At 42.3% G+C, this 285,797-nt stretch overlaps 11 protein-coding genes, 1 long non-coding RNA gene and 2 other non-coding genes across 47 annotated transcripts in view; 9 read left to right on the top strand and 5 right to left on the bottom strand.

Moving 5' to 3' along the window:
- The first annotated feature begins 6,953 nt into the window (after positions 1-6,953).
- On the top strand, positions 6,954-75,950 carry TMC5 (transmembrane channel like 5). 11 transcript variants are annotated; one of them, XM_059693309.1, is made up of 23 exons: positions 12,291-12,655; positions 12,806-12,914; positions 24,750-24,924; positions 32,566-33,519; positions 35,751-35,896; positions 38,212-38,298; positions 44,735-44,834; positions 46,565-46,652; positions 47,068-47,316; positions 49,280-49,431; positions 51,518-51,662; positions 52,531-52,686; positions 54,396-54,547; positions 59,069-59,147; positions 59,919-60,016; positions 61,548-61,643; positions 66,292-66,367; positions 66,548-66,681; positions 68,726-68,899; positions 70,916-70,994; positions 73,539-73,643; positions 74,803-74,845; positions 75,486-75,950. In XM_059693309.1, exons 4-23 carry the CDS (start codon positions 32,639-32,641, stop codon positions 75,530-75,532), a joined length of 3,087 nt encoding a protein of 1,028 aa, XP_059549292.1. In that variant the 5' UTR covers positions 12,291-12,655; positions 12,806-12,914; positions 24,750-24,924; positions 32,566-32,638; the 3' UTR covers positions 75,533-75,950. The 11 variants fall into 11 exon arrangements, with proteins under 11 accessions (XP_059549296.1, XP_059549293.1, XP_059549301.1 ...); XM_059693313.1 differs by lacking the exons at positions 12,291-12,655; positions 12,806-12,914 and adding an exon at positions 6,954-7,185; XM_059693318.1 differs by lacking the exons at positions 12,291-12,655; positions 12,806-12,914 and adding an exon at positions 10,372-10,489.
- Positions 48,854-75,491, bottom strand: LOC132233135 (uncharacterized). The gene is made up of 3 exons (XR_009452565.1): positions 74,734-75,491; positions 73,789-74,358; positions 48,854-49,195 (listed from the first exon to the last, which is right to left on the bottom strand). It is a non-coding gene; the product is annotated as an uncharacterized LOC132233135 (long non-coding RNA).
- A 4,931-nt stretch (positions 75,951-80,881) lies between the features above and the next one.
- On the bottom strand, positions 80,882-93,549 carry GDE1 (glycerophosphodiester phosphodiesterase 1). 5 transcript variants are annotated; one of them, XM_059693323.1, is made up of 7 exons: positions 93,137-93,272; positions 92,824-93,010; positions 92,073-92,248; positions 89,094-89,199; positions 85,934-86,026; positions 83,674-83,885; positions 81,168-82,476 (listed from the first exon to the last, which is right to left on the bottom strand). In XM_059693323.1, the coding sequence occupies exons 3-7, from the start codon at positions 92,177-92,179 to the stop codon at positions 82,329-82,331; spliced, it is 666 nt and encodes a 221-aa protein (XP_059549306.1). In that variant the 5' UTR covers positions 92,180-92,248; positions 92,824-93,010; positions 93,137-93,272; the 3' UTR covers positions 81,168-82,328. The 5 variants fall into 5 exon arrangements, with proteins under 5 accessions (XP_059549303.1, XP_059549306.1, XP_059549307.1 ...); XM_059693320.1 differs by lacking the exon at positions 92,824-93,010 and having other exon boundaries at positions 80,882-82,476; positions 93,137-93,549; XM_059693324.1 differs by lacking the exon at positions 92,824-93,010 and having other exon boundaries at positions 92,073-92,244; positions 93,137-93,270.
- Positions 93,550-95,530: 1,981 nt separating this feature from the next.
- On the top strand, positions 95,531-120,871 carry CCP110 (centriolar coiled-coil protein 110). 6 transcript variants are annotated; one of them, XM_059693327.1, is made up of 16 exons: positions 95,531-95,747; positions 97,700-97,845; positions 99,794-99,949; positions 103,241-103,369; positions 105,689-107,324; positions 109,570-109,700; positions 110,433-110,610; positions 111,178-111,317; positions 111,813-111,929; positions 112,294-112,395; positions 112,582-112,698; positions 114,248-114,321; positions 114,912-114,974; positions 115,880-115,939; positions 116,422-116,507; positions 118,955-120,871. In XM_059693327.1, exons 3-16 carry the CDS (start codon positions 99,809-99,811, stop codon positions 119,005-119,007), a joined length of 3,027 nt encoding a protein of 1,008 aa, XP_059549310.1. In that variant the 5' UTR covers positions 95,531-95,747; positions 97,700-97,845; positions 99,794-99,808; the 3' UTR covers positions 119,008-120,871. The 6 variants fall into 6 exon arrangements, with proteins under 6 accessions (XP_059549310.1, XP_059549313.1, XP_059549312.1 ...); XM_059693330.1 differs by having other exon boundaries at positions 95,531-95,732; positions 109,573-109,700; XM_059693325.1 differs by having other exon boundaries at positions 95,532-95,732.
- Positions 120,872-128,055: 7,184 nt separating this feature from the next.
- On the bottom strand, positions 128,056-153,276 carry SEPTIN14 (septin 14). The gene is made up of 9 exons (XM_059691833.1): positions 153,223-153,276; positions 149,391-149,511; positions 148,841-149,036; positions 146,201-146,387; positions 143,910-144,071; positions 140,704-140,800; positions 138,636-138,804; positions 137,201-137,333; positions 128,056-128,235 (listed from the first exon to the last, which is right to left on the bottom strand). The coding sequence occupies exons 1-9, from the start codon at positions 153,274-153,276 to the stop codon at positions 128,056-128,058; spliced, it is 1,299 nt and encodes a 432-aa protein (XP_059547816.1).
- A 7,097-nt stretch (positions 153,277-160,373) lies between these two features.
- ZNF713 (zinc finger protein 713) lies at positions 160,374-184,198 on the top strand. The gene is made up of 5 exons (XM_059693332.1): positions 160,374-160,791; positions 171,054-171,128; positions 173,933-174,059; positions 175,825-175,917; positions 182,628-184,198. Exons 2-5 carry the CDS (start codon positions 171,081-171,083, stop codon positions 183,677-183,679), a joined length of 1,320 nt encoding a protein of 439 aa, XP_059549315.1. The 5' UTR covers positions 160,374-160,791; positions 171,054-171,080; the 3' UTR covers positions 183,680-184,198.
- An 8,270-nt stretch (positions 184,199-192,468) lies between these two features.
- On the top strand, positions 192,469-195,509 carry MRPS17 (mitochondrial ribosomal protein S17). 3 transcript variants are annotated; one of them, XM_059693333.1, is made up of 3 exons: positions 192,469-192,607; positions 193,209-193,350; positions 195,080-195,509. In XM_059693333.1, exons 2-3 carry the CDS (start codon positions 193,228-193,230, stop codon positions 195,347-195,349), a joined length of 393 nt encoding a protein of 130 aa, XP_059549316.1. In that variant the 5' UTR covers positions 192,469-192,607; positions 193,209-193,227; the 3' UTR covers positions 195,350-195,509. The 3 variants fall into 3 exon arrangements, with proteins under 3 accessions (XP_059549316.1, XP_059549318.1, XP_059549317.1); XM_059693335.1 differs by lacking the exon at positions 192,469-192,607 and adding an exon at positions 192,633-192,809; XM_059693334.1 differs by lacking the exon at positions 192,469-192,607 and adding an exon at positions 192,843-192,981.
- A 3,865-nt stretch (positions 195,510-199,374) lies between these two features.
- NIPSNAP2 (nipsnap homolog 2) lies at positions 199,375-226,098 on the top strand. Of its 3 annotated transcripts, none has more exons than XM_059693338.1 (10): positions 199,378-199,562; positions 208,447-208,586; positions 208,669-208,714; positions 211,793-211,887; positions 212,212-212,282; positions 214,127-214,267; positions 215,491-215,522; positions 221,431-221,525; positions 223,854-223,937; positions 224,850-224,875. In XM_059693338.1, the coding sequence occupies exons 1-10, from the start codon at positions 199,471-199,473 to the stop codon at positions 224,858-224,860; spliced, it is 807 nt and encodes a 268-aa protein (XP_059549321.1). In that variant the 5' UTR covers positions 199,378-199,470; the 3' UTR covers positions 224,861-224,875. The 3 variants fall into 3 exon arrangements, with proteins under 3 accessions (XP_059549322.1, XP_059549321.1, XP_059549320.1); XM_059693337.1 differs by lacking the exon at positions 224,850-224,875 and adding an exon at positions 224,948-226,098 and having other exon boundaries at positions 199,380-199,562; XM_059693339.1 differs by lacking the exons at positions 208,669-208,714; positions 212,212-212,282; positions 224,850-224,875 and adding an exon at positions 224,948-226,098 and having other exon boundaries at positions 199,375-199,562.
- A 4,782-nt stretch (positions 226,099-230,880) lies between these two features.
- PSPH (phosphoserine phosphatase) lies at positions 230,881-245,437 on the bottom strand. 3 transcript variants are annotated; one of them, XM_059693340.1, is made up of 7 exons: positions 245,180-245,435; positions 240,144-240,272; positions 236,953-237,111; positions 236,121-236,255; positions 235,294-235,439; positions 233,771-233,919; positions 230,881-231,367 (listed from the first exon to the last, which is right to left on the bottom strand). In XM_059693340.1, exons 3-7 carry the CDS (start codon positions 237,090-237,092, stop codon positions 231,260-231,262), a joined length of 678 nt encoding a protein of 225 aa, XP_059549323.1. In that variant the 5' UTR covers positions 237,093-237,111; positions 240,144-240,272; positions 245,180-245,435; the 3' UTR covers positions 230,881-231,259. The 3 variants fall into 3 exon arrangements, with proteins under 3 accessions (XP_059549323.1, XP_059549325.1, XP_059549324.1); XM_059693342.1 differs by lacking the exon at positions 236,121-236,255 and having other exon boundaries at positions 245,180-245,437; XM_059693341.1 differs by lacking the exon at positions 240,144-240,272 and having other exon boundaries at positions 245,180-245,436.
- A 12,292-nt stretch (positions 245,438-257,729) lies between these two features.
- Positions 257,730-268,346, top strand: CCT6A (chaperonin containing TCP1 subunit 6A). The gene is made up of 14 exons (XM_059693346.1): positions 257,730-257,954; positions 258,404-258,467; positions 259,122-259,256; positions 260,096-260,269; positions 261,010-261,113; positions 261,842-261,952; positions 262,194-262,353; positions 262,450-262,532; positions 263,882-263,978; positions 264,307-264,454; positions 265,120-265,253; positions 265,867-265,969; positions 266,752-266,824; positions 267,330-268,346. Exons 1-14 carry the CDS (start codon positions 257,818-257,820, stop codon positions 267,400-267,402), a joined length of 1,596 nt encoding a protein of 531 aa, XP_059549329.1. The 5' UTR covers positions 257,730-257,817; the 3' UTR covers positions 267,403-268,346.
- Positions 259,837-259,970, top strand: LOC132233970 (small nucleolar RNA SNORA22). Its single transcript, XR_009452809.1, has one exon. It is a non-coding gene; the product is annotated as a small nucleolar RNA SNORA22 (small nucleolar RNA).
- Positions 264,504-264,641, top strand: LOC132233966 (small nucleolar RNA SNORA15). Its single transcript, XR_009452806.1, has one exon. It is a non-coding gene; the product is annotated as a small nucleolar RNA SNORA15 (small nucleolar RNA).
- Positions 268,347-268,486: 140 nt separating the features above from the next.
- On the top strand, positions 268,487-282,056 carry SUMF2 (sulfatase modifying factor 2). Of its 7 annotated transcripts, none has more exons than XM_059693350.1 (9): positions 268,530-268,724; positions 270,768-270,933; positions 275,500-275,614; positions 276,061-276,105; positions 276,438-276,588; positions 277,387-277,442; positions 279,295-279,379; positions 279,554-279,698; positions 280,895-282,056. In XM_059693350.1, the coding sequence occupies exons 1-9, from the start codon at positions 268,664-268,666 to the stop codon at positions 280,977-280,979; spliced, it is 909 nt and encodes a 302-aa protein (XP_059549333.1). In that variant the 5' UTR covers positions 268,530-268,663; the 3' UTR covers positions 280,980-282,056. The 7 variants fall into 7 exon arrangements, with proteins under 7 accessions (XP_059549338.1, XP_059549335.1, XP_059549333.1 ...); XM_059693351.1 differs by having other exon boundaries at positions 268,569-268,724; positions 270,768-270,924; XM_059693357.1 differs by lacking the exon at positions 268,530-268,724 and adding an exon at positions 274,649-274,692 and having other exon boundaries at positions 270,786-270,924.
- PHKG1 (phosphorylase kinase catalytic subunit gamma 1) overlaps positions 278,766-285,797 on the bottom strand; it is an 11,398-nt gene continuing 4,366 nt past the window's right edge. The window contains exons 5-11 of one of the 3 annotated variants that reach the window (XM_059693348.1): positions 284,355-284,420; positions 283,962-284,125; positions 283,489-283,579; positions 283,212-283,365; positions 282,894-283,019; positions 282,380-282,626; positions 278,766-279,817 (exon numbers count right to left, since the gene is read on the bottom strand). In XM_059693348.1, the coding sequence (XP_059549331.1) occupies positions 282,381-282,626; positions 282,894-283,019; positions 283,212-283,365; positions 283,489-283,579; positions 283,962-284,125; positions 284,355-284,420 (847 nt within the window). In that variant the 3' untranslated portion in view covers positions 278,766-279,817; position 282,380. Of the gene's footprint in view, positions 280,813-281,921; positions 282,627-282,893; positions 283,020-283,211; positions 283,366-283,488; positions 283,580-283,961; positions 284,126-284,354; positions 284,421-285,797 lie in introns of those variants that run through there. The other 2 variants (XM_059693347.1, XM_059693349.1) reach the window with 2 other exon arrangements.

Raw genomic sequence — 285,797 nt, forward strand, 5'->3', positions numbered from 1 at the left:
ACAATGCGTAGGGGCTGGAACACCACGGGGCGAAAATAGTTGACGACCACCTTGGAGGCTGGCTACCACAATACCTACCTCACAGGGATGTTGCAAGGACTAAATGCGTTTACAGGAAGTGCTCACAACTGTTAGCTTTGGTTATTATTGGCCCACAGGGCAACATGTTCACTTTCTTCAGCTACCTATCACTGTCACAATTTAGAAGATAAGAATATTTCTATCTTTAACCTAGGATGCCCCTTGGAATCACCTGTAGAGTCTTCAGTTTAATATTACCTTTTAAAAATATGTTTCCTTATTTAATTTTTTTTTTAAGAGAGAGACAGGAAGGGAGAAACATCCATCAACTGCTTCCTGCACACCCTCTACTGGGGATCGAGCCCCACAGCAGGCATGTGCCCCAACCAGGAATCAAACCTGCAATTTTTTGGTGCATGGGATGATGCTCAACCAACTGAGCCACACTGACAGGAGCTTAAAAATGGCTTTTGAATTTATGAAAATAACAATGCTTGTTCAACTTTACAGGAATATGTGTAACATATGCTTGTTTCCAATAACACAGAAATAAGAATAAAAGGTAACATCCTTTCCATGGCCCATTTGGTTCAGTGGATTGAACGTCGGCTGCAGACTGAAGGGTCCTGGGTTCGAGCACCTGCCCAGGTTGTGGGCTCCATCCCTAGTAGGGGACGTGCCAGGGCTCAAGGGTCACCAGCATTCTGGGTTCCTTGTCCACCCCTCTTTGCTAGTGAAGACAATAGGCGCCTTCCCACAGCCTCAGGTACTTAGCCTGGTCAGCAAACTGGGGCTTGCAAGGCACATGCGGCTCTTTGGCCCCTTGAGTGTGGCTCTTCCTAAGCCTTAGGAGTACCCTAATTAAGTTAATAACAATGTACCTACCTATATAGTTTAAGTTTAAAATATTTGGCTCTCAAAAGAAATTTCAATCGTTGTGCTGTTGATATTTGGCTCTGTTGACTAATGAGTTTGCTGACCACTGGGAACTTCCTTTCCTGCAACCTCACCTTCTGAACAGACTTCCCTCAAGGGGGCGCAGGGTGAGCGTGTGAGTATATTGCAGTCTTTGGACTGAGCACAGACCCAACCAGCAGAGAGTGAGAGGCTATATCCCAGCATGTAAACACCATCCTCTCAAGGGATGCCGGGGTAAGATTGTGTCTTGGACATAATGAGTGCTCTAGGGGGTGACAACCGCTCCCGCTCTGCCTCTGGGGAGCCTGCCTTCTGGTTGCTATGGATGTTTCCCAGCCACTTTCTTCCCAAAAGCGCTGATTAAAAACCCTTTTGTGACCAAAGCCTTCGTTTTAAAGTAGATGTCTTCCTACTTTCCAGTCCCTCCCCATCAGGTTAGCTGAAGAAATTTTGGCAGAGTTAGGAGTCCACTCAAAAAAGTGATTGAATAAACAGACACATGATTGCATTAAAAAATTTAAACCAGCTAATTGTGATATCCAAGATCTCATCTCATTCACTCTATGAGGTATTATTATTTTCCCTATTTGATGATTGAGAAAATGGAGACACAGAGAGGGTTAGCAACTTCCCCAATGTCACACACACAGCTAGGGAGTGATAGAGGCAAGTTTCAAAGTCTTACCTGTCCAATATTTCACCTGCCTAACCACTGCACACATAGGCTATCTGCTTGCGATAAAGACTCCTGGGCTGGAGCCAGAAGACATGGTTGAATCACAGCTCTTTTACGCTGAATAAATTGGTCCTGCATTGCGGTAGCGGATAGTGTGACTCTTGACTCCACTAAATCCCTCTCACGGGGTTGTGTAGGTGTCACATGTGACAACAGGCGTGAAAGTGCTTTGTAAACTGTAAAGAGAAGTGCACAGCTGGGGGCAAGATGCAGCTATAACTAGAGTGATGAGGATGATGGCTATGGCTATATGAGTCTGACAACGAAAGAAATGAGGGGTCGTGTAGATTTCTGAGGGAACATTGCTCCAAGCAGAGGGAATAGCAAGTGGAACAGCCCCGAGGCCAGTGTGGTGGAGCTGAATGGGCAAGGTGGGGAATTGTGGAGGATAAAGTCAGAAGGGTGATGGGGAAGAGCCCCAGACTTCACAAGCATTGTAGGGACTTTGGCTTTTACTCTGGGTCAGGTGGGAACCACTGAATGGACTGGAACAGAAGAGGGACAGGATCTGATTGTGCCTTAGCAGGATCAATCTGACTGCTGGCTTAAGAATAGTGCCCTAACCGGTTTGGCTCAGTGGATAGAGCGTCGGCCTGCGGACTGAAAGGTCCCGGGTTCGATTCCAGTCAAGGGCATGTGCCTTGGTTGCAGGCACATCCTCAGTGGGGAGTGTGCAGGAGGCAGCTGGTCGATGTTTCTCTCTCATCGATGCTTCTAGCTCTCTATCCCTCTCTCTTCCTCTCTCTAAAAAATCAATAAAATATATTTTTTTAAAAATAAAAAGAATAAACTGTGGAGGGACAAGGATGGATGAAGGCAAACAATGCAGAAATCAAGAGATGATGGTGGCCTGGACCAGGGAGGTAGCCGTGGATACAGTGAGAAGTGGTCAGATTCTGGACATAACTTAAAGGTTGGACCAACACAGGATTTGCTGACAGAGCAGATGGGAGGAGTAATAGCAGAAGAGACATTGATAGTTTCTTCAAGGTTTCTGAGCTGAGAGGCCATCTGGGAGGATGGAGCTGTGATTTCCTGAGAGGGGAGATTGTGGGAGGAATAGGGTAGAGGGGGGACCCTCAGAGGTCAATATTAGCCTTGCTGGGTTGGGATGCACCCTACTTTTACATGAGAAGATAGATTCTGATTCTGCAAGGTTATATTTGCAAAAGGTATGCTTCCAGGGAAGGGAAGAATGTGTGACTGCAATATATCATAGCACGTAAAGTTGGTAGCACAGTTGGTGGCACACAATTACATTTTCTTTTATTTAACAAGCACTGACAGTGGGGCAGTGTAGCATAACTCATGGTATATGCTACCCCATTAGATCCTTGAAACAGCCCTACGTGGTAGGTCTTGTTATTGTCCCCATTTTATAGATGAGGAAACTAAGGCACAGAGATTAAGTAATTTGCCCAAGATTATGAAGTTAGTAAGGAATATAGCAGAGTTAGAATTTGAACTCGAGTAGTCTGGTGCAGAATTTCTGCACTTACCATTGATGTTAATTAAGTAATTGACTGTGGATTAATTTTTGGCTGTTGTCATTATCAGCATTGATTTGATTTATGAAACAGGAAAGTTCTCTGCACTATATAAAATGAATTCTTTTTCATAGCTGCATAGTATTCCATTGTGTAAATGTACCGCAGGTTTTTAATCCATTCATCTACTGCTGGGCTTTTGGGCTATTTCCAGATCTTAGCTATTGTAAATAATGCTGCTATGAACACAGGGGTGCACATATTCTTTTTGATTGGTGTTTCAGGCTTCTTAAGATATATTTCTAGCAGTGGGATCACTGGGTAAAATGGCAGTTCTGTTTTTTAATGTTTTTTTAAATTGATTTTTTGAGATAGAAGAAAGGCGAAGAATAGAGAGATAGAAACATCAATGGGAGAGAAACATCATCCATTGGCTGCCTCCTGAAAGCCCCCCACCCGGGGATCGAGCCCACAACCAGGGCATGTGCCCTGACCCGGAATCAAATTGGCAATCTCTCTCACTTTTTTTTTTTTAATTTCAGAGAGGAAAGGAGAGGGAGAGAGAGATAGAAACATCAATGAGAGAGAATCATTGATCGGCTGTCTCCTGCATGCTCCACACTAGGGACCAAGCTCATACCCTGGCATGTGCCCTTGACCAGAATCAAACCTGGGACCCTTCAATCTGCAGGCTGGCGCTCTATCCACTGAGCCAAACCAGCCAGGACTTGGTGATCTCTTGGTTCCTGGGTCAATGCTCAAACACTGAGCTACACCAGCTGGGCCCATTTTTAATTTTTTGAGGAAAGTCCACAGTTTTCTCTATCGTGGTTGTATTAGCTGACATATGCACCAGCAGCATGCTATGCAGCTGTAAAAAAGAAGGAACTCACCCAGCCACCATGGCTCAGTGACTGAGCGTCAACCTATGAACTAGAGGTCACAGTTCGATTCCCAATCAGGACACATGCCCAGCTGCAAACTCGATCCCCAGTGTGGGGCATGCAGGAAGCAGCCAGTCAATAATTCTCTCTCACCATTGATGTTTCTATCTCTCTCTCCCTCTCCCTTCCTCTCTGAAATCAATAAAAAAATATTTTTTTAAAAAAGAAAGAAAACGTGGCATATAGATATAATGAAATATTATGCAACTTTTTAAAAGAAGGAAATTCTGATATATGCTACAACATGGATGAGCCTCATGGACATCATGCTGAGCAAAACAAGCCAATCACGAAAAGGCAAAGAGTGTATCATACCACTCATATGAAGTATCAAAAGCAGTCCACATCACAGAGACAGAAAATAGGAAGGGCAATACTGGTTCATAGGGCAATGCTCAACCTCTGGGCCATGCCAGCTGGGCTAGACCACATGTTCTTATCCATTCACCTAATGATGGGCATTTAGGGTCACTTCTACCTCTTGGCTCTTGTGAATAAAACTGTAATAAAGCTGGGTGTGCAAACATCTCTTTGAGATCCTGCTTTGAATTCTTTGGGATGTATACTTAGAAGTGAGATTGCTATTTTTAATTTTTTTAAGGAACTTCCATACTCTTTCCCACAATGACTGCACCACTTTACATTCTCAGCAATAGTGCACAAGAGTTTCAACTTCTCCACATCCTCACTAACCCTGTTTGTTTGTTTGTTTGCTTATAGTGGCCAGCCTAATGGATATGAGGTGATATTTCATTGTGGTTTTGCTTTGCATTTCTCTTCTGGTTAGTAATGTTGAGCATCTTTTTATATGTGTGTGTTTTTTTTCCACTTGTATATCTTCTTTGGAGAAATGTCTATTCAAGTCCTTTGACCATTTTAAAATCTGGTTATTTGTTTGTTGTTGTTGAGTTGTAGAAGTTTTAAAAAATACATTCTGGATATTAATGGTTTATCAGATCATTTGCATATATCTTCCCCCATTCCTTAGGTTGCCCTTTCTAGTATGGACCTCGAAAAGAAATATATCTGCCAAGAAGGACTCCTTTTAACTGGGCATAAATTTATAACTAGAGTCTAGCAGTCATTGCTGACAGAGGGCTCTCATACACACTGCACTCCAGGGAGAAGCCACAGACTGAGCTGCAGTCCTGTGGGCTGAATCAATCAATCCTTATAAGAATGTTCCCCACCCCTCAACTCTGATTGGTTCATCTTCATGCAAATGAAGACTCCAAATCCTTGCAGTTTGATTGTTCCAAAAGGCACTGTCCTGATTGGTTAGAATAAAGCTGTTCTGATTGACCAGTGACGAAGCTGATGAGATACACCTGTGCAGTTCCCATTGGGTGATGAAAGCTTCTGTTCTATTGATTGAAATAGGATTCCAGGAACTCCTCTATAAGGGCTGGCTCAGGTGGCAGGAACACAGTGTGCAGGCAGGCAGGTCAGTGCAGAGGCAGGTAGCTCAGTGCAGGCTTCGCCCTGAAGTGTAGTTTGCATGAGAGACCCAAGTATAGAAATCGCTGCTAGGCCCTGGTTTCTAAATTGGAGGCCAGTTACCCACCAGGAGCCTTCTTAGTATTTTCTTTCTCCGGGCCCACACCTGTCAGCAATATAAGGCCATGGACAGGATCTGTTTTGCTCCTCATTCTATTCCCCCAGTGTCTGGCTGTTGGGGGAAGAATAGAAAGGAGGTGGCTGCCCGTTGACCAGAGAGCTGGGACCCGGGCAATTGGAGGATCCTCACCCCCAACCATCCTTGGAATGTAAGTTCTGCTCACTCTTCGCACACCAGGAGCCTTTCAGCAATGCAGCCTTGAGAAAGTAAGATGTTGTTGAGAGCATACACGTGACTGAACCCTGTTAAGGCCTCTGTAGAAACTTCAAGATTCTGGCCCTTGGGTTTTGAGATCGACTCCTCTAATGGCACCCAAAACAAGCCTCTAGGTAACTTCCCTTGATTGTTAACACTGCCACCTACCCATCTGGAGCAATGTGCCTCTTTCTTCTCTCTTCCTGCCCTCCATGGCTGCGTGGGGGTGGGGGGGGGGGTGTTAAGATGTAACCTGAGAGGCTCCCAAGTTTGTGAACCAACACTAGCGTCCAGACTGGTGCATACCAGGTCTTCCTCAAATATTTTCCGAAGGAAGAGCTGAATAAATTCTAGAACAAAGAACTGGGAGTGGTGTTTGGGAACACCATAGGTGTTCCTGCCCAAGACCATAGATGTCATTTTAAATTGTCTAGAAAAGGAGAAACAGGTGAAATTTATTTTCATAGTATATTTTCTTTAACAAATGATATGCAAAATATTATCATTTTAACATGTAACTCATTTTAGAACTTGTAAATGTGTTTTAAAAGATTTTCTTATGGCCCAGCCAGCGTGGCTGAGTGGTTGAGCATGGACCTGTGAACCAGGAGGTCACATTTCAATTCCCAGTCAGGGCACATGCCCAGGGTGCAGGCTCGATCCCCAGTGTGTGGCGAGTAGGAGGCAGCCAATCAATGATTCTCTCTTATCACTGATGTTTCTATCTCTCCCTCTTCCTTCCTCTCTGAAATCAATAAAAAAAAATTTTATATATATATATATATATATATATATATATATATATATATATATATATATATATATATTTAAGATTCTCTTATGGTCCTACCTCTTAAAAAATATTTTAGCTCACTAGAGCCACAGTTTGAAGTGCTTCATAACTACTTGAAAAGTTTTGGAGAGCACATCGCTAGCCCCTGCACCCTCTGAGTCCTCTGGGAGCCTGCAGCAGGTTTGCTGGGTGGGAGGAAAGAGCAAAGGCAGACCCCGGGGCGGTGAATATGCCAGCAGGTGTACACGCCCAGCACTCGCAGGAACTGGGCTCGATTCCAAGAAGAAAGCGATCAGCCCTCCAGGCAGGAAGTTTGGCTGCGGGGCCAGGACGCGCAGCCCACTGGCTGCCCCAGGCGGGGGTCACCATCGTGCTCTGCGGGCGAGCAGACGGGCGCCAGGGACGCGACAGCCGGCGTGGGGAGCGAGGCAGCTCGCCAGGGCCCGGGGTCTGCGCTGGGACAGTCTTCCCAGGTATCTGCCGAGACCGTGGGCTCCGAGAGAGGATGGAAGGGAAGAGGGGGCGCCTCCGTGCAGGATGGCCAGGGGGCAAGGGGGGTGGGGTAAGAGAAATAGAGGGAGAACCACCTGGGAGCGGGAATCCCGGAGTAGGGATGGATCGGCTCCGCCCGCCGCGCGTCGACCTTCTGCATTAGCCAGGTTTCAGAGGAGGGCAAGCTATCGGTCGCCCCATTCAGTTTCCCCCCCCCCCCCCCGCAGCTTCAGGAAGGAAAGAATAATCGCACCGGACCGGACCAGGTGGGCTTTTCTCTGCGCGGCTGTGGAATCGCACTGTGTGCTGTGCGCCTCTGGGCAAATTACTTGCCCGCTCTGGGCTCCAGTTTCCATCTTTGTGGTTTCTCGTGTGCGGGTGTTTTAAGGCTAAAAATAGGACGTTCCCTCCTAGGATTTCTGTGAGTCTCTGTGTGGTGGGAACCCAGGAAGCACTCCCTAAATGTTAGATGTTATTTCCCATTTTACCCATGAGGAGATTCAGGCTCAGACAGGTTCAGTAACTTGTCCACCACAATTAGATGGAAACAATAGGATTTGAACCCAGGAAGTCGAACTCCAGAGCCAACATTAAGGTCTAGTCCAAGTCCTACTACTTCCAAGAAGGACTGGGGGAAGGGACAGTAAACTGACTCTGAGTCTCCTTCTATCTGTGAAATGGGTACAAAAACATTGCCTAACCTCTGGCTTACTGTAAGGAATAACAGAGCGAATACATACCGTAAATGCCTCCCTCCTAGAGTGTGCATGCCACAAGGGCAGGATTTTTTTTCCTTCTGTTTTGTTTGCAGTTACTTCCCCAGTGCCTGGCACATGGTAAATGCTCCATGAGTTCTTGCTGAATGACTAAGGAGCACATATAATTGCCATGCATCAATAATCCCTATTAGTTCCATGTGACTGATGAGGAGACTGAGGTTCAGAGAGGTTAGGTAACTTGCAGGATGTCACACAGGTGGTTGGTAGAGGAGTCAACATTTGAACCCAGGTCTGTTTGATCATAAAGTCTGTAGAGTCTTGATGTCCAACCCAGGTTCCATCACATCCGGGTAGGGTGAAATGTGGCAAGTTATTTAACTCTTCTGTGCCTCAGTTTCCTTATCTGTAAAATGGGGACAATCGTGTGTTTTTTTCCTGTATTAGCACTCAGCAGGCACTCAAAAAACACTGTCTACAGTGAATGCTGACCGCCCACTCCAAGAGTGGAGGGGCTGGCACAGCAGGCATGTCCATCTAGAGGAGGCAGGGAGGAGAGTGGAGGTCGGAGGGGGAAGAGATGACTAAAGAGATTTCTTGTGTTCTGTGTGATCCACAGAACCAGGCCCCGTTTGCTCTCTGGAACATTCCTGAGAAGTCTCCCCACCACCACCACCGCCACCCCCCAGTGCTCACTGCAAAAGGAGGGGTGTCACCTGGTGTCCTGCTCTCCATCCAGTGTAGAAGGGGGCTGTCATGAGAACCTGCTACCCTTTTGTTGTATAAACAGGGAACAAAGTCCTCTCCGCTTCAGTTGATTCTCTGCTAGCAGATGAGGCTTTTGGGAGGAGGATTCAGGTGGCAAGGGCAGTTATGCAGTGGTTATTCCAGCTGGATCTGGGTTCCAATATCATCTCTAAAAGTTCCAGCTCTGGGACTTTGGCAAGTTGCTTTCAGAGCCTCATCTGTTGAATGGACACAGGGTTATTGGAAGGCTCATCTGAACTCATGTCTAGACAGCATTTAGCACACTATCTGGACCATGATACATGGCAGCTACTGTTGCTCATGTTATTGGAAGCCTGATGTTTCTTTCTGTTCCAGGCCTTGGGACCTGCTGCTGTGCAGGTAACACGCTCCGAGGAGGGCTATATAAAGTGCCCTTTCCTGGAACTCCTTCTCATCTAGAGAGTCTCATTCCAGGGATTCCCCACCTGTCAAACCCTTGGAGTTTTGTGCAGCCCTAAAGTGTGCCAAGGCAGTTCCTGGGGACAGGAAAGCTGGCACGTGAAGGGAAGGGCACCTCGCTCTCTGCGTAGGAAACTCCGTCCTTTGATATGGGCACTTGGTGGGGGTAGCGAATCCTAGCTTTGTAATATTATTTGAGTCGTTAACATTGTCCTGTTTACTCTGTGCCAGGCATTGTGCTAAGCCCCAGCTCTAGTGATCTATGGAACGTGGGCTCCAGGGCCAGGCTGCCTGAGTTCTAATCCTGCTTCTGCCACTTTTTAGCTGTGTGACTAGGGGCCAAGTTACTTAACCTCTCTGTGTTTCAAATCTGTAAAATGGGATGATTGTGCTATACCCAATAATAGAGCTGCTGTGAGGATTAAGTATCAGCAACTTACATATGGTGACAAGAACAACGTAATGGTAAACGTTATCCATTTATATATGTTATGACTGTCTTCACTCTGCAGCTGAGGAAACTGAGCACAGCTCAGGGAAATTAAGACATTAAAAGCGCTATCCTGCCCTAGCTGGTTTGGCTCAGCGGATAGAGCGTCAGCCCTGGTCAGGGTGCATGTGGAAGGCAACCAATTGATGTGTCTCTCTGCCTTGAAATGTGGCTGGTTCCGCGCCTGTCCTTTTTCAATTTATTTTTTTGTTTATTTCTTTTTAATTTATTTTTATTGATTTCAGAGATGATTCTCTGTGTGTATGTCTCCCGCTCCGCTCCCTCTTACTCTCTCTAAAAATCAATGGGAAAAATATCCTCAGGTGAGGATTAACTAAAGTGCTACCCTTTCTTCTCTCCCATCGGCCCATTGTTTCCCATTCCATTGCCCGCATTTTAATTCATGCCTGTCCTCCCACGCCCAGGTTCCTTCGTCTGCCCCTGTCTAGGATCTCTGTTTCCCATGTCTGGGGCTCCCAGCATCTGCTGCCAGAAAGTTCTCTCTCTTCTTCTGTTTTTATAAATTGATTTTTTTTTGAAAGAGAGAGAGAAAGGGAGAGAGTGAGAGATTTGTTGTTCCATTTATTTATGCAATTTTTGCCTGATTCTTATATGTGCCCTGACCAGTAATTGAACCCACAACCTCCACGTATCCAGACTACGCTCTGACCACCTGAGATACTCGGCCAGGCTCTCTGCTTTACTTCCAAAACTTTAGTTCCCCAGTGACCTTGGAACTAGTTCTTTTTCTTTTTTTCTTTTCTCTTCACCTGAGACAGAAGAGATGATTTATTGTACACATTGCATTCAACCACAGCTGAGAACAGAACTAGTGCAGAATGTCACAGGTCCAGGGCAAGGGACCAAAAGGAACTGTTTTGTATGAGCGAGGTGGATGTCTCAAAAGGTGGTTGCCGAGATCAGATGGCGATGTATGTTGTAGATCCGCTGAAAGTTCTCGACACTAGGCATGCATTCCAACAATTTGTACCAGGGCCCCAGGCCTCTGGCTTCCCTCGTATCTGCTCCAGTGATTTCCATGGTGCACAAGCTAATGGTTGGACCTCGGCCTCGTCTTTCTCCTTCTGCGCTTCAGCCTGCCCATTCACTGCTTCCTCCACTTAGGTTTCTACGAACATGGTGCAAAGGTCAAGGAAGCCTAGTTCTTTTCTTTTATCTGATTAAAAATATTGTGCATGTACAAGTTACTTTAAAAGATTATGCCTAGCCCTAGCCGGCTTGGCTCAGTGGATAGAGCGTCAGCCTGGGGACCAATGGGTCCCAGGTTCGAGTCTGGCCAAGGGCACATGCCTGGGTTTCGGGCTCGATCCCCAGTAGGGGGTATGCAGGAGGCAGCCGATCAATGATTCTCTCTCACCATTGATGTTTCTATCTCTCTCTCCTTCCCCCTTCCTCTCTGAAATCAATAAAGAAATATATATATTTTTTAAAAGATTATGCCTATGCCTATAGCCCTGGCCAGGTAGCTCAGTTGGTTAGAGCATCATCTCCATACACCAAGGTTGTGGGTTCAATCCCTGGTCAGGTCATTTACAAGAATCAACCAATGAATGCATAAATAAGTGGAACAACAAATTGATCTCTCTCTCTTTCTACCTCTCTCTCTCCCTCTCTCTCAAATCAATAAATAAAAAGAAAAACAAATGTATGTCTTATAAGAATATTTGCAGAGGATGTGAGAAGCTCTGCAATTTCATCCTCTGGTGATAATCATTGTTTTGAGTTTCATGTATATTTTGAGTTCTCCCTCCAGACATACTAATAAAGATTTTTAAAATTTGTCTTAAAAAACGAGATCATGCTATCCAAACTGTGTGGGATTCACAGCAGTAAATTTTCCCAAAATTTAATTTATTTTTTGAATCTTACACCTCGGCACGGTATAAAATCCAAGAGATGGCTAGCAAATATTGAAAAAAAATCTCTCTCTTCGTTCTCACTCCAGAAGCTACCTCACTCACCAATTTCCACTCCACCTGCAGACAAAGAAAGAAACATGTAATTACAGTTTGTAGGGCAAATTTTGTGTCATAAGCCACAATACTTTACAGTCGTAAAGTGCTAGTCAGGATATGATTAAATCAGCCTGCCTTGACCTGTGACTGGTTCCATGCTGCCTGTCCTTTTTCCAATTTATTTGTTTGTTTATTTATTTTTAATATATTTTTTATTGATTTCAGAGAGGAAGGAAGAAGGAGAGAGAAATAGAAACATCAATGATGGGAGAGAATCATTGATCGGCTGCCTCCTGCACGCCCCCTTACTGGGGATCTAGCCCACAACCGGGGTACGTACCCTTGACCAGAACCAAACCTGGGACCCTTCAGTCTACAGGCCGATGCTCTATCCACTGAGCCAAACCGGCGAGGGCCGCTCCCTGTCCTTTTATTCCTGGAAAGGATGCCGTCATAATTGTGAAGTTAACCTGTAAGGTCTGACTGTTGCCCCCGGGGCTAAGTCTGCAGAACAAATTGGCCAGTGCCTGAGGGTGTCTTGTGGAGATCATGTTCTAGAAAAATGCTTTAGTGAATAAACGGAAGGATAGTCTCTTTCCACCCCACCTCCCTCCCTGTGGGGAAAAGAAAACACACACCCCACAATGTGACTGACTTCCTTATGGTATCCAAGAAATAAGATTGTTTTCTAGAAAGGACTTTGTTCTTTTACTGCAAGATGCCAAAGAATATTCCTGAGAAGTTCAGGGAGAAAGAAAAGCACAATTTGGCCCCTGAGTTAGGGCTTCTTCTCCTCTAACTCGAGACACAGAGGCCATGGAGCAGCCATGATGTTGGGGGTCGAGGACTGACCTGCGTTTAACGGGTGAGACCCAGTTATCCATTGGCCGGCAAAGGGAGACGTGATAACCAGGGTGGCATAGAATGGTCAGGAGCTCGTAAACGTCCCCTTCCTGGGAGCCCAGCCACGTGACTAAGATTAAACGGGGCTGTGTTTAAGGCAGAATAAGACTAACTCAGTAAGACAAGAGGACCCACTACCTCTGCAGAGTGGAGAGGACATGCCTGCGTGTTCCCACAGGTAAGAGAGGGTACTTGGCGGGGGGAGACACAGAAATGATGGGGAGCCCGTGCGGATGTGTCATGGGAGGAGAACAAGAATGGGGGCTGTCCTGTAGCTAACCACCAGATGCCAGGAACAGAAAAAATGCACGATAAATATTTGTTAGAGGAAAGAATGACTGTGGGGAATCGCAGGCAAGGGAACGTGTGTTGGCTTGAAGAGAAAGCTCTACAACTGTCTGCCTGAATCAGAATCTGGACTTCCCGGAGTCCTAACTGTGAGTTACTGTATTTTTCTGGCCTCAGTTTGCTTGTCTGCAGAATGGGTAGTATGCTCAGAGCACCCACTTGCACAGGTGGATAGTAGTGCTAATAAGAAAATATGGTGCGCTGTAAGCACTCGATAAATTTTCCCTTTAACTCCTCCTCTTCTCCTCATACTCCTTTTCTTCCTCTGATAACAAAGCTATTGATGATGAGGATCACCGTTCAGAGAGGCAGGGATTTGAATCCCATTCTGCCTCTGCTTAAGCCTTGGGACTTTGGACAAATGGCTTAACCTCTCTGGGCCTCATTGTAATCATTATAAAGTGGGGATAGTAAATCCTTTCCATACAGTTGCTTGAGGGTTCAATTGCTAATGCGTGGTGGGAAGGCATAGCACATGAGAGGGCATAGCACCGGCCTCGCGCTCGAGTAAGTTCTGGGTAAACGGTCCTGTCTTTATGCTTTATTACTCTGGGAGGACACAGAGTCATCAGGTTCAAGGTGTGAACATCTTTTTTAAAGCGCGGTGAGTCACTGCATGTTTGCCAGGAGTTCCTGGAATGGTGGTGGGAGATAGGGCTATTTTACAGCTCAGGTTGTTTCCTAGAGTGGCAATCCCAGCTGCGGGAATGCTAATCGTTAGGTAGGTCATTTCCAGAAAGGACACTCCTTAATCATCGGGGCAGAAATAAGGAGCGGGGTGAGATTTCTGTGTTTTTACCAGAACTAGCTAATTCTGTTTCCTATGGCATTTGAATCTGGGTGGGTATCACTTAAGAGAATTGTAGGCCCATGGTTACCGTTCCCAACCTGGCCTGGATCAGCGCCCCCAATAAACGCAAACTAGTGGCTTTCCAACGGAGACAGAGATATGCTTTATAAATCTTACAATCGCAGGAAAGGTCTCAAGGTGAGACGAGGTCGACGAAGGAAAATGGTTTTATTTGCCACAAGAATGTCATTCCCAAGGTGGGATGACAGTAACTGGCAGCATGAGACTCACAAACACCTGGATTTTGGGGTCCTGCCTGCCAGTCAGCAAGGAGCTAAGCCAAATTGGAGCAAAAGGACAAATCAGTCATCTTGATCTGGTCTTTATTGAAAATGTGGACATTTTGGTTCATCATGGATTTTTGTATTTTCTACTTTTAAAAATATTGCTTTAAACTAGTTATCTTGATTACTGGGGTTTTGGTATCCCTGCTGTTAGCCCTGATGCCAATGACACCGAATCTAGAAATTCCCAAGTTTAACATCATATTTACCTATCATGAGCAAAAAGATGACCAACATCAAGATGTGAATGTGGCCCTGGCCAGTGTTGTACAGTGGTCAGAGCATCAGCCCATGCACCAGAGGATTGTGGGTTTGATTCCTAGTCAAGGGCATGTACCTGGCTGGTGAGTTCACTCCCTACCCCCTGTCGGAGCATGTGGGGAAGGCAACCAGTTGGTCGATGTGTCTCTTTCACATCGATGTTTCTCTCTCTCTCTCTCTCTCTCTCTCTCTCTCTCTCTCTCTCTCTCTCTCCCCACCCCCACCCTCATCCCCTAACTCCCTTCCACTTTCTCTGAAAAGCAATAGAAAAACTATTCTCAGACTCTTGTCATCCTCTGTGAGATGGCATAACTTGCACCGACTGCTTTCTAGTGCTGTTGAGATTTCTTTCCAGTGTCTTTTTGTCTTGTTTCCGCTTAATCTCAAGCAATTTTTCAATGGAGTTTGGCTGAGCACAGGATCTTCAATTAGAGTCATTTTTCCTCAAAACTTTGTGGGCTTGGGGATGGCCTCCCCGAAGCTGAGGGCAAAGCCCAGACCTCTCTTTAGATAAGGTTGCATTCTTTACTACATAGTGTTCACCCTAAAATCAAAGGGCACCCTGTAGGTCCCAGAGTGGAAGCAGCCTGCTTGTTGAGGTTAAATATGCTCATTTTTTGCCGAAACCGGTTTGGCTTAGTGCATAGAGCGTCAGCCTGCGGACTGAAAGGTCCCAGGTTCGATTCCTGTCAAGGGCATGTACCTGGGTTGCGGGCACATCCCCAGTAGGAGATGTGCAGGAGGCAGCTGATCGATGTTTCTCTCTCATCGATGTTTCTAACTCTCTATCTCCCTTCCTCTCTGTAAAAAATCAATAAAATATATATTTAAAAAATGCTCATTTTTGCCGCTCAGCCTGTGCAGCCAGCCCTTACCCGCCTGCCTGCGCCTGGCACCTCCCTGGCACTGGGCCGGGTGGAATGTCCCACCTCTGCCTGTCTGCCCTGGTGCCCCTTCGGATCTGCAGTTTCCTCCACCCTGGCTTATCCATCCATGCATCCACTCACTTTCTGAATTTTGGAAAGTCATGGTCCTCTCTAGTCTTGTTCTTTACATTGTTAATGGATTTATTCCCGTTGTGTACCTTTTCTGTAACTTCACTGAGACTTTCGGAAGGTAGGCTGAGGCTACCACCTTGAAGCAGATTGTAGCTTCTTTGGTTACGTTCTGAATAGGATAGGATTTTTAGCATTTTGTGCCTTCCCCCTGAACCATTTCAAGAAATGTGTTTCGTGACCCATCAAGGACGAATCAAATTTGTCCTGTGGCTCAGTGAAGGCAGACGGGACTTGGAGTTCTGTGGACCTAGGTCAGTGATGGCGAACCTTTTGAGCGCGGCGTGTCAGCATTTTGAAAAACCCTAACTTAACTCTGGTGCCGTGTCACATATAGAAATTTTTTGATATTTGCAACCATAGTAAAACAAAGACTTATATTTTTGATATTTATTTTATACTGAAGGCCTGTTGCACAAAAAGATTTGTGCAATAGGCCTCCCCTTCCCCTGGCTGCCCGCACCGGTTTTCCTCCGGCACCAGGGACCCAGGCCTTCACTCTGACCAGAGCCGCCTTCAAGCCTTCGCTGCTCTGGCGGAGCCGCCTTCAGTCTTCACTCCGCCACTTCATGCCTACATATGCAAATTAACCATCCTATTTGTTGGTGGTTAATTTGCATATCTTGCTGATTAGCCAGTGGGAGGCATAGCAAAGGTACGGTCAATTACCATGTTTGTCTATTATTAGATAGGATGTTTAAACGCCATTTAACAAAGAAAAATCAACCAAAAAAATGAGTTCGTGTGTCACCTCTGACACGCGTGTCATAGGTTCACCATCACTGACCTACGTTCTAGCCCTGGATGTGGACAAGCCGTTTTAACTTCCAGTGAGTTACTTTATGTCCTTGAAAACGATAAAGCACAATGATGCCAATTTTGGAATCAGTTTACCTGATTTTATAACCAAGCTCCACTTCTTACTGGCTGTGTTTCCTGGCCAAGTTACTTAGCCTTTCTGTGCCTCAGTAGCCTTCTCAGTAAAACTAGGGTAATAATAGCACCTATGGTAAGGATTTAACGGGCCAACACCTGTCAGGTCCCCATAGCAGTGGCTGGCACGTACATATTCGTTGTTTTGTCATGCTTGGTTTGTGCATTTGTTTTTCTGTCTGCAAATCAAAACAAATAATACTTAGGTTGTGTTATATGTGTGTTTAAATAGGCAATATAAGGACTATTATATTATGGGGAATTGAATTAGTCTGATTAAGAATTAAGCTTCTAGCCTGGCTGGCATAGCTCAGTGGTTGAGGGTCGATCTATGAACCAGGAGGTCACAGTTCCATTCCCGGTCAGGGCACATGCTGGGCTGCGGGCTTGTTCCCCAGTGTGGGGTGAGCAGGAGGCAGCCAATCAATGATCCTCTCTCATCATTGATGTTTCAATCTCTCCCTTCCTCTCTCTGAAATCAATTAAAAAATATATATATATATATTTTAAAGGTGAGAATGCCTAGCCACAGAGGGCTTGAAGGTTTATCAGTTTTCACTGCTCCCGGCAGGATTCTGAGCACAGGGACTGTGGGAAGGGGCAGGAGGCTCCCGAGCACTTTAGACCATTCTCTGACTGTATCTTTGCCGTGCCTGGGCGGTGCCCTTCATGGCCTTAAAGCTCATGTTTCTTTTTCAGCCTCTGATACTCTCTCATGTGCTTAACAAGCTAAAATCTACATTCCTCTTGCATTCATAAAATACAACTCTCTTTCCTTGTGAATTAAGTAAATATCCTCAAAACTTAGTAAATTCCGTGGTGAAGGGAAAACACAGAGAGAGAACAAGAAGACATACCCATTTTATTTTATTTAGATTTTTCGGCTCCTATTCATAGCTTTGATATTGGTTCTTGCACACACAGACCTTAGTTTAGAAGGGTCCAAACCTATGTCGATGGATGTGCCTGGGTGTGAGGCGGAAGTATGCTCTGGAAAGCTCTGTGGGCCATGCATCGACAAGCGTGTCGTTATGGGAGGGTTTTGTTAAATGGGTGATTAGAGGTTATGCCCTCACATGCTTTTCAGAAACTGTTGCCTTTATAAACATTGCCTTTATTTCCTTGTTCTAAATATCATACATGGCAGGTAAAGGATTTAAGGCGTTTGTTTGTAGTGGCATGGATGATGAAAGCCCGACTAATCGTTAAGCTAACATGACAAATCCAGAAGGAACAACGAAGTCTTTGCAAACCAAACTGGGTCTCTGCTGAAATGTAGGTGTGTTTGTGTGGGATGGCCTGGTGCCTGGGCAACCTCTCGGGGACGTGTAGTAGCCTTTGTGTTGGAAATGACTTTCTGAGATCAGGGGAAGGAATCGAAGCTTCCAGAGCTGTGATGATGAAAGTTTCGTTGAAATGAGATGTCTGGGATGAGCCATTTCTTTTGGCTCAAAAGAAAAAAAAATATATTTTCCCTTCCTTTACAGGAATTCTTAGAAGCATAGACTGGTAGTGTGTGTGTGTGTGTGTGTGTGTGTGTGTGTGTGTGTGTGTGTGTTTGTGTGTTGGGGGAAGAGGGCAAGGATGCAATTATCTTATTGTATAATGTCCATTGTTTCCCCAAATTTAGTAATTTGCATTCCACTTTCATAATCTTTGCCCCTTTTCTTGCCATGCATAGTAATGTTTATCTATTCTTTTTTACCTAATAGATTTGTTTTAAAAGGAAACTGATGTCATTATTAAGTGGGAAACTTGTACCACTAGCTTATAAATATAGGTGACTATATATTTATATGCATACATACATATAGTTCAAACCAAACTGTGTTATTAAATTCCAGCTAAATTGTGCTGAGTGTGAGAAGCTACATTCTGTGCAATTCCATTTATGGGACATTTTGGAAAAGGCAAAGCTGTAGGATCGGTGACAGGCAAAGGGTGGGAGGAGGGGTTGATTTTAGAGGGGTGGCCCGAGGGAGCTTGGGGGATGAAACTGCTCTGTAACCTTATTGTAGGGGTCATTATGCATGTGTTCAAATTCATGCACCAAAAATATTTTACTGTATACTATCTTTAAAATGAAATAGTTAAGTTCTAGTCCTATGTTGTGGCCTGAGGAAGTTCTGAGCTTGGAGCCTTGCTCCATCTTTGTGGGTAAAGAGACTATGGCAAATTCAGAGAGGTGCTAAAAAGTTAGCACCAACGGAGTCTTTCCCTGGTTGTTCATTTGAAATAGTCAATGAAAATTTAAAAAGAAGGAACTATCCCTGGGAAATTCTTTGTTGTTTTCTACCAGGGAAATGATCCTTGCAAGAATCCCTGAATTTGTTTGGAACCCTCAGTTTATGGGCTGTATTTGTACCAAATATGGATCCAGGTATGCATGACCCTTCCCTTCCTTTTCCCCTCCCCCCAAGAGTAGTCCAGCTGATGCCCGTGTAGGTTTATTTCCCTTCCCGCTGCCTGAGGGTGGCTGCCACCAAGATGGACTCCAGGTGATGGATGAGATGAATGAGAACTTTGTGGGACACATTCATTCATTCATTCAACAATATTGAGTGCCTTCTACACGTCAGGCATGGTATTAGATGCTGGGGATAAAGTGAGCAACATAGAATAACCCCTGCCCTTACAGAGCTTTCAGTCTGGTGGAGGATAAATATTGAACAACATGTACACCAAGTTAGTATATAATTACAAGTTATCTATATATATACAAGCCTAAGTGACCATTTGACCTTTTAACCAGTAGCTATGACATGCACTGACCACCAGGGGGCAGACGCTTAACACACAGGCATGGAAACATGGAACAGACTGATGAATCTCAGAGGGAAGTGGGGGGAGGGTAGGAAGAGATTAACCAAATATCTTATATGCATACTAGAGGCCCAGTACACAGATTCCTGCACTGGTGGGGTCCCTTGGCCTGGCCTGTGGGGATCGGGCCAAAACCAGCAGTCCAACATCCCCTGAGGGGTCCCGGATTGCGAGAGGGTGCAGACCAGGCTGAGGGACCCCACTGGTGCATGAATCCATGCACTGGGCCTCAGGTTAGTACATAATTAAGTCCTATGGGAAAAGGGCAAGATGATACAAAGAGACCTTCAAGGGAACTATTTAGATGTGTGTGTGTGTGTGTGTGTGTGTGTGTGTGTGTGTGTGTGTGGCAGGGGGATGGGGTAAGATGCCCCTCTGTGAAAGAGGAGTTAGCCACACCAAGAATGGAGGGAAAAGCATTTTAGGCAGAGGGAACAACATGTGCAAAGGCCATCACTCAGGAATGCAGCCCAGTGTTTTAGTGCAGGGGTTGGCAAAGTATGCTATGAAGCTCAAATGTGGCATTTAACCTAAGAGTGTTTTTTAAAAAAATATTTTTAAATTATTGACAAAAGAATAATCATTAATGACACGTGAAAATTGTGACATTCAAGTTTTGGTGTCCATAAACTGGAACACAGACACACCCACTCAATTATGTCAGCTGTCTTTGTCAAGTGCAGGTGGGGCTGGAAAAGTGTTCAGGGCTGTTGGGTTTTTATTTTCCTTTTATTGCTGTGATGGATGTTATGTTAAACATTTCAGTGATGGCTTTATTGTGCTTGTTTTGAGGCTTTAAGTAGATGGGACAGTTCAAAAACTCAATATGTTTTGATTACAGCAAATTTTGACTTATTTTAAAGCCTGCATAACTTATTTGGGGATTGAGCAAAAAAGCATTCACATAGTCAGCTTATCTCAGCTTTTTCTCTTCCCTTTTCCCCCACAGTGCTTGTGTTTTACTCTTTTTAAAAACTGGGTTTCATGTTTAAATTACTGCGATTTGGAAAAATTCTTGTCTCCTTTTTTGTCTTCACTATTCTTTTTTAAATTGTAGTAAAATATACATAACATTATATTTATCATCTTAACCATTTTTAAGTGTGCAGTTCAGTAGGGTTAAGTACTTTCGCATCGTTATGCAACCAATCTCCAGACCTTTTTTATCTTGCAAAACTGAAACTCTATACCTATTAAACAACTCCCTGTTTTGTATTTCTGTGAGTCTAACTACTCTAGATAACTCACACAACTGGAGTCATACAGTTTCTGTCTTTATCTGACTAGCTTATTTCACTTAGCATAATGTCCCTAAGGTTTAACCATGTTGTATCCTGAGTCAGAATTTCATTCCTTTTTAAGAATGTAAAATTTTTATTTTATTTTTTCCATCACCATTTATCCCCTCTATATCCTTCTGCACCTCTACCCAATCCCCCCCATACACAATAATTTCATGCCTTTATAAGAATGAATAATATTCCATCGTGTGGCTACACCAATTTTGTTTATACATTCATTCATGGATGAACACTTGAGTTTCTTTCACTTTTTGTTTTTTTGTAAATCTCTTTGAAACCATGCTTTTGATACTTTGGGATATATACCCAGAAGTAGGAATGCTGAATCGTATAGCAATTCTATTTTTAATTATTTGAGGAACCACCATATTGTTTCCCATTGTGGCTGTACCATTTTACCTTCCACCAACAGTGCACAAAGGTTGCAAATTGTTCACATGTTTACTAACAGTTCTTATTTTCTGTGGGGGTTTTTCATATTGGCCATCCTAATGGATATGCAGTGATATCTCATTGTGGTTTAGATTTGAATGTCTTAATAATTAGTGATGTGAACACCATTTCATATACTTGTCGGCCATTTGATTATTTTCTTTGGGGAAATGTCTATTCAAGTCCTTTGCCCAGTTTCTCATCTCGTCACTTGTGGGGGTTTTTTTGTGGCTGCATCATAGGAGTTCTTTCTATCTTCTGGATACTAACCCGTGCTCAGATATGTGGTTTGGAATTATTTCCTCCCATTCCATGTGTTGCCTTTTCACTCTTTTGATTATGTCCTTTAATGCACAAATTTTGATATAGTCCAGTTTGTCTACTTTGACTTTTGCTGCCTGTGCTTTTTTTCACATCTAAGAAATCACTGCTAAATTCAATGTCATGAATCTTTTGCCCTGTTTTCTTTTAAGAGTTTTATAGTTTTAAGCCTTACTTTTTTAGGCTTTGGATCCATTTTCAGTTAAATCTTGTATACGGTGGAGGGTACGAGACCAACTCCAGTCTCCTGCGCGTAGATATGCAGTTTTCCCCACACCGTTTGTTGAAAAAGCTGTTCTTTCCCCATTGAGTGGTCTTGACAGCCTGTAGACAATCATTTGACCCTTTAGAAGAGGGTTTATTTCTGGATTCTCTGGTCTCTTCCACTGGTCTATGTGTCTGTCGTTATGCCAATTCTTGCCTCCTTTTACACCACTTTGCTCATTGTTTTTCTTTTTCTCTTTTTAACCCTCACCCGAGGATATTTTTCCATTGATTTTTAGAGAGAGCAGAAGAGAGAGGGAAAGATAGAGAGAAATATTGATGCGAGAGAAGCACATTGATTGTTGCCTCCTACACGAGCTCCGATCAGGGCCCGGAGCCTACAATCGAAGCACATGTCCTTGACCTGAATCAAACACGGGTTCCTTCGGTCCACAGTCAACGTTCTATCCACTGAGCCAAACCGACTAGGGCTCATTGTTTTCTTTTCTTTGTTTGTTTTGTTTTTTCATGCAAAAAAAAGCCTTTTTTTTTCTCTTGGATCAAAATTGTGATATTTCTGTTATCTATCTTTAATGGGGGAGAAAAACTCTGCCTCCATTTCCCCTTCTACTTGGGCAATCTTCATGGATTGTTTGAATGATGTAAGTAACTAAATAAGTAAATTAAAAAGTGAGGAAGTCAGTCTACTAGTATGTGGGAGATGGTCAAGTGTAGTTAAGAAAGTTATGTTAAAGTCCTTGCCCTGCCTACTACCTGTGAAATCTGGAGAAGTTACCAAGTCCTCTAAACCTCAATTTCCTCATCCATGTAATGGGAGCATGAAGAGTCCCTTGCGCTGAATCGAGTGCAGATTCTGGGCAAGTATGTGCATACATTGCTCCATACCTGGCTCAGAGTAAGCAGTAGAATTTATGCCTCAAAAGTACACATTTCCTTACTCTGTCCATTTCACTTCCTAGCTTAGATCTCACTTTCATCCAAAATGTCCACTTCTTTCTCTTTAATGAGAAAGTCTCCCATCTGATTCCCTTCCTTTTTTTTTTTTTCCTATAAATTTTCTTCACATCATTGACTTGGAGAGTTGGACAAGCCCTTCTAGACCTCTCCTGTTCATGTCAGTTTAACTGGTCATTGGCAAACACAGAATGGGTGGGAGAAGTGGTGATTTTGTCTCCTGAAGACATTTGGCAGTGCCTGGCCCCAGCTGGTTGTCACAACTTGAGGAGGGTGCTGCTGGCACCTGTAGGCAGAGACCAGCGCTGCTGCGAAACATATGAGGATGCACAGGACAGCCCCACAGCCGAGAATTATCTGGCCCCAAATGGCAGTACTGCTGAGAAGGAAACACCTAGTTTAACTGAGGCTAATCCTGCCGGCTTTGTTTTCCTATATTAGCGTCTTACACTTGCCTTTTTGCAAGCTGCATTTGATACTGACCGAGTGTAATCCAGAGAAAAGGAGAAAAGGTCAGTTTGGGGACTATTCCTGGTTACCCTTCTGAGGTGACAATGTGAAAATGAATACCCTACTTATCTGTAGCTGTTAGGAATTAGTACAACATCTTGGGGCCCATCGTCCTTAGGAACTGAAAACACGGAAACCAAACAACCTGGCAAAACCACTTCCAGGTCTCTTCCTTGGAGAAGTTTTTTTTTTTCATGAATGCGAAGAGATGGCGGCTGGGATGCACACTGATCATTTAATAGTGAAAAATGGGAAACGGCCTAAATGTCCATCAGTAGGAGAAGCACTAAATATGCTGGTCATAAAATGGAATAGTGCACAGCCATTACGATGAACAAACTTCTAGTAACTAGCTGTAGTTACTAGAACTACCAACATGGAGAGATCGCAAAGCCAATTTTATGTTTTAAAAAAAAAAGGCAAGTTGCAGAAAATATGTAGGATATAAAATAGCCATAGACACAGCCTTTATGCGTGAAGTGACAGTATTGTCACGTATTGACACACATATGTGCCTTCACTCGTTTCCTGGGGCTGCTGTAACAAGGTACCACCGCCTGGGTGGCTGACATAACCAAAACGTATTGTCTCACAGTTCTGGAGGCTGGAAGTCTGAACACAAGGTGTTGAGTGTGTAATGGTCCCTCTGACGCCTGTAGAGGAAGGATCCTTACTTGCCTCTTCCAATTTCTGGTAGCCCGGACTCGCCTTGTCTTGTGGCAGGATAACTCCTGTCTTCACACGGTGTCCTCCCAATGGCCGTTCACACATGCCTCCCTCGGTGCACGTCTGTGTCCACATTTCCCTTTTCCATAAGGACATCAGTCATATTGGATTAGGGCTCACCTTCATGACCTCATTTTTAACCAGTTAACTGCCTCGTGTCCAAAACAGAAACCATCCCCATTTCTTCCATTCGCGCCGGAATATTTACGAATTTAAGTTACCATAATTTTCTTTACAAACCCAGAGATGTCATTTAACAAGTCTGATTTTAAAATTGGGCGACCAGAGTTGATATGCGAGGTTTGCGGCTATAGACACGCGTGGCAGCTTGTGGGGGAGGTCTGCTGCTTGCGTCTATAGGCACTTATGGCATACAAAAATATATATATATTAGAGGCCTGATGCACAAAATTCGTGCACGAGTAGGCCCTCCTTCCCCTGGCTGCTGGCACCGGCTTCCCTCTGTCACCCGGGACCCAGGCTTCCCTCGCAGCCCCAGCTTCATCCAGAAGGTCATCCAGTCTAATTAGCATATTACACTTTTATTATTATAGATATATATATTTACTTATTTCAGAGAGGAAGGGAGAGGGAGAGAGAGAGAGAAACATCAATGGTGAGAGAGAATCATTGATTGGCTGCCTCCTGCATGCCCCACACTGGGGACAGAGCCCACAATCCAGGCTTGCGCCCCAACCTGGGATCGAACTGTGACCTCCTGGTTCATAGGTAATCGCTCAACCACTGAGCCACGCTGGCCAGGCCTTATGACCTCATTTTAACTTTATTACCTGTGTAAAGACTCTATTACCAAATAAGGTCACAGTCTAAGATTTCAAAAAGTCATATCTTTTTCCGGGGACACAATTCAACCCCTACCAGTGGTCAAAGTATAAACAGTATGACCTGAAAGTCCCACACCAAATTCATGGTAGTGGTGGTTTCCGGACAGAGAAGAAGGGGGACGACGGTGGGAAGGTGGATCGGGGAGGGGTGTAGAGAGCTCCAGTTTTACCGGGAACGTTTCATTTCCTGGGTAAAATAAACACAAATCTTGAATTAATATGAAAAGGATTAGTATTTGCTAATATTTGCTCTTTTATTCTTTAACTTGAGTTTAATTTTTTAAAAGTGATTAAGAGAAAACAAGAAGGCACATGAGCCAGCATTTCTCGCTTGCGTGTGCACCTGACCGAGCTGTACAGTATGAAATAGACTTTTATAGAAGTCAAAGTCCTCTGTTTTTCAGCATATGTGGCTCTGCCAGCATATGTGGCTCAGCAACTTGGAAAATTCAGACTTCAGACCAATATCGGCGATTCTAACCGTTTGTAAATCATCTGCCCTCCAGCTCCTATCGAAAGCTATCCAGAGAGCAGCCCCCAGCGTGGCTGACACAGGTTCCCACAGCATCTTCAGACCAGGTCGGTTTGTGCAGTTTGCATCCATTTGGAACAAAGTGAGGAAAATAAGGATAGAGGAGGAAGTTTTTATGAAGTTGAACCTATTCAATTAACTGGCCTCCCTTCCTTTTGAGATTGGAACCTTCTCCTTAAAAAAAAAAGTCCCTAAAATGTTTTATGAAATAATAGTGATAGTGAGCTGTAACTGTTATTGTTTTTAATGTTCTTATTTAGCAAAAATAAAATGTTTCTTACTCTCAAATTTTTTTTTAATTTGGTTGGTCTTCTAAATCAAACGGATGGTGGCTCATCGGAGCTAGTTAAGAATTTCTATAGAATCACTTTGATCATTTTGTCTCTGGGTCTTAAATATGTATGTATTTTGTATCATTTGTAGGAGTGTAGCTAGATAAGCAATGTTGATTTTAATTAGGTTTAGAGGTTTACCTTGCTATCTATTGGCCCAACAAAGTTCACCCTCTTAGAAAAATAAATAAAAGGTACACCTGATATGAGAATGTGTGGTTTGCTTTGCCTCTTAGAGGGTGTTATCTTGCATTTGGTGATCAAGTTTATTGTTTTATAAGCCCTGGTTTCTCTTTCCTTATCTTTCAGGTAATAAATGGCTTCAATTGGCCAAATTAACCTTTGCCCAGTTCACAGCTGCAGGGCCATGATATTCTGGCCTGGGCCTGGGCAGGAGATGAGATCAGAGAAGAACCATGACCAGCATCCTCTGCTGGTACACGCATTCTTTTTTTATAGCGACATGATATTCTATTGTGCAGAAGTGCTGAGAGATTTGATCCACCCCCTGTGGCTGGGCTTTTGGATTGGTTCCAGTTTTGTTATTATGCACAAAGCTTGGCCTGATAACCCTGAATGACTCCAAGTCCCTGAATTTTGGGAGGTCATTTCGGCAGCTGCAGAAAAGAGCTTGTGGGTGGCTTGCCTTGGCTTATGCTGGCATAAGATCGGCAAAGCTAAGAGGCAGCAGAGCGCTAGATAAGCAGCCTGAATGTGATCTCATCACGGTTTTAAAATGTACAGTAAGTCCTCACTTAATGTCATCCATAGGTTTTGGGAAATGAGGTGTAACACAACCAATTTTATTATCAGCTAATTGATATAAACAAGAGTTAAGTTCCTACAGCATCTCATTAACATTATAATGAAAGGACGTTGAACAAAACTGTGAAGATCTACTGTGATTTCATCTTGTATATTCCTGGACAAGCTGAATGACAAATGGGAGGTTATTGTGATCACCCATTCGAACCAGGAGCCTTGCAAGATCAAACAGGGAGTCCACAGCGAACAGACTTAGCAAACATTTTTTTTTTTTATTGCTTAAAGTATTACAAAGGGTATTACATATGTGTCCTTTTTTTTTTCCCCGCCCTTGACAGTCCGCTGGCCTCCCCTACTTAGCAAACATTTAAGTGCTTGAGAGTGTGACTGAAAGCCACAGAAGCAGGGAAATGGGGAGCCCTAAGTCCGCAGTTGGCAAGCTGCGGCTCGCAAGCCACTTGCGGCTCTTTGGCCCCTTGAGTGTGGCTCTTCCTAAGCCTTAGGAGTACCCTAATTAAGTTCATAACAATGTACCTACCTATATAGTTTAAGTTTAAATAATTTGGCTCGCAAAAGAAATTTCAATCATTGTACTGTTGACATTTGGCTCTGTTGACTAATGAGTTTGCTGACCTAGGTCCTAAGTGGAATGTCAAAGGAGGACTCAATAGCTGTTTCAGTGGCCCTAATTGGTACTAGAAGGTACTAGAGCAGTAAAATTTGGAGGGGGGAAAGTATAGTATCCTCTGTGCTTTATCCAGGGCACAAAGCAAAATTATTCCTTTGAAGGGCAGGATATTTGTTCTTTCAACAGTGAATAGGAAACTATAAGTAAGGTGCTTAGAAGACCACGCCCACTGTATTTGACCATTCATACATGACTATTTCCCTATAGTTATTTCCTCCTTCCTCTTCTTTCCCAATCCTTTTCTGTGGGCTTAGCTCTTTGTTTGTTTAGGAATTTGTCCCAGTGCAGGGGATAGTAGTTAGAGCACTATCTGTGCTTGGATTGTGAAAAAGACACAGTACACAAAGCTTCTGTCTAATGACATTAGTAGAACTGAGAACTGTATCAATAAATTTAAAACTAATTGTTGGCTGATCACATATGTCTATCTATCTATTTATCCATCCATCTACCTACTTTCTACTTATCTAGCACCTATCTTTGTATTTATGTGTGTGTGTATCTATGTGTGTGTGTGTGTACTATATGAATCTATATATATAAAAGTCTAAGCGACCATTCGACCATTCAACTGGTAGCTATGATGCACACTGACCACCAGGAGGCATACGCTCAACGCACAGGCATGGAAACATGGAACAGACTGATGAATCTCAGAGGGAAGGGGGGAGAGGAAAGAGTGGGAAGAGATTAACCAAAGATCTTATATGCATACTAGAGGCCTGGTGCACAGACTCATGCACTGGTGGGGTCCCTCAGCCTGGCCTGTGGGGATCAGGCTGAATCCGTGCACCAGGCCTCCAACATCCCCTGAGGGGTCCCGGATTGCAAGAAGGTGCAGGCCTCTAGTAAATATACATGAATCAATTTGTCAAAGTTTCTAATAAAAAGATTATCTTGTATCAGTCAGGCTAGGCTAAGCTCTGCCACATCAAGAAACGAGTTCAAAATCTCAATGACTTAACATATAAAAGTTTCTTTCTTGCTCAAAAAAAAGCTATTGTGGGGCCCTGGCTGGTGTGGCTCAGTTGGTTGAGTGTTGTGCCATGCACCAAAAGGTCACTGGTTGGATTCCTGGTCAGGGCACATGCCTGGTTTCAGGCTCAAACCCCAGTAGGGAGTGTGTAGGAGACAGCCAATAGATGTTTCTCCTTCACAGCAATGTTTCTCTCTCCCTAAAATCAATAAAAAAACATACATTTTTAAAAAGCTATTGTGGGTTCATGGAGGCGGAGCTGGCTGTGTTCCATTTAGTCATGCAGGACCCCAGGCTGATGAAGGAGACCCTATCGGAAGTGTCACTGGTTGTCTTGGCAGAGAAAAGGGGAGCCAGAGGGTTGTGTTTGGGCTCTTAAATCCTTTGGCTTGGAAGTATCACAGCCACTTATGCTCACAGCCCATTGGCTGGAAAGGCCGTATGCCACTGCCTTCCTGCAAGGTGGCTGTTCATCTCCTCGCAGTGACCTGGAGGGGACCCACAGCCTCCTCCCCACCCTCCTCCTGCTGCTCATCCGGGATTGCTAGAGCTCCTGAGCCCTGGTTTTATTATGTGGTTATCTGATCCCTTGGGAAGGGTTCTTATGATACATTATTTTCCAAAATGTATCCTGAGAATAGGTGTGGCCCTCTTGAAAAACTGGTATACTTCCTCTTCCACAAGCAGTGAGTATTAGATCACCTGTCTTGATCACCTTTCAGTCTGGGCTAATCAACTCACAGCAAATCTTGGAGTCCCTATGTCAACTCAGGAATTTTATAGCATTGCTCCTTCCTTTACCCGATTATAATGCATTTCCTATTTCTTTAACCATGACTTGGTTGAGTGCATGATTTTCATCGTCTACCAACCCCCATCTCTTTGGGAAGTTTCCAGGTTTACATTACACATAAATTAAAATAGAGGTTAAAGAAAAAGATCTTCCATCAGTGAATGCTTCCTTGGTGCCAGCTGCTTTATGTGCCTTTTCTCATTCATTCGTTAGGGCAACCCCATGAAGTGTAATTGTCCGCACTGGATGAGCAAGGAAACAAACTCAGAGGGGCTATGTGGCTTGCCGAGCCCACACAGCCAGCAGAGGGAAACTAAACCCACCCTACTTGATGCCAAAGGCTGGGTTCCTAACCACTTTTATTTTACATCACATAGACAGACGATTTCATTCAGGTAATGGGTCCTGTCCTCAACCAGCTTTTGCTTTCATTAATTCAGATGTTCTATGAAAATTGGAAATGTTTGTGAGCCAGAATCTTTCTTTTTTTTTTAAGCTGGTATGGTGACCTCTTGGGGAAATAGAAGGTTTTGTATTATAGCTTCTGATTTCAATCTTTTTCATTTTCTTTTTAAAATTAAGAAGTAATATATTTACAGAGTTGTGCTTAATGAATTTACACACATACACACACACACACACACACACACACACACAGGTAACCACCACCTAGATCAAGATCTAGAACATTCCCAGCACCCCAGAGTTCTCCTCACATCATTTTCCATCTCCTCCTTTCCCCAAGCTAATTGATATTTTGACTTGTCTCACCATTTACTAGCTTGCCTGTTCTTGAACTTTGTATAAATATTGCACTCCTTGGTATCTGTCTCTTTCTCTCATCATTACATCTGTGAGGTGCATTCACGTTGTTGAATGTAGCAGTTCAGTCTTGGTTCCTGCTGTGTGGTATTTCATCTTAGGACCATGCCACCATTTATTTACTCATTCTGCTGTTGAATGACATGGGTATTGTTTTCAACTTCTGGCACATAAGGGGGGCGGGGAAGCTGCTGTGAACATTTCATTGCCTTTTGGTGGATTTATTAATTTCTTTTTGGCTTGTATTGTTGTACCTGTTTTTATCTTCTTGAATTTCATGGGTATCATTTGGCTTGTTAGATTTAATAGCTCAGGTTTTTATAGGTCATGGAAGTCCTAGACCAGTGATCGGCAAACTGCGGCTCGCAAGCCATATGTGGCTTTTTGGCCCCTTGAGTGTGGCTCTTCCACAAAATACCGACTTCTGTGCATGGGCCACGAAGTTTCAATCACACTGTACGTGCGCACCCGCACATGGTATTTTGTGGAAGAGCCACACTCAAGGGGCCAAAGAGCCGCATGTGGCTCACGAGCCGCAGTTTGCCAACCACTGTCCTAGACCATAAGTATGTTAATATCTAGTCTTACAATATAATGAAATGAATGGGTTCAATTTCCATCTTATGAAAAATAATTAGTAACAAAGCATAGTATTTAGTCTTCAGAGTACTCACAGTTTGTGTAGATGTTTTTGTTTGCAAAACTTGGCATATTGGTCAGAATACTTCGCTTTCATTTGCAAATTACAGAAACCCAATTCAAAATAACTTAAGTCAAAAGGGAATGTAATGAACCAAGTATTCAGTGGTTGTCTGCCTTCAGGCATGGCTGAATCCAGGTGCTTCAAAAATGTCAATAGCGCCCTAGCCAGTTTGGCTGGTTTGGCTCAGTGGACAGAGCGACGGCCTGCGGACTAAAGGGTCCCAGGTTCAATTCCAGCCAAGAGCACATGCCCGTGTTGTGGCCTCAGTTCCCCCCCCCACCCCCCAATACTCCCTTCCCCATAGGGGACGTGCAGGAGGCAGTCAAACAATGATTCTCTCTCATCATTGATGTTTCTCTCTATCTCTCTCCCTTCCTCTCTGAAATAAATTTTAAAAAATTTTAAATGTCATCAGCATTTGATTTCTGTTTCTATTTATCTCTTGGCTCTGTTCTCTCCCCTGTTGACATGAGAGAGCTTCTCTCTTCCCAACATGTCTGACCAAAGTCCCAGAATTGAATCTTATTGGTTATGACCCTGACCCAATCCTGTGGCCAGAAAGAAAATAATTCTGATTGGTTCATATGTCCACACCTGGACTGAGAGTGGGACTGTTGCTCAAGGAAAACTGTTTCCATAAGAGAAAGAAGCAGATGCTGGCAGAAACAAAATAAAGAAAAATGGACTTACACTATGCTGAGAAATATGGGACTGGAAAATGAACATTCTAAGACAATAGGTCATGGAAGAAGGTTAATTGTTTCTAGCTCTGATTACTCACCCGAAAGTCTAACCACTTTTGTTTGCATAAAGATAAATTTGTAAACATTAGCTGAACTTTGAAAATTGTCTACTTCCATTTTTTGAAGGCCTCACCATTCATCTAATGCTTGTTTACCTGGAGATATTTTTGTCTTTTATTTTCTCTTCCCTCTCCCCTTTCCCATATCGATTTAGTCCACAAATCCTATTGATTATTCCTTTAAATTTTCTCCCCTACTTATTATTATTTTTACTGTTACTACTGATACTACATCAGCAGTTCCAGGCTTATAGTCTATCATTGGAGCAACTCTAGTGACATAAGGACACATCTTTCCCAGTAATTCTAGTCAAAGTCTTAGAAGACTGAATAGGGTTATGTACCCATTCCTGAACCAAACCCTGGGGCAGGGGCATGGTGGACAGTGATTGGCCAGGCCTGGGTCATGTGACCATCTTTGGTACCAGGAATGCCATCAGCAATTCCTGTATCACCTGGACCAGGCGTGGGAGAGGGGCAGATGTCCAGAGGAAAATAAAGGCATTGATGCAAAAAAAAGGGGAGATGGGTAATAAGCAAGTGAAAGCAACCGATATCTGTCAGGGCCAGCCTGACGGGTTGAGCCGGGCTGAGGCAGGGAGATGGGAAATGAGAAAAGAAAGAAAGACAGGAAAGCGGGATCAGGAGGACTCCAGTTCTTGAGGAACTGAAGCAACTTTATTAGCCACACAATCCTATTTATACACAACACACTGAATAGGAGGTCTGTCAAGAGGAATGTATTCTTTGTTCCTCTTAATCTCTAAGGGAGGGACAGAACAGAAGGACAAGTTCTCAGTACAGCATATCTCAGTAAATAGTTACAGACTTCTTGGTAAGCCATGAAAGGCTGTTCTCATTCTACAAAGGTTGCTCTTATTCTACCGATAACCGCCATCCAAACAAATCTGGGAAAACTGTGTGGGTAAGGGTTCCAGCCTTGCTAGCCCCTTTAGGTGCAAGGACCTTGCCAGCTTACATCTGGCCCCCAACAGATATCCAGCACAGTTATAAATCAGAAGTGTTGAAGTTTTGCTTTATAAATTTCAACATATGTCGCGTCTATAGATTAGAGTTCATGGAACTCATAAAATCATATTTTAAAACTGGAAGGGATGGTACCGATTGTCTCCTTACCCAAGTCCTCTAGTTACCATTAACCATCTTCCTTCAGGCATTCATACTAATTTATGCTTTGAACTCTAGAACCACTAGTGCAATCAAAGGACTCAAAAAGTCCTTGTTCCTTCCAAGCTTTTGGTTCATAGTACCCCTCCTTCCCAACCGAGGGATTATATTGGTCAGGATATAAGTTTGGCCACACATATCAGAGACCCAAAGAAACAGTGGTTTACGTATGATAAATGTTTCTTTTTTTCTTGATATAAAAGCCCAAGCTGATGTGTCAGCACTGACCTGTGACATCATCAGCAACCCAGGCTTCATCCCTCTGTTGAGCTGCTATGCCTGGGGTGGTAGGGTGGGTGCTGCTTTTGTGTGCATGCCCAAGATGGCACACCATCACTTCCGCATTCCAGCCACAAGAAGCAAGGCCTGAGAAGGGGACGCATACCCCTTCCTTTTAGCAGCAAACCTGAAAGTTGTACATATGGCTTTTGCTCACACCCCACTGACCACACTAATGGCCACAGCTGGGTGCACAGGGGGCTGGGAAATGTAGACTTTATTCTGGGCAGCTGTGTACCCAACTATGAAAGAAAGAAGGACAAATACTGGGAGTTAACCAGCAACCTCTGTAGGGAAGAAAGGAAAACATCTGACCTTTTCCTTCCTTTTTGTTTTTCAGATTTAAAAAAGATACCTCAGTCGAGCAAATGCAGGAAAACTTGAACATTCCACGGTAAAGGATCTGTCCCAGCATGTGTGCCTATTACAGGAATAATGGGTATGAGGAAGAGCCGGATTACCCTGGTTATTCAGGGCCTCGGAACCACATGCAGGGGTATCTGAACACCCAGGATTATCCAGGTTCTCTGAACAACTCCGCTTACTCCAAAACCAGGGAGAACCCATACTCTGGAGACTCCAGAACAAGTCTACACTATCCCCAGTCTCTAGCAGAACCAGATTACCCTGGATCTTTGAGTAATCCAGACTATTCTGCCATCAGAAACGATCCGTACTCTGCAAGCTCCGGAAGACAACCAGGCTATCCCCGGTCTCTAGCAGAACCAGATTATCCCGGGTCTCAGAATAATTCAGACTACCCTGGCACCAGGAGCAATCCATACTCCGCAGGCTCCAGAAGTTCAGACTATCCCACGTCTCTGGCAAAGCCAGATGCCTCTTGGAGCAATCCGTACCATCCATACTCATTCAAAGAGCCAGACTACTCTGAATCTCCACGAAATCCTGACTTCGCAGGTTCCAGAGGCAGTGGAAACTATGCGGGCTCCAGAACAAATCCTGATGATCTTGGCTTCTTGGGAGAACCAGACTATCCTGGAGCTCAGGGAAATGCTACCCATCCTGGCCCCAGAGCCAATTCCAACTATCCAGGCTTTAGAAGGAATCAAGGATATGCTGGTTCCAGGATCAAACCATCCATAGATACCCTGGGAGAGCCTGATTACCCAGGTGCTGAGAATCAATCTTACTCTCCAAACTTTTTAGAGAAACCAGACTATCCCGGTGCTGAGGACTATCAGAACTCTCTGCATTTTGGGGGGGAGCCTGATTACCCAAATGCTGAAGATGATCGTGATTATGGCTCTTCCAAGACTCCGGAAATGACCAGGGGGTAAGTGCAGGCATCTCCCTCCCCTGGGGGCGGGGGCTGAATCAATGAAACTCGGTTGGCATTGTTTGGGTTAGGGACACATATTGTGGTTTTCGTGACCTGAAACTTTCATACCTACCTGTAGACCCTACCTGGGCCATGGACTCTCAGCCTGAGGCTTCAAGCCTTTACCTGAACATAGTCTTTCCTCAGCTCTTGCTTGAATAACACCTTCCTCAGGCTCCACCTGGTATCTAATTCCTGTAAAACATTTAGATCCCCCTGTTTTGACCGGCTACTTTGCAGGCCAAAGACTTGATCGTTACGACCACAAACATTTTAACCAGAAGTGTATCAACAGGAATGCATTGCAATAAAGAAAATCTTTTGAAGGTCTAACTCCATGAATTCAATTTAATTCTTCAATTGGTTATCTTTATGGCTGAGCCATTAAAAAAAAAACTTGTAATCTTCCCTCAATTTTTGGTCATTGACCAATTTTACTAGCTGCAGTTCTAGTTTGAGTGACTTAGTTCTACCAAATCTAATTTCTTCCTGGGTTAAAATTTTCAATGTCCATGTTGCCAACAAGATGTAACTCTTTAGTAAGTGTGTGGCTCAGATGATTGGAGTGAGATCCTGTACACCAAAAGGTTGTGGTTCAATTCTGGTCGGGGCACATACCTAGGTTGCAGGTTGAATCCCCATATGGGGCAGGCAACTGATAGATCAATGCTTCTCTCTCATCTTTCTCTCTCTTCCTTTCTCTCTCTCTCTCTCTCTCTCCCTTCCTCCCTCTCTCTCACACACACACACAAAAATCAATAAAAACATGCCCTCGGGTGAGGTTTAAAAAAAATTGGTAACAAATTTTACCATGTGAAATTCTAATCAATATGAGTCTCATTTTGCATGTACTATTTCTACTAGTAATATTTATGAAATCAACAAAAACTAATGGCTTGTTTTATCTCAAGGAACAAGGATATGGGATTTGGGTATGTACCAGGGTCAAAATGTCTTTGTCCTAAATAGTAAGATTAACAAGACCAGGTCAAATTGTCCTCCTTGGTCTTGTCCTCCCTGCCGGATTCATCATTCCAAAATACACTTCTGACCCTGTCACTCCTTTGCTTCTCATCTTCCATGAGGCCCTATAGCCTTTGGGGGAAAGGCTGCACCTGTGAGGACATTTTAAAATGAGGATGCCCTGGGCTAATTGTAATATGCCAGCCAAAGACTTGACCTCCTTTCTCCACTCTTATCCCTTCTCTACCTCAACCTTATATCTAAGATCAATGTTCTTGATCTTGGCTGATTCTTAGAATTACCCGACCACCTGGGAAACTTTAAAAATAATACAGATGCCTGGGCCCAACTTTCAGAGCTTCTGATTTAATTGTCTGGGTGGGGTCTGGGAATTGGTATACACATAAAATTGAGAACCATTGTTAATTTATTTAAATGAGCCAGATTAATTTATTTTCATACCATTCCCTGTATATATTCAGCACTTTTTGGTCTCATATCTTTATTTATGCTGTTCTTCATCCTTGAAATGCCCTCCTCTTAACTCTTTATGTATGAATTTATCCTTCTAATCTCAGTTTGGATATAGATTCCTACCCCTTCCCCCAAAACTCCCAGCCAGAATTCTTCTCTCCTTCCTCCAAACTACTTGGGCCTATTTTCTGATCCTCAACAATTACTACAGTGGGACCTTGACTTACGAGTGTCCCAACTAACGAGTTTTTCGAGATATGAGCCGTCTTGACCGATTTTTTGCTTTGAGTTGTGAGCTAAAATTCGGGTTGCGAGCCAGCTTCAGATACCCCACCGCTAGTTGGCGCAGCGAACGTCACAGTGAACGCCACAACATCAGCCCAGCATCACGTGTCTCACTCGTTCACTTTTTGATTTGACATACGAGTAATTTGAGTTACGAGCTCCGTCACGGAACGAATTAAACTCGTACTTGTATTATTATTGTACAAGGCCCCACTGTACTTGTATTATTATTGCCTTTGGCTATTTCTAAGACGCTCGACCGGGTTTTATTGGGAGTTCCTTGAGGGTAGATACTCCAAGTCTTTATCTTTAAGTCCCCAGTTCCCAGCCCATGCCTAATACATGGTTGGTATTTATTTGGCAATTGTAACATGGATGGATGGATGAATGGATCAATGGATGAATGGGTGACTGTCCTTACCATGCTACTGGATGGATGTTGATCCATCATGTTGGGATTTCAGGGTGCTCAGCAGAACATCTTCAGTCCATCATGGGCGTGTCAGCCCCTTGGGCTTGCTTGCAAGGCAGCATGAAGAATATCCTGAAAACATTGAAATGGAATCCATGGAGATGGCAAATCCCTATGGCTACTCTGATAATGGCTATGGTAAGCATTTGTTAAAATGAGATCATATCCTGGGAAGAAAGTAAAATTCAGTGGACTTAGGGCAACAATCATTAAAGATTTACAGTAATAGAAGAATTGGTGTATCTCTCTTCACTCAAGCACCCACATTACAAGGAATGAGAACTCAGTGTCTAGAGAAGAAGAAGTATCATTAAGTATCAGAGCAGGCCAGGTAGGAGTTGTGCGTACGTGATGTAGCCAACGTCCAGGTTCCATGCCTTGCGGTTATGCGGGGAAATGTGGGTTCAGTGTGACCAGATCCTCAGATTTTTTCTAAAGAAGTGAGAAATCTTTGTTTTTATGTGAATGCCCCCCTCCCCCGATTTTTACATGCTCCAAAAAAATAATAAAAATGTAAAAAACTCTGAGCTGGGCAAACAAAATCACTGGTGAGCTAAATTCAGTTTGTGTGCTGCCCGTGGCCAGCTTTAGACAGTCAGCACCTGTGTATTCGAAACCTACTGTGAGGCACAGGGAGTAAGAGGCAGCTCTGCCCTCAAGTTACTTAAAGCCTGAGTGGGTAGGTGACACCGGCACATTAAGACTTAAGAAAAGGAGCACGCAGACTATTAATATGAGAAAAATCACATCATCTTCAGAACCTGCTGTGTAAAGGTTTGGCTCTGGGAGGCAAAGTAAATTCTACCAGTTCTTATCTTGTCAGAGGAAAAGGGGACTTGTTACGGGTAGAGGAAGCCAGTTTATTAAGTCAATGTTATAGGAATTTAGAGCCCACGGGGACAAGAAAAGGTAGGGGTGTTCAGCCAAGAACAGGATGAGGGGCCCAAGTGCTGGTTGGAGCAGATGGAGGGTTGATCAGCCCTGCAGAGGCAGGCGGGGAAGAGTTGGAAGCAGGCAGAGAGGAGGGGGTGGGGTGCATTGCTGTGCACTAATGAGAAACACCCACTGTTACACATTTGCATAGAAACACTCATTTAATCTATTCCAAACGTTATGCCACGCATGATCAATGGGGCAAAATCAATCCCAAGGGATGAAATTTTATTTTAAAAGGCCATAAAAAACCTTCCTCCTTTTTATATATAAAGCACAGATACACATACTGCACATGAATAGGTATACAGTCTAATGTATAGTCTATCTGTGGTATTAACTTTTCATGGGGAAGGGCAATGAGGAAGAAATGTCTAAAAAGACACCTATGGGCCAATAATGAATAAAAGATACTATGTCTGGTTTAGAGGCTAAGATACGGAAGCTCAGAGAGGTTAAGTAACATGCCCAAAGGCATGGCACACAGCGAATAAGTAGCGAACCTGGGAATTGATCTTTGGCGAGAAGTTCCGGAGCCTCCTGCAGTGCAATTTTGTGCATGTCACCATCAGAATGTGCTCCGTTTCCTCTTTGAGGTGTTGAGCCTTTAGTGTTTACCATGGGTTGAATCAAAATATGGTGAAATGGGACACTGTCATGAAGACGCTGAGACTGGACTCTGTCCCTAGGAAAATCGTGTCATATTTTCCATTCATTTATGCACCATCATAAAATGCTAGGAAGGAACCTCTAGAATCATCTAGATAAATTTTTTTTTGCTTAAATTTTTTTAAAAATTAAGACTATTTTTTAGGTTCACAGTAACATTGAGGGGAAGGTAACAGAAATTGCCCATGTATACCCCCAGCCCCCACATAAGTAGCTTCTGTTATGATCAAGATCCCCTCCAGCGTTGGTACATTTGTTACAATCAATGGACCTACGTGACACATCATTATCATCCAAAGCCCATAGTTTACATCAGTGCTCACCCTTGGTGTCATACATTCTATGGACTTGGATAAGGTATAATAAACATGTATCCATCACTATGGTATCATACAGAATAGTCTCGCTACCCTAAAGCCCCTTGGTCCTCCACCTAGCATCCCTCCCTCCTGGACAAGTATTTTTCAAACAATTAACTAGTTGTGAAATTAATTTTTTTAAATGAAATGGAAAAGAATCAGAATATATCAGAATGCTGTTTATGTAGTCAAGCAAAGTGTTGTTTTGGAAAACTTGTTTTTTAGTTTTTTTAGTTATTCATGTGAAGGTATGTCCTGGATTTCAGTGTAACAATTATTTTTAACTATACTTATAGTCAAATGAAAACCATCAATCAAGGCCGTTTGCATTGAATAGCATTGGTTTTGAATTTGTGTCCTATTTTTCACCCAAGTGCTAATCATTAGTCTGTTAGAACCTTGAGGTCAGGGTCTCAGTCTTACTGACCATTGTTTGCTCTGTAATATCTAGTGTGGTGGTTAATGGTGATGTCTCCTGCCTCTTCATTCCAGTGAACCCTGCTTATGTGGATGAAAGTAGCCCTGGCCCAACTTATGGAAATTCACCGCCTGGAGGTGATTGGTACAAGTCATCCCAAGGTAAGACAGTGACCAAAAATTCAACCCTAGAGACATTGCCATTCAAGCAATGCAGACATTGCCATTTCTTCTTAGCCTCCAGTGTGGTACTAAGCAGTACAGTACTTCCTAAATTTATCATAATGGGGGTTTCTTTTAGACATGAAGAATTTTTTCTCTTCTATATATCAAGGTGGCTTCATTAGGATTCTTCTGGTTGCAAGTGACAGAAACCCAAGTCACACTGGCCCAAAGTGAACTTATTGGCTTGTGCATGGGGAAGGATATGGGGGAAACAAAGAATTGAAGGTAGAATTACTTTCCGGCACCTGTACAGTGCCTGACACATTACTAGTGCTCAGAGATATTTGTTGAATGAGTTACAGCAACCAGGGTCTCTGCATGTGAAGCCAGGGGTTTATTGCCACCTGGACTCTCTTTTCCTCCATCGATTTCTCACCTGTGCTCGACTTCTCCACAGGCCAGGGGGCTTGACCAATAGCAGGACTAGATACACACCCTCAGCTCAACAACCTCATCAGAAAGTCTTTCTTTCTCCCTGGGTCTGTTAAGTCAGTGCTGAGAAATGACTCTGTCCAGCACTTTTTGGGGCCATATGCCCACTCGGGGACTAATCATTTTTACCATGGGGAGGAAGATTGGGTCACATGTTCATTCTGTGGCTAATAGATCTAATGGTGAGGTGGCAGCGCATTGATCAACTTTTTTCTGAATCGTCATATAAGTATTAATGATGGAGGAGTGTAGAAGCAGTTGGACTGGTGAAAGACAGAAGGCTTTGAAATCAGTCAGGAAGCTTTGTAATGACCACTGTGTGTCACAATAAAGGTCTGATCAGAGGCAGAGACTAAGAAAGAAAAAGGATACCCCATCAGTGTTGCTCAGAAGGTCATGTTTTGATTCATAGTCAGGGCACGTGCTCGGGTTACGGGGTCAATACCCAATTGGAGTATGTGCAGGAGGCAACCGGTCAGTGATTCTCTCTCATCATTAACGTTTCTATCTCTGAAATCAATAAAAAAGAATTTTTTTAAAAGAAATAAATAAAAATGAAGAAGCAGAGGAGAGAGGCCATGGAATGCTGGAACCTAGAGGCAAATCTGTGAACAATAAACAAACCCATGGCGTCCTCTATCTAACAACAAAAATTGAGGATTTCCATGACTTAACACTATAGTATTTCTCACCTTCAAGCCCCCCATCTCATATGATAACTAGAGGCCCGATGCATGAAATTCGTGCAAGGGGCTCAGCCCTAACAGCTGCCTCAGCCCTCGCAGCCCTGGCTTCCTCCAGAAGGTCGTCTGTAAGGTCATCCGGACAGTTGTTCCACTGTTCCGCCCTCTGGTCTAATTAGCATATTACGCTTTTTATTATTATAGAAATGTAGCCTCATTCTTAAGAGCCTTCTCAAGGGGGTGTGTATCTTCCACAAAGGCTAGCTATTGCTACTTGGGAGAGAAAACCATGGGGACATAAACAATCTCCGTTTGGTTCCCACTGGAGCAGAGAATGACTTTAACTTTGGGGAAAAGAAAAGTCTTTAAACTTCTTCAGACTGCTCTATCTAGCCAGCATGAGGTTTGGGGCTCTGGTAAAAGAGGAGCCCCCAGGAAGCAGAGAGAGGTAAAGAAATGAAGGACCCAAAAATGAACCTGGCTTTCTTCACTGTTTGCTTTGAGTTAGTTCTGATTCTCCAACCATGTACAGTTCATTGGAGGACAGCCTTCTGATCAAGGGCCACTTTGATGGATTATGCTGTGCACCTAAGGGAGCACCTGGCACAGGGTGGGTGCACATAAATATGCATTCTTTTATGAATGAAGGAGCAATACATCGACATCTTGTCCCATGAAGGGGCCAGATGTGAAGTGATTAAGAGGCCCTGCTTTGGGGCCAGACAGAGCTGGGTCTGCTCTGCTACTTTCTGCTTTAGTGACCCCAGTTTTCTTGCTATAAAATAGGAGTTATTAGGATACCTACTTCATAGGGTGATGATGAAAATTAAATAATATATTCTATTTAAGGTACTGGTCTTGCCATAATGGCAGATATTACTGTTCATTATCGTTGGTGGGGAGGAGAAGAGTTCTAGTCCAATCCTGCTGTTTAATGAGTGTGACGGGGAAGAGGGTCAGTTCATTTCTCTGTACCTCAATTTCTCCAATTATTAAATTGGCATCTGGGCTGAGGGGATTTCCAAATCGGGTCATTGGGATAGGAATTGTGTTCAGGTGCCTGGCACTGAAATTGGACGGTGGCTTAGCAACAAAGGGGTTTATTTTTCTCACGTAACAGGAAATGTGGAGGGAGGGAGTCAATGTTTGTACGGCAGCTCTGCCCATGTGTCCTCAAGGACTGAGGCGCCTTCCATAGCTTTTTCCTCCACCAACCTCAGCAGGTGAGTGTTTTCCCTCCTGTTTTCAAAATGGTGGCCTCTAGTCAGGAGGAAAACCAGGCCAACTGTCACCTTTTATTTTCTATTTATTTATTTTTTAAAATATATTTTATTGATTTTTTACAGAGAGGGAGAGAGACAGAGAGTTAGAAACATCGATGAGAGAGAAACATCGATCAGCTGCCTCCTGCACATCTCCTACTGGGGATGTGCCTGCAACCCAAGTACATGCCCTCAAGCGGAATCGAACCTGGGACCCTTCAGTCTGCAGGCCGACGCTCTATCCACTGAGCCAAACCGGTTTCGGCCAACTGTCAGCTTTTAAAGGGCATTCTGGCACAGAACGGAATTTGGAATCTCAGAAGGAAGGCAGGGAAGAGTGGGTGGGTGAGCAGTGATCAACCAAAGAACTTGCATGCATATATGAATAACCCATGGACACAGTCATAGGGTGGTGAAGGGCTGGGGGTTGGGAGCAGGCTAGAAGGGGTCCATGGGGAAAAAGGAGGACATATGTAATACTTTTAACAATAAAGATTTAATAATAAAAGATAAAGGACATGCTGCCCTAGCTGGTTTGGCTCAGTGGATAGAGTGTCGACCTGTGGACTGAAGGGTCCTGGGTTTGATTCCGGTCAAGGGCACATACCTCAGTTGCAGGTTTCCCGGGCCCTGGTCGGGGTTAGTGCAGGAGGCAACCAATTGATGGGTCTCTCTCACATCGATGTTTCTCTCTCTCTCTCCCTCTCCCTCCCACTTTCTCTAAAAACCAATAGAAAAATATCCTCAGGTGAGGATTAACAAACAAAATAAAAATAAAAGGCATTCTGGAAGGTACATATTTCATTGGCCAAAATGGGGTCTTGGGTCCACCCTTAGCCACAAAGGAAGCTGGGAGAATTTTAACTGGGCACAGTCCTTGCACAGGAAAGGAGGCTGCTGCTGGTAGGAGAAAAGTGGAGAACGGGTATTGGGAGGCAGACAAGTATCAGCGTTGGCCACGCAAGGTGATCAGGAGATAATAATTGTTTCACTATAAACCCACCTAGATTTATGTAGGCATATAAAATTATGATTATAAAATATGAGTTTTAGGCCAGAGGCACCAAACTGAAAAGAAAATCTGGCCCTTTGGTCATGAGGCCTTTAGAAGAACCTCTGACTTGTGGTTCTAGAGCCCCACTGTCTTTAATGAAGGGTTCTGTTTCCGGTTTCTTCCCTAGCTACGGAGACAGAACTCTTCAGGAAAACACACCTCCTCCCAGGAGACGCCTCCAGTGTAGATGTGGGGAGTTAGGCTGTGGTTTGTGTGAGGCTGACTTTGGCAGTGTCATCCTGGCATTTTTAAACGTGTGAATGGAGCCTCCCTCTGTGATGTTAGCCCGCTTTTTGGTGGTTCTCACCAACGCCGGGTGTGACCGCTGCGTGAGGTCTGGGGAGGCCACCCCTGTGCAGAACTAGGCTTGGAGGAGGCGAGAGATGCTGTCTGATGACCAAGTGAATGAAATCATCATTAATGTTGAGAATGTTCCACCTGGGGTCCAAAACCACCGATCCTCAAATCTGAGTGTTCCAGCGAAGTCGGGGGTGAACTCCAGCTTTGGCATGGTCTCGTCTGTATCTGACATCGATGTGAAAGACCCTCAGGTTTACAGCCGCCAGAATGACAGGAAGGCCAAGCAGTTGCTACGGTTTTCACCTTTGAATGAATCGTTTTCTCAGCCGCATCATAGCCCAGACCTTGTGGACATGGACACGCCTTGTACTTCCCATGAAAACATTCAAGGTAGTAAGTTGCTGGGGCAAATGAGCAAAGACAGCTTGCAAGTGACCCCCAGGGATTTTTAGTTTTAAGACATCAAGTAGGTTGAAGATTTGGTAGATGACCCAAGGATGCCAGGGACTGAGGAAGGGGGTCACTTTGAGAGCATCTAACACCTAAAAAGGAGTTGAGCTTGATCAAGCTGATTTCGTGGGCCTCGCTCTCTGCTGAGCACTTCCTTTCTGTTATCCATCGAATTTAGTTGTAGTTTCTCCCCATGCTCCACACCTCTAAGGCAGGCATGCTTGTCATTTCCATCTCCTTGATGAGGAAACTGAGGCTGAGGGAAGTTAAGTGATCTGGCAGATCTGGGACCCAAATGCAGGTCTGTCTGATTCCCAAGCCTGATACCTTAACCACCACCCTGTTCTGCTTTGGCCCAATTCCTTCCCACCCTGGATTCGGCAACATAGGATGCCTGTTATTGTCAAGTCCACCATGAAACCAGTTCTCAGCTGAGACCTCCCTGCCTCTCTGCTCTGGAGGTCAGCACTGTTTGGTCATTTAGATGCCGTTTCTGTTTCATTCCATAAAACTGGAGGCATACAGTCCAGCCTCTCTCAATGATTTCTAAGAGGGAAAAAAAAAAATCCACTTACACCAAAGCATTATGTGGGCTTACCCCCTTAAATGAAGACTGGGGCATCTTCTGTCAGGCTGCTGTCTCCTTGAATCTGTTTTTTTTCTCCCTCCTTCTCCTTTCTTTCTCTCTGAGAAAGAAACACAAATTCCTCGTCTTCGACCAAGTGATTTGGTGGCCCTCTCCTGGGGACTCTTGATTACAGAATCCTATATAATAAAAGTATAATATGCAAATTGTCCCCTCAACTGGGAGTTCGACCAGAGGGCGGGACGAGCTGGCCAACCTCCCAAATCCCCTTCCCCGGCTGGCCTGGCCTGATTGGCCCCGATCGGGGCTGGCCAGCTGGACCCCACTGTGCACAAATTCGTGGACTGGGCCTCTAGTGTCATTATAAAATGAGAGGTTCTGACCCAATAGCTTGACCAGGGAGCCATCCCACTCCCTCATTTGGTGCCCCAGCCGGCCCCCAGCTGGCTCCCTCTCCGTTCCGAGATGATGACAGCACTTCCAGGTGTCATATGTGGACACAACTTCCAGAAGCAGGATGTCTTTGCCTTGTGTTTTGAGCGTTGCCTTTTTGAGAAGGAAAAGCTTTGCCAAGAAGCTCCTCTGCAGACCACCCCTCACAGAACATTGGCCAACATCTTGTCACATGCCTGTGCCTAAATCGCTCACCTGCAAGGGGACAGGACCTTCAGGATGGGCTTGGACTCATCGGGACCCATCCCGGGTGCCTGGAGAGGGGTCCCACCCTGAAGAAGCTCGGGGCCATGTGAGGGAGAGGGTATATTTCTAAACAAAATTGGGATTCTATTAAAAAAGGAGAGATGACTCTGGGGAAGGCCGCCAACAGTATCTGCCACACTGACCCAAAATGTGATCACGAGTTATTGGGAGAAAAGGTGGGGAAGTCATTCCAGGTGGAAGAGCGTCTGACAACAAGCAGGCACTGCAAGAAGGTGGAGTCCAGGGGGCCTGGAGTCAGGGGGACAAGAGAAGTGATGTGGAATATTAAAGTGAGGGACATTAAGGTGCAAGATGTTATTGCCATGGAAAAGGAAAGCATTGAACTGGAATTGCGTGCACACTATCCTTTTCTTTGGCTTTGAGGTTCAACACAGATGCTTGCTGTCCACTTGTTTTTATCTGTGACGTTTGGGATCATTGAGTCCATACATTCTTCGTTCTGTGTGCTCTTATAAAAACACTAGAGGCCTGCTGCACGAAATTCACGCACAGGGGAGGGGGGTGTGTGGGGGGGAGTCCCTCAGCCCAGCCTGTACCCTCTGGCAGTCCATGAGCCCTCGGGGAATGTCCAACTGATGGCTTAGGCAGTCGGACATCCTTAACACTGCCACGGAGGCAGGAGAGGCTCCTGCCACCACTGCTGCCCAGCTTCTGGCTGGGCAGCGCTCCCCCTGTGGGAGTACACTGACCACCAGGGGCGGCTCCTGCATTGAGTGTCTGCCCCCTGGTGGTCAGTGCGCATCATAGCGATCAGTCATTCTGCAGTTTGGTCAATTTGCATATTAGCCTTTTACTATATAGGATGCTCTAACTTCAGCACCATATTTTAAAATGTCATTACTCTGTTAAAGGGAAAAAAATAAACTCCGTCTATTTTCTTCCACAGGACAAAAGTTAATCGCATCTCTGATACCCATGACATCTAGAGAGAGAATTAAAGCCATCCGGAATCAGCCAAGGACCATGGAAGAGAAAAGGAAGCTTCGGTATGGATCAAAAGCTTTTCTTCTTTCCCAGATTTTTATGCCAATCTCAAGCTTCTACTTTTGCCCCATCTCAGAAAGATAAGAAATAAACAAATGCAACAGAAGAGGCCATCTTCCTACAGAAAATTCCACATAATCTCTTGTTGCCCAGAGTGGAGGCTGTGTGTGCTAGTGGCCAGCATCCAAAGAGTAGTGTGTGGAAATAGGGAAAGTAACTTTCTAGAGATGACATCCATCTAACACTGCCTCGGCCAAGTGATCAAGGTTGACATCTTCAGAGATGAGTCATGTGATCAGAAGGACATATCCCTCTGTGGCACTCTCTCTTGAAACCGGGAACCCTAATCTAACCAGAGAAAAAAGTCAGGAAGACCACAATTTGGGAGGGAGGGAGTATATTTCTACAAAATACCCAACCAGTACTACTCAAAATTATAAAATCATCATAAATGAGGAAAGTCTGCGAAACTGTTATAGACTCGAGGATTCTAAAGAGACATGGCAACTAACTGCAATGTGGATGGGATCCTTGAATAGAAAAGTCCAGCCACCTCGGTCTCCTAGGGGTTTCGAGTGTCCCTATGCATGGGACAGTCCTTTATCCATACGATGAACCCCTTCCCTCTTACAAGACTTTATTCAAAAGTCCCGCTATTTCAAATTGTAACACAGTCCCCACCCTAGCATTACCCATCTCCTTACCCTGCTATTTTCCTTTTTCTTCCCCATAATACATATTACCTTGTAACATGCCATGCAGTTTACCCACTTTATTATTATACTAGAGGCCCGGTGCACGAAATTCATGCACAAGAGGGGGGGTCCCTCAGCCTGGCCTGCACCCTCTCCAATCCGGGACCCCTCAGGGGATGTCTGACTGCCTCTCACAATCCGGGACCACTGTCTCCTAACCGCTCGCCTGCCTGATCACCCCTAACGCCTCTGCCTGCCTGCCTGATTGCCCCTAACCCCTCTGCCTGCCTGCCTGATCATCCCTAACCCCTCTGCCTGCCTGCCTGATCAGCCCTAACTGCTCCCCTACTGGCCTAATCACCCCTAACTGCTCCCCTGCTGGCCTTATTGCCCCTGCCTCTGCCTCGCCCTGCACACGGGACCCAGGATTCCTCCCTCTGGCAGGCCGCAGGCACCCAGGACCCGGCCGGCTTCATCCAGGCCAGCCATAGCCGCAGGGGACCATGGGCGGGCGGTTTCACCTGGGCCGCAGCCGCAGGCGCTGGCGCCTGGGACTATGGGGCGGCAGCTTGTCCCTCTCCCGGGCCACAGGTGCAGGCACAGCCTCTGGCACCCAGGACCATGGAGCAGACGCCCTGTCCCTCTCCCGGGCCGCAGCCTGGCTGGCCCCCATTCCTGTCTCGCGAGCTCACTTGTGCCTGGCTGGTCCCCATTCCTCTCTCCCCAGTGTTGAGTGTCTGAACTGTTATGGTGTGAAGGCGTGAGGAGTGATGACCATTTGCATATTAGCTCTTTGTTATATAGGATTTATCACTTATTCTCTTTCTCTTCCAACTAGGATGTCAACCCCATGAGGCAAGAAAATCCCCCCCCCTCTCTCTACTTGTCTTGGGATTTAATGTCATAGTAATAGATTTTATTTTTTTTTAATTGGTCTCTTTATCTCCACCTGGGATGTAGTAGGTGCTCGATAAACATTTGGGGAATGAATGTATTACAGCGCTTGCATCTCTCACTTGCTTCTGCTGTTCCCCTAGGAGAATGGTTGACAAAGAGAAAAGTAAGCAGTCCCGACGTATCTTTGAGCTCAACTGCTGCACTCAGTGTTTGAATTCCATTTCCCTGGTAAGTCCGCCTGTACTGCAGTCAGAGAAATGAGCACGAGAGGGTGAAAACGGGGAGGTGGGAGAGTGGGGAAAACGGGGACTCACAGGGGAGAAGAACCAATTTCAGGGCTGTTTTACTGAGGCCATAAAAATGGGTCAGTGTAGGTGTGGGGAAACCAGGTGAGTGTGCAAAGGTCTGGGTTATTTGGGCAATGTAGCCACTGTGAGTGTCACCTTCAACAGCAAATCTGGGAAAATAATAATGCACTCCCTTTAGGGGATGGGTCTGCAGATTAAATGAGATGACATTTGCAAATGCCTAACGAGGTGCCTGGCACATTGTAACGCTCTAGAAACTGTGGCCGTTTTTGCTATTGTGGGACCTGCTCAATAGATACTTGTTGAGGGAATGTCAAGCCTCATCTTAACCCCAGGCATACCGGAGATGCAAGAACATCCTGTCGGAGCTGCTCAATTCCATCAGCCTATGGCAGAAGACGCTCAAGATCATCGGAGGCAAGTTTGGAACCAGCATCCTGTCCTACTTCAACTTTTTGAGGTGGCTTCTGAAGTTCAACATTTTCTCATTCATTGTGACCTTCAGCTTCATCACAATCCCTCAGTTTACCGTGGGCGGAAACAACGCTCTCCAATTCACAGGCCTGGAATTTTTCACGGGAGCGGTAAGTTCTCCGTTTCCCCCACTGAGAGTTCACCACCTTGGGAAACCCAGAGACACACCTTGCTGGTCACTGTGCCAGACCTCTCACTTTTTCCTGGGAGCCACTGAGGGGGAAAGTGGGTGTTTAAATAATGTTTTTCTTTTTCCCCCAAAAAGAAACATGCACAACATAGGAGACTTTCTGTCTCCAGAAGCAACAGCGTATGTTGTACATATGCCTCCTTTTCTCTTCTTTCACAAAAGATTAATTATTCATATGTACTGCCTATGATCTGCTTTCTGCACCTAATATGTGGGGGGTTTCTCGTGTCGGTGTTCATAGATTTTCTTTTTTCTCTTTCTTCCTATAAACTGTAATGCTCCTAAAATTCCTGCTACAGAGGAGAAAAAACCAAGAGAAGTCCATTTTACCCTTCTTCCCTTGTTTAACTCCCCACTTCAGAGGGTATCTTTGACCACTGTTTTTCTCACTATACCAACATAGAGATATACATGCATAGGTAGGTAGGTAGGTAGGTAGGTAGGTAGGTAGGTAGGTTGACAGATAGATATTCTTTTTAAAAATAAAAATAGGGTAGGATGCTACGAGTCTTATTTTGCAACATGTTTGGCTTTACTAGGTATCTTGGGTATGTATATAGGCCCATGTTCTTCTATGCAATAGCAACCACGATTCATTTACCCAGCGCTTTATCAAGGCACAGAGCCCCTCCCTTGTGAGCTCGCCTTCTAGGAGAGATTTCTGCCTTTGAGAGGCTATAGACCAGGGATGGACAAACTACAGCCCGAGAGCCAGATCTGGCCGCCATCTGTGTTTGAACAGCCTACAAACTAAGATTGGCTCCTCCTTTTTTTCAATGCTTGAACAAAAATCCAAAGAAGAATAGCAATTTTGAGAAGCATGAAAACTATATGAAATGCATATTTCTGTGTCCATAAACAAAGTTCTTTCGGAACATGGCCACACTCCTTTGTTTACACATCTGCACTGCTTTTCGGCTGTCGGCAGAGATATTGCCGTGCTGTCATAGTGGTCCGACATTTACTGTCTATCAGCTAGACTCTAGTCTAGACAGTAGAGAGCTAGACTCTAGCTCAGGGGTGGGCAAACGTTTTGACTCGAGGGCCACAATGGGTTCTTAAACTGGACCGGAGGGCCGGAACAAAAGCATGGATGGAGTGTTTGTGTGAACTAATATAAATTCAAAGTAAACATCATTACATAAAAGGGTACGGTCTTTTTTTTTTTTTTTTAATTTAATTCATTTCAAACAGGCCGGATCCGGCCCACGGGCCGTAGTTTGCCCACGGCTGCTCTAGCTCTTTACAGAAGACGTTTGCTGACTCTTGCCGTGGAATGTTCAAAATAAGGTCCTTCTATTTGTCTTTTTATTTTAAAGGCAAATTTGATTTAAAAATTTTTCTCAGGATAGATGCATTTAAATGGAATTATTGTGTACTTTTTTTCTCATTACTATGTGTATTTTGTGTTTTTGTATATATGAAACCTTTTATTATGAAAAATTTCAAACATACAAAAAACAAAGAGTAGAATAATAAACATCCACATACACACTATGTCAATTTAAATTTGTTAACATTTTGCCATATTTGTCTTACTATTTTAGGAGGCATTTCACAGTAGATTATAGACATCAGGACATTTCACTCTGAACTTCAAGGTGCAGCCTGCCTTTAGTCATGCTCTGCTTGCTCTCTGGGTCCTGGTGGGAACAGCTGGGTCCTTGTATTGTAAAGCTATGCGGGTCTGGGAGTCCTTTCCAACTAAAAGCTTAGTGATAAAATGTCTAGCTTCTCAGTGGCCTTGGAGGTTCCTTTTCCTTGCAAAAAAAAACATCGAAATGGACTGGTCCGTGCTTCTAGAAGACAAAAGAGGTCAATAGTCAGTCATTCATGGTTTTCTCAAGAGACCCACCTGACCTAGGGCTTATTGTCCCTCCCAGGGTTATTTTACTGACACAGTGATGTACTATGGCTTTTACACCAATTCTACGATCCGGCATCGGAGCGGTGGGGCATCTTACAACATGCAGCTGGCCTACATCTTCACAGTCGCAGCCTGTCTGATCATCTGCTTCTTCAGTTTGCTATTCAGGTATGAAGTATCTGCATTCCCTGATTCTAAGCTCTTTTTAGATTTGGGCAAAATTCAAGAGACTCAAAAGTTACCCAGGAAAAAGTTTCTCTGTAATCTGTCTGATCATTCCTTGTTCTGTAGCATAAAATATAAGTTCAGAGAGAAGGGAGAGGTTTAGAGGTTTCCGTGTGAAGCATCGATCAGACTGTCAAACCTCAGAGGGAAGGTAGGGGAGGGTGGAGGTAAGGGGAATAGATCAACCAAAGGACTTGTATGCATGCATAGACACAGACAACAGGGGGGTGAGGGCATGAGTCGGGGGGGGAGTGGTAGGGTAATGGGGTGATAAGGACACATATGTAATACCTTAATCAATAAAGAAATTAAAAAAAAAAGAAAAATAAATAAATAAAAGAAATTGGTCAGTCTGGACATAAGGATGCAATAGCTCAAGTAGTTACATGGACAGAAGGATATGGATGGACAGTTGTCAAATGGTAAGTATCAAAGAGGAAGTACACATGTTCAACCCCTGTATTGGTTTGCAGGTTTGGTGGCTTAAGCAACAGGAATCTATTTTCTCAAGTTCTGGAGGCTGGAAGGCCAGGATCTAGGTGTTGGCAGGGTTGGTATTTTCTGAGGCCTCGATCGTTGGCCTGTAGACTGTTTTCTCTCTCTGTCCTCACATGGTCTTCCCTCTGGCCATGTCTGAGCCCTAATTTTCTCTTCTTATAAGGATTCAGGCCCAGCCTTAATGACCTCATTTTAACATAATTACATCCGTAAAGGTCCCACCTCCAAATATCGTCCATATCTGAGGTACTGGGTGTTAGAACCCCAACATATGAAATTTGGGGGCATACAATTCAGCCCATAACAACCTCATTGCCAGCAAATTAATTCAAAATAAAATGAGATTTTTATTTATTTATTTATTTTTTTGTCCTATCAAACTACGAAAATACTCAGTGGTGGCACATTTTGGAAAGGGAGTGTCCACATCACTGAGCATTTATGTATCCTAAGCCTGATTTCACTGGATCCTTTCAACATCCCCACAATAATAAGAGCTGCCTTTATTGAGTGCTTATTGCTCTCAGCACTACATAGATTCTTGTGGTCGGCTGAACAGTGCCCCTCACGTCCCAAAGATGTCCACCTTCGAATCCCCAGAACCTGTGAGCATGTTACCTTACCTGACAAGAGGGACTTGGCAGATGTGATTAAGGATATTAAAATGGGAAGATCTCCCTGGATTATACATATGGGGACAGTGTAATCACAGGGTCCTTAGAAGGGGGTGGCAGGAGGGTCAAGGTTAGAGAGAGAGTGTCAGATGTTACTCTATAAGCCAAGGAATGCAGGCAGCCTCTAGGACAGCGGTTCTCAACCTATGGATCGTGACCCCTTTGGGGGTCAAACGACCCTTTCACAGGGGTCACCTAAGACCATCGGAAAACACATATATTTTATTACATATTGTTTTTGTGATTAATCACTATGCTTTAATTATGTTCAATTTGTAACAATGAAATTGGGGGTCACCACAACATGAGGAACTGTATTAAAGGGTCCCGGCATTAGAAAGGTTGAGAACCACTGCTCTAGAAGCTGGAAAAGGCACGGATACGGATTCTCCACTCGCACCTCCAAAGGGAATACAGCCCTGCTGACACCTGGATTTTAGATCCATTTTCTGATCTCCAATAAGAGCATAAATTTGTGTTGTTTGAAGCCACTAAGTTTGGGACAATTTGTTACAGCAACAATGGGAAACTAACACACTTCTCATAATAATTCTGTGAGGTGAGTACTATTATTATCCCCATTCTACAGATATGGAAACTGAGGCTTAGAGCAGTTAAAATGACTAAGATCCCCCAGCTGGCAGTGTAGGGTTGTAAGTCCGGCCTGTCAGATCCCAAAGCCAGAGCATCTAACCGTTGTTTGTGATCACGCTGTTCCAGAAGAACTTGGAACTAACTCTTCCATATTATTGTTCTCTGTTAAAGATAGGACTTTCTTTTGTTTTAATCCATGCAGTCCCCCTCCACCCAGTGCTTGTCCTAATAACCCTTGGTATGCTGGTTTCTGCTTTCCCTAGCATGGCCAGGTATTTCCGGAACAACTTCATTAACCCCCACATTTACTCCAGAGGGATCGCTAAACTTATTTTTTGCTGGGACTTCACCATCACCCACGAAAAAGCTGTGAAGCTGAAACAGAAGAATCTAAGCACTGAGATAAGGGTAAGGCAAGCTTGCTTCTGACACCTTCCCCGGCCAGTCTCCTCTCCTTCAGTATGTCTGTAACTTTTCTTAAAGTAATAAGGAATTATTTTTTTATTGCCAATGATATTAGCAAAAAAAGAAACACCCCCAAAAACCCAGAAAAAAAATATTCACAGTGCCCGGTGCTTTGTGATGGTGTAGGGAGCTGGACGTTTTCACAGGACACGGTGGCTTTGGAATTGGTACAAGCTTACTGGAGGGCAACTTACAAAATGTTAAGTGTAAATACTTCTTGACCTCATAGCGCCACGTTTCAAATGTTATCCAGCGGTTTTCAACCCAGGGAAGTTTTGCCCTTCAGGGAATAGATGGCAATGTCTGGACACTTTTCTGGTTGTTATGCAATTTGGGAGGGGTGGGGGCGCTATTGGCATCTAGTGTAGATGCAGGTAAACATCCTGATATGCACAGGACAGCTGCCACACACAGAACTACCTGGCCCCAAATGCTGGAAAAACCCTGGTCTATTAAAAAAAAAAAACTTATTAAAAAGATAGAGCAAGCAGAATGCATAAACAAAGGGGCTGTGTCAAGAGGATTGCAGATGTTAACTTGTTATTCTTCAAGGGTTTCATGACCTCAGTGTACTTTCCTAGGAGCACAGTCCCAATCTGCTGGTCCTATCTGTTCCTCTACGATTAAAAACGGCATTTGATGCAGTAATGGAAGTTCTTGCCCATTTGAGATTTTTCCCATGGGGTCTCCCATAATCCCTGTTCACCATGAACTTTCCCTGTCTCTCTCCTGTGGATCTGGGGGGAATTTGTGTCTCTGGGAGTGAAGAGTATTCACCCTGCAGGCCAATGTGACTTCCTTGTGTTTATAGGAGAACCTGTCAGAAATCCTTCAGGAGAACGTCAAATTAACGCTCAATCAGCAGCTGACCCGCTTGTCTGTCCACCTGGCGGCCTGGGTTGTCTCTACCGGAGTGGCCATTGCCTGCTGTGTAGCGGTTTACTACCTGGCTGAGAACAACTTAGAGGTAACCAGAGCGCCAGAAGCAGCAAGGTGCAGAGCACAGAGAACCAGGTGAAGGGTGGGATGCTGGAGGGGAGAGGGAAGTAGACCCTGCTACTCACACTGGGTCCATTGGCATCAGTTGGAAACCAGTGTAAAAATGCAGGATCTCAGGTCCCTCCTGTAGCCCATGGGCTCAGAATCACATCTTAGCAACGTCCCCAGGTGATGTGTGTGCATGACTTAGCGTGAGATGCTCTGGGCTAGTGGAGAGATGGGAACTTTGGCTGGTTTCTTCCTTTATTATTATATCCCTGCTGCTTCCCAAAACCCCTGGCACAGTGTAGACACTCACCAAGTATTGTGATCTGATGGACTCTGGCAAGTGACTTAATCCTTCTGAGCCCCAGACTCCTCACCTGTAAAGTAGGAATGGTCATACCTGGCTTTGTAGGTGTGTGGTCAGGACTAGAGAAAAGTTATGTGGAGAGTCTGCCCAGTGCCTGGTACTGCGGCTGATGAAGGAATGTAGGTTTGTTTTGTTTTGTTTTTAAATGATATGAACTCTGAGATCAATTAGCTCTGTGGCCTGGGTAAACTACTGTTTTTCTGTAGGTTTCAGCTTTTTCCTAGATGTAGCCAGTTTGCTGAGCTCTAGAACTGTGGTGCAAGTTGGTCACTTTTTTAAATGATTTCCCTTTACCCTCGATATAAAATCTATCCTCTGTAGCATGGTTGCTAGATCTTTTATGATCTGACCGCTGCCCATATCTCTAGCCTCAATACTCCATAACCACCCATATCCCACACCAGCAACACTAAATGGTGTGTCCATAGTTCCCTGAATACACCATGTTTTCCCTCATCTCTAGGTGAGAAACCTGCAGTCCTTTCTGCATGCCCCCTCACTTCTCTTCATCTTATAAACTCCTTTTCCTCCTCTGGACCTCAGCATAGGTGCCACTTCCTCTTCTCGCACCACCACCGCCCTCACTAGGCTGAGTTGGGTGCTTCATAATCTGCAGGCTTGCCCTGTACACTTGTCACACGCAGCATTAAAAACACCTGTTTATGCATCTGTTTCAAAAAAGACTGTAGCCAGAAACCTGGCCTAATACCTAGTACATAGTAGATGCTCCACAAATGGATGAATAACTGAAGGAGAGGCCAACAAGAACATGGATGTGGGATTACGCAACCCAGGTTTGCCACTCACTATATTAAGGTGTGCTCTGAAAGAGGGGAAGTTGAGTCACAGGGCCCAGGGGCCTGGTATTGCCTGGGGTGGAAGCTGTGACGGGGCAGCTGTAGGTATGAAGAAGACTTCTGAGCCCTGGCTGATGTTGCTAAGTGGTTAGAGGGTTGGCCCCAGCACTAAAGGGTCCCAGGTTCTATTCCTGGTCAAAGGCACATACCTGGCTTGCAGGATGACTTTTTGAGGTCAGGCTCCTGAGTCAGATAGACCCAGGTTCCAATCTGTCCCTTCCTAGCAGGGTGACACTGGGCAAGCATCTCCACTCCTCTGCGTCTCAGTTAAGTCAGACTTAACCGGCTGGGCTGCAATCATGGGGGTAGTGAATGCTTGCCACAGGGAAGTGCTCACTAACCAGTAACTTAATAGCTGACCCCAGAGGAACTACTGCCGGGGTTTTCCATGGTGAGGGATCTTCTGAGCGAGGCAGGGAGGGGTCCAGTGCACAGCTGGCATCTGATTCTCCCCCTCCACCCCCGCAGTTCCTGAAGAGCCACCAGAACCCCGGGGCAGTGCTGTTACTGCCTTTCGTGGTGTCCTGCATCAACCTGGCGGTGCCTCGCTTCTACTCCATGTTCGGGCTGGTGGAGCACTTTGAGGTTCCGCGGCAGGAAGTTTATGTCCTCCTGATCCGGTAGGTGTGTCTGTCACTCCCAACACCAGCCCCCGTTTTCACCGAGGGAAGTAGAGTGGCAGCTAGAAAGGGTGATGCTCGAGTTTTCCAGGAAAAAAATTCAAGAGTATAGTGTGTTTGTATGGTGTGGGTAAATAACCATAAAATCCAAAGAGCCCCGAGAAAATACAGGCTTTTAGTTACACCTGCCTTTTGCTCAAAATAATGACTTGTCTTTCCCAGTTGCTACCAGCCTAAGGGTTAACATCGGTCTCAGGTGTAGGATGGACAGACAGGCAGGCTGCACCCAGCACACAGGTTCCTGGCTAAGGCGTTGTCTGGGACTGAAATCATTCAGTGTGTCCACGAGCCAGACTGTGAGCCCTGGTACCCACTGTGTCAGCTGGGAGGGAGCGGCACATTCTGATAATTCAACCGCCCAAATGAAGGTGGAGGGAGGGCTTTTGGCAATTTATTGGCTGGGCATGGTGATGCCTTATTTTTATTCCCACAAAAGCACTGTATGTGCTAGAGTTGACCCCAGGGTTTTGGCAAATAAGGCATAAAACTACTCAAATTGTGTTCTTATTGCTACTTCTTAGCTAGGTCCCTGAACAGTTCTATGCTATGATGGTGTTTATGACGACAGGGCTGCACAGTGCAGATTGAGTTTCTTTACTGATCAATTCCAGAGCCCTTGTCTTATGGCCTCTGAGGTCAAGCTCCTGGCCAGCTCTCCAAGTCATTTACTACACTCCCCCCTTCCTCAGTGTGCCCCCATCCCCGTGGAAAACTAAGTATTTACAGTCATGCCAAACTATATACCCACATCTGGACCTTTGTCCCGGACATTACTTCTTCCTGGAATGCTCCTTCCGCAGATAGCAAATCTATACTTACATCCATGTGTAACTTCCTACAGAACTGACACATTTTTGTTACCCTCAATTTATAACAAGGATATTCACACACACACACACACACACACACACACACACACACACACACACGCGCGCGCGCGCGCGCTTTAGATCAGAAGTTGGCAAATACAGCCTGCAGGCCAGCCTCCTTTTTTATAAGTAAAGTTTTATTGGAACACAACCATGTCCACTTGTTGACATATTATCTTCCACTGCTTTCCTGCTACAATGGCAGAATTGAGTCGCTGCAACAGACTGCATGGCCATAAAGCCAAAAATATGTACCATCTGGGTCTTCTCAGAAAAACTTGTTGACACCTTTTTTAGGTCAGCATTTAGTGTTAATCTATATAAGTATTATTTTCCTGAAGAAAAATCTTAGCAAGCCCTCACTTCTATCCACCTCACCCCACTGGATGCCTCCTCTCCTGGGTTAGGAATATTTGGGACTTTTTATTGTTGTATATAGCATAAAATTTGCCATTTTAATAATTTTTAGGTGTACAATTCAGTGGCATTAAGTAATCTGTTTCTTTAGTGTATACGTTAATAATAAGTTTCACTGGCTTCTTTGCTCACTGGTATTTATTTAATGTTTTAGAAAGAGCAGCTGGGTGAGTATTTGACCACACTAGATATCAGAAAATCTCAGAGCAACACCTGTAGGATCCAGAAGAGGTTAGTTAGAATACAGAATCTTTGGCCCATTCAAACCCACATGTAAATAGCAAGGCAAAATAAAGATATGTTAGAACATGGAAGTACTTAGAGAGTTGACCATCCCAAGACTGACTCTAAAATAATTTCTCTTCTTACAATATAAAAAGAAGAGGTTGTAAGTAGACATATATACTCAGAATGCCACTTTGATCCAATGCCTTTGCTATTTTGTTGTGGACCAACATTCGCGAGAGTACGACAACCGACTCCAATTAAGTCTTAAGCAGCAAGCGAGGATTTCTTGAAACTGGCCAGTGACTGCCGTAGGCATTCTCTCCTACGACAGCGTCGAACCTGGTTCTAGGCCAGCCTTTTATACACAGAAACTACAAAATGGTTGGCTAAACACACACAAAGTTACCTGGGATACAGACACAAAGTTATCAGGGTTACATTAATCAATACTGCCCAATTACCAAGGTATTATTAATCAACTTTGCCCCGTTGCTCCAGCTACTAATATAAACTTGCCCCGTACCCTAGCTAATAATATCAACTTGCCCCGTTTCCCAGACTACCCTTAACCATAGTTGGTTCCATTTCCCCAGTACAAGAGGAGCTTAACTGTAACAATTTCATTTTCATTTTCTGATCACTAGAGAGGTGAATTGTCTCTTAATATACATTAGCCATTTGTATTGTTTCACAAAACATTGAACATCTCTTCTACATGAAGAGAAAATGGGAAAGCTCAGAAATACACAATCTTTCTATCTAAGATAAACTTTTCTTTGTTTAGAAGAGTGTGTTTTCATGTTTAATGTGGAGCTACACTGCAGTATTTATAAAGTTCCGACACCAATTCCAATATATGAAGGTTTTCCCCCACACCACCAAGCGGTTCTCTGACACCAGCTGGGTGTCCAACAATTCAACTCAATTCTGAACTATCTACCTGGATATTACACAGGCTAAGGACACAGTCTTACAAGATGCCAATTGCAAATCTAGGTTGTAACCTGTCGTTCTGATTTATCAGCTATGGATTGGAGGTTCCCACCCCACCCCCTGCATCAGATTAGATTACTCTGCTAGAGCAGCTCACAGAACTCAGAGAAACATTTACTTCCTAGATCACTGGTTTATTAACTCATGAACAGCCAAGTGGAAGAAATGCACAGGGCAAGGGATGGGGGAAGGTTGGGAACGTCCATGCCCGCCCCAGGCACATCATTCTCCCAGCAACTCCACATGTTCACCAATTCAGAAGCTCCCCAAACCCCGTCCTTTGGGTTTTATGGCGCTTCACTACATAGGCATAATTGATTAGTTCATTGGTCATTAGCCATTGATTCAACTTCTAGCCCCTCTTCCCTCCCCAGAGGTCAGGGAGGTGAGACTGAAAGTTCCAACCTTCTAGGCCAGTGATGGCGAACCTTTTGAGCGCGGCGTGCCAGCATTTTGAAAAACCCTAACTTAACTCTGGTGCCGTGTCACATATAGAAATTTTTTGATATTTGCAACCATAGTAAAATAAAGATTTATATTTTTGATATTTATTTTATATATTTAAATCCCATTTAACAAAGAAAAATCAACCCCAAAAATGAGTTCGCGTGTCACCTCTGACACGCGTGTCATAGGTTCGCCATCACTGTTCTAGGTATTACCAAAAGCCCCTCCTTACCAAACAAAAGACACTTTTTATCGCTCTTCTCGCTTAAAAAATTCCAAGGAAGGGTTTTTAGAAACTCTGTGCCAGAAACAGGGCCAAAGATCAAATAAGTATTTCTTATAACTCACAATATCACAGTATACTAAGGCATTAATCTAGAAGATATTGCAGGTCATAGTAGGGCTTGGCAATGGGCAAGAGGTTGGGGATCTGGCATTTAAAAAGACAGATCCAGTTCCCTTCCTTCACAATGGATCTAGCACAATGGTTCTCAACCTTCATTGTGCAGCAGAATTACCTGCAGGGAGTGCTAGGCCCCGCTCCCAGAGTTTCTGATTCCATACATCTGGGATAAACCCTAAACATTTGTCCTTCTAACAAGTTTACAGATGATGATGATGATGATGATGATGGTGGTGGTGGTGGTGGTGGTGATGGTCTGGGGCCCACACTTGGAGAACTACTGGTCTAGTGACACATGATTCCTAGCCCACCAATCTTAAAACCAGCAGTTGTTGACTTAAATACCTGGGTTTAAGAACTGAGGCTGTGAAATCAGATGGTCCTCAGGTTGAATCTTTTTCATGCCCCTAATAAGCTGTGTGACCTTGGGCAAGTTATTTTATCTCTCTGAGCTTCAGTTCCCTCATTGGTAAGATAGGCATAAAATACTATCTACTTGATGATAGAGTTGTACAGATTAAGAGGGATGCTTTAATAAAGTGCTTAACACAGTGTACTGTCTATGGTAGCACCCAATGAATAGATTACTATTATAATGAAAAGTGAAATCAGATTTTGAGATGCACCAAAAGAGGGTGTATCAATCAGAATAAATTAGGTTATGCCGTGATAACAAACATCTCCTGTGACCCAAATCTCAGTGGCTTAAAAAAAACAAAGGTTTATTTCTTGTTCATGCTACATACCCCTTGTGGATTGGCAGGGTTTTTCCGCTCATGTCAGTCATTCAGGGATCCAGGCTGAGAGAGCAACAATCATCTCAAATATTGCTAATGACCATTCCAGAGGGAAGACAGTAAGTTCCTGGGGTGGGTAGGGGGGAGGGTCTCCCTGGCTTTGAAATGCTCCAGCCTAGAAGTGACATAAAGTAACACATATCACCTTTGCTCACAACTCATTTGCCAGAACTAGCTATGTAGCCCCATTCAACCACAATGGGGCAAGAATTTCTATCCTACTTTGTGCCCAAAAGGAAATATTGGCGAACAGTACTAATGACGGTCATAGACAGTAATGAGAGTTGTTTTCTCTCCTGTTATTCAGAAACATCTTTTTGAAAATATCGATCATTGGAATTCTCTGTTACTATTGGCTCCACAATGTGGCCCTGGCTGGTGAAGAGGTGAGCTTTCCATGCTGTTCTGCCTTCACTTTGGTTTCTTAGTCTTTGACCACCAGAGAGGAAGTGAGTTCCTCAAATTCCTCAAGAGTTTCTGCTCATGATATTAGAGCAAAGAGCTTCTTCTGTCTGTCCATTCATTTATCCATTCATTCATCCATTCACCCACCCATCCAAAACTTCCCTCGCCTCATTCAGTCAAATCTAAAAACTCTTACTCCGTCCATCAGCTCATTGTACGAACTTCCTGCAGAGGTAACTGACTGCCAGTTTCATAAACTGACTAATTCAACCTTCCAGTTTGTGCTAGCTGGCTACCTACACCTCTAGGCTACTTTCTTAATCCAGCAGATGTTAAGTGATTTTTCATAAGGTTAATGAGCAAAAGGAGTGGAGGCATCAATAGCCATTGATCCCTCCTGCTCTCCTGAAGAAGCTGATTATCCCTGGCGGAGAAATGGGACCCAGAAGGCATAGGGGACAGGAATGACAAGTGTTTAAAGGAGAGACAGTAAGAAGGGAAAGTTTGGATGCATGTGGAAGGCAAGCCTTAATGAAGGAAGAAGCATCACAGACAAGGAATAAATACCCTGAAAACAAACTCAGTCTAATGATGCATTTCTACCAAGAGTGGGTCTGCTTTTCTGGGAACTCAGAACTCCATCAGACTGGGCCACCAGCCATGCCCTCATGAGTACAGGGTGCCAGGGACAGATAGAAACTGAGCGGAGGCAACAGCCCCTTCCCACAGCCTGACTCTTGTTTGCCTTCCAGTGTTGGGAAACGCTGATTGGCCAGGAAATCTACCGGCTCCTTCTGATGGATTTTGTGTTCTCTCTAGCTGATTCCTTCCTGGGGGAATTCCTGAGGAGGTAAGTATTTGTCTGCCTTGGGTGATTAGTACATAGGGTTGTAACTGGAGCCATTGCCTCGTCTGAGCAGGAAGTGTGGGCCCTTCACGTTCTCTAAGACTGCATTGTTCTAAATCTCCCTGTTGTCCTTTGGGATATTGTTTTCTTCTGAATTAACTGAACTTTCACCTTGGCCTGAGAGTCCTGTTGTCAAAGTCCTTTTGGTTCAGTTGGCCCTTTCCAACTTTCTCTTTAAAAAAAAAAAATGTTCTAGAATAAAACACAAAAACAGAGAGCCATTTGAGATCTTATTCCCCACAGATCATTTTAATATTCTAGTGTATATTCTTCCAGATTATTCTATGCATGTACTGCTTTATATGTGTATTAGAGGCCCAGTGCATGAAATTCGTGCACGGGTAGGGTCCCTAGCGGCTGCCGACTGCTAGCTGGGGCCTTCCTTCATTCCACGCCACCCCCTGATGGTAAGTGCACATCATAGCGAGTGATCAAACTCTCGGTTGGTCAAACTCCCAAGGGGACACTTTGCATATTAGGCTTTTATATAGAGAGATGTACAAAAATAGGGTCACACTGAAAAATCAGTGTGGAGGTTGCTTTTGTTAATCTGATCACAATGCTTTGGCACCTTTCCATGCCAGTACATATAGATTTATCTCATGATTCATTTAATTGGATTTAGTTAAGGTACTAATTTTTATTTTAGAACCAAGATGTACAGAATCAAGGCAGTGTCATCATTAGCCCACATGTAGTCCTTATTATTTATTTATGTATTTATTTATTTTTAAAGAATATCATGACTATCTCATTCCTTAGAGACATTTCCATATTTCTACAAGCTGCCGCAGTAATAAGGTGGCATGATATAATGCCAATTCTCTCCTCAGTGGGTAGGTTGAATAACAAAATTTCACACTCAGTCTTCCCAAACTAACTTTTATTACAGCCTCTGTCTGGGGTATGGACATAAAGGTGAGAAGTTTGGGGGGTTTATTTTGACAGCAATTCTTACTGGCAACTCTTCTATATGAAGAAATAAAAGTGGTCTCGAGTTTCCTAAGCATAAATGCAAACCTTAGTTCCTTCCTTATGGATTTGGGAGCAGGGAAAGACCATTAATTCGACAACATTAATCAAAAATGGAAAAATTTCAATTTATTTGGGTTGGGAGGGACTGAATTTATTTGGTCATAAAAAAAGGCTTAACAAGCAAACAGTTGTATAAACAAGATAATAGAGAGGATAATTTAAATAATAAGGTAACAAATGTTCTCTATAATTTTTTAAACTACATTAGCTATACCTCCCTCCCCCACACCCATTTGAATGTCTTGTGTCAATTCCATCTTCCCTCAGTTCCTTCCATTATTTCTTCAAAAACATGCTTGTACTTGGAACTTTTCAAAAATTTGTAAGGGGACTTAGGAATGTATTCCAAACTGGTGAGGGTCTCCTTTGTTGATTGTGGGGAATCTTTTGAAGGAGGGAGTTGATGGATTTGGGTGCTAAACTCGGTATGTTCTCGCAGAATCATTGGGATGCAGTTTATCACAAGCCTTGGCTTACAGGAGTTTGACATTGCCAGGAACGTCCTAGAACTGATCTACGCACAAACGCTGGTGTGGTGAGTTTTGAGAATCTTCCATGTGCCCAGTGGTTCGTGCCTGCTGTGGACTCAGAGCTTGGTGGCGAGTCACAGAATCTGTTGATTCTAAAGCTGCACGGGGATACCAAGTCTAGCCAGTGTGAGAACCATGAACATATATCCTTTTCCCTTTATGAAGACTTCAGGCAAGAATTAAAATAGAACGGGAATTCCGACCTGGAGGCCCCAGGCCGTATCTAGCCTATAGGTGTGTTTTGCTTATCTCACACTGTGCTTTTTCTAAAAATTGGAAATAGCCATCAATATTTAAAAATCAGGAGGTTTCATATAAAATTTAAAATTTTTGACTTCTTCCAAAAAAAGGAAAGATGTATCCGTCTCCCATTATGGCAGTGGTTTTCAACCTTCTGGCCCTTTAAATACAGTTCCTCATGTTGTGACCCAACCATAAAATTATTTTTGTTGCTACTTCATAACTGTAATATTGCTACTGTTATGAATCATAATGTAAATATCTGATATGCAGGATGGTCTTAGGCGACCCCTGTGAAAGGGTCGTTCGACCGCCAAAGTGGTCACGACCCACAATTGGTAACAATTGGCTGGGTCTTGGAGCTGGGCTGAGCCCCTCCAATTTGCCATAGTTCCCCCCTCGTTATTATCTTCCCAACATAGATTTGCCATTTCTTGTTGCCCTTCCGGTATTGGTTTTCTTATGGTAGAAAATTTTACTTTGCATTGATGGATGTTTCAATAGAAGTGGGAAAATGAAGGCAGGAGGGCTGTTTATTTCTTATACCTGGTCTGCTACACTCACTGATGTAGTAACACCGGATGGGGCCTCTGTAGCCTTGAGGGTTTGTGGCCTGTCTTAGCAGCTATGTATGTGCATGTGTGCCGGTGCTAGTCTTTTGAGACTAGCCAGCTAATTGCATCAAATATTTAACAAGCGCCCTAACCGGTTTGGCTCAGTGGATAGAGTGTTGGCCTGTGGACTGAAGGGTCCCAGGTTCGATTCCAGTCAGGGGCAAGTACCTTGGTTGCGGGCACATCCCCAATAGGGGGTGTGCAGGAGGCAGCTGATTGATGTTTCTGGCTCTCTATCCCTCTCCCTTCCTCTCTGTAAAAAATCAATAAAATATTTAAAAAATATATTTAACAAGCTCACCTAGAAACTCAAACCAATAGCCAGTGACTATTTTTATTTATCTTAACATGATGTTATTAAGGCCAGAATTCTGTATGGTGTATCCCAGATTCCATCCGTTGGGGCATTGCTAATTTGAAGGTAGGGGATTTGGAATTAGAAGCAGGTTCCCCCTGTATTAGTTTATTAGGCTGCCATAACAAAGAAACTTGGATTCTGGGCTGGCTCTGCTCCTCACTGAGGTCGCTGAGCTTCTCTGAGCCTGTCTCCTCATCTGTAAAATGCACGTAATAGCTCTAGCCAGTTTTGCCCAGTGGATAGAGCGTCAGCCCTATCTGAAGGGTCCCAGATTTGATTCTGGTCAAGGGCATGTACCTCAGTTACAGGCTCAATTCCCAGTCCTGGTCGGGGCACATGCAGAGGGCAACCAATCTATGTGTCTCCCTCACATCGATGTTTCTCTCTCCGTGTCTCGACCTCCCTTCCACTCTCTCTAAAAAAAAGTCAATGGAAAAATATTCTCGGGTCTGGGTTAACTAGAGTAAAAATAAAATTCACATAATCATAGCTGCCTTTGAATTGTGTTCAGGATTGAGTCAGATGATGTATGGAAACTACATTGCAATCTTCAATATGCCATCCAACTATAAAGTGATTTATTTTCCGACTCTTTAAAGTTGCCCTGGGTGATTTAGCCATCTTCAAATAACTCACTAATGTCAATGAATTTCTTTTTAGAGGTAGTGAGGACTTTTTCTTTATGTGGTTTAGGTGATGTATTTGCACATTGCAGGTTATGCCCTGACAACTGGGCAGCTTATGAAAGCCTTTCACCCACATTATATCAACCAACGGGATGTCTTTGGGCAAGTTAATTAAACGCTCTCTAAACAGCTTTCTAATCTGTCAATGGAAGTGATAACGTTCAGAATATTACCTGAGATTGGAGTTTGGTTCAGCAACCTTGGTACGGTATTTGAGTTCTGGATAAGAAGGAATTCAGAGCCAAGACTCACATAGTTCGTCACAGAGAGAGATGTGAGCTGTGGAAGGAGTGAGCCAACAGGCCCTCTGTGGGCTCAGGAAACAATTTACAGAGGCAAAAGAAGGGCTCTTGGAACTTAAAAGAAAGAAAGCAGGGATATAAATGTGGAAAGGCTCTCACGTGTTCCAGAGAGAGCCGTGTTCCAGAGAGAGCCTTGTTCCAGAGAGGGCTGGGCCCCCTGTCCTAGGGGCTTTTAAGGGAAGGTCCCAGGAGAGGATCTCAATAGAATATTCATCAGCTTTCCAGGGTTGTGGTCTCCACTGATTGGCCAGTGCCCGTGCAGGAAGTCATTATTCAATGCAGCTGGCCCTAGTGAGCAATGCCTGGCTTTGCTGCTTTTCTGGGCCTGGGGCTGAAACAACTGAGGCCTAGATGTTATCTCTAGGGCTTAATGCTTCAGGGATCGCGGGTGCAAGGGCTTGAATTCTCCAGCACCTAGTTCCTCCTCCAAGGGGTCTGCCACATGACCAGCAATATGAAAGGTCAGGGGATCTAACCCTCACGACTAGTAATATGAAAGGGGAGGAAAAGTCTCCCTGGAGGCAAGATTCCATCCTACAATTTCCGTTGCTAGGGACCCCAAGCTTTGCACCTGGTGACCTTCAGCACCCATCCTACTCTGCTCCTGTCTGTCTACCTATTTCACAGGTTTAGGTGGGGATTAAATGAGAAGCATAGTGAGTACCTGACTCAGAAATGTTTTATAAGTGGGAGAAAGTTACAATCAGAGATGGCCATTATTACTTCTAGGCCAGTGATGGCGAACCTATGACACGCGAACTCATTTTTTTGGTTGATTTTTCTTTGTTAAATGGCATTTAAATATATAAAATAAATATCAAAAATATAAGTCTTTGTTTTACTATGGTTGCAGATATCAAAAAATTTCTATATGTGACACAGCACCAGAGTTAAGTTAGGGTTTTTCAAAATGCTGACACGCCGAGCTCAAAAGGTTCGCCATCACTGTTGGGCCTTTAAGGTTTTTGCTAATAACTCATAAATAAGCACAATTGAAAATACACACATCTTTTCTTTTCTCAGTGGCAATTATAGATTTAGCCTCCGTGGGTTTTAGGAGACTATTGCCTTTGATGATGAGCTTTAAAAGAGGATAATATAATGACAGAAATTGAGTGATGTTAGGGTTGATGGTAGAGGTAAGGTGAGGAAAGTGTTTCCCAAACTTCAGTCTTTTGTACACCAGCCTGCCTATTATTGTTATCCACATATCACCTGCACTCTTTTTTACTTAATATTATTTTTAAAGCTTAAATACATTTTTAAAAAATATTTTTATTGATTTCAGAGAGGGAGGGAGAGGGAGAGAGAGCTTGAGACATCAATGATGAGAGAGAATCACTGATCGGCTGCTTCCTGCATGCCCTCTACTGGGGATTGAGACTGCAACCTAGACATGTGTCCAAACAGGGAATCATACCATGACCTCCAAGTTCATAGGTCGACCCTCAACCCCTGGCCGGGCAAGCTTAAATACATTTTTAAAGGAGTGTTCATTTTATAATTAGAAAATGAAAAACCAGTGTCATTTGACAGACATTGCGAGTAACTTGGAAAATAAAATTAATCTCATCACAAGCAGTCATGACATTCTAGCTAAATGCTGCTGTCTGCTAAGGGCCAGTCAGAAACCGCCTCCTTTTTTCAACAAAATGGGAGGTTGGCATATGTTGTGAGTTAAAGAGATTCTGGCACCAAACTGAGATCTTCTTTTGGACTCCGGAGCACGGAGGATTGTGGAAGAGGGAGTGCCTTCTCACTTGTAACTCGATGTAGTTTAATGTCAGTCCCTGCAGGCTCTCAGACCTTCTGGGTACCACGGAGGGAGGAGGGTGGCATGTTTCACATTTGGGGCGCCTCGGTTAGTGCTTGCTCAGGACATCTGGTAGTTTCGTGTCTGTGTGGGTGGGGTTCTCGGCAAAATCTCTTTTCCAGAGCTGGGAAGGGAGCAGCTGTGGATACTGGGTACGGTGGGAGGAACTTGCCAGGGGTGTAGGGATGGAAGCAGTCTCCCTCTGCATTAGTCTATTAGCCTGTCATAACAAAGAAACCCAGACCAGCGGGCTTAAACAACACACATTGATTTCCTCATAGTTCTGGAGGCTGGAAGTCCAAGATCACGGTGTCCGGTGTCCACGGGGTTGGTTTTTGCTGAGGCCTCTTTCCTTGGCTTGTAGAAGACCATCTTTTCCCTGTGTCTTCACATGGTCTTCCCTCTGTGTGTCTGTGTTCTAACCTCTTCTTTCAGAGGATTGGATTAGGGCCCACCCATTTTAAGGCCCTATCTCCAAATACAGTCACATTCTGAAATACTGGGGTTAGAACTTGAATATTTGAGTTTTTGAGGGACATGATACAGCCCATAACACCCCCTTTCCGTTCCCTCCACACCCCTCTGTGCCCCCACTGCATGTCTCCCCAGATCTCTGACACTCACCCTCTCTCCCTCACAGGATTGGAACCTTCTTCTGCCCTCTGCTGCCCTTTATCCAAATGATTACTCTTTTCATCATGTTTTACGTCAAAAATGTGAGTCAGTCTGAAGTCGGAACCAATCAGCGTGGCTCAGTCACATGTGACCCCGTGGTGGTTGGAATCAGGAGTGGGAGGGTGTGGAGGCGGGCTGAGAAGGTTATCGGGAAGCCAGTGGCTGGCTGGGGTCCCCCTGGCCTGCTCACAGATGGTAGGCGGCCACTCCTCTCTCTTCAGATCAGCCTGATGATGAATTTCCAGCCTCCGAGCAAAGCCTGGCGGGCCTCACAGATGATGACTTTCTTCATCTTCTTGCTCTTTTTCCCGTCCTTCACTGGGGTCCTGTGCACCCTCGCCATCACCATCTGGAGGTAGGAGATGGCGGCCTTTGGATGAGGTTTGAGAGCTGGGGTTGGGTGGGTGTTTTAAAATGTAGGTTTTATTATTATTCAGATTTGGTGAGGCCGACAGATCAGGAACTGACTGCCACTGAAAAGATAATTTGTTATACCCACAGATCCCCAAAAAGGGGGCACACCCCACCACAAAGGACGGAGGGGGCACATGGGCAGGCACCAGCGTAGCTCAGGAGGCAGAAGGAGCAATGGGGAAAGGTGGGCAAGAGCCTTTATTGTGGCTTCCATGGGAAGGAATGGTGAGGCAGGGTAAGGACTGGCTAGTTTGAATCATTTCAGCGGGCTCTGGGGTATTGGGGTTGTCTAGAGTTGCCAGATATCTGCCCCTGGGTTGATTGGGGCAGGAGAGAGAATAGTGACCCAAGGTGTGAGAGCTTGATAGAGGGTGGAATGCTGGCTCTGGATTGGTTGGTTTGCACATGAAAGACTGAGTCTGTAGGATAGCCCAGGGAATGGCAGTCTCTCCAGGATCAGTAGAGCCCCAGATGTCAAACCATCAGAGTAAAGAGACATGCTCAATGCAGAGTTCAACCCCAGGCTCCCTGGCTAACCAACAGACACTACATCCAAGGGAGGGAATAAGTCTGAGCTCGGGGCCCTTCCTCATGACTGGCTCAGCTTCCTCACTTACCACAAAATAGAGAAAGGCCAGTTCTTCCACCTGGACAACAGAACTGCATCTAAATAAACTGAAAGGCCACTGTCTGATCAGGCTGTCTCCTACTTCTCCAACCTCACCCCCATCGGCTCCTTCCTCCTTTGGCCCCACAGCTCTTGCTCCATTCCTGAGACTCTGAGAGCTCCTCCCCACGTGGAGTAGGGCTCTCTATTTGAAGAGCTCTCCCCACCCCCTTTGCTTAGAGACCTTCTTTCCATCCTCTGCTTCTTGGCTCCAAAGTCATCTCCAAACTCTGACCGTCAGGACCATCCTTGTCTATTGTCAGTTCCACCCCTGCTTTCTCCCAGGCCAATTTCTTTTCTTCATTCCATAGTTCACAGTCAGAAATGCGTTTGTTTGAATCTTTGTTAGTTGTTTGCTCATTGGTTGTCCATCTTTCCCACTAGAACAGACATCTGCGAGGGCAGGCACCATGTCTGTTTTGTTTACTATGGGTTCTCCAGGGCTAAGTATCTAGCACAGTGCCTGGTACAAGTGCAGTAAAACTAGAATGAATGAATGAATGAATGGAGGGAGGGAGGGAGGGAGGGAGGGAGGGAGGGAGGGAGGGAGGGAGGGAGGGAGGGTTGGTTTTTAGGATACATGTGGAACTGGAACCATTGGCAATTCAAGTGGCTTCAGAGCAGGCTACTCTGCTTCACAATGTCCTTGTTACTCTTTTTGGTGTTTCTTCCTAACCAGTCCCTTGTTGCCCTCTAGTTTCTGCTTGTTCATAACAACTGAGTGCCCGTGGCCATCATTGCCACACCTTCAGGTTCCATAGATTACAGGGTCCTCTCTTCATATTCCTGAGTTCAAGTCCCCAAGAAAGAGAATCTGGCTGCCCCAGTTCATTTCTTTGAGCCGGGGTACCACAGAGGCTGCCGTGAATTGACTACCGTTGGCTCAGATCCGTGGTCGCCAGACTGCGGCTCGCGAGCCACCTGCGGCTCTTTGGCCCCTTGAGTGTGGCTCTTCCTAAGCCTTAGGAGTACCCTAATTAAGTTAATAACAATGTACCTACCTATATAGTTTAAGTTTAAAAAATTTGGCTCTCAAAAGAAATTTCAGTCGTTGTCCTGTTGATATTTGGCTCTGTGGACTAAGGAGTTTGCCGACCACTGGAGATGATTCTCCTGTCTGAGCACTCGTCCTCAGGATGTGGGTCATGAGTATGAAATACACCAGCTGGGGCTGGGAGAAGGTTTCCTCTGGAAGGGAGGTGTGGGTGGAACCGGCAAGAACTGCTGATTCCAGAGCCTAGAAAGTGCAGCCTGCGTGTAGTGCAAACGAGACCAGAGTCTCGCACTAGAGGCGTTTTTCTGTCCCTTGTTTTACCAGATTGAAACCGTCCGCTGATTGTGGCCCGTTTAGAGGACTGCCCTTCTTCATTCACTCCATTTACAGCTGGATCGACACCCTGAGTAAAAGCCCCAGCTACCTGTGGGTGGTCTGGATCTACCAGAATCTCATCGGCAGCGTGCACTTCTTTTTCATCCTCACCCTTATCGTATTGTGAGTGGGGCACCTTGGCAAACACTTTACTGACACAGCATGCGGACAGCCACAGGGATGTCTGGTGGAAAAACAAAGGGCTACAGAATAGCTCAGTGTTCTGGATGATCCTGACTCGGCCCCTGAGTTTGTTAGTTTGTTTGTTGTTAATCCTCACCCAAGGATATTTTTTCCATTGATTTTTTTAGAGAGAGCAGAAGGGAAGAAGGGAGGGAGAGAGAAAAAGAGGGATCAATGTGAGGCAACATTGATTGGTTGCCTCCCACATGTTACTGGGACCAGGGATGGAACCTGCAATTTAAGTATATGCCCTTGACCAGAAATTGAACTCAAGACTACCCTTGAGTTTTGGGGGTTTTTTTAAATATGTTTTTATTTATTATAGAGAGAAGAAGGGAGAGAAAGAGAGAAATAGAAACTTCAATGATGAGAAGGAATCATTGGTTGGCTGCCTCCTGCATGCCCACTACTGGGGACCTGGCATGTGCCCTGACCAGGAATTGAACCTTGATCTCCTGGTTCAGGGTCAATGCTCAACCACTGAGCCACACCGGCCAAACCGGCAGGCGAGGTGATTTTTCTTTAATGTTTAATATTATCTTAGAGTGTGGTGAGGTGTTTTTTGCCTGTTTTATGAAGAAAGCAATACCTGCTTTGCCCCTCATAAGAGAAAACATGAAACTAAAATTTAAAAAAAAGGATATGAGAATGCTTAAGACTATTATATGTGTGATTCCTTCTGAGACTATAATGTATTAAAATGGGTTGGGCATTATTGATACATAGGATAGTGTATTTTCATTTTCAAATAGAAAAAGATCAACTTCTGACTTCTTGTAAAAAAAAAAAAAAAAAAAAAAAAAGAAGATCTGACAAGACTGGGCCCGTTTCCTGCATGAACACCTGGTTGGCTGAGTAATGACTGTCCCTCTTGGAAGCTCAGCCCTGATGGCATCTGAGATTGCAGGTCCTTGTGTGGAGACACACACACACACACACACACACACACACACACACACACACGGCTCTCTGTCAGGCCTTCCTCCCCAACACTAGGTTTCCATTGGCCTCTTTAAAATGGAAAGTTCTGCCCTAGCCGGCTTGGCTCAGTGGATAGAGTGTCGGCCTGTGGGCTCAAGGGTCCTGAATTTGATTCCAGTCAAGGGCACATGCCCGGGTTGCAGACTCGATCTCCAGTAGGGGGCATGCAAGAGGCAGCCAATCAGTGATTCTCTCTCATCATAGATGTTTCTCTCTCTCCCTCTCCCTTCCTGTCTGAAATCAATAAAAGTATATATTTTTTAAAAATGGCAAATTCTCTGAGTGTCTTGCTCCTTCAAACTCCTAATTCACTGGGGACCTTGTTAGAAATCTGGAATCTGCCCTAGCCAGTTTGGGTCGATGGATAGAGCACCGGCCTACGGACTGAAGGGTCCCAGGTTTGATTCCAGTCAAGGGCACATGCTTGGGTTGTGGGCTCGATCCTCAGTAGGGGGCGTGCAGGAGGCAGCCGATCAATGCTTCTCTCTCATCATTGATGTTTCTATCTCTTTCCCTCTCCCTTCCTCTCTGAAATCAATAAAACATATTTTAAAAAAATGAAATGTGGAATCTCAGGCCCTACCCTAGACCTGCAGAACCAGCACCTGCATTTTAACAAAGACCAGAAAATTTGTGTCACATTCAAGTCTGAATAACACCGTCCAGATTCATAAATGCTGGCTGCACATTAGAATCATGTACATCTTTAAAACAGTGATGTCTGGCCCCACAGTCAGAGAAGCTCAATGAATTGATCTGAGGATGGGCCATGGCGTGAGTCCTTTTACCACCTCTCAGGTGATTCCGTGTGCAGAATGGGGACAGCCATTGCTATAATGTACTCACCCTATTACTCAACCAGACACAACTTTTCAGGAACAAATCTATTTTCAAGTAAATGTTTTCATTCCTTTGCACCCAATTGTAATTCAGAGCCTGAAAATGCCTGCCATTCTTTCTTCTCGCCTCTTCCAGAATCATCACCTATCTTTACTGGCAGATCACAGAGGGAAGGAAGATTATGATCAGGCTGCTCCATGAACAGATCATTAATGTAAGTTCTGCTGGGCCCATCTGTTATCCTCTCCCCCTTTTTAACATTTTATAATGGAAATTTTCAAACATATTCCCAAACAGAATAGTAAAATGAGCCCCCACCTGCCCACAACCCACCCTGACAACCATCAGCAATTGTGTCTTCTTTTTTCTTGTTGTTGTTGGTAATCCTCACATGAGGATATTTTTTCCGTTGTTTTTTATAGAGCATGGAAGGGAGGAAAGGAGTGGGCGGGGGAGGGGGGAGAGAAACATCTATGTGAGAGAGGCACATCGACTGGCTGCCTCCCACACTCACCCTGACTGGGGCTGAGGAGAGAACCTGCAACACAGGTACATGCCCTTGACAGGAATTGAACCCGCGACCCTTCGGTGCACAAGCCGATGCTATAACCACTGGGAAACACCTGCCAGGGCAGCAATTGTATGTTCTTATTTCATTTAGCCACTATCCCTTCACTGCAAATCTCTGGGTTATTTTAAAGAAAATCCTAGACTTTATACCATTTTGTCTGTAAAAACTTCTATATGCCTAAGATATACAGACTTTTAAAGAAACAGAACCACAATACCAATCATCACACCTGAAAGAAAACGTAATAATTCCTTACTATCATCCAATATCCAGTCAATGGTCAGATTTCCCCAATTGTATCATTAAGTGTCTTTTTACATTAGGGTTGTTTAAATCTGGTTCTGAAAAAGTGCCATATGTTGCATTTGGTTGGTATGTCTTTAATGTGTCTTTCAATCTATAACTGTTCACTCGTCTCTTCTCCTGCCATATATTGTTGAAGAAAGCAGTTCACTGTGTTGTAATAATTCCCACATTCTGGATATATCATATTTTCAACCTGTGGTGTTTGGCATGTTTTGGGGTGGGTTTTTTTTTTTAATGTTTTTATTTATTTTTTAGAGAGAGGGAAAGGGAGAGGGATAGAGAGATAGAAACATCAATAAGAGAGAAGCATCATCGATTGGCTGTCTCCTGCACTCCCCCTACTGGGGATCAAGCCCACAACTTGGGCATGTGCTCTGACCAAGAATCAAACCAGTGACCTCTTGGTTCACGGGTCAATGCTCAACCACTGAGCCACACCAGCTGGGCTGGCATGTTTCTTTTTACTTTTTAAATATATTTTTTTATTGATTTCAGAGAGGAAGGGAGAGGGAGAGAGGAACATCAAAGATGAGAGATAATCATTGATTGGCTGTCTCCTGCACAGCCCCCACTGGGAATCGAGCCTGCAACCCAGGCATGTGCCCTGACCAGGAATCGAACCGTGACCTCCTGGCTCATAAGTTCATGCTCAACCACTGAGTCATGCCAGCCAGGCTCTTTTTACTTTTTATTTCCTGTAAACTAGTGGTGAGATATAGAGATCTGATTAGAGTCTAGCTCAACTTTTTAGCCAGAATACTTCATAGATGATGCTATGAGCATCTTATGGCATTTGAGGTATAAAATGTGATTGTCTTTTTTGTGTGTGATGTTAAGAGCGATCAGTGCTTTGTTAGCCTGACTCATCCATTGTAAAGCTCATCAGCCTTATCTCTAATGGCCTTGGCAGCCTTTGATGAGTATGGCCTAGAGAAGATCCATTTATTTCATTATGGATTACAAAATAGTGATACTCTGATTCTAGAAGTCTTCTGCATATATTAGCTGGAACTCTATAAAAGAAGACTTTTGCTCACCAATGACTTGATTACCTTGCATTCCCAAATTCAGTGCTTCCGTAGAGAAGATTTCCAATTAATAAATGTAGAAGGAATGAGTGGAACAGAAAATCATCATAAAACAAACAGCACAGTAATAATTGTTACAAGCGAGATCCACTAGTGGAAACTAAAATTAACGGGTGAAAATTGAAGGAAAAACGAGGGCATGGAACCTGGATTCACCTGGACTAGACAGACCATCAATGGTGCTTGCTAGCCCACCTCAGCTCAGGTGGAACATACCACTCTCTTATCTGCAACAGGTTCACAGGAAAGCAACTCACCCCCCTGGGGAAGGCATACCCTCTTCCTTCCTTCCCCTTCCCAACTAGGTGATTATTTAACCCGGTCTATTCCATTGACACAGATAACTTTGACAAATGAAATAGATTTGATGTCCTTAGATGCAGAGCTATAAGCTTTGACATTCTCAGTGGGAGGACAGGGCAGACCCAGGCAATGCTGGGTGCCCACGCAGGGTTCTGGGGCAGAGGGAATGCCAGGAAGGGAGAGAGAATAAACCATTTGTCCTGGGCCTTTGACAGTGGCATGTAAGCTGTTCTAGCATCCAGGCTGGAGAAGGCTGCTACTCAAGCCTGCTAGGGGAATTGCTTTAGAGGAGAATATCCTAATTCAGGAAGGCTTTGGGGGATCACTTGGCTTTACTATGACATGTTTTATTTCATCAAGAAAAAACATGGCGGCAATATCCATCCAATGGACCCTACCTGCCTTCAAAGAAGCCTTCCCTTCATTTGCTTCTCAACTCCACATCACCATTCATCCTCCATGTTTTCCTTTTCCTTTTTCTTCTTGGCAGGAGGGCAAAGATAAAATGTTCCTGATAGAAAAGTTGACTAAGCTGCAGGACACAGAGAGGAGAGCAAACCCCAGCTCGTTCACACTGGAAAGGACAGACGTGGAGGTGAGGCTGGAGGCCGCCTTGGGATCCCTGTGACCCCTACTTGCCTCCCTGTGCAAAGGACATCAGGGAACTAGAATCACATGAGGGCACTTCACTTTCTATGTTTACACATTTCTCTATTTTGTATTTAAAAAACCGTACTCACTCATTCAACACTTTCCAGGCCTGGCCTTGCTCTAGGTGCTGGGCTATTGTGGTGAACACAGCAAAGGTGTTGTCCTCATGCACTTTGCATCCATCTTTCCTATAAATTGAATCATAAGAAAGTATATCCCACCGAGATGAGAAGTGCCCTGAAATCTCACCCCTCTACATTAATGCTTCAGTGCATATTCTTCCTGATATTCCCCCTAGGCAGCTGCAAACATACTACATGCATCTCACATTTTTATTTATTTTTTTACAAAAGAGGGGTTATAGTATACACATGTATCATAACTCCCCCCCTTTAATATCTCAGACATTGTTTCAGTCTGTACATATTTGGACATTTGGATTGTTTTCATGGTCTTTAAGATCACAAACAGTACATAATGAAACATTTTTGTTATAATTATTTTAGGCAAGTATTTCAGCCAGAGGACGGCCACATAATAATGTTAATAGATGTTGCCATATCACTCTCTTAAGATTTTACTAATCTCACTCTTACCAGGAGGGTGTACGAGATGCCTGGCACCCTGATTCCAGAGCCCATGCTGGCTTCCCTGGTGTCCTGGAAGATACAGATAAACAGTACACCCATCTTATTCAGATGCCACTAGTTCTGGAAGTTATGACTTTGTCAGAAGGAACTGTTGTGTCAGTTACTATCTGTGCGATTAATACTATCAGCACCATTTAGCGTTCTAGAGGCTCAACTCTAAATCCTGTGGAGGCAGGGACCATGTCGATGGCCTTGCAGCCCCAGGTCCTAATCTGTTACCTGGCATAGTGTAACTGCTCTGTGACACGAATGGGGAAAAAAGAATGAATGGAATCACAGCCCCTAAAGAACACAACAAAACATGTTTGATGTTTCTATGGTTGAGCCTTGTCCTTAATCTGTCACCTCTCCGTTTTAAAATTGGGGGGAGGGGGGTGCACATACCTTCCCAACTATGCAACAGGACCTGGGCTCTCTTCCAGTGATAAGGCTGCCTCTTTTTTTCTCTTTCAGGAGCCGGGCCCTTTGCACAGCAGGGAACATGAAGCTGCTCGTGGTGAGTAACACAATTGGCGCCAAAGAAGACCTAATTTACCTAGAGGACAAACCCCAAGGTAGAGGGTCAGAGCTGCTCATGAATCAGTTACTCGTTCAATTGCAAGAACCTACCCAAAGTGGCTTTAGCAAAAACCCAAGAGTAATTCTTGCTTTAACAGCCAGGGCTCACAATATGTCACAAGAACCTGGTTTCTTTCTGTTCAGTTGTTTTCCATGTCAGCTCCTTTCTCAAGGAGGCGCTTCCTAATGATTGCAAGGCAGCTTTCTCAGTTTCTTCTGTCAATTGGCCAGATCTGAGTCACTGGCCTCATCTGTAGATACAGGTGGGACAACCGTACAGACCACAGGGGCTGAGACTGGGGGAGCGTGGCTTCCCGAAGAAAACCTGTGGCTGATGCCAGAGGGGAATGAATGCTGGGGAGGAAACAAACAAACCGATCAACTCATCTTTTGGGGGATAGCATTTACTGGGACTATCCAATGATGGGAGTTCAAGGGGCAGCACTGAAGAAACTTAAAAGGAGGAGGCAAGGAAGGCATGAGAAGCTGAGCTCTCTTGAAGGCCAATTTGGCCTTTCCCGTGGAGAGCTGGGGCAGGGTGTGTCTGTGCTAACTTCTCTTTCCTGTGTCAAACCCAGACCTGCGATTTAGGAGGTCAGTTCAAGAAAATATTCCAAAGGCCTGAGGATTATTGTGGTGGCCAGACACCAATCAGAAAGGACAGACGATAAAGATGGAACAACGTTTGGAGCTCCTCGGAAGAAAATTCAAGCCATCTGGTAGGAGTAGAATCTGACCACAGTGTAAATACTGAAGTAAAATTGGCCATTCCCTGCTGCTATTTAACACTTGAATTGCTGATTTTTTTAAGATAAAACATTTGGGATTTTCTAATAAAGACTGTCGTAATATTTTAACTAGTTCACAGAAACCTTGGAAAAGATAACCTGGGAATGATGTATTTTATCTTTAAGAGATGTGCATATGAGTTATTGGTCCTTAGAAATCTCCCCCCACCCCCAGACCTCCCAGACCTGGCAAAGGTTTGGAAAGTGGTGCTCAGACAAGTGGTACAGCCTGAATAAAAACGTGGTCCTCTGTCAGGGATGTGATGCCTCCTCAATTGTAGGACCTGCATTTGTTCATGACTTTGAACTAAAAATATTCCAAAAGTGAAATACAAACAGGGGTCTCATCTATGAACTCTGTTGCATATGAAGTACATGAGTCTTCGGGCTTGGGCGGGGGTGTGGGTGTGGACAGGACTCTGACCTATGAGGTTTTATATGTGACCATCAAAGTCTTATGTTGGACCAAACATGAGACCAGTGGTATGTGTGGAATATATATATGTATGTATATGTTTCTGTGGGGAATAAATATGTGTGTGTGTGTGTATGTACATATGCATACACACATAGATAGCATTCTTTTTGCAGATTTGCCAAATGATTCACAAGACCTGTGACTGTACTTAAAACTGAAGGGTCCAGCAGAAAGGTGCAATTACCAAATTACCTGAGGTGGGGAATTTCTTCTTGACTCATCACTGTCATGAAATCTAATTGGAACTGGATTTAAAAAACATTTCAGATACATTTGAAACACAAACATACAATCAGTGTTCAATCATGGATTCACTTTTTCATTCACTTAGTTATTCATTAATTCACTTTATCAACGGAGTTAATTTCTTGTGGTGGCTCGTAGTGTCTGTTCATTTCACAAATACGTGCCAAGTGGTGAACAAAATAGTGAACAAGACACAGTCTCTCCCCTCAGATGCCTGGCAAGTTAATTCAGATAGGAGCTTAATAATTAATATTATAATTGTATAGATGCTGTGCAGGAGAAACCCATGGGACAACTGGGATACAACTTGTCTCGGGTCAGTGGAATTGGTATTTGAAGTGATTTCCGCCCCCCCAGCTCCGTATCATCTTAATGTTGTTTGTGTTTCTCTGGCTTCTACATCAAAAGGTAAACTCCCTCCGGAAGCATTTTTGCTGACTCACTACATCCTAAAGGTTTCTATCTCCATTCACCTCCATCTCTTGTCCCCACTTGTGTAAAGCCTGCTTCCCTGGAGATGTAAACACAACAGAAAGATTGAGTCTGCAGGTCTCACACACACGTGGATGTGAGGATGCTTTTTACATTTAGTCTTGAGATGGGGGTGTATTAGTTTCCTGGGGCTGCCGTAACCAAATATCATGGGTTGGGTGGCTTAAACAACACAGATTTATTTTCTCACAGTTCTGGAGGCTAGACGTCCAAGATCAAAGTGTTGGTATCCACAGTTTTGGTTTCCTTCTGAGTCCTGTCTCCTTGGTTTGCGGACGGCCACATTCTTGCTGTGTCCTCACACGGTGTTTTTCCTCTGTGTGTGCAGGTTCCTGTGTACCTTTCAGTGTTCAGATTTTCTCTTCTTATAAGAACACCAGGCAATTGGAATAGGACTCACCTTTATAGCTTCCTTTTAATTTATTCACCTGTGTAAAGGCCAGATCTCCAAATATGGTTACATTCTGAGGCACTGGGTGTTCAGACTTCAGCATAGGAAATTTGGGTCGACAATAACAGTTCAGATCATAACAGAGGCCAGCTCTCCCCGTCCCATCACAGCCTCTCTTTAGGCATCAGGGTTCCCAGTGCTGGCTGCCCCCAGAATCACATAGGGAGCTGTCGGACAACAGCCAGGCCCAGGCCCCACTCTAGACCAACTAGAGCAGGCATCCATATTTTTTCTTTCAAGCTCCCCAAATGGTTTTAGTAGAAAGCCAGGACTGAGGACTACTGAGCTAGGATCTAGAGTAGTCCTTCCCAAACTTGCCTGACCATAAAAGCCACTGGAGGCACTTATTAAACATACAAAAGGTAAAAAAAAAAAAAAATAAACATACAAAAGGTGAGTTCATCATATCGCATCAAAATCTTCAGGAGACATTCCCCATTCTCCTCTTCCCACCCTTATTTTAATTAGTTCAACATGATAAAAGTAACATGCTTTCCAACCATCCCTTGAAAGCTGGTAGTTTTAAGCATATATATATATAAAGGGTAGCCTCTTCTGAATTTCTGCAGGATCTGGTCCTTCAAGCGGTCTCAGCGAATGGCCCAGTTCATTTCTTAGGAGGCTATGAGATGCTTTTGTGTAAAGTTCAATTATAAAAGGAGTGGCTGAAATAGCACAGACTAGCCCTAATCGGTTTTGCTCAGTGGATGGAGCATTGGCCTATGGACTGAAAGGTTCCCGGGTTCGATTCCAGTCAGGGGCATGTACTTTTGTTGCGGGCACATCCCCAGTAGGGGGTGTGCAGGAGGCAGCTGATGGATGTTTCTAACTCTCTATCCTCTCCCTTCGTCTCTGTAAAAATTCAATTAAAAAAATTATAAATATAAAAAAATAAAATAGCACAGACTGGCGTATTTTTTTTATAACCTTTGAATTGAGGACAGATGGTAAGAATTCAGCTCACTCATAGGAACTGTCTCTATATGGTAGCACCTCACAGAATCCCCCCTCACTTGTCCAAATCAAAACCTTTTCATAGCATTTCCATGTCTGATTAACCGCCAGACAGACCATTGAGAGGAGCTCAGTGTGGAGCAGAGGGCCCTCTGCTTTGCTCACGGCTGCAGCTGATACCAGTGCCTTACCCCAGTGTGCTGTTACTCTCCACTCCGTGCCTTTTCCACTTTAATCGCTAGGGCTCTTAGGGACATTTTTCAAAAACACTCCCACTTCTATCATTTGAACCTCATAACATTATGGCTGTAAGACAGTTAGTGCAAATATCATGACCTCCATTTGACAGATGATGAAAACTTGGGCATGCACAGGTAAGTGATTTGCCTAAGGCAGGGATGGGCAAATTTTTTGATTCGAGGGCCACAATGGGTTCTTAAACTGGACCGGAGGGCCGGAACAAAAGCATGGATGGAGTGTTTGTGTGAACTAATATAAATTTAAAGTAAACATTATTACATAAAAGGTCTTTTTTTTTAGTTTTATTCATTTCAAACGAGCAGGATCCGGCCCGTGGGATGTAGTTTGCCCACGGCTGGCCTAAGGCCTCCTAGCTAGCCAGTGGCAGAATCGAGGACTTCAGGTTTTCTCTAGCTCAGTGGTTCTCAGATTTGTGCATGTATCAGAACTGCCTGGAGGTTTAAAACGAATCCTGAGCCCCACCCAGAGTTTCAGTTCTGAGATGGGCTCTGAGAATTTGCGTTTTTAGCAAGTTCCCCCATAGCTGATGTTGAATAAATGTCTCAAAGGACAGCATCCACCGTGCCTAGCCTCTTAATACTTGGCGTTTGGCACACAGATTTTGAGCATAAAGTTTAATAATAGAGCACACAAAGTCATCGATCTTCAGCATTTTTTTTAATATATATTTTATTGATTTTTTTACAGAGAGGAAGGGAAAGGGATAGAGAGTTAGAAACATCGATGAGAGAGAAACATCGATCAGCTGCCTCTTGCACACCCCCCACTGGAGATGTGCCCGCAACCAAGGTACATGCCCTTGACCGGAATCGAACCTGGGACCTTTCAGTCCGCAGGCCAACGCTCTATTCACTGAGCTAAACCAGTCAGGGAAGCATTTTTGATAAATCAAATCACCTCACCAAACCGTAACTGTCACTCCATGCTAAAGGTTTCAGTGGATGTTTGAATGTTCATTAATCCACACCCTTCCTGTCCTCAAGGCTGTGGTTTACTGTTCTGTTCAAGCACTGTTTCCACTTTAGAGAGTGGTAGGTGTAATTTTATTTAGAAATTTGCATCTAATAAAAATAGAATATTTATGTCTTGGTAAAATTCTTGTCAAAACAGGATTGTAGACGCCAGTCTCCAAATAAGGAAATGAGTATTGCTTAATCAAGTAAGTAGTGGATTTTTTAAGCCTTTTGAGGTAGCCCTTCAATGTTATGTCTCCAGAATCCTGAGAGCAGAGGTGCAGTCCAATGAACAGATGTGATTTTTATCTGTATTGATGTTCTTAGAAAGAAAGCTATCGATTGGGATTTTGGATGGCCCCTTGATACTGCTGAATCTGGATCATTTATCTAAACTCCCAAATTTTCATCTTACTGTATGTTTATCTCTAGCTTCCTCAAGGAAGTTTCCACTGATATCCTCTAATTCGTTCCTTCAACATTTATTGAACATATACAGGCATTGCTACAGGTATGGACCAGCCATGATAAGCAGGGCTTTAGGATGTGGGCTCTGGAATTACATCACCTGTGCTTGAATCCTTATCCTATTACTGTTGTGTGACTGTAGACAAGCTACTTAATTTCCCTGTGCTTTGGTGTCCTTTAGCATATTATGGTAACTACCTCATGGTGTTGTTGCAAAGTAAATACATGGAAAACATTTGAAATAGTGTCTCGCACATGGTAGAGTCAGTAAATGTTATTAACAAGCCTTTTACATGCACTTTCGTTTAATCACAACCAGCCTCTGAGGTGGTATTACTACTGCCCTTATTTTACAGATGATTTAGTAACTAGTCCAAGGTCATACAGCTGGCAAGGTGCTGATCAGGAAATCAAGATTTACCTTTCTCTGATCCCAAATCCTGTTTTTAACCCAATACCAAGCCTTTCAAGTAAGTACTTAATAGTAGTAATATATATTTATGATTTCAGAGAGGCATGTGCTCCTGGTTCATAGGTCAACGCTCAACCAGAGCCACACTGGGCAGGCAACAGTAATACTTATTAACATCTTTCTTCATCCAAATTCTCCATTCTTCAAGGCCCAAGCCACTTTAGCACAGGCTCTAATCCTTCATTGGGTATGGCACAGTCAAGAGTAAAATGGATTTGGGACAAAAGTCAAGACAGTAAACTGGCTTTCAAAAGGTCTTCACACAAGAGGGATGTTAACTTTACTGCCCCTAAAGGCATTCCTTCCCTGTCGATGTGCATCTCTGAATATAAGTCACAGGAGGAATTCGGGCCACAGAAATTTTGGGTGGTTCTCATTATTTGTCATAATGTGACACAGAAATACATGCAGTTTAGGAATCTGCTCCATTTATTGAATAAATCTTTATCTTATAATCTTAAAATTCAAGGAAAATTTTATAAATGGAAAATTATCCCAAACCCCACCTACATGCTCCTGCCAACACCAACTATAGCAAAAATCCATTTGCTTCTCACTGCCACCTGGCTGCGTGGACCGGTGGCCCACTGGACTCAGGAGGGAAGTCATGACTAAGTTGTGAGGTCTGCGATCAAGGCTACAGATGGGGCTGTTAGGTAGGGGGAAGAGGGGCCTAGAGGAGAAAGAAAGCTTTGCAATCTTTTAAAGTCTCAACTTTATTTTAAATATTGCTATTTAAGTTCACAATAAGACCTTCCAGTAGCTCGTGTGGGAAGGAATTGGGAATCAAGAGCTGTATAAAGGCAGGCAGGGAGTTAAAAGCAAGAGCTCTGAGTCAGACCAACCTAGATTTGAATCCCAATTGCACCAAGGAATTTGAGACCTTAAGTAACTAATTTTGCAGTGCCTCAGTTTCCTCAAAAAGCCAATACCTCTAAGATTTTTGTGAGATTTAATTAAGATAATGTGTTAAAAACCACTAAAGTTCCTGGCAAATAGTAAAAAAAAAAATTTTTTAACTATCATAAGATCAGGCTCTACTACATCACCAGTGGTGTCATTTTTTGAATAAGACCCTTCCATTTCACAGGTTTTAGTTTTCTCACGTAAAATGAGGATAAGCCTAGATGTCCTTGATAGTCTCCCATCATCTGTTGTAGAGTAGCCTGAAAGGGTGACACTCTGCCCCCTAGTGGTCCATAGTTCTTATTTCAAGATACCACAAACAATCCCTCAGGCTGGTGTCAAGACTTCCCTGACATTTGTGTCTCACTGAAGCTGTTGCCCCCGTCACTGGATTGCTGATAGCAGCTTCCCTAAATTCCTTATGTCCTAGGATTTGATGCTTGATAAGCAGTTTTCCTTTCGTGCTCTTTTTAATGATTTTATTATCAGTATGGTCACAAGTTTGATGACTACAGTACATTGATAATGTAGCCAAATACAAATATTTTAAATAAATTACATGTGTGTCAAATTTTAAAATGTCAAGTTTGAGTGATCATGCGTATCCCATGCATTTGCATTTGTGCCCCCACACTGCACAGCTCAATCTGTGCCTATCCTCACTGGGTCTTGGTGTGTGCCTCAGCGAGGTCTGGGCAGGAGCTATTGTGCCTTTTTTTGCAGACCCAGATTTTCAAGAGCAATGGTGTTGAACTCAGGCATTCATTCCATGGAGCACAGTGGCAACACCAGGCTTTGCTTTGGTCCAAGGTTAAAATGCAATTACCGACTATTGCTTCTGCGGGCCACCCGATTCCCCATGGCTTGGGCTAGCACAAAGGGTTTTTCAGGATCCCTGCATGAGGCCAGCAGGCAATCTCTGTACCCATGGCTTCCTCCCTGGGGGAAAAGTCTAGTAGTGAGGTGGGCAGTCTTCCAACATGCTGTCAGTGATATAGCTGGAACCAAGATAGGATTCATAGTAACTTTTTTCATCAAAAGTATTAACAGTCCAACCAACCACCTGAATGCCTTTAGCGGACCACTTCTTTAGGTAGTTCCTGGAGAAAGAGGAAAAAACAAATCTGTTAGAACAATGACCAGTTGGCCTAGGCATCTATGCTGGTCACTAAGTCTGGTACTCAATGAGTACTCACAGTGCTCTTAACTGGCCGCTGCACTGAAATCAGAGAAAATGTTCCAAAAGCCAGCTGTCACACTGTCACAGCTTAAAACTTTTCAGGGGCTTACTAAAAATCCCACCCCTTCCCAATAAGTCATAACAGAGGCCGTTCCTAGCTTAGTCCCACCTGTCTCTTTGGCCTCATCTTAAACCATACTGCCCCTTTCTTTCCTGTGCTGCAGTACACTGACTTTCTTTTAGTTCCTTGAAACAACCAGATTCTTTGCTGCCACAACATTTTTGCATGTGTTTCTCCCTCTGACTTGATCTCCACACCATTCCCCTCAGTTCCTACTCACCCTTTAGCTGTTTTCCCCAACTCCCCTGACTAGGTAAAATTTTATATGCACACTGTTCTCACCTACAAAGCATTTATCTTAGCTGTAATTTGTTGAATTTTTATCTCCTTTTCCACTTAACTATAAACTCCATGAGGACAGAACATGGCTTTGTTTCTTTACCACAGTATCTTCAGATTCTTAATACCTTGCAATACTGTAGACCAAGCATGTCAAACTCGCGGCTGGCCACCAGAGTTTGACATGCTTGCTGTAGACATACACCAAATATTTATTGAATTAAATGCATACATTATAATCAGCTGAAATACACAGCTACAAAACTGCTAAAAAACAGATTGCCAGCACGTTAGGGAACAAGAAGTTTTGGAAACAGTGGAGCAGAGCCTGCGATGTAGCGGGGAGTGGGAGGAAAGACTGAAGAGATGAGTTAGGCACCCACAGGACATCTTTGCTGTGGCTCTGTCTGACCTGGATCCTACACTGGTTTTCAAAGGAGACGATCACAAGGAAATGTAATTTCTCTCTCATCAGTTTGACAAATTTATTTTTTCTATAAAATGCACTTAAAACCAAGAATATTTGACCAACTTGTTTTTGGAAATAATAAAGTATGCCTGAACTCTTCCCACCTAAGAAGCTAGTGGCATCCCAACTTAATAAAGGCACGTTGGGCTCTGTGGGTGGGAACTTATCCAGGCTGTCCACTGTTACTCTTCCTTTCCAAGAAGAGCATTCAAGAAATGTGTCAGAAGATAAAATACTGTTCAACTTACGGGGATATAGAATCCTTCTGTACGAGGAAAGCTGAAATCCCACACAGGTACCACAAGACATTATGCATGCTCCAGTCGAGTAAAATGTCTAAGACCACAAATGTGGACAGTTTCCACATGTTATCATAGCGTGGTTTCCCATCTCCCGTATGGCTAAGGCTCCAAGGTCTGTGAGTTAAAGCCGTTACTACATTCCGATCTGTTTGTCTCATCTGAAAAGGAATTTTGGAAAATATAATAATTATCATAAGTCCAATACCTCTCACTTCTTATTTAAATTTAGCCAATGTTCTCATTCTGAAAAGTGATTTAGTACCCTGTCCCCATGTCTACTAAATAAGTACTCTATCATAAACACTTTGAGAAAATAAGGTGACAGAGTAAAGCATCTATATACATAAAAGCCCAGAGGCCCTAATGGTGGAACAACCAGAACGACCGGAACAACTAGTCGCTATGAAGCGCACTGCAGCTGCCAACCGGCCTGATCCGGGCCCTGATAGGCCCCCAACCTCCTACAGCCCCTCCCCCCCAGCCAGCCCTGCCTCCAATAGGGCCCCCCAACACAACTGGGGGCGGGACCAGCCAGCCAACCACCCGCGGCCCCTCCCTGCAGCCGGCCGGCCCCCTGATAGGCCTCAATCGCCGGCCAGGCCAAGGGACCCCACCCATGCACGAATTCGTGCACTGGAACTCTAGTTTAATATAAGTATCAATAAGAACAATTCCTTTACAATCCTAAACAAACTGCAATCCTATCTTTAAAATGAGAAAATCATAATCTCAAAGAGAAATCATAATCTGGGGTCAAGTTTTAATAATGTCACAAGAAAATACTTTCAACAGGATATTAACTTAAATTTTGGGCAAAGATAATTAGAACTCAATGAGGATGGAACTACAATCATTTCAAGATAGGCTGGTTAGCTTTTGATCCTTTCTAGAGAAAATGGCTGAAAAGAGTGGTGGGGGTGGGGAAGCAGGATAAGTACGTGAGAAGAGAATAAAGAGGAAAAATGTGGGGTTGGGATAGGAAGAGGGCAAAAGAGAAATGGGGAGATATGGGTGGAATTATTTAAGTCTGTGTTCTATGCTCCTCTGGAAAATACAGCATACATTTTAATTTTTTTAATGTTTTTATTGATTTCAGAGAGGAAGAGCTAGATAGAAACATCAATGATAAAAGAGAATCATTGATCAGCTGCTTCCTGAGCACCCCCTATTGGGGATCAAGCCTGGAATCCGGGCATGTGCCCTGACCGGGAATCAAACCATGACCTCCTGGTTCATAGGTCCACTGAGCCACCAGGGCCGGCCTGCAGCATACATTGTAAAAGCCTCTGTGGCCAAGTAAGTTTGGAAACCACTGATCCAAATATTGGAAAGCCCTATGAGGCCTATTCATCTTATTGACAGTTTACATGTGGACTGGCTACACTCTTACTACAAAATTTTAAATGTATGTTCTGTTGGTCACTATTACAGAGTGCTACAGAACCAACTCATTATTTTGGAAACTGGCAAATTAAGGGAAAGATTAAGCATTTATTTGCCTATTGGGCAACTAAATAGTAGATTAGTTTCTTTTTATAGAAGTATTCCAGCTAATACATGAAGAAATTATAGAATTAAAATACTAACATTTTGCAACCCCTAATAAAGTGAGAGAGCTGACCATTGGCATCAGTAGCAGCTGCTAACAAGAGTCAGCCAACTATTTTTCAAAAGGTATATTTTGCTGTTACTCAGTGAGATGTAGAGCTACATAATTCTTTCTGTTCTGAGAATGTTTTCCAAAGTAATCTGAATGAACCTATAAACATTAAAAAAAAAAAAAGGAGCTAAAAAGGAATCACGGGATTTTTAATATATTTTTTATTGATTTCAGAGAGAAGAGGGATGAGAGAGAGAAACATCAGTGATGAAAGAGAATCATAGATCGGCTGCCTCCTGCATACCCCCTACTGGGGATCGAGCCCACAACCAGGGCATGTACCTGACTGAGAATTGAACCATGAACTCCTGGTTCATAGGCTGACACTCACCTACTGAGCCACACCAGCCAGACCGGAATCATGGTATTTTTAAATGGGATATGAGTACATTCCCCTTCCTGAATTTCTCTGGTTAACTTAAAAGAGGAGTTTCTTAACTGATTCAGTTCAATTTAATTGGCATCTGTCTTACAGTTATTTGGCCCATTGCTATTATCACCACCAACTAATATAATATTATTTACAACAAATATCCTAAATCTTACCTTATAGATAACTTCTGGCAAGAAAGAGCAGACCATACTAGTATTGTATAGTTGAGGAAACTCCATATATATTTTCTTTAGAGCATCAATAGCCTGTAAAACATAAGCAATTCATGTATTTAAAATCTATTAGGCAATAACTATTACATATTAAGTACAACCCTATCAAATAAATCAGAGGTTTACTAATATGTAGGGACATTGAAAGGAGTATTAGTAGATCCCACTATCTATTGGGATATATTTTAAACTCACATCTGCAGCATCTGAAGAAACTGGAATACAGCTACTTTATTGTCTTGCTAAAAGGCTCACCTCTTTTGTCATATTTTTGGAAAGTATGGCAAACTGTAGGCCAGTGGAGGCTAGAAACAAAATTTTAAAATATTTTCCCTATACCTTAGTTTAGCCACTAGGAAAAGTCCTTTTATACCCAAAACTCTATCACCCTGTGCTTTTCCAAGCTAAAGTATAAGCCACCAGCCTGGAAACTACAAAAGGGTAGGTTTTCTCAGTCCAGAGGACTGAGAGGAAACGGCATCCACCATGAACATGAAGGTAGGAACAAGGGAGGAATTTGGGAGAGCTGGAAATCTCCCAACTCTCCACAAGGTAAGCAAAAATTTCTTTTTGTAGCCCAACTAATAAATGAAGAAGGAATTATAGAATTAAAATATTGATATTTTGTAACCTCTAGTGAATTAATAATAGATTTGGCCATTGAATTTAATGCTACTACATCATAATTTTTGAAATACTGCTAATTTTTGGAAAGTCACACATACCTATAACGAAATAAAGGCAACCACATGGATTCCAAAAAAGAAAAAAAGAACATAGAAATTATTCATGTTATGCTTCCCCTTCACTAATGAAACAGAGTGTGAGCTACAGAGCCGAAGTTATTTTCCCGCTGTTTGAATTATCACATGCACTGCACTGTGTAACTCTTCATCTACATTATTTATTTAATTCTCACAACAACCCTATGTGGTAGTTTCTTTTATGATTCCCATTTTACCCATGAGGAAATTGAAACTTATCAAGGTTGAGGTTACACTGTACTAAGTCCATAATATTGGCTCCTGTGCTCGACTGCCACCAATTTGCCGCCAACATCTGTTCCTTTATATGACATCTTGGTAAACTGGATCACTATGTTCTACCCAGGTTTGCCCAAACCACCTTTTGAGCACCCAACCAGAAAGCTTAAATAGCTGGATTAACAAAAAAAAATTGTCTTCTCCCTCTGCCCACCTCCCTCTTATTCTAAAACAGTGGTTCTCAACCTTCCTAATGCCGCGACCCTTTAATACAGTTCCTCATGTTGTGGTGACCCCCAATTTCATTGTTACAAATTGAACATAATTAAAGCATACTGATTAATCACAAAAACAATATATAATTATATATGTGTTTTCCGATGGTCTTAGGCGACCCCTGTGAAAGGGTCGTTTGACCCCCAAAGGGGTCACGACCCACAGGTTGAGAACTGCTGCTCTAGAGACTAAGTATGAAGGTCAGTACACCATGGGTGAAATGTAGGACCTGTCAGGGTTCCCAAATATGGGCCTTATTATCAATAAAACCTGAAGTGCTCATTAAAAATACATGTTCCTTGATCCCTAGAAATTTTCAGAATTTCTTCTCTAGTTGGTATGGCCCAGAAATCCATAGTTTTTATAGGCATTCCTGGTAATTCTGATGCAGACCAACTGAAAAACCTAAAACTATCAATTTAGAAGAATAATAAATTAACCAGAGCACCATTCTCTTTTTTCTTCAAAAATAGTTTACTAGCCCTAGCTGGTTTGGCTCAGTGGAGAGCATCGGCATGCGGACTGCAGGGTCCCAGGTTCGGTTCCAGTCAAGGGCACATGCCCGGGCTCGATCCCCAGTAGGGGCATGCAGGAGGCAGCTGATCAATGATTCTCTCTCATCATTAATGTCTCTATCTCTTTCTCCCTCTCTGAAATCAATAAAAATATGTATGTTTAAAAAATACGAGTTTACTATACTAAAGTCAGAATATATACTGTGGCTTGTATTTCAGATTTTAACAACTGGTTTCAATTGTATCCTGGGATTAATTTTAAAACTTGGCATCATCAGAATTCTAAACCAGTAGACAGCCATTACTGATTCTAACTATTATAAGCTAGGGGTAAATACGCAAGTTACCCAAATGCGGAAAAAGTATTTGTACTTGAAAAGCTGATTACAAAAAAACAAATGTTATCTGAACTACATTTTCCCATTATTTTCCATTGCAATATGTTTTCATGAGTAAAAGTGTATGTTCTAAAATGTAAGCAAAATTTTACATAGGAATGTCATACATATTTGAAAGTATTATAGTAATTTTCTGACACAAGTATACCAGTAACTATTCAAATCATAGAATAACAAAACTATACATAAGAGATAGAAATCATACAGAAGGGCTAAAGGTGTGCAAAAAAATATCCTATTAGCTATCAGAAGCTTTAAATTTCATCCATAGTTGTCCACCTAAGACAGCGGTTCTCGACCTGTGGGTCGCAACCACTTGGGGGTTGAACGACCCTTTCACAGGGGTTGCCAAAGACCATTGGAAAACACATATAATAATTACATACTGTTTTTGTTCCATTTGTAACAATGAAAATACATCCTGCATATCAGATATTTACATTATGATTCATAACAGTAGCAAAATTACAGTTATGATGTAGCAACGAAAATAATTTTATGGTTGGGGGTCACCACAACATGAGGAACTGTATTAAAGAGTCGTGGCATTAGGAAGGTTGAGAACCACTGATCTAAGACCTTTAGTAGCCAGATGAAGCTGGTTGTGTCCAACTCCTGTTTAAAAAGTGCCTCCTTACTATTTATTTCATATCTCTGGCAAATGCTTTATGCAAACTGGAGATACCTCTTCTATGTTATGCTACTTGTAGAATTATCAGTTATTAAACGGTTCCATCAAAGGTTAAAAAAAGATTCTGTGATTTACAGTTTTCCTTACAGATGTGGATTTTTGCATTGTACACTTCCATTAAGCAAATATAATTTATAAAAATAATTTAAGAATAAATAACAAATTATGTAGTTTTGGAAATCACTAACAATTAAAGATGTCTTTTTTAACAAGTAAAGTCTATGGTATAAATTTTACCTTATTTGCATGGCCCTTGACATCAAAGAAGATTGTGAGGTTTTGGTTTAGGGACTCTACAACTCCTTCTCTCAGGGTAGGGATTTTTTCATTAGGGAAATCATTCCTGTCAGAGAGGGAAAAGGCATAGTACATTGCAGGAAAAACAAGAGGTACAAGTTTAGTGGAACAGACATTTAAACAATGTCTCCCAAACAAAAGGAAAGAATGTTTTCCCCAACTTCCTTTCTTAACTACACTAAAGTCCAAGGGTAATTTACTATATGGACTTGAACCAAAGTACTGATATTCCTGACCAAAGAACAGAAACAACAACAAAAATCATTTAATTTTTAGGAAGTCACTGGATTTCCACTGAATTAGCAATATAAGTAGAAATTCTACTCAACAAAGGGCAGAATATATGCCACCTTTGGAAACTCAGAGACTTAATTTTAAGATTGTAATTGCCCTTGCCCTAACCTGTTTGGCTCAGTGCATAAAGCGTTGGCCTGCGGACTGAAGGGTCCCAGGTTCGATTCCTGTCAAGGTCATGTACCTTGGTTGCGGGCACATCCCTAGTGGGGGGTGTGCGGGAGGCAGCTGATCGATGTTTCTCTCTCATTGATGTTTCTGGCTCTCTATCCCTCTCCCTTCTTCTCTGTAAAAACTCAATAAAATATATTAAAAAAAAAAAAAAAGATTGTAATTGCCCTAACAGAACCTTTACAGGAAAAATTCCTAGGATTACATAAATCTATGATTCTTTCTCATCATTGATGTTGTTCATTTAAGTACAACTGTTTAAAATAATGTTCTAATACATAATTTTCTGATTAAAAAAAGGGAAGTTAAGTGCAAGATATTAAGAAATTGGCTTTTCTCACATAATGAAGTTTCACAGCACATGATTTAACTTATGCTAATTCAACTATATTATTTCAATTGTAAGATCTTGAAATCAATCCTATATAATAAAAGGCTAATATGCAAATCGACGGAAAGGTGAAAAGAACGGTCACTATGACATGCACTGACTACCAGGGAGCAGATGCTCAATGAGGGAGCTGCCCCCTGGTGGTCAGTACACTCCCACAGGGGGAGCGCCACTCAGCCAGAAGTCAGGCTCATGGCTGGCAAGCACAGTGGCAGTGGTGGGAGCCTCTCCCACCTCCAAGGCAGCGCTAAGGATGTTCGAATGCCAGCAGTCAGACATCCCCTGAGGGCTCCTGGATTGTGAGAAGGTGCAGGCCGGGCTGAGGGACTCTTCCCCCTCCCACCCGAGTGCATGAAATTTGTGCACCGGGCCTCTAGTAAAAATATATATTTTTTAAAGTTAAATAAAATATATTAAAAAAAGAAAAAACAAAATGCAACCTATTCCAATTGTAGAATAAAAACTTGTTATTGCTAAAGATATAAAGATGGTATACTGACTCTGTTATCATGCTTCTCCCTCCCCTCCAAGATTTTTAAATTGATTTTTAGAGAGAGAGAAAGAGGGAGAGGGAAACATCAATATGAGAATGAAACATGGATTGATTGGCTGCCTCCAATACGCCCCCTACAGGGCATCAAGCCTATAATTCAGGCATTTGCCCTAACCAGGCATCGAACCGACAACCTTTTGGTGCATGGGACAACACCCAACCAACTGAGCCACACTGGCCAGGGTTGATATCATGCTTTCTTAAAGGATTTTAAGAGTGATGCTGACACTAAGCATTTTTTGCTTTTTAAGTGCTAACTTTGAACCTGACATCATATGTGCAATGTCACTGTCACATTAAAACCAGCCTTTTACCCTAGCTGGTTTGGCTCAGCGTCTGCCTGTGGACTGAAGGGTCCCGGGTTCCATTCCAGCCAAGGGCGCATGCCCAGGTTATGGGCTCAATCCCCAGTTGGGGGTGTGCAGGAGGCAGCCAATCCATGATTCTCTCTCATCATTGATGTTTCTATCTCTCTCTCCCTCTCCCTTCCTATCTAAAATCAATAAAAATACATATTTTTTTTAAAAAACAGCCTTTCCCTCGCATGCAGCAGAGCATGAAATATCTGATTACTACAGTAAAGGGTAATCTCAGCAGCCTGGATTTAGAACTTGCAAGTGTTATAATATTCTTTCTAGACTAAAACATGATTTCCTTTGGCTGACTTTTAATTTCTTTCCGACTCTAGGAAAATTAAGTCTAACTCATCTTTTCGGGAGGAATTTAACTTAACCATAGGGCGGAATACTCAGTACTCAAGTAGTACTCATCATTGTCCAGAGAACTGATACGATATAATAACAGTAAGCACAGTTTTCAGTATTACAAGAGGAGAAGGATTTAAATAACCACGTTCCAAAGTATATTATTTCCCAGTATACCAGTTTGTAGTTGTTAATGGTAGGAAGAGTGTGGGTTCTATGGTCATATACATTTGAGAAACACTAAATTAAAGGTAACAATTGACTGACATGGACTATTTTCCAGGAGGAACAACTAGAGTAGTGTTTGATTTTAGTTGATCATAGAGCCCTTTTCTTGGAGAACATCATATAGGACTAGTTTTGATATACATATATATAGGGCGTCCCCCCAAAATATATACACACAATTTGAATAATTACAAAGGCAGTGTTTATTAAATACATTTCATTTTTCAAAACTGAGCTATCAGCTGTTAAAGTGTATATGGTATACATTTTTGGGGGACACCCTGTGTATATATATATAATTTATATGACAGTACAACGTAATTGTCATGTTAGTGACTAAGACAGAGTATTGTCTTAAGAATAATTCCAAGGCCAAATTTGGCCTCAGTGGGAAAAGATTAAAAACATCCATTTCTGTTGTTCCTGGCAACTGCTTATTACTTAGGAAATTTGTAGACAGTTCAAAATAAAACACAACCAAACAACTCTCCTGGAGCAGAAAATGTGCTTGGAGATGCCAGTGTCTGTCATCTCCAACAAAAGCTGAAGATATGTTTAAGAGACAATCAACAACTTACCTTAATCTGTGATTTGCTGCAGGATTAAGCTTCCTAATTTGTTCAAATGTCAAATCACATATTCGACCAGTGCCATCTGTCGTCCTATCCACTGTGTTATCGTGCATTAAGACGGGAACCCCATCAGAGGTAAACTCAATGTCCAGCTCCACACCTGTGGCTCCATTCTTAGCTGCCTTAACAAAAACATCAACAATATTAATGTCAAGTGTCATTTTGCAATATAAACACTCAAGGCAACCAACAGCTACTCTTACGGATTCTTTTCATATTCAATTTATCCATTCCTCAACTGATAGACCACTTTTGTTGTTTCCACTTTTTGACTATTATGAATAACACTATGAACATTCGTATCCAAATTTTTCGTTTCAATTCTTTTGGGTATATACCTAGGAGTGGAATTGCTGGATCATATGGTAACTCTATGTTTCACCTTTTGAAGAACTGCCAGACTGTTTTCCCACTAGCTCTGAAATCAATGAAAAATATTTTTTAAAAAAAAGCAAATGACATTTGAGCTGAGACCATAATAGATAAAAGGAAGTCGACCATATGAAGATCCAGGGGAAGAATGTTCCAAGCAGAATAAATAGCAAGTATAATACAAAGGCCACAAAGTGACCTCATCTATTGATTCTTGACCTAAAGAGCAAACACCTGTGGACGTCTTAACAGTCATTCTTTATCCCATTACCCTTTTTCTCCATTGCATTTTCGCTCTCTTAAAGACTCTCATATATGTATTTACGTGTTTAAGGCCTGTCTCCTGGACTCCAATGCAAGTTCTGTAAAAGCCAGGTGCCTTTCTGTCTTGTCCATGACTGCATGCTCAGCGCCTGGCACCTGGCAAACATGAGCGTACTCGCTGGGTTCTATAAATACTTGCAGTCGGGAGGCTTGCCAGACGTCAAAGGGATGGAGGGCCACTTCAATGTCTTCCCGGCGGACGAATGGGGTTATGGGAAGGCAGGCAATCGTGAGAAGGCGGGGGAACCTTCGGAAAAGACACGCAGGAAGCAGTCCCAGCTCCCCGGAGGTGCGCGAGGCGGCCGGGGTCTCACCTGCCGAATGGCCGCCAGCGTGTTCTCGGGGGCGTCGTGGCAGCCGCCGCGGTGGGCGATGGCGGAGACGCGGTCGCGGGGCCGCAGCACCTGCAGGGCCCGGCGCGCGGGCAGAGGCTCGAAGCTGAAGAGGCGCAGCAGGAGGTAGAGGATGCCGGTGAAGAGGCAGGCATTGCAGGGGCTGCGCGTCAGCAGCAGGAACAGCAGCAGCAGGAAGGAGAAGGGGCCCAGGAGGCCCCCCTGTGTCTCCCAGAGCCACATGCCGGCGCCCGCACCGGCACGGACGGGAATCCCGGACCCGCCGGGCTCCCGGGACAGGAGAGCGAGAAGCAAGGGCAAGAATTCAAGGCACTCACCGCAGAAGCACCCTTCAAGGGTTACAGCGCCGCGCAATGGCGGCGGCGGCGGCGGTCACATCCGGAGAGGAGCCTGCAGCCCAGCCAATCAGGGCCGGGGACCTGCAGAGGTCGGGGGCGGAGCCTCTGGGTGCTTCGGAGGCGGGTCCGGTCCCGGCTCGCGTCCCAAAAGCGCTTTTGGGGTGATTCTGGGGTCTGGACATCAGTCCGGCTTTCAGACCCCAGAAGGAGAGGGCTGCAAGAGCCGTTGTACGTTGCACGACTGCACGGGTTCTTAATGACTCCTTCATTCTGCCCTCAAGGACACTGCCCTGGGAGCCTGGAAGGGGCAGGACGCTTTCGACTATTCAGTTCAATCCCCGGGTCAGGACATAGCCATGAACAGGACCCAAGGAGTCCCTGCTCTCCTGGGGCTTACATTCTCGTGGGTGTGAATAATAGTGTCGAGTACAGCTAACATGTGTAGAGCACCTAGCATGCTCCAGATTATGTGTGAGCAAATGCTTCATGCATTACAGCATATATTCCCACAACAGTGCCATTGGATAGGCATTATCTCAGGAAACTGAAACCACTCGACTTTAGAAGGATTTTTCAGCCTGGTCGGTGTGGGGCAGTGGCTGAATGTTGACCTATAAACCCGGAAGTCAAGGTTGGATTCCCAGTCAGGACATGTGCCCAGGTTGTGGGCCCAATTCCCAGTAAGGGGTGTGCAGGAGGCAGCCGATCAATGATTCTCTCTCATCATTGATGTTTCTCTCCCTCTCCCTTCCTCTCTATAATCAATAAAAATATTTTTAAAGAATTCTTCAGATTTGGAGGGAATGAAAGAGCATAGCAAAAGGAGGCATAATCCTATATAATAATCCTATATAATAAAAGGGTAATATGCAAATTGACCCTAACCACAAACGACAGGTCACTATGATGTGCACTGACCACCAGGGGGCAGACGCTCAACACAGGAGCTGCCCCCAGGTGGTCTGCGTGCTCCCACAAGGGGAGCTCCACTCAGCCACAAGCAGGGCTGATGGCTGCAAGTGGAGTGGTTCCAGCCTCTCCCGCCTCCACGGCAGCACTAAGTATGTCTGACAGTGGCTTAGGCCTACTCCCGGCAGCTGCCAGAGGGCTGTCTGACTGCCAGCTTAGGCCCAATCCCCCGGGGAACGGGCCTAAGCCTGCAGGTGGACATCCCCGAGGGGTCCCAGACTTCGAGAGGGCGCAGTTTGGGCTGAAGGACACCTCCCCGTACCCAAAAGTGCACGAATTTTCATGCACCGTGTCTCTAGTTGAATTATAAAGCTGAGAGGGATCTTAAGGATTCACTCAATTCATAGATGAGGAAACTGAGGCCAGGAGAAGTGAAGTGAATAGGGCAGTAAATTGCAGTCTGGACTGACTTGAAGCCACCCCAGTGTTAGGCCAGTGACTTTTCTACCATTACTCCTCCTCCTAACCTTGCTTCTCCACCTGCTAAGGGCCAATAGTGGAAGGAATTATGTTGTTCCTCATAACCACCCTTGTGACAGTCATTTTTAAAACTCTCATTTTACATATGTAAAACCATGCACAGGAAGGAGGCAGGAAGTAAAACCGAGTTCGGAAATGAAAGAGGCCACTACATCATATTTCGCAAAGCCGGTAACATGTTTAGATAGAGAACTTTGTTAAAACATTCGGGCTTTTCCTGTCATCTTGAACCTGTCACCTTTCTCAGACATTATTTTCCCACTGATTTGCAAAAGGGTAAAGGATGTCTTAAATTTGAGAGTTGGCATCTAGGATTCTGCAATATTATATTTACAGAAAAAAATTTCGATGAATGTCGTGTTTTCCAACGATCACACATTTAAAAAAAAAAAAAAGAAGAAGGAGGAGCGTTCCCATTCTAATAAATTATAGTAGCAGCGGCCTTAGCTTGCTGTGAAGACTACACTTCCCATCGTACATTGCGCTCTCATGAGTCCTACGCCCTCTATAACTGGGACAGAACGCAAGCGCGCAATGCACCTCAGGAATTGTAGTTTCCTGGTGGCCCAACCGTTTCAACGGCCCGGGAAGCAACTACCGGAAGTGCCGGCCCTGAGAGGTGGAGTCCGGGCGGCGGCGGCCGTTGCCTGGAGCCCGCGCTGCCGCCTGAGACCGATAATATGGCCGGGAGGAGGAGGAGAAGGCGGCGGTGGACCGAGCTGCTCTCTTTCAGTACCAGTTGAACCGTTTGCTTCCTGACAAGGCCCGTGGTGAGGGAACGAAAGGTGACCGGGCCGTGGGAGATCGGGTGTGCACGTGCTGAGGGGGCTTGACTCCGAGGATCCCTGCGGCGGGGCCACCGGCGAGGCGGCATTGGCGCCGCAGAAGCTGAGGGCGGGCTCTGTACGGAACCGAGCGCCAGCACCCGGCTCCCGGGCCTCGAGCCCCTGGAAAGGCGCGGGTGTGGGAAGGCGGAGCCCGGGCGCCGGCGGCATGGGGCGCGCAGTGATGCACGGATGCCGGCGCTGCCTCGCGGGCCCTCGGGATGGAGCCGCATCGCAGGGAGAAGGGCGTGGGGCGCTGGGGTGAGAGCAGAGGGTCCGGGTTCGTAAACTCCGGCTCGAGCCGGAGAACCACCTCCTAGGGACAAAAATCGGCCTTTTTTCTTCTCCCTGCGGTGCTGGCGAGGGAGGAGTCCCCGGGGTGTGCACTGGCCACGTCTGAACGCGGTTACCACGACCGGGCGCCCTAGGACCCTCTGGGGCAGGAGGATAATAAAGCAAAGTGTCTTGGTTGCCCCTGGTGCTGCCGCTCTTTGCTTCTATCTGGTTTTGATCCCAGCTCCCCATCCCGAATTGAGGCAAATGGCAGGTGCTAGAGATCGATTTAATGGGGGAAGGGTCTGGAAACAGCCAGAGGCGGAAGCCGTTGTCCCGCTCTCCACGTTTTTAAGTTAATCTGAGGCTTAGTAGGAGCCAGGCACTGTCACTGCCCTCCATCCAGTTCATAGCGCAGCGATAAACATCATCATCCTCAGATCGTCATCTGCATAATAAAAGCAGCCCCCACGTATTGATGCTTCCTGCACGTCCCGCGGGAGACTAGTACTACCAGTTACCCTCGCAGCATCCCTTGGAGTCCGATGGGGTTATCCCTGTTTCACAGATGATTCTGAGGCCTGGCGATGGTGAGTGAATTGCCAAGAGCTCACAGCTAGTATGAGCCTAAGAAACCTTCCCCGTCATTGCCGCCATAAGAAGTGTATGTCGCCCTAACCCAGTGGTTCTCAACCTTCCTCGTGCCGCGACCCTTCAATACAGTTCCTCATGTGGTGGTGACCCCCAACCATAAAATTATTTTCGTTGCTACTTCATAACTGTAATGTTGCTGCTGTTAAGAATCGTAATGTAAATACCTGATATGCAGGATGTATTTTCATTGGTGACCCACAGGTTGGGTCTAACCGGTTTGGCTCAGTGGATAGAGCCTCGGCCTGCGGACTGAAGGGTCCCAGGTTCGATTCCGGTCAAGGGCATGTGCCTTGGTTGCGGGACACATCCCCAGGACGGGGTGTGCAGGAGGCAGCTGATAATGCTTCTCTCTCCATGTTTCTAACTCTCTATCCCTCTCCCTTCCTCTCTGTAAAAAAATCAATAAAAATATATATTAAAAAAAAAAAGAAGAAGTGTATGTCTTGGGAGGGTTGGCGGGCAAACAACCAGCTAGAATCTGAAAGCAAAGCCAGATCTGACGTTTCTGGCAGAGCACTGCTGAGGAGCAGCTAGCCTGGCCATGGGTCTGCGGTTTGAAAAGAGGCTTATTTGGAGAAAGGTCCTGGTATAAATGCAGAAGACAGGCATGTCTGAACTTGAGGCAGCTGGCAGACCACTAGCTCCAGCGGGCCAGTAATGCCTGATGGCCAAGTGTGGGGCGGAAGATGTGTGGCTGGAGTGGCCAAGCTTGTAGTCAAGGCTCCCTTAAAGTAAAACCCCTCTGGCAGAGATAATTGTGTTGTGAGAGAGGAAGTGCCCTCTTGCTTAATCACGTAGGATACGGATGCTCACTTTTTGAATGGGTTGCCTTTGCAATTTAGAGGTTCCAGGTTCTTCGAAAATACGGTCATCCGTGAAACTACCGTTCTCCAAAGTCCATTCTGCCTTACTAGCTTTTTTCTGGTTTGCATTATTGTTTGAGCTTATTACCCTAATATTTATTTATTCAATACTTTTTTATCAAGTGCTACTGTGTTGCCTACACTGTTCTGTGTCATGGGGATTCAGCCGTGAGCAAGACTCGGAAAGCACCTGTGCTTATGGAGCTTACGATTTGGTGGAGGAAAACAGACAAAAGCCAAGGAAATAAACAAGATAATTTCAGATAGTGGTAAGTGCTATGAAAATTGGAAAGCAGCAGTGTAATGTGGCAGTGACGGACACAGGGCTAATTTAAAGGGACAGCCTTTCAAAGGTGGAGACCTACAAGCTGAGACTGAAGGATAAGAAGGATCCAGTCAGGCTCTTTTGGGATCATTTGGTGATTTCCATAATCGTATTAGCACTTGTATTGGGATATTTTATGCATTATCATATGCCATAAGTTACACTGTTATAATAATAAATTACTGTACATCTGCAATATGTATGACATGCATGTACTGTTTAAGGGATATGGATTTAATTTTCTGAAACAATGAGGCATATCTATATGACGTTGTTGAAAGAAAAATAAAACTATTGCCATAAAACCATTTTATTTCCTTAAATTTCCCAGACCTTTAAAATGGAATTTCATGCTTTGCGTGTGTATTCATAGGAAATATGTTACATTGATTATATTAGTAATCTATTTATGTTCCCTGTAATGCTGGATGCATTACATACTTTGAAGTATTTTAGTAGAAATGGGGTTATTTGAATTTCTCTTACATCTTAGCTTCTGCATATTTGGTTGTTAAGATATAATATGGGTTGAAATTTAGACTAAAAATTGAGGTATTATTATGGTTATCATGCAGTAAGGTGTTGGTTTTGTTTTTTACTTTTGCTTGTTTTATGAATATAAGTTTGAAAAATAACCTCATTCAACTCAAGACAACCATTTCTCTGAAATTAAACTCTCACTTTGCATAGGTTGAATATAGAAACAAGTAGAATTGATGGGATCGTAGGAAGAAGTTATTAAGACTACCAGTTGGTCAAAAGTAGCAACATATCTTATTTTTTATCATCTAATCCTAATTTTGAATATGCCTTTTCTTCATTTCTAATTGTGCTATATTTTGTCCCTGACACTTTAGTGTACTGAATTTTTAAGTACCTTGAGACTTAGGACAGTATCATATTTTATCTTATTTCATCTTTGTATATCCTACATCATGAATTGAATTTCCTTACCCTCTTTCTTTTTTTGTTAATTAATTAATTGCTTTAAAATGAACACCTAAAGGAACATTATTGTATTAGTTTTTCTATTTTCATAGTTCATTCCCTTGTTGGTTATGAGCCTCATGATGTCTCTTTTTTCATTTGTCCTTGTTTATTTAAAGTTATCAATGTTGGACATAATGCTATGGAAACAGGCAATCAAATATTTAACGCTTGCTTGATGAATGAATATGGTGGCTAATCCTTCCTGGTTACCTTGTATTTTCATGGCCACCATAACAATTTCCAGAAATTGTGAAGTTACTGGGCTGATTATTTTAAGTAGTTTGGCAATGGTTCCAATTTTCAATAATAAAATAGAATTATTACAAGAGTCAATAGGTTTTCTGTTTTCTACTGCTGACTGACTTGGCTAGTAATGATGGAGTCATAATATATTTTTAAAATATGCAAGTAATAGACTTTGAGCTCCATGATAGAAAAAGAATTTTTAAAAGAGGTAACTTTTTAAATTTAAATAGCCATTCTGTCTTTCAGGGTACCTTTGTATACTTTAGTTTTTCTTGTGCTGTGTAGCTAAGTCCTGCTAAAGAAAATATATTCTATTTTATAATCTAAAGTTAGTAAAGTGATAGAGAACTTTGTGTCCTTCAAGTAGGTTTCACTGCTAAGTTCTTAATACTTCTCTAAACTAATCACATTTAAAGATTGATTTGCATGCAAATGTTCAGAAATATTTACTACATAATGTAAGGCTTAACTGGGTAGGATCTTGAGCCACTTACCTATACTTAAGAATTCTCTCCTGATCAGTGAAAAATTTTTTGGGAAGGCCAGTTCTAGGAATTGTGAATTCTAGGAATATTTTAGTGCTCCAAAAAATTTGCCAAATAATTAAGATCTATTTTTCTCAGCACATTAAAAATGACATTTTTCTCTTTTTGCAGTGTGGTTGTGGGAAGATGGAGGAATATGAGAAGTTCTGTGAGAAAAGTCTTGCCAGAATCCAAAAGGCATCACTATCCACAGAGAGCTTTCTACCTGTTCAGTCTGAAAGCATTTCACTTATTCGCTTCCATGGAGTGGCTGTGCTTTCTCCACTGGTAAACATTCTTTGATTTTAAATAACCTTTTTTCTATAGTGAACCATTCAGGCACTTCACAGGTAAAATAAAAGAAAGGTTTATAAACACCAAAAAGATGCCTAATTTATTTATAACTAAAGAAATACAAATGAATTAGCTTTTTTTTGCCTATTAGATTGGCAAAGATCTGATTAGGACCTAATGTTCCTTAGGTTGTGGTGAAAGAGCACTTTTGCTGAGAGAATCAGTTGATTTTATTTTTTGGTGAGTGATTTGATAGTGTTTATCAGAATTTTAAAGTGTACATAACCCTTGACTCAGCAATTCCATTTTGGGAATATCTTACAATTATGTTCTCATCTAAGTGTCCAAAGAAATATTCATAAGGTTATGGTAGCATTCTTTATTTTTTAAATTTTTTAAAAATATGTTTTACTGAATTTTTACAAAGAGGAAGGGAGAGGGATAGAGAGTTAGACACATCGATGAGAGAGAAACATCGATCAGCCGCCTCCTGCACACCTCCCACTGGGGATGTGCCCACAACCAAGGTACATGCCCTTGACCGGAATCGAACCTGGGACCTTTCAGTCCACAGGCTGATGCTCTATCCACTGAGACAAACCAGTCAGGGCTATGGTAGCGTTCTTTAAAATAGCAAAAAACTGATGAACAACCTGTCCATCAGTAGTGGACTAGTTTAACTATGATTCATCTTATAGAATCTCATACATGCCATTAAAATGAGTACAGTAGACCTAAATGTGTGGACATGGAAGGATCTCCATGAGCTACTGTAAATCACTGCACACAGCCTGCTCTTGGAGACAGTGTGGAATAGTGGTTTAAAGTCCACCTGTGGTGCCTTCTGGCCTGGGTTCAAATCATTGCTCTACCACTTACCTGCTTTGTGAACTTGCAGGTCCATTTTCTTTACTTGTTAAATTAGGATAAAAATAATGCCTACCTCATAGGGCTGTTTTGAGGATTAAATGAACTAATACATTTAAAATGCTCAGAACAGTATTTAGATCATAGAAAGAACTTAATATATGTTAACTATTTGGATTTTTAAATAAGACTATTGTATTCTTTCTCTGGAGAGGGGTAAGGAAATATAAGATGAGAGGAAAGACACATTTTTCATCATAAACCCTTTAAATGTATGTGATTTTATGTCAAAATTAATATGATTGAAAGAGTTCAATTTTTTTGTGTGTATAACTAGTTAAAAGATCAGTATTTTCTGCCAACTTTTTGTAATGAAATTTTCAAACATACAAAAAAGTTGAAAGGGTAATACAACGACTACCCATATATCACTAGTTAGATTCAACAGTTTTTTTGCCATCTTTGCTTTATCGTGTGTGTGATCTTATATATGTATGTGTGTGTTTATATTTACCTACTCTTTTTGTCTTATTGCTGAACCATTTGAAAATTGCAGATATATAACACTTCTCCCTAAATACAGAGTGGGGCAAAAGTATGTTTACAGTTGTTTGTATGGAAAATAATATAATAATTAATAAATAACAAAAGGAATAAACTCTGTTTCACGTACTCATAATTGTAAACTTACTTTTGTCCCAACTGTTATTTTGGCATATATATTCTAAGAATAAGGATATTCTCGTATATAAAATCCCAATACCATTATCATACCTTAAGACAATAATAATTTTAAAAGCATCTAATATTCTTTTCGTATTCAGATTTCCCAATTTGTGCTCAAAATGTATTTTATAACTTTTTAAAATCTGAATCCAGTCAAAATTCACAAATAACATGTTTGTTACAATTTTTAATCTCTTTTGATCTGGAACAGTTCCCCTACCTCTTAAAAAAAAATTAATAGTGAATTTTTAAAGAGACCAGAGCAGTTATCTTGTAGAATACCTTACATTATGGATTTGTCTAGTTGTTTCCTTCATGGTGATGTTTAACTTGCCCTCTAGTCACTATAGTTCCTATAAACTGGAAATTAAGTCTAAAAGTTTGATTAGAGTAGGTTAACGTTTTGGGTAAGAATTGTTTGGAGATGATGCCATGTATTTCATAGTAAATTAAATCAGAAGTTACAAAATATCTAGTTCCTCTAGTTTGATGTTCAGTTTGAATACTTGTTTTTATAGTGGTGCCTATCAGATTATTCTTTAAAGGTATCTTCTTTCCCCTTTTTTATTAGCAAGTAAATGGAATGATTTTATTAGCAAGGGTGGAATGATTCTTTGATACCATGCAAATAGGAAAAATCTTATAACATTTTTATCAGCTACTTGATGACATATTGCTTGATCAGTTTAATATGGACCAAAATGTCTACACCTTAACAGCTTAGGATCTATGACTCCATCGGTTACTTATTTATAAGCAAAATCTGATATTTATGGACATTAATCCATGTTTTTGTTTTTAATCCATGTTTTTATGTTATACTAGAGGCCCTATGCACGATAATTCGTGCAAGAGTAGGCCTTCCTTTCCCCCACTGCTGGCACCAGCTTCCCTCCTTCGGCCTCCACTGGCAGGCACCTAGGACCCGAGCTGGCTTCCCTCCGGCCCCAGCTTCATCAGGAAGGACATCCAGAATGACACCGGGAAGACATCCGGTCTAATTAGCACATTTCCCTTTTGTTAATATAGGTTTGATGGATGAATATTGCAACTTAAGTCTTAACTCCTTAACACAGTGTCTAAATTTCCCAGAACTTAATAATTAAGATTTAAACCCACTGTAAAAAGATATAATGCATAGAAGCCTTCAGTTTTTTAGGTACATTATATTTTTAGTGGAGGTTACAATGAAGTAGAACCAAATCTGTGTACTGATTTTGTAGGCAAATAAAGTATCTATTTCTTTATCATTAACCCTTTGGATATTTTCTTGAGTTAGAAAAGAGTTAAAATGTACTTTTTTTAGAATATTAGAATCTAACTGACCCATTGAAGTAAGGTATTGCCAAGTGAAAAGATCAGCAGTGGCCAAAAGGGCTGATTTTATAACTCATTTTAGAGTATTTGAGAAGGTGTGTTTTTTCCTTTTAACTTTTTTTTTTAGTTGAGAATAATTTACATACGGTAAAATGCACAAATCTTAGGTATTAAAGTTCCATGGATTTTAATATATGTTGTACACTTGTATAACTCACACCCACAAAGAACATTTTCATCACCACTGATCCCTGTCAATTACCCTGAACCATTTCAGATTTCTTTCTCTATAGTTTTAATCACTCTGATTCAAAACTTACTGGTTTTATGCTATTTGTATATTTATGAGAAATCCTTATTTATTATGTTTTGTAGCTTAATATTGAGAAAAGAAAGGAAATGCAACAAGAAAAGCAAAAAGCACTTGATGTAGAAGCAAGAAAGCAGGTTAATAGGAAGAAAGCTTTACTGACTCGTGTCCAGGAGATTCTTGAAAATGTTCAGGTGTGTAATTTAAACTCTATTCAGTTATAATTAAGAAATCATGAGCTAAGAATTGAAGATAATTTTTCATATATATGCTTGTATTTAATAGTTAATTACCAATATACTTTACTGTTCTGTTTGAGAAGTTTCATAATTTGTGATATTCCATTTCAATTATTCCAAAGAAAATTCACTTGCTTGTTAGTGATGACCAGTACTTGAGTCAGAGGGTACAAATACAATGGAGTCATACATTGGATATAATTGCTTCTTGTATGTGTCCTATGACTCTAAAAACATGGAATTCTCAGTGACAAAATGATAGAATTGTCCATTGTACTTTACCTCTGAATTAATCAAACTATTGACTCAATTATCTTATTCTCATTCTTCATTAAAATAAATAACTGCCCCCAATTTTGGGGGTAAAAATTCTGCTCTTAGATACACAAATGCAATTTAGATTAGATAAATAGAATTAATTGCCTAGATGCATCTTAGGTCCATATTAAAACCATTCAAACAACTGATCCATACTTTTTGTAATTATTTTTATTTAGTTTAATATAAATTTGTTTAAACAATTTGTTTTAAGGTCTGGATCGTTTTATACTAAAAGAAAATAAATGAATTTGATTAAACAAATAATTTCTGCCATATATAGCACTGTTTTCCTGGTTACATTTTTTCCCCCCCATATTCTTAAGGATTTGTGGTTTGTGTAATTTATATTAGATGAATGTACAATGAATTTTAGAATATTTCCCATTAACAGCTATCTACTTTCATTTCTCTGTGGTTAGTAGATTTTAATTTGCAGATTATAATTACTTCATATATTAAGTTTAAAATATATAATGTGTAGCACAATAAGGTTGGGTTTTTGAATTTGATATTTTTTATTATTGAAATAAAAATGGTCTATCATTCTTGGTCCATTGAGGGAATATATCATATATATTACTAAAGAGATTATTGTTGAGTCTGAAAACTTTCTATGTTTAATAGAGCATGTACAATGTTGAACTGTAATGAATTATTCAGGTAGAGACATTTTATATATTAAAAATAGATTTCTACGATCTGTCTCATCTTTAAAACTTATGATTCTATCATAAAGTTTTTGTTATTTAAATCATGTAAACAAAGTCTCATGTTAGGTGTATACGAAAACATTAAACCTATGAATATGTCCATAGACTTCATGAATATGTAGTTCTTTTGTTTTATTTTGGTCCTGGGTACACCTTGTTGTACTGTTTATTGCATAGTACGTACCTGGAAACCATTATACTAGTATGTCTTGGGATTTGTACAGTCAAACAGGAGTGCCATATGGCCTAGGGAACAACACATGCAAAACAACCTGAAAATCCTTCAGTAATCATGATTCTGGAGTCTATATTCACATAGTATGATAATGATTTCTGCCAGTTTAATATATGCTTGTATAATCTTTAGAAACCATCCTAGTTCACTTTTAATTTTTTTGCAAAGTTGAATTATTTAAATACAAAATGGAATTTTATTTTTTTCTGTTGGATCTCTTGTGTACATAATTGCTCTCATCTTAATTTATCAATTTTTTTTACTTATTTTGTTTCTTCTAAAACTCAATAACAAGTTTCTGTTTTAAATGATCATCAGTTAATCAAATTGAAATTTTCTTTAATAAATTGGGTTTGAAGTTGAATTTTTTCTTATTTTTAAGTAATTTAAGCTACATGGCTGAGCTATCACTTACTACAAATTTATCTCATTACATAGATGGATTTTAGTTAAAATTTGGAGTAAGTATGTGGGAGACAGGTGTCTTATTACTGAATTGTTTTTTCTTAGTCACTATCCAGGGTAAGTTAGTCTTTGTTAAGGAGGGAATCATTTGTGTAATAAATTTAACGACTTGCTACTTGTCTTATATATTGCTATCCTTAAATGATAGCTCTTATAGGTGGAATAGTTGGTAACATTAATAACATATAACCAGAAGAAAGTTAAGGAAAATGCTTCTATTCCAAGATTAAATTGCACATGGATATATGAATATCTGTGTGTGTGTGTGTGTGTTTATACATGCACATATGTTCATAAATTTACCAGAATATATAATTTTTTAAAAATCTTAATAAATAGGCAGGAATGACCACTAGATGTTATTTATAGTAATTTGAGCTCCATGTGGTATAGGATACCATAGAAAAAGGTAATCTTAGTCTTTATTTGTGTTTTCAAATATTAGAACTCTGAATTTTAAATTTTAGTTTTATTTAGAAAACAATAAAATCGAAGGTGTTGTTTGCAATGAGGAATTATTACTTTTTAAATTTCATTTTTCAGGTTAGAAAAGCACCTAATGCCAGTGATTTTGATCAGTGGGAGGATGAAACAGTTTACTCTAATTCAGAAGTCAGAAACTTGAATGTTCCTGCTACCTTTCCAAATACCTTGCCAAGCTCTACTGAACACTCTACTTTAGCAAAGTTTGAAAAGATAACTGGAATTTTGCCATTGAATAATGAGGACCAATTTAAATCTAATGGAATAGACTTAGCTAGGGATTCCGAAAAAATTAATTTTCTGAAGCAAGGTGGTAGTTCAAATATTGGTCGTACAGAAAATGAAGCTTCTCTGAAGACCTCAGCAACCCCACAAGAGACTCTTATTTCTGGTGGTGTCCTCCCAAAAAATGAAGAACAGGATCCATCACTTTTGGAAGAAGTTACTCCAGATCCCTACTTGATGAGTCTCCAGAACCTGATGAAAAAGTCAAAGGAATATATAGAGAGAGAACAATCTAGACGCAGTCTGAGAAATAGTGCAAAGGGAAGTGTTAATGAGAGTCATTCAGACAAAGAAAATGATGCCGTTAAAGTGACTGACTGTGTAAAGGATAAGACCCAGTTTATGGGCAAACACTGTAGTTCAGTGATTCCTGATAAACCAAGCCTTAACAAATCAAATGTTCTTCTCCAAGGTGCTTCCACTCAAGCAAGCAGCATGAACACAGCAGTTTCGGGTAATTTTTCTAAAGCAGACATAGCTGTGGGAACTGGCCACCCCACTGTTTCAGATCCTGATTCTGATTTTAAAGTCATTCCCACTTTTGTTACTGAAAATAATGTTATCAAAAGTCTTACTAGTTCATATGCCAAATTACCTAGCCCAGAGCCAAGCCTGAGTCCTAAAATGCATCGAAGGCGTTCTAGGCCATCATCAGCATATAATATACTTATAAATAATCCAGTAAATGCCTGTGAATTAAGTCCTAAAGGAAAAGAACAGACAGTAGACTTAGTTGTTCAAGATACTGATGAAAACACAAGCGTACCTGAAACGGTGCCAAAGTTACCAACTGATTTAACAGGAGTTTGTTCAAGCAAGGTTTATGTCAGCAAAAATACATCTGAAGCTATACAAGAAATGGTTCTAAGTAATTCAAATCAGGTATGTCAGTCTTCAGGAAATCAATTAGAAAATAAAGTTATTCATGGACTTGCTATTGTTGAAGGTCAATTACCATCTGATGGAAGAGTTCCACACAAAATGGACAGTACAAGTACTGCAATGCCAAGTTTGCACGAACCATATACCACTGGTCCATGTATAGCAAGTCAGAACTTTGGAACCATGAGTGGACTCAAGTCAGCCAGTGTGTTAGAGAAAAGCTGCAGTTTACAAATGGAACTGAATAAGTCTTATGATGTAAAAAACCCATCTCCTTTACTGATGCAAAACCAGAATGCCAGACAGCAGATGGACACCCCTACAGTGTCCTGTGGAAATGGACAATTTTTGGATAACAGTTTTGAGAAAGTTAAACGGAGACTTGATTTAGATATGGATAGTTTGCAAAAAGAAAACTACCCATATGTCATAACAGCTGAACAGGAAAGGCAACATTTGCCAGAAAAAATATGCCCTACAGGATCTGTCTACATCCACAAGAATAAAATATTAGAAAATATTTCTAGAGGTAAGAAACTTAGAAATATTTGATACCTGCCAAGCAGATGACACCTTTATTGAATACTTTTAATTGACATTTTGCAAAATAATCATCTTAATCTGTTCATTAGGGTACTTGATTTCATTTATCTTACCAGAGTGCATATTAGCTACAGTTATTGCCATTTGGCTTTTCTTACAGAATTTTAAATTTTAATTTATGAATCTTTCACAATCCACTTGGTATTATAGAGAATATTGTTAATGACTGGAGGAAAAAGTTCTTGTATGAAATCAGTTTTAATCCAGTGTATTGTTGTGATGTCTTCCTTTTGGGCTGTGGTTTCTAATATTTTCACCTGTTTGTCCTTTCATTTGTGATGAGATCTCCTGTAGTTGGCCCTTTAGTAAATACTTTAACATCAAATTATTAGAGAAAAATATCACAAATAAGGCTCTGTGAGTAGTATTTCAAGAATAGTATCTTGTTTGGCTCAGTGGATAGAGCGTTGCCTGTGGACTGAAGGGTTCAATTCCAGTCAAGGGCATATGCCAGGGTTGCGGGCTTGATCCCCAGCAGGGGGCGTGCAGGAGGCAGTCGATCAATGATTCTCATCATTAATGTTTCTATCTCTCTCCCTCTCCTTTCCTCTCTGAAATCAGTAAAAATACTTGAGCCCTAGCCAGTTTGGCTCAGTGGATAGGGTGTTGGCCCTAGGACAGAAGCATACCGAGTTCGAATTCCAGTAAAGGATTGTACCTCAGTTGCAGGCTCAGTCCCGGGCCCTGGTCACACATGTGTGGAGGCAACCAATCAATGTGTCTCTCCCACACTGATGTTTCTCTCTCTCTGTCTCTCGCCCTCCCTTCCACTTTCTAAAAAAAAAAAAACAATGGAAAAATATCCTCAAGTGAGGATTAACCCACACACACACAAAAAAAGAATAGTATCTTTATTGATAGAAATTATTTCAAATTTCTGTTGCATCTGATGTTATATTAACAATTTACTAAAATATGTCTTCTCCATTACTTCTTACTTTGTTGTCATGGTTCATAATTTTTCATTGCTGAGAATGGGATACATAAGTGAAGTAAATTAAGTTCTTAGACATAAACATTTCAGCTTTAATGTGATATATGTCTTCCTGAAAAAAAAACCTCACATTCTGTAAAATAGTATGCTAAAAATAATAGGGTTTTTAGGAAAAATGAGGTTAGGGCTGACCATTTAAAACCTGTGCAACTTTATAAGAATGCTAATAAAAACAACAGTGGATAACCTGGGAAGCTAACCTGATTCTCCATGTAAACGACATACCATGGCGAGAAGCTATCTCAGGGAATCCCAAAACCAACAAGTAGCAATTCTGACAGTGGAGGCAGCCACGTTGCTATCAAAGTGGGCAAGGGAGGCAGTGCCCCTCTCTAGTGAGAGAGTTCCTTGTCTTGAAGCACTGGGCGGAACCCCCCACATTATTATTTTATTGTCATCAATACTTTTTTTTAAAGGCTTTATCAAAATACAACCCTTCATGGAGTACTCTGAGAAGGGAGAGGCAGAAAGGAGAAGGGGCATGGAAAAAAGCTCACTTTTCTGCTGCACTGGCACATGTTCAACAGCACCTTTTTTCACGTTCAGTTAAATGATATATTTGAAGCTGAAAGTGCTGACACAGGATAGGCATTTGCCTTAGCATCTCCAGAACAAATCTTGATAGCAGTGGGCACAAAGCAATCCTTAATAAAGTTGACAATCAGCTTAACTTGGGACATTTTTAATAATGCACAGTTAAAAAAAATATTCTTACAAATTGTTCTGCAATCCAAATATGCAATAGCTTGGAAAACAAAAGCCAATGTAAAAAGACAGATTACAGCCACTAGAACAGTACAGGTTTTATATGGCTCTGATTTTACAGTTTCCTGCTGCATCGTCAAGGTTAGAAATCTGTTCCTCCAGCTGGCTTCAAGAAATGCCTTTTCTTCCTGGTTTCATTTCACCTTCCAGATCCATCCAATATTCTCTAGTATCAATTAGGAGCCTGTTGAATGAGCTGGTGAAGGTGGTGAGATGGGGGCCTTTATTTGATAGCATGAAATAAGAGTCTCAAAAGAGAATGTGGTTCAAAGGAGGGGCCTGGCTATATCTTGATTATATTATGTCAGATCCAGGAATAACCTCTTGTCAGAAACATACTTTAAGTTGATATAAAACATCAGATGTTAGATTTGTAAATTTTCTAAATCTGAGGGGACATGTTTCTTTTCAGAAGATGAGGAAATATTAAAAAGCAAGATGTTAGCATTTGAAGAAATGCGGAAGAGACTAGAAGAACAGCACGCCCAGCAGTTATCACTACTCATAGCTGAGCAGGAGAGGGAACAGGAAAGATTGCAAAAGGTGAGGTATTAAAATGTACGGATATAGGGCTGGTAAGTAGAATTTAGCCAGCAATGTCTAAGAATTTTAGTCATGGATAGGATACTTGCAATTTTCCTCCAGAATATGTTAACCTAAAGGGGTCATTGGTTTTGATACATGGATAATATTTTTATTACCAGAATGTGAGGTTTACTGTTTAGATTCTTATCTATATATATATAAAAGCCTAAGCGACTGAACGACCAAACGACCAGTCGCTATGATGCGCACTGATCACCAGGGGGCAGATGCTCAACACAGGAGCTGTCCCCTGGTGGTCAGTGTGCTCCCACAGCCAACCTCCCACGGTCCCTCCCCACAGCCGGCCAGCCCTGATCGGCCCAGGTGGCCCCGATTGACTGTACATGAATTCGTGCCTCTAGTCTAAAAATAATGTAGAATTTATCAATAGGATACTTTATTGAATCCTTGATTCAAAACTTAATATTTGTAAAGTTATTTTATAAGTAGATGCTAAAATAAGCATTCTGCAAGAGTATATTTTAAGAGGAGGACACTTGTTTTAAGATTATTGTTAATATATCATATTTTTAAATCAAATTGTCAATTTTATTAGAGGGAGGAACACTTGAAATAGATAACAATTTGCTGATAATTATACATACTTTTAGCTAATCCTAAAATGATACTGTTTTGGGATACAATTTAACAAAAATATCGAGCATGTTTTAATGAACTCTTATTCTATAGGAAATAGAAGAACAGGAAAAAATGTTCAAAGAGAAGAAAGTGATTACAGCAGAAGCCTCTGAATTGGATATTAACAATACAGTGGACTTAGAATGGAGAAAAATGAGTGACTCCAGTTTGCTAGAAACAATGCTCTCTCAAATGGACTCACTCCATACTTCAAATTCCAATAGTTCTGGTAAATATTTTAAAATCCTTTCCATTTGAAGAAAATTATCCTGTAGTAAGATATTTTGTCACACTTTAAATTGTAGCTTTTTTTTTCTCCAAGTAATTCCATGCCAACCCACTGCTGTTTACCAGCTGCTTATTAACTAGTGAAAAATTAAACAATAGCAGCAGATCGAAGATGGTGAGCAGGTGTTCATGAGAAAAGCCACTTTAGCAAGGAAAATATCCAGAAATTTGATGCAGAGTCCAATCTTTGTTCATTCATGCAGCAGGTGGTATACTTCAAGTGAAAACACGTTTGCTGTCTCCAGAGTAATCTTGAATTACATCTAATTCCTATCCCAGTAAGAGTTTATCTTCACATCTTCAATTATCCTGAGATGCTGTTTGTGTTGAAAAGATCCATCTGGCACATAAGCCTAACGTCCATAAATACTTTAAGTAGATCAGTTTCAGAGGCAGTTGTCATTGTTTTTTGTTGATAGTGTTCGTAATGCGTGTTGTGTTTATTTAGGTGTTTTGCATATTCTGATTATTTCACATCAAGTATAATACTAAATGTATATTTCTCTAGGTTTCACAAATTCTGCCCTACAACATAGCTTTGGTTCTGTAAATGAAGCACCATTCTACCTCTGGGGATCATCAACTAGTGGCTTGACCAAACCCTCCGTAACAAGGCCTTCTGTAAGAGCCACAACTAAATGGTCTCAGGTGGGCAAACTTAATGATACACGTATATCCATCTATCTACTATCTATTTATCTTTCTATAACTTTTTTTAGATATATTTTTATTGATTTCAGAGAGGAAGGGAGAGAGAGATAGAGATAGAAACATCAATGATGAGAAAGAATCATTGATCGGCTGCCTCCTGCATGCTCCCTGCTGGGGATTGAGCCCACAACCCGGGCATGTGCCTTTGATTGGAATCAAACCCGGGACCCTTCAATCCGCAGGCCAACACTCTATCCAATGAGCCAAACCAGCTAGGGCTCTTTCTATATTTTTTTAATATTTTCTATATTATCTTAGGTTATACAAATGAGCATGGGTATTTTTGTCACACATCCAATAGTTTAGCTTTTATTAGAGTTGAAACTACATAGAGCATATATTTATAGAAAAATTTAGTTCATTGTAATAGATAAACAATCTTGAGTATAATGCTCAAGTTATTAAAACATGTGTCTCTCTTATTTCTTCTAGGCTTTCAGTCCAGAAGTACAAGCAAAATTTAATAGAATAACTGCTGTGGCAAAAGGATTTCTTACTCGTAGGCTTATGGAGACAGATAAATTGAAGCAACTTCGACAAACTGTAAAAGTAAGAAGATCTTTATAAATTATTTGTATTTCACTTCTGTATCAGTTTCTGTCAGTCTTGTTACAGCTGAATTGGCAAATTAGTTCAGAATTTAGACAGATCAAACTATTTTTAGTTATTGTAATATAGGCAATTTTAGAAATCTGATTATTAATTTCATTCTGATAATTTTTTAAAATATGTAAAGAAAGTAGTTTATGTATTTTCATCTCACTTTAAAGTGAGTGCTGTTTTGATTCTGATAAGTAATAGATTTGTGTTCTTAGTAATTTTGGATTGACTGAGAAAAAGAACAAAAGAAAACTCTAGTGATTGTGAACCTTCCAAGAAAAATGGTTTTTGAAGGAGCATTTTTTTCGTTCAGGACACTATGGAATTCATAAGAAGTTTTCAGTCAGAAGCACCATTAAAGAGAGGAGTTGTTTCAGCACAGGATGCTTCTCTTCAGGAAAGAGTGCTGGCTCAGGTAAGGGTACGGGTCCTAAAGGCTTTGGGAAATGGAAATGCTTTACTTCTCTCCCTTCACTTAACCATGGAAAATATATTTTAATTAAACCTTTAATCTTTTTCTCTAAATAAAGTGTATATAATATTATTGAACCCTGACCTCATTTTTTAAAATGGGTTCAATATTTTCTTCTTTTAAAACTAGTTGCGGGCTGCCCTGTATGGTATTCATGATATATTCTTTGTAATGGATGCAGCTGAAAGAATGTCTATTCTACATCATGACCGAGAAGCTCGCAAAGAGAAAATGCTCAGGCAAATGGTACGTTATCTGATTTTGTAATGAATAAGTGAAAAAGAAAAACTCTTGCTTCTACAGTCACAAAATACTTCTGACACCAGCTGTGTGGGTTTTCCCCCCACACCAACCAGTTCTTTGATACCCTGGGTGTCATTCAATTAAATTCTGATAGTATCTACCTGGAGTTAACAGATACTGCAAGTTAAGGAGGCAGTTAAGACTGTCCCCATGTCTGACACCAATCACAATTCCCAGGTTGTCACTTAAATTTCTGTCTGATGCTTATAAATTGGGGTTCCCATTAACCCCCTCCTTCAGGTCAGTAATTTTATAGAATACTCACAGAACTCAGGTAAACACTTAACATACACTTATTGGTTTATTATATAACTAGAGGCCCGGTGTGCATCATAGCGACTGGTCATTCTGCCATTTGGTCAATTTGCATATTAGGGTTTTATTATATAGGATAAAGGATATAATAAGTTGTATAGATGACTAGCCAGATGAAGAGATGCGTAGGGTGAGGTCCAGAAGGATCCTGAGAGCAGGAGCTTCTGTTCCCGTAGAGTTGGGACCACCTTTCTAGCACATGTATGTGTTTACTAGCCTGGAAGCTCTCTGAACTTTAGGATTTTTGTGGAGGCTTCATCATGATCAATTATTAACTCAATCTCTAGTTCTCCTCCTGTTTCCAGAGAATAGGAGATGAAGCTAAAAAAGTTCCAAACTTCTAATCATGCTTGGTCTTTCTGATGACTAGGAGTTCACCCAGAGTTGCCTCATTAGAACACAAGATGCTCCTATCACCAGAAAATTCCAATGGGTTTAGGAGATCTGTGTCAGGATCCAAAGTCAAAGACCAAATATTAAAACAAAAGATGCTTCTGCCATCCATATCAGTCAGATTAAAAGGGTTTTAGAAGTTTAGCTCTCTTAGGAACTTGGATCAAAGACCAAATATTAGCAGGAACCAGGGGCAGAATCATATATATATATATGCTCTTTTGGGTTTGGAATACTTGATACTAAATGTCATTCTCTATTGACTTCAGCACCCTGCCTATAATTCTTAAGCACAGGTAATTCCTGGGATTACCAGCAACACTTAAGTCTATAGACTGATTAAAAGAAATCTGTCAAAGAATTGCATATTGTTTTGTGATTAGATTTTGGAGTTTGAAGCTTTGAATGTTGTTTGGACGCCTAATAAACTATCATCTACTCCTGATGAAATTTCCTTGAAACTATCATGTGCCTTTTTCCTTTTTTGGAAATCAGAGTTAGAAAATAGGCTCCAAGTTCATTTAAAATATATCAGAGTGTTGGAGTTCTGTGGTTTGAAACAATGATCTTAGTGGGGTTAGCAAAAGAAAAGCAAATTTTATATTATTTCATTGGTAAAAATTAATTTAAATGTTTTTAATTAGACTGTTTCAATCTTAAAGACTAAGTTAAAGTTCAAAATACTGGTAAGATATGCCTGTCCATGCAATTAAGATCATCCTATACTGTAATTTTGTGGTATTACTGGGTACTGTTAGAGCTTTGTTACTTTTGTATTTTAAAGGATAAAATGAAAAGTTCACGAGTGTCTCTTTCCGCTGCAACACAGAAGTCTCTTGATAGGAAGAAGTATATGAAGTAAGTTTTTTTCATGCCATGTCACACTAATTTAATTATTATCATACCCATTCATTTTAGTCATCTGTTGTTCTGTGTATTCATATTAGAAATAAAGAGCAAAAAATAAAAAAAATTTTAAAAGAAATAAAGAACAGTTCACTTTTCTGCAGCTGAACTGATAGAAATCCCTTTTTTATATAAGAGTTTTATAAAATCCAGTGGTAAAATCTGATTTCATCTTTAGATAAATATATTTATTAACTACTAAATTTATCAGAGTTCAACTTGTGTAACTGATAGTCAATCAGATCTTAAACATAGTTTATCCTTATATGCAGTGTCACTTTTATATCTTTTAAATATGTTCATTTTCTAATATCCTAAAGACTTAATGGGAAGAAAAACTTAATGCAAGGAATATCCTAATGATTATCTTATTAAAACTCTTTTTTCTTGAAAGTAGTCTTTCATATGCTTAATTAGAGGTCTTTCGTGGTACACTCTTTTAAGATGATTTGTTTCTGCCACCATGTATCACATTTGTAAACATGTCTTTTCCCTCTTTCTGAACTCATTGTTTGTGTGTCCTTATTTGTATATTGTGTTAGAGCTGCTGAAATGGGAATGCCAAATAAGAAATTCCTGGTTAAACAAAACCCTTCTGAAGCAAGGTGAGAAAAATCACTTAGCCTCAATGAGAGGCTATTTTTTTTATTTTTTTAAAAAAGAAAATGTTATAAATCCTGAGCTTGCTTTTTATTCGCTTTGTTCCATTTTTTCTCAGTAGAACACTCTCTGCTGAGTTGGAGGATCTCAGGGTCAGAATTCGTTTTAATACCTGGTCATGTACCTGGTCACATGTCAGACCAGATATTCCTGAAGCTTTCTTTGAGACATGTTGTCTCTGGTGAAAATTTGAGTCCTTATGTCCTGAGTTCAGTCCATGGGGGGCGGAGAAGGGGGTCTTTGATATTTATTTAAAAACCTTCGAGCCGTAACTGGTTTGGCTCAGTGGATAGAGCGTCGGCCTGCGGACTGAAAAGGTCCCAGGTTCGATTCTGGTCAAGGGCATGTACCTTGGTTGCGGGCACATCCCCAGTGGGGAGTGTGCAGGAGGCAGCTGGTAGATGTTTCTCTCTCATCGATGTTTCTAGCTCTCTATCCGTCTCCCTTCCTCTCTGTAAGAAATCAATAAAATATATAAAAACCTTCGAAAGCTAACTTAATATTTCTGATCTGTTTTCTACTCTTGTAAGAGTGAAGTTTCTTCTCTCAGATATTTGAAAGGAAAAATTGGCTTTTGTAAAGTATATAAATAAATTACCTAAAAGCATCAGGATTAATACTTATGTTGGACGTCTCTTTCCTGACAAAAACCTAATGTTTGAGTTCTTGGTGAGCAAAATATAAGTACCATATTAATTTGCTTTAATCAGTTTGCTTTGCTTTGTAGTATTATAGTGGCCATATCATTGCATAGATGACTTCTACCACCCTGTTATCATTTTATCTAAAGAAAATGGGGAAAAACGGAATTTATCCTGTTAAATTAAATTTTTTTTTATTTTGTTAACAGAGTTCTTCAGCCAAACCAAGGACAGAATGCTCCTGTTCATAGGCTACTTAGTAGACAAGGGTAAGAATGCAAAACATAAGGGTATCAACAATATTGAAATCAAGATTAGCTTTGAGAGGGAAAATAATTTAGTGCTCTTTGTATAAAGGATAGCTGTTTTTCAAATGTGATATTTTTTATAGAATTAGAACTTTTAAAGTTTTGTGTTTAAAGATAACCCTTTGGTGTACTATTGTATATTATATTTTAATTATCATCTTATGTTGGCATGCTTTTACTTTTCATTTCATACCATTTTGCTCATTAAATATTGTAAACATCCATATAGCAATTTCAGCATCACCAAAGTGTTCTTCAACAAAGTATGTTACAGTCTCCTGCTGAAGCAAAGTATAGCTTCCCTAATGAGCATGCATGAGACTTAAATTATTTTCAAGCTTATTTGTGTTAAGAACAGTTGATGCAGTATGGTTGCTTTCTTTGAATGTTGAACATCTAGACCTTAATGCAAGTGACTTATTAATTCTTTTATATTCAATTAGAACCCCTAAGACATCAGTGAAGGGGGTTGTGCAAAATAGACAGAAGTCTTCACAGAGCAGAGTGCCTAACAGAGCGCCTGTTTCAGGTGTGTAGCAATGAGTTTGCGAAGCCCATTTGAAAGAAACAAGTGCACAGCTGCCCTGTAATGCAGGCCTCACGCATGGGATCGGTTGTCCTTGCCACCATAATTCTGGCATATTCACAGTCATGCCTATAAAGTGATCATCTGTGTTAGTAGTTCGTGGCAGTCAGGAGGAGATCTTAGTAAAACTGTTTCCAACATTGATTTCTATAATAATTCCATAGAAACACTGTTGTTTTTAATCTGAAAATTTTGTAAAATTATACATGCTTAATTCAGAAACCTTTTTATAAATGAGTGAAATATAGCAGTGATCTCATGCCTAAGTCTATGCATGTTCAGTTTTGGGGAAGTGTAGCTATTACCCAGGAATACTTTATCTGTACAGAAGGGAAAGAAATTCTCCCTCTGACCACAAGATCACATGTGAATATGCCAGTTGGGAGGGGGTAAGTTCTTTTGTGCTCAATAAGAAGCTTGCGTTAAATCTATGTTCATTATTAGAGGATTCTTTAAGGGCTAAACTAAATAATGTATTTTAAAATTCTGTGTATGGTGGCAAGAGACAAATTCAGTGTTGAGCTAATGCAAAACGCTTAAGCTAATGTTTTAATATTTTTTATCTTTGTTAACACACTTTGATAAACTCACAAAAAATTACATGACCCATTAAAAATACTTTCTAAAATGCTTTTTTTAATTATACTACTTTTTAAGCATCTAAAAGAAACCAAAATTAATCAGGCATTGATGATTAAATTTATAATAAATTATAATCTCATTAATATACATTTAGCATATTTTAGAGCTTTTATTACTAAGTGATTTTCTCCAAAGTAGGAGAAAACAAGCAACATAAGAATTTTTTTTCATATTATCACCACTTGCTTATAGAAGTTCAAAGAAGGAATCAGATATTGATCATAACTTGGAAATGATTGCTGACCTTTGCATGTAGAAAGTGAATTTCATTCATAATGTTGCATGTATAGACGATAATTTAAATGTCATCTTTTGAAAGTCACTGTGAGTGACAGTTGGTCAGTTCTTTTATGCAGTTGAAGATCCTGCTCATTCCAGAGGGAGTCAGAATGAGCTGTTTGAAAAATAACCTTTTGAAAGAACTCAGACCAAACACCAGATCTCTTGCTTGTGAAGTTATATAGAATTTTCAACTTTTGAAAATTCAACTTTTTAAAAGGACATTTTCAATTTTTCCCCATGATATATATATATATATATATCTGGTGATAAAGCCTAGCTAGTTGGCAAATCATTGAGGAATTAATACTATTTTGCCTCAAATTATTTGCCACAGTGACTACTCTCCATGTTCTTTCTCATGCATTTCATCTCCACTTTTTGTCACTTGTGAACTTGTAAGCAAAATAGCAACTTCTGTTTTTATTCAGGAATGTTCAACAATGTCACTGCAGTTAATAATATACAATGAATTTCAGTATTGAAAATTATTGTGATTTTATTGCATCGCAACATAATATAAATGAACTCAACCCTTGAATTAGCATGTCTAATTAATATATACCTAAACAGGTACAGAAATCCTTTCCTAAGATTTACTTAGACATGAGTGCATCTATAATAATAAAAACGTAATATGCTAATTAGACCGGACAACCTTCTGGGCGAAGCTGAGCCTGTGAGGGCCCAGGCAAGCCACCATGGCTGCAAGGGCCAAGCCCCTTGCATGAATTTCATGCATCGGGCCTCTAGTATTTAAATGGTTTAAAACGACTAGAGAATCTTACCCTTTTACATAAAATGAAAATTTGGGATATGTAAAATTCTCAACACAGGGATTCATAGTTGTTCTTGAGAAGATTACTCTTTCCTGTTTAGATTTTTAATGGTCTGGATTATGTTTCAAACAAATTTGAAATTATGCTCTCATTTAAGCTACATGGAGAACAAACCATTTAGTAAGCAATTTTAGGAAATTCATTTTTATGATGACAGAATATCATAATCTTAGAATTAAGTAGAATTCTAAGGTGTTAAAATTTACTGCAAAGCACTTAAAGTTGTTTATAGGTTTTACAAACTAAATTGCAGTGTCTGATCTTGTATGCTTTAAAGCATATTTGTTCACTTTATGTTTTGTGTTTAACTCAAGGGTTGATAGTGAAATTCAGAAACCACTAATTAAGGCAGAGTAGGAGGCAGCAATGAAAAATGGGTAAGGAATGCAACAAAGCAGGTTGAATTGGGGTCTCGGAATCTCTGCTTCTAGCTCTGTTACTTAGGCAGGTGACTTACTCTCCTGTGTCTCAGTTTTATTGCAGAGGTAGCAGTTTCTACCTCAGGATTTTATGTAAGGATTAAATATGATAATGTATATTGCTTAACTTAGTGCTTGGCAAGAGCATTAAATAGTATCATTACAGAAAAACTAACATTGAGAAATAATATTAGTTTTGCTCTATTTTTAGGAGTATATGCAGGAAAAATCCAAAGAAAGCGGCCAAATGTTGCGACAATTTAAGAAGACAACATTCATTAGGATAAAAAGGGGGGAGGGTTCCATGCATATTATTGTCCACGCCCAAGACTTTCATTTCACCCTGGACTGTTGACACAGACAAAGTGACGTCAAAGGGCTGAATAATTATGTGGGTAATATGGTCAGTCTGGCTAATTCCTTCCCACACCCCCATTTTCCTTTTAACATTAGGTTTGGGTGAAGACAAATTAGTATTTAGTTAATTGACTCATCTCTATGCTTAACCTGTACAAACAAGTTTATTTTATGTACCTATATGTCTGTTGAGAACTTTTTGTAAACTTAAAAGGATATTTGGGTTTATATTTATAAAATACTGAAAAGGTGTGATAAAACATAGGTTCTGAAATACAAATTTCATTCATCTCTGCATACTGATTGCTGAATTTGATATATTAGATGCTGCTCTATTCAACGGGAAATTATTGCAGAAAAATGTTTTCTCCCAGTTTTGTAAAAACTGATTAATCTCTCAGCCTTCATATTCTTGGTCTTACAGGATAACCACGTAGAATAAAACATTTGCCTGCTGATTGTAGGTCCACCTAACATTTACCACGGAAGTATCTGGGGTTCACCCTTTTGGTCATAAGCACACATTTCTCTCAACAGCTAGTTGTCTTACAGAAATGTTAGGTTTGATGTTTGTTGTCCCAGTACTCTTAGAAACATTTCTGCTGAATTATAAAATCTTTCTGTAGAAGGTGACAACTTTGGTGAAGACAGTACAGTCTTCCTGAATGTAGTGGCATGCATTAATGTTACATTTATCTCTGTAACATAGAACGTTGCATGCAGTTTTGTTTTCCATTTAGTCTGTATTTTTGTTTCTTCAGAGTCTGCTTTTTCTAGCATGCTTGATTTAGGAGAGAACAAAGGGCTATATAACATAATAAGAAGGTCAGATTTTCAAATGGGATAGTAATATTATCTAGTTGAAATTCTGCATTATTTAAGAAGCACTGCCTTTTAAAGTTTTTCATCACTAACATATTCATTTAAAATATAAACCAAAAAATGTTACTAAGGGACTATGATTTTATGAAAGAGAATGCCCCTGTTGATTTATGATAGGATTTCCAAAAAGGGCTTTGTGCTTCTCACATAAAATTGGGACTGTGTACATTTAACCTGTCTGAATTTTTAAAAGATACTGGTGTTTGAAAATGTAGCCTATATATATTCCTAATATTCTTTAAAGAATGAAGGTAAAGATTGTTTTCTTTGATTTTCTGTTATATTTAAAATTTAACTTTTACAGCCAACCATGGACAGAAAGTAGTAACCTACTCTATCCGGGTGTAAACTTTATTGAGATGTATCATTTGTTGAATAAGTAAACCAGGAAGTTAAAAGACAGGTAAAATGTCTGAGTTACCATTTTTTTTATTTGTAGGCAAGAATATCAAATTATCTTAATATGATAAATTATGCTTTATCGTTCTGAAACCTCAGGAGACAGATTGCTCATATCATTGTGGATCTTTCCAGTAAGAAAGATACTAAAAGTTTTGTGTACACTAATACAAATTAGCTAAAACAAATAGTATGTTTTGGAGAAAGTTAAAACTAGTTTTAGATTAAGGATGAGAAACTTGAGTGTGTGTTTTTTTTTAAGATAGAGCATGTGTGTTTTATACCTTGTTTAAATGTTCACAGCTTTTCTCATAAAAGTGCCAGACATTGTTTTTGTGCTTTTAATGGATTTTTATTTATACGCATTATTTTTTTAATATTTACTTTGAAGTGGAATGTTCATTAATGTGAATTGTATTTATTTTTATACTTTAATTTTCATTAGTTTTGCTTCTAGGAAAAAGACAAAATAAACTTTTCTTAAAGGAAATCTAGTTTGATCTTTTTTATTTACCAGGAAAAGGACTATTAAGGGATAGATGTTAAAAAGTATCGGGTCAAAACGTTAATACTGTAATATGGTCATTTTTTACAATTAAAAGTCCCATGAGAAGTATATCCCACTATTTAATATTAACCTATACCAGTGCTTATTCCAGTATTTAATGTTGCATGACTCGGACTTCTCAGAAGACAAAAAGTTCACTAGAGGCGGAAATGTCTTAGCTTCCTAAGTTAGAAGCCTAAGGAGCGAATGGGAGCAAATACTGAGGTCGAAGCTCACACAAAAGCTGCTAATTTGTGCAGCTTTGGGTCCAGCTCTTGTTCCTGCCTGTCGTATAGTGTGAGCCCAGTAAAGTGCTGCTCGTTTTCACCTCTTACTGAGATACACTGCGTTGGCTGATCTGCAAGGCAGTGTGAGAAGAGCCCTCGCTTTTCCCATGGCCACCCTTGAACTCTTGTTCATTTCATATATTGGGAATAATGGATATGACAGAAAACATGCACACTGAGCGGCAAGAAAGGGCCCATTCTGGAGATGAAGGTCTTTGTTTTCTGTCAGGTGTCACAGTTCCATGAGCAACCACAGGCAATCTCTACCCCCTCCCCATGAAAAGTAATAGTTACAAAAAGAAAAGCAAATGGAGTTGGAGTGCTTGATCTCTAAGGGACCATAGTAGGCATATGTAGATGTAGATTATAAAAATAATTAAAATAAAAACAAAGGAGACTTAGTTGTTGAATATACAGCCAATCAAACTGGAATATGGTGCAGTGGAGTCCCATCCTTGATCAAGTTGTAAAGACACCTCTGAGGGCAAGAATTGTGTCTAACCAAAATTACACTTGAAAATAAATATTGCCTTTCCCTCATTTATTTCTTCTTCCTTTTTGGTCAGCTTCTCCGTGGCTTTCAATTCTTCAGTTTCTTGAGGTGGTTGGCAAAGTTGCCATCTGAATGGTGGTTTCCTTCTCAGCGAGTGGTGGGAAAATCCCCTATTCACACTTTGCATAGGTTTTAACATCTGGTTCGGGATGGCTTGCACTATGTTGAATGCCCACTGGGGTCCTGTGTATCTCTCCAGAGCAAGGATCATGAGGACAGGCCAGGGAGCCTGTCCTGAGCCAGGACACCAGGGACGCGGAGGAGAACAGAAATCTGCCAGTTCCCAAGCTCGTGTGTGCGTGGAGACTTAGTCACCCCGAAGCCAGACATGACTGAAACACTGAAGACTTGGTTTGTGACCAATCTGTCGTGGAATGGGAGACACCTGGGAGTCCTGGTTAACGGAAAGGCCCGGAGTCCCGTCAGCGGAGCACAACCTGGAGACAGACTATTGCCACATTTTTAGCCCCAATTTTATTTTATTATTTTTTTAAATATATATATATATTATTGATTTTTACAGAGAGAAAAGGAGAGGGATAGAGAGTTAGAAACATCGATGAGAGAGAAACATCAATCAGCTGCCTCCTGCACACCCCCTACTGGGGATGTGCCCGCAACCAAGGTACATGTCCTTGACCGGAATCGAACCTGGGACCCTTAAGTCCGCAGGCCGATGCTCTATCCACTGAGCCAAACCAGCCAGGGCAAGCCCCAATTTTAGAGCATATTGTGGGGTGGGGAACCCTCCACCCAGGGAAATGTTGAGGTGGTGTGGATGGATGAGCCGTGGTCCGACAGGCCTGGGGAGCCCCAGAGCCCTAAGCCTGCTGGAGGGTTGCATACTGCTCATCTGTATGGAGTGTGGTTCAGGGTAGCCAGAAGCAGAGGGGCCAAATCATAGGCACACATTCACTTGGGACAGAAGGCATGTGCCTAAATCTCAGCCCCTATCTGTCAACGTCACTTATTCCCACTGAAGACACAACAGGGTGTAACTCCGAAGTCTTGCCATGGAGAGGTGAAGAAGGACCCACTGTGGAATCTTCCACTAAGGGGCGCCTTGGAGTCCTGGTTGCTGGGTTGGTCGCAGCTGCTGGAGGCCCCTGGCTCAAGAATGAACACTGCAGCTCTGCTCACCTCCCGAACAAGGGGGATAAGACAGCCTGGCTCCTGGTCCTGCTGCAGGGGCCGGCTCAGGAGAGACCAGCCCACAGTCGGGCTCTTGTGGAAAACCAGGCATCTGCCAATGTTCCTACCTACACAAGCATAAAGGGTGCTATTGAACAGGAAGACAAATATTGTGAGAACTGTGAACCTTAATTGGTGAGACCGGACAATCTGCAACAGGAGACATCTAAGAGTCATAAGTCCTGGATGGGACAGGGACCCCATCAGCACAATCATTTGGGGACTGACTGTTGGACCTATGAAGCCCCAGTATCTTTTCATATTTTAAGGGGAACCCCTCCATCAAAGACAATACCCAAAAGGTTTGAATGAGCTGTGGCCCACAAGCCTGAAGGGCTTCAGGTGCCCAAAGCCTGCTGCAGACATGCCCACTGTGCATGTGCGTGCTGTGCGGTTCAAGGTAACCAGGGATAAGGAAGGGTTCAAGGGTAAAGAGGTGCCTTTTACTGGTGTGGGTTCATGAAAGGTCCACGGCGTCTCCCTAATTCCAATCCCTATTCTACTTAATGTTGCCTATTACCCCTGAGGAAGATCTTGGGAGTACTCAAAAGTATCCCATGTTGCCCTGGCCAGTGTGTTCAGTGGATAGAGCACCAAAGGATTCTGGGTTTAATTCCCAGCCAAGGGCACATACCTGGGTTGCAGGTTCAATCCCTGGCCTAGTCAGGGCAGGTTTGGGAGGCAGCCAATCAATGGGTTTCTGTCTCTCTGTCTCAAAAATCAATGGAAAATATATCCCTGTATGAGGATTAACAACAAAAAACTATCCCATGCTGCGGTGGGGCCAGGCTGGCAGGGTATCCTCCAATGAGAGACATCTGGAAATCCTTGTTGAAAAGCTCACGGTTGAAGGAGGCCTGGGGCGGGAGTTAAGCTGCACGTGCCCATTTTGGTCCGCTCCCCATGACCAAGGGACCTAAGACCCAGCCTTGGTCTTGTTCCGGGTCCAGGACTAAATGCCGGAGTGGCCAGGTCACTCTCTGGGCTTTGGGGAGAAACGATATGCCAATGTCCAATCCTGCACCTGCACAGAGGTTCCTATTCCCCCAGAAGACAGGTCTCCCTGGAACTCTGAAGCCTTGATTGGTGAGACAGGAATTTCTGAAAACTCCCAGAGCCCTGTCCTGGAGAGGCAGCTTGAGCAATTGCGGGCTGTTTCCACCTCTAGCCTCAGCATGTGATTGTATTGCAAGGGGGAACCCCCACCAAGGTCAGGTTGTTCCGAAGGCCAAGGTCCTACAAGCCTAAAGGGACCTGTAGCCCAAGTCCTTCTGAAGGGGTGCCTACTGCATGACACTTAGTTGAGAATATCCAGGGATAACAATAATTTCAAGGGACATGATTGGTTGTTCACGGTGCAGGGTCAGGGGTGCCCACGGTGTCTCAGTAATTCCCATCTCTGTCTTAACTACTGTCAGCTATTCCTCCTGAACAAGACCCGGGGGAACTCAAAGTCTTGCCAACACTGGTTGGGAGGAGCTGGAGGTTTACCCTCCAATAAGAGACCTGGAAATTCTTGTCAGAAGGGTCGTGGTTGGTGGAAGCCTGGATCGGGATGGAACTGCGCGCTCTGGCCCTGCACAGTTCTTCAGAGCAAGGGGAGTGAGTCCCAGCTCAGACCCGGAACCAGTCCAGGACTCAGTCCAGGAGAAGCCAAGCCACTCTTTGCCGTCCTGAGAAAAACCAGGCATGCGCCAAAGTCCAATCCACACCTCCTCAGAGGCTCCTATTCAAACAGAGGCCAAATATCTCGGGAAATATTAAGCCTTGGTGAGACCCAGGAGATCTGGGAGTGGAATGAGAGTCCTTGGTCCTGGAGAGATGCAGGACCCCAGCGACAGCACGGCCAATAGGGGAATGGCCGTCACCATCCTTGCAACACCAGCTTCAGATCATATTGCAGATCATATTGTTCATCCAGAACAATCACCAGGTGGTTTGGAAGGACATGGCTTCCCCGGCCTGGAGAGCCCAGCTGAATTGCTGAATTGTTGGGTACTACTGCCCATCCATGTGTCGTGGCGTCAAACCCCATGTCGATGTTCTTACTCAATTGGTGTCACTTTCCTGCACTGACATAATGCTGTTCTGAATGCAGCTGACAAGAGCGTTCTTAGAGACATCTCTTTAGAAAGTGTTCTAATTCACTTCACTACATGCCTTAGGGCCGTGGTTGGCAAACTCGTGAGCCACATGCGGCTCTTTGGCCCCTTGAGTGTGGCTCTTCCTAAGCCTTAGGAGTACCCTAATTAAGTTAATAACAATGTACCTACCTAGATAGTTTAAGTTTAAAAAATGTGGCTCTCAAAAGACATTTCAATCGTTGTCCTGTTGATATTTGGCTCTGTGGACTAAGGAGTTTGCCGAGCACTGCCTTAGGGTGTGGAGACACTTCCATTCAGCGATAGCACAGACCTGAATGCAGCACACAGGCTGTGTTCTTAGAAATATCTTTATTGTAAGTGTTTTTAAAACTTCAGTACATGCATTACACAATGGGGACCCCCTCGGTTCACTGATGACACTGGTGACCACATAGATTTTAGGTAGTGATTTTAGAAACATCTTTATTACAACTGTTCTGACACCTTTTACTCTATACATTAAACTATGGAGATCAATTCCAACCACTGAGACAACACTGGCATGATGGTAGATTCCAAAGTGTCATTCTTAGAAACCTGTTTATTGCATGTGTTCTTAAAACTTCATACATGGGTTAAAGAATGGATCACTTTCACCTGATATAACACAGGTCTGAAGGTAGCTTACAACTAATGTTCCTAGGGACATCCTTAGTATCAGCATTCTTACACACTTCACTACATACATTTCAGAATGGGGACCACCTCCATGTAGTGATGTAACACTGTTCTGAATGCAGATTCCAAGCAATGTTCTAGAAATATATTTATTACAATGGATCTTAAGCACTTCAGTGAATTTATTAAAGCATGGATGTCACATCCGCTCAATGATATAACACTGTTCTCAACAGCTTGTAAGTTGCATTCCAGAGGGAATTACTCTATTCAGTAATACAGTAGTTGCCACAACACACCTTGCAAGCAGCATTCCTAGAAATGTTCTGGTTATAAGTGTTGTACACTTCAACATGCATTACAAATCAGGATTACTTATATTCACTGACATAACACTTGTGAATACAGCTTGCAAGTAGCGTTCTTAGAAACATCTTTATTAGAGTGTTCTTGATATAACATTCGCTAATATAACTAAATTTTAACATAAAATTTAAAAATTATATTTCTAGTGTTTTTAGAAACATATGTATTGGAAGAGATCATAATTACTTCACTATATTCATTACAGACTGAGTGTCACCTTAGCCTGGCCAGTGTGGCTCAATGGTTGTGCATCATCCTATGAACCAGAAGGTCACAGTTCGATTTCTGGTCAGAGCACATGTCCGGGTTGTGAGCTCGACCCCCAGAGGGGAGCATGCAGAAGGCAGCCGATCAATGATTCTCTCTCATCATTGATGTTTCTATCTCTCTCCCTCTCCCTTCCTCTCTGAAATCAATAAAAATTTAAAAATGTTTTTTTAATTTTATAAAAAAGGACATCACTTTCATTCTTGACTATAACACTGTTCTTAAACTGCTTGCATGTGGCATTCTAAGAAATATCTTCATAATTAATATTCTTTATACATTTAAAAACCTTTATGAATTTTAGAATGTGCATTGTTTTCATTTACTGAAATAACAGTAGTCAAAATGCAGCTTGCAAGTTGCATTATTAGAAAAAATGTTCTTGCCCTGACCGGTTTGGCTCAGTGGATAGAGCGTCAGCCTTTGGACTGAAGGGTCCTGGGTTCGATTCCGGTCAAGGGCATGTACTTTGGTTGCGGGCACATCCCCAGTGGAGGTGTGCAGGAGGAGGCTGATCGATGTTTCTCTCTCATTGATGTTTCTAACTCCCTATCCCTCTCCCTTCCTCTCTGTAAAAATCGATAAAATACATTTTTTTTTAAAAAAAGAAAGAATGTTCTTAAGCATTTTTCTACCTGCATTACAGGAAGGGGATCATTTTTACTCACCTGTATATATAACACTGGCTTGAGTAAAGCTTGAAAGCAGCAATTTACAAATATCTCTATTAGAATTGTTTGTAATAACATCACTACCTTCATAACACAATGGTGATCACTTTCACTCACTGATGAACTGGTTTAAATTCGGCTTACAATGGGCATTCTTAGCAACACCATCTTTACACGTATTCTTCATCACCACCACACTCATTACAAAGTGTATTTCCATGACTGATATAAAACTCCTTTGATTGCAGCTTGCAAATAGTGTCCTTAGAAATTCGTGAAGAACTCACTACATGCATTGCAGAATGAGCATCACCTCCACTCCCTGAAGTAACATCGTTCAAAACACAGCTTGCAAGGAGCTTTGTTTGATACACGCTTGTTTCAAATGTCCCTCCCAATCACTGAAATACATTGTGCACAGCAGAGCTGGCAAGTACTTTTTAGGGAAATCTAACTACATGTGTTCTTAACACATTAATACGTGTGTTAAAGAATGTGTATCACTTCTAGCTCACAAGTGTACTTTCAGAAACATGTTAATTACAAGTGTTCATAACACTGCACTATATGTACTATAGAATTGGTATGACTTTCATGCTGAAAGGAAATTTTGGAAATTACAAAGCATTATCTTATTTCTAATACTTTGATAACTTTTGTTTTAACATATAAGGCATAATATTGTCAGCAAAATATTACTCACGGTTTCCCATTGTTCTCTGGCTCTCTCTAACTTCTGAATATTAGTTTTATAAGAACTGACATCAAAGTATAGCAGTTCTAATCAAAAACTTAATCTTTTATTATAATAAAAACTATCAAGAAATCACTCAGTAGATTTTGATAAGGAAAATGCTGAGGATATAGCAGTTAAAAGGTACCTGCTTTTAAGAGTTGGGAGGAAAATTTATTAACCAGCATATAATAAACAGACGAATTTTAAGAATTAGTAGAACTTCAATCAGGTAAGTGCTATGAAGATCATCTCCCAAAGAGACAGGGCTCTACAACAGAGAATGGTGAGAGAGGACTATTTCTTACGATCTTTGTCCTTTTTTATATTGGCGCAACCCTGAGTCTGTGATATTTCAGAGTCAGCCTTCATTCTATAAAAATTCATGATTTCTTCATCCAGTTTTCTTTTCTCCTCCTCAAGTTTTATTGTCTCCTCTTGCTGGATTCTTTTAAGACGCTCAAACTTGTCCTGTAGCTGTGAAACAAAGATGCATTTGTGACTCAAAGTGCCATGTGTCGGTATCCCTGGGAACATGCTTGACTTCTTTCCTGGTTATCAAACATATATTAATCATCAAAGTAGAGTTTGATCTTAATAACAATCTCAAAACTTTGTTTAAAATAAACATTCACATATTTAAAAAATTCATCAATTAAAAACTGTCTCCCCATTGAACCAAATGTAATAAAAACTATGGCTATAAACAACACAGTTTTTTATTTTTTGTAAATATATTTTTATTGATTTCAGAGAGGAAGAGAGAGACAGAAACATCAATGATGAGAGAGAATCATTGATCAGCTGCTCCCTGCATGTGAGACCGTCACCCAGGCATGTGCCCTTGACCGGAATTGGACCCGGGACCCTTCAGTCCGCAGGCCAACACTCTATCCACTGAGCAAAACTGGCTAGGGCAACACTCAGTTTTTTAAATACTTGTTTTTCCAAATGATATCTATTTTCTCACTCTACACTTCCCCATAAATCTCTTCAAATAAAATTTGATAAATTCATGCTCATTAAAAATATACACATTGAAATATAGTAGGAATGATGAAACAATTGTTAAGACTTTAAATGATACAGACCTTTTCTTCTTAAGTGAAATTAGCATAATTATAGAAAAAAAATTCCAAACACCTCATTCAGTTACTTTTTATTTACTTGTGAGGTTGTATTTAATCTGTGGGATTTAAAATAAATATAATCAGCCATATGAAAGAGTCCATTAGAGTTGGGTCTAGATCTTAACACAACTTCATTCAACAATGTAAGGATTGCTTGTATGCATCAGAGAAGGTATGGCTTATATCTACACTAATAAAAGAGAAAAATGGTAATTGGCGTACGACGATACCCTTTTCATTGGCTAATCAGGGCTATATGCAAATTAACTGCCAACTAAGATTGGCAGTTAACTGCCAACAAGATGGCGGTTAATTTGCATATGTAGGCACAATGCAGGGAGGCGAAAGGGAAAGCAGGAAGAAGCCCCCTGCCACTGACAGTGATTGGAAACCCAGGGGGGAGCTAAGAGCTGGGGGGCAGGGCAAAGGCGGCCCTGGGGCCACCTTTGCCCTGCCCCCCAGCCATGATCGGAGAATCAGGTGCCTTTTCCGCCCTGGCCAGTGATAGCAGGAAGTAGGGGTGGAGCCAGCGATGGGAGCTGGGCACGGTCGAAGCTGGCAGTCCCAGGAGCTAGGGGTCCCTTGCCTGGGCCTAAAGCGGAGCCCACGATCGCGGGGCCGCTGCAGCTGCGGGTCCCCGCTGCCTGGGCCGGACGCCCAGGCCAGAGGCGTTAGGCCTAGGCAGGGGCGGAGCCTGCAACCACGGGGAGCTGGGGGTCCCCTGCCCAGGCCTGACACCTCTGCCGGAGGCCTCAGGCCTGGGCAAGGGGCCGATCCGGTGATTGGTGATCAGAGGGTGATGAGGGTCAACTCCTCTGGCCGAGGCATCAGGCCTGGGCGGGGGGCTGAGCCGGGGATTGGGGGGATATGATGGTCCCCTTGCCCAGGCCTGAAGCCTGGGTCAGAGGCGTCAGGCTTGGGCGGGGGGTGGAGCAAGCGATCAGAGGGAGATGGGGGTCCCCTGCCCAGGCATGATTCCTGGGCCAGAGGCCTCAGGCCTGGGCGGGGGTCAGAGCCAGTGATCGGGGGGAGATGGGGGTCCCCTGTCCAAGCCTGACACCTCTGGCGGAGGCGTCAGGCCTGGGCAAGGGGCCGATCAGGTGATCGGAGGGTGATGGGGGTCTACGCCTCTGGCCGAGGCATCAGGCCTGGGCAAGGGGCAGAGCCAGCAATTGGAGGGGTCTGGGGGTCCCCTGCCCAGGCCTGATGCCTGGGCCAGATGCATCAGGCCTGGGCTGGGGCCGGAGGCGTCAGGCCTGGGCAAGGGGCCAATCCTGCGATTGGAAGGTGATGGGGGTCAATGCCTGAGGGCTCCCAGTATGTGAGAGGGGGCAGGCTGGGCTGAGGGACACTCCCCCCCCACACACACACACACCCAGTGCACGAATTTCGTGCACCGGGCCCCTAGTATACTAATAAAAAGGTAATATGCTAATTTGACCGGGAGACCTTCTGGACGTCCTTCCAGACAAAGACATGCTGGCAGGGCTGAGGCACAGGTGGTTAGGGGTGATCAGGCTGGCGGGAGGGGCAGTTGGGGGTGAGCAGGACAGTGGGGGGGGGCAGTTGGGGGCAAGCAGGCCAGCATGCAGAGTGGTTAGGGGCTATCAGGCAGACAGGCAGGTGAGCGGTTAGGAGCCAGCAGTCCCAGATTGCGAGAGGGATGTTCGACTGCCGGTTTAGGCCCAATTCCACAGGGATCGGGCCTAACCCGGCAGTCAGACATCCCCCGAGGAGTCCCAGATTGGAGAGGGTGCAGGCCAGGCTGAGGGACACCCTCCCTCCCCCGCCCCCGCATGACTTTCATGCACCGGGCCACTAGACTATAATAATAAAAGCATAATATGCTAATTAGACTGGACGTCCTTCCGGACGACCTTCCTGACAAAGCCACGGCAGCAGGGGCCAAGGCAGCTGCCACGGCAGTGGGGGCTGAGCTCCTTGCACGAATTTCGTGCATCGGGCCTCTAGTATGGCATAAGAGTCGAAAGGACAAGTTTATTTGCAGCTTAACTTTTTGAAAAACAAGTAGACCGGGGGACTCTATTGCCACAATATTAACCGTCTGGTGTATATGGCTGTGAAGAACACACACACGGGGTGAGCACCAGTGGTTTTCAACCCTAGGTGCTCATTAGAACTATTCAGTGAGCTTACAAACCTCTCAATGTTCAGGCTGCACAAGATCAATTACATCAGATGACCTGGAGTTGGAACCCAGGCATCAATGCTTAAGAAAATTCCCCAGGTGATTTTATTGTGCAGCAAAGGCTGAGATCATGGTTCTAAATAAAGATTCTTTTTTCCTTTCCTGGAGTCAGATGTCTCTTGGAATTACATCTTCAGCCCTGAGAAGCAAATGAGCATCTAGATACAATGGCAAGAAGAATGATTGGAAAGGCTGGGGATGTGAGAGTGTGGTATCTGTAAGTGATGGCAAAAATCACTGTGGAAATGTTTCTTTTTAAAATGGGAGCATGAGAGTAGAAATCAGAGAAAGCTAAACTTCATACTAGTATACAAACATTTCAAATATCAATGACTCTGGTGAAAAGCCTGAAGTTTTCCCCAAAACAGGTACAAAGCAAAGATATATGCTCTCATCACTCCCTTTCAACCTTGTATTGGAAGTCCTTGCTAAGGCAATAAGACAACAGAAGAAAATAAAATATTTACAGATTGAGAAAGAAGACATAAAACTGTCTCGTTCACAGGTAACATGATCATCAATGTAGAAAATGCAAAATAATTGACAAAAAGAACATCTCGGAACTAATGAGATTATAACAAAGTTGCAGGATATAAGGTTAGTTGCTTTTCTTATCAAGGACCTACAACCAAGATTACTCTGCCCAAGAAAACTATCATTCAAAATTGAAGGACAGATAAAGAGCTTTCTAGACAAGAAAAAGCAAAAGGAGTTCATCACCACCACCAAACCAGTATTCCGTGAAATGTTAAAGGGTCTTCTTTAAGAAGGAAATAAAAAATATGAACAATAAAATGGCAATAACCCTAGCAGGCTTGGCTCAATGGATAGAGTATTGGCATGCTGACTGAAGGGTCCTGGGTTTGATTCTGGTCAAGGGCACATGCCTGGGTTGTGGACTCAATCCCAGTTGGGGACGTGTAGGAGGCAGCCAATCAATGATTCTCTCTCATCATTGATGTTTCTCTCTCTCCCTCTCCCTTCCTCTCTGAAATTAATAAAAATATATTTTAGTTATGAATAAAGATAATTTTGTTTGAAAAATATATATATTTTAAAAATGAAATGAAATGGCAATAAATAGATATCTATCAACAATTGAATCTAAAGAAACAAAATAAACAAACAAGCAGAACAAAAACGGAATCATAATGACTGAGTGCCTGCTCCATGCTAATCTGTTCTAAATGCTGAGGATACGGCAGCTAACAGGAGGGTCAAGGTGCCCGCTTTGAGAGTTAGAGGAAAATATACAAAGAGCAGACAAATTTTAAAAATTAGTAGAACTTCAACCAGAGTTAAGTTCTATGAATAACAAGAATTTTTTTATAGTTACCAAATGGGATAGGCAAAAAAAGTGAAAGATTTAAGAAGTATAAATTGATTGTTACAGAATAGTCATGGGGGTGCAAAGTACAGTATATGGAATATAGTCAATACTAGTCTAATAACCATATATTATCTCAGATGGGTACAAGATTTATTGGGATGATCACTCAAGTTATGCAATTTCTAATCACTGGGGTGTACAACTGAAAGTAATATAATAATGTATGTCAATTGTAATTGAAAGTAAAAGATGATTGAAAATTATATTCCAAAAATTTTTAAAAAGGTTCATTGCTTTTCTATATATCAGCAATGAATAGGTAGAATTTCAAATTAAAACAATACCAATTGCATTAGCACCCCCCCAACATGAAATACTTTGGCATAAATCTATAAAAAATATATACAAAGCCACATAAGGAAAACTACAAAACTCTGATTTTAAAAATCAGAGAAGAGCCCTAGCCAGGTAGCTCAGTTAGTTAGAGCAACATCCCAATACACCAAGGTTTGTGCTCACTTCAGCAGCACATATACCAATACACCAAGGTTGAAGGTTCAATCTCCGGTCAGGGGATATACAAGAAGCAACCAATGAATTCATAAATAAGGAACAATAAATCAAGATATATATCTTCCTTCCTCTCTCTCTCTTTCTCTCTCTCTCTCTAAAAATAAATAATTTTAAATCAGATAAGAACTAAATAAATAAAGAGATATTCCATATTTGTGGATAGAAAGACTACATATTATCAAGATGTTAATTCTTCCCCACATAATCTAGAGCAGCAGTTCTCAACCTGTGGGTCACGACCTTTCACAGGGGTCGCCTAACCAGCTGTGGGCAAACCACGGCCTGCGGGCCCGTTTTGAAATGAATAAAACTATTGAAAAAAAAGACCATACCCTTTTATGTAATGATGTTTACTTTGAATTTATATTAGTTCACACAAACACTCCATCCATGCTTTTGTTCCGGCCCTCCAGTCCAGTTTAAGAACCCAATTGTGGCCCTCGAGTCAAAAAGTTTGCCCACCCCTGCCTAAGACCATCAGAAAACACATATATAATTACATATTGTTTTTGTGATTAATCACTATGCTTTAATTATATTCAATTTGTAACAATGAAAATGCATCCTGCATATCAGATATTTACATTATGATTCATAAGAGTAGCAAAATTACAGTTATGAAGTAGCAATGAAAATAATTTTATGGTTGGGGGTCACCACCACATGAGGAACTGTATTAAAGGGTCGCGGCATTAGGAAGGTTGAGAACCACTGATCTAGAGATTCAACGCAATCCCAATCCAAATCCCAGCAAGTTATTTTATGGACATCGACAAACTGATTCTAAAGTGTATATGGCAAAACAGAAGGCCCAGAAAGCCAGCACGATATTGAAAGAGAACAAAGTTGGAGCACTGATTCTACTTGACTTCAAGATTGGCTATAGTATTCTAACTAAAGCTGCAGTACTCAAGAAGTAAATGCACATATGCATAGTCCATTGATCTTTGACAAAGAAGCAAAGGCAATCGCTGGAGGAAAGACAGTCTCTTCAACAAGTGGCACAAGAAAGAACAAGGGAACATGCACAGGCAAAAATATGAATCCCTTTTTACCTAACCTAATGGAATTTCTGTTGCTTATATATAGTTCAATTGTCCCTGACTGGAACATCTGGTATACAGCACTTGTTTCTATGGAAAATGAGTTCATATTTCCAATTTATCTACTAAAAATAAATATTCTTTCATTAATCAACATTTACCTGCTTACTTATAAAAGTATAGGAAATTTTCTAACTCAGTAATAGTGTTAGGAAGTACATGACTTCACAGAAGCCACTAGTTTGAATGTGTAATAAATTAAACTTTATGTATGAAAATTCAAATTATAAATAAAATAAAGATAAATAGGTTTTACAAATTTATTTTAGGGCTTATTAAAGAGAAAATTGCCTAAATGCACTAGGAAAAAATTATAGATTATAATTTTTTAAAGGCTGAATTCAAAGTCTATATGATAAATAGCTACTTTTTGAAAAATAGCAAATCGTCTTCAAAAACATCAACTAGCCTGGCCAGTGGGGCTCAGTGGTTGGGCTTTAACCTATGAACCAGGAGGCCACGGTTCGATTCCCAGTCAGGGCACATGCCCAGGTTGCAGGCTTGGTTCCCAGTGTGGGGCATACAGGAGGCAGCCAATCAATGATATTCTCTCTCTCTCTCTCTCTCTCTCTCTCTCTCTCTCTCTCTTTCTCCATTCCTCTCTGAAAAAAAAATCAACTAAATTATTGGGATTAAATACCCTAAATTAATAGGACATCTAAAAATGAACACAGAGAGAAACCAAGAGGATGGCATAGGTAAACACCTGAAACTGCTGCCTTGCACAACCACTTCAAAAATACAACTAAAAGACAAAAAGGACATCATCCAGAACCACAGGAAGGCTGGCTGAGTGGAAATTCTACAACTAGAAGGAAAGAGAAAAGCACACTGAGACTCAGAGGAGGTGCGGAAGTAAAGTGCAGAGGTACGGAGGCGCATGTGGAAAGGGCTGGCAACTGAGGATGTGGTTGTCTTTTGCAATTGGGAGGGTGTCTCAAGCTCCCAACTGCTCTACTCCAGTTCTGGGTGAGTGTCTGGGGACCCAGACTCATACGGGGAGAAACTGGACTGTCTGGCATCGGTCAGAACTCGAGGGCAGCTTTCTCTCAGAGGTGCTTGCAGTGATTACCGTGGGACACTGAGACTCGGGACCTCTTAGGGCTGGGATGAGGATCAGCCATAGCTGTTTGCTCCACCCTGTTGATTTCCTGAGACCCCGCCCCACCCAAGCTGTGCAGAGAGGCTTTTGCATATGAATGGCCTGGCCCTTTGCAATCTGAAAATTACCTAACAAACTGCAGCTGGGTCAGAGAGACCCAGAACATCCAAAAGAAGGCTCAAGGCCCCACAGCAGCTTGCATTGCTTCACAGTTGGGCTTCATCTGGGCACCTCCAAACCCCAAAAAAAGAAGAGGAATCTGCAGATCTCTCCGTAGCTCCTGCTGGGTAGCCTCAGGAAGAGCTAAATTAGCACCTCCTTAGAGATCCAAGAGCCAGTGTACCCAGTGGTCAGAGTGGGACCATCCAGATTACAACTCCTCAGATCCATAAGGGACACACTCAGGAGGCAGACTCAGTGAGCACCAAAGACCCACTGAAGCAAGTCTTGCACCATAAGGGTGTCTCCAGCACAGAAGTTCTCCCACTGTAGACACAGCTGATTCTCACAGCCAATTGGCCTGGAGGTCAATTCCTCCCAGTGATACCTACAACAATCAAGGCTTAACTACAACAAGACTGTGCACACAGCCCACAAAGGGGTGCACCAAGAGTATCCACCTCAGGTAATTGGGGAGGCTGAGCCACTGGGCCCTATAGGACACCTAGCACAGAAAGCCACTCTATCAACACAGGGAAGCAGCCAAAATGCAGAGACAAAGAAACAAGCACAAATGACAGAAATGGAGGAAAGCAAACTACTGGATATAGAGTTCAAAACCACGCTTATAAGGTTTTTCAAGAATTTTCTAGAAACCGCCAATAAATTTAGTGAGACCCTCAATAAATCTAGTGAGACCCTCGAGGATATGAAAAAGGATCAACTAGAAATTAAGCATACACTGACTGAAATAAAGAATATTATACAGAGATCCAACAGCAGACTAGAGGAGAGCAAGAATCAAGTCAAAGACTTGAAGTATGAAGAAGCAAAAAACACCCAACTGGAAAAACAAAAAGAAAAAAGAATCCAAAAATATGAAGATAGTGTAAGGAGCCTCTGGGACAACTTCAAGCGTACCAACATCTGAATTATGGGGGTGTCAGAAGAAGAGAGAGAACAAGATATTGAAAACCTATTTGAAGAAATAATGACAGAAAACTTCCCCTACCTGGTGAGAGAAATAGACTTACAAGTCCAGGAAGCGCAGAGAACCCCAAACAAAAGGAATCCAAAGAGGACCACACCAAGACACATCATAATTAAAATGCCAAGAGCAAAAGACAAAGAGAGAATCTTAAAAGCAGCAAGAGAAAAAAAGTCAGTTACCTACAAGGGAGTACCCATATGACTGTCAGCTGATTTCTCAACAGAAACGATGCAGGCCAGAAGGGAGTGGCAAGAAATATTCAACGTGATGAATACCAAGAACCTACAACCAAGATTACTTTATCCAGCAAAGCTATCATTCAGAACTGAAGGTCAGATAAAGAGCTTCACAGATAAGGAAAAGCTAAAGGAGTTCATCACCACCAAACCAGTATTATATGAAATGCTGAAAGGTATCCTTTAAGAAGAGGAAGAAGAAGAAAAAGGTAAATATAAAAATTATGAACAACAAACATGCATCTATCAACAAGTGAATCTAAAAATCAAGTGAATAAATAATCTGATGAACAGTAAACTGGTGAATATTATAGAATCAGGGGCATAGAAAGGGAGTGGACTGACAGTTCTCGGGGGGGAAGGGGTGTGGGGGATGCGGGAAGAGACTGGACAAAAATCATACACCTATGGATGAGGACAGTGGGGGGTGGGGGGGCGGGTAAGGGCAGAGGGTGCAGTGGGAACCGGGTGGAGGGGAGCTATGGAGGGGAAAAAGAGGAACAACTGTAATAATCTGAACAATAAAGATTTAATTTAAAAAAATAAAATAAAATAAAATAAAAAATAAATAAAAATGAACATAAATTATATCAAACTACAAATACTTGCTTCTTTTTCAGTTTCTTTAAATGCTGTTTCTTTCTCCATAACTCGCTGCATAAACTTATGCTTCAATTCTTCTTCTTCCCTCTGGCACTGTTCATGGAACTCCTTTCTTTTGGCTTCACAGATCTCTTGAAAACTAAAAAGAAAATTTTATTAGTTTTATATTAAAATGCTAATATAAGTAAACATGTAAAATACATAATCTATATTAAGTCCCATACAGAGAAATGGGAATTTCTATATCATGAGATGTAAATATGAGATGGGTGCAATACCGAATATAAGAGTACTGTATATAGAGAATATAGCCCTTGCTGGGTAGGTTGGTTAGAGCATCATCTGGAGATGCCATGGTTGTGGATTCTATCCTGGCCAGGGTATATACAAGAAACAACCAATAAGCCCTGGCTGGCAGCTCAGTGTTTAGAGCATCAGCCTGCAGACCGAAGGGTCGTGGGTTCGATTCCCAGTCAAGTGCATGTACCTGGGTTGCAGGTTTGATCCCCAGCCCAGTTGGAGAGCATGTGGGAGGCAACCAACCGATGTGTCTCTCTCACATAATTGATTCTCTCTCTTTCTCTCTCTCTCTCTCTCCCTCCTTCCCTCTGAAAATCAATGGAAAAAATACCCTTGGGTGAGGATTACAAAAAAAAAGACATAACCAATGAATGCATAAGTAAGTGGAACAGCAAATCAATTGCTCTTTCTCTCAAATCTATTTTTAAAAAGAATATATATATATATATATATATATATATATATATATACACTAGAATTTTGAAAACAGTTATATTAGGGATTTCTTCCTCCACCACTTTTTATATCACATTTCTTCACATCTTTTCACAATAAAATTTGCAAGAATCTGTAATTTATGCGATTCTCAAAATAATTAAAATAAAGCCAAGTATCTTTCAAACTGATTCATTTAAGATAGCCAGTTCAACTTTGGTTGTGCTCAAAGTACCAACACTAATACAACTGTCATACTTTTGCAGCACAAATCCTATTTCCCTTCAATATAGCTAAATACACCCGCTCTCCAACCATTTCCACTTGACTTCCATGGCAGTGCAATGCTGCTTTTCCTCTTCCCTCCATCCAGTCCTCCATATTCTTTGCATCCTCTCAATATCCTTTGCCAACCTGTGCTAATATTTTCCAACCTCCTTTCTGAACTTCTCTTTTGGATATAGTACACTTTAGCGTATACACATAGTGGGTACACATAGGTTAGCATATAAATGAGCCCTTGCACTGTGCTACTCTTACAAATGTTCTCTAAGTCTGAAAATGATTAAAAACACACACACAAAACATTCAGAATAATTGACGGTATGAGAAGTACAGTTCTTCTCATTCCAAAATGATGGTATCTCGTGATAGTAGGGGCTTTGTAAATCACCCATTAGCTTGTTCTAGCAAGATCTGTACTCACCTCAGCGGCTGGTTGTCTGGGCCGACATCAGTAAAGCCCACCTTCTGCAGCCTGCAGCGCCTGTAGCATTCATAGTGCTCAGTGTGGGTTACTTCTTTCAGGTGTTCCGTATTTGTACAAAGAAGCATATCCCGGAGCTTCACAAAGTCACAGTGATTTTCATTTTCCACTAGGCAGAGAAATAATAAAGCCACAACACTTTATCCATCTCTAGCACTCAGTAAGTTTTATCGAATAAATGTATGCATGAAAGACATTCAGAATAACAGCTAAAAGATCGTTCTGATGAATAGCTGAAATTGTTTTCATCATGTAACTGTGTTTATATGGTACTTACCAATTATAGACAGAGCTTATTCATAAACCAGAAAATCTGCTTTAAATTTATCAGCCAAAATATAAACATGAAACAATAAAATAATGTTATGTTATATTAAAATATGGCATGTTTTCACTAATAATTATGTTGATAGTTTACAAGCTACCCTCAAGGTATTTTACAGAGTGCTAACAAAGAATTAGTACAATTCCAGTAAAGTAAATAATTTCATTAGGTTAAGTCCACTCGCAAAAAGATCTTTATAATTGTGCATGCTTAAGTTATCATATTCTATTTATACAAGATATTTATAAGACCAAATTAGTCAATATTTAAAATAAATCAATAAATTCACATGGCTCTCTCTTGTGTTTGTCACATTCAGAAGACTGAGTAAAACATATTGTGTTTGATATTGTAACCAAATTTAATATTCACTAAAATATGTTCCTTTTAAACTATGTTTCATAAATTAAAAAATGTCTGCCTAATCAGTGTGACTTGGTGGTGAGTGTCAGCTTATGAACCAGGTGGTCATGTTCAATTCCCTGTCAGGGCATATGCTCAGGTTGCGGGCTCCATCCCCAGTAACAGATGTACAGGAGGCAGCCTATCAATGATTCTCAACACTGATATTTCTATCTCTCTCTCTCCCTCCTTCCTTTCTGAAATCAACAAAAATATGTTTTTAAAAAGACATCTTGTTAAAAAAATTTTTCTAATACATCAATTTAAAAACAACATTTGAAAACTAGGACAAGTAGAGATAATCCAACCCCCAATAATTAGTATTACAAGCATATAAACTAGACAACAAATGACTGGATATCACAATATTCCAACTCATCATAATGCTAGATAACAAATAAGAATGTCTAAATATAATCCAAAGGTAGCAAGTTATATTTTTTTATTTTTAAAATAGCTTATAACCCTTTTTTTCTAGTGACCACTTTACAATGTTTTATAGCCCTAGCCATTCGGCTCAGTGGATAGAGCGTTGGCCTGCGGACTGAAAGCTCCCAGGTTCCATTCTGGTCAAGGGCACAGGGCACAGGCCTGGGTGCAGGCTCGATCCTCAGGGGAGGCGTGCAGGAGGCAGTCAATCAATGATTCTCTCTCATCACTGATGTTTCTCTCTCTCTCTCTCTCTCTCTCTCTCTCTCTCTCTCTCTCTCTCTCCCCCCCCCCTTTCCCTTCCTCTCTGAAATCAATTAAAATATTAATGAAAAATTAAGAAAATAAATTTGGTAGTAATTAATTTGTGTAATATGTTTTAACACTAGTATTTAGGCTTCAATATGTTCAAAGTTCTTGGCTCAAAGCACTTTCCAACATTCTGAATGTGATGGTTCACGCACAGGGAGACGATGTGCAGATGGAAAACGTGTCAATAGGAGGTTCTGGGTAGCCTCTGTGGGTTTCTGCCTAAAGCACCTTCCGGCAAACTCCTATGAGAATAAATCATAATCAAAGTAAGCGTGAGCCTAAATGAAACAGAATCTGAGCTCCTTACTAGTAACCGTTAGTTTATTGTTTAGCAACAGTTACTAATATTGGAACAAATTAAAATATTTTGAGGTTATGACAATATAGGATATTTATAGTATATATCAACATCATTATACTATATATAGTATACAACATATATATATATACTATATATACAACATATTTACATACAACATATATATCTACACATCCATATGACCAGTCCAGAGCAAGCCTGCTCACTGTCATAATATTTACCTTGTAAAACTCCCCAAGGATAGAGACGGCCTCTGACCATCCTTTTCCCAACTTTCACCTCATCCATACACCCCACTACAGCAAAAGGTAAGTGTTCCTATGAAGGAAGGACAATGTTAATCATGTCCTTATACCAACATGACATGTGCTGTTTCTCTTATTTCTGTTATGGAAACAACAGAGATAAGAATAACATCATAAGCTTATTCAAACAAGGGATCTACCCGGCCTCAGATTTTATGACTTGGCAGCAAATATGTGCACAGTGATTTCTGCAAGCATTAGTGTCAGGCCCTGAAAACTATCTAATGAGTAGAGCCTAAACCAAGGCATTATGCTGTGGGAAATACAAAGAGAAAAGATTTTTAGTAGACAAATCATTTTTCTCACATTATCTTTACCCTGAAACACAAAAATAAGGTCAAGAAAATAATGTACAAATCACTTTTAACTCCAGTATAAAGTTAAAAGACAAAAGTATTGAGAGTAACTATAATAATTAGTTCATGTATATACAATATAAAGTATACTGATAAATAGTGCTCTATATTATATATACATATTCATACATGGACATGTATATGAATTCTAAATACAATTAAAGGGTCACTTTAATCACATGATGGTGAGTCAAGGGAAGTCTGAAAACAGGCCATTCAAGGGAGATTTGGAAAGAAGATAAGCAAAGTTTTGAACAGGATGCAGCCGCAGAATATGCAAGATTTTAATGATCTGCCAGAAGTTATATATCTGGTATATACAATATCTAAGCATTGTTAAGCATTATGTTGAATATTTAATAATTAACAGTAGTCTACTCATTGGCTTTGATAAAAAATTACTCCCTATGCAGTCTTTGGTGTACTATTAGGTAAGAGAGGCCAAAATCTTTAAGACAAGATCTAAAAAAAAAATGTAATACAGGAGAATAACTTTAAAATTTACATTGCTTTTTAATTTCAAAATCTATATAGTTTTGATATCTTAAAATAAATGGGGTCTGGGAGGCCAGTCAAGATGGTGGAGTAGGTAAACTCTGTGATCACTTCCTCCCACAACCACTTCAAAATTACAAGCGAAATAAGCCAGTTGGAGAAAGATAAGCATCACATGATCTCACTCATTTGTGGAATACAATGAACAATATAAACTGATGAACAAAAATAGATCCAGAGACGTAGAAGCATCAAACAGACCTTCAAACCTCAGAGGAAAGGCAGGGGAGGGTAGAAGTGGTGTGTAAGAGATCAACCAAAGGACTTGTATACATGCATATGAGCATGACCAATGGACACAGACAATAGGGAGGTGGGGGCATATGCAGGGGGAGAGAGGTGTGTGTGGGGGTGGAGACATATGTAATACTTTCAACAATAAAGAATTTTTTTTAATTACAACTAAATTATAGAACAATCAACTAGGAGAACCAGCTGAGGACTAGCTGAACAGAAGTCCTGTAACTAAGGATGTAAAGAAGAAGCCATGTGAGACTGGTGGGAGATGTGAAGACACAAAATGGCTGGCCCACGCCCATGGCTGGCAGTTGAGAATTGGGAGACATAGCTCAGCTGCAGGGGAGCAAGGGGCCCCAGCTGCACCATGGGTCCCTAGCCTGGAACACTAGTGCTGGGAAGAGGAGCCCCCACAACATCTGGCTGTGATCATCAGTGGGGACTGCATTTCTCTGGGTGAGACAAAAGGCTCTAGAAACCCAGGCATCCTCTTACAGGGCCCGTGCACAGACTCACTTGCTCTTGGCACTCTCCCGGGGACTTGTGGAGGGACAGCAGCTTGGGAGGTGCCAGAGACATGAGGGAGAAACTGAGTTGTGTGGCTTCAGGGCTGGAGGGACAGCTGCCATGGTTCCTGTGTTGAGCTCTTCCCCCACAGGCCCAACTATGGCTCTGCATGAGCTTGGTAAACTCCACTCACTCCACCCTGTTGCCTCCCTAAGACCTCACCCCACCCAACGCATGCACTACCATAGGCCATTATTATATGTTTGGAGGGCATTATTAAATAAAATAAGGGTCACTTGATGAACAAGCACTATAATATCACAAGAGTTGATCTGGTAACCAGGATGGCTACTAATGGGCAGGTAACATATAAAGTATAGATATTCTGGACAAAGGGATGATTCACATCCTGGGAAGGATAGAGCAGCATTGCATTAGATTTCATTACAATACTCAGAACAGCATGCAATAGACAACAAGCATATGAAAAGACCAAATATCATATAATTCCATTCATACTATATGTCCAGATCAGAGAAATCTACAGAGAAAGACCTTAATTAGTGGTCACCGAGGATTGGTAGAGACGAAGGCTCATAGGTAGTACGGAGAAGAGCCGGCTGTATGAGGCTTATTTTAGATCGGCGGTTCTCAACCTGTGGGTCGCGACCCCTTTGGGGGTTGAACGACCCTTTCACAGGGGTCGCCTAAGATCATCGGAAAACACATATATAATTACATATTGTTTTGTGATTAATCACTATGCTTTCATTATGTTCAATTTGTAACAATGAAATTGGGGGTCACCACAACATGAGGAACTGTATTAAAGGGTTGCGGCATTAGGAAGGTTGAGAACCACGGTTTTAGATGATAAAAATGTTCTAAAATTGATTGCAATGATGGTTGCACGCATCTTTAAAAAGACTAAAAATTGTTGAATTGTATACTTTAATGGGTATGTAAATTATATCTCCATAAAGCTGTTAAAAAAAATAGTTGATTCTCAGTGAACACTTTTCAAAATCAAGAAAGTAAAACATTTCCCTGGCCAGTGTGGCTTGGTTGGTTGGGTGTTGTCCTGTGCACCGAAAGGTTGCCAGTTCCTCATTCAATTCTCTGTCAGGGCACATGGCCCAGTTGCCAACACGATCCCAAGCGGGGGCCTGCAGGAGGCAGCTGACCAATGATTCTTCCTCATCATTGATGTTTCTATGTCTCTATCCCTTTCCCTTCCTCTCTGAAGTCAATAAAATGTTTTTTTAATCTTAAAAAAATAAATAAATAAATAAATAAATAAATAAATAAATAAATAAATAAAACATTTTACACACTGGATTTTGGAAAAATGCCTTATTTATAGTCTCTTGGTCAGATAGAAGTGGCAGTATATTACTGGTATTGTTACTTATAAATTATATTTGATTTCCACAGGTAAAATAGAATTAGCATTAAATAGAAGCTTACATTCATTGAGGAGTTCATCTGAGCAGTAGTTTTGTCATCTGTTGGGAACTGGTATATCTGGATGCCATTACTAATCAATTCATTCATTATCTTACTCTTAAATGTCTGTAAATCATTTTTAGAAATTGTATCTGCTTTGGCAATCAGTGGTATAATGTTCACCTGGTAAGAAAGAAACAAAATCTCACTATTGAGAATTTGTTGTTAACCCTGGAATTTTTACAGTCAGAAACCTCAAATATCTGACAATAAATATCTAGATAGATAATCACTGACTATCATGCTTTCCTCACAAAATTGCTTTCCAAAATATTCAGTTCTTTTGAAGATATATTTTTACGAGAGTTTAGGCTTAGAAGTCTTAATTTTTGTTGTTTTCTCAAATTTTCTATGTTTCTCACACATCAGGAGGTAATAAACTGTAAGTAGTAAGATGATATAATGTATTTAATTCATTAACAATTTGATTTCTTATATAACTGTGAAAAAGCAGAAGAAACCTTTTCTCAAAATTATAAACAATTTGTCCTCTACCTGTCATTCATTTGTATCACCTTCTTCATAAATTCATCTTGCTTTTGAATAGATCCTTGCTCTACCTGTATGTCTTTGCAGATAGATTTGCTTGTGGTTTCCAAAGACCACCCAAAAATAATATACTTTTTTTTATTGCCATACTCTGAAGGCTAAATGTGTGTGTTTATATAGCACCTTGCTAACAAATTTGTTTGTAATTTGTAAAAAGGAATTATTTCCATATACCATATTTGAGGTTGAAATGTATTCATATTTTCTTTCTAGTTCTAAAATATAATTATTCCTGTCTCCTTGTGTTTACAGCTTAATAATTGAACTTTGTAGAAAATAATAATATGCAAAATTCTAAAATGTCTTATTACTATTATAATAAGATACTTTGTTAAAGCATAACTATACAATGTCAAGTTCTGTGATATAAGTAGAAATGTGTAAACGCCTGTTTTAAACATATTGTTTTTGTTTTAGAATCTTCAAAGTATTTTTTAAAAAATCCTTGTTCCAATCTAGGGCTTCCATGTTGTCACATAAATGTTCAAAATTTTGTCTAATTTTATAATTTTAAACAATAGCTTCCACAGTAAAAGCAGACAGCTGCTAAGATAGATTCAAGTCTAACATAAATGCCTTGGGTTGTATTGGTGACAAAGCTGGGAAAAGAAACCCTCCGTGATAGCAAATCGTTAACACATAAAAATTAAACTTTCGCCTGGCTGGCATGGCTCAATGAGTGAGCATTAACCTATGAACAAGGAGTTCACGGTTTGATTCCCGGTCAGGGCACATACCCAGGTTTCAGGCTCAATCCCCAGTGGGGTGGGGGGTGGGAGGTGGAGAGTAGGGTGTGGAGGAGGTAGCCGATCAATGATTCTCTCTCATCATTGATGTTTCTAATCTCTCTCTCTCTCTCCATTCCTCTCTGAAATTAATAAAAATATATTTAAAAACAAAACATCAGTGGTACCAGAGAAATGTTAATGAGATCATTTTGTAATACTATAGAGCAATTTCAAGTTCAAAAATATGGGCAAATGACCACAATCTGAATTATCATTCAATCACAAGAAAAACTAAATTTTTATTTTTTTAAACCTGCATCTCATTATCCTAATGCATCTTCTAATGAAATTTCTCTAGAAAGCAAGGTAAGATGGAAATTTATCAAATGCTGTTATGGGCTAAATATGTCTCTTCTCCCCCATGCGTATGCTGAAGCCCTAACCCTCCGAATGGTCTGTATTTGGAAACACAATCTTTAAATGGGCCCTAATCCTGTCTTACTGGTGTCCTAATAAGTAGGGGAAACTTGGACACACAAAAAAACACCAGATGTGTGCATAACGGGAAGGCCATGTGAGAACACAGTGAGAGGGCAGCCATCTGCCACCCAAGGGGAAAGGTTTCAGGAGAAACAAAATTTGGCAACACCTTGATCTTGCACTTCTAGCCTTGAGAATTGTGAGAAAATGAATTTCTGTTGTTTAAAACCCATAAGTCTGTGGTGTTTTGTAATGGTGTTGTTGGGACACGAATACAAATGCTTTAAAAATTAACGGACACATTTGTAATACCCTAACCAATAAAGAAATTAAAGGTAAAAAAAAATAAATTATAAAAAATAATAATTAATGGGAAAAATATGACAAAAATATGACACATCACAAATAAGTTCTTAGATGAGAATGGCTGAAAGATATATATTATCTCAAAATAAGGATCAAATCTTGATCGGCTGATGGATTTACCAAACACACCTTACTGTCGATGTTCTTCAAGGTTAATAGATCCAGGGCCTTCAGAGAATGCCCCGTGGGTGCAATGAAGTAAAGGCACACGTGGATACGCGTGTCATGGTAGTCAGCAAAGGAACGTTTAATTTTCAGTTCTTCTTGAAAATAGGCCTCAAATTGAGCATCTATGTAGGAAACTATTGGTTGGTAGCTGAAACAATGAGTATTTAAACATTTAGCATAACATAGTAATAATATCTGAAGTCTACATTTTTACCATCTAGTTCATAGTTAATATGTGTACTCAATAGCTTTTCATATAAATAAAAATGTGCATACCATGTTCTAACAAAGGTAACAATCACAAGCCAATAAAGGCCCATTGTTTACATGTTTCTAGAAATGGCAAAATGATCTTTCAATTCAATGTCATCCCGATCAGAAGCCAATTTCTATGTGTATATAAAAGTACAAAGGACCAAGCGTGGTCAAGACGTATTAAAGAAAACCAAGGAGATATAATCTTCATATGCCAGGTCTCATTAGGAAGCTGAAATAATACAGTATGGCAGCAGCACAAGAATAGATAGACTAAAGCACAAGAGAATTTTTTTTAAATATATTTTATTGATTTTTTACAGAGAGGAAGGGAGAGAGATAGAGAGTTAGAAACATCGATGAGAGAGAAACATCGATCAGCTGCCTCCTGCACATCTCCTACTGGGGATATGCCCGCAACCCAGGTACATGCCCTTGACCGGAATCGAACCTGGGACCTTTCAGTCCGCAGGCCAACGCTCTATCCACTGAGCCAAACCGGTTTCGGCAACAAGAGAATTTTTTAATGTGATAGAATGTTTCTATGTCACAGCTGAGATGATGGTGCAACTCTATGCAATTTAAAAACCTACACTTGAAATCTGTATGGTTTTATTAACCGAGGTCACCCCAATAAATTCAACTTTAAGGGACCCCACAGAAATATACACCATAAAAGTAAGTTTCACTGTATGTAAAATTTCAGAAGAGTGACATCCTAATCATGGCAATGAATACTTTTGGGCTTTTTAACAACTAAAAACCTGATCTATTCACTAACAAAGGTACCTCTGTGGGAACTGTGGGACCCGCACCATATGCCAGGGAATCAGGAGGAGTTTTGCCCAGCTGCACCTCCCTATGAGCTCTGAAACCAGCAAAAGCCAGCAAACCTGCCCGGACCCCACTCTCAAGCAGTCAGGGGAAAACTGGAGAGTGTTTACTTGCGCATACACCCACAGGTGAAAGGTATTTGTACAAGTTCAGCAATCAAGATGGGAGATTCCATTGGAGCACACAAAAAGAATGCATTTGGCCCCAGGCAGTTTGGCTCAGTGGATAGAGTGTTGGCCTGCGGACTGAAAGGTCCTGGGTTCGATTCCGGTCAAGGGCACATGCCTGGGTTGCGGGCTTGTCGCAGTAGGGTGCGTGCAGGAGGCAGCTAATCAATGATTGTCTCTCATCTTTGATGTTTCTATCTCTCTTTCACTCTCCTTTCCTCTCCGAAATCCATAAAAGAAATATTAAAAAAAAGAGAGAGAGAATACATTTGGATGCATTGGAGAAGGTAAGAGGAACTTTGCCAATGTCAGCCTTCCCTCAAGGCAGCACAACCTGGGGCTGAAATAGCTGATAGCAATCTCTCCCGGGGCAAAGGGAGTAAGTGCCCAACAACCTTAGAGAAATACCCTTTCCTCCCAGCAGTACCCAGGATACTGAGGCAGGAACTCCATAAAGGACGGAGGGAGGAGATTGGGAAAGAAGCAGATAAAAACATCAAAGGGCATGAAGTGCATTAAAGGGTCATGGTCCGTGCTGACTAGGCTCAGGACTTCAGCAGGAATCTCACTCATGAAATTGGAGAGAGCCTCAGCTTCTGATTCCCGCACTGGGCCTGTGGGCACTTCCAAAGGTCAAGTGCTAACCTCACACATCTCCCCATTCTGCAGCTGGCTCTGTGTGCACACACCGTCCAGTGCCATTGGGAGAGTGAAATCTGGCAAGTGAAATGTGCTCAGAGATAGCAGACCAGGCTCTGTGAGCAGCGGAGAAACCACTTTCTGAAAAATTTAATCTATAGCAGTGGTTCTCAACCTTCTGGCCCTTTAAATACAGTTCATGCTGTGACCCAACCATACAATTATTTTCATTGCTACTTCATAACTATAATGTTGCTTCTGTTATGAATCGTAATGTAAATATCTGATATGCAGGATGGTCTTAGGCAACCCCTGTGAAAGGGTCGTTCGACTGCCAGAGGGGTCGCGACCCACAGGTTGAGAACCACTGATCTATAGAAATGCTGTCTGGAAAAAAAGAGAAGTTTCCAGCAGTCAGTCATGTGAGCTGTGAGAACTAGAGAAGAAATAAACTCTTAAGACTTTCTCCACAATCGGGAGAAAGAAATGTGTAGCAGGGATATCATACAAGGCCATAGAAAGCCCCAGATACAGCAGGACCAATGAACAGTCTATTGCACCTGACTGCAACTAGCAAAGATTTGAGGATGTGTCTGCTACTTCAAATGTGAAAGCAGCAACGTGAAACTCCAAGGAACATGAAGCATCAAGGAGATGTATCACCACAAGTAAGAAAAGCTTTTAATTAAAATAAGAACACGCTCACCTGGCTTCTTTGTTCATTTGATCACCATATCCCACTGTAGTCACAACAGTTAATTTCAACTGAACATTGCTTTCCTGGAGTTGATATGTCTGAATTTTAAGTTCAACATTTGGGCAAAAATGTGAGGATTTTTTTTCTCTCGAATTAGTATTAAACAATGTGTCAATCAGTGTTGATTTTCCGAGTCCAGTCTCCCCTGTAATAAACATGGATACAGTACACAGGGGTATAGATGGCTGAGAAGTAACACTCTGAAGTGGTTTAAAGGGTCCCACATACTCAAAGACAACGATGTCCTTAAAATATACATGCTATTCCGGACACCTTCGGTCATTAACATAATATAGAAAGGAAATATACACAAAGTTGTATCAGATTTTGAAGCATTTAAAGAAAAAGTGTGTAGATAATATGGCTAAGAAGATGGAAACTAATATAAACATGTAGGTATGTTCTTGAATGAACAGCACCAGTTTTGCACTGCTGAAAGATACGTTGAAATGAGCATTTGGAAAAATTAAGTAATAATTCAGAGAAGTCTGGCACTTACCCACACAGAGAATATTAAAAGAGAATCCTTGTTGAATAGATTTATTGACCATCTGATGAGGCAAACATTCAAAACCAAAATGACCAAGCATAGTTAAGCAACGGATATTCTCTTCTTTTTGCTGAAAGAAAACACAAGTTAAAAGATTTTAATCAGAATAGAAAATATCATTTGAAGATCATTATAATATTTCTTTTTAAAAATATTTTTATTGTTTTTTAGAGAGAAAGGAAGGGAAAAGGGAGAGAGAGAGCTATCGATATGAAAGTGGAACATGGATCATCAATTGGCTGGGTGCCTCCTGAACACCCCCTGCTGGGGTTTGAGCTGAAACCTGGATATGTGCCCTGACAGAAAACATTTCTCTCTGTCTTTCCCTCTCTCTTCTACTCTCTCTAAAAATCAATGGGAAAATATCCTCAGGTGAGGAGAAAGAAAAAGAGAGAGAGAGAGAGAGAGAGAGAGAGAGAGAGAGAGAGAGAGAGAGAAAGGGAGGAAAGAAGGAAGGAAATGAAATAAAGATATTTTATGCAGATGGAAATGAAAGAAAATCTGGAATAGCAATACTTATATCAGACAAAATAAACATTAAAACAAAGGCTGCAACGATAGACAAACAAGGTAATTTCATAATGATGAAGAGATCAATCTAACAAGAGGATATAACTCATAAACATGTATGCATCTGACATAGGAGCACCTAAATATATACAGCAAATATTGATGGACATAATAGAGTATAATATAACATAAGATGGATATAATAGCTTTAAGAAAAATATTTGTATTAAATTAGTAATATTACTGTGATTAGTCTCAGAATTAACTTACTCTTCTCATGTCAAAATAAGGGTTAAGATCTAAACTGTCTCTCAGTAGTTGATGGTTGAATGAACAGTGATTAGTAGGGAAGGGACCTGAGCCCTAGATACCAGGAATCAACCAAAGATTAATTGATAGGAATTCCATGGGGCTTTCATATTTAAAGAGAGCGTATTTAGCAATACCAAACTGAAAATTTAATCCAATAAGAAATTTTTTAAAAACTTAATTCCTTACTATTTGTGCTCTTAGAAGATAGGGCTTTATCTATATGGTAAATTCTTAGTTCTTCTCTACATATAAACAGAACATTTTGATCCATATAATCTGAAGATTATTCCATTTTTTAAAAATATATTTTATTGATTTTTTACAGAGAGGAAGGGAGAAGGAGAGGGATAGAGAGTAACATCAATGAGAGAGAAACATTGATTCAGGTACTTCCTTCACACTCCCAACTGGGGATGTGCCCGAAACTAAGGTACATGCCCTTGACCGGAATCAAACCTGGGGCCCTTCAGTCCGCAGGCCAGCGCTCTATCCACTGAGCCAAACCAGTCAGGGCATGAGGATTATTTTAATGTAACAATAATAGATTTTGACACTCCCCTGTCCTCTCTGGCTTCGACTCCCTTTTAAAAGAGTTTTCTCATTTTTAACTCTGTAGCTCAGGGAGGTATCAGATCAAAATGCTTTGTGTGTCAAAATATAGAACAAAATATAGCCCATTGTCTTATTAAGATAGGACCTGCAACCTTGGCCTCATCAGCACCAAGTTCTTACCACAGAACAAACAGCAAGCAGGGATTTCCATAGCATCATCACTATTACTTAACAAATGTCTTCTGATGGGCTGAAAGTTCTTTCTTACAGTATTTATTTTTACAAAATGTCCATCTTATGTAGAAAACAAATATTTCAGATTCTACTAATTTGGAATCTGTGGTTATTCAAATCTTGTCCTTGAATGCACCTTTGCACCATGCACAAGTAAAGGAAATTAAGAAGTAAACAAGGTAGTATATAAAAATATAATGTTTAACCGACTGTTAAAAGGATTGCTTCATGTATCTTCACATGAAACTGAAGTGCTAAACAAAGATTATTTTAATCCCTGATAACAAATACATCTAACAAATGAGATAATGTACATAAATTCATAGTTTGTAAACTATAAAAATCTCTTCAAGTTCTGACAAGCCCTAACGTTAACTGTGCTCACTGAACTCTGTTTTTCAGGGGCACCGGGAAAAGTTAGCTGACTAAGAAAATTCACTAGTCATTATGAGCCTCCCTGACCGTCACTTTTGCCTCTGTTTGCTCTGTACATTCAGAACATTTAACTAGGTAAGTTTCACATTTTTTCACACTCCAATATTCCATAAGTCAGGAGTCTTACTTATGAAAAGCCTACAATTTGAATGAGGATGAAAACCATTCAAAAAATGTTAAAACACTTGTTAATGTCATACCAAGTACCAAAATTCTACAAAAGTAAATATAAGGAACTTCGAAGAAGGATAGAAGACTGTGGTATGAAGTAGTTAAAGATAATTCAAAAAGACTGCAGATAGCAGATTACCTCCTAAAGACAGGATAATGCTGATGGAGGAGGTAAGTATTATGAACAGGAGATGAATATGGCAACAAGCTTAGCGGCAGAACTATGGGCTACTGTATATGCCCTTGCAGTAAGGAACTTGCACACTTAAAGGGAAAGATTTAAATTGGGAAACTGGCTCCAGCTGGTTTGGCTCAGTGGATAGAGCATCGGCCCTTGAACTGAAGGGTCCTGGGTTCAAGTCCAGATATGGACACATATCACAGGCATGATCAGTCCCCTCAGACCTCAGTGGAGCATACATTAAGCATAGTCATTGAATGGCTTTAACATGTCAACCCAGCTTTTTGAAAAATGTTTTAATTTTTTTTTAATAATCTTGCCAGTTTTCTACAATCGAGGAGAGTACACTCTCTATCCATCCTGTCCTTTTTAAGGTACATGGTAACCATGAAAATTCTCCATATTAATCTTACTAATTTTATGGCAAAACTCTAGATACTAAGTTCCTTAAAATAGTATATTATAGTGGTAAACAAGTGAAGCATAAATTATAATTTCATTTATGTAATCTTTTATTTGGTTTCCCTCTTTTTAGAAAAAATATATTAAGGTTTAAAAAAAGCTCTATTTGCATGTACATGTATGTATATGTGCATATGTGTTTATTCCTGTGTTTCAATATTAAATTACCTACAGCATTAAAATATCTTGATTAAGGCACAGTTGGTACTATATTTGAAACATAAATAAAACAAATCAGAGAATGATTTTTTTTAAAAGATAGTTTGGTGGTTAAAACTAAAATATAGAAACACCTGTGTGTTTGAAAAAAAAGAGAAAACACCATAAGACACAAATGAATACTACTTAATATAGTTCAATACTCATGTATATATTTGACATTTTGGTCAAACAGAATTCTAAAACCAAGTTTTCACCCATTCGGACATACTATTCTCTCTTTCCATGTAGATTTTTATGTAAGTTACTACAAATTTTCCCTAGAACAGAAGCTCATCTTAAAATGGAACTTGGTTCAATCTCCCACTCAGTAAAGCAATAAATAAGTAGCCACCCAACCACTTCCAAAAATAAACTTCATTTGAAAGTTATTTATTATCAGTACATAAAGTTCCACAGACATTTGCATCCAAACAGCACTATTCTTGTTACCTAATGGGAGGCTCTGGAGTTTAATTTGTCATTCTTTGGTGTTAAGCGGGAATAATCTCTCGCACCACTAATAAGGTCTGCAGACTCAAGAAACATGCAATAATTATTTAAACATCATCGATGCTTCACTCTAATCAGTATAAAAGTTAATTCATGTCCAAGCATAAGCCTTTCTCATCTAGGTTCGTCTCGGTTCACTGAGTCAGTGTTTTGAAACTATACAATCTTGCTGAAGTACAGGATGAAGAGTTCTATCTGAAAGATGTACTCAACTGTGTCTTCATCATCGGGTGTTTGCATGGATGTGCACACTGGCGTTTCTGCCATGTCAGACTGAAAGCGCTGAAAACAAAGAACAAGACCCTTTTAAAAACTTCCTGTAAAAGGCAGTGTTCCCACAACATAATTTAGAAAAACAAGGGAATCGAATATAGACATTATCCCAGGTTTGGGCTTTCAGTCCACACTGTTGATCTGCTTTTAACTGTGGCTGTTTTGCTATACAGGCTCTTATATAACACATAATATTCAATGTCTAATGTACAATAATACATTCAGCCACAAACATGAGAAAAGCATCCAACAAAAGGTAAACTCCCTTTTGAAATCAACAGGACAAAGAACATTCTTCTTTAAAGGGCTCTCTGGGCATGAAAGGGAAATAGGGAATTTTGCTTTAAAAAGGTGCCAAAAGAACCAGGTAGACACTTATAAGTACTTACCTTTCCAGAGTAGATTACCGGGGGAGACTGGAGTGCCCAAGTGTACTTACTGAAGGAGAATTGAGAAATCAGAGCTTATAAAATCTGAACAAGTTTATTAGACGCTAAACAAGTTCATGATAGTGTCCCTTATGAAGTATTTACTATGTACCTGGTGCCTATATGTTTTACCTCTTTTCATCCTCATTACAGTTAGGAAATGCATAGACTTTCATTGCCATATGCCAGGTGACAAAATTCAGATTCAGAAAAACTAAACTCTTACCTGCCCAAGAGTTCAGCGATGCCGCAGACACAGGTCCGAACTGACTCCAAAGCTGGTGTTGTTTGTATTTATGGACCAAATCTTCCCTGATTTGCAACGTTGGAACCAGGGAGGACAGATACAAGAGAGCACGTTGTACTGATTGTCAGCAGAACTCCCTTTGAAGGACAGGCTACCCTGCTTTTGAGGACGGCACAAAGATACTGAGAAAATGAGGCATATTTGAAAAGAACATGTTATAGATGGGTAGAGCAAAGGGAAAAGCAAACAGAATTAAAGAATGGCTCTGGGTATCATGGTTTCTTCACTTGCTATAACCTGAGGATTAATCCACTTTAGTACATAGATTTATCTCACTTTCCCCTAATGGTAAATTGTGTTCCCTCATACAGATAGTATTTTGTTGTATGGTATGGTTTATTCCAGTCTTGGTATAAATAAATGTTCTATATTATTTAGCAGAATGTTAATGATATTGCAGTGATTTTCAGTCTTTAGTTGCAAACAACAATAAGCATTTAAAGCACTGAAAAAAGGTTGCTTCTTGACTTCTTATACTTATCCTTTCTCAGAATTGGAAGCAAGTTACTATCATGCAGATAAAAGTTCTAGAGATCTGCCCTGACTGGTTTGGCTCAGTGGATAGAGCATCGGCCTGCGGACTGAAGGGTCCCAGGTTCAATTCCAGTGAAGGGCATGTACCTTGGTTGCAGGATCAATGTTTCTCTCTCATTCGTGTTCCTAACTCTCTGTCCCTCTCCCTTCCTCTCTGTAAAAAAATCAATAAAATATATATTTTTTAAAAAGTTCTAGAGCTCTAATGTACAACATGGTGACTACAGTTAATAATAATGTATTCTTGAAATTTTCTAAAAGAGTAGATATTAAGTGTTCTTACCCTCCCCTCCCCCACATACACACACAATCTACTTATATAAAAACCATGGGTGGTGTTCATCACGACCATCAGAATTACAACCAACCGGAAGGAAGTCAGTCCTGCAGGAGTTGTCTTGGCAACGGCTGCGCCTTTCCCCAAGCTGTTTCCCGAAGCTGTTTTCTGTAAGGGTGGGTTTGAGGCAGATCTCTCTAAAGTGTGCCACCTGCCAGCATGGCCAGGGCTGAACCTGAGTGGGGGCGGCTAAAACACTTAGAAAAGACTGACAAGAGAATGAAAGCCGGGTCTCGGTGGGATGCTGCTTCTCTGAGAGACAGCAACCACGCCCACAGCCATGCCTTTATTTTATAGCAGATGCTAGGAGGCAAAGTAAGGGCGTGACCAAGATATTTACAACATTCTCCTGAGTTTCAATCCTACTCAACTACATGCACCTGAACTCTATCAAGCCTACATCACTCAGGCACGGACCACAGGTTCAAGCTTACAACTACAGCTGTTGGCTATAATTGTGATGGGAGGGCCCTGCCCTCCAAGCTGGGACTTGCAGGTGGCAATGAGAGGACTGTGCCCTCTCATCAGTCCAAGGCTTGAACCTGTCCAAACACTGTAACAGCTCCCCACAATAAAGTTTTAATTCTGTTTCTTTGTTACTGATTTTGTGGCCCCACCCCATAACAAAGAAACAATTTCTGGAGGATGAGGCCCAGGAATCTGGATTTTAAAAAGATTCCCAGGTGATTCTAATGTGCAGCTAAGGTTGAGAACCACTGTATAGATAATATTAAAAATATATCTAAATGTGCAATTCTTTGTCCAAAAAATGAGCATGTTCAAAAATTAAATGAAGAAAATTTGGATATACTCGATGGAGATTTTCACACATATTTGAGTGATGATTCCATTGATTCCACAGATGATGCTGAAAAGGAAAATTTTCCCATCGAATTTCTTAATAGTATTACTCCTTCGTGAATGCCGTGTCATAAATTAAAATTGAAAGTGGGTGCTATCATCATGCTATTGAGAAATCTCAATAGTAAATGGGATCTTTGTAATGGTACCAGATTTATTATCAAAAGATTACGACCAAACATTATCGAAGCTGAAGTATTAACAGGATCTGCAGAGGGAGAGGCTGTTCTGATTCCAAGAATTAATTTGTCCCCATCTGACACTGGCCTCCCATTTAAATTGATTTGACGACAGTTTCCCGTGATGCCAGCATTTGTGATGACTATTAATAAATCACAAGGACAAACTCTAGACAGACTAGGCATGTTCCTACCTGAACCCGTTTTTGCACATGGTCAGTTATATGTTGCTTTCTCTCGAGTTTGAAGAGCATGTGATGTTACAGTTAAAGTTCTAAGTACTTCATCACAAGGGAAATTAGTCAAGCACTCTGAAAGTGTTTTCACTCTTAATGTGGTGTACAGGGAGATATTAGAATAAGTGTAATCACTTTATCAGTCATTGTATCACTGTTGTTTTTATATCATGTTTTTGTTGTTTTCATATCATGTTTTTGTCTTTTTTATATCATGCCTCTGTTATTGTTATATCCTTTTGTTAATGTTTATTTATTAATAAATTTATATATTATTTTCATATACATTTTACTAATTTCCTTTCATCTCTCACATTTCTATTATAGAGAAAGGGCAAATAACAATGTTAAAATATCTCTGCTAATTAATTCCCTTTTTAAAAAAAATATATTTTATTGATTTTTTACAGAGAAGAAGGGAGAGGGATAAAGAGTTAGAAACATCGATGAGAGAGAAACATCGATCAGCTGCCTCCTGCACACTCCCCACTGGGGATGTGCCCACAACCAAGGTACATGCCCTTGACAGGAATCGAACCCGGGACCCTTGAGTCCACAGGCCAATGCTCTATCCACTGAGCCAAACCGGTTAGGGCAATTAATGCCCTTTTAATGTGCACAAATTTCGTGCACGGGGCTACTAGTGGTAAATAAGTGAGGTGATGGATATGTGGATTAACGCGATTATAGTAATCATTTTACAATGTGTGTGTGTGTGTGTGTGTGTGTGTGTGTGTGTGTGTGTGTATCATCACATCGCACATCCTAAATATGTACAGTTGTTATTTGTCAATTACATTTCAATAAAGCTAGAGACATTTTTTAAAGAGCATCTATGTGTGACTGCTGACTTTTTGGCAAGTCTATAGTAGATGGCTTGAAAACTAGAGATACAGTTATCTTGCACTTAAAAACCTAATTAATGCACTTGTGAAAATGGGGGTTTACTTCTCTCATAAACCTAGAGCAGAAGCTCTCAAAGTATGGCCCCCTGGCCGCCAAGCACCCCGAGACCCTTTCAAGGTCTTTATAAGGTCAAAATAGTTTTATTAGCACTAAGCTAATTTGCTTTTTCCACTGTGTTGACATTTGCACCGATGGTTCAAAAGCAATGGTGGGTAAAACTGCTGCTGCTTTAATCAAGGCAGTTGTGCCAAATTGTATTATTACTCACTGCGTTAGTCATGTCACTCATTCACGGCAAAAAGAAAAAGGTGAGTACCCTATAAAACACTTAAACTGTATACAAGTGTGATAGCTGTCTTGAGTAGAACAAGTTATGTCATTGTGAGAAATAGTCGTTTCTTTTTTTTCCGGAACACCAATTTCAACTGCAAAAAACAATGGACAGATACTTGGTTATTTCTAAAACAGTGTGCTTTATAACATGAAAAAAAATAACTGAAAATGTATCTTGTAAATGATAACATTTGAGCTTTAAAGTTTTTGGAGAACTTGTATCCACCATCATGATCTTGACAGCTTTCTAATACTGACAAACTTTCCCCCAAAAGATTAGTGGTGATACTAACAAATAGAAATTGTTGATATTGTATAATGCAATATGCCAGCATTAAGTAGACTTGGCTTTTCCAACCTCAGCTTTATTGGCATTGAGGCTGTATAACCTTTGTTGTAGAGGGCCATCCTGTGCGTTGTAAGATGTTTAGCAGCCTCTCTGGTCTCTAACTAGTGGACGTCACAACCAAACCTGCTTCCAGACATTGCCAAATATTTTCCTGGAGTGTAAGATCACTCCCCACCCCCCCACTTCCCCCAGCCCCCCGCTATAGCTAAGAACCACTGCCCTAGATAACTTAGTAAACAGATATTTTCCAAACGCCCAATGTGTGATATTACAAAGCCATACATGATTTTACACAGATTTTAATTTACACAGATTTTAATGTAATAAAACAAAAAGTGTATAATATGGTTTCAGATTCTACTGATCTTGTTAAGTTTTGGTGGAGTGTCAAAGAACTATAAATGAACTCAGTGAAAACTTCAACAAATACATGGGAAACATAAAAATGGCAGGAGAAGGAATAAAGGCAGCCTCTAGGAGCAAAGACTGACTCCTGCTGACAGGCAGCAAGGAAAGGAATGCCGCAGTCCTACAACCACAGGAACTGAATTCAACCAACAACCGAATGAGACTAGAGGTATAGTCTTCCCCAGAGCCTCCAGAATGGAACACAGGCCTGCTGGCATCTTAATTTTAGCCTTGCAAGATTCTAAATAGAGGGACACTGAAGGACACTATGCCTGAAATTTTGCCTTACAGAATTACTAGTGTGTTAATTGTAACCGACAAGGAACCTGCCAAACCATCTACTCCCTTTGTATCTGATTGGCAAGCTGAATACAAGCCAGATATTACCATGATAACTGTGTCAAAAAGCAATGGTCAAAAAATTTAGAAAGTTCAAAATGAAATATATCATCACACTGGAATTTCTTCACAAAAATAAGGTTAAAACCAAAGTAAATTTGCTTGGCTCCTGGTGAGTAAACATATATTATGGATACTGTTCAATGTGTTTTTTATTCAGGAGTCAATGCCAATGTATATATACTGTATATATAATTCATTTCGAGAGGAAGGGAGATGAAGAGAGAAAAACATCAATGATGAGAGAGAGTCATTGATCAGCTGCCTCTTACACGGCCCCCCTATTGGGGATTGAGCCCACAACCCAGGCATGTGCCTGGCAGGGACTCAAACCAGGAATCAAACTGTGACCCCCTGGTTCATAGGTTGACGGTCAACCACTGAGCAACACTGGCCAGGCAATGCCAATTTTGAAGTGACTGAAAAATTAGCTTTTATGGGTAGTCTGTGTACAACTTCAGGGAGGAGAGAAAACCCTAATTTCAGTACTATATCAATTAGAATTTGCTAAGCAGGAACTTTGTGGAAAATATTTGAATCTACCATGGGTTATTGAATTAGTAATGTCAATGGTAAACTCTATTTGCTCTCATGAACTTAACCATTGTTAGTTTCAAGAAATTTCATCAAAAATGGAAATTGAAGCCCTGGTTGGGCAACTTAATGTGGAGCATCATACCATGTACCAAAAAGGTTGTGGGTCAGGGCACATACCTAGGTTGTGGGTTTGATCCCCAGTCAGGGCATGTAAGGGAGGCAACTGATCAATGTTTCTCTCTCACATTGATGTTTCTCTCTCTCTCTCCTTTTTCCTCTTTCTCTAAAATCAATTTTTTTAAAAAACCACATATCCTCAGGTGAGGATTTAATTTTTAAAAAAATTAAGCATCCTGATATAACTTACCACATAGTCAGCAGTTTGATGATTAAAAGTGGTAAAGTTGTGTGTGTGTGTGTGTGTGTGTGTGTGTGTGTGTGTGTTAACATTTTATTAAGATTTGACCTCAGGGCCAAGATCTAAATTTTTCTAAATGAAAAGAACTGCCCTTAATAACTTACCAAACACTGAATGGCTTTGGAAATTAGCTTTTGCTGCAAACTATGAATTCCACCTAAAATTAGAAGATAAAACAGCTTATACCATAACTTTTACTGTAGTCATTTCGATGAAAACTAAGATTGTTTGAATCACAAGTGACGTTAAGCTGCTTTATACACTTTCAGTGCTGTCAAAATCTAAAACCAGAAGTGAGATCCCTATCCTCACACAAAATTAGGAGAGATCACATCTTTTTTCGGGCGCAAATTATTGTTCCAATCTCATTTTCAGACTGCTGTGCAGGTGCAAAGGACGTTTCCTTATTCCAAAATTCACTTTACTGTGCAGTTGAGGCGATGCTACTTAACCTTTATTTGGAAGTGATTAATCTGACATTTAAGGACATGCTAGCAGGTGAATGTAATGGGATTCTATAGACTCCTTCCAAGCAATGAGTATGCTCAATGTAAATCATATGCTATGGATATCCGTATTTGCCAGTATCTATTTATTTGAAACGTTTTCGAAGATGGAAGTATATACGATTTCATCAGACAGATGAACGTTCACAATCTAACTTTTAATCCCAATTAAGCAAAATATTCTCTCCACTAAAAGAATTCCATTCTTCTCATCAGTAGACCTGTATTGCCAAATAAAAAATGTACTCAATCGTTACTATCATATGTAGAGCCTCGTCCATATAAGACGGCAGGGCGGGGGGAGGTATGCCAGCACTGAGAGCCGGGACTTGCATGGTCCCCTTGGCTCGGTGCAGCGACCCCGCGCGGGGGCCGGGCGGTCGCACGTTTCTGATTGGCAGGGCTGTGGGCCTGGGCCTCGGCCTCGCCGAAAGCCAAGTTCCGAGATGGCTGTGGGCGAAGGGCAGGACCCCGGCTTGCGAGCCTCTGGAGCAGCAGACCCGGGGACCCCGTGGGAAGCGGTCCGCCCGGGACACCGCCCGCGCATGCGTACTGGGGGGACCCAAGCCCGCGCCGCGCGGACGCCATCGCGGGGTTTTCCCGTCGGAGCGCGCCTGGCGCCGGGGGCTGGGCCAGCCCGGGGCCCGGTCTCTCGGAGCCTTTGGCTCGGCAGTCGGGGCGCGCAGCACCCTCTCCCGCCGGGTCGGGGCCGGAGGCGGAGGCGGCGTCGGGGGCGGAGCCGTGCGCGCGGCCCTTTGTCCGTGGAGTCCGGTGAGTGAGGCCGGCGGGAGCGAGCGGCGGGCTCCGGGCTGGGCGGGCAGGGTCCGGGGGTCTCCGGACGCGGGAGCCGCCCCTGCACTGGACATGAAGAACATATTTGCAACATGTGTAAGAGATGGAGGATTAATGTTCATAGTATGTTGCCTGGCTGGTGTGGCTCAGAGGTAGAATGTCAACCGTCTGAACCAGGAGGTCACAGTTCAGCTCCCTGTCGGGGCACATGCCGGGTTTGCCCGCTGATTCCTCAATAGGGGCGTGCAGGAGGCTGCCAATTCTAGGTGTACCGGTTCATAATGCGGGTTTTGTAATCAAAGAAAGCACGATAATTTCAAGAGAAACATCAAAAGTGCTTTATTCAAAGTAATGTCCATCGCTAGCTACACATTCCCCCATCTTCCAGGTAATTGGTGGATACCGTCCCAATAGAACTTTTCTTGTTTTGAGGCAAACCATTCAGAGACCCAATGTTCCACTTCTTCGCACGTTTTGAAGTGCTGCTCAGAAAGTTCGTGTGCCATTGATCGGAACAAGTGGTCATCTGAAGGAGCAAGGTCTGGTGAATACGGCGGGTGGGTTAATACTTCCCAGGCAAGATCTTTCAACGTGTCTTTAACTGGTTTTGAAGTGTGTGATGGTGCGTCATCATGAAGCAGAATTACTTTGCCGTGTCTTCTGGCTCATTCTGGTCGTTTCACATTCAAAGCGGGGTTCAAATTGATTATTTGTTGTCGGTAGCGATCAGTATTAACGGTTTCACCTGGTTTTAGAAGCTCATAATACACCACACCTTCCTGATCCCACCAAACGCAGAGCATTGTCTTGTCTTCTTTCCGAAGCGATTTGGCCTTGCAGTCGATGTTGATGGTTGACCTGGATCAACCCATGATTCTGTGCGTTTGGGATTCTCAAAATAAATCCACTTTTCATCGCCAGTTACAATTCAATGCTAAAAAGCCTTTCGTGCTGTTGAAGCAACATTTTACTGATGACTTTTCCGTTTTCCATTTGTCTTTCATTCAGTTGATGTGGCACCCATTTTCCTTCCTTTCAAATCTTTCCCATTGCTTGTAAACGATCAGAAATTGTTTGCTGAGCAACATTTAATCTTTCTGCAAGTTGTTTTTGAGTTTGACATGCATCTTCATCCAATAATGCTTGTAATTGTTGGTCTTCAAACTTTTTCAGTTGACCTGGACGTTCTTTGTCTTTCACATAGAAATCATCACTTTTAAAGCATTTAAACCAGCGTTCACAAGTATCTTGAGATGGAGCATGTTCACCATAAGCTTCCCGAAGCTTTCAGCAGCACTTTTCTTCAAAATAAAGTAATGAATTAAAACTTCCCGCTAATGCTCTTTTTTTGGCATGAAATTCGACATTTTTAAGCGTAAAAAATATCTATGATGTTAACACCTTCAGCAAATTTGACATATGAAGTTGTGAAGCTGTCAATACAACAAAATAGCATACATATCAGATCGCATATATATCAATCCGCATATTAACCGCTACACCTAGTAAATGATTCTCTCTCATCATTGATGTTTCTATCTCTCCCTCTCCCTTCCTCTCTGAAATCAACAAAAATATTTTTTAAAATATATATATATATATAAAGGATACCTGTTAACAAAAGAAAAAAGAAAATGGGCACAGGATATGCACAACAATTTATAGAAGAAATATAACTAACCAATAAACAAAAATTAAGCTTAACCTCATAAGTAACCATAGCATGCAAACACATTTTTCACCCACTAGACTGGCAAAATATAAATTCATATATTGATGTTACAAAGTGTTGAGGAAAGGGGGGAGGAGGGAAGAAGGGCACCAGTTGTAAAATTGAGGAAGATATTTTGAATGACAATTTGACTAAACCTGCCAAAATGTAAAATGAGTTCAGTCTGTGGCTGAAAAAATCCACTGTTGTTATCTGTTTTTGCAGAAATACTTGCACAGATACAAAGATTTATGTACAAAGGTGTTCATTACAATATTAATTGTCATTGTGAGAAATGGGTACGGCTTAAATGTTCCCTAGGGATATAGTTAAATATATTATGGTAGAGCTATCCAGTGGAATACTATGCTGCTATATAATAGAATAAGATAGTTTATTATCAAGTTAACAAGCAGAGAAAGAGACATTTAGTAAATAAAGGATGTGGTAGAATAGTGCACATAGTATGGTGTGCATTAAGTATGGTTATATGTGTTTGTAAATGCACAAAGATGAAAAACACAAGGACATAGAGGTTAAATAACATGTTTCTAAACAATGAATGAGTTAACAATGAAATCAAGGAAGAAATCAAAAGATTCCTTGAAGGAAATGCAAATGAGTACACAACAACCCAAAATCTATGGGACACAGAAAAAGGAGTCCTAAGAGGGAAAGTCATAGCGTTACAGGCCTATCTCAAGAAAGAAGAAAAATCTCAAATAAACAATCTAACTTTACTCTTAAAGGAACTTTAAAAAGAACAACAAACAAAGCCCAAAGTGAATAGAAGGAAGGAAATAATACAGATCAGAGCATAGCCCTAGCTGGTTTGGCTCAGTGGATAAAGCTTCGGCCTGAGGACTGAAGGGTCCCAGGTTCAATTCCGGTCCACATGCCTGGGTTGTGAGCTTGATCCCCAATAGGGGGTGTGCAGGAGGCAGCCAATCAATTATTCTCTGTCATCACTGATGTTTCTATCTCTCTCTCCCTGTCCCTTCCTCTCTGAAATCAATAAAAATATGTGTGTGTGTTTTTAATAAAAAAGATCAGAGCAGAAATGAATGAAGTAGAACATAGAAAAACAAATACAAAAGATCAATGAAACCAAGAGCTGCTTTTTTGAAAAGATAAACAATATAGACCTTTAACTAGAATCATCAAGAAAAAAAGAGAAAGGATGCAAATAAAATCAGAAACAAAAGAGGAGACGTAACAACTGACACCAAAGAAATATGAAGGATTGTAAGAAAATATTACAAACAACTACGTGCCAACAAATTGGACAATCTGGACGAAATGGATAAATTTCTAGAAATAATCTTTTAAAATTGAATCAGAGAATCTGAATAGACAGGTTACAACTACTGAATTAAGTAAAATAGTAGGATACAAAATAAATACTCAGAAATCAGTTGCACTTTTTTATACTAATAATAAGCTATCAGAGAAATTAAGAAACAATCTCCTTTACAATTGCTTCAAAAAGAATAAAATACCTAGGAATAAATTTAATGATATGAAAGACCTATACTCAAAAAATTATAAGACACTGAGGAAAGAAAGAAGATACAAATAAGTGGAAGCATATACCATGTTCATGGATAGGAAGAATTAACATCATTAAAATGTTCATACTACTCAAAGCAATCTATAGAGCCAACACAATTCCTGTCAGTGGTGTATTTTACAGAAGTAGTATGAATATTCCAAAACTCTATATGGAACACAAAAGACCCTGAATAGCCACAGCAATCTTGAGGAATAAGAAGAAAGTTGGAGGAATCATGCTACCTGATATCAAACTACACTACACGGTCATAGTAATCAAGACAGCATGGTACTTGCATAAAAACTCATATAGATCAATGGAACAGAATAGAGAGCCCAGATATAAACCCACACACACCTTTATGGTCAATTAATATTTGAGACAGGAGACAAAACATATAATGGGGTAAAGACAGTCTATTCAATAAATGGTATTGGGGAAATTGGACAGATATGTGCTAAAAAACATGGAACTAGACCACCTTCCTACACTATACAGAAGAATAAACTAAAAATTTATTAAAGATTTCAATGTTAGACTCAAAAGCATAAAAATCCTAAAAGAAAACATAGACAGTAAAATTTCAGATATTTCTCATAGCAATATTTTTCTGATATATGGCCTCGGGCAAGGGAAAACAAAAGAAATAATAAACCAGTGGGATTACATAGAAGTTTGCCCAGCAAAGAAAACCATCCAAAAAATGAAAAGACAACCCACTGAATGGTAGAACATATTTGCCAATGATACATGTGCTAAGGGGTTAATATCCAAAATTTGTAAAGAATTTATACAACTCAACACACAGACAAAAACCACCAATCAGTTTTGAAAATGGGCAAAGGATCTGAATAGACACTTCTCCAAAGAGGACATACAGATGGCCAATCGACATTTGAAAGATGCTCAATGTCAGTAATCATCAAAGAAATGCAAATTAAAACCACAGTGAGATATCATCTCACACCTGTCAGAATGCCTGTTATCAATAAATCAACAAACAACAAGTGTTGGCAAGGTTGTGGAGAAGAGGAAACCCTCATGCACTGTTGGTGGTAATGCAGATTGGTGCAGCCACTGTGGAAAGCAGTATAGAATCACTGGGGATCGAGCACGGGTCAGGAATCAAACCATGACCTCCTAGTTCATAGGTCAACACCCTACCACTGAGCCATGCCAGATGGGCTGTGTGGCCCTTTTATATTGGCCTCTTTGCTTGGCGTTGTGCATTTGGGGTTCTTGCATGTCCTTTCATGGCTTGCTATCTCGCTTTATTTTTATTCGCTCAGTGGTGTCTTATTGTCTGGATGTACCACAATTTATTATAGATGTACCACCTATGGAAGGATGTGGAATTGTGTTTTTGTACATTGCCCTAATTTAGCTTGAGAATTTAGGTTGTACTAGAATCATAAAAGAAATTTTTGTTCTGGAAAATTTTATGCTTGGTATGAGTTCAGTATTCTTAAATTTATTGAGGCAAGCTTTGTGCCCCAACAAATGATCTGTCCTTGAGAATGTTTCACATGCACTTAAGAAAATGTATATTGTGTCATTTTGGGATCGGAAGCTCTGTAAATATTGATCACACCCATTTGGTCTAATGTGTCATTTATGGCTAATATTTCCTTATTTATTTACTGTTTGGATGATCTATCCATTGCTGTCAGTGGAGTATTCAAGTCCCTTACTATAATTGTGTTTTTGTCATTTTTCTCTCTTTGATTCTGTTAATGATTGCTTTATAATTTTGGTATGTCCAGCATTGGTGTATATATACTAATAAGTGTTATGTCCTCTTGATGAACTGTCCCTTTTAACATTATAAAATGCCGGGAGCCGGTCCATCCTTGCTGTTTCAAGGGACCTGGTATATATGGCATACAGTTCTTAATATGTTTGCTCACCTTCTTGGCGCTGTGTTTTAACCAAGGTCACCTCTCCGAGAAAGGTTGAATCCCCAGGTAGGGATTTTCCCCTGAAGTTAGGGAGGGAATAAAACCCCTCAACTAAGTGCCAGGCGGGTAATTAATCCCTTTAACTACGAACAATCATGCTTAAACTACATAATCTTTTCTCCCTGGAATGGAGATAAGAAACGCCCTAACCTTTGTAATAGAGATTGATAGGATTGAATCAACTGGTATAAATACAGTTGTAACAAGACAGAAACACTCAGAACTCAGAACTCAGAACTCAGAACACAGAACTAAGGACACAGGGCTTGGAAGACAGGACCAAGAGAGACAGAGCCTAGGCACAGAACCTACACAGAACGTTCTCTAGAGACAGAAGAACTTCGCTGGCGAGAGCATGCCAGAGGATCCTGGACAGGGACTGGCTTCGGAGCCTAGAGACAGAGCCTAGCGGGAGAACATGGCAAGGGATCCTGGACTGAACCTGACTACAGAGATTGGCAGGAGAACCTGACTGGAACCTGGTGACTGAACCTGACTGGAGAGCCTAGACTGAACCTGGCTGGAGATCCAGAGCAGAACCTCTCTAGAGATCCTGACCAGACCCTGACAAGAGAACCCGGCTATGATGATCAACTGAACTCAGCATCCGTGTCATTTAGTCTTCACCGACTCCGTCCACACCTTTGGGGACCCCTGGACCTGCTGGGGTTGGACCCCGGCATCTGGCGCCCGAACAGGGACCCCTAGGTAAGCGCCCCGCACTCGGGACGGATAGGACTCCACCGTAGGAAGAGGGTGGATAGTCTTCGCCGACTCCGTCCACACCTTTGGGAATCCCTGGAACAGGATTCCCTTAGGTAAGCCCCCCCCCCTTGAAAACCCCCACACTCGGGACGGATAGGACTCCACCAGGGTGCTACAGACCCCCCTATAGAGGATAAATAGGGTAAAAAGGTGGATAGTACAGAACTTAGATTGAGAAGATGTGCCATACTGAGTCCAAAGAAAGAAGACTCTGTATTGATCTTTAGATTAAGAAGATGTGCCATACTGAGTCTAAAGAAAAAAGACTCTGTATTGATCTTTTAACATATATATGCTTGCTAGCAGAGGAGTTAAGGTTACTCCCAGTCAGATGGAACATTTTATACAAGAAATATGTCCATGCTTTTCTGAGGAAGGAAAGGTGCCAGAAAGGTAAATGTAGAGGCATGGGAGAAGGTAGGCCCAAGGAGCCTTATCCTTAACCCCACTGCAGCCTTTCCACCCCGGGAAAGTGCAGGATTGGCAAGCTCTCCCTGGGGTGATAGATCAGGACTCAGGTAATAGCAGAAAGCGCCAATCCTACTCTTAAAATGGATACAAGAGAGCGTTTCAGGTTTTTCTTTTTAATGCTTGCTTTTAAAAAATAAAAAAGGGGGAATTTGCCGGGAGCCGGTCCATCCTTGCTGTTTCAAGGGACCTGGTATATATGGCATACAGTTCTTAATATGTTTGCTCACCTTCTTGGCGCTGTGTTTTAACCAAGGTCACCTCTCCGAGAAAGGTTGAATCCCCAGGTAGGGATTTTCCCCTGAAGTTAGGGAGGGAATAAAACCCCTCAACTAAGTGCCAGGCGGGTAATTAATCCCTTTAACTACGAACAATCATGCTTAAACTACATAATCTTTTCTCCCTGGAATGGAGATAAGAAACGCCCTAACCTTTGTAATAGAGATTGATAGGATTGAATCAACTGGTATAAATACAGTTGTAACAAGACAGAAACACTCAGAACTCAGAACTCAGAACTCAGAACACAGAACTAAGGACACAGGGCTTGGAAGACAGGACCAAGAGAGACAGAGCCTAGGCACAGAACCTACACAGAACGTTCTCTAGAGACAGAAGAACTTCGCTGGCGAGAGCATGCCAGAGGATCCTGGACAGGGACTGGCTTCGGAGCCTAGAGACAGAGCCTAGCGGGAGAACATGGCAAGGGATCCTGGACTGAACCTGACTACAGAGATTGGCAGGAGAACCTGACTGGAACCTGGTGACTGAACCTGACTGGAGAGCCTAGACTGAACCTGGCTGGAGATCCAGAGCAGAACCTCTCTAGAGATCCTGACCAGACCCTGACAAGAGAACCCGGCTATGATGATCAACTGAACTCAGCATCCGTGTCATTTAGTCTTCACCGACTCCGTCCACACCTTTGGGGACCCCTGGACCTGCTGGGGTTGGACCCCGGCAATAAAACGTTCATCTTTGTCTCTTGTCACATTTATCTTGAAACCTATTATTTTCTAAGTACGGATACACTCACTTTTCTCTGGATGCCATTTGCTTGAAGTATTATCTTCCACCCTTTCACTTTGAGCCTATGTTTGTCTTTGTAGCTGAGATGGTTCTCCTGAAGGTAGCATATAGTTGGGTCTTTTTTTCCCCCCACTACACTTTGCATTTTGATTGCTGTGTTCTGTCCATTTACATTTAGGATGATTATTGATATACGAGGATTTACTACAGCCATTTTAATTTTTGTTTTCTGGTGGCCCTGTATCTCCATTGTTTCTTTGTTTCTTGTGTTTCTGTCTGCTATATTAGTTTGGTGACTTTCTATGAGGTTTTCCTCCGTTTATCTTTTTTTATGTTATGTGTCTCAACTCCAGATTTTGTGTGTGTGAGTGGTTATCATTAGGTTATGTAAAAAAAGTTTCAAATATAACAATCGTCCTTTTTTCTGATTGCATCATCTTCATTCACTTAGGCAAGTTCAGCCCTTTCCCCTTTATCTTTTATGTTCTTGTTGTAACAAATTATTCCATTTTGTCCTCTGTGTTCATTTCCAAATTGCAGAAATTAGAGACCTTTAAGTGCTTTTCCCTTTTAACCATTATACTATAATTAAATAATTAAAACCCTATTCTGAAATAGAGTTGTAATTTCCTTCCTTTGTGTGTTTGCAGTCTGACTCAGAGTTTCATATCTTTTTGTTTCTGGTAGAAGAGCTCTTTTCAACATTTCTTGTAATACAGGTCTTGTGGTAAATTCCCTCAGCTTTTGTCGGGAAAAGTCTTTATTTCTCCTTCATATATAAAGGGTAGCTTCTCTGGATATATTATTCATGGCTGCTAGTCTCTCTCTTGAATTTTTAAATATTTCATTCCATCCTCTCCTACCATGTCAGGTTTCTGCTGAAAAATATGATGATAATCTAATGGGATCTCCTTTATACCAGTAGGTTACTGTCTTCTTTACTGCCTGGAGATTTCTTTCTTTGTCACTACCTTCTGACAGCTTTAATTTAATGGGTCTTGGAGGTCTTTTTGCATTGAGATAATAAGGTGTTCTGAAAGCTTCCTGAATGCAAAAGTTCAGCTCTTTGCCTGGGTTTTGGAAGTTCTCATTAATTATTTGTTTGAATAGGCTCTCTGTTCTTTTCTCCCATCTTCTCCTTCTGGCATAACCATCATTCTTATATTGCTTTTTCTAGTGGAATCAAATAGTTCTCATAGAGTTTTTCCATCTTTCTTTTTTTAACTCTCAGTGCCCTCTCTTCCTCCACCTGAGTCATTTCTACATTTCTGTGTTAGAGCTCACTAATTCTCTCTTCCATCTGGTCGTCTCTGTTTCCCGTGCTCTCTAATTTATTCTTCATCTCATTTATTTAGTTCTTCAGCCCCAGGATTTATGTTTGGTTCATCTTATAGTTCCAATCCCTTTGGTAAAGTACTTCTTTTGTTCATTTGTTTTATTCCAGAGCTCATTAAACTGCTTTTCTGAGTTTTCTTCTGTATCATTGAGTTTTTTCAAAACTACAATCTTGAATTCCCTGTCATTTAAATCACAGTTTTCCATGTTTTTTAGTTTGGTTTCTGGAGAGTTTTCATTTTCTTTCTGAGCTAATTTGTTACCATGGTTATTCATGGTTGATGGATTGTTTCTCTGCCTTGACATTTGAGAAAGTGAACTCTTCTTTTTAGATATGGTTTATATATTTTAAAGATTTCTTTCTTTCAACTGTGGAGAGGACAAGAATAGATTTTGGAAAATTATAAGGAAAAACAATATATAAATGGTAGGCAGAGGAAAAGGGATTAGAGCATAACCCAATGAGAGAGACCATGGAAGTAAAGCAAGACACAGCTGTCAGCAATATCAGATACCTTCAACCCTTTAAATAATGAAGTCTACTGCATGAGCAACCTAAGGGTTTTTTTATATTACTAACCAGGGAAATTTCAGTGGAGTTCTGATAGCAGAACAGAAGCAGCATTATAGAGAATTGAAAAATCAGTGGGTAATGAGGATGTAGACACAAGTATGGACAATCCTTTGAAGAATGTTGTCTTGAAAAAGAAAGGATGGTGGTTGCAAAGGGTTATGTAGCCAGTGAAGGTTTTTAATTTGGAAGAGACATTAAATGATTCTAAATAACTATAGGAAGTAACAGTAAAAGTGAAAGATAGCTCTGGCTGGTTGTGGCTCAGTTGGTTGAACGTCATCCTGTGCACCAAAAAGTCACCAGTTTGATTTCCATTCAGGGCACTCCAGTTGGGGTGCATGCAAGAGGCATCTGATTGGTGTTTCTCTCTTCTCTCTCTCTCTCTCTCTCTCTCTCTCTCTCTCTCTCTCTCCCTCTCTCTCTCTCTCTCTTCCCACCATCTCTCCTCCCTTCCTCTCTCACTGTCCCTTCCTCTTTCTGTAAAAATCAATAAAAATATATTTTTAAAATAAATAAACTGTCATCCTAACACAAAGCAAAAGCTCCAAGTTTAGGTTCAATTTTTTTAAATATATTTTATTGATTTTTTACAGAGAGGAAGGGAGAGGGAGAGAGAGTTAGAAACATCGATGAGAGAGAAGCATCGATCAGCTGCCTCCTGCACATCCCCTACTGGGGATGTGCCCGCAACCAAGGTACATGCCCTTGACCAGAATCGAACCTGGGACCCTTCAGTCCCCAGGCCGACGCTCTATCCAGTGAGCCAAACCAGCCAGGGCTAGGTTCAATCTTAATACCATGTATTGACAAGATGCTTTTTTTTCTCTTTTCCCATTTATGCCTTCTTAGAATGCTGTACCTTTTCAGGAGGAGAACATGGAAGAGAAGGAAATGAATGATAGGTCACAGATAGTCAGGTCCAAGGTAAGTTTAGTTTTACTCTCCTCGGAAATACTATTGTAGTCCTCAGAATGTGGGCACTTTTACTTTTTTATTCTCAGAAGTGCTAAGCCCCCTAAACTCCAGAGCCCTTTAAACTCTTGTGACAGATGATTATCTCTATTGGATGTTCCCCATCCACCTTATATACTCCTTTATAGCTTTTTCCCTCCAGCATTTTTACCAAATCAAGTACTCATGTCAGTGCTAGATGTTGAAAAATAAAATAAAATAAAAGAAGCCATAGACTGCCTTACAATCACCCTTCACTTACACAGCTCACCAGAATTCCAACCACACTGTAAGCAATGAGTGATGCTCAGGTCACTGTGACTGCTTGGAACTAATAGCATTACCCAGTACGCCTGAGGACATCTGCTGCCACAAGTTAATTTTTATCTAGGACCCGTTATAGCTTCCCCCAAACCTGTTTAAACCTGTTGTTAACAATTCTATAGTTTGATTAAATATTAGGTAAACTGAAGAGATATAACTGTTTGTTTCTAGGAAAACTAGCTGGATGTTTTGGAAAGATTCAGTAAATGCCATTTTTTAAAAATTGCTGTCAAATTAGGTGTGAGCAAAACTGTAAAACACAGATGGAAAAATCATAAAAATCTCGGAGGATTCTATGCCTACATTATTTCCCAAGTGTCATTTGCTTGTTCCACTTTAATGAACCAGAAACTGATACATTATGGGTATGGTCACTTAGTCATTAAAATCTCTCTCATAGACAAAGGTTCGCTTTACATCAAAAGGTTAGCAAAAATATACATGTATATATTTTAAATTAAAATAATATGTTTAAGATATCTTTTATGGATCTCTACTTTAACCAGCTTTTTTGCTTAACACATGAGATATCAGTCTTAGTTGCTTCACATAGAGGACTTCTATTGTTCCAAATTCTATGAGATAATCATTATCTGTACATAGCAAATACACTCATTGGAAGAGATTTTTAAATGCCTACATCACACAATTAATATTCAAAAAGTGTAAGTAGAATGTTGGATGCTGTTATGCATGCAAGAGATAACAAATACAAGAATTACTCAGAGAAGGGAGAAATCTGGTTGAAACTGGAGGGACGAGGGAAGACTTCATGAAGAAGGTAGAGTTTTAACGTGTGCTGATATCAGGTAGGGTTTGGAAATTAGAGAAGACTGAACCATTGCAAAAGGAAATAAAACTTGAGCAATAGCTAAGACAATAAGGAGACCAATAGCTAGAGCTGAGCACTTATTTAGTGCATTAGTACTTTGGGAATCTTAGATCTGCAAGGAATTCAGTTTATGCTTAATTATAAAGCTCCCCACAGACAGGAACAAAACGACATTGAGAACTAATGTGACATATGTGCCTCTTGGCATTCTAGCCAGAGGAGTTTGTTTTAATTTTCCAGAACCATTTATTGTGTTACAAAAGAAGATGATTCATTCCTTCAACAAATATTATTGAGCAGCTACTGTGTGCCAGAAATTATGCGTGGCATCGGGTATATGTCAATGAGCAAAACAAACATGGTCCTAAGCCAGCCGTGGGCAAACTATGGCCCACGGGCCGGATCCAGCCTGTTTGAAATGAATAAAACTAAAAAAAAAAAAAGACCGTACCCTTTTATGTAATGATGTTTACTTTGAATTTATATTAGTTCACACAAACACTCCATCCATGCTTTTGTTCCGGCCCTCCGGTCTAGTTTAAGAACCCATTGTGGCCCTCGAGTCAAAAAGTTTGCCCACCCCTGTCCTAAGCCCAAGTGGCTTGTAGTCTAACAGAGACAGTCATTCAGCAAATATAATAATAAATTGCAAATGGAGATGTATATTATACAAAATAAGAATAAGGTGCTGTGAATGTGCATTATGGAGTCAGGGAAGAACTCTATGGAGAAGCAAAATTTAAAGTGAAATGTGAGGATATATAGAAGTTATAAAAGGAAGTAGAAACGAGCTTTTTAGGCATATGCTAAACAAGTGTAAAAACCAATACTGTCCTGAAATATTGAATCTTAACTTTTAGGAAAGAGCACTTGTTTGGAACACCACACTCTTAAGTAATTGGAATTATTGTACCCATGAAGTAGATTGTATTGGGGTGGGGGAGTGTTAGGAAAGAAGGAGAAGGAAGTATATGTAGGTTGTGTGTCAGTATGTCTGTATCTCTTAGAGCAAAAGGGTTGCTTAGGCAGCATTGATAATGGAGGAAATATAGATGTTACCCTTTTTATTTGAAATTCCTACCTGTAACAAGACAGTTTCTTTTACTGATATCGACATGCATCATATACCTTTTACTCTTAACCTATTTGCCCTGGTTATTTTCACTTTTTTTTTTTTTAAGACACTGAAATATCCTTTCTCCCCTTCTGTCCAAATCTTAAAACTTTTAAGGACTACACAAGATACACCAACTCGATACCTACTTTCACTATTTCAACATATCCTGAATTCTGTCACTTCTGAAACCTTATAGCATGAATTTCCCATATTGTTTTTTAATTGTTTAGATGATCTGAGATTCCCCTGCAACAGATTATGAAAAGCTGAAAAACAAGCATTACTTTGTGTATGTTTTTATCTGTCTTGAAAGATGATAGAAAGATAGGCACTGAGTCTTGTTTCAAAATTTTGACCTGGATTACTCAGGGCCCTGAGGACTCTCAGCACAACGGCTTACTCAGCCTAACCTTTGTCTCCTGCTGTACCTTTGCTCCTTCCCCTGAGGGCCCAGTTTTTTAAAAAACTGTTTCTGGCTGAGCAGGGATGTACTTGATGTTTCAGGAGTCCCTGACATTCCAGGACGTGGCTGTGGACTTCACCGGAGAGGAATGGGACCAGCTGTGCCCTGCTCAGAAGAACCTCTACCGAGATGTGATGCTAGAAAACTACAGGAATCTGGTCGCTTTGGGTAAGGAGGGAGACCTTGTAAAACTGGAAGCCATTCCAATGGGTTTATAGTAGTCCCCCCTCCAACCTCCTTGACTGCAGGGGATGCCTGAAACCATGGCTAGTACTGAATCCTACATATACTACGCTTTTCCTATTCATACATATCTATGATAAAGTTTAATGCCTCGTCCATCTGAACTAAGCACTTCCATACTCTGGCCATAGCTTTTACGGTTTGAGGTGTGACAGCAAAACTAGCACGAATTTCTTTTTTCTTCACAATTTCATGGATAGAAGATGTGCTCCTACCATAATTCTAAACAACCTCAGCATATAATTTTTTTCTTTCCTTATTAAGTTGAGAACTTTCGCCTTTTTACTTGAAGAAAGAACTTTATGTCTTCTATTCGGCATATCTGAATTGCCAGCATCACTACCTTTGTGCTTTGGGGCCATAATTCTGTAAAGTAACTGTTACCAGAGCGTAAGCACTTTGTTACCAAGACAGTTGGTTTGATAACCAAGATGCCTACTATGTGACCAATAGGCCTGGAGCATCTACAGTGTTGATATGCTGGACAAAGGGATGATTCATGTCCTGGGCGGGATAGAGGTGATGGTGCAAGATTTTATCACAGTTTCTGGAATGTATTATGCTCAGTGAAATAAGCCAGTCAGAGACAGACAAACACCATGTGATTTCACTTGTATGTGGAATCTAATGAACAAAATAAATTAACAAACAAAATAGAAACAGACTCGTAGCTGTCAGAGGGGAGGGAGTGGGGGTGTGTGAAAAAGATGAAGGGATTAAACAACAACAAAAGCCTCATAGACGGACAACAGTATGGTGAACACGGATGGATCTTGAGACTGTCATGCTAAGCAAAGTAAGTCAGAAAAAGTCAAGAACCAAATGACTTCACTCAGATGTGGGATATAAAACTGAAAGCAACAAATGAACAAATAAGACAAACAAATATACAAAACCTCATATACACAGACAACATGGTGGTTATCGGAGGGAAGAGGGATGGGAGGTAGTAAAGGGTAAAGGGGTCAAATATATGGTGACGAAAGGAGATTTGACTCTGGGTGGTAGATACTCAATGCAATAGGCAGATGATGCATCATAGAACTGTACACTTGAAACCTATATAATTTTATTAACCAATGTCACCCCAATAAATTTAATTTAAAAAGTTTAAAAAAAAAATAGCCCAGTTAGTTTGCCTCAGGGGTAGAGCACTGACCTATGAACCAGGAGGTCACAGTTCGATTCCTGGTCAGGCACATTTTTGGTCCCCAGTAGGGGGCATGCAGGAAGCAGCCCATCAATGATTCTCAAACATCATTGATGTGTCTATCTCCCTCTCTCTCCCTTCCTCTCTGAAAGCAATAAAAATATGTTTTAAAGTTAAAAAGATAATAAAAATAAATAAAAAATGAAACTATGAATTGTTTTTTTCTGGAGTTTTTCATTTAATATTTTTGGACCATGGTTGATCATGGGTAACTGAAACTGTAAAAAGTGAAACCAAGGATAAGGGGGGACTACTCTATATTCTCAAGTAGTGAAAACCTCCAAACCTTCAGGCGGGGACAGAAGAATGCTAATCAGTTTCATAGACAGAGACCTTTGGGTCCTGCTCTTTCTCCTCAGGTAAAAAGTCTTGACTTTGCTGAGTTTGAGGCGGGCACCTTTATTTTGCTGCCTTTCAAGACTAAAAATTTCTTTGTTTCCAGTACAGATTTCTGAGGTACATTTTCCCCCTCATGAATAGGTCATCAACTTTATAAGCCAGAGGTGATCACTCAGTTGGAGCAAGAAGAGCAGTGCATGATGGAAAGAGACAGACCACTGGACACTCCTCCAGGTGAGAAGCAAGCATTTTAATATTTGCTATTGAGTAAAGGGCAATAGTCACTTTTGAAATACTCAACTGAGTGTGCTACAAATATCTCTCTCTGGATTTAAAGAATACTGAACACTTCTTAAAAATCTAGTTCATATTTGACTTTTTCACAAAGTGGAAATGGCTCTCTTATTTTTTTCTGATTAAGCAGATAATATATACTTATTATTTAAAAATTAGCACAACACAAAAGTTATTTTGAAGGTGTTATTTTGAATGTACATAAATACCTTGAAGTTGCAAACCTCCACATAGCATTTTCTATGTTTTATTTACACATCCTCTCTTGGTAGTCTTTAAATCTTTCTTTTCCGTATCTCTGCCATTTTTACCTACTTTTCAGTATTTCGTTTTTCTTTCATTCTCAAACTTTTAAAAATTGTCTAAAACCCATAGCCCTGGCTCTTATTCTCGTGCTCACCTTAGTGATATATCCTGCTTGTGTTACTAAAATTTTTTTCTGGGAGATTACCACTAACTTCCTTCCAGTCAAATCTGGCTACAAACCACAGTTATTGTCTCCTATGATCTTGTATTTGACTTTGTTGACTTTACTTTTTTGAAATTTTCTTCCATCCTGGTTCATGATATACACTATTCTTGCCTCTTTCAACCTTTCTCCTGCATCTTTACCTGCTCCTATACTACCTTCTCTCCCTCCTTATTCTTCTAAAGGTGTGTATTCCTATGGATTTGGTGTTCCATTCTCTAGTACAGTGCTTTTAAGTAGACTTATCTGTCAGTTTCCCCCATTCCTACATTTCTAATCTAAGTCTTTCACCCACATTCTCTTTCCAGATTTTAGATTATATTTTTGTTTATGAATGTCATGCTATTTTAATTAAGTGCTGTATTTCAAAACCTGGATCTGTTGGCTTTGTACTCTCTTCTTTAAAACATCCCACTAAATATGAGACTTCTTGGCCAAAAGAAAAACCTCTTTCATTCCCGATTGTTAGAATAACACCTACAATGATCTGCCTGGGTTACACTAGCAAATAGTTGACTGCTACCTGTCTGCTATATTCCACTCTGGTTCACTTATTCAAGCTAACTGCCCCATCTCTGTCTAGTTTCCCACTCTGGTTCTTTGTTCTGGCATCGTGTTTCATCATTTGGACTTGGTTTTGTTTCATTCGAACTTATGCTTTTTCAATATGACAGACTTTGCTGTGCTTCTTGCTTTTAGTGCTCTAGGTTATCTTAAGCAGGAAACTTTGTCCCTATTTCAGTCTCACTCAACCTGAATTTTGGCCTGACCAGTGCTGGCATTCCATGGGTAAAGGCTGATAATTAAAATACTTTGTCAAGAACCCCTAGCCCTTTCCCTGACAGCAGTGGGTGACATTATTTCTATGAACCTCCACGCCTGGATCCCAGGGAATAGGAAACTAAAGGAAGAAAATCAAAAACTCCCTTTGAGGGGAATTGCCAGGGTAGGAACCTACAGCAGAAGGCAGAGCTGTTCTTTCCCAAGGGTACATATGTGGCCATGTGCAGGACCCACACTGTCTCCCATTTTGTCCCTACCCACAGACTACCCTCAACTAGAGAAAATAATTGCTAACTTAAGAAAATGTGCAGACACCATTATGCATCTATATGTGGATACACAAGGCTCTTTATTCATAGATCAGCTTAAACAAGGGGTTTTTCACATCCTCCTTGTCACAGACAGGCAGGCTAGCAGTCTCCTCCAAGGAGTCTGTTTTTGCATTATCCTGTGAGACACCATAAATGGTTCCTCTAATGAGAATGTGGCAAGACATTTCTGTTGCTCAAAGGACAGATAGAATGATTTGGCTTTTGTGCTCTCATTCTGATGTACTCTCTGGGGTATTGCTTGCCTCATTGTCATTGGCATCTGCTGATGTCTGTTTATTTGGAAATCTCTTCCTATGTAAGATGAAATCTAGGAAGTGTCCAATGGGTTTATCAACAAAGAGGTTAGTAATTATAGTAACGAGAGATGACCAGGGAGTAATTAGAAAAGCAATCAATTTGTGTACATTTTCCAGTGAACAGGGATTAAAAAAAAATAGAGCTAGTAAGTGTATAGTACTCTCACAAGAAGCTAGAATGAGAAGTGGGGATGATAAAGAGGATTTTGCTAGAATAAGAAGGTACTGTCAAAAGAGAATTGCATCTACAACGATGAAGCCTTTTCAGAAGGTTTTCAACCTACTTTGCCCAGATCCATCAGAGGAATCACCATCTGTGTCAGCTATAGCCTTATGAGATATACTTCTTAAATAGTAAGACCTGAAAGTTAAAATTACTTCTTGATTCATGGGCTGCAGAATGTATTCTGTCTTAGTGAAACCAGACACAATGGACCCGAGGCTGCCTGTCACTACTTGGACCAAATTAAGCAGAGACAGGGTTGAATCATATATGAGCATTTATTCCAATAATGCCAGCAGTATGGGGAGAGCAGTCCGTCACCCTGGAGATTCTGATCTCACTCCCCCTTGCCAGCTGGTTGAGGGAGAAGATAGCTACATGTAACGTGGAAAGGGGAGGGGAGGGACTAAAGTTATTTGAGCTCCCTTCAGGAGCTCAAAGTCCAATAACAAGGTGGCTAATTTTCTATGATGTTACAAGCAGCTCAGCCCGTTCCTGGGACCAGAGAATGGTCAGCATTCCTGAGAAAAACTCCCGGAGGGGTCAGGGTCCAGGCACAGCAACCAAATCAAAATGTCCTGTCCTTGGTCTGTTCTCAAAATGTATTTATTTTCTGAGTGATGGACCCATCGAGCATCTTATCTTTTTACAGCCTTGTTTCATCCTCCAGTTTCCCAGGGTTTGTAAGAAAACTTCTCATCTATAGATAGTAAGGTGAATAATTATTAGACAACTATGGCTCTATTCTTATTACATGCCCTTCCCCACTATTGTTAGCAAGCATGAAAATAACATTACTCTCATTGTACATTTCCATCAGAGCTCCTGGGTGACCAGGTGCATTGTCAGTAAGCAGTAATATTTTGAAAAGAAGCATTTTATCTGAGTAGTAAGTCTCAACACGGGCTTAAAATATTCAGTAAGCCATGTTGTAAGCAAGTGTGCTGCCATCCGAGCTTTACTGTTCAATTTATAGAGCACAGGCAGAGTAGATTTAGCTAATTCTTAAGGGCCCTAGAATTTTTAGAATGGTAAATGAGCACTGGCTTCAACTTAAAATCACCAGCTGCATTAGCCTTTAGCAAGAGAGTCAGCCTGTCCTTTGAAGCTTTGAAGCTAGGCATTAACTTTTCCTCTAGCTATAAAAGTCCTAGATGACATCTTCTTCCAATATGAGGCTGTTTCATCTGCATTGAAAATCTGTTTCGTGCAGCCCCCTTCGTTAATCATCTTAACTAGATCTTCTGGATAATTTGCTGCAGCTTCTGCATCAGCACTTGCAGTTTCATTGTGCACTTTTATGTTATGGAGATGGCTTCTTTCCTTAAACCTCATGAACCAACCTCTGCTAGCTTCAGACTTTTTTCCTGCAATTTTCTCCCCTCTCTCACCCTTCAGCAAAACTGAAGAGAGTTAAGGCCTTGCTCTGAATTAGGTTCTGGTTTAGGGAATCTTGTGGCTAGTCTGATATTCTATCCAAACCACTAAAACTTTTTTTTTTTTTTTTAAATATATTTTATTGATTTTTTACAGAGAGGAAGGGAGAGGGACAGCGAGCTAGAAACATCGATGAGAGAGAAACATCGATCAGCTGCCTCCTGCACACTCCCCACCGGGGATGTGCCCACAACCCAGGTACATGCCCTTGACCGGAATCGAACCTGGGACCCCTGAATCCGCAGGCCGACGCTCTATCCACTGAGCCAAACCGGTCAGGGCCAAACCACTAAAACTTTATATCAGCAGTAAGGCTGTTCTCTTTCTTATCATTTGTGTTCACTGGAGTGGCACTTTTCATTTCCCTTAAAGACTTTTCCTTTGCATTCACAACTAAGCTAACTGGCACAAGGAACCTGGCTTTTGGCCTATCTCAGCTTTCAACATGCCTTCTTCCCTAAGCTTAATCATTTCTAGCGTTTAACTTAAAGTGAGAGATGTGCAACTCTTCCTTTCACTTAAACACCTAGGTGCCATTTTAGAGTTAGTTGGCCTGATTTCCATATTGTTGTGTCTCAGGGAATAGGGAGGCCAAGGAGGAGAGCAATAGAGGAGTGGTTGTCAGTGGAGCAGTCAGAACACACACGTTTGTAGATTAAGTTCACTGTCTTACAAAGGTAGTTCATGGCACCCCAAAACAATTGCAATAGTAACATCGAAGATCACTGATCACAGATCACCATAATAAATAAAATAATAATGGAAAAGTGTGAAATGTGGTGAAAATTACCAAAACATGACACAGAAACATAAAGTAAGCAAATGCTGTTGGGAAAATGGTGCTGGTAGACATGCTCTATGTAAGGTTGCCACAAACCTTCAATTTGCAAAAACTGAAATATCTGCAAAGTGCAATAAGTGGAGTGCAATAAAATGCGGGATGCTTGTACATTCCCTATGGTCAGAAGATCAAGACTAGCACCTCACTCACATTTGAGAAAGCTAAAGCAGTCAAAGGCCCAAGAACAGCTGGCTGATGAAGTGGCTTTGGTGAGTGAGCCAGGAGAAGCTGATGACTTAGGATCCGTGTGCACTACTACACAGCTTGTTGGGACAAGGTATCGTGAGTGTTTTTCATGCATGGGTCAGCCAGCAAGAAGCTTGGATCTTGGCCAATCGAATTTATGCTCTTGGGCTGGTCCCAAGGGACTACCCAAGATAGAGAGAGATCTATCTAGGTCACAGAAATGACGGGAGAGAGAGCCTCCCAAGAGCCACAGATGTTTCCAAAAGTGAGTCTGTTTAACCATCCACTAAACTGAGAATATGAAGCCACCCAGTCATACAAAAATGGTCCTATCTCCTAATCCCTCCTGCTTCCAACTTTTGTTAGAGTGGAACTAAACAACAGTAGTGAGTGAAGGAAGAGGTAGGTGAGCATGGAAATAGTTAAATGGGGAACGAAGAGAATAGAGTCAGAGAAAAGACTACTAGCATGGAGAGAGCAGAATTGGGGGAAGGGTGAACAGGAAGAGAGTGGAGTGGGAGAATAGGCAGGCAGGGAGAGAGAAAGAATATGACTCTGTAACAGACCCAAGAGAGGGGAAAGGGGTTCATTTTGGACTTTTACTGTTACATGTGACTGAACATTTTAATTGCTGAATAGAGACTGCATTTGTGACAATGTAATAGGAGTATCTGTTACAAAAGAATTAAAGGGAAAGTCCTGGGAACTGTCCAAATCTTCATGTAGAAGCAGAGGAAGAATACCCCCACTAAACAAATTTTAAAGTGGCAGGAGACTGAAATGAAATTTTGTTTTTATCACAATACATGAGTCATGCTTGTTCAAAATACAGTTTACATTTGTATTTGTCTGGACATATGAAAAATCTGGCAGGATAAGACCCAAACTATTAACAATGATTACCTCTAAGGGGTGGAATTCTTTATGTATTTCCATATTATTTGAATATATTACTATAAGCAATCATTAGTTTTATCATTTTAAACAAAAGATTAAAAATACAACCTTTGCCCTGGCCGGCTTAGCTCAGTGGATAGAGCGTCAGCCTGCGGACTGAGCGGTCCCGGGTTCTATTCTGGCTAGGGGCACATGCCTGGGTTGCAGGCTCTATCCCCAGTGCGGGGTGTCCAGGAGGCAGCCAATCAATGATTATTGATGTTTCTCTCTCTTCTCCCTTCCTCTCTGAAATCAATAAAGAAATATATATTTTTTAAAAAAATACAGCCCTGGCAGGTGTTGCTGTGTGATTACAGTGTAGGTTCTTGCACCAAAGAGTCGCAGGTTCAATTCCCGTCGAGGGCATGTGCTTGGGTTGCAGGTTTGATCCCCATCCTGGTCAAGGTGCGTTCAGGAAGCAAACAATTGATGTCTCTCTCACATTGATGTTTCTTGCTCCCTCCCTCCCTCCCTTCCACCCTCTCTAAAAATCAGTGGAAAAATATCCTCAGGTGATTATTAACAACAAAAAAGATTTAAAGTATGAAGAAATGCTTTTAAAATAAACAAGTTAGCTGTCTTATAATAGAATAAGTCACAGATGAGACCTGTCTTCTCTAATTACAGTCTTTTCTCTAATATCTCCCACCTCTGAGCACAGACATTTCTCTGGTATTTCTTATTCTCCTTTCCATTTCTTATTCTCCTTTCCATTTCTTTCCAGTATGATCTCTTCCTTTCATGGTTACCACACATGTTTTAAATTTTCCTCCAACTCACTGCTTCTTATCATCTTTTTATAGTCTGTCCTCTTGTTATATGGCCACATTTTAAAACTTTCCAATGCCACAACTGCCTCATTTGCATTATTGTCACTTTCATTTGGTAATTCATTATGCAACAATTTTTTTTCAAAACATAAAGAATGCTGCAAAGTATTAGTATGTTCTGAATTTCTTTTCTTTTTTTGTCATTAGAAATAAATATTATGCTGTAAACCCCCACTTACTGTTTTTTATTAGTACCTGGAACCATACATAGTTATTATAACATTATTGAATATATCCTCCATGCTGTACTTTGCATTACCATGACTATTTTGTAACTATCAATTTGTACTTCTTAATTTGTTCTGAACTTCTTTTAGATGCAGAAAATAGACCTGAAGTCAAAAAATCAACTCCAAACCAGAGTATTTCTGATGAAATTCAAACCCATAACATGATAATGGAGAGACTAACAGGAGAGAGTTTCTGGTACTCCATTCTAGGAGGACTCTGGGATTTTGATTATCAGTTAGAGTTTAATCAAGAAAATCACCAGAGACATTTAGGACAAGAATCTTTTGCCCAAAAAAAGTTCCCACAGGAGAGAAGCCCTGGATGTAACGAATTTGGGGGAAACTATAAAATGATCTCAAATCTTATGCATCAGCGAATTTCTTCAATTAAGATACCCCTTAATTCAAAAACACAAGGAAATAGCATCAAACATAATTCAGAATTGATTTACTATCAGGGAAACCATGTGAGAGAAAATACTTATGAATATAATGGATGTGGGAAAATCTTCAATCAACATATTCTTCTTACTAATCATATTCATACTGAAGAGCCCAGTGAATGTAGGAAGACCTCCAGCCACAACTCAACTTTTACTCAACCTCAGATAGTCCTTACAGGAGAGAAGCCCTATAAGTGTGATGAATGTGGGAAAAGATTCAGCCAGAAGATACATCTTATTCAACATCAGCGGATTCATACAGGAGAAAAACCTTTTATATGCAATGACTGTGGGAAAGCCTTTCGTCAGCATTCATCCTTTACTCAACATCTGAGGATTCATACTGGAGAGAGGCCCTACAAATGTAATCAATGTGGTAAAGCCTTTAGCCGTATCACATCCCTTACTGAACATCATAGACTTCATACTGGAGAGAAGCCTTATGAATGTAATTTTTGTGGGAAAGCCTTTAGCCAGAAGACACATCTTAATCAGCATGAGAGGACTCATACAGGAGAGAAGCCCTATAAATGTAATGAATGTGAGAAAGCCTTTAGCCAGAGTGCACACCTTAATCAACATAGGAAAATCCATACTCGGGAGAAATTATGTGAATGTAATAAATGTGAGAAAGTTTTAAGCCACGGTCCTTCACTTACTCAGCAGTACGTAACTCCTGGGGGAGAAATAATATGAATATATAAATGTAGAAATTTTTTTGTCATACTTTTCCATCCCATTCAATATAAAGTTATTCATAATGGAGAGAAAGTTTATAAACAAACATTTAATGCATAGAAACCAAATAAATTTAGACTTTAAACTGGTAGCATATTATAACCTCAAGAGAGGCTGTAAATAGTAAACATAATTTATTTTATAAACAAGATTATATTATAAGTCAGGTTCCAAATCTGATATAAAACGTTTTTTAATGACCAGAAATTCTGTATGCAATAACCTGTGATTATTCACCTGTAAGTTTTATGGCATAGTTCTTAAATTATACAAACATTGATTACTCAAAGCAATGATATAGTGTAACTAATCACATAAACTTGAAATAAACAGAAAAGAGCAATATTTCTCAAACTTTAGCATTTGCACACTTCATTTACAATTTTACCATATGTAGTGTTTACTTAAAATTTTAAGGGATTCAATTTTTAGCCTTTTCTTAGGAAATATTATTTATGAAAATTGAGTTTTATATGCTAACTAGAGGCCCGGTGCACAAAAATTTGTGCACTGGGGCGGGGGGTCCCTCAGCCCGGCCTGTGCCCTCTCGCAGTCTGGGACCCCTCGGGAGATAACGACCTGCTGGCTTAGGCCTGCTCCCGGGTGGCAGAGGCAGGCCCAATCCCTAGGTGCAGCCCCTGGTCGGGCTCAGAGCAGGGCCGATTGGGGAGTTGGGGCGCCGCCCCCTGTCATGCACAGAGCAGGGCGGATTGGGAGGTTGCGATGCCACCCTCAGTCACGCTCAGGGTAGGGCCGATTTGGGGGTTGGGGCACCGCCCCCTGTCACACTCAAGGCAGGGTCGATGGGCAGGTTGCGGCGCCACCCCCTGTCACGCACAGAGCAGGGCCAATCAGGGGGTTGGGGAGCTCCCCCCTGTCACTCACAGAGTAGGGCCGATAGGGGAGTTGGGGCACCGCCCCCATCACACACAGAGTAGGGCGGATCAGGGGGTTGGGGCACCACACCCTGTCATACTCGGGGCAGGGCCGATGGGGAGGTTATGGCTCTACCCCATCACACACAGAGCAGGGCCCGTGGGGGGGGGGGGTTGGGGCGCCGCACCCTGTCAAACACAGAGCCGCAGGGCAATCAGGGGGTTGGGGAGCTTCCCCCTATCAGGCACAAAGCAGGGCTGATCAGGGGATTGGGGCGCCTTCCCCTGTCACGAACAGAGCAGAGCAGATAGGGAGGTTGTGGCCCCGCCCCCTATCCACAGCCGCAGGGTGATCAGGGGGTTTGGGCGCTGCCCCCTGTCACACTGATCCCGGTGCCGGGAGGCCTCGCGGTTCCGCTGATCCCGGTGGTGGGAGGCATATTACCCTTTTACTATATAGGATAGAGGCCTGGTGCACAGGTGGGGGCCGGCTGGTTTGCCCTGAAGGGTGTCCTGGATCAGGGTGGGGGTCCCCACTGGGGTGCCTGGCCAGCCTGGGTGAGGGGATGATGGCTGTTTGCAGTTAGTCACACATCCTTCAGGGTGGGGGTCCCCACTGGGGTGCCTGGCCAGTCTGGGTGAGGGGCTGAGGGCTGTTTTCAGGCTGGTGGGTGACTGAAGCTACCAAACGCTCTTTTTTTTCTTTTTCTTTTTTATTTGGGCCAGCTTTAGCTCTGAGGCTCCAGCTCTTAGGCCTCCGCTGCTGAAAGCAGGTTTCTGGCCCTTTTTTTACCTTCTGTATTTGAAACAATGTTGCGATCCTGCTGGCTGAAGCCCGGCAACTAAAGCAGGTTTCTGGGGTTTTGTTTAGCTTCTATATTTGTAACATAGTTGCTTAGAGTTGCAGCTCAGAGGCCGGCAGCAGCAGGCGGGGAACGTTGGAGTCCTCCGTCACTGAAGCAAGCAAGCCTCATGTTTGCTTTAAGCTGCCTGGCTGCCGGCCGCCATCTTGGCTGGCAGTTAATTTGCATATCGCCCTGATTAGCCAATGGGAAGGGTAGCAGTTGTACGCTAATTACCATGTTTCTCTTTTATTAGATAGGATTATATTTGTTCTAATTTCCATCAATGTCACTATAAACTTTAAAACTGAAAATATTCATTGATGTACCACCTAAATCTTCTGTACCATTATTTGAGAAACAGTGTGATAAGTTGACAATATTCTGTTATTAGGTTGTTTTTTTAAAGCAATCTTTTCATTACATTCGTCAGATAAGTCCTGGGATTACCATAAAAAGGAGTCCTGAAGGAGACTGAGGATTATGTTGATGAAATGTGAAAAGTGATTCAGAGACGTCTACTTTTCTATCATGTTCTAGTTTTAAATTTCCCTATAGCAAACATAAACTTTTAAACTAAAATTGTGGTTGCTGCTATATTTGCAGATTTGAATAGAGATAAGGTTTTGTTGTTGTTGTTGTTTCTAATAATGACCAGAAGCTTAGAATCCCTCCGCCTCCCAGCCCCACTCTGGAAGACAAGAATAGCAAACTGTACTAGAGGTTGAGCTGTGGTACAAAGTTGAGGCTAAGAACCAGGGAAGAATCATAGTGTCTTACATAAATAACTAAAGAAGGACAATTAATTGCCTTAATGATACACTTTATTAATTGAGACATATTTTTTAAAATATATTTTATTGATTTCAGAGAGGAAGGGAGAGGGAAAGAGAAACAGAAACATCAATGATGAGAAAGAACCATTGATTGGCTGCCTCCTACACGCCCCCCACTGGAGGTCGAGCCCACAAGCCAGGCATATGCCCGTGGCCAGAATCGAACCCAGGACCCTTCAGTCCACAGGCCGATGCTCTATCCACTGAGCCAAACCAACTAGGGCAATTGAGACATATTTATGTAACACCTTTTTCCAAGAAGAATTCAGATAATTTAATTTTATTTTTATCACTAGAGGCCTGATGCACGAAATCAGTGCAAGAGTAGGCCTTCCTTCACCCAGCTGCTGGCACCGGCTTCCTTTGGCACCCGGGACCCGGGCTTCCCTCAGAGCCCTGGCTTCGTCCAGTCTAATTAGCATATTATGCTTTTATTATTATAGATTATTGCCTTGTTTGACAAAAATCACATTTTGATGTTACATAAGTCATAGATAGCTGTAATTATGAGGCTGCTTGAGTTTCTTGGCTTTTCACTTTTGTCTCAGTCTTCTCAGGCATGGTGAAAGAAGCCCTGAGGCTAAGGCAGGAATGCAGTTTCCTTGCTGTCTCACCTTTCTTCTAGCATATCTCCCAGCTCAAGACTTCCCTGTGAAGGGCAAAATTTTATACTTCTTGAGCCAAAGCTGAAATGATTTAAAGACTTTTTAAAATTAAAAAAGCCAAGAAATTAAGAAAAGTAAACTCATTTCATCACAGAAGTTAAACTTTTTTTTTTTTTTATTGATTTTTTACAGAGAGGAAGGGAGAGAGATAGAGAGTTGGAAACATCGATGAGAGAGAAACATCGATCAGCTGCCTCCTGCACATCTCCTACTGGGGATGTGCCCGCAACCCAGGTACATGCCCTTGACCGGAATCGAACCCGGGACCTTTCAGTCCGCAGGCCCACGCTCTATCCACTGAGCCAAACCGGTTTCGGCCAGAAGTTAAACTTTTGAAAGTGCATTTATGTCCCACTCATTGGTGGATGTGAAATCCTATATAATAAAAGCCTAATATGCAAATTGTCCAATGGGGAGTTTGGGAGTTCGCTATGACATGTGGTGACCACCAGGGGGTGGCACGGAACATGGTGGGCGTCAGCGATGCAGTGCTGGCAGTGGGCAGCATTAGAGGTGCTGCTGGCCCCTATGAGCCCCGACGATAGCAGGACTGCGGCAGGATGGTGGAGCGGGTGAGCGGGCGGCGCCAGGCCCCGCAGATGGTGACCAGCAATGGTGGCGGAGGGTGGGGCCGCTGCCTGGCTCCCAGACACTGAGGGAGCCAGGACAGGGGGGCCTGGCCCCGATTGATTGCCCCACAAGTGGGATGGTGGAGCAAGTGAGGAGGCAATGCCAGGCCAAGGCAGGGTGCCAGGCAGGGCTACAGGGCTGTGAGGCTGGGAGCACAAGCTGGGGCCTGATTCCCATAAGCCACCCCTAAGGGCCCCACCCATGCACGAATTCGTGCACTGGGCCTCTAGTATTTAAAAAAAAACTCCAAGTTACAGTAATCAGAGAGTATGTCTAGTAGTATTTTGTGTTCAAATATCATTATAGTGGAGATCCATTTTCAGGATAGATCAGTTCTGAAAGTATCTCTTCACCAAAAGGAACTACATTTAACATTGATTTGCCATAGGAGGCAGGGTATAGGGCTCTCAGATTTCAGGAAGAGAGAGAGGGAGCCAAGGTGAAGTCTGACAGCAAAGGTATGCAATAAACAAGTAGTGCCCTGACTGGTTTTTTTCCGTTCTTGGTCAGGGTATATGCCTGGGTTGCAGGCTCAATCCCTGGTGGAGAGTAAGCAGGAAATGGCCAATCAATGTTCTGCTCTTGCATCAATGTTTCTCTCCTTCTCCCTTCCTCTCTCTCTCTCTCAAAAAAAAAATCTTTCAAAAAAAGTAGTGACTAATTAATTACAACTGGTGAATGATTCTATCAAAGTTTAGTTTCGCAACCAGAAAAAAAACCAACCTGCATATTCCACAGAGTACTAAGGGTTCCAAAACAAAGCAGTCTAACTCAGGATAAGTGAAAAACGACAATATGGGATTTTTAGAAGAGGATCAGAAAATTTTGGACAATCTCAGAAAAGAAGTATCTGAACTAAACCAGACCACAGTTGGCCAAGGATTTTCCCCAATTCTTCATAAATGGGAACTATAAATTAGAAGTCTATTATATATTCCTTAGAGTCATAAACTATTATACTTATGCTAATTTACAGTAAACCATGTTATTCTTGTGTGAATTCATTCTCAGATTGTCCTTTGTTCTCTTCAAAATGTTCCAAGTTAAGGAGTGAACCCTAAATATTGGTGCTCCAAGTAGGGAAGCCAAAGGAGAAGTACCCGTTCAAAAACCTTTTATTGTGACTTATTTCTGTCCATTTCACATATATTAGTTCATTTGGACCATCCAACCAGGTGTTATTGCCCTTCTGTTATGAAAAGAGAACCTTGCCTGGCTGGTGTGCTCAGTGGTTAGAGAGTCGGCCCGCGCACCATAGCGTCACAGGTTCCATTCCCAGTCAAGGTTATGTACCTGGCTTGCAGGTTCAATCCCCCCTGTGAGAGGCAACCAACCGATGTTACATCTCTCTCTCTCAAAATCAATGAGGAAAAAAAATTCTCAGATGAGAATTAACAAATAAAAAACTTGTAAGAAATAAAACTTTTTAAAAAGTGATTCATAAGGCTAGACATGTAAATGATTTATTACTCAGGGTTTCTTGACTGAAATGTCACTCAAATCTGAGTCATCCTACTCCTAAACCAGTAGATACAAACAGTGCCTAGAAGAGTGTTTTATAATATCTGGAAACATTTAATAAATATATCAGGACACTAATTTGATAAGATTTATGTACCCCTATGTTCATTGCAGCATTACTTACAATAACCAGGATATGGAAGCAATGTAAGTGCTCATCAATAGACAGTTTGATAAAGAAGATGTGGTATGTACATACAATGGAATATTACTCTGCCATAAAAAAATAATGAAATCTTACCATTTGGGACATGGATGCAACCAGAGAGTATTATGCTAAGTGAACTAAGACAGAGAAAGACAAGTGCCATATGATTTCACTTATATGGCAGATCTAAAGAACAAATAAATGAACAAACAAAACAGAAACAAACTCATAGATATAGAGAACGAACAGGGTTGCCAGGCGGGAGGAGGGTTGAGGGGCTGGGTAGAAAAGGTGAGAGGATTAAGAAGTACAAATTGGTAGTTACAAAATAGTCATAGGAATGTAAAGTACAGCATAGGGAATATAGTCCATAATATTGTAATAACTATGTATGGTGCCATGTAGGGGGCATGCAGGAGGCAGGCAATCAATATTTCACTCTAGGGGGGAGGCTGGGGGTTAATGGGGGGAATGAGGACACATTTGTAACACCTTAACTAATAAAAAAAAAATTTCACTCTCACATTGATGTTTCTCTCTCACTTTCCCTTCCTCTCTCTGTAAAAATCAATTAAAAATCTTTTTAAAAAATGAATTGTAGTTAGATGTAAAGAAGGAGTACTCACTGGTTACATTGAGAGTGAAGGTAGAGCTGAAGTTACAGAGCTATTACAAAAATGGGAAGATTAACAAATTGGGATAGATTTAAATCAAGAGCCTGCCGAAACCGGTTTGGCTCAGTGGATAGAGCGTCAGCCTGCGGACTGAAGGGTCCCGGGTTCGATTCCGGTCAAGGGTATGTACCTTGGTTGCGGGCACATTCCCAGTGGGAGATGTGCAGGAGGCAGCTAATCGATGTTTCTCTCTCATTGATGTTTCTAACTCTCTATCCCTCTCCCTTCCTCTCTGTAAAAAATCAATAAAATACATTTTTTAAAAAAAATCAAGAGCCTGACGCAGCTGGAACACTAAGTAAGAGTTTATTGTATTAATTTGGATATAAGGCAGTAATTTCTTAATATGGGAGAAGCAGGACCACAGATCTCTTTGAGAATTTAGTAAAAGCCATAGACTATATCCTCACAGAGACCTGTACGTATATACATATAACATTTTGTGGAATTCAGGAGCCCTTCCTTTATACCAAAAGATATATAATGTCTAGTTGACTTACTTTTACTAATGCTAATTATTAATTAGAGGTTCAAGAGGCATTATCTGCTCTCTTTATTATCTTTTACCCAATAGTTTTGTTAACCATAAATATTATCCATTATTTTATCAGTGGTTGCAAAAAAAAAGTTATTTTTCAATTCTGTCATCCCTTATGTATCAATTATTTTGTTACTCAGACATGTACTATGTATCATATTTCAGGATATAGTGATTCTTTCCTTTTATTTATTGAACTATTGACTTGGTCTTCTAGAATCTCCAAAAGTAACCAACAAGGTTTCCTTTTTTCTTTTTTTAAGGCTTTACTTTTAAGTACCATTTTGAACTCAGGAATTTTTAGGTAGTTTACATTTTTCAATCCATTGAAATTATTATTCTTTTTAGGCTCACATAATCTCATCTTCATTCAATGAGAACTTTCTTCAGGTTGACTTTCGGCCTGATCCCATTTATCTCTGGTAGCTCCCTTGATTTCTGACCCAAGGAGATGTCCCAAGTCTAATTCATACACTTCTGCTTTAGATATTTCTCAAGGATCCTTGGTTCCTTTTAGAAAGGAATGGTTTATAGATACCACAATCTGGGTGCTTGGCATACCAATTGCTACTAGGTTGTCATTGCTTCTAGGCTTTCTAGGAAGGATTTTTTTTTAAAAAATAAATAAATTATGAATTCATAATGTATTTCCAATTCAAATTTAAGATTACATTTTGCTTAATTGTATTATTATGGACTGAATTGTGTTCCCCCAAAATTCATATATGTTGTGGTGGTATTTAGAGATAAGACCTTTGGAAAGTAATTAGGGTTAAATGAGGTCATAAGGGTGGGGCCCTAATCCAATGAGATTGGTGTCCGTATAAAAGAAGAGGAGACACCAGCATCAGGCGCACTCTCTCTCTCCATTCAGCCTCCAATCTCTTCAGCCTTTATTCTGTCTCCCACACTCCTACCAGAATGGTCTTGAAAGCTAGCAAAACTATTCATATTTTCCAAAGGCTCCCCATTACTTAGATGAAAAAGTGAGGTCCTTGATGAGAAATGCCTCCTGGAGTAGAAGGCTGTCTTTGTCCAGCTTCAATCCCTGCCACTCTTTCCCTCCATATTCTGGCAGTCCCAGACTCCTGCTTATCCTTCTACAATTCCCTCACACCCCAGCCCCTGTGTTCATGCTCTCCTTTAAGCCTTGGGTGCCCTCCCTACATCCCATGTCCCTCTCAAGTTCTGCTCCCCTGGCCAGGGGCTATGTATTGATCAAGTCTCCTCTCTACAAAGTTAAGACACTCCTTTCTCAAAGCTCTCATGACTCCTGCTTGTTTTATAATTCTTTCTTTACTCACCTGTCCCTACTAGACTGTGGATGTTCTAAGAGTGGGGGTCTCCTTTGGTTCATTTTTTCTCTCCTGTCTCGTGTCTAGCACAGAATCTGAGAATAAGTTTTCCATAAATGTTTGCTAAAGAAGAAATGGGTGTCAGACAGACCAACATACGAATAAATGATTTCCCCAGCCTTCCATCAGGTGTTGCTAAGATGTTTCAGTGATCAAAGACAATTGACCACACCCATATCATGGCCCTCAAATTGTGCTGGTAGCCTATTGTTTTCTGTTCCTCTTAGTAACTCCCAAACAGGAGCCTAATACATTCCCAGATTTCCCTCTCTCTGAAAAGGAATCATCACGTAGCATGCTCATGGCCCATCTAACCCCTTTAAAATTTGCAAGTATATACGCACCCACACCGGACTTCTACCCATCTCCCACATATTGAGAAACAACAACTAAAATCTTTAAAAAATACTAAAGTTTATCTTAAAAGCGGCTGTGGGGGCAGAAATTCTTAAGTACTTAAGTCTCAGCATTTAGCAGCGTCTCATGTTTCAGTATTCGATGAATTAATGGAGTTCCTTTGATTTCGAAGGCCTTGTCCAACGCTCGCTCGAGAGGGAGCTTAATGTTAGAAGAGGAAACCGAACCGAACAGAAGACCCTCTACGCCCCCAGCGACGCTCGGCCCGCGGCTCCCTTAAGGCGTGTGGGGTGGGCGGAGTCCTGCCTTTAACCCCGCCCAGAGCCGAGGAGACCTGCGACCAATGAGAGGGGCGGTCCGAGGCGGAGCGACCTGCGTGCGGCGTGACGCAACCACGTCCGACCGGCTCTCCGCGGGTCGCGCGCTAGGACTTGAGGGTGTGGAGGTGAGAGCGGGCAGCGCACCGCGGCTGCAGGGGTGGGATCGGGGTCCCGGGCGCTCCGGGTGAAAGTCCTCGGGACGAGTCGGGTCTCCTGATCTCGGGACTGTCCACCGGAGCGGAGGGGTCGCCCGCCCCCAGCCTTCCCCGGGCCGAGTGGGCTGTGCTCAGTATGACCTGACTGATGCGATCGCAGCCCTGAGTCCAGGTCTCCGTCACCGCCAGGGCACCCCTGCCGCTCCACCGAGGCCTTGCGCCCCGCGAGGAGCCCGCGGGGTGGAAAGAAATGAGGGACAGCAGTCAAGGCCAGCGTTTGTGCGCGTTGAGCTCCTCAGAGCGCTCCTGTGAATAGGCCCTGTTGTTATTCCCATTTTGCGAAGGTGGGAACTGAGGCTTAGAGGAGTTAAACTTGCAGCGTTGTGAACTGTAAAGATGGAGGTTGGGTAATTAAGGAAATAGGGAATCGTGTGAGCATCTCTAAAGTGGCGATCCCAGAAGGCCAACAAAAGCCGTTTTTGAACTTGGGCACTTCTAGTGACAAAATGCATTTAGTGAGTCATAACCCCCCCCCCCCCCCGAACATTCAGCGTTGAATTTTGTTTTCCAGGTGACCAGAGCCACCTGAAATGTCAATAGTTCGTTCGTCTGTCCATGCCAAATGGGTCGTGGGGAAAGTGATTGGGACAGCAATGCAAAAAACCGCTAAAGTGAGAGTGACCAGGCTGGTTCTGGATCCCTATTTATTAAAGGTGAGAAACATCCCTGTTTTCCGTTGGCGTTGATAAATCACCCACACATCCTGGGTTCAGAGCAGAAAAACACTCCTCTATCAGTAAAAACACATGGAGCACCTGCTGCATGCCAGGTACTGGGCTGGTTTAACAAAGTGAATTATTCGCGGTGTGTACGCACATTCTGAGGACACAGAGAGCTCCTTTCAGTTCAGTCTGGTAAGCACTGTAGTCTTTCTGTGTGCAATGGATTGTGGGAGCAGGAAGCAGGACACCTTCTTCATTCCCAGGTTGCTGAAGGAGCGCATCCTCGATTTAGAGACATTTGAGCTGAATCTCAAAAAGGATTTTATCCAGAGGACCAGGTTGGGAGAAGTCATTCTGGCCACAATGAGTAGTAGTTTGTGGAAGTTCTTTTAGCCATGAGAGGGTAGGACATTCTACAGGAACAGCGGGTATTTGGGCAAGGGTGAGCCCAGAGTTTGGCACTAAGTAGGAACAATTGAATGGGTACAAGAACAACCAGAGCTGGACCGTGAAGAGTCTTTTATGTTGTATTTTGGATTTCATCCTATAAGCAAAGGAAAGACAGACTTGGAGATGGGTAGGTATGAGGATTGGAGGTAAGGAAATGGGTAAGGAGGCTATTGAGAAAGTCCAGGATGGAAACGATAAGGACCTGAACGGTCAGTCCTTGGAGCAGTGGGGAAAAGTAGATTTCAGAAAGGACAGAGCCCTTGCTTTGTTAGATGTGTAAGGGAGGGAGTGGGAAATGTCAAGGATGTTCTGCATTCAAGATGGTAGAAATGCCAGTTGTTATCTGGGATCAAACGCAGGAGTGAGCTGAAAAGTGATGGCATGATTATTGACCTTAAACTCAGAAGACTTGAGTTTGAATACTGACCTGACTCTGTTGTTTACTAGCTGTGCACATTATTTAGCCTCCCTGAGCCTGTTTTTCTCATCTGTAAGTGGGAGTACCTGCTGTGGAGGGGCTGCCTGGAGGAATAGATGATTCTAGTTATCCGTGGTTTGTTTGCAATACGTTGGGCTAGACATGGAGCTAAGTGCTTTATGTATATTACTAGAGGCCCGATGCACGAAAATTCATGCAAGAGCAGGCCTTCCTTCCTCCGGCTGCCGGCACCGGCTTCCCTCCGGCACCCGGGACCCAGGCTGCTTCCCTCCTCCTGCCGCCCACAGGCACCCGGGACCCCGGCTGGCTTCCCTCCAGCTCTGGCTTCGTCAGGAAGGACATCCGGAAGATGTCCGGTCTAATTAGCATATTACCCTTTTATTATTATAGAAGATGCTTAATTCTCTTGGTATCTTTAGAGGTGCAAATATTAGAGCCTCATTTTATGGTGGAAAAAAGTCAAGCTTGGTGTTAAGTGATTTGTCCTAAATTACACAGCTAGTGGTGGCAGTAGCATGTTTATGGACTGGAGAGAAGGTGCCACGGGAGAGAAGAATTTAAGTAGTGTCAAGAAGGATGGTAATCGATAGAGCAAGAGTACTGAAGAGAATACACTGGAGAGCTGGGGGACAGGATCATCTCTGGAAAAGTCATTGCTGTTTTCCAGAAGTTAAGCAGCTAATTTTTGTGTTGGAAACTGCCTTAAATATGTTATCTTCACCCCCCCTGCCCCCCAAGTCCCAGCTTTTTTTCTGTGCATTGCTTTTTCATATTCTGTACTGCATTGCCAGGTCACAGATGGGAACTGCTCATTTGTTCTTCTCCCAACAGTATTTTAATAAACGGAAAACCTACTTTGCTCACGATGCTCTTCAGCAGTGCACAGTTGGGGACATTGTGCTTCTCAAAGCTTTGCCTGTTCCACGAACGAAACATGTGAAACATGAGCTGGCTGAGATCGTTTTCAAAGTTGGACGAGTCATAGATCCAGTGTCCGGAAAACCCTGTGCAGGAACTGCCTACCTGGAGAGTCCCATCAGTTTGGAAACCAGCCATCTAACCAAAACTCCGGAAGAACACAGTACCTCTTCAGAACAGTGAAGGAGGATTAGAAAAACCAGCCAGAGGGAACGGTTTATAAGTTTACTTTATGGAAAAGAAATTTTTCTAAGTTTCATCACAAACTGATCAGTTTTTCTTCTGGTATTTATGAAATAGCTAAAAGTAAATGAATAAAGCGTTTGTTATAATTTTCCAAAAAGGTTTATGGTCATGTTTCAAATTTCCTTTTCAGTGAACATGCTTTCCTGTTACACTAAATGTGCCTAGCGATCTGCTGCATTATTTTTTAAGCTCACTGTTTTAGATGTGTGTGTGTGTGTTTGTTTTTTTTCATTCAAAGGAATCTTGAATTTATTTTAGAACCTTTATTTGGAGAGAAGAAACCTTTTTGATACCATAAACAGGTAAACATTAAGCGAATGTTTTTGATGGTGTATATTCAAAATTAATTTTTTTCTCTGATTTAACCAATTCCAAACAGAAATAATCAACATGTTTGGGGCCCTAGCTGGTTTGGCTCTGTGGATAGAGTGTCAGCTTGTGGACTAAAGGGTCCCAGGTTCGATTCTGGTCAAGGCCACATGCCCAGGTTGTGGGCTTGATTCCCAGTCAGGGGTGTGCAGGAGGCAGCCAATTGATGATTCTCTCTCATCATTGATGTTTCTATCTCTCTCTACCTCTCCCTTCCTCTCTGAAATCAATAAAAATATATTTTTTAAAAAAGAAAGAAAATCAGTTAAATAAAATGGACATTGATGAATTTAAAACAAAGATTTAAAAAATAATAGTAAACATGCTTGGGGTCAGACTATCTCAGATTAAAATCCATATTAATAAGAATGTTGATATGTAGAAAATAAAACCTAAAAGTTCTGTGTTACTTTTTTTAGTACTGTATCCTAGGCAGCATTAAATAGGAAGGAGTTCTTAAAACTTGATACATTGATGAAGTTGTAGTACTTCTCACACGTGCATTTGAATTGGAAAGTTTCAGAGTTTTGTTGCTGTCCATTAATTATGATCATTTAAATTTTGACCTGAAGAAACAGAGTCGAGTTCAGTTTTCTGGCTCCTAGGCAGAGATTTGGATCATATTTCAACCTCAACTAATATGTGTATTATACAAGCACAGGGTTTCAACAGTGACCACAGGCACTCCCCCCCACCCCCCCACCTCTCACCCCCCACCCCCCGCCACCTCCACCCCCCACCAGGACTCTTCATGGCAAACAAGCACATTGGTGGGAAGAAATTAGAGTAATTTCCCAAAAGAGATGAGATGGTGCTCGAACTGAATGTTAAAGAAAGAGTCTCCAGGCTAGTAGATGAGGGGTGTGGAAAGGGCATTTGAGGCAGAGGGAACAGTATCAAGTCCTCAAAGTATGAGAGACTTGAGCCATAACCAGAGGACTGCTGGAACATTTTGAACAAGGGTGGAAATCAGCTAGATAAATAGGCAGTAATTATCCTCTAACTGGTACTAGGTTATTTAACATTTGTAAAAAGAGTGATATAACTAGATTCATGTTTCAATACAAGAAATAGCATCAGTGTAGAGAATAAACTGGAAGGGGAAAGATCAGAGGTAGGAAGACTGGCCTGTTCAAAGACTGGTCCTAAGACGTAAACTGAGTTGGGCAAGGAAGATGAAAAGAGGTTGGATAGATGACGTTGCAAAGCAGAACTCTCAGGGCTTGGTACCAAGGAGGATACGTAAAAGGGAAGCATTTAATGCTGTCTAGGTCTCTGGCAGGTGGGGCTGTGGGGTAGCAGCTATCCTGGAAGGGACAGGACACCTGTCTAGGCCATCACTAAAAGCTCAAATATTTTTAAATGTTTACATATACTCTATCATTTTTATCTTTTAAGATAATTTTTTTTAATTTATTGATTTTTTACAGAGAGGAAGGGAGAGGGATAGATAGAAACATCGATGAGAGAGAAACATCGATCAGCTGCCTCCTGCACACCCCCTACTGGGGATGTGCCCGCAACCAAGGTACATGCCCTTGACCGGAATCAAACCTGGGACCCTCCAGTCCGCAGGCCGACGCTCTAGCCACTGAGCCAAACCGGTTAGGGCTTAAGATAATTTTTTAAATCGTGGTGTAAAAAGTATGCTTTAGGAATATGACCCATATTTAGTCTATGGTGTTGAATAACCTGTCACACACCTGTGAAATAAGAGTCCTCCCCCAGGAAAAAGCATTGGGTTAATGGAACTACAAAATGGAGCCCTGGCTGGTTTGGCTGAATGGATAGAGCGTCTGCCTTCAAACTGAAGGCTCCCGGTTCAATTCCGGTCTAGGGCACATACCTCAGTTGCAGGCTTAATCCCTGGCCTTCGTCAGGGTGCTTGCAGAAGGCAACCAATTGATGTGTCTCATATCAAGGTTTCTCTCCCCCTCCCTTCCACTCTCTCTAAAAATCAATGGAAAAATATCCTGGGGTGAGGATTAACAAAAGAACAAAAAAATAATTGGAGAAAAATGCAGAATGAGTGGCCTAACGCTAAATAACACAAAAGCAAGATCAGCAAAGAAATTTCTACCAAGTTTACAATTCAGGAAAATAGATTTGAACGCATTTGTCTCCTGGAATGGAGCTGAGAATTGGGGACACGTGTGAGAAAGTTACCAGGGCATATTAATATTACTGCCTTGAGGCCCTGTCTTCTGCTGTGCAGGACTGGGACCTGCCCTTTCTGTCCTGGGGATAGTTCACTTCAGCCTCTCCTGTGGATCTAGTCAGCCTCTGTAGCCTCACTGAGCACAAGCCAGTTGGGATCAGGAACTCTCAGCCACACAACCTCTATCCAGCCTCCTGCCGCAGTGTCCCTTGGCCTCCTTTACACTGGCCTTTAAGCGACAGATGCATCTCCCTGGTCTGCGCAAATCCTTGTTGCCACTCCTCCATACACAGGACCTATCTCTCCTTCTGGCTGCCTTCCTGCCAGACGAAGTTGTTCAGACATTGCCCCCGTCCGAAAACTGTACCACTTGAGCCCCAATGCTTCCTTCTCGGCCTCCAATATTGCCAACTTCAGAGAACCCCTCAGTCCGCAAGCCCAATTTCTGGCCCCACCCCTTCTACCGAGACCTGCCTGGATCGCAGAGACCTCCCAGCTACCTGGTCCGAAGGGCATTCTTCTCTGGGCCTCTACGGATTCACACTGGCCTTGAAATGTTGCCTTTAATGGGCGGGCCTCTGCTGCTCCTTGCTTCTCCCCCCTTCTCTCACTGTCCAACTCCCTTTCTGCCCCCATTGTCTTAGTTGCAGTTTTCATGGTTACATGTGTGGCTCTTTTATCTTACAGCAGGATGCACTTTCCGTAAACAGTGCCATCCTGACTCACGCCTTCGTTTAAGTTGCTTCTTCTGCTGCTGGGAAATGTCCTCCCTTCCTCCCCTGGTCAGCTCCTCTTCCTCTGCCTGTGGTGTCAGCTCCCGAGTGTCTGCCTCCCACTCCACAGCCACTGCCGGTTGCACGCTCTCTCTACCTTGCTCCCTTCGCATCTTGTGACCCTGCCCATTTCAACACCTGGCACACTTGACCCAATCACTTCCCATCCTGCCCACTGGGCTGGGATGGCTTGAGGGCAAGGATGGAGCCAGAGCCCACCCATCGCTGCTGAAATGAGCCCAACAGTGGACTAGTTCCAAGCCTATGAGAACTTGAATATGTTTCCATCAGAATGCTTTTATTGAAGCTGTATGCAGGTGTTTACTTTTGTTTGTTTATGTGGAAAAGGCAATATGTATTTACACGGCACAAAATTTCAAAGGTATGCGGGGAGAAGCCTGCCTCCCACCTCTGTCCCCCAGGTCCTGGAGTCCCCAGCAGCACTGTCAGCCTTTTCCTTCCAGCCTTGCCCACGGTCCTGTGCGCACTCCTTTCGCAGGAGATCGCTGGTTCTTCTCGGGCTTCTGGCTCCTTCCTCGTGGCCGCCGGGCTTCCCCGCGCCGGGACGCACTGCGCACCGGGCCGCCGCGGCGCGCGCCTGCGCCCCCTGGCGGCCGTGCCCCGCGCCGCAGCGGCCGCGCGCCCCGCCCCGCCCCGCCCCGCCCCGGCCGCCGCGGGCCCAGCCGAGGGAGGGGTCGCGGAGGCGGCCGCGGCGTCAGCGGCGGCCCGAGCGGTGGGAGCCACGGCGCCGGAGCAACATGGCGGCGCGAGTGCTGCACGCCCGCGGAGCGGCCTCCGCCGGCGGCCTCCTACAGCGGGCGGCCCCCTGCAGCCTCCTGCCCGGGCTCCGGTGAGCAGCGCCGCCCTTTCGGGGAGGGGCCGCCGCGGGGCGGAGGGCGCGGGGTCCCCGGCGCGGGTCTCCACCCCGGCCCGGCCACGCTCCCGCGGGGCAGTGCGGCCGGGGCGGCGGGGCCGGAGGCCGAGGTCAGCGGGGTCGGGGTGGGCGGGCGCCTCGTTGGGGTCCGGGCGCCTTCCCCTCGGGCTCAAGGTCACGGCGGGGACGGCGCTCGGCGCCAAGGCCACGTACGCCCGCTGTGCGAGCCCGGCAGCGGGACCTTAACCCGGCGCGACCCGGAGCGGCGGCCGGACGGTGGGCGCGCGGCCGAGGCTGCAGGCCCTGCAGGCGGCCTGCCGGGGCCGCCGGGCGCGCTGGGAGCGGCTCGCCCGCGCGGAGCCGCGATGCCTGCAGCCGCAGCTACCACTTACCCCTCGGCCGGGAGCGCTGCGCCCCCGTGGGAGGGGCGGGCAGGAGGCCTCAGCCCTGGGAACCGTGTGACTTGCATTTAAGGTCGTGCATCAGAAAGTATTTACCGTGATCCGCACTAGGTAGGCGTCGGGTTCATGTCTTAACTTTTTGTCTAACCTCGTTGGATTCAGTTCGGTTTTCTGAATCCATCACTTAGACATAATTCATGTCCCATTTTTTCACATTAAAAAAAAAAAAAAGCCTGCACTAACTTACACTAAAGTAGGTTTACTTTCTCGTTTTCTTTGCATTGCATAATTTAAATGGCATGTTTTCATTTGTTCGCTTTTAATTAAATAAGGAGCCTCTAGAAAATACAGTTGGCACCTACAAATGAAGACGCGAAGAAACTACCTGTTTGTTAAACTCTTGCTTTATGTGACTTATTCCATTAAATCCCAGTAGCAATCTTAAGAAGTAAGTAAGTAATAGGCTCTGCATTTTAGAGATGAGATCGGACCTCAAAGCGTGTGAGACACACCTAGAAAAGGCATTTTCCAGCCTGAACCCAAGTTTGTCTGGCTTCAGGCCCAGCACCCTTCCTAGGACTGATGCTCAACTTGTATTTCCAAATTTGATGTTTCCAAGTTAACAAATCAGCCTCCTTTTATATTTTTTGAAAATATGTTTTTATTAATTTTTTTTAGAGCAAGAGGAAGGGAGAGGGATAGAAACATCAATGATGAGAGAGAGTCATCTACCGGCTGCTTCCTGCATGCCCCCCACTGGGGATCAGGCTCACAACCCAGACATGTACCACGACCTCCGGGTTCATATGTGGAAGCTCAACCACTGAGCCACGCCAGCCGGGCAACCTCCTTTTATTTTTGTTCTGTTATTGAGCATCTACTTCGTGTCTTACTTTTTTCACACAGGTGATACGAGCCCATGAAATTCATATCTTCTTTCAGCTGAGGCGGAAGATATTTACTCGACATGTTTACCCACAGCGCCCAAGGTCACAAAGCCAGGAAACTGGAGAACTGGACCTGGGTCTGCCCAGTACCCTGACTTCCTGCTGGGGCCACATGCTCTGGAGCCTGGAGTCCTTATCTCTGTCCAACCTGTTGGCTTTCTGATTGCTCTCTCAGGTCCCCTGTCCTCTTTGACTACTCCCTGGGCTCTCCTCTGCCTTAACTGTACATGTTCTTTAGGACTCAGTCCCAGTTAATGATCTGATTCCATCAAATATTGAATGTATATGATGTCTTTGAAGCCCTAGGGAACTGAGCATAATAGCCTTGGTCACTAACCTCAGGAGGCCGTAGACTTACAGATCTGCTGTGAGAGAAAACCGGGGAGCCTACCACACGAGGTCATGGAAGGCCTCTTCAAGAAGATGGTGTTAAGCCTGGCCAGTGTGGATCGGAGGTTGAGCATCACCCTATGAACTAGGAGGTCACAGCTCCATCTCCAGTGAGGGGCATGCAGGAATGATTTTGTTTCATCATTAATGTTTCTATCTCTCCCTCCCTCTCCCTTCCTCTCTGAAATCAATAAAAGTATACGTATTTTAAAAAGATGATGTTAAGCTGAGATCTAAAGAGTCAGTGTGCATGAAAGTCCTGAGCGGGAAGGAGTCAGGCATGCTGGGAAACCCCAGTGAAGTCTAGGAGGCTGGAGCACAGGAGTGAAGGGAAGACTGGCTAGAGGGCAGGTGACAAGGAGCAGGGGCCAGGTCATTCCAGGCCCTGCAAACCGTCTTAGAGAGCTCGGGTTTTATTCTGGAAGCTGTGGGAAACATTTGAAGGTATAAATTCTAGTGTGTCATGATCTGATCCTCAGTTTTTTTTGTGTGTGTGTGTGTGTGTTTTTTAAAATATATTTTATTGATTTTTTACAGAGAGGAAGGAAGAGAGATAGAGAGTTAGAAACATCGATGAGAGAGAAACATCGACCAGCTGCCTCCTGCACATCTCCTACTGGGGATGTGCCCGCAACCCCAGGTACATGCCCTTGACCGGAATCGAACCTGGGACCTTTCAGTCCGCAGGCGGACGCTCTATCCACTGAGCCACACCGGTTTCGGCTGATCCTCAGTTTTTAAAGGATGAGTCTGACTATGGAAAGGGTACAGAATCAAGGGCAACGGCCAACTGAGTGGACGCGTGTGCCATTTACTGAGTTATTTGTTCCATTGGTATGTAAGTGCCCACCATATGCTGGGTGCTATTATTGTAAACAGCGAATAAGGCACACAAGGTCCCCGCCATCTTGCTAGTAAGTCAGAAAGGGAGGAACAGGTGTGGGGTGGGGAGCAGTTTAAGATGGCTGGAATTCAGATGGGAAGGCCAAGTAGGCAAGCAGTTGGCCTAAACCAGCGGTTCTCAACCTGTGGGTTGCGACCATCGGAAAACACATATAGCATATCAGATATTTACATTACGATTCATAACAGCAAAATTACAGTTATGAAGTAGCAACGAAAATAATTTTATGGTTGGGGGTCACCACAACATGAGGAACTGTATTAAAGGGTCGCGGCATTAGGAAGGTTGAGAACCACTGGCCTAAACCTATATGACTCTAACCTATCTGACTCCTTAAAGGAGATGTCTGGGCTACAGGAAACACTGGGGAGTTGTCGGCATATAGGAATACTAAATGTTGATAGATACACGGGTTTCAGTATACTGCTTTGTATTTGGTTGAAAATTTTCGTAACAGTTTTTAAGTCATACGAATGAATGCTATTACTTTGAGAGATTATGGATAGAGAAAGGGCTGAGAAACAGCCTGGGATTTGTCAACATTTACAGGCCGGATAGAGGAAGAAGAGGCGGGCACGGGAGACAAAGGGAGCAGCCAGTGAGGTCATTGTTATGTGACAGTGCCCAGAGAGGTCATTTCGAGGAAGAGTGGCCACCTGTGCCAGGTGCTGCTAAAAGGTTAAGGTGAAGAAGAAAACTGGACTTGCCAACAGGGGTACTGGGGCTGACCTTGCAGGAGCGGCTTCGAGGGGAAGGAGAAAGTCTTCCCGGAACGCTTACCGGCCAGCACTTCTGACTTAGCTCTGCTCAGGGCCAGGCCCAGAGTTCCAGCTACTTAGTGGACATGCACTCGTGCCCCACGGGTGCCTGAGATGCTTATGGACCCAGAACTAAACTCCGCTTCCTCCTGCAGAGACTGCTTGCTTCTCCTGGGTTCTCTCTCCCCAGTAATGGAACATCTTCCAGAAACCAGAAGGCCTTCCCCAAGCCCATCCCCTCCTGCTCCTCCCTTCTACCTCCAACACATCTTCACTCTGCCTTCAGAATGGCCACTCCCCTAGCTCAACTCGGCAACACACTCCCTGCCTTATTGCTGTAGTCCATCTGCCATGTCACTGCTCAGGCTGCTTTTTACATCTAAGATTTTTTTTTTTAAACTTGCTAGCATTGCACCATGTACCAGGTAGAATCCAGCTGATGGGCAAGCACGGTGCCCAGGAGCCTAACCACCCTGCCCCCCTTGCCCTCCCGTTATCTCAGTCGCCATTCTATTCTGCCTTACTTAACTCTTTGCTATTCCAGAAATATGCCATACAGTTTCATGACTCTGTGCCCCTGGACATGTTGTTCCCTTTGACTGGAATTATCGCCTGCCTTGTCCACCTGTTTTTCTTGTCCTCCAAGACAGGGCCAGAATGTCTCCACTGAAGTCCCTTTCGCTCCTCACAGGCCTTGAGCTCCCACAGTGTGTATGTGTGAGTCTGCAGTATCCGTGATCACTCTGGCTGTTTACTGATCGTTTTTTCCCATGAGACTGAGCAGGCCAAGCATCTGGTTCACCTTTATATCCACAGAGCCCTGGCACATAATGCTTACTCTATTTAAAGTCTAGTGCTCCCATTCCAAGCACTACCCAGGCCCGCCCTTGCTTAGCTTGCAAGATCAGGTGCGTTCAGGGTGCTATGACTGTAAGGCAAAATGTGCTGCCCCCACCCCACCCTCTGTGAAGTGCTGTACAGCATATGTATGTGATCTTGTAAAGACCACTGATTGAAATGTTTGTCACTGTCATTGAAGAACCTCAGCCCCGCCTGCATCTTATCACCCTGACAGCTGTTGGCACAGCTGCTTCTACCCCTTCAATGATTCAGCTTGGACAGCTAGGTGACCTGGGCACATTAGGCCGCTTTGGTCACCTGACACTCTAAAGATTTCCGAGTTTCACAGTCAGTTGAAGATAATGCTGGGCCAGACTGTTTTGCAGTTGCTGCCAAAGTTCACAAGCACACGCCACTCAGGTTCTTGTGTGTCCTGTGACATTGACTTTTTCCTAGACTTACCTTTATTTTACAAAACATTTCCATATCTCTGACCTCATTTTACTCATTCTAAAGTATATACCTTTGGTCCTCACCAATGTGGCTCTTTGGTTGAGTGTCAACCTATGAACCAGGAGGTCACAGTTTGATTCCCGGTCAGTGTGATTCTCTCTCATCGTTGATATTTCTATCTCTCCCTCTCCCTTCCTCTCTGAAGTCAATAAAAATATATTAAAAAGTAAAATAAAGTATCTACCTTTGGTATTACTAAAATCTGGGGCAGATGCTCAGTGGGGGAGATTTGCGTTTGGGAGGTATCCCTTACTAGTAAAAATATTTTGAACTTTATAGATCTAGGTTCATACTTTTATTTTGTCACTTCTTAGCTTAGGTCATTTAACCTGTGTGAGCCAATCTTTTAAATTCAATAATAGCTACCTTGCTAGATTGTTCTGAGGACTAAATGAGTTGACAAACTACCTCATCCAGTGCCTAGCGGCCAGTATATACGTGCCCTATCTAATAAAAGACAAAAAGGGTAATTAACTGTACCTCCGCTACGCTTCCCATTGGCTAATCAGGGCAATATGCAAATTAACTGCCAACCAAGATGGCGGCCAGCAGCCACACAGCTGAAGTGAACATGAGGCTTGTTTGCTCCAGTGATGGAGGAAGCCAAGGTTCCCCACCTCCCGCGGCCCAGCTCTGAGCTCCGAAAGCAACAATGTTTCAATTATAGAAGCTAAACAAATCCTAGATACCTGCTTTCAGCCAGCTGAGGCCTCAGAGCTGGGAGGCCAGTGATGGCAACAGAGTTTCAATTTATAGAAGGTAAATAAATCCCAGAATAAAAAAAAGAAAAGAAAAAAAGTAGAGGCTGGGAGCTTCAGTCACCCGCCAGCCTGAAAACGGCCCTCAACCCCTCACCCAGACTGGCCAGGCACCCCAGTGGGGGCTCCCACCCTAAAAGGGGTGCAGGCATCCTGAAAACAGCCATCAGCCCCTCATCCAGGCTGGCCAGGTACCCCAGTGGGGACCCCCACCCTGAAGGGGGTGTGACCAGCTCCAAACAGCCATCAGCCCCTCACCCAGGTTGGCCAGGCACCCAAACGGGACCCCCACCCTGATCCAGGACACCCTTCAGGGCAAACCAGCCGGCCCCCACCTGTGCACCAGGCCTCTATCCTATATAGTAAAAGGGTAATATGCAAACTGACCCTAACAGCAGAAGGACTGGGAATGACTGGTCACTATGACACACACTGACCACCAGGGGGCAGACGCTCAATGCAGGAGCTGCCCTGTGGTGGTCAGTCGCTCCCACATGGGGAAGCTCTGCTCAGCCACAAGCCAGGCTGATGGCTGCCAGTACAGCAGTGGTGGTGGGAGCCTCTCCTGCCTCCTCAGCAGCGCTAAGGATGTCTGACTGCAGCTTAGGTCTGCTCCCCGCTGGCAAGTGGACATCCCCCAAGGGCTGCTGGGCTGCCAGAGGGATATCTGATTGCCATCTTAGGCCCAATCCCCCGGGGAGCAGGCCTAAGCCAGCAGGTGGTCATCCCCCAAAGGGTCCCAGACTGCGAGAGGGCACAGGCCGGGCTGAGGGACCCCTCCCCCCAGTGCATAAATTTTTGTGCACCGGGCCTCTAGTTAGCTTACAATACCCATAAGTTCTAAAGAGGAGGGAAAAAATTACTTTGGGAAATTTCCTAATGCTGATACTTTTAGAAACTTTCATTGAACTCCTTTCTTAATTGTTCATAATTGTTATTCATAGGTTCTTACAATTTATTTACAAGACAAAAAAATAAACAATTTCTGTTTAGTGAACTTAAAATCTAAAATAAAAGACAAGAATTATACAAAGTCCCATTAACAAACCTTAAAACGTTCTACTTTGTAACTCACTAATTTTATATACTTGCCATTTTGCTTCCTGATATTATGCAAACACTCCAAAATGTGGTGTGTTTAAGAGGCTAAACAAATTGACAAAACATTTTTATTTTTATTGAAATAAATTTAAGCATGACTCATTTGGCGAATTGCCTTCTTCAGAATGAGTTTATTTATATAATCAACCAGTGAATTGAAAACAGAAACAAATACCATATGTTTTAGGTTTTGCTAAAGGGCTAATTGTTGTTATATATAATTTATCTTTTTATTTTAAAAGTTTGTTTTAACACTTTCTTAATTCTCTGGAATTTTACATATGGTAAAAGCAAGATAGAAGAATTGTAAATATCTTTTCACAAATGTCATTTAAGATTACATATTGTTCTCCTTTGCACTTGTAAGAAAAATTGCATAATTGGTGTTAACTTATTTTGCTTGTTTACTATCACCTTGCAGCTTTTTAATCTTTGAAGGATTTGAAAAAGTACTTTTATATTTCTTGATCATTATAGAAAACGTTGATAATCTTATATTTATATATTTTAGTTTCTGTATTTGTAAGCTTACATCATTCAAAGGTCTTTTTATCTGGTTTCTAGCTATTTGTGATAATATCCTATGAATTCGTTTTAAATTAAAAGAATCTCTTATGGGGAGAAAATTGCTTGTAATGTTTGTTCATTAAAGCAGCAACTCAATTTTTTTCTAGCATCGTCACTTACTAGCAGTTCACTTTGTGTATTTATGATACTGTTCAGTGCCTGCTTTTTCCACATAATTTCTCTCAGAGATATGTGCATGTAGATCTGGCTCATTCTTTTTAATGATTTCATTTTGTTCTGATTTGGGATATTCCCTAATTCATTTGGCCAGTCCCTGTTAATGAATATCCAAATTGCCCGTATCAGGAGCAAACTGGAAATAAGGCAATAATGAACGTTTTTGTGCATTCATCTTGATATACTTACCTAAATATAGCTGCCTGTAGGACATAACTACAAGTGCTATTATTGGGCCAAAAGGCCTACACAGTTTTAATTTTTTTTTTAAATATATTTTTTTATTGACTTCAGAGTGGAAGGGAAAGGGAGAGAGAGTTAGAAACATCAATGAGAGAGAATCATTGATCAGCTGCCTCCTGCATGCCCCCCACTGGGGATCGAGCTCACAACCCAGGCGAGTGCCCTTGACCACAATCGAACCCAGGACCCTCTAGTCTGTTCTATCCACTGAGTCAAACTAGACAGGGCCACAGTTTTAATTTTGATAAGATAATGTCACACTGCCCTCTAGGGACATTACAACGATTTGTAATTCCACTTGGAAGAGTATGGAAGTAGGCACTTAAAAAGAAACTCGGAGACACAAACAACAAAATGAACGGTGGTTACCAGAGGGGCAGTGGGTGGGAGGGAGGATGAAGAAACCAGACTTTGGGGTGATGAGCAAACAATAGAGTACACAAATGTCAAATTATAGTCTTGTACACCTGCAAATTATATAATGTTACTAGAGGGCCCGGTGCATGACATTCGTGCACTGGGGGGGGGGGTGTCCCTCAGACTGGCCTGTGCCCTCTTGCAGTCCGGCACCCCTCGGGGGATGTCCGCCTGCCGGCTTAAGCCCGGGTTGCGAGTTCAATCCCCAGTGTGGGGTGTGCAGGAGGGAGCCGATCAATTATTCTCTCTCATCATTGATGTTTCTATCTCTCTCTCCCCTCTACCTTCCTCTCTGAAATCAATAAAAGTATATATTTTTTAAAAATTGCTTTACAGCCTGACTGGCATGGCTCAGTGGTAGAACATTAACCTATGAACCAGGCGGTCCCAGTTGGATTCCCACCCACGGCACATACCCCGGTTATAGGCTCAACCCCCAGTTTGCGGTGTGCAGGAGGCAGCCAATCAATGAGTCTCTCTCATCATTGATATTTTTCTCTTTCTCCCTCTCTGAAAGCAATAAAAAACGTTTTTTTAAAAAATTGCTTTACAGGAGGGAAAACATCATAGTGGAAATTGCAAAGATAAGCATGAGACCTCTGTTAGGAGAGCCACAAGTTACTGCCTTACACTTTATTCCTGCTGTTTAGAACTACATGATGGAAAAGCGGGCATTTTGTGGTATCCCAGGCTCTAGAGCAGTGCTTAGAATAGGTGCTCAAGGCATGCTTGCTGAATGGATCGGTGAATTTATGGAAACAGTGTGTCATGTGACACTACCTAGAGACACTGAAATCTTGGTACCTCCGGTGAAACTCAAATTTTTGTATTTATTATTCCATAGGGGGTTGGCGTCTTCCAGTCAGAGACCTCGAGAAGACAGCTGGTTAAAATCCTTATTTGTCCGGAAAGTTGATCCAAGAAAAGATGCTCACTCTAATCTCCTAGCCAAAAGGGAAACAAGCAGTCTATACAAAATACAGTGTGAGTGATAGGTCTGCTATCTTCACAGTTGACTTTTCTCCCTTTGTTCATAAGTTCATCGTGGAATTTTCTTTTGTTTCAGTTCACAATGTTAAACCGGAATGCCTAGAAGCATACAACAAAATTTGGTGTGTATACCAAACTATCGTTTACTTGGGGAAAATAATGATTTTAACATTTGTTAGTTCAATCAGCACTTGAGAGCAGAGTGAGATCTTTGTTCCATTTTCTTAAAGCTGAACGCTCAGAGGCTTCTTAAATTGAGCTCTGCGTGGGATTACCAAGGGCATTTTGTAAGCACTCAGACAGTAAATCATCACATAAGCTACAAACCTTAGAATGTTACTAGACTCAGGGTTGGAAGGAACCTTACAAGGTTGTCTAGTCCATCACCTCATCCAGTGCTTGAGTCCTTTCCACACACCTTCCTGCCTGCCTGTGCCTAGATACATTCATACATTCCGTCTCTGGGCAGCTCTGAGTGTTAGGAGTTAGAACTTGTGTCCCTGCGACTTCCATTGTTTCCCATTTTACTTCTCAGTAAAACTGTCCCGTTTGCATGTAGCTGCCATTTCTTCCCACATCTTGCATTCGCCAGGATTCAAGTCCCTTCAGCAGGTTCTCATGATTTGTGACCCATATGTACTTACAGAACTTGTAAACTTTTAGACTAAAGAGAAAAGTAAGTGTATCAGTTCTTAATTAAATTAATAGAAATAGTATTTTAATGAGCAAATATAATTTAAAAGCTTTTTTTTTTTTTAACCTTTAAAATCTGCTACTTTCATAAGGAAAGAATGATTCTGTCACCAGAATCAGCAAAATTTTCAGAAAACCTGTTGTTTTATTTTTGGATGTGGTTTGTGAAATAACATTAGTAAAGAATTTCTTACTGCAGCACAATTTTCTTTGTTAAAAAATGCCCTTAAAAAAGGCAGACACTTATTTTCTAAATCTTTTCTCATAAAATGAAATTATTTCTCTATGCTGATGTTTCCTTGAGTTATCTTCCCTGTCCTGTTTTTATTCATCTCCTGTCTCAGATTTCTGTCTGTTCATAATTCCATTTGGATGTCTTGCTCTTCCTTCAAACTCAACACATAGAATCACCTGGCGCTTTCAACATCGCTGTGTGTGTCAATCACCATGGTTTTATTTAACCCTTTCCTTAGTTGTTTGTGATTAGTTAGTTACTAGAGGCTGTGTTCTCCATTTGACACGTATTTTAGTTCTCTGCTTTTTCCTTCTCCATCTCTCTTTCCCAGCCTGTTGAGCCCCATTTCCAGCTACCTCCTTTCTGACTCCTTCCTGGACTTGGAGCTGTATCTGTACTTCCACCTCAACCTGTAATCCATTGTGCAAAACTTTGTCAACTGATCTGCTTGAGTTCTGTTTTCTCCTTCCTCTTGTTCTTTTTCTCCTTTCTCTGAAACTTCAGCAGCTCCTTGTTTTCAGTACTTAGAGACTTAACCCCTGCCTGGTTTGTTGGGGCCCCAACAATGAGGTTCTTAACCAGCCTATCTAGTTCTGGGTGTAGGTGTTACCTACCTTACAACCTCCAGGTGAGGCCAGGGCTTCCAAAAGCAGGTTGGGGGCTTCCCACAAAGAGGGTTGGCTGCAGGTCCATGGATGACTTTGTATTGGTGAAAACCTATGCCCCACTGGCAGTCCCCTTCCTGGACCCACCTGGGTCATTTGTACAGGCTTCCTCCTACACTGGCTCCAGTTCAGGGTTATTTACTTCCTGCTCATGCCATACGACCAAAAGGAAGCCCCTTTCATTTCCCTAACAATCCCAGCCCCGATTCCCATTAATCTCTTGGTTCTGAACATAAGTCTATATGAGTCAGTACAGTGACCACACCATGTGTATTTTTAGAAGGGTGGCATTTACTTTTATGGGTGTTTAGTTAGACATAGACCATTCTAACCTTTTCTCTGTTGACTGTTAGTATACACCAGTGATGGTGAACCTTTTTGAGCTCGGCGTGTCAGCATTTTGAAAAACCCTAACTTAACTCTGGTGCCGTGTCACATATAGAAATGTTTTGATATTTGCAACCATAGTAAAACAAAGACTTATATTTTTGATATTTATTTTATATATTTAAATGCCATTTAACAAAGAAAAATTTTAAAAAATGAGTTCACGTGTCACCTCTGACACACATGTCATAGGTTCGCCATCACTGGTATACACCCTATCCTGGTGCCCCAGCTCTAGTGGTGACTATTAGTTTACTATCACTCTGTCAGCAAATAATTTGAACTGGTTCCAATTCTGATCCTTGATGTCTTTTTGTATCCATTGTTGAACCTGTATTATACTTTTTATCATAATTTTTCTATTCAAAAAAAGAAAGGCTTAGCTTTTCTCTTGGCATGGCATAGTTATGTCTCCTTTGCCTTTCCCTGTAAATTAGAATCTGCACTATAGGAAGGTTTCTATAGAACCAAGCTCTGATACCTCTGTTCAGGTAATACGTTGCCATGACCTGGCGTGGCTTTGCCTCTGCTCTCTGCAGTCAATGCTAATGGAATGGGTAGTGTGTGTGGTGTGGGATTACGTGATACGCTCAGATCCCCTCAGTTGGTTGCATTGAATAGAACCTAATCATTGCTTTCTGTTGTATTTTTCATTTAGATTCTACTGTCACGAAATGTCCTTTGGAACTATTGAAGTTGTGTTGTGTTCTAGCTGTCTTCATCCTTACTTACGGCCGACTTTTCTCTGCCCCGTTACCGCTGCCTGATTGTGCTGTCTCCCCTGACTTAAACATTACTTTCTTCCCTTTCTTATTTTTCCCATGTTCTTTTCCTACTATTTCCATTTCCCTTATTCTTCCTATCTTTGAATCAGCAAAACTTGGCTTTTATAAACATCACCATTCTTAAGTACTTCTTTCTGAAATGGCAAATGGCACCCATAGTTCCTAGAATCTTGGAACCTTTAGCTCTTTATCATTTTTATCACTATACTCAAGTTGGGGGTATCAGAAACCTAAGCTTCTGATAAGTGGGGTATCAGAGTAGAACAGAATTCAGCGAAAAGGTTAATTTTGCATGTTGTTTTATCATAAATATATTCTGAGGTCAATTATCAGAACATGGAGTAGGTGACCTTTTTCCTGTTACTGATCATGTGTTGTCCACCTGGTATAATTTTGTTGGTTGTTTAATTAGTGTTGCTATCTCTTCTCTTTAAGTCAAGAGGTGTTGCCAAAGATTCACGAAGATAAACATTACCCTTGTACTTTGGTGGGGACTTGGAACACGTGGTATGGCGAGCAGGATCAAGCTGGTAGGAAGCAGACGTCTTTGGCATAAACACTTGTTCCTTCAGCCGTTATATAATATTTAATTTCATGCTTGTTTTTATCATCAAAGCTTTCCAAGTCTCAGTCTGGTTTTATGGTTAAAGTCATTTCTCCAGTAATTCATTGCAAAAACTTTTTTATTGTTTTAATATTTGAATGTGTTATTATAACTTTATATTGTAACTCATAGGCAACATATGGCACATTGTACTTTTGTACTGTGTTAATATTATACACATCTGGAATATTTTCAAGGTAAGAGTATCATGAAACTCTAAATGGATGTTATCTTCTAAAATATATTCCAGTCCACCTCTGGAGGTATGAAGGAGGCTATCCCGCCCTCACGGAGGTCATGAATAAACTCAGAGAAAATCAGGTAATGATTCTGAAAAATGTTTACATTTTTACACTAATGATATAGTGATGTTAGTACAGAATTAAAGGTTTTTTGTAGTAAAAATTTTATTATTTGGACTCTCTGAAGATGTATGCAAACATAAAGTAACCAGTTATAATATTATTAAAATACAGTTTGTTTTTTTAAATTCTCACCTGAGGACATCTTTTAAAAATATATTTTTATTAATTTCAGAGAGGAAGGGAAAGGGAGGGAGAGATAGAATTATCAGTGATGAGAGAGAATCATTGATCAGCTGCCTCCTGCACGCCCTACACTGGGGATCGAGCCCACAATCTGGGCATGTGCCCTGACTGGGAATCAAACTGTGACCTCTTGATTCATAGGTCGACGTTCCACCACTGAGCAACGCTGGCCAAACCTGAGGACATTTTTCATTGATTTTTAGAGAGAGAGAGAGAGAGAGAGAGAGAGAGAGAGAGAGAGAAACATTGATGTGAGAGAGAAACATTGATAGGTTTCCTCCCATATATGCCCCAACCAGGGCTGGGGATTGATTCCACAACCTAGATATGTGTCCTGACCAGGAATCAAACCTGGGACCTTTTAAAAGTGTATAGAATGACGTTCCTAACAGCTGAGCCACACCAGCCAGGGCTAAAATAGCAGTTCTCATTCTAAAAGTCAGTTGTACTTAGAAACTGAAAAGCTGGTACTTTGAAACCGGTAAGTCAACACTCTAGACACAATCAGCCTTTGGTTAACTAACACCTGCTTCAGGAACATCTAGCCACATATTCTTTACCTTGGGCTGACTTTGCTATCCTCTCCCTCCCTAACAGGTGCATGTTAGTGGAGAGGATTTTAACAGACAGACATTATTAGGAAAGAAACCCATTTGAAAAAATAATTTTTTTTATTGATTTTAGAGTGAGAGGAAGGGAGGGGGAGGGTTAGAAACATCAATTGGCTGCCTCCTACACACCCCCTACTGAGGATTGAGCCTGAAATCCGGGCATGTGCCCTTACTAGGAATCAAACCAGCAACCTCTTGGTGCATGGGACAATGCTCAACCACTGAACCACACCAGCTAGGCAGGAAAGAAAACCTTTTGTATAGCTTCCCAGTCCAAATATAAATGGCTTTTGGATTCTTTGATTTTGTTTTGTTTTGTTTTGTTTTGTTTGAATTTTTATGAGTTTATCTGAGCCAAACTTGCCCGGAAGCAAGATCTCAGATACTCCCAATTCTTTGATGGCTTGTAGTCTTCATGTCACTGTTGTTATTACACTGTCACCCCCTGTTAGGAGAACCTAAAAAGTGGGAAATTGCATTTGTTTATATTGTCAGTTAAATAATTAGGGTGGCCATGTAGCTTGTCATCTAAATCTGGACACTTCAGAGTGAAAGGGAATGGTAATAGTCGTTGGGCTGATTTGATAAGATGTAAACTGGGCCCTAGCCAGTTTAGCTCAGTGGATAGAGCGTTGGCCTGCAGACCAAAGGGTCCTGGGTTCGATTCCAGCCAAGGGCATGTACCTTGGTTGCGGACTCCTCTCTGGCCTGGGCCCTGGTCAGGGGCGTGCAGGAGACGCAACCAATGGATATGTTCCTCTCACATCGATGCTTCTCTCTGTCTTTCCCTCTCTCTTCCGTTCTCTCTAAAAGATCAATGGAAAAATATCCTCGGGTGAGTATTAACCAAAAAATAAAAATAAAAAAAGATGTAAACTGGGACTGTCTCAGGACATTGGGACCCTATTTGTAATAGTATTGTATTATAGGAGGAATGCAGCTGTTACTAAAGCGGGCTTCTGTATAAATACTAGATGATTTCATGAGCACATTTTTTCACTCAAAGGAATTTTTGCATTTCCGGAAGGCAAGAAGCAACATGCTTCTTTCCAGGAAGAACCAGCTGCTATTGGAATTCAGTTTCTGGAATGAGCCTGTTCCACGGCCAGGACCTAATATATATGAACTCAGATCTTACCAACTTCGAGTAAGTACTGAAATATGAGTTAACTGTTCCTCATGAGTACCCTTAATGCTGATAAAAACGTTGAGTGTACATTCTGTGATTTGTTTGGCATTATATTTTGGCTCGTTGTCACCCCTATCTAGTCCTCTTTTCTTTTTTTTTCTTTTTTTTTCTTTTTTTAGTCTTCGTAGTTTCTCATTCCTTCTCTTCTGCTAAGCTCTGTTGTCTTTCCTAATCTTATACATAATATTTATTATTTGACATTATGTAGCATTTCTATTTTTAAGAGGAAAGACCTAAAATGCAGCACTAGGTACATTATTTAGCATCTAATGTAATTGAGCTAAAGCAACTAATAAATGTGTGACTATTGAATAAATTGATTCATTAATTTATTAGATTAAAGATTATAAGATTAAAAGGGAATAAATAATATTTTGTAAGACTTTCTAGATGTTCGTCCACTAAATGACTACTAGCAAGAAAGCCCAGATAGCACCATTGTTCAACACTCACCATTATACTGGAAATTCAACGTGATGTCCTTATTAAGTTTACTTAAATAGAATTTTTTTAAAGCTTTCAAAATAAAGTCTGAATGAATACCTACCAACAGTTTAATAATTAAGTACATCTGGAGGATGGGCCTAGACATGGTTTTGATAGCAACCATAACTGAATGACTTATGGTAGGTTTATAGTTGTAGGTGAAACAGTTTATTCTTGTGTTGTTATGTGTTAATTACTGTATTATTTCCCATACAAACAACTGTAAACCTACTTTTGCCCCACCCAGTATGTTGTCTTCTTATATGAAGCCATAGACTGTTTTATTTCCACTAGAGGATAAGTATGAACACAGTGAATAATATTTTGTTGCTTTTTTTATTATTATTATTATTGATTTTTTACAGAGAGGAAGGGAGAGGGATAGAGAGTTAAAAACATCGATGAGAGAGAAACATCGATCAGCTGCCTCCTGCACACTCCCCACTGGGGATGTGCCTGCAACCAAGGTACATGCCCTTGACCAGAATCGAACCTGGGACCTTTGAGTCCGCAGGCTGACGCTCTATCCGCTGAACCAAACCGGTCAGGGCTATTTTGTTGCATTTTTTAATTTGTTACATCTCACATGATTAAAAATCAATTTTTAAGTTAGTTTTCTCATTTGTTATATTACACTTTTATTCTACATTTCTTCATTAGAGGACTAATAAACCAAAATTCAAATCTCTTTTCAGCCAGGAACTATGATTGAATGGGGCAATTACTGGTGAGTATATTACCAAATGGTGAGTTTGTAAGTCTTAGTAATAGATTATATTAGGCCATCATGTTAAGTCTAGGGATAAATTCTGGGGATAATGCTGTGATTTGATACTAGACTAATGTGTTGTTTGACATTTTTATTATGAAATTTTTCAAACATATACAAAACTAGGGAGAATAATCCATGGATTCCCCTCTTTCCATACCCATTACTTAGCTTCAATAATTATCAACACATGGCCAGTCTTGATTGGAGAGGGGCGTGCAAGGGATCTTTTTGCGCAATTGTATTGTATTGATGGCTGCACAAGCCTGTAAATTTACTTTAAAAACATGGATTGTACACTTACGTGAATTTTATGGTATGTAAAATATACCTTGATAAAGCTACCAATGACATGCCTCACTAAAGAGAGTTTATACACGAATCCAAGGCTGACTCAAAGTGAGGAAACTGATTCATGTAACACATACAATGAGGCTGGAATTAGGTGCCCAAAACCTGCTCTGGCCTCTGCACCCCCAAACATGCTTCCATGCCGTTGTTAGAGCATTTATCACACCCCAGCAGTGCCTTCAGTTTCCAGTTCTACAGCTGCTTGCAAGGTGTGGCACATCCTGAGTGGTAAGTGTTGAATGGATGGCAAAAGACTAGTGGTCACCTAAGAAAAGAAAGTCTGTGGCAGTTGCCATATTGTAGACAAGCTCTGTGCCTTAGTGGAAAGATTACAGTATATTCATGCAGTGGGATTCTGTACAGTGGTTAAAGTAAACCTGATCTGTACCTGTTAGCAGAGCCATCTTGGAAACACCACATTGAGGAGAGAGTTAAAAATATGTACAACATGATGTCTTTTATGTAAATTTTAAAAAGATTTAACAAAAAAGTTATATAAACAAGATATTTAACAAGAGCTATATAAAAAGATATAACTATTGTTCATAGATACATACATATAAAGTAGAAATATAAAACCATGGACAACAAGACTCATATTCAAGAGCGAGAACTACTTCCAAAGAGTAGTGACTGATGGGGGAGGAAGACGGGGTTGGCGATGAGGAGGATTAAAAGAGAGCTACAATGCAAAAAGAGCTGAAGCAAATACAATAAAACGTAGTGTTCATGTTTTTAAAATCTAGGTGACTAGAATGGTTGAAATCCTATCTAATAAAACCCTAATATGCAAAGTGACCAAACGGCAAATGACCAGTCACTATGACACACACTGACCACCAGGGGGCAGACACTCAATGCAGGAGCTGCCCCCTGGTGGTCAGTGCGCTCCCATAGGGGAAGCACCACTTAGCCAGAAGTCAGGCTCACAGCTGGCAAGCACAGTGGCGGTGGCAGGAGCCTCTCCTGCCTCTGCGTCAGCGCTAAGCCATCAGTCAGACATCCCCCGAGGGCTCCCGGACTGCAAGAGGGCGCAGGCCGGGCTGAGAGATCCCCCCGACCCTCCTCCAGTGCACAAATTTCATGCACCGGTCCTCTAGTATTTCATAATTGAAAAATTTTAAATCATCTTAGTTCATATTCAGAAGTCATTTGATAAAATTTGACACATTTTATTAGAGATGCTAATTCCTAATTTTAAAAAAGCACTAAAATTAGGAATAAAGAACATTTTATTTAAATCAGGGTTTGGCACAAACTTGTCTGTAAAGGACCAGATAATAAATACGATAGGCTTTGTGGACCTTGCTGTGTTGGTCACTGCTCCTTAGCTCTGCTGTCTAATGCGAAAGCAACCTCGGGCAGTGTGTAAGTGGATAATGTGACTGTGTTCCAACAAACTACTTTCATGTGTCATGAAATAAATGTTTTTATTTGTGTGTTTTTTTCAAGCACTTAAAAATGTGAACACCATTCCTAGTTCCTGGGCCATAAAAACAAGCTGCATAGGGTGGGATTTAGCTCAAGGTCTGTAGTTTGCTGGGCCTGATTTAAATGATAAAACTATCTCTCCATTTTAACAGCTACTTTAAACTTAATGGTGAAACACAAGAAGCATGCTCATTACCATTAAAACAAAATACTACCAACTTTCACCATTATGATCTATAGTAATAAAAGGGTAATATGCTAATTAGACTGGCTCTCATTCTGGACGAAGCTGGGACTGGAGGGAAGCCCGGATCCCGGGTGCCTGCCGGCGGCCGGAGCAAAGCCCAGGTGCCTGCCAGCTGCTGGAGCGAAGTCTGGGTCCCAAGTGTCAGAGGGAAGCTGGTGCCGGCCCCTGGGGGAAGGAAGGCCTACTCTTGCACAAATTTCGTGCGTCAGGCCTCTAGTTGTATAATAAAAGCATAATATGCTAATTAGACCAGACAGCCAAACAACCTTCCAGACAAAGCTGGGGCTGCGAGGGCCGAGGCCCTTGCACGAATTTTGCGCATCAGGCCTCTAGTAATTGTATGTTGTATTTGGAAATCCTGACTATTGTAATAAGAGAAAAGACAAGCCAAATATCTATATATATAAAAGCCTAAGCCAGGGGTCCTCAAACTACGGCCCGTGGGCCATATGCAAATACAAATATTGTATTTGTTCCCGTTTTGTTTTTTTACTTCAAAATAAGATAAGTGCAGTGTGCATAGGAATTTGTTCATAGTTTTTTTTAAAACTATAGTCCGGCCCTCCAACGGTCTGAGGGACAGTGAACTGGCCCCCTGTTTAAAAAGTTTGAGGACCCCTGGCCTAAGCAACCATTTGACCAGTAGCTATGACACGCACTGACCACCAGGGGGAAGACACTCAATGCACAGGCATGGAAACATGGAACAGACTGATGAATCTCAGAGGGAAGGAAGCAGGAGGAGGGCAGGAAGAGATTAACCAAAGATCTTATATGCATATTAGAGGCCCGATGCATGGATTCGTGCACCAATGGGGTCCCTTGGCTTGGCCTGCGGGGACCGGGCCAAAACCAGCAGTCTGACATCCCCCGAGGGGTCCTGGATTTCTAGAGGTTGCAGGCCAGGCTGAGGGACCCCACCAGTGCATGAATTTGTGCACTGGGCCTCTAGTATAATAATATAAAGCCTCAATAATTAAGAGGTATGCAAGAGTAGATTATTGGCCATTGGTCAGCTATTGACCCTTGGTTCATCTTTATCCTTAAAGGAGAACCTGTGACTTTTATTTATTTTCAACATATATGCTCTTCTTCTGTTACAAAATTTCTTGCATTGGACTAGATAATTTTTAAGAACTGTTCTAGCTCCAAAAAATGGTTCTGTGATCTTCATTTCTAATGAGTCTTTTCTTTTTAGGTCATCAAAGGTTAAAGAATGCAAAGTTAGAAATTCCTTTATTTTGAAAACTAAGAAATATATATTTGATTATACATATGGGGGAGGTAAAAACATTTTCCTCCCACCCTTTTAAATCCTGGCTGGACTAATAATCAAATTAACATAAGACAGATTGATAGGAGAAAATGACCAAATTTATTATGTATGTTCCATAAGAATATGAGACCCTAGGACATACCTGGCAGTTAAGGCTCTATGCCATCTTGAGCCAAGGAGAAGGGAGTGTTGTGGTTTGGGACTTCAAAGGCAGCAAGGCAATTCACATGGAGATGAAAAAGCAAACATTTGCTGGAAAAAAAAAAAAAAGTTTGCTGGGCCATCTTTAACAGTGAGACACAGAGAGGACTTTGACCAAACAGGCCTTGCTCCCCGTCTATGGCACCTGGTCCGTCTTACACAGTAGTTATCTTTGCTAATAGCTCCCTTCCTGTAGCATGTCCTCTATCTAAATTCTCTTAGGCAGTTAGGGGAAGTCTTTCATTTCCTAAAAATAACCAGTTTAAAGTAATGTCTCAGAAGTATTTTGGGGTGGCAACTCACTTTCCCTCATATACTATTCCAGGCACCGTTTTATTAAGGGTTTTTTTGAGGGGGGAGAGGAGCTTGTATATGTAATAATTTAGTTGTCCATAGAGTCGGATTGTTCTGGGGTTGTTGGCTTTTGTTTTTGTTTTTGTTTTTTTGTCTGTTACTAATTAAAACTTGCCCACCATGGAATCCATGAGGAAGAACTGAGATTATTCTTCAGTTATTTTGAAAACTACTTATAAAACCAGTTCAGCGTTCAATTTATATTTTGGCACATAGGTAACTATTTTAAGATGGTGATCTCCTCTTCACTACATGCTTCTGATTTTGACCAGGCTAAGGCAAGTATGTCTTCTTTGCCCACTGTAACTGAGCTGGAAAAATTCAGAATGAAATGAATAATCCTGAATATTTATCACTGGCAGTGAAGGAGCATTTTTTCCTTCTGAGTTAGAATGCACGTTAATGTGATTTGCTTAATCTCAATAATTTACCAATCAGATTTGTAATTTTTGTGAAGACATTGATCAATTAATTCTAAATGCAAAAGTTAAAGAATTTAATATCATTTGGGGGTAACCCATGGGGGCAATAGCAAGAGATCCCTCCTTCACCAGAAAAGAACCTGAAAACATGGGGCACGTGGATGAGAGCGGAGGATTTCGACGTGATCTTAAGGAGTCTGGCTTCCTCCCTCCCACCACAGGTTGCCCTTGCTCTAACCCCTACCCCTGACCCTTTGGTGATGTTCTAATTCAGTTGCTGTGAAGTTTGCCTCCAGGAAGGGAATTCACGAATCAATTCAACTGAAAATCATCCCTAGAGGGTTATGTCTCACTGTACAAATTAGTAGATTGGCATGCTTGCTCATATGCCTCCAGCTCTTCACAGTGAATTAGAATAAACCCATCTTCCCAAGTCCTGCCAACTCTGGGACCACGATGGAAAGCCTAGGTAGTGTTGATATAAATTTTTTCAGCTTTGATTCTAGAAAACTGCTTTTGGAAAAATATATACATTTCAAAATATTTTTAGGATTTCAAATGCATCACTAAATATAAAGTACCTGGAGCAGATACGAAAGAAGGTGTTTGAAGAGCTGATACCTTTTGCAATAGGAAGTCTTAAGGAAAGTTAAAGACAGATGCCAATTGTCAACCAATTTAATCACAATTTCATGTTATACGAATAGAGACAACGTACGTCCATACTTTCCTCCACACATAATACACAGTGAATGCCATTTGATACTCATTTTCCTAATGGTTTGCTCTGGTAAGAAGAAACACCCAGCAGAAGCTTCAGTTTTGATCCTGACACTGTGTGGCCAAGAAGTCCCACCCTCATGGTCCTGTGTGCTTCCCGAGAGGTTGCAAATCGCCTTTATAGTTCAGAGAGCTCCCGTGATTCTCCGAGTCACTGTCTCCGCTGCCGTGAAGGCGTGCTTGCTTCATCTCAACCCGTTCTCCCTGTGGCATCTCAGGTGTCTTCATACCCAGGTTTCCCTCACTTTCAGCGAGTTTTGCAAGAAGCCATTCTTAAGTTCACTGGTCCTATCCTCTGCCACCTTTCTTGACTTTATGTGAAGAATCAGCATGCCCTAATCGGTTTGGCTCAGTGGATAGAGCGTTGGCCTATGGACTGAAGGGTCCCAGGTTTGATTCCGGTCAAGGGCATGTACCTTGGTTGCGGACACATCCCCAGTAGGGGGTGTGCAGGAGGCAGCTGATCAATGTTTCTCTCATCGATGTTTCTAACTATCCCTCTCTTCCTCTCTGTAAAAAATCAATAACATATATTTTTTAAAAAAAAAGAATCAGCAGTGCAACCACATACCCTCATGTTTTTATTTTAATAGTCATTAATGTTTACCCACAAAAATGGCTAGTATAGCTATAGAAAGGTACATTTACATGTTACATATATTAAAATAACTTTCGATTGCATCTGATAATTTTTTTAAAAAATTAGTCTTATTCTGAAAAACTTGTTCCGAGTATGGAGGAAATTTACTGATTCTTGTGACCGTCCTAATTCAATGTCTGAACCTTGTTTTTTTTTCCTTGCAGGGCTCGTGCGATTCGCTTCAGACAGGACGGTGATGAAGCTGTTGGAGGATTCTTCTCTCAGATTGGGCAGTTATACATGGTGCATCATCTTTGGGGTATTTATTGTTTTATTCCTTCATTTTTGTGTTACTGGGACTTCACAGTTTATTACTAAATAAAATGTACTAGGCAGTAAAGGGTATCTCAAGTCAGTCATCTGAAACTGTAGCAAATGCAAATGTCACAATGGAAGCTAAGTTCTGGGCTGTCTGGAATGACAGGTCAGCAGCAAAAGTGTCCTTAGACTTCTGGTAAACTGATCACCCAGGAGGGGATAATGGTGAAAGGAATCAGAGAGGTGAAGTCAGCAACCATGGCAGAAGCAAGATGGTAAAGCTACTGAGTGCTTCTCGGCATGGCCCCTACAATCCTTTCTGGACCCTGCACCCTCTCCATTGCTGCCTCAGAGACAGCTCCCTGCACGTGAACTCACTGCCCGCCGGGGTCTTGTTCTCACTGGCCTCTTCCTTCTTCGGCATCTTTCAAGCCTGACTCAGTGTTCCCCCTCCCCCGAAGTGCATGTCAGTAGTCACAGCTGTGGCTATCTGTGTCTATCTCCCTGCTGGAACAGGAACATTCTGGGCACATTTGTAAATGGTTATTAAAGTTTAAAGAAATGAAAAGCCTAACTTATTTCCAGACCATATCAATGAACTAAGGGTGAGTTTGACCTGTTTGGTCCCACCAGGTACCACACCCCGTCTGCCTGCTGTGTTGGCTTGTCTGGGTGACAGAGGTACGGTGACCTAGTTAATGAGGGGTAAAGAAAACATGAATGACATGCCCCAAGGCAGTGAGTGTGTGATCATAACACAGGGCGAAAACTAATAAAAGATGGAATCGTAGCTAAACTTAGGATCTAGATGGGATTGGCAGGTAACCGTGGGAAGGAAAGACTAGAACAGTGATGGAGACATGAGAAATTAGAAAAAGGGCTCAGAAGACTACAAAGTGCTGACTGGCTGAATGGTAGAATATGGGGCCTAAGACTGATGGTTAAGCTGAGGTAGAAAAGTAGTTTTTACATTGTGTTCCTGGAGCACCCTGCAAACCAGGGTCTGGAGAGGAGACCCCCACCCTCCCCCAACCAGTCACGGCTTCGACCAGGTGCTCATCTCAGCTGTACACGCGGGGCGTCCCGGGCATTTAGGAGACCGAAAACCCTGCACCCAGTGACAGATGCCACAAATAACCCGCATCTCCACGGAACCTCGGGGACAGCAGTGTCCTGGGGCTTTTCGCTAGCTGAGATTTGACCTCATCAGTGTAAGCGTTTTCAAATGTTGTAGGTTTTGAGACAGAACTTTAAGAAATGTGTTGTGTTCCTGCCTTTTACGATTATTTAAATCTAACCTTCATTGATTTGAGGTAGGGGTGGAGTCATTTTTATGTTTTAAATAGTGTATGGTCTGTCCAGAGGACATAAACTGAAAAGTCAGGCCTCTCTACTCTCGTCCTCTGAGCTTGGAGAGGCCTCCGGGAGTGGCTCCTGCACATCCTCCTAGACCAGGGGTGGGCAAACTTTTTGACTCGAGGGCCACAATGGGTTCTTAAACTGGACCGGAGGGCCGGAACAAAAGCATGGATGGAGTGTTTGTGTGAACTAATATAAATTCAAAGTAAACATCATTACATAAAAGGGTACGGTCTTTTTTTTTTTTTAGTTTTATTCATTTCAAATGGGCCGGATCCGACCCGCGGGCTGTAGTTTGCCCACGGCTGTCCTAGACATACTCCATACATGAGCCGCACAGGGATGTACTTGATAGGTCAGGGTCACCATGTGCTTTGACTCCCAAACGGAGGTCACGCCATGTGCACACACCATTCACTTCCATGCCCACAGCATGTCTGAATGGGGACGCCCAGGTGAAGGAGTCAGGAGTTAGACACAGGCAGGCACTAGAGTATGAGTGGCAAAGCTCTGACAGGCTGTGGCAGACACAGGACAGTGCCTTTAACTCTGTCCCATGGGGAGGATGCGAAGCTTCAGGGAGCAACAGCAGGGTGAGAAGTCCACCAGGATCCGCCTCACGCAGACAGAGGCCAGGAACAACGTGGATTTCAGTGTCCAAAAGAGGCCAGACTCTATACCTGTGTCTTCTTAGGCAATGCCCTTCTCCTCCTTCATCCCCAGTCAGTGTCCCAAATATTCACTCCCCGCTTCCTAGTTTATACAGAAGAGTATTGAGATATGCAGAGATGAATTCTCAGTTACCTGTCTTTAAAACTCACCCTCACTGTGCCCAAAGTTGGTACTAAATTCCCAAAGTAGTCTCCGTGAAAACTGGATGAACAGCTGGGTCAATACTTAGTGGTGTACGAGTGGAATGTAGGGCATTCTGTTTGGTTTACATCTTGTTTTTTCTGTGTGGTTATTTCAGCTTATAAGGACCTTCAGACAAGGGAAGATATACGGAATGCAGCATGGCATAAACATGGCTGGGAAGAATTGGTGTATTATACAGGTACTATTTTATTCTTCTCACATTATTGTTTTATTATCATTCACCTCGAAGCTAATATGTACTTTTTTAAAATCGTATATTGTTCTAGATGGTGAATTATAAGGTTGGGGTGGCAAGGGAGTCAAATTTTTCTTTAATAGTTACATCACTTTTTTTCAATAAAGAAGAATATTCATTCTTTAACGTATGTAGTTGTCTGGTACAGTTTTCAGACCCTTGTATGTTGTAAATTTTACATCATTAGTTTTTTTTGCACATTTCTACATTCTCTGAAAATTTATTTAAAAAATTTTCTAAGCTTTTCCTTTCTCAACAAAATTGTGCATTCACAAAATCATTACAATTTAATACAGCAATTAAAAAGTAATTTTGAAATTTAACTTGATATTTAGACTTTTGTGTGTGTGTTTGTATTTACATGTATACCTATGATGCATGTATAACCACATACATATGTACTATGAAAGCATGGCTGCTTGATCTTTATAAGAAAAATAGGGCTAAATACAACCCGGCCTACCAATATAGGTGATAAGTACCAGCCATGTTGCATGTAACTACATTTATGCCCATGAACTGCCAAGAAATCAAGGAGTAATTTGTTCTAGAAAATAGGTCATATAATTGTGTCTTTTGCTGCTTATTCTTACACTTTCATCAATTTTCAGAGGTGTGTTCTACTCTGCAGTGAGTTTTATAAGTACAGTGTAGGAATACAGTTAGGTGCAACATTATTTGCTTTTATATAAATTTATTTTAGTTCAAAGAACCTTTTGAGAAAACACTATTTTCCTACAAATTACACACATCTCTAAACAGAATCTGTTATAATTTTAATAACATTTTATAGGATGCTAGCTGATCTGTCATTATCTTGGATTTTCCAATATTTTATTCTGTGATTTCAAGCAGCACAACCCTGAACATTGTCAGAAACCTGTTTGTTGATGTATATTGACCGTTATCTGTTCAGAAAAGAACAAGCACAGTAACCTTGACCCTGTGTTCAGTTCCACTTATCCAGGAAATGGAATCCAGAATCATGATCCCACAGAAGACCTCTCCCCTCCAGTAGAGCTGCAGAGTTTAGATGTGCCTACATAAATTCATGTGACAAGTATTTGTCATAAAGTAATTTTAACTGTATATCAAGTGAAAAACACTGAAGTGTAAACTGCTGTATATAGCTTATGAGAGATCCCTTTTCTTTAAAATTTATGTAAGTCTACGAAAAGGAAACTTACAGTTTGATTGTAACAGTGCTCTGTAGTCCTCTTTGAAACACCCCTGTGTTTGTTGAATAAACCTGGTAATACTGAACCATCCTTCCCACCCTCCGGGAAAAGAGGGCCCAAATTAAAAATTTGAATCCTCTCTAAATAAGAATCTAACCATGAAAAAAATATTAATCATTTCTTTTAAAAAGCAAATCTGTCTTATAGTTACAGATTTTTAGACAAATTTCTTGTATCAGGAAGAAATACAAATTTTGTCATGTTTCTCTGGCAGTTTTTTTGAGTCTCAGACTAGGAACAAATTATGAGTAAACCCAATCTGACTGTTTTCGTTCACTCCCATTTTCAATCAGTCGGCATAGTGAATGTCATCACTAAGCTGGTCACGCTGCCAGGGTACATTGAGGCTGATTCAGTCCTCGCACAGCGTGAGGTGATGTCTCTATATGAGAGGGGAAATGGCTTGAACCTGTATATCATGTGATTTTGAAATGGACACCTTGAATAGTACTAATTTTTATTTGTAATATTTTTCTATAACAAAATGAGAAGCACTTGAGAAAGGTTTTATTTTATAAACAATCATTCATGACCTCAGACATTGTCCATTCATATTCTAGTAAGGTCACAGCAGATACTTCCACAATCATGCATGAGGAGTGGTGTGTGCTGAGATTTCAGTTGGCATAAAGCTGCATACTTGTCTAGCTCTGTTTGATTTCGTTTTTTAATATAGTGTGCCAGTTTTGTGAATGTAATCATGTAAAAGTCCTCTTGAAATGAAAAATTGTCTGATCCCCAAATTGAGTAATTTATGTGTAAAATAAAGTGTGAATAAATCTCATATCAAATTTCAAACTTTTACATGTGAATGATTTTCTCCAAGAACATATAAAAGTCAATAAAATTCTCTGACTTTTCACATATGACATGCTTGCGATCTTTTTTATGAACTTGTGCTGAAAATGACCCTGTCGCTCTTGAAAAATAGCTTGTCCCAGTTCAGTGGGCGAATGTGAGTCTACAGAGTAAAATACAGTCAAACCTGGGTTCTCAGACACCTCCCATTTCGAACTTGATTCTCGACCAAGTTGATCACAGAGAAAATGTCTTGCTTGTTAAACAGACCTTTCCTACGGGTACATCATCATGACAAAAGGCATCTCTCCGTTTACTGCTAAACCTCCCTTTGTTAAAATCTCAAGAAATTGTGATGTGAATATTTTTGTGGGCGTTTTTGCTCTTGTTGCTGGCTAAATGGATGATTAGCACAATTTAAAGCATAAAGAGGCCATCATCGAGTGCTAATGTTGCTAAGGGTGTGAAAGAAAGCGATCACAGGCAATTGAAGAGGTAGAAAAACTGTTGAAAAGCAGTTTGCTGGTGAAGCTAATTTATCAAAGTATCACTTTATTTTAGCATTTCCTACCCACTTTGTGAAATCCTTTTATTAAACCCTTGAATAGAATAAATTATATTCTTTTGTACCACTATTAATTTTCGGGCAATATTAAAAACTTCTGATCTCATTTCCCATTCATTTAGTATAAGTCTGGCGAATATTACTTACATAAGCCAACTCATTTTTAATGGTCATTCATGTGATACCACCCTACTGCCTTTAAAAGGCCTCGTGGACCCACACTTGGCTGAACCTGCTTCTTCTCTCTTATTCTCACAACTGCCTATGAAAGATCCTTTTTCAGTTCTACATTAAACTTTTTTTCTTAAATTTATACTTTTGATTTCTGGCTGAGACATAGATGTTCAATAATATGTTTGATGAATCAATAGAAGGAATGAGAGGAAATAAAAGGAGAGAGAGAAAAGGAAGGAAGGAATAGAAAGTATGGAGACTGTCAGCTCTAATTAGAAAACAATTGGGACTCGCAGAAAGCAGGGCAGGGACTTTATTCAGACACTTTTTTTAAAGAATAGTTCATTGAATTTTAGAAGAGGAAGGGAGAGAGAAACATTGATGTGAGAGCATAACATTGATCAGCTGCCTCTTTCACACCCCCAATCCCAGGATCAAACCTGCAACCTGGGCTTGTGTCCTCACTGGGAATGGAACAGGCAACCTTTCAGTGCACAGGGCAATGCCCAACCAATGAGCCACACCGGCCAGGGCTTTAGTCACACTATTTTTGATGCAAGTTCCTTAGAAATTACTATGCCTAAAGCTTAGTAAAAATTCAAAAGGAAGGCAATAAACATGGATAGAATTATGTTCAGAATTAGAAACTGAGCAGCAAAGTACTGAACAATCTTCTAACTAGTACTAAAACTTTTCCCAGAGTTCAGTGACCATTAAATATGAAACTTGAGCCCGGCCAGCATGGCTCAGTGGTTGAGCCTTGACCTATGAACCTGGAGGTCACAGTTCAATCAGTCAGGGCACATGCCTGGGTTGCAGGCTCCAGTGTGGGGCGTGCAAGAGGCAGCCAATCAATAAATCTCTCACATCATTGATGTTTCTCTCCTTTTCTCTCTGAACTCAATAAAAATACATTTTTTTTAAAAAAATGAAACGAATTTTTTGCAAAACAGGCCTTCCATTTGTTGTAACGTACCCCACGAATCACAGAAGGACGCCTCAAGAAGTCGAATTAAAGAGTCACATTTATTGTAATCCGGGACTATGAGGGGCCATTCCCAAATCTCATAGCCATAAGATGGTGGCAAAACCAGACTTATATAGGCAAAAATCACAAAGGTATTGATTACATCCCAGGGTTTGGAATGAGGCACCTGGCTCACAAAAAAGCAGATGACAGAAGCAGAATTAAGCATGTTAATTACAGTTTCGGGTCTCGAGGTCACTGAATTGACAGAAATACATTATCTAGAGCCCTTGGGTAACCTGGGTTAAATTTAGGCATGTTATCTAAATTACAGTTTTGGGTCTCCGGATCACTGAGTTGATAGAAACACATTATCTAGAGCCCTTGGGTCTCCCGACCACTGAATTGAGTTGTCAGGACAATTTAGAGTAATTGTGCTGTCCTGGTCTCGGGACCACTGAGTCAGCTGGAACGCACCACCTGTGGCCACTAAAACAATTTTAGGGTAATTGTGCTGTCCTGTTTCCCAGGTACAGAAGAATGTGCTTCGATAACCAGTAAGATCACAATCAATGGGAGAGTCATTCAATCAATAAGGCCTTCAATCGAATGGGATGATTTATACAATTCAGAAAATCAAAATAACCTGTCCATGGTTAAACAAAGCAAATAGGTACCCTACTTCACATTCTAGGAGGTCAGATTTCATCTCTGCCGGATTAATATATATTGACACCTGTGATCACAATGTTAATTTAATAAACTCCTGGCTTGACTCTAGTGAAGCAGATAAGGAATGCTGTGGAATCATGGCCTGGGTTCCAGCTCTGAATGTGACCATTAACGGTTGTGAGCTCGTTTCGCACCTGTTAAAAAGAGGACCGTGATTTCTGTACTGCTGGCCTCAGGGTCATGACGGTTGCGAGAAAACATAAAAACACCTTGGAAAATGTGAAATAAACAGTGTGACCGGTGGTCAGATAACGCCCCACGTTTTCTGAACCTGATCATAAGGGTCCTGAGGCAAAAGCTATGGTGTGTGCGCCATCCCTTCCTGAGGCTGACCACCAGAACCCCTGCAGCCCGGCCCCAGATCTAGCATCCTGCCCCCTGCTTTTGGGAGTGGCAGCCAGGTGGGCCTGCCTAGGGGCAAGCAGAAGCACTTGTCTCCAAGTACAAGAGAAAGAAGGCTCCCAGCAGGAGTCTCGCCGAAGGAGATGGGGGCGAGGAAGGGGATGAGGGCCACAGGACTGCCTTGGTTTTCTAAGCAAATAAAAGTTTTGAGGGACTTGTTTCAACTTAATGCCATGACACATTCCGGTTCTTCATGTTATGACCCCCACTCCTCCCCTTTTTGTTTACATAAGCCGTGTTGATAATCAGCAAGACAGACGTGTCGCAGGACAGGAAGACACGTAATACCGCCGCCTCGTTGAGTCCCGTCCCCGTGGAGCCACGTACATCACTCCGGGGAGAGCCATTCTGTAGCGCATTCCCATGAGTCAGAAAAGCATGATACCTACAATAAAGAATTTTTTTAAAAAACTGCTTAATGTTTAGTAGGTGTGTGCATGTTATAAAACTCTTCACAATTAATTTAATGAATAAAGCAAGATCTTAACAACAACAAAAGCATGAAAGAGGTGAGCGCAGTTGTTGCCTCATTTCAAACTCACCCCTCGGACACAACAAAGAAGGAATTGTGAGAGCTGCTTTTGTGCCACTGGCTGGGAGCTGGGGAGCCTGTGGGCCAGAGGAGGGGTTTGTGTCGCTGCTATAAAAGGCTTCATGTGGGTATCACGATTTCTCAGCAGATCAGACTCCTCGGAGCCAAATTCAATCAATGTGCACCTTGAGTTCAGGCCACTCCCTGTGGATGGCAGGCTCCCGGGGCCACAGCTTCTCAGGCCGCTGCCTACCCCTGTGAGGACTTGCTCCAGCTCATGCCCACTGGGTGTTGGCAAAGCCGAGGCAGCTGGCAGCGCCCTTCACAGACCCGGCCTGCCCGATCCTGCCCAGAGCACAGCACTGCCTCGAGTCCAAATGCCGCCAAACGGCTTCTCGGAGAGCTGCCAGGGAGCTTTCACAACGAGGAACAACTGGGGGACAAGCGCCTCCTTGTTGGTGATCTCATTTAAATGTTGCCAGACCTATCCCCTGTCTCCCCGTAGAAATTCTGATGTTGAAGGAAATCTGATTCAGCCGATTTGATTATTTGGCTAAATAATTACCTGATTACTTGGCCAAATTTGATTATTTGGTTATATTATACATTTTTCAAGTAATTTCCAATATTAAACCCTTCTGGCCTCTTCTATTTAATCACAGTACCCATTGCCTGCCTCTTCCTAAATCCATCGTGGTTTTTATCCTCACCTGAGGATATTTTTTCCATTGCTTTTCGGAGAAAGTGGAGGGAAGTAGGGAGGGAGGGAGGGAGGGAGAGAAACATCGATGTGAGAGACACATCAATTGGCTGCTTCCCACACACTCCCTGACCAGGGCTGGACATCAAACCTACAACCTTTCAGTGCGTGGGCTGACGCTTTAGCCACTGATCCACACCGGGTTTTTCCTCTAGGGAGAGCATGTAATCTTATACTTTGAAAGCCATGTTCTGGAATTTCCTTTTCTTGACACTGCTCAGAATAGACATGAACCTGGCTTCCACGTCACTTGTAAGAAACGGTTCATCTGTGCTCTTAGAAGAATTTCTTAATTCATTTAGGGGCAAGTGCTGACGTTCAGTTGGAATAAGTAAAACTTGTTTTCAGTTCTTTTACTTCATGTGGCTATCAAATACCCGTTCTTTAGGGTCAGAACTTTTGTTTCAGACTCCATTGTTTGTCTTAAGCCTTTGTAAACATTCCCTAAATGACCAATTCCAAGTGGTAATGAAAGTGCTTCCCTCCTTCATTGCCCAGAGCGTCACTCAGCGGGTGGGGGACGGGTGGGTGAGCAGGGGCCTTGTGCTGGGAACCTGTGACCAGCACTCTGCCCTGTGCTCAGAGGAGAGGGGTCTCCACTTCATCCCTAGGTTCCTTGCCTGCCTCAAGGTTGTTTCTACTCAAACACTTAAAAGTAATTGAAGTATTGGATATTGAAATACATTTGACAGGAAGAAATAAGAATTCCACAAATTCATTCTGATACATGGATAAACTTTTATTTATATATCAAAGGGAAAACTAATATTCACCTAATATTAATTTTCTAATAACTCACTGCCTAATCCACATTTTCAGTAGGGAAGGTGTTTAATTTACTCTCCACCTTTAAAAACTTTCCAATAAAATAAAGGTAGGAAAATACATAAAGAATTCAGATTATAAAACTTTCCAGGTAATTGGTGGTCATAATAATACTGAACTACAGTTTTTTAAAAAAGCGACTTTCTAAAGTTTGGAAGTACAGATAATCAGTACCAAATGTATCCATCAAGTTGTAATAGGCCATTGTAAACAAATAGTACCAAACTGTATAACTTTTAAAAATCTGAAGTTGTGAACTATATAAAAATTGATTATTGTTCCAGTTCTCCCAGAAGTTCTACAAAATCAGTGATGTACCATTTGGCGTTGTCCTTTACTTGTTGCCTGATCACGTTTCCTCCAAATCCAATGAAAACATCCTAAGAAGACAAAACAAGGAGCAGAGTTAAGCTTTTTAAAAAAGAAAAGAAGCCCTAACGGGTTTGGCTCAGTGGACAGAGGGTCGGCCTGGCCTGCGGATTGAAGGATCTCAGGTTCGATTCCAGTCAAGAGCATGTACCTTGGTTGCAGGCACATCCCCAGTAGGGGGTGTGCGGGAGGCAGCTGATCGATGTTTCTCTCTCATCGATGTTTCTAACTCTCTGTCCCTCTCCCTTCCTCTCTGTAAAAAATCAATAAAATATATATTTTAAAAAAATTTAAAAAAAGAAAAGAATAACAATCAAAATTTAAAAGCAAAAACATACAGTGGCAGCCTAGGGCAGTAAGTCGTTTGGAAGAATAAACTGTTTGTGCAAAAAGAGATGAGCCAACGTCACTTGGTGTCCCCAGAGCTCCCTGTGAGCCCCCTGCCCGCCGAATGAGTGCACAGCCACCCCCTGCACATCGTGGGCCTCCAGAACGGATATAGACACGATATAGACTAATTTGGAAATACAAAATTCTCTTACTTGCTCTTTCTCTTCATTTTAATTTTCATACCATATTAAGGGGATGGAGAGGAATATAACTAGATTCTCACCATCTGGTTAAATTTAACCTCCTCGCCCTAGCTGGTTTGGCTCAGTGGATAGAGCGTCAGCCTGTGGACTGAAGGGTCCCCGGTTTGATTCCGGTCAAGGGCACATGCCTGGGTTGTGGACTCGATCCCCAATGGGGGGTATGCGGGAGGCCGCCAATCAATGATTCTCTCTCATCGATGTTTCTATCTCTCTCTCCCTTCCCTCTCTGAAATCAATAAAAACATATTTTAAAAAAAAAATTTAACCTCTTCACTGAGCTTCCTGCCTCCGTGACAGTCCTTTCCACATACCTGCACCAACTCAGCTGTCCTAACACACTGACTCATTCCTTCTCTCTCCAGAAGCTTCCTGGGGCTTCCCCTGACCTAAAGGTAACACCCACGTGCCTGGGGAAGTGTGGGTCTTCAGCGGTGGCTGAAGAGAAAGCCCACTCCTGCTGGTCCTTGCCCCCCACCAGCCCAGACTATGCCTGATACATCCCCCTCTGCCTGCCGCCTCCCCCTCTGGGAACGTCCTCCCCTGAGCCCTGCCGGCCCGCCTGTGCTAACCTTCCTGTAGGTCACAGGTGCCTCGGAGCAACATTCCCAGAGCGACACCTGCATGCGCACCACCTTCTCCTGGTTCCGTCAGGCTTTTGCAATTTTGGCAGATAATTATAAATCCTGATCTGGAAGTTATGATTTGTCATATCTCAACACGATTGGGAGCTCCCTGAGAGAACACCGCATCTATGTCCGTGAATCCCTCAGGACACTAGCCCGGAGCTCATTACTTAGTCAACCCCAATGTAGTGGCAAATCATCTAAAAATGTGTTATCTTGAACAAATTCAAGCAATGTTATAAGGTTGCCAAAAGATCTTTAACCACTTTGATTAATCATTTACAAAGGCAGTTCCTATATTTAGATCTCAGGAAGTAAGGTAGTAAAAGAGCTCACTGTATTTTTGGTTCTGTTTTTCTTAAGTTAGAATGAGACGATAAAGGCAGAGTCCTATGTGAAATGGACACATTTGATATTTAGGACCCTTGCTACGTAGCATCTGCTTCCTGGTGGTCTCAGAAAACATCACTAATTCAGAAGAATAAAATCCTTTAACATAGCCCTGACCGGTTTGGCTCAGTGGATAGAGCATCCGCCTGCGGACTGAAGGATCTCAGGTTCGATTCCGGTCAGGGGCATGTGCCTTGGTTGTGGGCACATCCCTAGTGAGGAGTGTGCAGGAGGCAGCTGACAGATGTTTCTCTCTCATCGATGTTTCTAACTCTCTGTCCCTCTCCCTTCCTCTCTGTAAAAAAGCAATGAAATGTATTTAAAAAAAAAATCCTTTAACATAGGCATGTCGTCCAACCTCCATGAAACTCAGTTCCCAAGCGGTGAAAAGGACATAAGACCTCACCTCACAGGGCTGTTGTGAGGATTAAATGACATAGTGGATGAGGAAATAGTTTATCAATTTTATAAAGGGACGTAAAAATGTTGCTGAGTTACAAGAGCTGTATCGTTTGTGGAATTATTGGAGGAAATAAAGCCGACTTACTTGAGTGCGCACTTGGGCTAAAAGGTGGCCATGAAGCAGGGACAGGGGTTGCTGAAAGTTTTAAAAGTTTTTAGTTCCTTATTTGCAACCTTTCTTGGATTTGCAAAAGGTCAACTGACATATTAAGATTAAATTTGTTTTGTTTATTGCTTTTTCTCTTCCAATGATATTTAATTTGTTTAACTCTCAGAAGTCCTGCTGAATTGTGAATCGGCTAAAACAAAAGTCCAACCTGAGAGAACGAGAACGCTCATTACGTACAGCGGGAGGACAGGCTTCCATGTCCGTGGCGCCGTCTCCAATCATGACTATTTTCTTAAAATGAAATGTTTCCTTTAAAAGTTTAATAACTTTTCCTTTTCCGCCAGATTCAGCTGTTGGCTGCGTCTCATCAAAACCTGCATAGTCACCTTAAGTGAGAAATTAAAACTGTTAGAGACACACAGAATTGTATCACTAGGGTCAGCTTTTTGCATAGATGACAGCCTCACTTAAAGGTCACTGAGAAAGCTAAGAATGGTCTTCAGGGAAGTGACACAGCCTGGACTTCCACACCGGTTCCTCAGAATAAGCAAGCTTTGCTTTAAATTACAAATACAAGGTTACTCCTGTATGTTACACCTTGGGTAAATTAGTTTTATCCTCTAAGCTTCTAGTCTATTAATTCTCAAACCATGTTAAAGTAGCAGATCAGCATGAAATAGTAATATGGCCAGCGTGGCTCAGGAGATCACAGTTCAATTCCCAATCAAGGCACATGCCCGGGTTGCAGACTTGAGCCTCAGTGGGGGGGAAGGGAGGGGGGGGGTGTACAGGAAGCAGCAGATCAATGATTCTTATCATTGATGTTTCTCTTCCTCCCCCCTCTCTGAAATCAATAAAAATATATATTTTTAAAATTTTAATAAATTAATACATAATTTCATCTCAGATAAGATTCCAACTTATATTTGATCAATTATTTCATTCTTACAGTAATTACCATACTCATTCTCTAATGATCTCTATCTATCTACCATTTGAAAGGGTTCTATTAACATATTTTAAATTGTTAAGATTATTTGGTTTAAGAATGTCAGCCACCGCTTGACGTCACTGGAGACATCTTAAGATAATAGAAAACTAGCCGGTTTACTCAGTGTTAGAGCGGCAAGGGCATGTACCTCAGCTGCAGGCTAGATCCCTGGCGCCAGTCGGGGCGCATGTGGGAGGCAACCAATTGATGTGTCTCTCTCACATCGATGTTTCTCTCTCTGTCTCTCCCTTCCACTCTCTCTAAAAATCAACGGAAAAATATCCTTGTTGTGAGGATTAACAACAATAGCAAAAAAGATAATAGAAACCTACAGCTGTGGCTCTATGATGGTCCTTAAAGGGGCCAGAGGCACCTCCAGAGGCAGCTACAGAGCAGTGACTTGCTAACAAGTGAACCCTCCTTCCTGAGTCTAAATTGGTTCAAATACACGAGAGCTCTCATAAAACAGAAATATAATGCATAACAAAATAAGTCATGTGACTCACATGGAAATGAACAGTTCACTAAGTGCAGGCATTTGCATCTGATAGATGACTGTATGAACCTCAAAGCTAGGAGAGGTGATGCCCTAAGTGTATTTTGCTGAGCAAAGGATTCCAAGGAGCAAAAGATATCAGTCGAGAGAATTCTTTATCTCAGTATTTAACCCTGATGCCTCTTCGATTAGGTTGCATTCCAGCAGACATTACCTAGAATATTGAAAACTAAAACTGATGAGAAAGGGAAAATGTTACCATTCAAGTCTTACCATTAAAGTAGAATTTCAGCCTATTGGCAAATACATTGGTTGATGGGATATTAAGCTTTGAAGCAACATGCTCTACGATGCTCCGAAAGCCACCAGAGATTAGGAAAATCTGAACATTTCGCTCTTGTAGGCGACTTACTAGCTCCCTGCAGAAAAGAAATATAAAATATCAAACACTGATTAATATAAAAGAGGAAATATAAAAAGGAATCTAAAAATCTATATATATTTTTTCTCCTGAATGAATTTGCCCAAGGTACCATCGGACAAAGTATATTGCCTGGTGAGTTAATGTCTTACATATGTTTTTCTAAATGCACTTATACATTAAAGGGTGGGACCTGACTGTCTTAGGAAACCATTCCGCAACTATATTCTGCCCTTAGACCTAGAAGCACAAGATGAAGAGGAGATTCCATCTCTCCTTAGGGAGGGTGGGAAGGCAGACATGGGCAGGGTCACTCATTGAAGTGGCAAAAGAACCACATAGAAGGGAACTCAAAAGTAATGGTGAGGGGGAACTGGAAAGATGGTGAAAAGATTAGCCAAGGAACATATATGCACAGCCCATTGACACAGACAACAATGTGGTGATGGCCGGGGGGGGGGGGGGGGGGGCGGGGGGCTGGAAGTGTGCAAAGGGGGGCGGGGAAGTGGGGAACATCTATAATAGCAACAACAGTAAAAAAAAATGTTTTTAAATTAAGCTTATTATATTGTCCTCATTAAAAGAATAAATAAAGGAATGGCAAGATGCCCTCAGAAGGATGCACCCCCAAATGCAGGTGCTGATAGAGACAATACACCCAGACCAGGGTTCCTCTTACCTTATGCCAGGGGTCAGGTGTGGAGGGTGCTCATTTATGAGCCTCTGCACCTGTTCCCTGGAGGGCTGGATCAGCGCTAAGCGCTCGGTGAGGGCCGCCCTGAAAGGCACTGCCCCGCCCATGGCTCGCTTTGTCCTAGGAGGAAGACCCAACAGTCAGGCCAGCCAAGTCAGCTGTTCCCCAAGTTTCCATGCCTAACTGCTCCCCCCAACTCACACAGCATCCACCCAGGAGTAAGGTGCTGTCCAGAGCCCCACTGCACAGCAGCCAAGCTACGATGCTATGAAAGTGAGGCCTGAGAACAAACTGTGAAGGTGTGCTTGAGAATCACATAATATTTACAGGCATGTCTTATATCAAATGCAGCTGGACAGGAAATGGTCCATGACCCGGCGACTGCAGACAGCACTAAGGAGGGCAGGAGGGTGGGAGGGGCTCTCCTCCAGGCATCCACTGAGAGACTCTGAACCAAAACTAGCTTTCCAGCCAACCACTAAGGCCACACTTTCAACCATGACATGAAGCACTGGACACCGGAGAACCCACCCAGGTCGCCCTCTTTGGCTAGTGACGGTCATTGTTCCCCTGGCCACGGGAAGAGAGTGTCTTATCCATATCTGTTTGTCAGAAGCAACTTTTTTTGCCCTAAATATCTGTATAGTAAAAGTGGATGAGTAGATAATGAACACTACCCAACTCAGCTCTAAGTGATGGAAGAAAGAGGCTCCTGCCTGTGTTTCATAACCAGGGAATTGAACCTGCCTGCCACCCAAAAGTTCATCTCTTTTGCACTCCTTTATCCTTTCACACAGTGAATAAACACTGCCCCTACATTTCTGACACAGCATCCGCCACGCCACAGATTTTGGCCAGCTCATCAATTCCTTCTTCTCGGATGACCGTGCTGTCCACATCAAAGCACACGGCATCGGCCGAGCAGAACAGCTTCCTCAACTCTGAGTGGGACACCATCCTTAGAAGAATTTTCCTCCTATGACAAAAAAAAAAAAAAAGATAAATATCACAAAATCTATAATAATAAAAGCATAATATGCTAACTAGACCGGACATCCTTCCAGACGTCCTTCCAGGCGAAGCCGGGGCTGCGAGGGAAGCCCCAGTCCAGGTGCCTGCCAGCGGCTGGAGGGAAGCCCAGGTCCCGGGGACCAGAGGGAAGCCAGTGCCGGCAGCCAGGGGAAGGAAGGCCTACTCTTGCATGAATTTCAAGCACTGGGCCTCTAGTATAAGCATAAAATGGCCCAATTTTGACTACTGATGCCAAAGTACTTTGATTTGTATCAAAGTCAGTACAGCCCACAAAAGCACGGACTCATTCATTTTTTTTCTATTTATTTTTATTTTTATTAATGTCAGAGAGGAAGGAAGAGGGAAAGAGAGATAGAAACATCAATGATGAGAGAGAATCATTGATTGGCTGCCTCCTGCATGCCCCCCACTGGGGATCAAGCCCGCAACCAGGGTATATGCTCCAACCAGGAATCGAACCAGCGACCTCTTGTTTCCTGGGTCGACGCTCAACCACTGAGCTACACCCGGCTGGGCATGGACTCATTCATTTTTTAACACAAATTAAACACCTTCTAAACATCAGGCTCTGAGGCTACAAAGATGAGCAGACCCAAAAGTCTGTTCCCAGCAACTCAGCCTAGTAAAGGTGACAATTTATAAACATATTTGATGTTCAATCAACATGCAACTGTTTCTGACATGTTAATAATAGCAATAAGGCAAGTGCTAAAATAGAAATGTACATATGATACTATGGGCACACGAAGAAAACATTTAATCCTACCTATGAAACAGGGCTTCCAGGAGGCACGGGCATGTGAGCTGAATCTTGAGGGGCAAGTGGCCCTCTGAGTGGGTTCTCAGAGGGCAGGGTATCACTTTGGTGTGTGCTGGGAGTAGGAAGGAGGGAGATGGAGACAGGGAGAAAGGGCACTGATGGCGGAGGCGGGGGTGGGGGGGGGGGGGCATGGCCAAAGGCATGGAGGAAGAATAATGGATAACGCGCTGAAAGCTTCCGGGCAGTGCACAAGGAATTCAGACCAAGCGGGGCCTTGGGTCAGGCTAAAGAGTTTGGATTTTAACTTTTAGGTAATGGGAAACCTTGAAAGGCTTGCACACCTCAGAAGAGAGGTCAGAGCTAAACATACAGGTGTTAGCCACCAGTGTCAAGGTGTAACTAAAGGTATGGCCTGTTGACAGTCACTGGAGCGGAGAAGAGAGAGGAGAGGGCTGAGGACCGAGCCCCCCGGGAATGGAACCTTGAAGTCAGGATCCCGGGAAATAAAAGGAAAAGGAGAGGTCGCAGGAAGAAACTCTGGGAGACCCCAGCATTGTAGAAGCTACGGAGGGCAGTTTCAAAAATAATTTTGAGGTTTTTTTTCTTTTTAAGAAAATCATCGGACTAGAATCATGGGTGTGAACTGGGATCTTAGAGGTTGCCTGGACCAGTCTGCCCCCAAAGAGAGTAATGTTTCATGAGCAAGGCCACATGAATGATAGGAATAATCTATATTTAGAATAGACATCGGCTGGAAACAGGCTCACAGGAGATGGCCACTCACTTCCTAACTGATTTCTAACCAATGCATTTGACAGAATGACCCAGTTCAAAGTTGACCTGGAAAAAAAAAGTCTTTTAAGCCAGGGGTCAGCAAACTACAGCCAGTCGGCCAGATTCAGCCTGCCACCTGTTTTTGTATGGCCTATGAAGAGTGGTTTTTTTATTTTTTTTGTTAATCCTCACCCGAGGATATTTTTTCTCATTGATCTTCAGAATGGAAGAGAGGGAGGGAAAGAGAGGGGAGAGAGAGAGGACCATCCATGTAAGAGAGGCACATCGATTGGTTGCCTCCAGCACTTGCCCTGATTGGGACTCGGGGATCAAACCTGCAACCCGGGTAGGTGCCCTGGACTGGAAATGGAACCCTCAACCCTTAGGCGCACAGGCCAAAAGTTTTTTACATTCATAAAATAGTTGGAAAAAATCAACAGAAGAAGAATATTTGGTGACATGTCACCTAAAGATAAAAGGCCAGAGTGAAAGGCAACAAGCATTTGAGATCAAAAGAATAGCTACTGGGGAAGCACTGATTCAAAAAGAAACGTAAATAGTGTTCTGATTAGAAGTCAAGGAGTGTTTATGAGAAAGGAAAGGGACCAATCACATCAACAGAAGGGAGGCATGTCTACAGGTGCAGATAAGCTAACATAGTTAATTTTCAGTCCGGTCAGCCCCTGAAGTCACGATATCTGATTTCTTGTCATCTCTGCAAACAGTCGCTGGAGGCCCAGTGCGGCTTTAGGCCCAGTCCAACGGTTACTTCGCCCAGTTTTAACGTTACAAAGGCTTGAGAAGATGAGCCAGACAGTCCCTCCGAGATGACAGCTCCAGCTCCATTTTAAAGTGACTCTGATTATGTCTTTTTTATAGACACATAAAGGTGACATGAAATTCAAAATTCAGGATCCATAAATAAAGTGTTATTGGAATGTAGCCAATATGGCAGGAGGGGTGAGTCTGTTTCATGCCCTTTAGGCAGTTGAGACACTGAACAAAGGAGTCTGAGAAGCTTCTGGATCAGAGGAGAGTCAAAATTATTCCCTGTCGCCGGCATGGCTCAGTGGTTGAGCGCTGACCCATGAATAAGGACTTCACGGTTCGATTCCCGGTCAGGGCACATGCCCAGGTTGCAGGCTCGATCCGCAGTGTGGGGCGTGCAGGAGGCAGCCAATGATTCTCTCATCCCTGATGTTTCTCTCCCTCTCCCTTCCTCTCTGAAATCAATAAAAATATATTTTTAAAAAATGATTCCCTGTAACTAGGACGAGGGGTCCCACTTATAGTGCATTTTAGGATAAAAACGAGGGAACCTGAGATTTTATGCGTACCACAGAGGTTGCAGCAGGCCATTTTTAAAATTTAAAATTGTGAGTAGACTACTTAACTGATAGGCAAACACCTAAGAACAACCACAAAAGACAAATCCGACTCACGTTCCTCCCGCGCTGGGTTCCTAGGAGACGCTCTTCTCTTCCTGCTTCTTTCCTCAGCAAAAATGCAGCATAAGGTTCTGACTACAAATTTCTTTGCGATCCGGTGAGTTCTGCAAGAGCAAAAAGCGCCTAGAAACAAAGTACAAGGAAATGAACATCAAGGTCCAGACACACGATTAGAAAGGGGGAGACTGTCTGGCTTCACTCTCCCTCCTCCTAGGCCTGTTTCCCAAGACCGCTTTCTTCGGGACACACTTGACCTCTGCCTCCTTCTAGCCCCAGACAGGGGTGAAACACAGTCTTTCCTGTGGCTTTGACTCTGCAAAAGCTTCAGGTGCGACAGGGAATTACCTACCCCCGAGTCGCAGGGTACAAAGGAGAGGAAAAGGGAAAGAGGACCCGCTGGGAGAACAGAACGCAAACACTTTGTAGACTCTCCACAACAGCCCCTGCTGCCTTCTAACGGAGGAGTCAAAGTGCTCGGCATTCCAAGAACAGTCAGAGACGCCCCGCTGCCAACCGGGGGAACAAAGCTACCACTTGAATCACAGTCCTCCGGATTAAAACTGCAAATAGATGTGGGTAAAAGTGCAAACGCTCTGCGGAAAACCAAAAGATAAAAAGACATGTGTAAGAACACGAGGCCAGGAAAAGCAAAGGTGAGGTTGGGAAGGAAGGGAGCCAGAATGAAAATGATTCACAAGCTTCCAATATGGCCCTCACAGAACTCAGAAAGGGCTCAGGGTACTCAGCCTCTTGAGACTGGCTAGTAAGCCAGGACACGTGGACTAGGGAAACGGAGACAGAGTTAAACTGCCAAGCAGTTTACAGCAACCTAGTAAATCGCAAAATCCTGTCTTCGGTAACCAAGGACACTTAAGAGCGAAGGGTTTAGCCCTAACCGGTTTGGTTCAGCGGCTAGAGCTTTGGCCAGTGAAGGGTCTCGGGTTCCGTTCCAGTCAAGGGCAGCCAATCGATGCGTCTCTCCCATGGATGTTTTTTGTCTCTCTCGCTCCCTTCCACTCTCTCTAAAAATCAGTGGAAGAAATATTCTCGGGTGATGATTAACAGCAACAACAAAAGGGTAAATGGCCCTAACCGGTTTGGCTCAGCGGATAGAGCGTCGGCCTGCGGGCTCAAGGGTCCCAGGTTCGATTCTGGTCAAGGGCATGTACCTTGGTTGCGAGCACATCCCCAGTGGGGAGTGTGCAGGAGGCAGCTGATCGACATATCTCTCTCATCGATGTTTCTAACTCTCTATCCCTCTCCCCTCCTCTCTGTAAAAAATCAACAAAATATATTATTTAAAAAAAGGGGGTAAATGGTTTGCATTTCTCCCCCGACAAGAGGATAAACTGCTTAAATCACCCTACTCAGGGAAATAGCAGAAATCCAATCAGTGCCATTGCCAACCACACCCAAGGACTGATGAAGTTAAGGGGGAAGAATCACCTTTTGGTGCATCAGCATAAAGCTGATAAATATTCTATTGAGATCCTCCCCTAAGACCGCCCCTACACCCCCAGCCTTTAAAACCCCTCAACTCGAAGGTCCCAGCACAAGTGCTCTCCCTTCCAGGAACACGCCCGCACCTTTCCCTTCCCCATCTCCTTCCCCTACAGGCGTGCATCTCCTAAACTCTAAGGGACTCCAGGAGACTTGCAACCAGGAGCAATGGGCAGCTCATCTGGGCTACCACCCTGACCCTGTCCTCACGGCCCTCGTGTATCTGACTTCTTAGTGAGCCAAAGCAGCCAGCCTAGGCTCATTTCCCCACCCAGTCCCTCGCTTGTTGCTTCTTCTATCCTAGGCCCTTCCTTGTTTCGCTGTCCCCAGCTTTAATAAATGTTCTCTCAAAATCACCTGGACTGGTGGTGTGAAATCTTTCCTGCAGGAAGTCAAGAACTCACACACTACAGGCCGGCCTGCGGCAGACCTGCTCCAGACCCAGTCCCTTTCTGGTAACAATAGTTGAAGACTTTAATAACCCATTTACCACAATGGATATATCATCTAGACCAGTGGTTCTCAACCTGGGCTGCACATTAGAATCACCTGGGAATCTTTTTAAAATCCTGATTTCTGGGCCTCATCCTCCGGAAATTCTGTTTCTTTGTTATGGGTGCAGCCACTAAGGAAAACAGTATGGAGGTTCCTCAAAAGATTAAAAATAGAACTACCTTATGATCCAGCAATTCCACTTCTGGGTGTTTATCCAAAGAAAACTAAAACATTAATTCGAAAAGACATGTGCACCTTTATGTTCACTGCAGCATTATTTACAACAGCCAAGATATAGAAGCAACCTAAGTATCTATCTATAGATGAATAGATAAAAAAGACATGAGACCTATATACAATGGAAAATGACTCAACGATGAAAAAGAAATAAACCTTGCCATCTGCAACAACATGGATGGACTTGAGGGTATTATACTAAGTGAAATAAGTCGGAGCCCTGACTGATGTCGCTGAGTGGATAGAGTGTTGGCCTGAGTACCGAAGGGTCTCAAATTCAATTCCTGGTCAAAGGCAGGTACCTGGGTTGCAGGTTTGCAGGGTTTTTTATTGTTGTTGTTGTTGTTTTATATTTTTTATTGATTTTTTACAGAGAGAAAGGGAGAGAGATAGAGAGTTAGAAACATCGATGAGAGAGAAACATCGATCAGCTGCCTCCTGCACATCTCCTACTGGGGATGTGCCCGCAACCCAGGTACATGCCCTTGACCGGAATTGAACCTGGGACCTTTCAGTCCGCAGGCCGACGCTCTATCCACTGAGCCAAACCGGTTTTGGCTGCAGGTTTGTTTTTAATATATTTTTATTGATTTCAGAGAGGAAGGGAGAGAGAGAGAGAAACAACAATGATGAGAGAGAATCATTGATTAGCTGCCTCCTGTATGCCCCTCTACTGGAGATCAAGCCGGCAACCTGGGCATGTGCCCTGACCAGGAATAAACTGTAACTTCCTGGTTCATAGGTCAACGCTCAGCCACTGAACCACAGAGGCTGGGCTGGGCTGCAGATTTGATACCCAGCCCAGGATGGGTGAGGCAGTTGGTTGATGTCTCTCTCATCAATGTTTCTCTCTCTCTCTCTTCTCTCTCCCCTCTCCCCCTCCCTTCCACTCTCTCTGAAAATATTCTTGGGAGTAGATTAACCAAAAAAAAAAAAGGAAGAAGAATTACTAAAATAAAGTGACAATACCAAGTATTGCTGAGGACGTGGAACAATTGGAACCCATAGATTGCTGGTGGGATGTAAAATGGTAAAACCACTTTGGAAAACAGTTTGGCAGTTTCTTACAAAGTTAAACATATAATTCCCATAAGACTCAGCAACCTCACTACTGGAGCTTTATCCAATAGAAATGAAAATGTTTTTATAGCTGCTTTATTCATGATAGGAACTAGAATGTCTGTCCACCAGCAAATACATGGATAAACAAATTGTGGTATATCCCCACAATGGAACACTACTCAGCAATAAAAAGGAATGAATTACTGATTTCTGCTATAAAATCAATAAATATTTTAAAAAACTATACTGACCAAAAGAAGCCAGACACAAAAGAGTGCATACAATATGATTCCACTTATATGAAACCTTAGAAAACACAAACAAATGCATTACACAAACAAATGACAAAAATCAGGTCAGGAGGGCTAGGGATGGGGGTACCTGTGTGCAAAGAGGCCCCAGGAAACGTTCAGGGCCAATGGAAGTGTTCTACTGTGGTGGTGACCAAGTATGTATAAAATTTTCACAATTCATCATAATGTACACTTAAAATGGGTGCATATTGTTGAATGAAATTAGACATCAATAAAACATTAGCTTAAAAAAATTAGGCATGTATCAAATCACTTAAAAACATAAAACATCCCAACTGCTTAGTTTCACCAACATGAAAGTGACAGGACCATGATCATTATTATAATGAAAATTTACCAGGCAGTTGTAACAAAATATAGAAATCTTGGATTTTATTATTGTCTTCCCTGATCCTCATTCCAATACCAGTCAAATATTTATTTACTTATTTTTTTAATTCCGGGTAAGAGAGTATATGTTTTTTTTTTAATATTTAATTACTCTAAGTTTCACCACTGTTGTGTTTTTTTAATATTTTTATTGAGTTTATTTATTTCAGACAGGAAGGGAGAGGGAGAGAGAGATAGAAACATCCGTGATGAGAGAGAATCATTGATCAGCTGCCTCCTGCAGGCCCCACACTGGGGATGAAGCCCACAACCCGGGCATATGCCCTGACCAGGAATTGAACCCATGACCTCCAGGTTCATAGGTCCATGCTCAACCACTGAGCCACGCCAGCCGGCTGAGAGTATATCTTTTTAAAAATATATATATTTTGTATTGATTTCAGAGAGGCAGGGAGAGGGAGAGATAGAAATATCAATGATGAGAGAATCATTGATTGGTTGCCTCCTGCACGCCCCGTGCTGGGGATGAGCCTGCAACCTAGGCATGTGCCCTGACCGAGAATCAACCTTGTGTGACCTTCTGGTACATAGGTCCACGCTCAACCGCCAGGCTCCGGCCAAATATTTAACCATAATGTGCAAGGCACATAAAGAAGATAGAGTAAATAAGTTTATGAATGAAATACTTGTTTGTTTAACTCCCAGTGTGAAGCTGTCTCTCTCCAACTACAACAATGTACCTGGTAAACCGGCACTTACTTAAAATTCTAATTCTAATGGGAAAGAAGATGGCAAAGTCAGACACTGCAGCTCTAAACTTCGGAGCTTTTTCGAATCTTGCATTGATCCCCTGTGCAGGATTGCATCATTCATTCATGCCGTTTGGGAACAGGCAGCAGTGGGATGGAACAAGTAAAAGCTACACGAAAGTAAACGGACGAAAAGACAGCCTTGCAAGCCCATGCAATGCTTTATCTATCCCGATTAAGAGAAATAAATGTAGGATCACAGAGGCGCTGAATGTGCACGCGGCAGGCGGGTGAATCAGAAAGCTGGGCACACGGGGTGACACACACACATGCCCGAACTCACCCTGGTGCTGCTGCTCCCTCCTGGGCCGCCGCCGCCGCCGCCTCCAGGATTCCCGCGGCTAGAACCTTCCGACAGCAGGGGGCCCAGGGCCGGCTCCCACCTTCGGTCGCGCGGTTCCGAGGCAAGTGACCGGGGCAGACGCGCAGAGCCTTTCTTTACCAAGCAATCATTTGAAATCTGCTGATACGGCGCTGCTTTCTGGTCTGCTTTGCAAGTGTTTTATCTCAACTGAAGGCTGCGGGCTGGGGAGAAGCCTTGGCCCGCCCCCAGGGAGGGGCTCCCAGGGCCCGCCCCTCCTTCCTCCCGGCCGCCCCGCCTGCACCCTAGACCTGCGCTTCACCGCGCACGCCTCGCCTCGGAGCTGGGGCAGCACCGCCTCCACTCTGCAGAGGAGAGAAAGAGCACCCGACCTTCAGAAGCGCTCCCCCCGTCACCACCACTCGGATCAGGGTACGTGAGAGAAACGAGGGACCTCTGCACTGACTTTGCGACTAACAAAAGCCTCTTAGAGGCCTGTTTTGACATTAAGCTCTTGTAGGAACGTAGGTCCCAAGAGAACGTTTAAAACCACGCATATTCGTAACTAAAATGCAGGAAACCATGAATGACAAAGGGAGCCTTTGCACCCCCTTTTTTTTTCTTTTCATCTTTTCTTCTAAGTGTCACTTGCCCAGCTATTTACTTTTTTATGTTGACCACAATAAGGAAAACTGATTGCCCCCTAACATTTATTTACCTTTGGATACAGCTGCTGGAGCTGGCAGTGAGGTCCCACCCTAAACACAACCCTAAGCCTGAGATGCTGACGGTCAGCTCTGCAGGCGCCCTCCAACGTGCTCCCTCCCGCAGAGGGGATGCAATTGCTGGAGCAAGACACTCGGTCACAGATTCCCTGCCCTTTGCTACAGAACCCCTCAATGACCACAGTTCATTCAGAAACAAGAGGCCTGGTGCTCTTTGGATAGATGTGCCTTTAAGTTCAATATTCTCGTAGTTCACTAGGTAAGAAAACGGTTGTATGTTTGTGGCACACCCGGTTTAATTCCTCCCAGATCTGCTGGAGATGGTTCTGAAGAATGATGCAGAGGAGGAATTTTGATGTTTTGAAATATGAGGTAAAAGACTATACAATTAATGGGGGGTGGGGGGGCAAAATAAGGGAGTTTAAAATAACAATCTAATCAAGAACCTGTTTATGTTTTGTAGTAATTTAGAAACAAGTCTAATAAAGGAAACAAGATGTTAAATACCAAATATTTGTATATACTATAAGTATAAATGGTATTTGAGAGTTTATTTAAAGGAGAAAAGAATGCCAAGTACAATAAATGTGAAAGGCAGAATTCATTTCTGCAATTATTTATATTTCATGATTAATATGAAATAGAGCTCAAATAAAATATTTATACTAAGTAAAACCTGTCAACTACACTTAGTCCTTATGCCGACCTCACACCTGTATTAACATCTGTGGGCATGAGATGGCAGTGTTGTACACACTGTTTAGCTAAAGCACATACCACATTAAAAAAAAAAAAAAAAAAGTCCAGCCCTAACTGGTTTTGCTCAGTGGATAGAGCGTCGGCCTGTGGACCGAAGGGTCCCAGGTTCGATTCCAGTCAGGGGCATGTACCTTGGTTGCAGGCACATCCCCAGTAGGGGGTGTGCAGGAGGCAGCTGATCAATGTTTCTCTCTCATCGATGTTTCTAGCTTTCTATCCCTCTCCCTTCCTCTCTGTAAAAAAATCAATAAAATATATTTAAAAAAAAAAAAGTCCAGAGGAAGCTAATGGGTGGTACATGTAACAATCAGGTACAGGCACAGGTACATGTAACAATCAGGAAGTAATCTTGCCAGACCAGGCATAACATATAAACAGATCATAGATGCTTCATTGTTATTCTTCTGGAATAATGATAAATAGCAAATATGAACCAAATACAATACAGTATAATGAAGTCATAATAAAAACATTAGCAAATTATTTTGCAAAGCTTGAATCATAATTGGTTAGTAAAAAAGCAATACAGAGAATACTAGTGTTCCTGAAAGGTTTTGTATAGATCCCACTTTTATAAGCTAACAAGTTTTCTAATAATTAACTATGTTAGAATCAAGTACTGTTTTTCTATAAGTCAGTGCTAATAAATAGCCTTCTAAAATATGGTAGTAAGATTGGGGAATCAAACCCCCAACCTGGATGTGTGTCCTGAGGGGGAATCAAGCCCAAGACCCTTCGATGTATGGGATGACACTCCAACTAATTGACCCACATTGGCCAGAGCAGAAATGGAAAATTTTTAATGGAAAATTTTTTTAATAGAACTGAAAAATACAATATCTGAAATAAAAATTTCCTAGATTGATTTAACAGTATATTAGAGACTACAAAGGGAAAGGTCAGGGAACTTGCAGTGAGGGCAGTAAAGAACAGAGAGAGAACAAACAGCAGAGCAAAATAAACCCAAAACAAGCAGAAGGAAGGAAATTATTAATATTGGAGCAGGAATCAATGAAATTAAAAACAAAACAATAGAGAAATTTTATAAAACCAAATGCTTGTTGGTTGAAAAGATTAATAAAATTAAAAAACCTCTAGCAATACCGACAATGGACAAAAGAGAGAGAACACAAGTTTCCAAAATAGGAATGAAAAAGGAGATATATCACTGTAGACCTCACACACATTAAGAGAATAGGAAGAAAGTACTTTAAACATACTATGCACATAAGTGCAACCTTGATAAAAATCAATCAATTTGCCAGCACTGGCTTGGCTCAGTGGATAGAGCGTCGGCCTGTGGACTGAAGGGTCCCGGGTTCGATTCTGGTCAAGGGCATGTACCTTGGTTGCGAGCACATCCCCAGTGGGGGGTGTGCAGGAGGCAGCTGATCGATGTTTCTAACTGTCTATTCCTCTCCCTTCCTCTCTGTAAAAAAATAAAATATATTTTTTAAAAAATCAATCAATTCCTTTGAAAAAAACAAATTACCAAACTCACCCAATAGGAAAAATAGATAACCTGAATATTCCTATATTAATTTTTTAAAATATATATTTTATTTATTTTTTTACAGAGAGGAAGGGAGAGGGATAGAGAGTTAGAAACATCGATCAGCTGCCTCCTGCACACCCCCTACTGGGGATGTGCCTGCAACCAAGGTACATGCCCGTGACTGGAATCGAACCTGGGACCCTTCAGTCCCCAGGTCGACGCTCTATCCAGTGAGCCAAACCAGCTAGGGCCCTATATTAATTTTTTAAATTTAATCTGCAGGGTATTGTGGGTTGTTGTGATTGTTGTTGTTGTTTCTTTAAAAAAAAAGAACCTTTTGGGAGAAAAATTTCTAGGTCAAGATGATTTCGCTGGAGAATTCTACCAAACATTTAGGGAAGAATTAACAGAATTAACATCTATTTTATACACACTCTTCTAGAAAATAGAAAAGGAATGAACACTTCCCAATTCATTTTATAAAGCCAGCATTACCCTGTTACCAAAACTAAATAAAGATAGTACAAAAATGAAAACTGCACATCAGTATCTCAGGAACTTAGGCACAAAAATCCTTAATAAAATATTAGCAAATCAAATCCAGTAATGTATAAAAAGATTGTACATCATGAGCAAATGGGATTTATTCCAGGTATGCAAGATGGGTTCAACATTAGAAAATCAATCAATTTAACCCTCTATATTAGTTGGGGAGCACAGGAGACTTGATTGAAAAGTTTGTAAGGAGGACATTCTGAGAAAAGGGAAGTGTGTGGAAGGCCGCCTGCCGTGTTTATCGGAATTCCAACTTAGGGGAGACAGGGGAGTGTCGAAGGCGGTGCCCCTAATTATTCCTTGACCTTTCCAAACAAGCCTGTGCATGTGCAGACCCCCAGGTGTTTACTGGAATCCCTATGCTTCATCCCGGGATGCCCTTGCCTAGAGGACAATGTAAACACGTGTGTCCTCCCAAGATTACTCACCAACTGATCGTATCTAAAGGTAAAAACTGCAATAAAAGGCTAACAGGCAGGCAATGGAGGCTGCCTGGCTGCTGTCAGTCAGGCCGTCCCTTAGCACACTCCCCCACAGTCAAACTGTGTCAGAGTAATCTGTTCATCCGTCGTTCAGGGGTTGCTGGTCAGCCCCTGCATATATTAACAGTCTAAAGAAGGAAAACCACATGATTGTATCAACTGATGCAGAAAAAGCATCATGAAAAGATGTTCACCATCACTAATCACTGGGGAAATGCAAATCAAAACTACAACGAGATACCACCTTATGCCCATTAGAATGACTACTATAAAAAACAAACAAACCAATAAAATGTAGAGAAATTAGAACCCTTGTGCCCTATTGATGGGAATCTAAAATGGTACAGCCACTGTGGAAAACAGTGTGGTGGTTCCTCATAAAATTAATTCATTGGGCAGTGACAGCAGTGGCTAGGAAAAGCGGTCAACTGGTATCCACAGAACAAGTTATCCTAGCCACTTCCTAAATTTCTCCTCTGCTGAGGTCACCCTTTGGTGAACATTCACATGGGACACAGATGTCTTCACATTTTACGTCCATTCAGAGAGGTTCACAAATCTCTTCCCCAGACTTCCTTGTCACCAATGTTTAAATCATGCTTCTTCCAAGTCCCTGACTATCCAGCCAAACCATTGGCCACATCCCATAAATTGGTATATAATCACTCATCAGGCCATTTCTCCTCCCAAGCAAAGTATATTATGAGTAACCAGATTCCTTGCTTGACATTCTGCCTGCTGGGAGGAGTCTCTGTTACCATTGTCCTGTAGGGAAGTCCCAGAAAGAAGCGAGCTGTAAAACTGCAGCTGTTCACTTTTCGGTGGTGCCTGCATAGCCGTCTGTAAACCAGGCCCAAGCTGTCGCTTCCTCTGTTAGCTGATCACAGGAAACGTTCCATGAGTTGTTCCTTCCCGCAGGCGCAGGCTGTGAGAAGAAGGCAGTGTAGCAGGAATGGGCATCATGGATCTTTGGGCCACTTGTTCCTGTAATTTACTTGTGTCTCCAGGGCCTGCTGGGACTGAAGTCATTCTAGTTCTAGAAGAAAAGAGGGGTGGAGGGCATGGGTCCTGAAGACAGTCAGTGCCTTGTAAGGGAACTGCCTCAGGGGAGACCATCACAGTTTCACCGGGCAATGCAGGGTAGATCTCCAGAGACAAGGATAGAGAGGCTGCTTCTACTGGCTAAGAGGATTCAACAAGGTTTAGGAGCTCAACATCCAGACTTCCTCAGGGTGTTCTCACATTTCCATTCCAAATTTCAGGATATCACTCTTTCTTCATCAATGCCCTCATTTGTCAATTTGCGTTGCAATTCAGCCACTTACGTGAGATTCTGAGTTCAATTTTTAGCTATTTGAAGCGATACAGCTACTGACATTAAAGACTCGGGATGGATAGACTTAGAAACCTTTCAGGTCATTAGACAATGCTTGAGCTGGGAATTTGAATCCTTTGAGCTCATCCTTTTCTTTCCCCCACTTTGTCCAGTGACATTAGGATCAACCAGTCAATCTCATCATATTCATTAATTTGACAAAAATGTTAAATGATATCAAATACATGGTTACCCAGATTCTTGCCTCTTGTAAGTGTTTAACTAGAAGTATCCAATGATGACATTTTGCATATTTCTATTTTTGTACTGTTACTACTACTCTCTTTACTACTGGAAATATTACAGGCAGTTAGACAGACATGAGCAGAGCCAGGACAATGGGCCAGGTACAGAAACGCACCTGAGCAGAAAGCCCCAGATATGCCTAGTAAAGGGCAAAACTGGGAAAACAAGAACCTTGTCTCTAGCATATTGATGCTCATGCAGTTTAGGCCCCCTTATCTTTTCCTCCCTAAAGATAACATCTAGCCTGGCCAGTATGGCTCGGTGGTTGAGGTTTGACCCATGAACCATGAGGTCACTGGTTCAATTCCTAGTCAGGGACACATGCCCAGGTTATGGGCTAGATTCCTGGTAGGGGGTGTGCTAGAGGCAGCTGATCAATGATTCTCTCTCATCATTGATGTTTCTGTCTCTCCCTTCCTCTCTGAAATCAATAAAAATATTTTTTAAAATTATTTTTTAAAAAAAGAAAAATCAATGGAAAAAATATCCTCAGATGAGGGTTAACAACAACAGCAAAAAGAAGGAGGAGTCCCAGCCCCACATCAAGCCCCCCAGCCCAGGGTTCAGTGCCAGGAAGAAAAGTCCCTATAACTTCTGGCTATAAACGTTATAAAAACCAGCGGGGATTATGGCTTAGTGACACAGAGTGCAGCTGGAATCCCAGGCATTCCTCTTTTTATATATATATATTTTTACTGATTTTATTATTATTCACCCGAGGATATTTTTCCATTAATTTTTAGAGAGTAGAAGAGAGAGAGAAATACCGATGTGAGAGAAGCACATCTATTGGTTGCCTCTTGCATGAGCCCTGACCAGGGCCTGGACCAGGTAGGAGCCTGAATTCAAAGTACATGCCCTTGACTGGAATCGAAACTGGGATTCTTCAGTCCTCTGGCTCTATCCACTGAGCCAAACCAGCTAGGGATGTTTTTATGGATTTTATTTATTTATTTATTTATTTATTTAGTTAGTTAGTTAGTTATTGCCATTTTTATTGATTTTAGAGAAGGAGGAAGGGAGAGGGAGAGAGAGAGAGAGAGAGAGAAACATTGATCGGCTGCCTCCTGCATGCTCCCTACTGGGTATTGATCCCTCGACTCGGGCATGTGCACTGACGCAGAATCAAACCAGCAACCTCTCGGTGCACAGGTGCTCAACCAACTGAGCCACGCTGGCCAGGGCCCAGGCATTCCTCTTAAAGGGCCCAAGCAGACTTACTTTGACTCATTTGCTTTGAGCTCCAGCACTGGGGCAGCAGCTAGAAAGGCACCAGGGACCTAGGGGAGGTACTGAGTTGTCTGGCATTGGGGTGAAAGCTGCTAGAGGCAGCTTTGTCCCAGACAGGAGTGCTGGAAGAGGCCTTTCTCCACAGAGCCCACAGGCAGGTGCCACATGGGAGTTTCCATCAACCTAGTTAACCCTATTTGCCCCACCCTGGTGATTCCCTGAGACACTGCCCCACCCAAATTTCAGGCCCACCCAAGCTGTTTCTAGTGGCTTTTCCATCCAAATGGCCTCTCCAAATTTTCTTAAAATCTCTCAAATCTGGCCTCTGTGTACCCTGTACCTCTGGGTAAGTGGTCCCAGGGCTGGCACTAGCAGCAACTGGCCTTGGTTCACAGCTTGGCCTCTCCTAGACACCTCCAAGTCCAGCATAAGTAGCAGCCATCTGCAGATCACTCTGTAGCTTGTGCCACTTGGCCTCAGGAAGGGCACAGGTGGTGGCTGACCATGTACCTTCTGGGAGGCCTCAGAGCCAGTGCACCCAGTGGACAGCTACAGACCACACCAGATTACAACTCTTGCACCTCCATAAATGACACACTCAAGGGGTGAACTCAGCGAGCACCAAAGTCTTATTGAAGCAAGTCCTGCTCTGTAGGGCCAGCCCCTGCACAACAGTAACTCTGCTGTAGTTGCAGTTGGCCCTCAGTCCTCACGGCCCATCAGTCATAGGGTCAATTCCTCCCAGTGATGTGCCAACAGCAACCAAACCTCAACTACAACAGGACAGTGTACAGAGCCTACACAGGGGTGCACCTGGAGCACCCAGGTCAGGTGACTAGGGGGCGCCCTATAGGACACCTACTAGACAAGGCCACTCTACCAAGTCCGGGAGATGTAGCAGCTCTACCTAATACATAGAAACAAACACAGGGAAGCAGCCAAAATGAAGAGACAAGGAAATAGGTCACAAATGACAGAACAGGAGAAATCTCCAGAAAAAGAACTAAATTAAATGGAGGCAAGCAAACTATCAGATACAGAGTTCAAAACAATGGCTATAAGGATGCTCAAGGATCTTACTGAGAACTTCAACAGCATAAAAAAAGACATGGAAAGCATAAAAAAGAGCCAGTCAGAAATGAGGATATACTAACTGAAATGAAGAATAAATTACAGGGAATCAGCAGTAGAGTAGATGCAGCAGATAATTAAATCAGTGATTTGGAATATCAGGAAGTAGAAAATACCCAATTAGCCCTGACCTGTTTGGCTCAGTGGATAGAGCATTGGCCTACGGACTGGAGGATCCCAGGTTCAATTCTGGTCAAGGGCATGTACCTTGGTTGTGGGCACATCCCCAGTAGGGGGTGTGCAGGAGGCAGCTGATCGATGTTTCTCTCTCATCGATGTTCCTAACTCTCTGTAAAAAATCAATAAAAAAATATTTATTAAAAAAAAATCCAATTAGAACAGCAAAAAGAAAAAAGGATTTTAAAAAATGAGGATAGTGGCTCTAGCTGGTTTGGCTCAGTGGATAGAGGGTCGGCCTGCAGACTGAAGGGTCCTGGGTTTGATTCCAGTGAAGGGCACATGCTTCAGTTGTGGCTCGATCCCCAGAAGAGGGCGTGCAGGAGGCAGCTGATCAATGATTCTCTGTCATCATTGATGTTTCTCTCTCTCTCTCTCTCCCTTCCTCTCTGATATCAAAAAATATATATATTTTAAATGAGGATAGTGTAAGGAGCCTCTAGGACAACTTCAACAGTAACAACTTTCCCATCATGGGGGTGCCAGAAGGAAAAGAGAGAGAGAGAGAGAGAGCAAGAAATTGAAGACCTATCTGTCAAGCTGCTAAAAAAAAAATAAATAATTACATTATATGAATGCAGTAGTGACAATTTACTTAACACCTTCCACATTTGGCACATACAGCCCATGTTACACATTTAATTTTCTCTAGGATGTCACTTACCCCTACTTTATAGATTAGAAAATTGAGTCAAAAAAGTTAAGTAACTTGTGATAACCAAGACTAGTAAAATAAAATATGCAAATAGATTGCCTCTAGAGGAATCAAGGGGATCCTTCTGTTTTGCTTTGTCTAATGCCTGAGAGGATGTTTGTAGAGATGCCTAATTTAAAACTCTGATATTTGTTAATTGTGGAGTTTTTGTATTAACTTTGATTTTTAAAAAATATTGCATTAAAATATTGCATTCTGGCAGGGTTTTTCAGTGGTCAGAGCATTGGCCCACGGACTGAAGGGTCTCGGGTTCAATTCCTGGTCAAAGGCACGTAGCGTGGTTGCAGGTTCAATTCCCAGCCCTAGTCAGGGCTTGAGCAGGAGGCAACTAATTGATCTGTCTCTCTCACTTCAATGTTTCTCTCTGTGCCTCTATTCCCTTCCCTTCTACTCTCTCTAAAAATCAGTGGAAAAAATATCCTCACTCCTCAGGTGAGGATTAAAATATGTACATATATAATTGATCTCAATTATTGAATTTTTAGTGCCCCTTAAACTTTTCACCTCAGGAAAGTGAGAGTCTTTCCACTCCCCATTCCCTACCTGTAAGTAGAGGCCTGATATTCTACAATCTTCATCTCTGTTCATGTTTGGATTCTAGTTTTGCAATGTTTACCAGTATGTGACCTTGGACAAGTTACTTAACTTTTTGACTCAATTTTCTAATCTATAAAGTAGGGCTAAGTGACATCATCTCTAACGGTAGTTAAATAAATCTGCATGCACAGCAAGTAACATCATGAATCTTCTTCTACTGTGTTGTGCTATTACTCAAACTTATATAGATGCTTTTGTGATTATCAAATATACAAACCTATGTAATATCATGCAGCTGTTAATGAGGAATCTCTATTTGTATTGATATGGTACAATCTCCAAGATACCTAAAGTATAACACATGCAGCAATGTGTATTATAAATTGCCATTTTGTGTGGAGAAAAAATGCTTTTATTTATACATATATATTTATTTATAAATTCAGAAAGCATCTGGGGGAATTCAAAGCATCCAAAGGTAACTGTGCTTGTCTGGTGGAAGTTACACCAGAGGGAGGAAGACTTAACTTTTTACAATATACCCTTTGGCACCTTTTGAATAACTTTTATTATTATCTATAAAAATGAAATATAAAGCATTACTAAATACCTCATACTTGGGGAACTAGAAATTAGAAAACAATTGTGGACATCGTTCAGAATTTTTCTCTTAAAAATAGAGTCCTCTTGCCTAGCTTGTGTGGCTCTGTGGTTGAGGGTCGACCCATGAACCAAGAAGTCACCAGTTTGATTCCTAGTCAGGGCACATGCCTGGGTTGCAGGCTCGATCCTCAGTAAGGGGGCATGCAGGAGGCAGCAGATAGGTGTTTCTCATTAATGTTTTTATCTTTTTATCCCTCTTTCTCTCTCTCTAAAATCAATAAAAACATATTTTTTAAAAGTAGAGTCCTCGCAAAGGCTGGACACCATTGTTGAATCAAGTTTGAGTTTTCAAACCTGACCTAAGTGCCTAAGTAAGGCCTCAGCAGTGTGTTCTGAGTCTGAAAGGTGAACTGACTCTTGCTTCACCTCAAATGCCATGGCACCAATCCTGTAGCTTTCTGAAAGCATCTAGCACTTTCTACCTTGCATTTATCACTTCATTTTCCCTGGCCTAACACACCTAGGACACTGGGCGAGGGTCCTGTCAAGGTGAGAAACGTCTGCCCTGGCTGGTGTGGCTCAGTTGGTTGAGCATTGTCCCATGTACCTACAGGTCACCGATTCAATTCCTGGCCAGGTTACGTGCCCAGGTTTTGGGGTCAATACCTCGTTGAGACACGTATGGGAGGCAACTAATAGGTGTTTCTCACATTGATGTCTCTCTCTCTCTCTTCCTCTCCCTGCCTCTCTCTCTTAATCGATAAAAACACATTTTAAAAAAGAAACATCCAAACCTAAAGAATTAATTTTTATGAGCTTATTTGAGCCAAATTAACAGCATACACCAGGAAGTAAGATCTCAACAGACTGAGAAAGGCTCCGGAGAATGGCAGTGTTGCAGCTTATTTTATACATCATAATTAAAGGAGGATAATAAGGAGGGTTACTTAAAACCCACTGGTGTTAGATTAATAACGTGGAAGAAAGCATAGCAGAGAACTCTCTAGGATTGGATAAAAGGTAAAATGGAGAAACATATATTTCTTTTACATTGGTGGGTACAGGATAGTTAATAATTAACATTTAGCCCTGGCTGGTTTGGCTCAGTGGACAGAGAGTCGGCCTGCGGACTGAAAGGTCCCGGGTTTGGTTCTGGCCAAGGGCTCATGCCCAGGTTGCAGGTTCAATCCCCAGTGTGGGGTGTGCAGGAGGCGGCTGATCAGTGATTCTCTCTCAGCATTGATGTTTCTCTCTCTCCCTCCCTCTCCCTTCCCCTCTGAAATCAATACAAATATATTTTAAAAAATAATTAACATTTATATCACCCTAGTTGATGTGACTCAGTTCGTTGGGTGTCCTCTAGTGCACTGAAAGGTTACTGGTCCGATTCCAGGTCAGGGCACTTGTGGAGATTGTGGGCTTGATCCCAGTAGGGGGTGGTGTGCAGGAGGCAGCCCATCAATGTTTCTCTCTCACGCTCTCCCTCTCTCTCTCTCTCTCTCTCTAGAAAAAGAATATATATTTTTAGTTTTTATTGATTTCAGAGAGGGAGAGGAAGAGAGAAACATCAATGCCTCCCACCCCCACCCCTATTGGGGATAGAGCCTGCAACTTGGGCATGTGCCTTGTCCGGGAATGGAACTGTGACCTCCTCAACCACTGAGCACTGGCCGGGCTCTCTATAAAAATATTTTAAAAATAAGCATTTATAGCACACAGAGATGGTATTCAAGGAACAAGATAATGAGGGGTTCTGTGGTCTCTTGCTCTGGTGCCAGCAGTTATGCCTTCCAGGGGTAGGAAAATACATTTCTAATCGATATCTTAGCTGCATAAGAACAAGGGACAGAGCTCACTCAGGTAGAGACTGACCTTGGCTAAGGGAGCCATGTAGGCGTGGGATGACGAGCAGCTCTGACCTGCACGGTTAGAATTTGTGACCAGACCATCCTAGGTGGTGACTTTTGGTCACTGAGCTTGTCAGACCTACCCTGTGGCCCGCCTGAGCTCCACCGATTTCTTGCCCAGCCCCCTTTCCCCTCACAATCCTCATCAGATTCATTCAAGTACCCACAGAGGACCTGGAACACTGTCAAGCACAGAGTGTATAACCCAGAAAACGCAGGTCAGGCATAAAAGCAGGGGAGGGAGCAAGGCCAACCGCGGGAGTGGGAGCGGGAGAAAGCCCACCCTACACGCTACACCCTACGCCCTGCGGGCAGAGGCCCCCAGGAAATAGCCCCCGCTCTCGGGTAACGCGCAGACCCAGCCCCAGACCCAGCCGGCCCCGGCGCACAAATCGGTCCGCGGACCTAGGCCGGATGGGCTGGTAACACTAGCCCTGCCCGCCACGCTGCCCGGGGACAGGAACCTTCCGGGCGCAATGGCGCAGGGGCCCGGGCGCGAGGGGGCGGGGCCACAGGACTGCGACCCAATGAGCGGAGGCGCCGGCGGACCCGCGGCCCAATGGCGGCGGCGCGTAGGCACGCAGGGGGCGGCCGGGCGCGCCCGACTCTTCCAGAATACCCGGAGAGCGCCTCGCGGCCCGGCTGAGCTAGCGTCTGTCTTTCCCTCTTTTGCGGGCTCCACTATGGCGGCCGTGAAGAGCCTGAACCCCAAAGCCGAGGTGGCCCGAGCCCAGGCAGCGTTGGCGGTCAACATCAGCGCGGCCCGGGGTCTGCAGGACGTGCTGAGGACCAACTTGGGGCCTAAGGGCACCATGAAGATGTAAGGCGGGGCTGGGGGGGAGGGCCGGGCGGGCCCGCGCTGCGCTCACCGCCGCGGGCCGCATGCCGCATGCCCCATGCCCCGAGTGGTGGTCTCCAGCCCGCCGGGCCCCCGGGCCTCCGTGCGCCGCTGCAGTCCCATTTCCCGCGTTCTCCCTGGTCGGGCCTGTATCCTGCTCCGGCCATTGCCTCTCGTAGTCGGTGCCGTCTCCGCGGGGAACAAAGCTGCCCGCGTGCGCGGCGGCCGTCCCTCGTGCTTTGGGGCTTGCGCGACCCCGGGGACTCGGTAGACTTGTTCAGCCGGGCGGGGGGGGCACTGCACCATTCCTGATGCCTCCCGGGAGGAGGGAACCAACCCTGTGGCCCCAGCGCCGTAGGACTGGGTTTCGTGGGGGTCCCTTTGGTCTCCGTGGAAAAAGTCACACGGGTTCATTTCTGCCCCTCGAACAGGCTTGTGTCTGGAGCTGGAGACATCAAGCTCACTAAAGATGGCAATGTGCTGCTGCATGAAATGGTGAGCGGTCAGCGCCGTCTGGGTTCTCCGTAGGACGTTGGGTTGGTGGGAAGATCTGTAATGTTTATTCGCGATGTAGGAGGACGTCGTATTCTCATCAGATAGTTTTCCAGACAATGCAGGAAGTAGGAAAGAAATGTGATCAGCCATAGTTGCTACAGTACCGTGCCGTGCCGTACCGTACCGTGCAGTGAGGAGCCCTGGAGACCTGATGGGTAGCCTGTTCCTCCAAAGCCTTCCCATCCAGTAATGTGGCATCCACTGATGGTCTTGGCCAACAGGGCTGTTCATTGTTTGGATCGTGCCAAGTGATCCTGGAGAAGGCACACGGGTCCTCGCTTTGTCATAAAGAGGCTTGCTTGGGTTTGAAACTGTTAGGTACTGTACTTGTTCGCTCTGTCACTTGGAGTAAACGTTAACTGAGCCTCAGATTTCCTTCCCAGGAAATTAGAGATGATCCTGAGAAGTAAACAGATTTATATATGAAAAGGTTGTAGTTGTCAGGAACTGACAGTGCAAAATAACTAAAAGTAATACGTAGCTGAACACTTGGGCAATTTGGGTACATAGCACTTAAAAGGAGGCCTTTCGCACATTTTAAGGTATGTTTGGATTGTTTTAAGTTACTTAATTTTGTCTTTTTCTACTTTTCAGCAAATTCAACACCCAACAGCCTCCTTAATAGCCAAAGTAGCGACAGCCCAGGATGACATAACGGGTGACGGTACCACGTCCAATGTCCTAATCATTGGAGAACTGCTGAAACAGGCGGATCTCTACATTTCCGAAGTATACATGATTCTTGTGTTTTTGTGATATTTTATTATGTATAAGAAATAATATGGGTTTTATGTCTACAAATTGATTGATGCATTAATAGTGGCTGAGGCCATAGCAGAATGTGAAGAGCAGGGGGGCTTAAGTCTGGAAACCAGAGTCTTTATCTTGGTCTGACACAAATTCATTGTGATTCTGGACAAGTTAAATCTTTCTTGGCCTGAAAGGTTTTCTTTTATCAAGTTGCATTGCATATATTATTTATATCTGTCTATGATGTAGGTTAATAATTGAGATCTAAAAATGGGATGTTTGGGACAACTTATAAGGAAAAAGCCAACCAAAAACTTAAATAAAAATTCTGCACCTTTTGTAGCCCAGAGTAGTTCTAAGATTAAAGCAAACTCAAGGAATACTAACCTGATGTCAGAAAGAACTTCCTGGGAAGACAGAGAAAGCAGACTCTTAGTTACCCTGTCTACTTTCTGTTAGTAAATGATGTGTATTTCAGATTACCTATAGGACAGATATAATGGTCTGTTGACTGCAGGTTGTTGTGACATGTTGAGTTTTTGTTGCTACTCCTTGCGGTTTGCACAGTGAACACCCAAGTGGGCTTTATAGTTCCCTTGGCTTTGACTCTGTGCTAGAGCAATGTCTGTTCTTTTCCTCTGCATTGAAAGGACTGTTTATCCTTTTAAATGTATTCATAAAGTCAGCACATTATATTGTATTAAAGGATAGGAATGATCCAGAATAAATCTTCAAAAATATGCTTTATCATGAGCTATAGTGGCACTTAATTGAAGAACTCCAGGGTTAGTGGTGGTTTGTCATTGTCTTCATCATAGGGTCTTCATCCCAGAATAGTAACAGAAGGATTTGAAGCTGCAAAGGAAAAGGCACTTCAGTTTTTGGAACAAGTCAAAGTAAGCAAAGAGATGGACAGGGAAACACTCATAGATGTGGCCAGAACATCTCTGCGTACTAAAGTTCATGCGGAACTTGCTGATGTCTTAACAGAGGTATGTGTTGAATTAAAAGCCCCTGATTTTTTTTTAATATATTTTATTGATTTTTTTACACAGAGGAAGGGAGAGAGATAGAGAGTTAGAAACATCGATGAGAGAGAAACATCGATCAGCTGCCTCCTGCACATCTCCTACTGGGGATATGCCCGCAACCCAGGTACATGCCCTTGACCGGAATCGAACCTGGGACCTTTCAGTCCGCAGGCCGACGCTCTATCCACTGAGCCAAACCGGTTTCGGCAAAAGCCCCAGATTTTAGAAACATCAGTATACTTAACCAATTTCAATTATAGATTGCTCTCTAAAGTCTTCATACATGAAAAAGTAGGTTCATTCCTGTGGCAGTGATAATCTGATCTGTGTCCTTAAAAAAGTAAAGTGAGAAATTCAAATAATCATATACCTGACCAGGTTATAAAGGTATAATCAGAGCTTTCATTAAAAGTTTTATAATTAGAGATGTTATTATTTAAAAGCTTACTGTTAACAATGTTTAACAATGTTTTTAATAAAATAGGAGGGATGTCTGATTCTTTAGGTAATGACAAATTGAAGTTTAAGAAATATAAATGACTTCAGCCCTTTGCAAATGTATTCTATTAGCTCATAGAAAAAGACTTAGATCAATTTGAAGGATGTTAAAGTCAAGAAACTGTAAACTCTGCAGAACAAGTAACACAAGCATCTTGACTTCTGCAAATCAAATTCATTTAATGGTTATACTCTTCTTGTAGGCTGTAGTTGATTCCATTTTGGCCATTAAAAAACAAGATGAACCTATTGACCTCTTCATGGTTGAGATCATGGAGATGAAACATAAATCTGAAACCGATACAAGGTAGGTGGTAGAATGCTATGAAATGCTTATGAAGTGTGTTGTGTGTACAAATAGGCGCTTTATACAATACATTTTTTGGCTGATTTTTTAAAATTTATTTTATTTTATTTTTTTTCACACACACGCACGCACGCCTTTTTTGGCTGATTTTTGTGTGTGTCTTTGAATTAATACCTATTGCCTAGATGAGTATTTAATTGACTCTGTAATATTTACTTTTGAAGTTAATGGTATAATGTGTTTATAGTCAGAATGACTCAGAAAGTGAGCTACATCGGTGGTTTGGCATTTATTGAACTGTTGGATACAAAACCTAATGGGAGACTGTTGGGGAATTATATATTTCAAAGATCTAGCTTGAAAACATTTTTTAAATAATTAGGTATTGTAAGGAATATTTTTTAAAATGTTTTTTATTTTAGAGAGGAAGGGAGAGGGATAGAGACATAGAAATATTGATGTGAGAGAAACATTGATCAGCTCCCTTCTGCACACACCCTACGAAGTATTGAGCCTGCAACCCTGACCAGGAATAAAACCGATGATCTCCTGGTTCATGGGTCAATGCTCAACCACTGAACCACGCCAGCCGGGCTGAAAGTCAATAACAATATAATGTGTTTTTTTATTTATTTCTTAGTTATAGTTAACAGACAATATTAGTTTCAGCTATGTAACATAGTAATTAGATGTTTATATATACCATAATTTTTAATGTATTTTAACAGCTTAATCAGAGGTCTTGTTTTGGACCATGGGGCACGGCATCCTGATATGAAAAAAAGAGTAGAAGATGCATACATCCTTACATGCAATGTGTCCTTAGAATATGAAAAAACGTGAGTTTATATTCTCTTACAAACGGAATCGAGAAGCAGGGGAGCTTGGTATTTTGGGCAAGTCACTTTGTGAGACTCAGTTTCTCCACTGTACAGACAATAATGCCTCAGATTGGGTTTGGGAGAATTCTAGGAATAAACTCAGAATATACCAGAGGCAGATCAGAATTACGTGGCTATTTGTTAAATAAAATAAACATTTTTATCTCTCCCCCTCCCCTCATACTTTTATTTTTAATAGAGAAGTGAATTCTGGCTTTTTTTACAAGAGTGCAGAAGAGAGAGAGAAACTAGTAAGAGCTGAAAGAAAATTCATTGAAGATAGAGTTAAAAAAATAATAGACCTGAAAAAGAAAGTCTGTGGTGACTCAAAGAAAGGATTTGTTGTTATTAATCAAAAGGTGAGAATGAACTTTGCTTTATAAACTAGCTTGTATCATCCATTTTGATTTTTCAGGTGAAATATATTAAAACTAACTTTTTGTTGTTGTTAACAGGGAATTGACCCATTTTCCTTAGATGCTCTTGCAAAAGAAGGCATAGTAGCTCTGCGCAGAGCGAAAAAAAGAAACATGGAAAGGTACGGCGGATAGCAGATCATCTGAGTGACGTGAATTTGTGCAAGTTAACTGAGACTATTCCTTTCCCCCCCTCTATTTTTTCTTTTTTCTTTTGATGAAATACACATAATACAAAATATACCACTTTCCCCTTTTCTTAAAGTGTAAAAAATTCACTGGCATTAAGTTGTATTCAGATTGTTGTGCAACCATCACTATTATCCATTTTCAGAACTTTTTCAGCATTGCAAACTGAAACTGTACCTATTAAACAGTAACTCCCCATTTCTCCTCCCCACTTCTACCCACACTCCTTCCCCTGTAAATACTGTTCTGTTGTCTCTGAATTTGGTACCTCATATAAGGGAATCATACAATAATTGCCCTTTTGTGTCTGGCTTATTTCAGTAAGCATAATGTTTTCAAGATTCACCCAGATTGTAATACGTATCAAAATTTCATTCCTTTTTAAGGACAAATATTCCATGGTATGGGTAATATCACATCCTTATTTATCTATTTATCTGTCAGGAGACATTTGGGTTTCTACCTTTTGGCTATGATGAATAATGCCACTATGAACATTGGTTTATACTTGTTTTACTTTTATTTTTAAAATATGTTTTTATTGATTTTAGAGAGGACGGGAGAGGGAGAGATAGAAACATTGAAGCATCAACATAGATCAGCTGCCTCCTGCACCCCCTTGCTGGGGTTGAGCCTGAAACTCTGGCATGTGCCCTGACCTGGTTACCTCTTGGTGCCTTTCTTGACGTTCAACCACAGAGCCACGTCTGCTGGGCTATACTTGTTTTATTTTCAAACAATGACGGAGTGTACATATATTTCCATGTCAGGAGACAGCATCAAAGGGTTTCAGAGAAATATGAGAAAGCTTTTGTTTATCTTTAAAATTCATAGCAGAGCCCTAGCCAGCTTGGCTCAGTGGATAGAGCATTGGCCTGCGGACTGAAGGGTCCCGGGTTTGATTCCAGCCAAGGGCACATGCCTGGGTTATGGACTCAATCCCCAGTGAGGGGCGTGCAGGAGGCAGCTGATCAATGATTCTCTCTCATCATTGATGTTTCTGTCTCTCCTCCCTTCCTCTCTGAAATCAATAAATATATTTTTAAAAAAATAAAAATCATATCAGAGAAGTATTTGCTGACTTGGGAAAAGTGGTTTAAATGGAGGATTAGGAGAAAAGACCAGTTTTTAGCCGGTTGGTGATCAGTGGACAAGTTAAAATACATTTTAAAATATAATTTTAGTATGTAATTCTGAAAGATTTCTTCCTAAAAATAATCTTTTCTTTAAACATAACTGATAAAAATCACTTACATCTCCTTAAAATACTTCAATATTTCAGGCTGACTCTTGCTTGTGGTGGAGTAGCTCTAAATTCTTTTGATGATCTAAATCCTGATTGTTTGGGACATGCAGGACTTGTCTATGAGTATACATTGGTAAGTGTATTTTCTTTCCAAAGGTAATACTTTTTGGTTCATGAATTCTTCAGTAGTAAAAGCGTATTCAAACTTGGGATCAGATTTATGCTTTATTTACACACATTTTGATGGTCCACATGTAGCACTCTGATGGGAAAGTCACATTTCTCTTACGTGTGTGTGTGTGTGTGTGTGTGTGTGTGTGTGTGTGTGTGTGTGTGTGTTTTAAGAAATTACTTGAATGTGATTCAGTGTGTTTTCTGTGAATGTGCCATTTATCATTTTTTCTCTGATCATTCTTTGTACAACTATGTCCTGTTTTCCTGAAAATATTCTCTTTGCATAGGGAGAAGAGAAGTTCACCTTTGTTGAGAAATGTAACAATCCTCGCTCTGTTACATTATTGGTCAAAGGACCAAATAAGCACACACTCACTCAAATCAAAGATGCAATAAGAGATGGCTTGAGGGCTGTTAAAAATGCTATTGATGATGGTAAGATCCTCACTTTATTCTAATTGTATTCTTTTTGCTATTCTGTAAGGCATGGCTGAATACTGTGTTCTTTTTGTCAGTAGCTTACACAGCCAGACACCATGCAAAAGTAGTCTTCCCTTTAAAATGACTATGATGGTATGCCAAGTTTTTTCATAGCATATCATTACTAAAAGTGGATACAAATAAATAAGAGATTGTAAGAGCTTCCAAGTGCTAGTTAAATCAGATCATGTTATTTGATATGTTGCTTTCAAATGCAATATTAAAATTGCTGTCACACTGAATTTTCAAGAAATTAATGGTCTTCATGTTTGTGTGTTTTATTTTTTTAAATATTTTTTATTGATTTCAGAGAGAAAGGAAGAGGGAGGGAGGGAGGGAGGGAGGGAGGGAGGGAGGGAGGGAGGGAGGGAGATAAAAACATCAATGATGAGAAAATCATCGATCGGCTGCCTCCTGCATGCCCCCCACTGGGGATCGAGCCTGCAACCTGGGCATGTTCCAACCCGGGACCCTTCAGTGTGCAGGCAGACGCTCTATCCACTGAGCCAAACTGGCCAGGGCCATGTATGTGTGTTTTAATTTATTTTATAATTCCACAGTTTTCTTTGTAGCTGAGCATTTTCTCTCTTCTCCCCCTTCCTTCCCCTCCCACCCAACAGGCTGTGTAGTTCCAGGTGGTGGTGCAGTGGAAGTGGCAATGTCACACGCCCTGGTGAAATACAAGCCCAGCGTAAAGGGCAGGGCCCAGCTTGGAGTTCAAGCGTTTGCTGATGCATTGCTCATTATTCCCAAGGTCTGACTTTTGTAACAGTCCATTTTCTAAAATGGAACAATGATTTCTGCTAATGAATGTGAAAGTTTTTTGATGTGGGTTTTTTTTTTTCCTAATGTGGATTTTGAGTAAGTTTGATCAGTTTTCTCCCTAACACTAGAACAGTGGTTGGCATACTGCGGCTCGCGAGGCACACGTGGCTCTTTGGCCCCTTGAGTGTGGCTCTTCCACAAAATACCGACTTCTGCGCATGGGCCACGAAGTTTCAATCGTATTGTATGTGCGTGCCCGCACGTGGTATTTTGTGGAAGAACCACACTCAAAGGGCCAAAGAGCCACATGTGGCTCATGAGCCGCAGTTTGCCGACCACTGCACTAGAACATCCAAATGTATTTGGTTTCCCTAGAAAGGAAACTTGAATATCTGAAGTTTCAAGTTGCAAGAGATAACTATTTTAAGAGGGTTTGCAATGTATAGGGGATATACTTGAGTACAAGCTTGCTTTTTGTTTAAACTACAATCGATATAATGATTTTCTATTGATTATTAATGGATATACTATTTATTTATTGTGCATTTGACTAGTGGTTCTTAGGTCCTGTATTTTAAAGGATTAAATTTGCTTGCCTTTAGGTTCTTGCTCAGAATTCTGGTTTTGATCTTCAGGAAACACTAGTTAAAGTTCAAGCAGAACATTCGGAATCAGGTCAACTTGTGGGTGTGGACTTGAACACAGGTAAGAAAATGCAACTATTTGTAGGGGGAAAACTCGATAGTATAGGTGAGGTAAAGCCAGGAAGAATCAAAAGAATCTTGGGGAGTTACTTTGCAGTTTAATATTAGTCCTATCAGTGAACTCTGGGTTCTAAAATATAGTATAAAAACAGAATTACTAGATACGGTAATTAAGGGAATCAAATATATACATTTGAATAGTTTCAAAGAGTATGGATTTGTTGATGTTACTGAGTGGGGGTAGGTGGTTCAGGTTAATATTGAAAAGCTTCATAATAGGTTTACTCAATTTTTTATCAGGGACTATGATATGGAAATATAAAATAGATGATCATATTCACTGATGGAAAAAGGCTAAGGGTAGCAAATAATGCTGGAAGAGGGAACCAAATACAATGAAATACTTAAAGCCCTGGTCTTAGGCCAGTGTAAGAACACAAATTATGTAAGTACAATATAAGAGAACTGAGATCCAGTCAATATGTAAGACCTACTGTTGTCAGCAACCTTGTTTACATTTAATAAGAAGGGCTCTGGAATGAGGAAAATGATAAACCCATTTTGACCAGATTATAGTTCAAGTGCTGTAATTTAATATGGACAAATTTGTCTAGAAAAACAAGATGTTCAAATATTTGGTAACGAAATAGAGCTTTCCTACCACTCAAGTCTTCTAAGCAGATATCAGTCATTTATCAAAGATACTGTGCACAGGAATCATAAGATCATTCTGATCTTATGACCTGCTATATATGATTTTAAGACTACTGGATTACTTTTCAGGTGAGCCAATGGTAGCAGCAGAAGTAGGCGTATGGGATAACTATTGTGTAAAGAAACAGCTTCTTCACTCCTGGTAAGTTTGGGAAAGTCAAAACTAAAATAACCTTTAGGTAATTACAGTGGGGCCTTGACTTACGAGTTTAATTCGTTCCGTGACGGAGCTCGTAACTCAAATTACTCGTATGTCAAATCATAAAGTGAACGAGTGAGACACGTGATGCTGGGCTGATGTCACTGTGACGTTCGCTGCGCCAACTAGCAGTGGGGTATCTGAAGCTGGCTCGTAACCCGAATTTTAGTTCGCAACTCAAGACGGCTCGTATCAAAAAACTCGTTAGTCAGGACACTTGTAAGTCAAGGCCCCACTGTATACTCTTTTTATTTGGCATATTCTGTTTAATTCCCCCAACCCCTGCCCTCATCAAAATGTAAAAGAAAAAGTGCAAAAATGAAACTTTTATGTATGGAGGGGGAAAGGGAAATTTAATTGGATGTAATTTGCATGGATTGGTTGGAAATTGAGTTGAATTAGGGTTCATATCTGGAATCTGAGCCATCTGATTTTCCCCCCCTTTCAGCACTGTGATTGCCACCAACATACTCCTGGTTGATGAGATCATGCGAGCTGGAATGTCTTCTCTAAAAGGTTGAATTGAAGCTTCCCCTGTACTACCTGAATCATGAAGACTCTACAGTGATCCTAAGAATACAGCTATGGAATTTTTGTCCTGGCTTCAAATGATTTTTAAAGGAATTTCCCCATCTGAAGAAAGGAGAGAGCAATGGCAACTACCTATTAAAATTCCAAAGTCTGAAATTATAATTACACTATTTTTTTTTAAATTGTACTCAGTGTATGCACAACTAGCAGGCTGTTTTCACCCAATATGCACAGAATATTTTGCTTTTGTTTCTGTGATATTAAAAAAAAAAAACATTAGAAAAGCATATATCTATCTTATTAAATATTCCTTGAAAAACAAATTTTAATGGTTTAATAATTTCTTCTAATGATGTATTTTAATTTATCCAATAATTCCCTATTGAGCATTTAAGATTAAAAATTTTATGCTAATATAAATAACACTTAAGTAACAGGGTTTTGAAAGCATCCCTGTTTCTTTAGTATCAATTGCTGTGAGTAAAATGATTGGATCTTTTAGTGGGACATTTCATGCTTTGAAGTAGCTTTGCTAAAATGCTCCCCAGGAAAGTTAAGTGGGAGTGGGTAGAAAGATGGGTGAACTAGAGGCAAGGGACTTGAAAGAACTGCACATTTATAAAATGCAAAAATTAAAATAGAGGAGACAGAGATTTGAAGGCATGGTGACAGGCCTAGTTGAGAAGAGATTTTCAGGTAGACCATACTGTATTTTCACACCCTGGACCTTTACTTATGCTGAAATACCCATCCCAAAACCTCCAGTGTCATTCCACCCTCCCCCCCTCAAATTATTTGACCATGTTTCCAAAAAACCATTTTTTATACAGGTCAGGTGGTGTAAATGAACAGTCCTTGAAGGTGAAATTGTGTTGCTAAGTTTTGTATTTTGAGGACTTGGCTACAGTAAGTGCAATAAATGTTTAACTTGAAACCTTTTCTGTCATCTTGCATTGGTATTCCAAGGCACAAAAGGGGTTGAATATAAAAGGGAAGGAAGTTAGTCCAAATGTTCACAGGATCATGAAGGGGATTCTGAAATCATATAGGGCCTCTTCACACTAACCCTGAGAAAATTGCTTTTTCTTAACCTGACCCCACCCCTTCCTGGGCTGGACTAATCACGCCCTCGGGTTGCCAATATCTAGAGGATGCGCCAGGGGGCAGTGTGCACCGGGACGTAGTGCGTGTGGAGCGCATGCGCAGCAGAGCGAGTAGGCGTATGTACCCAGTTCCTGGTGCCGCGGAGCTATGAGCTCTTCACTGCTGTTGACCCTGCTGTCGCTCCTGTCCGGCCCGTGGATCGAGCTAGGTCAGTGTGCTGGCCTGCCCACTTACCCCTAGCGCCTTTGTCCCAGGGATTATCAGGAAAGGGGTGGGGCGCTTTGCCCCGTGGGGAAGAGACCGTAGCCCACTTCCTAGTCCTAGTCGGCAGAGGCACGTCCCAGCGACTGCCAGCCCGGCGAGGCTAACCGCTCATACTGTATTTTACTTCCAACTTACTATTTTGGAACCTTTCAAGCATAAAGTAAAGAACAGACCATAACTAAACGTGCCCCCTACGTACCTGTCACCCAGTTTAGCAGTAGCCAAATTATGGCTAATCTTGCTTCTTTGGTAACCCACTTTCCCCTCTCCTGGGATCATGCTGAAGTGAATGCAGGCGTTATACAATTTTATTCGTAAATAACTCAGCTTGAATAGCCAAAAAGACAAGTCACGAAAAAAAACCCCACCATACCATTTTCCGCCTACAAAATTAACTTCCAGTTAGTGTTCAGATTTACCTACTGTGTTTTTAAATTGTAGTTTACTTCTTGAATTAGTGTCAAAATAAACTTTGTGCATTGCAGTTGTATGTTTTTTCTTAATTCCTTTTTATTCTGAGATTTTCCTGCTTGCCTCATTAAGTTACTTTCTTCTTTGGGTCCTGATTTCCCTCCTGTTAAATAAGGGGGTCAAATTAAAGATCCTTTTAATTTGATTTTTTGAGGCATACAAACAGCAAGTATGAAGGAGCTCATTCAATTATTTGATGATAATTATTGTGCACTTGTGCTAGGTGCCAGGGATACACTGGCAAAATAGAGGTAGTCCTTTCTTTTCTGGAGTACATGATATAATGGTAAGAACGGATAAGAGTTCAACAAGTGGGAAGGAAGAGAGCGAAAAACAGCATGAGCAGAAGTATGGGTAGAAAGGTGCTAGATGATATATTTTAGGGTTTAGTGTCTAGATTTACCTAGCTGGGACAGGGTTGTGTGTAGAAGAATAGAAAGGTAAGGAAATAAACATTCGTTGAAAACCTACCATGTGCTCAACATTTTACATGTTATTTGAATTCATGCAGCTATGGCTATGACATAGATGCTATTCCCATTTTATAAATGAAGAAATTGAAACTCAGATTAAGTAATTTGCCTAAGGCAGCCGTGGGCAAACTATGCCCGCGGGCCCGTTTGAAATGAATAAAACTATTGAAAAAAAAGACCGTACCCTTTTATGTAATGATGTTTACTTTGAATTTATATTAGTTCACACAAACACTCTATCCATGCTTTTGTTCCAGCCCTCCGGTCCAGTTTAAGAACCCATTGTGGCCCTTGAGTCAAAAAGTTTGCCCACCCCTGGCCTAAGGTCACCCAGCAAATTAAGTGGCAGAACAGGAATTTATTGCATGGGGTTTTTTTGTTGTTAATCCTCACCCGAGGATGTCTTTAATTTTTTTTACAATATATTTTCATTGATTACAGTATTTTTATTGATTACAGAGAGGAGGGGAGAGGGAGGGATAGAAACATCAATGATGAGAGAGAATCATTGATTGGCTGCCTCCTGCACACCCCCTACTGGGGATTGAGCCCATAAACCGGGCATGTGCCCTGGACTAGAATTGAACCTGGGACCTTTCAGTTCACAGGCCACCCTTCAGTCCTCAGGCCAATGCTCTGTTCACTGAGCCAAACCTGCTAGGGCCCAAGGATGTTTTTTCCATTGACTTTTAGAGAGCGTGGAAGGGAGGAGGAGAGACAGAGAGAGAGAAACATCAACGTGAGAGAGACATTGAATGGTTGCCTCCCACATGCACCCTGACCTGGGCTAGTGATCAAGGGTACAACCAAGGTATGTGCCTTTGACTGGAATCGAACCTGGGACCCTTCAGTTCAAGGGCCGTGACTCTATCCACTGAGCCAAACCAGCTAGGGCCAGAACAAGAATTTAAAGCCAAAATTTTAAGCCTCCATTATTTTTAAGAACACTCATTTTTATGAGTATTACATATGATCCAAATATTGCCACTTATTTTTTATATACTCATGTATTACTGATGACACTCTTTTTTTTTCCACTACAGGGAATGGGCAGGTGACAAGCATGGTTAAGCTGCCAGGTGGCAGATTCCAGATGGGAACAAATTCACCGGATGGCAGAGATGGTGAAGGACCTGTCCGGGAGGTGACAGTAAAACCTTTTGCCATCGACATATTTCCTGTCACCAACAAAGATTTCAGGTATATCAGGTATTCTTTCAGGAGGAGTAAAGGCTCTTTTAAATCATCATTATTTTTTAAACAATTCATAAGTTTTATTTTTAATATGTTTTTGTTGATTTTAGAAAGAGAAGAAGGGAAAGGGAGAGATAGATAGAAACATCATAGAGAAAGAAACATCAATATTGATTGGCTGCCTCCTGTATGCCCCTCACTGGGGATCAAGCCCATAGCCTGGGCATGTGCCCTGACTGGGAATAGAACCAGTGACCTCTTGGTGCATGGCTGAATGCTCAACCACTGAGCGACACAGGCTGTGCTCAAATCTTCATTCTTAATCTCTAGAACAGCGGTTCTCAACCTCTGGGTCGCGACCCCTTTGGGGGTCGAATGACCCTTTCACAGGGGTCGCCTAAGACCATCCTGCATATCAGATATTTACATCATGATTCATAACAGTAGCAAAATTTCAGTTATGAAGTAGCAACGAAAATAATTTTATGGTTGGGGGTCACCACAACATGAGGAACTGTATTGAAGGGTTGCGGCATTAGGAAGGTTGAGAACCACTGCTCTAGAAGGAAACTGGCTTGTTCACTATTACATATCTTTGCAATAATGCTGTGGGATAAGTGTATCTACTTTTTTTTAAGTGAAGAATCTGAAATCCAAAAATGTTTACCTTACTCTCCGTTAGTGACAGACTTGAGCCTGTAACTCAAATTCCCTGATTCTTGAGCCAGTGGATTTTCCATTACACTGGGCATAGCACAAGGATTATGGGCAAAAGTGACACACTCAACAGGAATTTCTTCAACAGGGAAAAAGGGACTGGGAGAAGGGTCATATAGCAAAGAGCCTTAAATTCCCTTTATATTTACTTTGGGAAATGGTGTTGTTTTAGGAGTCAAACATTGTGGTTCTAACTCATTCTAAGAAGCCAAGTTGAAACGCCTTAGTTTCTTCAAGGTGATATGTTTTGTAACTTATCTTGAAATGGTACAGGTATGTGCCCTGGCTGGTGTGGCTCAGTTGGTTGAATGTTGTCCTGTACACCAAATGGTCACTGGTTCAATTCCCTGTCAGGGCACATACCCAAGTTGGGGGTTTGATCCCTGTTCAGGGTGCATGCAGGAGGCAGCTAATTTATGTTTCTCAAATCGATATCCCTCCCTCCCTCCCTCCCTCCTTTCCTCCTTTTCTCCCTCTCTCCTCTCCTCTGCCTCTAAAATCAGTAAAAGCATATTTTAAAAAAAGATTTATTAAAAAAAATAGTACAGGGGTGATTATGTAGAGGGGATGGAGGAAAGAGAGGGAATGGGAAGATAATAAAGCAAATGTGGGAAACTACTTAAATGTTACATTTGTGGAGTTAAAACTTTTCAAGATAAAAGGTTATGGGGCCCTGACCGGTTTGGCCCAGTGGATAGAGCGTCAGCCTGCGGACTCAAGGGTCCCGGGTTCGATTCTGGTCAAGGGCATGTACCTTGGTTGCGGGTGCATCCCCAGTGGGGAGTGTGCAGGAGGCAGCTGATCGATGTTTCTCTCTCATTGATGTTTCTAACTCTCTATCCCTCTCCCTTCCTCTCTGTAAAAAATCAATAAAAATATATTAAAAAGAAAAAAAAGGTTATGGGGAAAAATTGATTCAGGAGACACACTGAAATAAGCATAGGATTGTTGATATACTCCTCAGGCCCTTTGACTCAGTGATTCCCCCTCTAGAGATTTGTCTGAAGGAAAGAATTAAAGTTGTCCAAAAACATTTAGCTAAAAAGATGACATTGTAAACAACTATTAACAATTTAAGGATTATTTAAACACTGGAGGCCCAGTGTGCACGATTGTGCCAGTAGCTCGCTTCTGCTTGCCTCAGCTGACCGCCCTGCCCATCGCCTCTGGTAGCTCTCCAAAGCTGATAGCTCTCCGCCCCTAGTAGCCAGGGGGAAACCGAGAAGTGTTCAATGCACCTCCTGGTGACTGGTCATTACTACGTTATGGCCACGGGCCTTTTATAATATAGATATTGTATCAATATAATGATACTTAGCAGCCATTTAAAATCCTGTTGTCAAAAAGAGTCATGAGCCCAACCAGTATGGTTCAGTGGTTGAGTGTGGCTCAGTGGTTCGAATCCCTGTCAGGACACATACCCGGGTTGTAGGCTCCATCCCCAGTAGGGGGTGTGCAGGAGGCAGCTGTTCAGTGTTTCTTTCTCATCTCTCATTGATGTTTCTATCTCTCTATCCCTCTACCTTCCTCTCTGAAATCAATAAAAATATATTAAAACATATATATTTAAAAAGAGTTATGAGATGTTAAGTCAAGAAAGTAGCTTACAAAATAATATATAGCTTATGATCTCATTTTTTAAAACTATGTATATAGAATGTTTATGCATTAAAAAAGTGGAAGTGCATTAGTTAACAGATTTTACCCATGTTTTTGTGACTTTCAAATGACAATAATTACAGGGAAGCACCTTGTTAAACAGGGTGGGAGGGTTGGGGAGTGGGGGCCAAGAAGAATATGGAATGATACATATTAGTTAGTGTGATAATGGATGATTTTAAATTTCCTCATTTTTCTACAATACCACGCGTACTACTTATATGTGCTTTTATTAATTTTTTTTCCAGATGGGAAGGGAGAGAGAGAATCATCAGTGATGAGAGAGAATCACTGATCGTCTGCCTCCTGCATGCCCCACACTGGGGATCGAGCCCACAACCCAGGCATGTGCCCTTGACCAGAATCTAACCTGGGACCCTTCAGTCCCCAGGCTGATGCTCTATCCACTGAGCCAAACCAGCTAGGGCGCTTATATGTGCTTTTAAAACATATTTTTAAACAGGAAAGTTGTTAAAATTGAAGGAGAAATCACTTCTGATCAGACTTGTACCATATCATGACAACCCAAAATAGATAGCTGCACAGTATGCACCTTTTAGATTTCAAGTTATGCCTAGTGCAGTGGTTGGCAAACTGCGGCTCGCGAGCCACATGTGGCTCTTCCATAAAATACCACGTGCGGGCGCGCATGCACAGTACGATTGAAACTTTGTGGCCCATACACAGAAGTCGGTATTTTGTGGAAGAGCCACACTCAAGGGGCCAAAGAGCCGCATGTGGCTCGCAAGCCGCAGTTTGCCGACCACTGACCTAGTTAGTGTATGGTAGAAATATAATGTCACTTCTAGTAAGCCCCTAAACTTTGCTTAGAACCACCCGACTTTGTCTGCCTCTCTGATAAAAGATTCTCAAGCTGTTCAGATTATCTCAATGCCCTCTGATGGGTGAATAATACCTTCCTTTTTTAAAAAATGTATTTTTATTGATTTTAGAGAGGAAGGGAGCGGGAGAGAGAGATAGAAACATCAATGATGAGAAAGAGAATCATTGATCGGCTGCCTCCTGCACACCCCCCACTGGGGATCGAGCCTGAAACCAGGCATATGCCCTGACTGGGAATTGAACCGGTGACCTCTTGGTTCCCGGGCCGACACTCAACCGCCGAGCCACACCCGGCTGGGCAATAATACCTTCTTAAATCAGAGGGCTGGCACAGACGAGGTGATAATGAAAACCATCCATCTCACCTTAGTAATCTGTGTGCTGAGATTTGCTAAACCATACCGAGCTATATGAAAATATATTCTAAAATCTCAGCAACTCAATTTTTTTCTTTTGTTTTTGTTTTTTCAGCAACTTATTTTTATTTGACTCAGTTTCTTTATTCTATTAGATGGAGATGATAACACCTGTTCTGCCTCCCTCTCATGAAATTAGGTATGTAAGAAAGACCTTTCAGAAAAGAAACCATTCCCAACCCTTAAATCTACTCGGCAGCTTTATTTATAATCTCTAAAAACTGGAGATAACCCACATGACCTGCAGTTGGTGAATGAGTAAACCAAATATGGTATATCCATACAGTGAAATACTACTCAGCAATACAAAGGAACAAACTACTGATACCTTTGACAACATGGATGAATCTCAGAAGCATTATGCTAAGTGAAAGAAGCCAGACCCAAAAACTACATCCTGTATAGTTCAATTTATGTGAAAGTATGTAAACCATAGGAACAAAAAACAGGGGCACAGAGGAATTTGGGGTATGTTTGATGAAACTGCTCTGTTTCTTGATTGTGGTGATGACTGTATGCTTTGTCAAAGTCACAAAAGCATACACTAAAAAAAACTGAATTTTACTGTATGTGAATTACACACACGGCAACAGATTTTTTAAAAATATTTTTTTATTGATTTCAGAGAGGAAGGAAGAGGGAGAGAGAGATAGAAACATCCATGGTGAGAGAGAATCATGGATCGGCTGCCTCCTGCAAGTCCCCCACTGGGGATCGAGCCCACAAACCGGCATGTGCCCTTGACCAGAATCAAACCTGGGACCTTATAGCAACAGATTTTAAAAGAAAATCTCCTGCTCAGGGTTTCAGGTGAATTCCTTGGAGTTCATGGGACCTCTGTGACGTGGGACTTACAGGATGAGGCTAGGTGAGCTCTTCAGCAGCAGGAAAGGTGAGGGTGGAGCACAGAACCCTTTCAGCTGAGCCAAGCGAAATCTCTTTTCAGGGAGTTTGTCAGGGAGAAAAAGTACCGGACAGAGGCCGAGACGTTTGGGTGGAGCTTTGTCTTTGAGGACTTTGTCTCAGATGAGCTTAGAAACAAAGCGACTCAGCAAATGAAGGTGAGAAAACCTGGGCTTGGAGCTGAGGGAACGGGAGTGGGACCTGGACATAGAGGCATGTGGGGCGCGGGGTCACCTGGGCCACGGTAGAAATCAGACCTGAGAGCGGGAGGCAGGGAGGAGGCGAGAGAAGCCCTCCCTGGAAGGGTCCGGTGAATACTTCCTCCCAGGAAGGGACCCCTGAGCTGGTTTCTGGGTAGAGAGACTGTAAAGACCCAGATAGATACACATGGGGCTCAAGATACATCCTGCACAAGCAGAACGTCCTGACAGGCCTCCCTCCAATGAGGGCCGTGAGGTGTCAGGCTTCAGAGACTCCAGACACAGCCTCACTTGGACGCCCTGAGTCTTGGCCTGAAGGGTCTGCTCCGCCTCCCGTGTGTCAGTCGGGAGGGTGCGCATGGTGGGTTCGAGCATCTTGCAGTCATGCTCTTTCTTCTTTGTAGCCTGTTCTCTGGTGGCTTCCAGTGGAAAGGGCTTTCTGGAGGCAGGTAAGGGTTGCTTCCTCCACCTTGTTTTCTACCCCTGGCAGGTAGGCTTCCCTAGCCCCCTTGCCCATCTAGGAATACTGAGCTAAAAGGAGAAGTTTCAGGAAAATAGCCAAGACACCCTGTCCCCTAGTCCTCTTCCCATCACCCATCCCATTTTTCTTGTCAGTCTCATGTGTAGTGTCTTCGTTCTGGACCTCTCCTCACTCACCAAGCTCTCTTCCAATTTCTTTGCTTCCCCTAGTGTTAAAAGCTGAACTTAGGTGCCCTAAGCCTAGCCTTCCTCAGACTTCCCTGAGCTCCCAGAGCCTGTCTCACTTCCTCCTGGCTGTCAGCCTGCAGGTCCCGGCTCTGGCATCCGAGAGAGACTGGAGCTCCCGGTGGTACACGTGAGCTGGAATGATGCGCGGGCCTACTGTGCATGGCAGGGGAAACGGCTGCCTACTGAGGAAGAGTGGGAGTTTGCGGCCCGCGGGGGCTTAAAGGGTATAGAGCTACCAAGGCGATTCCCCTTCGTTCTGCTCTCTATCTATGCATGGGGGTCTTTAAAGGGTGGGAAGGGCTCATGCTCCCTAGAGCAGTGAAGGACCAGTTGCTGTTGTTATTTTTATTTCTCATCTATCTCAGACCTATGTAAAATATGGTATTTATTTAAAATATCATAAAAGCTAATAACTGGAAAAATGGAATGAAAAAAACAATTTTTTTTTTTTGTTGGAGATTCTACAGAGATGTCATGTTTCAAAAAATACAGTTGGATCAACATAGCATAGAGAAGAGGAGGAGAGTTACCCAAACCACATGCCTTTTCCATGGATGTATAGGGGTTAATATAAAAAATTGCTCTTTGCTCATAACTTAGTTGTTCTGCAATGGTGATTAAAAAAAGTTATGAGAGTGAAATAGCAATTCACCATATCCAGCCTCTACAGTTTGAACACCAGCTATACCAATAGTCAAAGTTATTAATGTGATAAATGAGGTTGCTTGTTCATTTAGCCAATCGAAGTCCAATGAACAAGTTTATCAATGGTTACTCTCAATTTCTGCACTGATCTCAACATGCACTGGTCACAGGTGGTTTACAGAGGCATTGACCAGAACCACACCTAGGGTTGCACTGCCCTGGGGTAATGCAGGAGGCGGGGCTCCAAATGCAATGTAGTGAGTGGAAGGGATGGGCATAGGATATAAAAATAACCTCCTTTCGGTTCTCTCGCTCGCTCTCTGTCTTTCCCAACTCTTCACCTCTCCCCCCAATGCTTTCTCCTTGCTCTCCCGCAGGTCAGGTTTATCCCTGGGGAAACAAGTTCCAGCCAAACCGCACCAACCTGTGGCAGGTAAGACATGCATTCCTCACTCCTGTCCTTTCTCGGAGCAGTGAGGCCTGCTGTCGGCTGGGCACTGTGTTAGGTGTGGGATTCAGAGGGCTGTGTTCTAAAGTTGGGAAGGGGCGAAGCCGGAGACAAGGTGGTGGAGCAGTGTGCGCGCAGGAGGAAATCATTCATTGCCTGAGAGTACAGGGATGACATCTGAGCTGATCAAATAGGATTTTGCTAAGTGAAAAGAGGAGGAAAGGGTGTTGTCAAGCACAACAGCATGCGTGTTGGCATTGTATTAGGAAAGGGTACTGTCTGTTTGGAAACGTGCCAAATTCAGAGAGACTGGAGCCCAGGGAAATGGTGGGGGTCCAGGTGGTGTTAGGAGATGAAGTAGACAGTGGGTTGGAGGCAGATTTTGGAGCAGATGCGCCAAGATAGGGTTTTAGATTTTACCCTCTAGGTAGTGGGGAGCCAATGGAGGTTGTTATACAGGGGAGTAACAATATCAGATGTTGACTTGGGGAAGCTAACTCTTGCTAATTATGCAGGACTAGATGAAGCAGAGCTGCAGAGGGGGCAAGGGGTGTCTAGGTGATTATAAACACTTGAATTAAGTGGAAGTGGAATAGAGAGGAAGCCCAGTGGGAGAGGCATGTCTGAGAAGATGGACAGGGTTTGGTAATTAATCGAATGTGGTGGGGTGGAAGAGAGTTGGACTCAAGCATGAATCCAAGCTTGGGCAACAGAGTGATGGTGCCACCATTATCCAAATAGATAATATGCTTGTTGGGTCAGAGGGACAGAACTTGGTCAGGGTAGGATCAGCTTAGCTTAGGATGCCTTTGGGTCTTTTATATGTTCAGTCAGAGGTTGAAAATATGAGTCTGAAACTTAGGACAGAAGTCTGGGTCAGAGCAAGTAGCTTGCGAGTCATAAGCATTTACCTTAGGAAAGAATGATCCTGCCCTCCCACACTGGCCAGGAGACGCTGTAGAGTGAGCGGAGCACAGCCTCAGTATTTTAGGGGGAAGCATTGACAGGGGCCTGAGAGGGAGACTGGACCTTTCAGATGATCTTGGGATCAGAGCTTTGCAGAAAGAGAAATCTGACATACACTGTTTGATCTTTGATAAATTAACCATTTTGAACCTCAGTTGCTAGTTTCTCTCTCTCTCTCTTTTTTTTAGTTGCTAGTTTCTTAAAGGGAGAGGATACTTGCCTCACAACCTTGCAAGGATTAAATTAAAAGACATAAGTGTAACAGCCCTAGCACATAGTAGGTGTTGAGTAAATTATAGCCCCTTCATCTTCCCTTTCATAAGAGCAATTTCCATAGAGTCGTGGCAGCTGAACCCAATTTTAATGAGAGGCGTGAACAAGTTAAATGAATTGCATTCGCAAATATAGGTTACTTTTTGAAGAGTTTTGGTGGTAAAGAGCGAGAGATGAGAAAGGTAGAGTCAGGGCAGATGAGGCAGAGTTAAACCTGTTGGTGGTAGAAGAGAAAGAGGTGGTTCCTGAGAAGGTGGAGGGTGCAGGGCATGGGGAAGGAGAGGAAGAGCCTTTCTTCCCAAGGCTCCGAGCATGGGGTTCGAGGCCGAGGAGACGAAGTCTCAGAATGGAGACAGTGGGAGTGGGATGGGCTTGACACGGACCACAGCGAGCACAGGGAAACCACACCCTTTCTGATCCAGCTGGAGGTCCTGGTGGAGGACCTGAGGCAGCTGGTTTGGGAGCTCAGGTTGGAAACCTCGGGTCACTGCCACGTGCCCTTCCCCCTATTCCAGATGACCTTGGTTTCCTTGTGGGCAGGCAGGAACACCTGCCATGGGACAGGATGGCAAATCTTTTATCCTAAATCTCTTCTCAGGGAAAGTTCCCCAAGGGTGACAAGGCTGAGGACGGCTTCCATGGGGTCTCCCCAGTGAACGCGTTCCCCCCACAGAATAACTATGGTAAGATTTCTTATCAGGTCGCCATCACCACTCACACGTGGCTGGTGGGAGCATTCTGCCTGATGGATGAGGCAGAGAGAAGCACCTGGGGCAGCATTTGCTCCCAGGGCTTTGATGGCTCACAGGCAGGCATGATGCTTCCCAGCGGGGAACTGACCCCCTGTTGTGCTGCAGGGCTCTATGACCTCGTGGGCAACGTGTGGGAGTGGACAGCTTCACCATACCAGGGTGCAAACCAGGATATGCGTGTCCTCCGGGGGGCATCCTGGATCGACACATCCGATGGCTCTGCCAATCACCGGGCCCGGGTCACCACCAGGTGAGGAGCTTGGTAGCTGAGGGCTGAGGGGCTGGAGGTGACCTCACAGAGCACAGGTGGCACCACAACTGGTGTTGGCACTCCTTCTGCATCTCTACTTGCACCAGGAGATGTGGGTACTGAAAAGGAAGCAGGTAGCGCTTGCCAGGAAAAGGAAACCAGTCCAGGACAGCTTGTGCCTTTCTTCTCAGCTCGCACACCCAGGGAGACTCTGTGTCCAGCATCTCAATTACATGGGCTTCTCTTCTTGTCCTCATAAATAGGTGTGCGGAGGGAGGGAAGTAGAATGGCCACATCAATAGGTCAAGGCCATGGGTCATGGAAATATTGACTCTTCAAACAGGCGGGCACATGGAAAATCATTTCTACAACCATTTTGATTTACAGTCAAGTTAAAAATGGGCCCAGGAGGGTCCTGGGACCTGCTCATTTCAGACAGGTGGTTAGTGGTGGCACCTGGATGGAAGCATCCTAGGCTGCTGGTCCCCTGCTAGGACTTTCTGCTTCGTTTGCCAGTAGATTTATTTTGGTTGATCTCCCTGCAACTCCTCCTACTCTTTGGCTCCATAAGGACTGTAGAGGCCACTCAGGATATCAGATTTGCAGGTGTTTGACCCACAAAGGCCCCTGAATTCTCTCTTTTTTAGGACAAAGTGGTAGAAAAGTACTGGCCTAGAACCAGGAAACTGGGTTTGACATTGATTCTGTTGTGCTGTTGGAACAGTAGTTGGCCTTGGGCAAGACATTTAACTCTTTCTAGCATCTGCTTCTGGGTCTCTAAAATGGTGAACACATCTTGCCTTCCATAGCAGTTGGGAAATAGCAAGCGAGAGAATTCACTTGAAACTTCTTTGAAAAGTATGGAGAACTGACTGGCGCTGTGATACTCTCACTAACTGCCAACAGGTTTTTTCCGGCTGAGTTATTCCTAACCACCAACAGTCACAGGAGCTAGTCATGGCTCTCCTGCCTTCCAGCTCAGTCTCTCAGGACCACCGTCACTTCCTCCACCCAGCCCCAAGGCCACTCCATGTCCCCGGGACTGCCCTCTGACCAGGCTTCTTTCCAGACCACGCCCTCCACAGTCCTTGGGCCCCCCAGGTCGCAGCAGGCCCTGGGAGGTGGAACAGGAAAGTTGGGTAAGGCCCAAGGCCCCTTTCTCAACATGTTCATTCTCTCCCCTTCTCTGGTTGCAGGATGGGCAACACTCCAGATTCAGCGTCTGACAACCTAGGCTTCCGCTGTGCTTCCAATATAGGCCGACTGCCAGGGGAGCTGTGAGCAGCCACGCAGCCACGAAGAGTGCCCCGTGGTACCCATGCCACTCACTGGCCACATTTCAAACAGCCAAGCTCTTCAACTTCCACCTTCTCCTCCTCTGCCCCTTTTGACAGGCACCTCTCACCTGGTGGCAGGTGGGCGGGAGAGGCCTCTCGCCTCAGAGGAGGCCATGTCTCTTGGTGAAGGGCCCCAGCGCACTGATTGTGGCCAGGAGCTGGGTGTTTTTATTAGAGGCCAAATATCAACTATACAGGGGCCAAGTACTCAAACAATTGGGGCGGCGTCCTCTTAAAGGCAGTGTGTTAAAATCCTTTTAAGTCTGTTCCCTTCCCCTTTCTCGGTGTCTGATTCAGGGACCTGACATTGTTTCTTAGGGCAGAATTTCCCCACTCTCTGTTTTCCCAGCAAATTGCTGTGGAAAGGAGATGCTGCCTTCATTTGTATAGTGTTTCTGTGTGCCTCTGAAGGCACTTGATTTCCACTCTCTGTATGTGAAATGGAGAAATGTGGGCTCTTTAAAGCGCAATTCAGTCTTCAAAGGGTCCAGGACAGTGGTTCTCAACCTTCCTAATGCCGCGACCCTTTAATACAGTTCCTCATGTTGTGGTGACCCCCAATCATAAAATTATTTTCATTGTTACTTCATAACTGTAATTTTGCTACTGTTATGAATCGTAATGTAAATATCTGATATGCAGGATGTATTTTCATTGTTACAAATTGAACATAATGAAAGCATAGTGATTAATCACAAAAACAATATGTAATTATATGTGTTTTCCAATGGTTTTAGGCGACCCCTGTGAAAGGATCATTCGACCCACAAAGGGGTCGCGACCCACAGGTTGAGAACCGCTGGTCTAGGAGAACAGGGTATTAACCAGGCCAAACTGTGCCTCCTGCGAGTCACAAAGTAAATGATACTTCAGAAAGACAAACATGAGAAGTGTCCCTTTCTGTTGTTAATTATGCAAGGGCTTCCTTATGCCTCTGGAAACCTGTCCCCTGGAGAAGGACCTGCTCCCATGGTGTCACTGGACATTGTGAGGTCAGTAAAATCCCCCATGATTGTATCTCAGACGGCTGTCTGTTTTCTCCTCACCCTGGGACCCTAAGGGAAGTGCACCCGAGGGTCAGTAACTCTGGGCCTCCCCTGAGCAGACACTGAGATGGTGGTACCACTGGGAGGTGGATCCAGCGCCCTCCTCTGTGCCCAGGCCCCAACTGCATTGTGATGGGAGTGCCTTTCGCTTGTGCAGAGCCTCTGAGGGGAGAGTGGCCCAGGTCCAGCGGTCCTGGCCTGGACCAATGCCTTCTCTGCACAACCTCATTCCTTTGACGAGTGTTTCTGTGGCTTCCCCTCCCTGCCTCCCCCTCCCCCGCATCCCTCCTGCCAGCACCTCAGTAGTCCTCCTCAGCCGGGGAGAGCAGCACAGCCTTGGGTGTGTTCTCAAAGAGCGCAGCCCGGTTCTGCTCCTGGCCCTTCTTCACCCAGTGGCCGTAGATTCGGAAAGCATAGGCATCGATGAGCCGGCGCAGAGGCCGAAGGGAGTAGGGGTCACGCATGATGATCTCCCGGGTCACAGGCTTCACCCGGTGGTACTGGTAGTAGATCCGCACTGAAGCCAGCACTGTCAGAGCGATCACCTGCGGAGGGAGGGCCAGGACTGAGAGCCTGGAGCGCCCCCTGGGCCCTTCCCAGTGTTCCCCCAGTTCCTGCCCTACCAGTACTGGCAGGCATTTAGACTGTCAGAGGACATCTGTCTTCCCTGGAGCCAGAGTTCTGGGAACCATCACGGGTGGGTGGGAGGGGGAGGGCAGGTGCCCTGGAAACCCTAGCCTGTAAGTAGTGTGAGTAGTGGTCCCTGGGGGGCTTGGGCTCCAGGGCCCTGGATGGGAAGGGAGCTTCAATACCTTGAACTTGCCCCGGGGGCTGAAGTGCCGCACTTCCTCCACGTCATACTGCTGGAAGAAGGGATGCGCTAAGGCCTCTTCTGCCGTCAGGCGGCCCTGGGGGTTCACCACCAAGAAGCGGGAAACCTGAGAGAACGGGGTGGGTAGTGAAAACAGCAAGGCAGGCTCCCTGCCAGCGCCTCAGAAGCCATGGGGTCTCCTCGCAGACCCCTCCACCCTGTGCCCGGCACACTCCCCTCCCCCCTCCCCCCCCCCCCCCCCCCCCGCGGTGGACTGCCCCTCGCCTGAGCCCAGGAGCCAGCGGGCCTGGCCCCTCACCAGGTCTTTCACGGTGTCCGAGTAATCATCCCACTCGGGTGAGCCAAACTGGTAGTTGCCGCTCATGATCATCCTCAGCATCAGCATCTGCTTCCGGTGCCAGAAGGGCGGGGAGCCAGCCAGCAGGGTGTACATGATGACCCCTGTGCTCCACCTGGCACCAGGTGGGTGGGAGGAAGGCAGGCGGACTGGCTGTAGCTCCGGCCAGTTCCTCCCCTCCCCAGCCAGGTGTTCCGGTCATGGTGGCATCCCTGTCCCTTCCCCCCAGCACACTCACATGTCCACCTCCTTCCCGTAGCCCGGGTGGTCACTGTTCATGGAGCACTCAATGATCTCGGGGGCCAGGTAGCTGGGGGTCCCACAGATCTCTGCAGGAACAGTTACCATCAGGATAGGTCAGCAGGGGGCACTTGGAAGAAGAAGGTCCGAAGAAACAAGATAGAACAGAAATAGTGCTTGGACTGGGACTCGCCTAGCACTGGCCAACTTCAGGGCCAAGGGCAGGGGCCAGAGCTGGCTCGTAGGCCACCCACTTGGGGCCTGTTGGTTCCCTGGTCACATCTAACTATTCTGGCCTAGAACTCAGGCCGGGGGAACCTGGCTCAACTCGGTCCTGAGAAGAGGACCTGCCTGAAAAGGCACCTAACCCTGAAATGATAGGATTTTTATTCTGGGGGGATATAGGGGAAGGTCCCGGGCAATCTCTGTTCCTGGGAGAGTTGGTGAGAAAGCCAGGCCTCGTTACCAGACCTCGTAGCTTCTCTCCGGGCTTCAGCTGGCAGGAAAAGCCAAAGTCTGTGAGCTTGATGTTCATGTCATCGTCCAAGAGGATGTTCTCGGGCTTCAGGTCCCGATGGACGATGTCGAGTTTGTGCAAGGTGCAGATCACCTCCAGCAGGGCTCTCATAATCTTCCTGGGGTGGGACAGGAGCGTGTCACTCTGCTCTCTGCAGGGTCAGGTGGCGGGGAGGGAGACCAAAGCCCACATACCAGGCCGACTGCACAGGAGAGAGGGCGGCTGCGACGGTCGGGCTGAGCCAGGGAGGGAGGGCACAACCCAGCGGTGCACACCCTCCGAGACCTGGGTGCCTGTCGCACTGGGGCTTGGGCAGGGAGTGGGGAGAGGGGCAAGTGGACCCTCACCTGGTTTCCTTCTCACTCAGGGTGACCTTCTCAGTGAGGTAATCAAAGAGCTCCCCTTTCTTCATCCTGTGGTGACAGAGGGTTTGTAGCTGGATTGATCCCAAGACCACCCCCTTAGCCTGCTCCCAGAGAGCTCTTCCTCACCCCAATCCCTCCAGAGGCAAAGGACCAGGGTCTGCAGGGAGGAGCTGGGAAGTGAGTGGAGAGGTTGTCTGGGAAGATTGGAACAAGAGCAAGGGAGGCTGGAGGGGTGGTATGGCATCTGTGTGAGGGTCTCTCCCGTCTGTGGGAGTGACAGCATGGACAGATCTATCAGGGCCAAAATCAAGGGCTGGAGATGAAAAACTGGCCGAAGGCCCCCTGGCCCAAGGGCCCAGACCCCGAACGGAAAGACAGGAGTATCCTGATATTTTTCAGGCACAAATGGAATGAGTGTTGAGTGTTGGAGGAGCAGTTGTGCCTGTGAGGATTAAGAATTGCAGTTCAATCTTCTCACTTCTTGGGATGCTCTATAAAGAGGTGTACGTTAGAAAAATCCAGTCATAACCTGGAGGGCAACTTGGGGCAGCATTAAAAATAGATTCCCCAAGTAACTTCTTCAAAGGTTAGGGACATCTGAGCTGCCCCCAAGGACAGGGCCACTGAGCGGAGCTGGGACAGCTGCGGCTGGTCCAGTCTGGGGGGTCCCTGGGAAAGTCTCCCTGTGTTAAATAGGAAAGGTGCATCCTGCCCCCTCTCACCCGCTCCTCCAGGGAAAGCAGTTGGATTCCTAGGGCACAGGGATGTTGCTGGAGTCCCAGAGAGGCAAGAAAACCATTGAGCTTAGCTGCTAGGGCAGGGAGAGGGGTTCCATTTGAAGAAACAACCTAGAATTCACAGATATAAGCCTTGCTTTATACACTATCTGTACTGTGTTCCTTAAAAGCAACATGTGAGTCCCATTTTTGTCGTTTTAATTCCAACTTGAAGACACTAGGTGAACTCACTATTAGCAATAGCAGCAGCAGCACCAGCAGCAGGTTTGCCTGTAAGTACTGGGGACTGTGCAAGGTACATGAGCAGGCTCTGCCTTCTGGAGCCGGCCGCTTAATTGTACACACAGGCCAAGTTACGTGCTTCTCCAAGCAAAACCACAGTAGGGCCACAATAGGAAACGTTCCAACAATACAAAGTTTACCTGAATAGTTTTCTCAAGAAACCCAGTCCCTAAATTAGCTGTTATATAGGGAGAAATCAAGACACCCCTTTAACAGTGAGCCATGCAGAGAGATTTCTGTTCTTCAACAAGGACTCAGTGGAGTGGGGAAGCAACGAGCCAGGGAGTTCTTTTTGCTGGGAACCTTTTCTAACAAAAAGGGCAGTAATGCCCTGGCCAGTGTGGTTCAGTGGATAGAGCATCAGCCCAAGGGTCTCAGGCTTGATTCCCAGTCAAGGGCACGTCTC

The sequence above is a fragment of the Myotis daubentonii genome, chromosome 4 (genome assembly GCF_963259705.1).
Source record: "Myotis daubentonii chromosome 4, mMyoDau2.1, whole genome shotgun sequence".
NCBI classification, from domain to species: Eukaryota; Metazoa; Chordata; class Mammalia; order Chiroptera; family Vespertilionidae; genus Myotis; species Myotis daubentonii.

Coding starts and splice junctions, on each gene's coding strand:
- TMC5 (XM_059693313.1), top strand. CDS start 32,639: ATGTGTGCCTATTACAGGAATAATGGGTATGAGGAAGAGCCGGATTAC. Junction 46,653..47,067: donor GTTTGAATTCCATTTCCCTG/GTAAGTCCGCCT, acceptor TCTTAACCCCAG/GCATACCGGAGATGCAAGAA. Junction 70,995..73,538: donor TCCATGAACAGATCATTAAT/GTAAGTTCTGCT, acceptor TCTTCTTGGCAG/GAGGGCAAAGATAAAATGTT.
- GDE1 (XM_059693320.1), bottom strand. CDS start 93,397: ATGTGGCTCTGGGAGACACAGGGGGGCCTCCTGGGCCCCTTCTCCTTC. Junction 86,027..89,093: donor TCAAGGGCCATGCAAATAAG/GTAAAATTTATA, acceptor TATGTTTTACAG/GCTATTGATGCTCTAAAGAA. Junction 82,477..83,673: donor CAGAAGGATTCTATATCCCC/GTAAGTTGAACA, acceptor CTCTTTCTCCAG/GAACTACCTAAAGAAGTGGT.
- CCP110 (XM_059693327.1), top strand. CDS start 99,809: ATGGAGGAATATGAGAAGTTCTGTGAGAAAAGTCTTGCCAGAATCCAA. Junction 110,611..111,177: donor TTCAAATTCCAATAGTTCTG/GTAAATATTTTA, acceptor ATATTTCTCTAG/GTTTCACAAATTCTGCCCTA. Junction 112,396..112,581: donor AGGAAAGAGTGCTGGCTCAG/GTAAGGGTACGG, acceptor TTTTAAAACTAG/TTGCGGGCTGCCCTGTATGG.
- SEPTIN14 (XM_059691833.1), bottom strand. CDS start 153,276: ATGGCAGAAACGCCAGTGTGCACATCCATGCAAACACCCGATGATGAA. Junction 149,037..149,390: donor TTTTAATATTCTCTGTGTGG/GTAAGTGCCAGA, acceptor TGTTTATTACAG/GGGAGACTGGACTCGGAAAA. Junction 128,236..137,200: donor TTAAAGAAACTGAAAAAGAA/GCAAGTATTTGT, acceptor TTTGTTTCACAG/CTACAGGACAAGTTTGAGCG.
- ZNF713 (XM_059693332.1), top strand. CDS start 171,081: ATGGAAGAGAAGGAAATGAATGATAGGTCACAGATAGTCAGGTCCAAG. Junction 171,129..173,932: donor CACAGATAGTCAGGTCCAAG/GTAAGTTTAGTT, acceptor TTGATGTTTCAG/GAGTCCCTGACATTCCAGGA. Junction 175,918..182,627: donor ACCACTGGACACTCCTCCAG/GTGAGAAGCAAG, acceptor AACTTCTTTTAG/ATGCAGAAAATAGACCTGAA.
- MRPS17 (XM_059693333.1), top strand. CDS start 193,228: ATGTCAATAGTTCGTTCGTCTGTCCATGCCAAATGGGTCGTGGGGAAA. Junction 193,351..195,079: donor TGGATCCCTATTTATTAAAG/GTGAGAAACATC, acceptor TTCTCCCAACAG/TATTTTAATAAACGGAAAAC.
- NIPSNAP2 (XM_059693337.1), top strand. CDS start 199,471: ATGGCGGCGCGAGTGCTGCACGCCCGCGGAGCGGCCTCCGCCGGCGGC. Junction 212,283..214,126: donor ATAAACTCAGAGAAAATCAG/GTAATGATTCTG, acceptor TTTCACTCAAAG/GAATTTTTGCATTTCCGGAA. Junction 221,526..223,853: donor CATGGTGCATCATCTTTGGG/GTATTTATTGTT, acceptor TGGTTATTTCAG/CTTATAAGGACCTTCAGACA.
- PSPH (XM_059693341.1), bottom strand. CDS start 237,092: ATGGTGTCCCACTCAGAGTTGAGGAAGCTGTTCTGCTCGGCCGATGCC. Junction 235,440..236,120: donor CACCTGACCCCTGGCATAAG/GTAAGAGGAACC, acceptor TCTTTTCTGCAG/GGAGCTAGTAAGTCGCCTAC. Junction 233,920..235,293: donor GCTGAAATTCTACTTTAATG/GTAAGACTTGAA, acceptor TTCTCACTTAAG/GTGACTATGCAGGTTTTGAT.
- CCT6A (XM_059693346.1), top strand. CDS start 257,818: ATGGCGGCCGTGAAGAGCCTGAACCCCAAAGCCGAGGTGGCCCGAGCC. Junction 257,955..258,403: donor CCTAAGGGCACCATGAAGAT/GTAAGGCGGGGC, acceptor CCCCTCGAACAG/GCTTGTGTCTGGAGCTGGAG. Junction 265,970..266,751: donor GGGTGTGGACTTGAACACAG/GTAAGAAAATGC, acceptor ATTACTTTTCAG/GTGAGCCAATGGTAGCAGCA.
- SUMF2 (XM_059693350.1), top strand. CDS start 268,664: ATGAGCTCTTCACTGCTGTTGACCCTGCTGTCGCTCCTGTCCGGCCCG. Junction 270,934..275,499: donor AAAGATTTCAGGTATATCAG/GTATTCTTTCAG, acceptor ATCTCTTTTCAG/GGAGTTTGTCAGGGAGAAAA. Junction 276,106..276,437: donor AAAGGGCTTTCTGGAGGCAG/GTAAGGGTTGCT, acceptor CCTGGCTGTCAG/CCTGCAGGTCCCGGCTCTGG.